Source organism: Zootoca vivipara, chromosome Z1, assembly GCF_965207765.1.
Source record: "Zootoca vivipara chromosome Z1, rZooViv2.hap1.1, whole genome shotgun sequence".
In the NCBI taxonomy this organism is placed as follows: Eukaryota; Metazoa; Chordata; class Lepidosauria; order Squamata; family Lacertidae; genus Zootoca; species Zootoca vivipara.
The window spans coordinates 74605570-74890035 of record NC_142583.1 but is presented as its reverse complement, the minus strand read 5'-3'; the positions used below and the strand labels follow the sequence as shown (position 1 = coordinate 74890035).

At 47.3% G+C, this 284466-nt stretch overlaps 7 protein-coding genes, 1 long non-coding RNA gene and 3 other non-coding genes across 23 annotated transcripts in view; 8 read left to right on the top strand and 3 right to left on the bottom strand.

The window, feature by feature from the left end:
• The window catches only part of LOC148687435 (C-type lectin domain family 10 member A-like), a 39789-nt gene extending 106 nt beyond the window's left edge, over nt 1-39683 (top strand). Inside the window, exons 2-8 of the mRNA XM_088657174.1 lie at nt 8729-8823; nt 9624-9734; nt 10905-11003; nt 29571-29657; nt 35188-35345; nt 36414-36526; nt 39530-39683. Coding sequence (XP_088513300.1) covers nt 8729-8823; nt 9624-9734; nt 10905-11003; nt 29571-29657; nt 35188-35345; nt 36414-36526; nt 39530-39683 — 817 coding nt within the window. The remainder of the gene's footprint in view (nt 1-8728; nt 8824-9623; nt 9735-10904; nt 11004-29570; nt 29658-35187; nt 35346-36413; nt 36527-39529) is intronic.
• Nucleotides 39684-71087: 31404 nt separating this feature from the next.
• Nucleotides 71088-147076, bottom strand: LOC148687432 (uncharacterized). 4 transcript variants are annotated; one of them, XR_015947831.1, is made up of 3 exons: nt 146941-147076; nt 125466-125508; nt 71088-71170 (listed from the first exon to the last, which is right to left on the bottom strand). It is a non-coding gene; the product is annotated as an uncharacterized LOC148687432 (long non-coding RNA). The 4 variants fall into 4 exon arrangements; XR_015947830.1 differs by lacking the exon at nt 71088-71170 and adding an exon at nt 82218-82269; XR_015947829.1 differs by lacking the exon at nt 71088-71170 and adding an exon at nt 115615-115701.
• LOC148687434 (C-type lectin domain family 10 member A-like) lies at nt 84738-101867 on the top strand. Its single transcript, XM_088660797.1, has 6 exons — nt 84738-84849; nt 85685-85795; nt 87733-87831; nt 88518-88604; nt 100376-100527; nt 101745-101867. Exons 1-6 carry the CDS (start codon nt 84738-84740, stop codon nt 101865-101867), a joined length of 684 nt encoding a protein of 227 aa, XP_088516923.1.
• On the top strand, nt 126623-143868 carry LOC148687433 (C-type lectin domain family 4 member M-like). The gene is made up of 5 exons (XM_088660796.1): nt 126623-126721; nt 127730-127816; nt 137904-138055; nt 139380-139498; nt 143607-143868. Exons 1-5 carry the CDS (start codon nt 126634-126636, stop codon nt 143764-143766), a joined length of 606 nt encoding a protein of 201 aa, XP_088516922.1. The 5' UTR covers nt 126623-126633; the 3' UTR covers nt 143767-143868.
• Nucleotides 147077-149621: 2545 nt separating the features above from the next.
• Nucleotides 149622-157614, bottom strand: LOC118096765 (uncharacterized). The gene is made up of 4 exons (XM_035138953.3): nt 157253-157614; nt 156449-156606; nt 154345-154511; nt 149622-152918 (listed from the first exon to the last, which is right to left on the bottom strand). Exons 1-4 carry the CDS (start codon nt 157597-157599, stop codon nt 151599-151601), a joined length of 1992 nt encoding a protein of 663 aa, XP_034994844.2. The 5' UTR covers nt 157600-157614; the 3' UTR covers nt 149622-151598.
• An 11-nt stretch (nt 157615-157625) lies between these two features.
• On the top strand, nt 157626-222158 carry DCTN1 (dynactin subunit 1). Of its 5 annotated transcripts, XM_088660769.1 has the most exons (31): nt 168676-168968; nt 178764-179012; nt 181908-181986; nt 183489-183520; nt 187358-187378; nt 194871-194891; nt 200233-200253; nt 201702-201893; nt 203860-204057; nt 204506-204710; nt 205040-205118; nt 205517-205676; nt 206023-206127; nt 206385-206576; nt 207267-207383; nt 208055-208207; nt 208988-209148; nt 209288-209456; nt 210163-210231; nt 211158-211220; nt 211325-211474; nt 211603-211764; nt 214967-215098; nt 215568-215696; nt 215944-216086; nt 217360-217526; nt 219147-219280; nt 220293-220482; nt 220617-220693; nt 221005-221094; nt 221238-222153. In XM_088660769.1, exons 1-31 carry the CDS (start codon nt 168936-168938, stop codon nt 221373-221375), a joined length of 3831 nt encoding a protein of 1276 aa, XP_088516895.1. In that variant the 5' UTR covers nt 168676-168935; the 3' UTR covers nt 221376-222153. The 5 variants fall into 5 exon arrangements, with proteins under 5 accessions (XP_088516894.1, XP_088516893.1, XP_088516895.1 ...); XM_088660767.1 differs by lacking the exons at nt 168676-168968; nt 187358-187378; nt 194871-194891 and adding an exon at nt 157631-157800 and having other exon boundaries at nt 221238-222158; XM_088660765.1 differs by lacking the exons at nt 187358-187378; nt 194871-194891 and having other exon boundaries at nt 221238-222158.
• A 676-nt stretch (nt 222159-222834) lies between these two features.
• On the top strand, nt 222835-228508 carry NOP56 (NOP56 ribonucleoprotein). Its single transcript, XM_035139757.3, has 12 exons — nt 222835-223338; nt 223465-223554; nt 224127-224241; nt 224598-224759; nt 224878-225076; nt 225406-225593; nt 225871-226022; nt 226355-226455; nt 226950-227098; nt 227352-227461; nt 227672-227809; nt 227941-228508. The coding sequence occupies exons 1-12, from the start codon at nt 223024-223026 to the stop codon at nt 228142-228144; spliced, it is 1923 nt and encodes a 640-aa protein (XP_034995648.2). The 5' UTR covers nt 222835-223023; the 3' UTR covers nt 228145-228508.
• LOC118075704 (small nucleolar RNA SNORA51) lies at nt 225135-225275 on the top strand. Its single transcript, XR_004691437.1, has one exon. It is a non-coding gene; the product is annotated as a small nucleolar RNA SNORA51 (small nucleolar RNA).
• LOC118075663 (small nucleolar RNA SNORD56) lies at nt 227157-227227 on the top strand. The gene has a single exon (XR_004691418.1). It is a non-coding gene; the product is annotated as a small nucleolar RNA SNORD56 (small nucleolar RNA).
• Nucleotides 227519-227591, top strand: LOC118075659 (small nucleolar RNA SNORD57). The gene has a single exon (XR_004691417.1). It is a non-coding gene; the product is annotated as a small nucleolar RNA SNORD57 (small nucleolar RNA).
• A 478-nt stretch (nt 228509-228986) lies between the features above and the next one.
• Nucleotides 228987-258052, bottom strand: IDH3B (isocitrate dehydrogenase (NAD(+)) 3 non-catalytic subunit beta). 6 transcript variants are annotated; one of them, XM_088660771.1, is made up of 12 exons: nt 257710-258052; nt 253568-253645; nt 246427-246525; nt 246028-246148; nt 245707-245767; nt 244853-244985; nt 243877-244010; nt 243428-243530; nt 243050-243196; nt 242822-242916; nt 242639-242699; nt 228987-229228 (listed from the first exon to the last, which is right to left on the bottom strand). In XM_088660771.1, the coding sequence occupies exons 3-12, from the start codon at nt 246484-246486 to the stop codon at nt 229151-229153; spliced, it is 993 nt and encodes a 330-aa protein (XP_088516897.1). In that variant the 5' UTR covers nt 246487-246525; nt 253568-253645; nt 257710-258052; the 3' UTR covers nt 228987-229150. The 6 variants fall into 6 exon arrangements, with proteins under 6 accessions (XP_088516897.1, XP_034995857.3, XP_088516896.1 ...); XM_035139966.3 differs by having other exon boundaries at nt 258001-258052; XM_035140119.3 differs by lacking the exon at nt 228987-229228 and adding an exon at nt 240323-240883.
• Nucleotides 258053-284466: the final 26414 nt, after the last annotated feature.

Genomic DNA, 284466 nt, shown 5'->3' with positions numbered 1-284466 from the left:
GGCTAGTTTAGATGTATTCAAGTCTCCAGGCCCAGATGAACTATATCCAAGAGTATTAAAAGATTTCAGAACCACTGGCAGTAATCTTTGAGAATTCCTGGAGAACAGGCAAAGTCCCAGCAGACTGGAGGAGGGCAAATGTTGTCCCTAATTTCAAAAAGGGGGGAAGAGAGGACCCAAACAATTACCGCCCAGTCAGCCTGACATCAATACCAGGAAAGATTCTAGAGCAGATCATTAAGCAAACAGTCTGTGAGCACCTAGAAAGGAACACTGTGATCACGAGAATAAATAGGAAGGGAGACAGTGGGCATCCTTGTTTTGTGCCTCTTTGGATTGCTATGGCATTTGAGTCCATATTGTTAATTCTGCATTTTGCTGAGGCTTGGGAGTATATTTGTTTGAGGATTTGTAGGAAGTTGGGGCCAAATTTCCTGCTAGTTAGTACTGCTAGTAGGTATTTCCACTCTAAGCAATCAAATGCTCTGAGGATGTCTAGGGACATGATTCTAGTTACAGGTAGGTAGCCGTGTTGGTCTGAGTCGAAACAAAATAATAAAAATTTGGTATCTGAAGAAGTGTGCATGCACACGAAAGCTCATATCAAAATAAAAACTTAGTTGGTCTTTAGGGAAATGATTGTCAGTGGGAGTTTGGTTGCCTTGCTATGTTCGATTAGATTCAATAGTTTCCTGATGGGGTCTGTGATGTTGCGACCAGGGACGAAGCTGGTTTGGTCTGGGGCTATTAAGTTGCATAAGAAGATTTTTAGGCAGTTGGCCAGGATTGATGTGAATATCTTGTAGTCTTGGTTTATTAATGAGATCGGGCAGTATGATTCTACTTTGAGATTGTCTTTCAATGGTTTTGGGATGGCGACTATTTTGAAGTGAGTTCAGGTTTTGGGGATGGGTCCCCCTTCCATGATGTCATTAAATAGTCATGTCATGTATGGCATTAGAGGTTCTTTGAATTTCTTATAGAATTCTGCTGTGAAGCCACCTGGGCCTTGGGCTTTGTGTGGTTTCAAGTTTTTGAGGACCGTGTCTATTTCCTCTGAGGTGATAGGGCTGTCCATGTATTCCTGTTCTTCATCAGTTAATCATAGAATCATAGAGTTGGAAGAGACCACAAGGGCCATCCAGTCCAACCCCCTGCCAAGCAGGAAAACCAAATGGCAAAAACATTCCTCCCAACCTTTGTGAGGTGCAGCCCATCACTTGCCAGAAGTCCATCTTCAAGAAACTGCAGACTGTGATCTAAGAATCCAAACCGTTCCTGTTTGTACCATTTGCGAAGCCAGTTGTTCACTTCCCCTATTTTCCCCTCTCTCCCAGGGCCATGTCGTTCAACTGGGAGGACAGATGAGATGACAATTTGTGCATTTAATTGCTTCAACTTCCTGCCCAGAGCCTCATAATCACTTTTGATCTTCTGTAGGCTATGGCTTGCAGTGTCATTGGTTCCCACATGCACCAAAAGGAAGGGGTATTTGTCGGTGGGTTTTATGATTCCTTGCAGCCGTTCTGTTACATCTTGGATCTTGGCCCCGGGTAGACAGCACACCTCTCGAGACATCTTGTCAGGCCCACAGATCACTGCTTCTTTACCCCTCAGTAGGGAATCCCCTATCACCACTACACGCCTCTTCATAGGCTTGGTCGGGATTCTTCCATGTGCTGTCCCTTCCAAGGTTACCTGCATATTCCCGGAGGACTGACTTTGCTGCTCGTCTTCATATTCCTGATCAACTGTGATGAGGGAGAGATCCTCAAATGGAGTCTGTTCCTCGTCTTCCATGTTAAGGGAGAGCACTTCAAAATGGTTGTGTAGTTCTAAGCACTCAGAGCGATCCCTGGGCTGTCTACTTCTATGAGTCACGTTCCTCCATTCATCTGGCTCCTGTGCTGGGGAACTGACCTCCTCCTCAGGAATGTCCCCTGTCTCCTCCTTGGTGCAGACAGTGTGCTCTGCTGCATCCAAGAAAAGCTCCAGCTCTTTAATTCTCTGGAGCGTAGATACACGCCCCTGAAGCTGCTGCACCTTGTCTTCCAGTAGGGCAACCTTGTCTTCTAGTAGGGCAACCAACTTGCAATTGCTGCAGGTGTAGCTGCCTACATCCTTTGGCAAGAAAACAAACATTGCACAGGAATTGCAGGTGACTACGTTTGTTCCCTCTCCGTCCATCTTGAACAGCTTGAAGTCAAGGGGGAAGGAAGAAGAGGCCTACTTCATTATCTCATTCATTATCTTTTTAAGTTTAGGGATTACTACTTCTTCTAAATTTTTTTATAATATATATATATATATATATATATATATATATATATATATATATATATATATAATATCACCATTTGGGCCTGGTGATTGCCTGGTGATTTCACAGTTCCCATTTTCCTGATCACCTCTCTTATTTCTTCCGACTCTATGTTGTTGTTGTTGTTGTTGTTTAGTCGTTTAGTCGTGTCCGCCTCTTCGTGACCCCATGGACCAGAGCACGCCAGGCACTCCTGTCTTCCACTGCCTCCCGCAGTTTGGTCAAACTCATGTTCGTAGCTTCGAGAACACTGTCCAACCATCTTGTCCTCTGTCGTCCCCTTCTCCTAGTGCCCTCAATCTTTCCCAACATCAGGGTCTTTTCCAAGGATTCTTCTCTTCTCATGAGGTGGCCAAAGTATTGGAGCCTCAGCTTCACTCTATACACGACTCTATACACGAGTATAAATTGCTAAATTCCTTGCCATCTATTTCGGGAATTTTATTTTCACTTACATACTATTTTATTTTCGTCCTTACATTCCAATTCCTATAATTTTTAATAAAAATTCATAAACATCATTTTTATTTGGTCTGGATCTATAAATTCTTTTCCTTTTCAATAATCTTATTTATAACCCTATCCGCTTGTTTCTCCTTTGTTAACCAAGACAACATTTTACCGGGTTTATTGGTAGATTCAAAATACCTTTGTTTTGTCCATTTGATCTTGTTTTCTACCTCTTTATTTATTAAATTAGTTAGTTGGGATTGTAAAATTTTAGTATTTTGGATTATACTCTCTTGTTTTGGATTTTTCAGCAATTCCTTTTCATTCTCCCTTATCTGTTTATTTATTTCCATAATATCATTTTCTTCATCGTTCCTTATTCTCGCCATTTGTTGTATTCCAATTCCTCTCATATAAGCTTTACTGGTATCCCAAATGATTTTCCTATCTGTCCCTTGTCTCTTGTTAATTTCAAAAAATTCTTTCAACAATTCCCTCATTTTATTCACCTTTTGCTCCTCCCCATACCCCGTCATTCATCCTCCACCTCCCTCTCATATGTTTTTAAAATTTTATGCGTATGGTAACTGGATTATGGTCTGAGAGAGATTTCATCAACATCTCTGCTTTTGTTGTTGTTTAGTTGTTTAGTCGTGTCCGACTCTTCGTGACCCCATGGACCAGAGCACGCCAGGCATTCCTGTCTTGCACTGCCTCCCGCAGTTTGGTCAAACTCATGTTCGTAGCTTCGAGAACACTGTCCAACCATCTTGTCCTCTGTCGTCCCCTTCTCCTAGTGCCCTCCATCTTTCCCAACATCAGGGTCTTTTCTAGGGAGTCTTCTCTTCTCATGAGGTGGCCAAAGTCTTGGAGCCTCAGCTTCAGGATCTGTCCTTCCAGTGAGTGCTCAGGGCTGATTTCCTTAAGAATGGATAGGTTTGATCTTCTTGCAGTCCATGGGACTCTCAAGAGTCTCCTCCAGCACCATAATTCAAAAGCATCAATTCTTTGGCGATCGGCCTTCTTTATGGTCCAGCTCTCACTTCCATACATCACTACTGGGAAAACCATAGCTTTAACTATACGGACCTTTGTCGGCAAGGTGATGTCTCTGCTTTTTAAGATGCTGTCTAGGTTTGTCATTGCTTTTCTCCCAAGAAGCAGGCGTCTTTTAATTTCGTGACTGCTGTCAACATCTGCAGTGATCAAGTGGTCTGCTTTTACCAGACTCAATGTCAATTTTTTTGAGGCCCAGATTGCATCGATTCTCCCTCCCAATTTTTTATCTTCAGAAAAATAGGTAATATCCTTTTCAGTGGGATGCTTCAGTCTCCAGGTATCTGTCGACTGGAAAAACGATAATGGTAGTCTGTCTGAGTTTGATTCCGCCGCCCCCCCCCCAGCTCTATCAATTTCAATAGATATAACGCCATTCAAGTCTCCCATTAAAATTATATTTCCATTCTCAAGTTCCCAAAGCTTCTCTTCCAATTTCCTGTAAAACTCAGATATATTATTTTTTGGGGCATACACTCCTACCACAATTATCCTTTCTTGATTTATTTGTATTTCTACTCCTACTATTCTACCTTCTTCATCTTGAAATAGTAATTGTGGGGTTAAAGCTGATTTTACATAAATTCCCCCCTCTTCCCCCCCCTCTCGCGGCTATAAACTCCAAACCCAGATTCTTATTTTTTAATACCTGTATATGATCTTTAGATACACGAGTCTCTTGTAGACATATTATATCCCATTTCCCATTCTTTAAAATACATTCTACTTTTTTCATTTTCAATTTACTATTCTAGCGATTTATGTTCCAGGAAATACATGTAAAGGCCATACAGTTTTATTAAGTTTATATGAACTACTATAAAAATCAGAGATAGTTGGTGAAGAAAAAGGTATAAGGGCACGAAAGATAGAAGTTGTTATAGTGACTCTACCTTTATCTTGTTTCTTCTCGCTCTTGGAGTCTTCTCCTCCCAGTACTTCCTCCAAAAAATTCTGGTCGTCTCCACCAATCTAAAAGTTATTCTCCTCTCTTTATGTGTAAAGGTAAGTCCTTCAGGAAATTCCCACTTAAACAAAATGTTATTCTTTTTCAGCGCTGTCGTTAAGAAGTTATAACTGTCTCTCTTCTTCAATCACCTAGTCGGGAGCTGCCTCACAATCTCAATTACTTTGCCCTCGATACACAAGGGGTCAGTTCTGCTCTTTAATAGGATTTTTTCTCTGAGTAGCCTCGAGTTCAGAAATACTAAACAGTCTCCTGGTCCCTTTTTGTTTCTTGACTTGTTCACCCTGATCCTAAATATTTTTTCAATATCCAAAGATAATTAAACCTCCTCGAATCCTAAGCAGTCCGCCAATTCTTTCAATAATTTCGTTGACATTTCTTTCTCCTGGTTATTATTTATTTATTTATTTATTTATTTATTTATTTATTTATTTATTTATTTATAGCCCGCCCATCAGGCTGGGTTTCCCCCGCCACTCTGGGCGGCTTCCAACAAATAGCAAAATACTTTAAAATATCACAGATTAAAAACTTCCCTAAACAGGGCTGCCTTTAGGTGTTTTCTAAATGTCAGGTAGTTGTTTATCTCCTTGACCTCCGATAGGAGGGCGTTCCACAGGGCAGGTGCCACTACCGAGAAGACCCTCTGCCTGGTTCCCTGTAGCTTTGCTTCTCGCAGTGAGGGAACTGCCAGAAGGCCCTCGGCGCTGGACCTCAGTGTCCGGGCTGAACAATGGGAGTGGAGACACTCCTTCAGGTATATAGGACCGAGGCCGTTTAGGGCTTTAAAGGTCAGCACCAACACTTTGAATTGTGCTCAGAAACGTACAGGGAGCCAATGTAGGTCTCTTAGGACCGGCGTTATGTGGTCTCGGTGGCTGCTCCCAGTCACCAGTCTTGCTGCCACATTCTGGATTAGTTGTAGTTTCCGGGTCACCTTCAAAGGTAGCCCCATGGAGAGCGCATTGTAGTAGACAAACGGGAGATAACTAGAGCATGCACCACTTTGGCGAGACAGTCTGCAGGCAGGTAGGGTCTCAGCCTGTGTACCAGATGGAGCTGGTAGACAGGTGCCCTGGACACAGAATTGACCTGCGCCTCCATGGACAGCTGGGAGTCCAAAATGACTCCCAGACTGCACGCCTGGTCCTTCAAGGGCGCAGTTATCCCATTCAGGACCAGGAAGTCCTCCACACTCGCCCGCCCCCTGTCCCCCCAAAACAGTATTTCTGTCCTGTCAGGATTCAACCTCAATCTGTTAGCCACCATTCATCCTCCAATCGCTGGTACTCAGGATCCCCACCCGAGCTCAAGAAAACTCAACGCCTCATGTTCCCCGTCGGTTTTCTCAGCATAGCTGCCAAGTACCCTGTTTTCCCTGGGAAACCCCCGTATTTTCTTACCGTTTCCTGCAGGTGTCCCGAATGGCAAGATACCCCGTATTCCCCCGGATTACGGAGCTCCTGCCGGTGGCCATGTTCTTCTGGCGCTGCACCGGCACCAGAAGTCGCTTCTATGCACTTCCAGACATGCGTAGAAGCGACTTCTGATGCCGCTGTGCCGATTTCCAAAATGTCCGCAGTGCCAGAAGTCGCTGGCACTGTGGACATTTTGGAAATGGGCACGGCGGCATCGGAAGTTGCTTCTAGAAGCGACTTCTGGTGCCGCAGCGCTGCTGATCCCGGATTTTTCAATCCGGAACTTGGCACCTATGTTTCTCCGGCATCTTGCCTGCCTTGAGTTGCCAGGAGCACAATCCCTCACCCATACACCGAGTGCACTGCTCCGGAGGTCCTCAATAGTCTTCAATATTGTTTATGTTCTCTTTGCCGGCTCAATACAGTTCTGAATGATACTTTACAAATGGCTTTCTTATTTCTTTCGGATTATCTAAAACTTTCCCTTCTATATTTCATTTATTTATTAAGTTCATGTCTTGATTTTTCTTTAGCTGCCATACCAGCAGGTTGCCTGGCTGGCTGGCTGGCTGGCAAAAAAAAAAAATCTGCCATAGCATTTTAATCTTCCATTCAATTTCTTTATTTACCAACATCAGGAAGATGTCAAAGAGAAAAACAGCTACCAGATTTTTAGAAGACATCTGAAGACAGCCCTGTTTAGGGAGGCTTTTAATGTTTAATAGATTATTTTATTTCATTTTTCTGTTGGAAGCCACCCAGAGTGGCTGGGGAAACCCAGCCAGATGGGCGGGGTATAAATTAATAATAATAATAATAATAATAATAATAATAATATACAGATATCATAATGAACCCATTTCTTCCACAAAGAAGATTGCCCCAAATTTGGTTTACCCCATAAAATAAATATACAGAGAACATATGGATCAAACCCATAACTGTTGTTTGCAAATGTACTGAAGTCCTATAAACTAGATATCCAGGAGCTTAGAGAAGAATAGAATGCAAATGAGAATGCTATAGCATCTAAAAAAATCTAAATACCTTTGAATCCATATGAAACATCTTTTTGGTTTAAGATGGAGATTGATCCAGTAAAAGAAAAAGAAAGACATTTAAGTTATATTGGACTCAACTATGTCTTTATGGGAAATGATTGTCTAATATTTACCAATATTTTAATTGTTTAATGTTGGAAATGCCTCATTGAGACATATTTTTGGCCAGAAGTTGTTGTCCATTTCACCTTTGTACCGATGAAATCCTTGACACTTGTATTTTTTAAAATCATTTATATTAAATTTCCCATTTTAACAATCCAATCAAATTACATGAAATATTCCACATTATACATATACATCTCAAATAATCCAAATATTGTGCCAAATTATAATTTTGGGGGGATTTCCCATGGTTCGGAACTTTGGAGGGGTCTAATCAACATCATAGTCCTACTGCATTTCAAATCTTCTGGTAATTCTTATTTCTCTTTCTGTTGTTATCCTTCCTTCATTCACAGCCTCTGAGTTATTCCCACAAGCGAGTTAAAACAAGCAATAATATGTTTCCATGTGGATTTTATGTCCATGGTTCCCTTAAATTAGTTTGCAGTATTTCATCACATGCTGGTATTCTGCCAAATCATTCCAAATGTATTTTTATAACAAGCAGATGCTACTGCCGGCTGACGCAATCTTCACACAGTTCCGATGAATTCAAATCTAAGCGTCCGCTCAGTAATTTTCCAAACTTGTTGCATCAATCATAGTCTTTCCGGGGGGCGGGGCGTTGCCAAATCAGACTGGAAGTACAAATATTAAAGCATATTAAGGGCTCACTGCCCCCCCCCAATAACTATTTAATTTCTGCAACTCGGTTGGGTTCCAACATGGCGGATTTCCAATTTTCAACTGCACCACTGCTGATAAAGATGCTGGGAGCCCATCCAAGGTTTCTGTCTGATGTCAATAAAATAGGGAAACCTTTTATCCTCTTCCAAGCAAATCACAAATCAAAGTCTTAATTATATTGTATTTTCATTTCCACACAGGTTATGCTTTTAAAACCATATTATATCAACGGATACTAAAAATTCCAAACTTTTGATTATCACTTGCTATAAATGTTGTGAACGGTTCTTCAAGGAGGGTTTTGTTAGGTAAATAGTAAGGCACAATAATAAAGAAAGTCCCCCCCCCTTCCGTTCCGTTCGACATACCATTCTGGCTCTGATGTAATCTTTCCTCAATTGTCTTTTATCTCCTCGGTGGCTGGGCTTTTTAGCAAAGTAATGCCTCCCTCCTCATCCAAAGCATGTCCAAAACTTAGATCTAATTTTTCATCTTAAGTAATGGAACTTGACGCACTCAAGGGGATAGCGTCTAAGGGATAGCGTCTAGGAGAGCCGGCTATCTTGGGGGCTTTCCATCCAGTGCCCCCCAGCCCCTCCTTCCTTCCTGGGAGCAGGTTGATGGGCACCTGCGGATGAGACTGCATCTTCCCTTCTCTGGGAAGATTTTGGGAGGCTGCTTACTCCCACAACAGCCTGAGAAAGTCCAGAAATGATGGAGCATCCAGAAAGTATTCAGCAACAGCAAAACAAACTGATGGTCTGTATACTGCCCAGTCATCTGGGATGAGGTTTCTCATAAAATAGAGGAATGCATGGGAAAGGGAAGTTGATGGAGAGACAGGCAGGAAGTGGAACCAGTCGTGTTGTGCCAGGAAGGAGTGCAGAGAAAAGCCCAAACAGCTCTTTGGGTGCCAGAGGTCCACTAAGCCCCGCAGAAATGCCAGAATTCAGCCCACTCTTTGCTGCTGGCTGTGGTGTTCCTTTACTGTGTGCAGCCAGGAATGGCTCTACCATTAGGCAGAATGAGGCAGTTGCCTCAGGTAGGTGCTGGGGTGGGTAGGGATGTGTAGACCACACAAGCTGCACTGCACCTTCTCACTTAGTCTGCTGCCCCATCAGCAGCATCGAAATCAGCCAATGGCCAGTCCAGCCCAGCTTCTGTATGTGGAATTATGTGTTTGGAGGGAGCATTTTGCCGTTTGCCTAGTGGGCAGAAAGTCCTTTAGTATCAAAGGCTACTGTATCCTGATCCAGACATTCCCCCCTTGCTGCCTCCACCTGCTTACCCACCCAGATTACCAGCCCTTGAACAGTTGACTGTCTCTGGCTGATGGCTGCCACAGCATAGGGAAACCCCTTTTCCTGGAGTGGCAATAGCATGTTGGCTTGTTGCTGTTTAGTCGTTTAGTCATGTCCGACTCTTTGGGACCCCATGGACCAGAGCACGCCAGGCACTCCTGTCTTCCACTGCCTCCCACAGTTTGGTCAATCTCTTGTTGGTAGCTTCGAGAACACTGTTGGCTACTGATGGCTAAATCAGAATTTTCTTTCTTCAAGCATCTCCTTTTCAGAACTTGGTTGCCTTCTTAACATCTCCAAAGGGAGAAAGATTTATCGTACTTGAGATTTTCATCTTTACTGCCCTGACACTGCTGATGTTCCTTCTATGTAAGTACATAATTAGCATACTTTGCAACTAATGTCACGGGCTTTCCTTCAAGGCCAATAGCATTTCCAAAAAGAGATGGCAGGATCCACCTTCCATTTACCCCTTTCATCTCTCTTTGATATCAGGGAGGGAGTTAATGGCAATGGCACTGTTTTGTTCTCCCTAATAAGTGAGTTCCAGCACTTGGAACAGAAGCACAGGCTAACACAAGTCCTTGGGACTCCCTGGGCAATTCCCTTTCCCAGCTTGCAATTCTCTCCTCCTTTCCAAACTAATCCCCATTTGCTGTGGGAGAGCCCCCATTCCTGATCCTCGCCACCCTGCCCTCTGCTAGGGCTCCAGTCCGTTGAAGGAAAGTGCTTGGGGGACACAGGCTGCAGAGGATAAGGCCATGGCCAAAGTGGCATAACTGCCAAGTTTTCCCTTTTCTCACGAGGAAGCCTATTCAGCATAAGGGAATTTCCCTTAAAAAAAAGGGATAACTTGGCAGCTATGCAAAGTGGGTGGGTCCACAGGCTACCTAACTATTGAGATATATGCAGGGCTTTTTTCAGCCGAAATTCATCAGGACTCTGTTCTGGCCCCTATCAGGTGGGCGCCAGTGCCATTGTAAGAGAACAAGGGAGGCATTCATGCTGAGTTCCAGCACCTCCTTTTCTAGAATAATAGCACTGGATAGATGACCTATTTGCCTAGCTAATTCGTTCTTAAAGGGCACTCCAAGGTAATCAAAGCTCAGGGGAGGGAACAAAATGATCCCAGAATTTGCATATTTTAAGCATACGGTAGGGCATGAGGCAGCTTGTCAAATGCAAGTCTGTAGGACAAAGAGGACAGTTGTATCTGGACACCCAAAAATTTACAGCTCTCTAAGGAAGGCCAAAAATGAAGGCCACCTGATGACAGAAGCAACAGGCCAAATGGAAACAGGGCAGCCAAAGTCAAGGCAAATATAAGGCCTGAGAGCAGGAAATATTAATAGTCATGTTTTTGTTGATTTGAATTTTTTTATTCACCCTTCTCCCTAAGGTCATGGGACATGTTACAAGTCAACATTTAAAATTCATTATTAACAGCAGTTTGAAACCAAGTATCCCCTCCCCCGGGTCATCAGACTAGTGTGCTAGAACACAATTTATTCATTTCTTTTCTACCTACCTCCTTCTTAGATCAGAAGGAAATGAAAAAAAGAGAAGAGTTTCAAAAGGGAGTAGATATGATTCGAAAAACTGTTGTTGGAATGGATCCAAGCTATAAGGACAAGGATGGTAAGCATTTTATATAGAAATCTTTACTTTTGCTAGAACATGTTTAATTTAAACAGACTTCAATTCCTGTAATTCAATTTGGGATTCATATTGAGTGAGCTGAATGAATGAATGAATGAAACTCATCACCCAGCAGAGTTTAGCATCTTTCCATTGCTCAGCAGACGATTCTCACATCTCCCCACTAGAAATGCTGTCCTCCCCCATCACACTGTAATTCACAATGCTTGTGCTAGTGCAAGATTCTAGCACTAGCACAAGGGAATGTTGGCCCCACTTCTCCCTGCATGCCATCACCAAAGCTGCTCTTCAGGGTGGGGGGAAACTTAGAATCATAGAGTTGGAAGAGACCACAAGGGCCATCCAGTTCAACCCCCTGCCAAGCAGGAAACACCATCAAAGCATTCTTGACATATGGCTGTCACCTTCCAGTATATCTGAAGGAGCGTCTCCACCTCCATCGCTCTGCCCGGACACTGAGGTCCGGCACCGAGGGCCTTCTGGCGGTTCCCTCATTGCGAGAATCCAAGTTCCAGGGAACTAGACAGAGGACCTTCTCCGTAGTGGTGCCCGCCCTGTGGAACGCCCTCCCATCAGATGTCAAAGAGAAAAACAGCTACCAGACTTTTAGAAGACATCTGAAGGCAGCCCTGTTTCGGGAGGCTTTTAATGTTTAATAGATCACTGTGTTTTATTGTTCTATTGGAAGCGGGGTATAAATACATTATTATTATTATTATTATTTTTATTATTATTATTATTATTATTATTCCATGTTTCCGTCTCATTGGTATTGCCTGAAGTTGTGCTTTTAATATCTCCCTTTTAACAAACTCCCAACCATCATGAACAACCTATTTTAGTATTAGTCCATGTGATTTCACCCAGCGTTTCCCTAAGTTTTCTGAAGTCAGCTTTCTTAAAGTCTAAGATTTGAGTCTTAGTATGCTTGGTTGCTCCTTTCCGCTGAATAATAAACTCCAGAAGAGCATGATCACTCCCACCTAATGATCCTGCCACTTTTATCCCACTAACCAGGTCATCACTATTGGTTAGGACCAGATCTAAACTGGCTGATCCTCATGTTGCTTCTTCCACTTTTTGGACAATGAAATTGTCTGCAAGGCCAGTGAGGAATCTGTTTGACCTTATGCTCTTGGCTGAGTTTGACATCCAACAAATATCAGGATAGTTGAAATCCCCCATTACTACTATCTCACCTCCTTTTGAATGCCTGTTCATCTGTTCCAGGAAGGCTTCATCTGTGTCCTTAGTTTGGCTTGGGGATCTATAGTAAACTCCCACAATTAGTCGTGTTGGTCTGAGTCAAAGCAAAATAAAAAAAATTCCTTCAGTAGCACCTTAAATACCAACTAAGGTTTTATTTCGGTATGAGCTTTCGTGTGCATGCACACTTCTTCAGATACACTGAAACAGAAGAGCCAGACCCTTATGTATATTCAGAGGGTGGTGGGGGTGGGTTGGAAGGGGTGATGGGCTAATAGGAGTGGTAAACCTGTTGATGGCTGTTAACGACTGCTGATGACTGCAATTGGTCCTGCGGGGACCTTGCTTTTTTATAATATACTGCAGGTAAGCCATCAGAGCCGGGTGTTTTCCTTAATTTAGCTTTTTTTATTGCTTGAGTAACTTCGAATATTGAGATCCGAGCATTCAATGCCTTAGCTTGTTCCATATTATTTTTCCCTAAATTATTTTGATCCAGATAGTCTTTAATTTATTCTGGTGTTTATTTTCCTTCTCTGTATAATTATTGGTAAAAGTCCAGGAAGATTTTTTTCAATTTCTTTTGGATTGCTTGTAATATTATCTCCAATTTTCATTTTATTAAGGATTCTTTCATTTTGTCGTTTTTTCAATTGCCAGGCAAGTCGTTTGCCCGGTTTATTGGCATGTTCAAAATTCTTTTGTCTCGCCAGTTTTAATTTCCACTGTATCTCCTCGTTTAGAATGATTGAACATTGTGATTGAAGTAGTTTAATGTTTTGGTTGATTTTTTCATTTTCTGGTTTTTTATAGAGTTCATTTTCATTCTTCCTGATCTCTTACCAATTTTTTGTTTCTTTTGCTAGAATTGCATTTTGTTTTATTAAAAAACCCTCTTATGACTGCCTTTGCGGCATCCCATACAGTTGTAATAGGTGTTCCTTTAGTGTTAGGTTAGAGCCGATAAGTGATGAGGCTCAGCTGTCGGACTTGGCTGATAGCCCGGAACTGGAAGGGAGGCTTGTTTTGACAAGGGCTGTGGAACTGGCTGAGGGGGTTGAGCAAATGGCAGAAATACATCAAACCTCAAAAGAGAGTTTGTCCAAGTCTGTTCCTAGGTCTTTAAGGTTACAGGAACGCAGGAGGGGAGGATTGCAGGATAAGAGGAAATTGCAATTACAGAGAGGCAGAGGGCGTTGTTCGAGTGTAGGGTTAAAAGGAGATGGAATCACGCTAGAGAGCTAGATGAGTCATCATCCAATTAACTAGTGTCCTTGAGAGCAGGAAGCTGCAGTCTTACTTGTGGTTCATAGAATCATAGAATCGTAGAGTTGGAAGAGACCACAAGGCCCATCCAGTCCAACCCCCTACCAAGCAGGAAACACCATCAAAGCATTCTTGACATATGCCTGTCAAGCCTCTGCTTAAAGGCCTCCAAATAAGGAGACTCCACCACACTCCTTGGCAGCAAATTCCACTGCCGAACAGCTCTTACTGTCAGGAAGTTCTTCCTAATGTTGAGGTGGAATCTTCTTTCTTGTAGCTTGAATCCATTGCTCCGTGTCCGCTTCTCTGGAGCAGCAGAAAACAACCTTTCACCCTCTTCCATATGACATCCTTTTATATATTTGAACATGGCTATCATATCACCCCTTAACCTTCTATTCTCCAGGCTAAACATACCCAGCTCCCTAAGTTGTTCCTCATAAGGCATCGTTTCCAGGCCTTTGACCATTTTGGTTGCCCTCTTCTGGACACGTTCCAGCTTGTCAGTATCCTTCTTGAACTGTGGTGCCCAGAACTGGACACAGTACTCCAGGTGAGGTCTGACCAGAGCAGAATACAGTGGTACTATTACTTCCCTAGATCTAGATGCTATACTCCTATTGATGCAGCCCAGAATTGCATTGGCTTTTTTAGCTGCTGCATCACACTGCTGACTCATGTCAAGTCTGTGGTCTACCAAGACTCCTAGATCCTTTTCACATGTACTGCTCTCAAGCCAGGTGTCACCCATCCTGTATTTGTGCCTTTCATTTTTTTTGCCCAAGTGTAGTACCTTACATTTCTCCTTGTTAAAATTCATCTTGTTTGCTTTGGCCCAGTTGTCTAATCTGTTAAGGTCATTTTGAAGTATGATCCTGTTCTCTGGGGTGTTAGCCACCGCTCCCAATTTGGTGTCGTCTGCAAACTTGCTCAGGATGCTCACAGACTGTTTGCTTAATGATCTGCTCTAGAATCTTTCCTGGTATTGATGTCAGGCTGACCGGGCAGTAATTGTTTGGGTCCTCTCTTTTCCCCTTTTTGAAAATAGGGACAACATTTGCCCTCCTCCAGTCTGCTGGAATTTCGCCCGTTCTCCAGGAATTTTCAAAAATTATTGCCAGTGGTTCTGAAATCACCTCTGCCAGTTCTTTTAATACTCTTGGATGTAGTTCATCTGGCTGGAGACTTGAATACATCTAAACTAGCCAAGTATTCTTGTACTACCTCCTTACTTATTATGGGCTGTGTTTCCCCTGCTGAATCATCTGCTCCATATTTTTCAGGTTGGGCATTGTTGTTGTTGTTGTTGTTTTTTGGAGAAGACTGAGGCAACGAAGGCATTGAGGAGTCCTGCCCTTTCACTGTCCCCTGTTTGCATTTCACCATCTTCTCCTCTAAGTGACCCCACTGTTTCCTTGTTCTTCCTTTTGCTACGGACATACCCATAAAAGCCCTTTTTGTTGCTTTTAACCTCTCTGGCGAGCCTGAGTTCATTCTGTGCTTTAGCTTTTCTGACTTTGTCCCTACATGTGCTGGCTATATGTTTGAATTCCTCTCTGGTGATTTCCCCCCTTTTCCATTTTTTGTACATACCCCTTTTAAATTTTAACTCAGTTAAAAGTTCTTTAGATAGCCACCCTGGCTTCTTTAGGCACCTTCCATGTTTCCGTCTCATTGGTATTGCCTGAAGTTGTGCTTTTAATATCTCCCTTTTAACAAACTCCCAACCATCATGAACTCCCTTCCCTTTTAGTATTTCTGTCCATGGGATCTCACCCAGCGTTTCCCTAAGTTTTCTGAAGTCGGCTTTCTTAAAGTCTAGGATTTGAGTCTTACTATGCTTGGTTGTTCCTTTCCGCTGAACAATAAACTCCAGAACAGCATGATCACTCCCACCTAATGATCCTGCCACTTCTACCCCACTAACCAGGTCATCACTATTGGTTAGGACCAGATCTAAAATGGCTGATCCTCTTGTTGCTTCTCCCACTTTCCGGACAATGAAATTGTCTGCAAGGCCAGTGAGGAATCTGTTTGACCATATGCTCTTGGCTGAGTTTGACATCCAACAAATATCAGGATAGTTGAAATCCTCAATTACTACTATCTCACCTCCTTTTGAATGCCTGGTCATCTGTTCCAGGAAGGCTTCATCTGTGTCCTCAGTTTGGCTTGGGGATCTATAGTAAACTCCCACAATGAGATCACTGTTATTTTTCTCTCCCTTGATTTTGACCTAGATACTCTCAACTTGGCTTTGAAGTTTTAAATCCTGGATCTCTTCACAGGTATACACATCCCTGACATATAACGCTACTACTCCTCCTTTCCTGTTTGGTCTATTTCTCTGAAATAGATTGTATCCCTCTTTTTCTACATTCCAATCATGAGACTCATCCCACCAGGTTTCAGTGATGCCTATTATGTCGTATTTAGTTTGCTGTACCAAGAGCTCAAGTTCATCTTGTTTATTTCCCATGCTCTGTGCATTAGTATACAGACATTGAAGACCATTGATCATTCCCCCATGTCTCTTATTTAAGGATATTTTCCTCCCACCACTATGTCTGCGTGCTGTTTGCTCCATTTGGTCCTTGACATTTGGATAAACATCTTCAGCACTTGACAGACTCCTACCTTCAGGACCACTGTCTCCCTCCCCCACATAAGTCAGTTTAAAGCCCTCCTGATGAGGTTTTTGAGTTTCATAGCAAAGACATTCCTCCCAACCTTTGTGAGGTGCTTGCCTTTGTTTTCTATTTGGAATAAATCTCACTATTCACAAACAGACTGTGTGCCTGTCATTGCTGTTGCTTACAGCATGAGTCATCTAACTTGCTGCTGAAGAGGAAGCACGTAGATTTAAGCAAGAATGGAAGAAAAGGGGGAGCAGCAACCGGCTGAGGATTTATCAATTGGCCCAACAGCAACAGCAATGGAGATGAAGGTGGAAGATAATACTCAAGCTCTCTGGGCAGAGAACCAAGAGTTGAAGGCAAGATTAGCACGGCTGGAAGGAGTGACCTCAGAACAAGCAAGACAACTCTCTGCCTTATCTGGCAGGCAAGTGGCAAAGAATTTAGTTCCCCTTCCCCCAAGTTTTAGTGGGAGCAGTGCAGAGTACGATTCCTTTCAGGCTTCCTGTTTGTATTATTTAAGGCTGAAGGGAGAAGAATACAGAGATGATGATGCCAGAGTGGCCCTGGTGGTGGGGCTTTTGGAAGGGAAGGCGCGGCAGTGTATTGTCCCTTACCTAATGTCTAATGACCGAGTGCTCACCAACTTATCAGCCTTCTTGAAGCTTCTGGATAGCATGTTCAGGAATCCGGCACAAGAGGCAGAGTGGGAACAGGAGTTCTTGAGCCTTAAGCAAGGAAAGGGAACTGTAGCACAGTTCTGGTCCTCTTTTTGTGAGACTTGCTAGACAACTGGGCTGGGAAGGAAAGGCCTTGGTTGGATTGTTTAAGGCAGGACTCAGTGAAGAGATTCGGGTGGAGTTGGCAAAAAATCCTAGGGTGAATACCTTGGAAGAGGTAGCACAAGTCACCTTGCAACTAGACCTGAGGTTCCAATCGCTGGACAGGTTGCGTAGGGGCCAAGGAAGGTCAGAGAGCCGCAGGACATTTGTGCCCTTAGAGCCTCCGGATTCACAAAGGGTGGAGGAAGAAGTACCCATGCAATGTAGTTCTATCAGAAGGGGTACAGCACCTAGTATTACACACACTGAGAGAGAGAGAGAGAGAGAGAGAGAGAGAAGATGGAGAGAGCAGTTGTGTTTTAACTGAGACTCCCCCAATCACATGGCTCGTCAGTGTGCGGTGGGAAGAAACTGAGGTGTGCTGTCTGGCACAAATGTAACAACACCTGGAGAGGGCAGAGTGGAGCAGTCGGGAAACGAGATGACCCAGCCCGTTCTGGAGGCCTCAGGTTGGGAGGACAGAGACCTGAAGGGCTTCCACCTGGACTGATCTTACCAGTAATTACAGCATTCGCAACGCTACGACTCCCAGATGGAAGGGGTGAGCGTGTGGAAGTTCTTATTGATTCTGGAGCCTCGACTGATTTTATAGACGTGGACTTGGTGAGCAGGTTGGGAATAGAGACACAATAATTGGAAAAACCTTTAGAAGTTAGAACTATTAATAGTAGAGTGTTGCTGTCTGGCTGTGTGTCAGAGGCCACAATGCCAATTGGTCTAGAGCTGCCGGGACACCAAGAGGTAATTGCATTCCATATCACCAGGTTGAACTCCTACCCCATGGTTTTGGGGATGAGCTGGCTATCCCGTCATGATCCGATGATCTCCTGGGGCCAGAGATCGATGACCTTTTCATTGGTGTATTGCCGACTACATTGTTTGGGAATCAGGGCGGAGAGGAATGGTGAGGCCAATGGTACACCAGACTGTGGTCCTCTCACTGGGGAAGAGAGACAAATACCCCCGAAATATAAGTCTTGTAGAGACGTATTCTGCGAGAAGGAGGCAGATCGGTTACCACCGCATCACCAGTACGATTGCAAAATAGATCTGGTGCCAGGGGCCGAGATACCCGCCAGCCATATCTACTCAATGTCAGAAGCGGAGTTGGCAGAATTGAGGGAGTTCCTGCGAAAAAATTTGGAACGGGGTTTCATACGGCCTACCAAGACTCCGGGAGGAGCTCCAATTTTCTTTGTGGATAAGAAGAACACTTCTGAGAAAAGACTTGTAGTCGATTACAGGAAGATCAACCAGCGCATGATTCCCAGTCGTTACCCATTGCCACGAATTGGGGATTTACTGGAAAGATTACAGTCAGCTAAATTTTTTACAAAACTGGACTTGAGGGGGGCATATAATTTGATATGAGTAAGAGAGGGAGATGAATGGAAGACGGCCTTTAACACCAGGTACGGCACATTTGAATATCTTGTCATGCCGTTTGGACTACAGTCGGGCACGGCCACCTTTCAGGCATTAATTACGTGCTGTCCGACCTGTTGGATCGTTCTGTCCTCGCTTATTTAGACGAGCTATTAATCTACTCGGAGAGTCTGGAAGAACACGTACAACACGTGAAGGAAGTGTTAGAGCGTCTAAGAGAACATCGGTTGTACGCTAAGTTGGAGAAATGCCACTTTCACGTAACGGAAGTGGAGTTCTTAGGCTATAGAATCACCCCAGAGGGGGTGCACATGGATCCAGCAAAGGCACAGGCAGTAGTGTCATGGCAAAGACCCAAGACACGAAAGGATGTACAAAGCTTCTTGGGGTTTGCCAATTACTATTGGAAGTTTATACCAAGGTACTCAGGACTTACAGCACCGATAACAGATTGTTGAAAAGGCAAAAAGGCGTTTAAATGGACTGAGGAAGCCCAGAGGGCTTTTGAGAGGCTTAAGAACTTGTTTGTGGAGGAAAGGTACTTGGTTCACCCGGACCCGTACAAGCCGATGGTCGTGGAAACAGATGCATCGGACAAAGCGATTGGGGCGGTGCTTCTCCAGGAAGATGACAAAGGGGAACTGAGACCATGCGCCTTTCACTCAAGGAAATTAAACTCATCAGAACAAAATTATACTATATGGGAGAGAGAGTTGTTGGCAATAAAGGATGCTCTACAAACATGGTGGCATTTCTTGGAGGAGGTGCAGCATCAGGTGGAGGTACGCACTGATCATAAAAACCTGGAGTACTGGCAGACGGCTCGTCACTTGAACCAATGACAGATTAGGTGGGCGCAATTCTTCGCCAGGTTCAATTTCTGGATAAAGTATGTGTCTAGTGCTCAGAACCAGCGGGCGGATGCATTGTCCCGAAAACCGGAGTATTCCGGAATGGAGACTGGGTCAGAACGGAGATTGATCCTGAGCCCTGAACAACTGCAGCTAGCAACAATAACGGCACTAGAACGGTTGGACTTTCTGCAACAAACGCAGAAGGATGGGTTCGCTCGAGAGAAGAGGAAGGCAATACGAAAGGGGGAAGTCCAGGTGAAGGAGTTTACTGAGAGAGGAGGGCTGTTGTACAAGGGGGAAGCTTTCTATGTGCCAGAGGGAGAGCTTCGTGTGAGGGTGCTGAGACAATGCCATGACAGTCCAACAGCAGGACATTTTGGGCAGTGGAAGACGGAACGTCTTGTATCAAGGGATTTTTGGTGGCCATTGATGCAGGAGGAGGTCAAGGAGTATGTCCGGGCATGTGAAGTGTGCAAACGGGCCAAAAGACCTTGCGAAACACCAGCCAGCCTACTTCAACCCCTGCCCACACCACAAGCGCCGTGGGATGGCATTGCTATGGACTTTATCACTGATTTGCCCGAGTCGCAGAAACAGACAGTGGTTTGAGTGGTAGTAGATCTGTTCTCCAAGATGGCGCATTTTGTTCCTTGCAAGAAATTACCGTCGGCACAGAAGACCACTCAACTCTTCATAGAACATGTGTTCAAATTGCATGGATTGCCACATAATATTGTGTCAGATAGGGGAACGCAGTTTACCTCCCAGTTTTGGAGGCGACTGATGCAATTGCTGAAGGTGGAGGTGTGCCTCTCTTCGGCTCGGCACCCTCAGACAAACGGGGAGGCCGAACGGACGAATGCGACGTTGCAACAGTACCTACATTGTTACGTGAATTATCAACAGGATGACTGGGTTGGGAAACTAGCGTTGGCTGAGTTCGCTTATAATAATGCAGTGCACGCTTCTACACAGCAGACGCCATTTTTTGCCTGCCATGGGCGACATCCACGGATGTTTCCGGGTCAGGTGGACAGTCTGGCAGTGCCTGCAGCTGAACAGTTCGCAGAAGAAATGGAAGCGCTGCACAGTATTCTGCGAGAACATCTAGAAAAGGCGAAGGCTCAGTATAAGGCAGAAGCTGATAAACACCGGCAAGTGGGCAAGGAGATACAGGTAGGGGACAAAGTTTGGCTATCCACTAAAGCAGCGTTTCTCAACCGGTGTTCCGCGGCACACTACTGTGCCGCGAGATGCTGGCTGGTGTGCCGTGACGAGAAGGGTGATTTGCATTGTCACGTCGCTGACCCGCCGGAAAGGAAGCCGGCCGGGTCACGACGCGAGGCGAGCGCCCGCGTTGTGACCCGGCCGGCTTCCTTTCCGGTGGGTTAGTGGTGCATAGTGGCGGCCGCCAGGCACGTGACAATGCAAATCGCCCTTCTCGTCGCCGCACGTCAGTAAGTGTACAAGTCGGCATCCAGCCGGAGGAGGGGGAGGAGGAGGCAGGTGGGGAAGGCTGCGCAGGGCTTCCCTTCGCCGGGCCAGAGCGGTGGAGGCTGCCTGGGGCGGCTGGGAGGGAGGCGGCGGCAGCTGCGCGCCCGTGTCTGCCCGCCTGGGGTCTGTGCGTGCCGTTTAACGTGTCCCCGCTCGCTCCGCAGGCTCTGCGCCTGGTGGGTCCGCCTGGCTACCGTGCAGCAGTTCTTCAGTGGCATGCTTTACGTCTCCCCTCCAAACTAAACTAAATATAGGGCGGCACAGAGTTGGTGTACCGCGGGATTTTTTTTCATAGAACAAGTGTGCCGTGGCCCAAAAAAGGTTGAGAAACACTGCACTAAAGATTGGCCGAGCAAGGGACGTTGTAGGAAGTTACTGCCACAACGGGTAGGGCTATTCGAAGTGTTGGAACAAATTAATCCTGTTTCATATAAGTTACACTTACCGGCTTCAATGAAGATGTATCCAGTGTTCCATCGGTCACTCCTATCGCCAGTAACGCCAAGACACCGGTATCAGAAGAGGAAGGAGCCACCACCCTTGCCCATCTGGGTGGAGGGTGAACCGGAATATGAAGTGGTTGAGCTATTGACTCTCATAGAAGGGGCAGGGGGGGTACAGTATTTGGTGGCTTGGAAAGGCCAGAGGAGAACTCGTGGGTGAATGCGAGTGATATACATGCATCCAGGCTGCAGAGAGAGTTTCCCCATAGGTACCCTAATAAACCCAAACCCCAGGGTTGGGTAGAGGAGCAGGCAGAACAGGCAGACTGGGAAGCTGAAATGAATGGTGCATCTGAAGAGGAGGAAGAAGTAGAATAGCCGCAACCGGGTTGCAGTCATTGGGGAAGTGAAGAGGGAGAATGGTGGGAGGTATCTCATAACGCCCCAGGTAAGGAAGTGCGGAGGCGGGAGGAAGGAGAAGAGGCCCCTAGATTATGTTAGGTTAGAGCCGATAAGTGATGAGGCTCAGCTGTCGGACTTGGCTGATAGCCCGGAACTGGAAGGGAGGCTTGTTTTGACAAGGGCTGTGGAACTGGCTGGGAGGGTTGAGCAAATGGCAGAAATACATCAAACCTCAAAAGAGAGTTTGTCCAAGTCTGTTCCTAGGTCTTTAAGGTTACAGGAACGCAGGAGGGGAGAGTTACAGGATAAGAGGAAATCGCAGTTACAGAGAGAGAGGCAGAGGGTGTTGTTCGAGCGTAGGGTTAAAAGGAGATGGAATCACACTAGAGAGCTAGATGAGTCATCATCCGATTAACTAGTGGCCTTGAGAGCAGGAAGCTGCAGTCTTACTTGTGGTTGCTTGCCTTTGTTTTCTATTTGGAATAAATCTCTCTATTCACAAACAGACTGTGTGCCTGTCATTGCTGTTGCTTACATCTAGATTAAATTCAAAAAACTCTTGGAGGATCTGTTTTGCTTTATCCACTATCTCTTTATCATATAGTTGTTGTTGTTTAGTCGTTTAGTCGTGTCCGACTCTTTGTGACCCCATGGACCATAGCACGCCAGGCACTCCTGTCTTGCACTGCCTCCCGCAGTTTGGTCAAACTCATGTTCGTAGCTTCGAGAACACTGTCCAACCATCTTGTCCTCTGTCGTCCCCTTCTCCTAGTGCCCTCAATCTTTCCCAACATCAGGGTCTTTTCCAAGGATTCTTCTCTTCTCATGAGGTGGCCAAAGTATTGGAGCCTCAGCTTCACGATCTGTCCTTCCAGTGAGCACTCAGGGCTGATTTCCTTAAGAATGGATAGGTTTGATCTTCTTGCAGTCCATGGGACTCTCAAGAGTCTCCTCCAGCACCATAATTCAAAAGCATCAATTCTTCGGCGATCAGCCTTCTTTATGGTCCAGCTTTCACTTCCATACATCACTACTGGGAAAACCATAGCTTTAACTATACGGACCTTTGTCGGCAAGGTGATGTCTCTGCTTTTTAAGATGCTGTCTAGGTTTGTCATTGCTTTTCTCCCAAGAAGCAGGCGTCTTTTAATTTCGTGACTGCTGTCACCATCTGCAGTGATCAAGGAGCCCAAGAAAGTAAAATCTCTCTCTGCCTCCATTTCTTCCCCTTCTATTTGCCATGAGGTGATGGGACCAGTGGCCATGATCTTGGTTTTTTTGATGTTGAGCTTCAGACCATATTTTGCGCTCTCCTCTTTCACCCTCATTAAAAGGTTCTTTAATTCCTCCTCGCTTTCTGCCATCAAGGTTGTGTCATCTGCATATCTGAGGTTGTTGATATTTCTTCCGGCAATCTTAATTCCGGCTTGGATTCATCTAGTCCAGCCTTTCGCATGATGAATTCTGCATATAAGTTAAATAAGCAGGGAGACAATATACAACCTTGTCATACTCCTTTCCCAATTTTGAACCAATCAGTTGTGTCAGAGGGCCTGGTATGGCTACTCTAGAGTGACGACTCCAGCATGGTCTTTTAAGGCTTTTATTAAGTGCTGATTATTTACAGTGTTCAGAGCAGTAAAAATGCATCCTTAAGGTGAGGTGTCAGAACTCACGAATGGCGATTGGCGCGTTTTCTTCCAGCACCACAGCTTTGGCAGACCCAACCTCTTCCCCCTACGTTTGCGTCGCAATTCGGGAGTTGGGGGGATTGGCCTCCCCCCCCGTGCGTCCAACTTCCTGTCCCACCTGCGGCCTGGGCTCCACAACCTTGCCTGAGCCTCGGACACCACTTCCTGACTCTCCGCTGGAGGCAGAGCTCTCCTTACTCTCTCCAGCGCTTGGGGATGGGCTGGAACTTAAGATGGGAGGGACTTCCCTGTATCCCTTGTCCCTCACATCCACCCCCCTCCCAGGCTCCTCTCCCCCCCTTCCTAGTGGCTCTCTGCTTGCTGGGGACGAGTGAAACCCCAAGAAGTCTGTGGCATCCGACCCTGTGGGTATAAAAATTTCCCCCCAATCCTGCGATCTTTCTCCTTCCCCCTGAGAAGACGGGAATCCCAAGAAGTCAGTGGCGTCAGAGCTGGTGGGAGTAAAAATGTTCTGCCAGTCCTCTCCTGCCTCTGACGTCGTCGACCTCGGTGAAACCCACACCTCTTCTTCCGTGTCCTCAAATTCCGCTTCCCATCTCCATGGAGAGCTGCTGCCTGCTATCCCTTCCTCCTGCCCCTCCCCCTCTCCCTCCCTTTCCATGTGCCAGGGCTTGGGCCTGTGGGTGAACAGGGCGTGGAACTCTTCCACTAAAAATTCCTCAGGTACTTCCGTGGCCGGTATCCACTCATTGCGGGACGGCGGAGTGTCCTCCCATGCTATCAGGTACTCCAGCCCTCTCACCCCTCTCCTTGAGTCTAAAATCTCAGTTGTCTCATTGAGCTGTCGGGCGTCTCCCGTCAAATGCTCTATGATAAAGGAGACTCTGTGCGCGTCATCTGGGAATTCTGCTGCATGCAATTCCAGCGCATAATTTATTTCTGTCTCGAATCCTAGGTACTCCCTCGGGTCGCCGCTGAACTTGGTGACTAGGATCTGTCCCCTTCTCACTTGGACTAGCTGCGGCTGGGGCGCCCCCCCACCTCTAGCGGCTTTCTCCTCTTCCAACTTTTTCTGCAGGTCCAATACCATCACCCTTAGCTGTTTCTCAGTCTCCTCTTTTGTCCTCACCTGGTCCACCAGCTTGTTCAGCTCCTCCTGCGCCCCTCGCGCTTCCTCCTGAGCGGCATGCAATTGCTGCTGTGCGTGCGCTGTGAGGTTCTGCAGCTCCTGCTTCGCTGCTTCGGCCTCCAGCCTCCAATGCTCAGCCTCTTGAGCGCTCATCGCTGCCCTCCAAAGTAGCCAAAAAAGGATTCGGGAGTTGCTGTCAGAGGGCCTGGTATGGCTACTCTAGAGTGACGACTCCAGCATGGTCTTTTAAGGCTTTTATTAAGTGCTGATTATTTACAGTGTTCAGAGCAGTAAAAATGCATCCTTAAGGTGAGGTGTCAGAACTCCCGAATGGTGATTGGCGCGTTTTCTTCCAGCACCACAGCTTTGGCAGACCCAACCTCTTCCCCCTACGTTTGCGTCGCAATTCGGGAGTTGGGGGGATTGGCCTCCCCCCCGTGCGTCCAACTTCCTGTCCCACCTGCGGCCTGGGCTCCACAACCTTGCCTGAGCCTCGGACACCACTTCCTGACTCTCCGCTGGAGGCAGAGCTCTCCTTACTCTCTCCAGCGCTTGGGGATGGGCTGGAACTTAAGATGGGAGGGACTTCCCTGTATCCCTTGTCCCTCACAAGTTGTTCCATATCCAGTTCTAACTGTAGCTTCTTGTCCCACATAGAGATTTCTCAGGAGACAGATGAGGTGATCAGGCACTCCCATTTCTTTAAGAACTTGCCATAGTTTGCTGTGGTTGACACAGTCAAAGGCTTTTGCATAGTCAATGAAGCAGAAGTAGACGTTTTTCTGGAACTCTCTAGCTTTCTCCACAATACAGCGCATGTTTGCTATTTGGTCTCTGGTTCCTCTGCCCTTTCGAAATCCAGCTTGCACTTCTGGGAGTTCTCGGTCCACATACTGCCTAAGCCTGCCTTGCAGAATTTTAAGCATAACCTTGCTAGCGTGTGAAATGAGCGCAATTGTGCGGTAGTTGGAGCATTCTTTGGCACTGCCCTTCTTTGGAATTGGGATGTAGACTGATCTTCTCCAATCCTCTGGCCATTGCTGAGTTTTCCAAACTTGCTGGCATATTGGGTGTAGCACCTTATCATATAGTAAAGACTCATTTACTCTCATCTTCTTAGTTTGATCTCTTCCTTCTTTAACCAAATAAAAACGGGATTATGATCTGATGGGGCCTTGGCTTGAATTTCGGCTTTTTGTATTCTTAGGGTTAACTCTTTGGAGACCCAAATGGCATCAATTCTGCCCACGGTCTTATTTGGCTCTGAAAAATGAGTGTATTCTCTTTTTTGTCGGATGTTTTGTTCTCCAGGCCTCATTTAAATTTAACGTTTCCATCATTTGATTGAAGACTACTGGTAATTTAGACTGTTTAGAATCATTGTTATTTTTTTTGTGTGTTCTGTCTATTTCTGCTGATGTAACCCCATTTAAATCTCCTAGTAGTACTATCTTCTCTCCCACATATCCTAATAATTCCTTTTCCAGTGCTTGATAAAATTCTTTTATTTGGCGAATAAATTCCTATTATTACTATCTTTTCTCCCTGAGTTGTTATTTCTATGATGACTATCCTCCCCTCGGAGTCCTTAAACAACAGTTTAGGTTCCAGGTTTTTTTTTAGCATAGATTACTACTCTTCTTTTTTGGTTTTATCTGCTGTTATAAATTCCTGTCCTAATTTCTTGTTTAGAAGCACTCTTGTGTGTTTTTGTGTCACGTGGGTTTCTTGGAGACAGATCACGTCAATTTTTTGTTTGATTAGCTCATGTTCCACCTTATTTCTATTTATCTTATCATTTAATCCATTTACGTTCCAAGTCAAGAATTTTAGATTCATTTTTTAAAAAATTATATTTTCTGTCACTTTAATGAAAAACTAGCAAGAAAATTAAAAGTAAAGAAAAAAAGTAAAGGACCCAAGAAAAAATGGATATTATATCATTTGTGATCACTGGTTATGTTCACTAGAACACACTATGTATTTGTCCTGTTCAGTTCACTTCTCTAACCTTTTTCCGCCTCTATTGGATTATCAGAGTCCTCCGCTCCTCCGCTTAACCTTCTTACTGTCCCTAATTGCTTCGAATATTTCCTCCAATATTTTGCTGCATGTTCTGGCACTACAAACTTTTGCCTTTTTCCTTTAAAGAAGAATGAAAAACCCTCTGGAAATTCCCATCGATGAGTTATTGCTTTTCCTCTAAGAGCTTCCACATACAGTTTAAATTTATCTCATTTTTTCTAAAATCTGGTCAGTATAATCTTGTGTATTATTATATCCTTTTCGTCAATTTTTAGCTTTTTCCTATTGCTTGTTTGTAAAACTTTGTCTCTAATGTCCATAGATTTGAAAGTTTTCAGGCAGTTCCCCGGCCAGTTATTTACCCTTGCCACATTGGATCTAACTCCAAATATCCTTTCTACTTGCTGTTCCATTTCCTGTTCATCTATTTCCAACCATTTTGCTAATTCTAAAGTTACTTTCTTTCCTATTTGTTCATCTGGTTCCTCAGGTATTGCTCTAAATCTTAGAGTTTTCGCCCTTCTATGCATTTCAATCATCGAGATTGTTTCCAACACAGCCTCATGGGTTTCTTTCATTTCGGCCATTTCTTTTTTAACTTTCTCTCCCTCTCTTTTCAGTTTCTTATTATAATTTTGGAGTTTCCTCACTGCCTCTTCTAAACCTATTGCTTTACCCTTTAGTTATTGTACTGTTTTTGTAAGTTCCAGATTTTTCTTCATCAACTCATTCATCTTTCCCGTTAGTTCAGCTACTGTTTTTGCATTTCCATCTATTTTCTCTCCCAAATTATCAAACTTTTCATTCATGTCTTTTTTCATCTCTACAAAATCTCTTTTGAGACTCAATATTAATTCCTTCACATCCATGTTAGCATCGTTGTCTACAACTGAGCTTCTTCTACTTTGATTATTGGCGCTCAAAGCTGTTGCTGTGGTGAGCGTTTTCTTACTTGTCATGGTTCTGTACTTTCACACTGATCTATATATGATATACGATACTTAATTAGAAGGTAGAAATCTTTTTCTTGAAAGACCGATTTTCAAAGTAACTTGCTTCCTCTGGTCAAATATAAAACCACTGTACAGTTCTTACATCTGGATAGCCAAGGAGAATCTCCGGTAAACAATACTGACTAACGCATAAACAAATAGGGTATAAATAAGATAAGGTAAAATAGAAATGAAAGGAAAGGAAACGGAAAAAGAAGGAAACAGTCTAAAAGCAAGAAGAGGGAAAAAGGGGGGGGGAAGGAAGGAAGGAAGGAAGGAAGGAAGGAAGGAAGGAAGGAAGGAAGGAAGGAGCGGTGGGTAAACAGGATACAAGATTCAAAAAAAGAAAAGAAGATTGAAAAAGTGGTAATGAGGGTAATACAGTCCTGCAATATGCTACAAGCTGTGATTGGAGCTCTAATAAAGTCAGTATCTGCTAGTCCTCTGTTCTCCACCAGAGTTTTTCTCAATGCCGTCTACAGTTCAGTTCCCAGCAAGGCTATGACTCAGCAAAGCTGTCGAGGTTAGCGTTCTTTTATTGCCAGAGTCCAAATTGGTGTCCTTTTGATTCTTTTTTAACTTCTATTTTATTTGTTTAGTTAGCTACTCCCCACCCCCCAATCTTCTCATCAATGTTTCTCTCCTGAAGTTTTCAGTCCTTGGCAATGTCTCTCTTTCTTTTTCTTCCTTCTTAATTGCCAGAGACTGCACACTTATTCACTTTGCAAGCATCTCTGTTCTGTGTTTAACGTTATGCTTTGGAGCAGGGGTTGGAATTACAGCAACCCCTTTTCTCCCATCACAGTCTCTTAATACTTTCCATTCCAACAAAAAGCGGTCAATTTGTTACAGTGGGGTAACCCTAATGGAACAACATTAACCCCAAAAGAGAAGATAGCTGAACCAACAGACTTGAACTTCGAATTATTAGATTTGAGCTCTGAAAAATATAAGGAAGAGGAGGAGGAGGAGGAGGAGGAGGAGGAGGAGGAGGAGGAGGAGGAGGAGAGGGAAATTACTGTTCTGTCGGTGGGAGGAGGGAACAGGATTTGTGCTTGATTCAAAAGTCCCTTTAAAAAGAACCAACATGGAATGCTGCCTGTCCAGTGAGAGGGGGGGGCAGGATGCATGTTGGGGACAGAAGGTGAAGAGTATAAAAAAGGAAAGAGGAATTAATTGGGCAAGTAAAAATGGAAGGAATAGGAGCAAAGTTAAAGAGTTGGGAAAGCAACAGCTGAAGAAGAGGGCTGAGCAAGGGTTGGATTGGGTCAGAGTAGGAGTGGGGTGAAGGTGGTTTATTTAAGATTTCTTGGGATGGATAAAGATGGTCTGAATCTGGAATATTCTAAGGAGCTAGCGGAAATTTCTGGAGACACTGATTCCAAGGGAGGGGGGATTGAATTAGTTTTAAATGTGGGATTATAAATAGAAGATATAGAAATTGATTGTATGAATTTTTTTGAGTAGGGAATATTGGCTTTGGAGTAAAATAAAAGTTAAGAGAATTAGAATGTTATTAAAATCAGGGTTTAGGAGCAAATTGGGTATAGTTTAGTAATAGATTGAGTTTAAGTGAGAAGGATTTATGTAGTGATAAATGTTTAAGAAATAATGTTTAAGAAATAAGGTATGGTGTTAGAATTAAGAGATTTTGAGATAGTATTGATATATATGAAAACTGCATGATTTAGTTATAAAAAATGAACTCAAGGAGGGAGATGCGAGGAAGTCTACAATGTTAAGAAATAAGATTTGATATTGGATTTCCCCCCTTCTTTCCCCCCTTCCATTTCCCTTTTATTTATTTTTATCTTTTTGATTGTTGATTTTATTTTTGAATGTTGTTTAAAATGAAAGAAAATTATTTGATTTTTTTTGTTAAACTGGGGATTTGCATGTAGCACTGTATCTGCCTGTGTTTGCTTTCCCCTGGGATATTATTTCCTCTTTGTTCTTACGCCCTGTATCTTGTCGGAAAGCAGTTAGTCTCCGAGCTCTTAAATGCAGTAAATAAGTAAACTGTTCCACGTACAGCCAAAATAACATTATGTATTCTTTCCATTCTTGACTCTTGTTTCGTTTGGTATTTTAAACTAGGCACTTCAGGAGTGACTTCCTTCTTCTACATTAATCATCTCCCCGACCGTTCTTAATTAAACACATCTATTTCTATGCTTCCCGGTTTAACTTAAAAATGCCAACTGTTTCAAATCTTTTAGACTTCCAAATACTCGCTGCAGCTCAAATCATATCAGAGGAACTGCGGTTTCGTACCAACAGAAATGACCAACTGCAAAAGGAAATTGGTAAGATACCCTATGATGCTGAAGAATTGCATTGCAGTGGGAACCTGTCCTGAGTCTGCACCAGCTGAATGCACTCTGAAGCCAGAGCAGAGTGCTGCCCTCCTTTGCATCCGGCCACCCTAGGGAAACAGAGATATTCAATTCAACTTTCCTGATCTGCTGAATTGATTTAGCTTCTATGGTGAGGAAAGAAAAGACTTTGCTATAACAGGGACAATAAAAACAGGTCAGCTGAAAGACCTGTCCTTATTATATTCACCCATGAGAGAGAGATTCTTGAATAGCACTCCCGGGGCAACTTCTGCCAACTTGGTCAGAGAGACTGCTGGGTGATTGGTGCAACAGCAGAATCTCACTCCTGTTTCACAAGCCCATGATCAAAAAGAAGCCCGCAAGCCCACTCACATAGTGAACTGGCTCATTGGCATGTGGGTTAGAATACCTGTGGACAATAGCAACCCACTCTCTACCAGTGGGCCTGATCTGGTGCCACAGCAAGTACCCAGACCGCCAAAGCTAGGTCACAATAGGGTCCTCCATTTATCTGCACAGGTCTCTAAGGTGGGTTCTCCTTCACTGGAAACACTTCCTAAATAGGTATTGCATTTTAGGTGGGTTCCCACGAAGCAAGGACCTCTATTGAGCTAACAGAACTTGACAACATGGGCAAAGCAAATGCTTACAGACATTTCTGAAGGCTTAGGCCACTCCCACTCTCATCGTGCTTGTTTGCCTAAACTCCCAAGCTGAGAACCAATGGCAATAGCCCAAATCCTGAGATGTCCTGTGATTGGATATCATGTATCAAATCAGAACCCAGGGGCTCAGAATCCTTAGTGCAGACTCAAGCTCAAGCAACGAAAGACCACTGAATTACTGTGTTTCTCCGAAAATAAGACACTGTCTTATATTTATTTTTCATCAAAAAAGCACACTATGGCTTATTTTCAGGGGATGTCTTGTTTTTTTAATTAAGTACTAGTGTAATTCAGTCCGTTAAGTAAATGGGCGCTAGAACATCCCGGGGTTTGGAGAAGCGCTTGCGCAGCGCTTCTCTGAACCCCGGGACCTGTCCTTGCTGTCGGCGGCAGGGGGACAGGAACGAAGGAGAAGAAAGGGCTGCTTTCTCTTCCTTCGTTCCTCTCCCCCAGCCGCCGACAGGAAGGAGACATCCTGGGATCTGTCCTTTCTGTCTGCGGTGAGGGGAGAGGAACGAACGGAGAAAAAGCAGCCCTTTCTCTCCATTCGTTCCTCTCCCCCACACCGCCACACAGGTGCCGGGGTTGCCGGCTCTGCCAGGCGATCCTCCGCTTCTCCCTCCCCCGCCTGACAGCGCGATTCGGCCTCTTTCTGTGGCGGCAGCGCATGGGGGGGCCGACTGGCCCCTCCCACGGCCGCCGCTTCGTCAGGGCGCTCCACTGAGCCCAGCTGGCCAGTGGGCACCCAGGATAAGGCCGCGATTCGGCCTCTTTCTGCGGCAAAGGAAGAAGCCTCCTCCTCGTGCAGTGAGGCGCTTGTCCGGCCGGGAGCGGCGGTTGGCAGAGGGGTGGGGGGGAGCACACACGCGAGTGTGCGTTCCAAGTCTCTGTGGCCAATCCCTGTGTCCGTGGGGCACATGCGCAGTAGCGCAAAAGGATGTCATATGGAGGAGGGAGAAAGTTTGTTTTCTGCTGCTCCAGAGAAGCGGACACGGAGCAATGGATTCAAACTTCAAGAAAGAAGATTCCACCTAAACATTAGGAAGAACTTCCTGACAGTAAGAGCTGTTCGGCAGTGGAATTTGCTACCAAGGAGTGTGGTGGAGTTTCCTTCTTTGGAGGTGTTTAAGCAGAGGCTTGACAGGCATATGTCAGGAATGCTTTGATGGTGTTTCCTGCTTGGCAGGGGGTTGGACTGGATGGCCCTTGTGGTCTCTTCCAACTCTATGATTCTATGATTCTAAACCCAGGGACACAGGGAATACTGGACGCAGAGACACTTGCACATTATATAGGATGGTACAGTTTAACCTACAAGGTTAAACTGCCTATCACTATGGCTTATTTTCGGGGTATGGCTCATATTCCTTGAATGCTTAAAAATCCTGCTATGGCTTATTTTATGGCTACGTCTTATTTTCGGAGAAACAGGGTACATAACACCCCTCCCTCTTAGGCACGAAACCGCATCCATGTCAACACACATAGCCATCAAAGTGGAGAGGGCAGTGCCTCACCCTCTGGGAGTGCTGAAGTTCCTTGCCTTGGGTCCTTGGGGATGCTGATGGAGCTGCAGCTGGTGTTGTGGGTGTCACTGGTGTCATTGACTCTGCGCTGTCTGGTGGTGCAGTGTTGGGGCCCCATTCCTCAGCCCTACCCTGGGCCACAGGGTTCTCCCCAGGTGCATCACTCTGTGAGCCAAGCTGATCATTCGCCTTGTCCCTGTGTTCTGGTGTGGTAGCAGTGGCTGGAGCTGGGGCATCAGCCATGTAGTGGCGCCGGGTTTGGTCCACATGCTGGCAGTGGACCAACTGAACATCCGTTGTGGCATCCTTGTAGAAGACTGGCCCAGTCACTCTCGTACCTACGGGACCGCTTCTCCTGGTATGCCCTGCGGAGGACCTTAAGGTTCACAAACAACAATATTCTGGAGATCCCGAGCCATAAGGTGACTAGATTGGCCTCAACTTGGGCCAGGGCCTTTTCAGTATTGGCCCCAACTTGGTGGTACACTCTTTCACAGGAGACCAGGGCCCTGCGGGATTTGTTATCTTTCCGCAGGGCCTGCAAGACAGAGCTGTTCCGCCTGGCCTTTGGGTTGGATTCAGTCTGACCCCTGTGCTTCCCTCCCTCATGGTTTGGATTTATGGACTACTTAAAATGAGGCTGCATTTTAAATTTTAATATTGTATTTTAATCTGTATTTTAATTAATTGTTTTCTTTTTTTATGTCTTATTGTAATTTTATTGGTGTTAGCCACCCTGAGCCCGGTCTTGACTGGGGAGGGCCGGGTATAAATAATAATAATAATAATAATAATAATAATAATAATAAATTAATTAATTAATTAACAGCGGTGGAGAGCAATGCAGGGCAACTCCCATAGTTCTGGGTGTAGACAGGGTCCTCAGGGGTGAAGGACTTGGGTGCCGCTGGAGCCTCCCGGCCAAGAGGTCAATCAGATGCAATATTGGGGTTCAGCCAATTCAGGAGTAATTCCAGCTTTCGATTCATGAGGAGCTCTGCTAGGCTTCAACCTGTGGCAATGCAGGGTTTGATGTGCTGCTGCTGCAGGAAACCCACTAGTCACTTGTTCCAGTCCCCATGGGCAATCCAGGTGAGGGATTCCTTGGTGGTCCTCACCATTCTCTAAGCCCGTCAAATCGTTGATGGTTGAAATGGTGCTGCTGTGATATCCTGGATTTGCTGTGATATCCTGGATTAGGTTGTTGGCCATGAACTTTTGGAACTCGGCAGACATGAACTGTACTCCATGATCAGACATGATGCTGTCTGGCAGGCCGTGTATGGTGAAGAAAGACCCACAGCAGGGCCCAGATGACGATCCTGGAGGTCATTGCTAAGACTGGCACCACCTCAAGCCACTTTGACAAGGAGTCCATAATGATCAAGAATGTCTGGCCTTGGCCCGAACCAGCAAAATTAATATGGAGTCTTGACCATGGTGTGCCTGTCATCTCCTACCTTTGTATTGGGGCCTGAGGCATGGCTGGTCAGGACTCTTGTCTGGTCTGGCAGTGCTGGGCCCACTCTTCCACTGCTGCATCACTGCCTGGCCACCAGATGTAGCTACTGCCAGAGCTTTCATATGGACAATGCCTGGGTGACTCACATGGGGAGCCTCCAGAACTCTGGTCCACTGCTTAGCAGGGATCGTCACCTGGTTTCCCCACAGAAGGAATCCCTTGTGATTGACAGCTTATGTTACCGGGAGACAAGTGGGGATAATTCTGCATCAAGGCGACTCTCCGGCCACCCCTTCCACATCCAGTTGAGGACACGGGAGATGGTGCAATGGTTCACCAAGTGTGTGGCGACATTGGTGGCATGGAGCAGCGGCTGGGGCAGAGTCTCCAGCAGCATCACACAGTGGGCTGGGGATGGATTAGCGCGAATGTCTGGTAATGGCAGGTAGCTTAGGGCATCTGTGTGGCCCAGGTTAAGTACGGACTTCCGGAACCAATTACACTCATACCTCGGGTTAAGTACGCTTCAGGTTCAGTACTCTGCGGACCCGTCTGGAACAGATTAGTCCACTTTCCATTACTTTCAATGGGAAAGTACGCTTCAGGTTAAGTACAGACTTCCGGAACCAGTTGTGTTTGTAAACCGACGCACCACTGTATGAAGTATCATTGTTGTCGTCGTAGTCATCATCATCATCATCATTATTCAGTTGTTCCACAGCTCGGCCAAAGCTCGGCAGGAGCACCACCCACTTTCAGATCAGCGGGAAAATCCCCCAGACACATTTGGAGGCCCACTGGATCCATTCTGCCAGCTCAGGCAGGGAGACTGCTGGGCAGCAAAGTGCGTGGTAAACAAGCAGGATTCCTCATCTGTCCCAGTTGCCCAATGCCAGCAACACACACTATAGATTCCCTCCACAGCTGAGCAGAGAGCCTGAAGAGAGAAAGAGAATTTTGATAAACCACAGCTACTCCCCCCCCCTCAACCTTCAAGTCTGCCCTGATGCTGCCCTGAGTATCCAGGTGGAAACAAGTAGGTGAGGTTCTTGACTGCACTCCCCATGGGTGTACCCAGGATCAAAGCTAGGGGGCACACCAGCCACGCCCCCAGCCACCCGATTGGCTAGCTGGCAATGATGTGGCCAGAATCCCCCCAGGAGGCATGGTCAACATCCACACCCAGCAGAGGGGGCCGTTGGCAAGGCAGCACACGGAGCCACCCACGCTTGCACTCCTGCCTTGCCCACTCCTTTAATGGCAGCGGTGACTAAAACAAAGCAGCAGCAGCGAAGCTGCCTCTGTTGAAGGAAACCTGGACCTGGACCTGGGCTAATTTCGGCCCACACTCCTTCAACTCACAGCGAGCACAGCACAGAAAGTGGTGCCCCACATTGCTCCACGGTACTTCATTTGCATGTATGAGCCGAAGTTAGCCCAGGTCCAGGTTTTTTTCAATGGAGGCAGCTTCGCTGCCGCTGCTGCCGTTTCACTTCAGCCAAGCAGGCTGAGGCGTAGCACAGCAGACAGTGTCCCCGCCTGTCCTCTCCAGCTGCCCTGCTTCTAGGGGGGGGCAGCTGCCCCCCCATGCTGGGTACGCCCATGGCACTCCCTGTTCCAGCTATGCCCACCCAGGCATTTACCGCAGCATCAGCATGGGTTGAAGAGTTAATGTTGTTCTTTTTTAAAATATTTCTGAGCTTCCTAGATGAATATATGTTATGTGCCCAGAGAAATGAACTTAACAAAAATATTTGAAATCACAGACATACAAGGTGGTTCCCCTTAAATTCCCTATCTTGTTTTCTTTTTCTCTTCTTTATCTATACCTGGCTGGCTCAAAGACATCATTTCTAAAAACGCGGAAGCTGGTTGGTATTTAAATAAACAGGAAAGTGCGTACTATTGGTTTTCTGAGGAGGTACAATCATGGTTGAATTCCCAAAAAGCGTGTGAGAAGGAAGGCGCCAAGCTCATTTCTATTGAAACATTTCCAGAACAGGTGAGCATCAAAGGCAAGTATAGAAAAGGTAGGGGATCTCCTTGAGTCAAAGGGCTCCTATTAAGAAGGTCCTATCCACCTGTAGGCAGGCAATACAGCATCTCCATCAGTCAAACCAAGGGGTGGGTGGGGCAGGGACCATCTGCTACCATCTGGAACTCAATAAGGTTTCTTGGAGCTGCTGAGCTCCAATAGAATGAAGCTGGCAGTCAGGAGGGAGGTCTTGAAGGAGGAGAAGGAGGAGATACATGAGAGTCATCTATCCCCTGGATTGCCTGTCAATTCTTCCTCTGCTCTTTGAGATGTACTGGGTGCTTAGAAAAAAGGCTTCCCTCACCACCCTAACCCTAACCTGGCATGAGGGTATCATGGAGACGACTCTAGAGGAGCTTGCAAGGTATATCCCTCTCCCAGCCCCATAGCCCAGGTAGAGGGGCTACAGGGGTGGTACAGGGCACAGACATGGGTGAGACCCCATCGTCATGCCATCAAGTATATCACAACCAGACTGATCCCAGTAGCTCTGGAACCAACAAACAAGCATAGATACAGAAATTGGAGTATTTGCCACACAGGGTCACTGTCCTGCTAGGTGGTTCCAAGACCGACTGTTCTATGGCACAGTCATTTGCAATATCTGGAAACTGGAACTCTGTGTCATGACTGGAACACATATCCAGCCAGTCTCGGTGAGGGCAGGCGAAGTTACCCTTCACTACAATATTTCCTCTTTGGGGTGCTTCCTGGATTCCATCATCAGCAACATCTTGGGTCAGGGGGACAATAGCACATCCTCAGTACAAAATTATTCTTGGTTCTTGATGCAACCATACTTGGAATACTATGCATAGTTTGGATCACGTCTTCCTTCAAAAATATGGATTTTGCCTTCAAAGGTGACACCTGCGTCTTTTGAAATGTGTTTGTTTTATGCCTGTTGAATGTTTGTAAAGGGCTATAGTAGCTCAGAGAAAGGGACATGGTCTAGAAAGGCTTTGAAAGAAGTGCCTTGCTCCTCATTCCTACTGAAGATTTTCTGTTTTTTCTTTCTCCCCACTGCTACCCTAGAGATATGTGGCACATCAAGTAAATAACAAAATGAAGCCTTTTTGGCTTGGACTCTATAAAGACAAGGAAGACAAATGGAATTGGTTGTCAGGTTCAAAGGTTGGCGAGAAGGGGTAAGTTTTTGAAGAAACATTTGTTAATGGCATGCATTCCAAAAAGTTGCAGATGTTGTTTACATGATCCTTTCCCTCTCCAAATATATTTTGCCCTGCATTTTTCTCTATTACCAAAGATCTACATATGTACTCCTCCACATCATTATGCAGATGAGAGCCTGCTTCTTCTCACAAGGTTGGAGCGGCAGGAAGGCGACTCTTTTTGCTTGTCTAACCTAGTGAATGCAGTGATTCAGAAGAGGATGAAGCCATACCATACTTTTAAATGGTTTCTGCTGATTAACTCAGCTTCCAAAGGAGTTGCAGGAACCTAAAACTGAGCAACACTCTCTTTAGGAAAATATTTCTACAGTGATCTGCTAAACAATCTGAATAACCAGCAATCTGAAACCTAAAATAATAGGAGCAGGTGAAGTGTGCGAGAGGGTAGATGAATCTCACTCTCTTGGATACAAATTTGAATACATGGCAATTTGACACATAGACACATAGACATTTAGAGTTGGGTGAGACCCCAAGAGTCATCTGAGCCAACCTTCTACAAAGCAGCAATCACAACTGAAGAATCCATGGCATATCCCTAATGCTGTCAGCTGGCAGTTTAAGACAGATCATGGTTGCCTTTAAGTATCTAACAACTTTTTTCAACCCGTGTTGATGCATTGATAACGTCAGAGAAGATCTCACTCATCCACAGCTTGGTAGTAGAACAGCGAGCTGGTCTGGCATTGATTGCCAATATTGGATTAACAGGTATTGAGTAAACTTTACAAACGGGTCGTGGGGTTGTATAATACTAGCTGGGAACTTAAACCCTGTGTGCCAGTGGTTCCCAGTTAGCTAAGTACTGCAGACCCCTTGTTTTTCAAAAGCCAAGCCATGGGCCACTCTACCTTTGAACATATGGATATCTCTGTGGCGGTTTTTGTTATGTGAATGGTGCCATGGAGCCCCTGGGTGGGTGGTCCGTGGACCACCATTTGGGAATCTCTAGTGTAGCATTTACTCACGAGTAAGAGGAGAATGGGGTGAATAAAGAAAGACAAAGACAGAGACTTTTACCAGCAAAGCTCTCAGGGAGGAAAAAAGAGAAAAGTGTGGACGCTTCTCCTTCCCTGCAGGCTCTTTTTATTAACATCCAAAGGTGGCATTCCCACAATTCAATTCCTCCAATCACATTTGAGCCAGCACCTCACCACACAGTCCTCATGCAGTTCTCATGCGCTTTTCACCTGAGCTAGGATGTTTCTGTATATTGTCATTGCTATCCTCATGCATGCGGTGGGTGATGGATGTGAGATGAGGTGGATAAAGGTGGATGCAAATATAAGGAGGTTTTAATTTTCTCAGAACAATCACTCCTGTGCTAACTCTACTATGAGAGAGTAAGGATCTCTCTTTCAACACTCTCGCTCCAACACCCACAATGATACAGAGGAGATCTGAGGAGGATGTGGGTGCATATGGAAAGGAGAGAGGGGCAGTTCTGTTGCAGAAATGGCAATCCTGGCAATAGCATAGGTACTGCATTGGATACTGCCCAAACTAAATTGACTGAATGTTCTTGTGTGCACCACTGAGACTTCCAAAGTGACACTATCACTTTTTTGTTGTTTCCTATGAGAAATCACTTCATGTGAAAAGAAAATAGACAGTCTTGACCCACAGATCTACATTGGGCCCCCAGTACGTTTCCGAGCACAATTCAAAGTGTTGGTGCTGACCTTTAAAGCCCTAAATGGCCTCGGTCCAGTATACCTGAAGGAGCGTCTCCACCTCCATCATTCTGCCCAGACACTGAGGTCCAGCACCAAGGGCCTTCTGGCGGTTCCCTCGTTGCGAGAAGCCAAGTTGCAGGGAACTAGGCAGAGGGCCTTCTCGGTGGTGGCGCCTGCCCTGTGGAACGCCCTCCCAACAGATGTCAAAAAGGAAAACAACTACCAGACTTTTAGAAGACATCTGAAGGCCTGTTCAGGGAGGCTTTTAATGTTTAATAGATTATTGTGTTTTATTTTTCTGTTGGAAGCCGCCCAGAGGGGCTGGGGAGACCCGGCCAGATGGGCGGGGTATAAATAATAAAATTATTATTATTATTATTATTATTATTATTATTATTATTATTATCATCATCATCATAGCGGTAGACTTGTAATATGGGGAACCGGGTTCGCGTCTCCGCTCCTCCACATGCAGCTGCTGGGTGACCTTGGGCTAATCACACTTCTCTGAAGTCTCTCAGCCCCACTCACCTCACAGAGTGTTTGTTGTGCGGGAGGAAGGGAAAGGAGAATGTTAGCCGCGTTGAGACTCCATTGTTGTTGTTGTTTAGTCGTTTAGGCGTGTCCGACTTCCCCGTCCCTCCTTTCTGAGTTCATTTTAAACGCAGCTTCTGCAGTTTTCCCAATTTGCATATTTCTCTTATTGTTGTTGTTTAGTCGTTTAGTCGTGTCCGACTCTTCGTGACCCCATGGACCATAGCACGCCAGGCACTCCTGTCTTCCACTGCCTCCTGCAGTTCGGTCAAACTCATGTTCGTAGCTTTGAGAACACTGTCCAGCCATCTTGTCCTCTGTCGTCCCCTTCTCCTAGTGCCCTCAATCTTTCCCAACATCAGGGTCTTTTCCAAGGATTCTACTCTTCTCATGAGGTGGCCAAAGTATTAGAGCCTCAGCTTCACGATCTGTCCTTCCAGTGAGCACTCAGGGCTGATTTCCTTAAGAATGGATAGGTTTGATCTTCTTGCAGTCCATGGGACTCTAAAGAGTCTCCTCCAGCACCATAATTAGGGTAGTGATAAAGCGGGATATCAAATCCAAACTCTTATTTTTCTTCTTACATGGTTAGAATTTAAAACATGGGGAGAAAAATGCATCACAATTGTGAGTGGATGTTAAGAGAGAAAGAGCTGAACATCTTTTCAATGATAGAAGGCATGGGGAGCATGTGAAGAAGTAGACATCCAATTTTGATTTATCAGTGCTGCGTCTCTTTTCTTTTCAGGTACTGGAAAGATGATGAGCCAAAGAATGCCACAAATCACGACTGTGGTGCAATTACCTTTAGTCGCCATTTGAAAAAATGCTGGGTAGCATTAGACTGTGAGCACCTGTCGCCGTATATTTGCAAGAAGGAGCCGAATTATGCTTGGATCTAAGAAGACACTTGATGATCAAAACTGGATCTCATGATCACTACACAAAAACACTACCCACCCCACTGTTTTAATGCACAATCCACACTCTGCCATTTAGATTATGGGACTCTCGGGCATCTGCCCTCAAAAACACCGTGAAAAGACCTTATTCTGCAAGCTCAAATGTAGATGACTACAAAAATAAAGAATGGAAGGGTCCAGTCATAGCCTCTTTTCTGTTCAATGTATTTATTTGCAATGCATACCAATATTTGTTTCCTTACTCTGTGTGTTTGATGCCCGGTTGCCCCTTCTGATCTCCATGGTCGCTACCTTACAAGGCACAGAAGGATAACCATGCATGCCAGGCAAGGAGAATGGGGGCCACCCGGCGCCTGGTGTCCCCTTCTAGCAGACTCATCACAAACACAACTTTGGCTTCACCACTGGGAAATTCCAGCACCTTTGCTCTCATATAGAGCTAATCATTGGGCAACAAACACATTCAACGGCTCTCGATTTCTTCAGGGCTTGGCAGGGGGCAAGACTGGTGCCCACACCAGTGTGGGCACAGCACTGGCAGCATGTGCTGCTGCTTTCATGGCATTCATGGTGGCAGGGGTGCCAACTTGAATAAAATATTGGGGGTGGAGCAGTTAAGCTCTCCCCTGCATAATCGATCACAAGACAGTGACACATCATTTGTATGGCAATACCCATCAACTTGGGGGAGGTGGCCCCCTAAAATATTTTTGGGGCCTCTACCCCTAGGAGTAAGATCATGGCCACTGGTCCTATCACCTCCTGGCAAATAGAAGGGGAAGACATGGAGGCAGTGAGAGATTTCACTTTCTTGGGTTCAATGATCACTGCAGATGGTGACAGCAGTCACGAAATTAAAAGACGCCTGCTTCTTGGGAGAAAAGCAATGACAAACCTAGACAGCATCTTAAAAAGCAGAGACATCACTTTGCCAACAAAGGTCCGTATAGTTAAAGCTATGGTTTTCCCAGTAGTGATGTATGGAAGTGAGAGCTGGACCATAAAGAAAGCTGATCGCCTCAAAATTGAAGTTTTTCAATTATGGTGCTGGAGGAGACTCTTGAGAGTCCCATGGACTGCAAGAAGATCAAACCTATCCATTCTGAAGGAAATCAGCCCTGAGTGCTCACTGGAAGGACAGATCCTGAAGCTGAGGCTCCAATACTTTGGCCACCTCATGAGAAGAGAAGACTCTGGAAAAGACCCTGGTGTTGGGAAAGATCACAAGAGAAGGGGATGACAGAGGATGAGATGGTTGGACAGTGTTCTCGAAGCTATGAACATGAGTCTGACCAAACTGCGGGAGGCAGTGGAAGACAGGAGTGCCTGGCGTGGTCTGGTCCATGGGGTCACGAAGAGTCGGACACAACTAAACAACTAAACAACAATCCCTAGGAGTTGGCTCCTATGCACTGTGGCCGTCAACTGAGTTAAGTAACCAATTAGACTCCGCTGTTCTGAATCACACCTTCAGAAGATGTGAATAGCTTGCTCTGTGTTGAGGACTAGCACCCCAGGAGTCTAGCCGGGGACCTCTCCTGCCACGTCTTGCATGATTGATGGCTGGAAATGGTTGTGGTTGCTTCAATCTGTCCTGCATACCCAACTAAGGAGAACTGATACTTTAATCATTTATTGACAAAAGGATATCATCTTGGTGGTATATAAGACACTTATGTCTTGTGCCATGGATCCTTGTTCATAACTCTGAAAGAGGAGGTTGTGGAGGTGTTTCATGAGGGAAGAACTGAAGCTGGCTTTCAGAACTTCTGTTAGGATTCCATCCTGTCATGTGGCTTTACCACATGCTTGAGACTTAGAATAATAGAAACATAGGATTGTAGAGTTGGAAGGGCCTCAGAGGGTCATCTAGTCCAACCCTCGGCAATGCAGGAATCTCAAACTGAAGCCTCCATGACAGATTGCCATCTAACCTCATTTTAAAAAGCTCCATTAAAAGAGTTCACAACCTCCTGGGGGCCAGAAGAATCTTCCTCTGTTGAACTGCTCCTATTGTCAGAAAGATGTTTAGTTGGAATCTCCTTTCTTGTAACTTGAAACCATGGGTCTGGACTTCCGGGTGCCATGGGAATGGCGGACGGAGCGCAAGCCTGATCATTCCGACAGACTCAATCTTTGTGAGGGTGTAGGGGAAGCGCTAAGGCAATGTGCACCCCTAAAAAAAACTAAAGGGATCTCTTTAGGCTCTTCAGGGTCCTGCAACCTGAAATGTGAGCTCTCTCTCACTCCCCTGGTGTGGTGTAGTGGTTAAGAGCAGTGGACTTGTAATCTGGTGAACTGGGTTCGATTCCCTGCTCTTCCACATGCAGCTGCTGGGTGACCTTGGGCTAGTCACACTTCTCTGAAGTCTCTTAGCCTCACTCACCTCACAGGATGTTTGTTGTGGGGGAGGAGGGGAAAGGAGATTATTAGCCACTTTGAGACTCCTTAGGGTAGTAATAAAGCAGGATATCAAATCCAAACTACTCTTCTTCTTCTTCTTCTTCTTCTTCTTCTTCTTCTTCTTCTTTGAAAGGAGCTTGGGGGGCCGGCATGATTGAGTTGCCGAGTAAGTGCTCCAACACAACGCAACAAAGAAAAGCCTAAAGCTCCTGCTGACAGCGTTTACTTTTCCAAAAAACTGCAAAGCTGAAGAAATTATTTGAACTAATTTGGATTGATCTGGCGATCTGATGAGATGTTAAAAAGGAAGCCCATCCCCTAACAAGGTGGATTCAGATTCAGTACCACCAACTAAATGAGGCATTCGAAGCAGGTAAAAAAGGGGGGGGCTTTGCAAGTGAAATTTCAATATTAGATAATGAATTATTACAAAATAAGAGAAAGGTTATTTCTAAAATGTATGGAATTTTATTGGAATGGGAGGTCAAGGATGAACAAGTAAAAGAGGTAATGATGAAATAGGCTATGGATATAGGGAAACGTATTCAATTATCGCCATGGGAACAATTATGGAAGGAGAGTTGGAGATTCACGGCTGGCAAGACGATAAAGGAAAACTTGTTAAAGATGTTTTACAGATGGTATTTAACACCGAGCAAAATATTCAAAATTTATAAAACATAAAAAATGTGTTGGAGGTGCAACCATATATGCAGTGGACCTGTGACAAAATTATGGGCTTCTTGGATATGTTATATGAAAAGAAAATATGTAAACAAACTTTTATTTTAAAAAAAAACCAGATTTTTTTTATTGGGTATACAGTCATACCTCGATTTAAGTACACTTCAGTTTGAGTACTTTCAGTTTAAGTACTCCACGGACCCATCTGGAACGGATTCATCCACTTTCCATTACTTTCAATGGGAAAGTTCGCTTCAGGTTAAGTACACTTCAGGTTAAGTACGGATTTACAGAACCAACTACACTCATACTTCGGGTTAAGTACGCTTCAGGTTGAGTACTCTGCGGACCTGTCTGGAATGGATTCATCCACTTTCCATTACTTTCAATGGGAAAGTTTGCTTCAGGTTAAGTACGCTTCATGTTAAGTACAGACTTCGGGAACCAATTGTGTACTTTAACCGAGGTACCACTGTACTAGATTCAGATATTGCTAGGGAAAACAAGAAAATATTCCTTTATTCAGCAAGTGGCAGCAAGAACCTCAATTGCAAAAAACTGGAAAAATGGGACAGCACCAACAAAAAAAAGAAGGCAAGAAAAATTATTTGATTACATTGAATTGGCTAGAATGACAGATGCAATTAGGGGTCAGTCTAAAGAAACTTCCCCCAAAATAATGAGAAAAATACGACTTCCGGTTTGGCGCCATTAGCCGTCGGCGGGGGATTCCTCGGTCTCCGAGGACTCCAGCGACCCAGAGGAGGGGGGGAGTCACGAGGGCACCGCGACCCCCCGGAGAACCCCTGGATTGAGCTTTCCGGGAGCGGAGAACCCAGCTGAGCCCCGCAGAGTCCCGTTCGCTGCCCGGAAAGTGCCTTTTTGAGGTGCGCTGAGAGCAGGCTGAGCGGGACGGAGCCTTGGGAGATCGCTATCTCTGGGACGCAAAACCCCGCGCCGGCAGCGAATTGAGCGCTAAATACCTCCAAATGAAGGACTTGTAAGTAAATTTATTTTTGGAACAACAAATTTGAAAAAGATCTGGTCCTGGGAGAGGGAATCTAAAAATGAAACGGAGGTCGTTCCCCCCCCCCACCGAGAAAATACAAGCAGTGCCAGAACCCGCAGCCAATTGCTGGAATGGGACTTTAAAACTCTCTAAAAATTAAGTTGGACCCCTTCCCTGTGGGGCAGAGCCAAGGGAAGGCGATTGAGGTTTGTGGATCTCTGCAAAAGACTTTTTATATTTGGAACGAGCCCTCCAAAACCTGAGGGCAAGAGCCTGGGAACAAAGACCAGCCGCCATTGTGTCGTCACCGACAAAGAAGTTATTTATCAAAAGAACTCTCAAACTTTTAAACTAGAAGGGGAAACAACAGTAGGAAAAAGAGAAGTTGGATTATAGATCAAATAAAGGACAAAATATTAAACAAAAGGATTGACGTTAATATTGCATTGCTTTCTAGATTTAACAATGCTTGCTCTCCAGTGAAATTTGAGAACACAAAGAAACTTGATAGACAAAACAATGAGTCTCCAACTGGACTATAACTGTATGCAACATCTGCTAGATTTAGTTCAAGAACTGGGCAAGGAAGTACAGGAATATAACAGATTGACACAAAGTCTCAAAGAAGTGGTACAATTGTTTCCCCCAAAGGATACTTTAGAACTACAAGATGGGAATGAAGACGAGCTGCAAACCACGGAACCTGAGCAACTTGTGGGAGAAGCTGTAAAGGACATTGAATCTACACAGAAGACTTCAGCTCAAGAAAAGATTCAGGTCACTGGTCTCTCAGTGGGAGAGGGTGACCAGAACCTGATCAAGGTCAACCAGATAGGGACTGTAGACTGGTACAAGATCAGACTTGGGGGAGACAAGAAGAAGAATGTTGGGAAAGGGATTTGGAGACAGAGACTGGAACAGCAGAAGGAGAAGGGGAGAGAGTGAGGAGGCATGGTGTAGGCAAGAGACGGAGTGGGGTGAACAAAGAAAGGAACTTTAAATAGGGGATGGATAACTGGTATGAAATATGGAATGTTACAAAGAACTGGCCAATGTTTGCAGGGAATTGCCAATCAGGGGAAGGAGGGGGGTGTTAAAAAGTAGGATGAATTAATTTAAAGGTGATATTTTTATAGATAAGCAATTGGGAATATTTTTCAGAGAAATTAGAGGCTAAGGGGTTTTTGTAGAAGGAGTATATTTCTTATTTTTCTCTTTCCTTTTCCTTTTTTTATATAGAGAAATAAGCAGGAGGGGATGTTAATTAATTATGTAATTGTTTAGACTCTGAGAAATCTCTATGTGGGACAAGAAGCTACAGTTAGAACTGGATATGGAACAACTGATTGGTTCAAAATTGGGAAAGGAGTACGACAAGGTTGTATATTGTCTCCCTGCTTATTTAACTTATATGCAGAATTCATCATGCGAAAGGCTGGACTAGATGAAACCCAAGACGGAATTAAGATTGCCGGAAGAAATATCAACAACCTCAGATATGCAGATGACACAACCTTGATGGCAGAAAGCGAGGAGGAATTAAAGAAGCTTTTAATGAGGGTGAAAGAGGAGAGCGCAAAATATGGTCTGAAGCTCAACATCAAAAAAAACCAAGATCATGGCCACTGGTCCCATCACCTCCTGGCAAATAGAAGGGGAAGAAATGGAGGCAGTGAGAGATTTTACTTTCTTGGGCTCCTTGATCACTGCAGATGGTGACAGCAGTCACGAAATTAAAAGACGCCTGCTTCTTGGGAGAAAAGCAATGACAAACCTAGACAGCATCTTAAAAAGCAGAGACATCACCTTGCCGACAAAGGTCCGTATAGTTAAAGCTATGGTTTTCCCAGTAGTGATGTATGGAAGTGAGAGCTGGACCATAAAGAAGGCTGATCGCCGAAGAATTGATGCTTTTGAATTATGGTGCTGGAGGAGACTCTTGAGAGTCCCATGGACTGCTAGAAGATCAAACCTATCCATTCTGAAGGAAATCAGCCCTGAGTGCTCCCTGGAAGGACAGATCCTGAAGCTGAGGCTCCAATACTTTGGCCACCTCATGAGAAGAGTAGAATCCTTGGAAAAGACCCTGATGTTGGGAAAGATTGAGGGCACTAGGAGAAGGGGACGACAGAGGACAAGATGGCTGGACAGTGTTCTCAAAGCTACGAACATGAGTTTGACCGAACTGCAGGAGGCAGTGGAAGACAGGAGTGCCTGGCGTGCTATGGTCCATGGGGTCACGAAGAGTCGGACACGACTAAACGACTAAACAGCAACAATAAGAGAAATATGCAAATTGGGAAAACTGCAGAAGCTGCGTTTAAAATGAACTCAGAAAGGAGGGACGGGGAAGTCGACGTTATGTTAAGGAATAATAGATAAGATTGAATATTTTTGTGCTTTGTCTTTTTGGGTTTTTTATTTTTTTTGTTGGTTGTTTTTCCTTTTCCTTTTTCTTCTTTTTTGTGCCTTTGCTCTTTTTGTCTTTTTTCCCTTGATCAATTGTTTATGAATATCAATTTACGATAAATGTTTAAATTGAAAATCTTTAATAAAAATCATTTTAAAAAAAGAATGAGAAAAATACAAAGATTACCTTAAAAAGCAGTGCCCTCAAATTAATACCTGAACTTGTTTTGATTAACTTTTGCAAAACAAATTATGGTGTAAAAGCTTAAAACAGAAAGAAAAGGGGGGGCAAAGTGAGAAGGAAACAATTTACTCAATATGAAAGCATAACCACGTTGAGGATGAAGGAAGTCAACTAGAAGAAAAGAAGAACTGAAATATGGTTTCATGTTCATTGTTCATTTTGTATTGGTTTTTGTATTTTCTTTTTACGTTTTCCTCCCCCTCTCCCCCTTTTATTAGTCTTATGTGTGTTTGTTTAGGGAAGTTTTTAATGACTGGTGTTTTAATGTATTTTAAATCTTTTATTGGAAGCCATCCAGAGTGGCTGGGGAAACACAGCCAGATGGGCAGGGTAGAAATATTATTATTATTATTATTATTATTATTATTATTATTATTATTATTATTTGTGTTGCAAAATAAAATAAATATGATGAAAAGGAAAAGGAAGCCCATCCGAACCGTGGATTATTTTACTCTGCACGGGAATATTCTACAAATGTCTATTTGACGTTTACTTTAACTTTTTTCTTGCTTTCTTGCTTATGACTGCTTATGACTAAATATCAAAGAATTAAATTCCTAAGAAAACTTCGATAGAAGATTTGATTTTGACTTTAACTTTGACCTTATTTCATATAACACTGGGCGGGGCCTCACAGGCATCTTAAGGACTGCCTCCACTGCTGCTGCCCAGGACTTCCCTGCTGAGGTCCCGAAGGCCCCGTTCCTGCCACTTGGGACCCTGAAATACAGGGTGCAGGGAAACTACAGTTCAGCCAGGTGTCAAAGGCAAGGTCAGAACTGCTGAAAACCTTAATAAAACTTGAACTCGTGTTAAAACAGGTTGCAGATGTGCTGGGAAAAACTACAGGTCAGCCTGGTGCCAAAAGCAAGCAAGGTGATATTAGAAAGCACACACACTTCACTTGCCCCCACCTTCCCAGGTCGAAAGCCTGGGAAGCAAGGCCACAAGCAGTGGGAAGAGAACAAAATATGATACAATTCATACTGCTAGCCAGAGTACAAAGGGATTACACACAGAGACTCTAAGGATGCCACCTCCATTTACTCCCAGAAGGGAGGGGAGGGTGGATGGAGAAGAGAAGGGAGGGTGTCTGTGCGAAAGAAGGGGGGAGGTGCTACCCTACACCCCCTCTCTGCACACACACACACACACACACACACAGAGGAAAAACCTCTATTTTGTTAAAAGTAAGGCCTACCACCCTTCCCACAGCCCTTTTCCTCGGGAGGAAGGGGGGCATAAAAATACAAAGAGGGTACGAGGAGGTATACACAGATGTTTCTACCTCCACACGGTGGGAGAAAACTTATAGAAAAGCGAAAGATAATAAGCCAAATGGAAACCAGTTATCGAAGCAGGAGCAAGAGAAAAGGAGCGAAAAGAAGACGAGGGGGGAAGAGGGGGAGGAAAGGAAAAAAGGGCCCTGCTCCCAAAGGCAGAGAAGGTCGCAAGAATCAGGTACCTCACTCCCAAAGGCAGAGAAGGTCGCAAGAATCAGGGGCCTCACTCCCAAAGGCAGAGAAGGTTGCAATAATCAGGTACCTCACTCCCAAAGGCAGAGAAGGTTGCAAGAATCAGGGGCCTCACTCTTTCCACCTCTTTATTTCTGATTTCCACTCCGATTTTAAATTTTAAAAAACTGGATTGTGATCCGATAATATTTTTGGTAGTATTTTAATTTCCTGTATTCTCCTCACTACCTCTTTTGATAGCCAGATTGCATCTATTCTACTTGCAACATTTTTGGAGTTGGAGAAGAAAGTATAATCTCTTTTGTGTTCATTTTTATATCTCCAGGCATCTATCATATCCAGGTTTTTGACCATTTTAAAGAATGTTTGCGGTAATTTCCCCTTTTTTTCTTTTTCTCCTTTCCCAGCCTTATCTATTTTTGGGTCACATATTCCATTTAAATCCCCCATCAACACCATTTTTCTTCCACATATTCCAGCAATTTAGTTTCCATTTTTTTTAAAAAAAACTCAGGTTTTTTTTTCCCATTTGGTGCATACACACCTATAATTTATATCATTTCTCCTTGATATTTTATTTTAAGTATAACGATTCTCCCCTCTGAGTCGGTATATAGTAGCTGCGGTTCTAAACATGATCTAACATATATCACCACCACCCTCTTTTTCTTTTCATCAGCTGCAATAAATTCCATTCCTAGTTTTGGATCTATTAATAATCTTTTATGGTCTTTTTTAATGTGGGTTTCTTGCAAACTAATGATATCTGACTTGTTTTTAAGCAGAACATGTTTTATTCTATTTCTTTTTTTCTTATTATTTAAACCATTAACATTCCATGAAATTACTTTCAAATTCATTTTATTTATTTCAAAGTATCCTGCCTTATATTTAATTTCTCTCTCCCCCCCCCCTTTAAAATAAAAGTGATTCAGAGTTAGGTTTCCTTTTAGTCCCTTGTCCCTTTAGTCACTTTCTGAATCGTTGTCTTGGCGTGTCTCTCTCAGGTTGGTTTCCTTTTCTACCTGGTTCTTTTCTCCTCCCAGTTGCGATTTGTACCTTCTGTAGAAGAGATCTGCGTCCTCCGGAGTTTTGAACCTCCTTTTCTTTCCTTTAAATGTAAAAGTTAGTGCTTATTGGAGTGGCCTGGAAGCCGTCGGTGAGTTGGATTTATGAGCTGTGGCGTATTTGGAATCTGAGAGATAATAGCAGCCTAATTAGAGCCTCGGAACGCAGAGGGCAGCAAAAAGGCGAGGAAAGCCATAAATCAGCTATAAGAGATTGTGCATAATGTGAACCGTCTGTTCCTCGCCAAAAAGCTGTACTCTTGCGATCGAAGGACAGTTTAGAAGAAGATGGAATACGATCTGAGGCGTTCAAGATGGCGCTGGCTTGTGTCGGACTGTTGACGCAGCAAGAAAGGCACTCCAGATCAAGAGAGATTTATGGGGAGGTTGGACTGGATAAAAAAACCCACACAGGAAGAATGGATATGTGTTAAATCTTGTTTGATGCCTATCTCAGAAGCTGCGACAAAAGACAAGAGAGAGAAGAAAACATCTGGAGGGACTGTTGGAAAAAATTGGGACTATTGTGGATTACAGCAAGATTTTGATCTCAGGATTAGGATGGCAGTGCGAACAGTTATCTAGAATCCCCAGACACTGAAGCATGGGAAGCCTAATTTTTTTTATGATTTGGCATAATATTTGGCTTAATTGATATGTATGTGTATAATTGGATATAATTTAAATAATTGAATTGTGTTTTAATTGGAAAATTTAATAAAAAGTATTTTTTTAAAAAAAAATGTAAAAGTTAGGCCTTCCGGGTATTCCCACTTATAAAAAATTGATTTTGCGCTTAATGCCTTTGTTAGGAAATGATATTTCTCCCTCTTTCTTAATATGCGGGGTGGCACCTCTTTAATTACAATAATATTATCTCCCTCTATTTTAAGTCTGTCCTTTCTCCTCTTTTGCAACATTTTATTTTTCAGTTTGTTTGTATGGAATGTAATTAACCAATCTCCTGGCCAATTATTCTCTTTTGCCTATTTAGAATTTACTCTGAATAGCGACCCCACATCATCTTTTACTTCCTCTTCTCCCACCTCTATCCAGGCTGCTACCTCTTTTATAATTCTTTCTTGTTGATTACCCTCTGTTAGCTCTGGGACACCCCTCAGTCTCAATGTCTTTTCCTTGGCCTGCATCTGTAACATCACCATCGCATCCCATGTTGCCTCCTGTCTTATTTTAAACTCTTCTGTCTCTTTTTTGGCCCTCTCCCACTCTTTTTTTACAGTCTTTAATTTCCTTAAATGATTTTTTAACTGTTTATTCCATAACTTGCATATTATTTTTATTGTCCTGTGTTGCCTTTATTATATCTTTCTTTTCCTCACCTAGGTCTTTAACTTGTGTCTGCAACTCTGTTATTGATTTTGAGTTTTCTTCTACCTTTCCCTCATTTTGTCTAATTTTTCATCTATTCCTTTCATTTTGCTATTCACCTCCTCTTTTAGTTCATAGAATTCTTTCTGCATTTCCATAATGTCCCCTTTTAGACTCAAAATCAAGTCCTTCACATCCATTTCCCCATCTAATACCAAATTTCTTCTCCCTTGTTGACTAGCTGCTGCACCCTGCATCAATTTCTTTGTTGATGTCATTTGGTCCTCTTGCAATTCTTACTCCATCCACCATTGTCTCTGTTCTCCTCTTTTGTCAGTCCTTCTCCTCCTCTACTTATTTTCTCCTGCTATTCCTCTTTAGGCATCTGGTGTCACTGTTTATAACTCCTTCCCCTTTTAGTTACAGTGACTTTCTTTATATTTTCTCAGTCCTTTCTTCTTTATTTGCTTCCTTCTTGTTAGTCTCAGCAATCAGCAATCCCAACCCTTCTTCGTTCCACGCTGCTCCATCTTTGTTACAGGTAATGCTTTATATTCTCTCTCCCCCTTTGAAAACCTAGCTCCTTTTTTAAAATGTCTCTGCCGTCTCTGCTTTAGCTTGGGAACGATCTTTTTCCAACCTCCCCAGTCCTCTCTTTACCTTTGCCACCCCTTCTCTTTATTTCTCTGGGAGGTTTTGGGGCCCCTCTTTCTTTCTTTTCCCTCCTCACTCTCAGATTACGAGTGGTGTAATCAATTCCCCTTCGCAGCAATCTCTTTTATCCTCTTTTTTTATAGCTGAACCTTTTAGATTCTTGTGCTGGGTTGTCCTACAGACGGAATAATTTCCTCTTCTCTTCCTTTTCCCCAGTAGTTAATTTGCTTTCTTTTTGCTCTGGCACTGAAAGTGTCTTAGTCTTAGTATTTCATAATGTTTCCCAGTGCCAGGAAAACTTATTGGGTTAAAATATAATGGAAATTTTACTGCTTTGGCGCCGTTTTGGGCTTCAGGGCTTCATGTTGAGAGATGTTAGTTCCCTTGCATCTGGGTCTCTCTGCTCTCCTGCTGTTGAGCTGAAGAACGCTAAGAGTCCCGTCCAACGTCGCTGGAAATCTTTCGAGTTAGGGTCACCCCCCAACTCTTTTAGGGGTTGCGCAGCCCTCGCTATCCCCTGAAAGACCTCTCCAACACTCATTTCGCCACAGAGCTCGTGCGAAACACGGCCGTCACGGAGGCGGTAAATCCGAAAGTCTCTATTATAATAAATTGTTGTTGTTGTTGTTGTTGTTGTTGTTGTTGTTGTTGTTGTTGTTTATACCCCCCACCCACCCACCCATCTGGCTAGGTTTCCCCTGCCACTCTGGGCAGCTTCCAGCAAAATATAAAAACATAATAAAAGTCAAGTGTTAAAAACTTCGCAATACAGTTACGTAGTTCTTAATCTCCTTGACACCTGGTAGAAGGGCGTTCCCCAGGAAAGGTGCTACTGTCAATAAGGCCTTCTGCCTGGTTCACTGCAACCTTGCAGTGAGAGAGCCACCAGAGCACGCCAGGCACTCCGTCTTCCACTGCCTCCCGCAGTTTGGTCAGACTCATGTTCATAGCTTCGAGAACACTGTCCAACCATCTCATCCTCTGTCATCCCCTTCTCTTGTGATCTTTCCCAACACCAGGGTCTTTTCCAGAGTCTTCTCTTCTCATGAGGTGGCCAAAGTATTGGAGCCTCAGCTTCAGGATCTGTCCTTCCAGTGAGCACTCAGGGCTGATTTCCTTCAGAATGGATAGGTTTGATCTTCTTGCAGTCCATGGGACTCTCAAGAGTCTCCTCCAGCACCATAATTGAAAAACATCAATTTTGTGGCGATCAGCTTTCTTTATGGTCCAGCTCTCACTTCCATACATCTCTACTGGGAAAACCATAGCTTTAACTATACGGACCTTTGTCGACAAGGTGATGTCTCTGCTTTTTAAGATGCTGTCTAGGTTTGTCATTGTTTTTCTCCCAAGAAGCAGGCGTCTTTTAATTTCGTGACTGCTGTCACTGTCTGCAGTGATCCTGGAGCCCAAGAAAGTAAAATCTCTCACTGCCTCCATTTCTTCCCTTTCTATTTGCCAGGAGGCCACTTCCACTGGCCTTGTTATTAGCAGTGCTTTCTAAGGCCCATTTGACTTCACTCTCCAGGATGTCTGGCTGAAAGTCAGCAACCACACTACCTGAGGTGTACGAGACCTCCATATCTTTCTGGTATTATTCCTCTGTGTATTCTTGCCACCTCTTCTTGATGTCTTCTGCTTCTGTTAGGTCCTTTCCGCTTTCGTCCTTTATTATGGTAGTCTTTGCACGAAATGTTCCTTTCATATCTCCAATTTTATTGATCAGATCTCTGGTTTTTCCCAGTCTATTGTTTTCCTCTGCATTGCTCGTTTAAGAAGGCCCTCTTTTCTTTCCTTGCTATTCTTTGAAAATCTGCATTCAATTTCCTGTATCTTTCATTATCTCCCTCGCATTTTGCTTGCCTTCTCTCCCCCGCTATTTGTAAGTCCTCATTGGACAGCAACTTTGCTTTCTTGCATTTCCTTTTCTTTTTTTATAATATTTTTATTAGTATTTTCACAAAAATAACAACAACATATAGAAAAAAGAATAAGAAGAAAGATACATAAAATAGAAAAAAAGAAAAAGAAAAGCATATACAGTAACAATTCTCATATCATCTCACATGGTATAATGGGACCTCCTCGGGCTTCCCTCCCTGTGGTTCTTTAACACATTTATAGTTAGCAAATTCTAAATCATTTTCATCACCTTAAAAAGGTAAAGGTAAAGAGACTCCTGACCATTAGGTCCAGTCGTGACCGACTCTGGGGTTGCGCGCTCATCTCGCATTATTGGCCGAGGGAGCCGGCGTATAGTTTCCAGGTCATGTTGCTAGCATGACAAAGCTGCTTCTGGCAAACCAGAGCAGCACATGGAAACGCCGTTTACCTTCCCGCTGTAGCGGTTCCTATTTATCTACTTGCATTTTGACGTGCTTTTGAACTGCTAGGTTGGCAGTTTCATCACCTTACCAAGCCTTATTTTCTGCCTTTCATATCACATATTCCTAAATTCCACAGTTTATTTACAACTTAATTTCTGTCTAAAATATTACTTTAGCATATTTTTAAAAATACAATTTAAATTCTTTCCATTCTTCTTCAATCGCTTCCTCTCCCTGGTTGCGGATTCTTCCGGTCATCTCAGCCAATTCCATAAACTCCATCATCTTCATCTGCCAGTCGTCAATCGTTGGTAATGTTTGTAGTTTCCAGTTCATGGCAATCAAAAGTCTCGCTGCTGTCGTAGCATACAAAAAAAATGATACATTTTTCTTTGGGATCTCCTTCCCTACAATGCCCACTAGAAATGCTTCTGGTTTCTTAATGAATGTGTTTTTCAACACTTTCTTGAGTTCATTATAAATCTTATTCCAGAAGTCATTCACTAGTGGACATGTCCACCACATGTGGTAGAATGAACCTACTTCTTTCTTACATCTCCAACATTTGTTATCATGGTTGTGATATATCTTTGCTAGTTTTACTGGTGTAAGATACCATCTATACATCATCTTCATTAAATTTTCCTTTAGTAAACTACACGCAGTAAACTTAATATTCTCCTGCCACAATTTTTCCCATTCCTCAATCATGATATTATGACCAACATCCTTTGCCCACAAAATCATAACATTCTTTGTTTGTTCGTCTTTCGTATGCCACTCAAGCAACAATTTATACATTCTGGAAAGTATTTTCGTCTTAGGTTCTAGCAATTCTGTTTCCAACTTTGACCTCTCTGTTTGAAAACCAAATAATCTATCCATTTTGAAAACTTCATTTATCTGATGGTATTGGAGCCAATCATCTAATTTACATTTCAAATCCTCATATGTTTTTTACTTAAATTGGTCTCCTTCTTCAATCAACAAATCTCTATATTTCGACCAACTGGTTTCCATGTTTACTCTTTTATGCACCTTGGCCTCCAATGGTGATATCCATTTAGGTGTTTTTCTTTCTAACAGATCTTTATACCTGGACCAAACACTATACAATGATTTTCTGAATATATGAGTTTTGAAGCCTCTGTGGGCCTTTACTTTATCATACCATAGATATGCATGCCAACTGTGAGGGACAGGGGATATCGCGAAGTCCCTCCCCTCCTGAGTTCAAGCCCGTCCCCGAGCAAAGGGGAAAGCAGGGAGAGTTCCGATTCCAGTGGGGAAGCAGGAAGTCGTGTCCGAGGCTCAGGCAAGGTAGAGGAGCCAGGGTCCCAGGTGGGACAGGAAGGGGCAAGTAAGGGGGGAAGACCCATCCCCCCAACTCCAGAATTACGCAGGAAGAGGAGGGGCAAGAGGATGGGTCTGCCAAAGCTTTTGTGTTGGAGAAAGACGCGCCAAAAGCCATTAGGAGGTTCTGAAACCGACTGACAACATCGCTCCGTGTAAATAGCAATGACTTGAGCACTGTAAATACGCAGCACCAATAAAAGAATAAAATGCAGAGCTGCGTAGCGTCGTTACTCTGAAGTAGTCCACTCCGGCCACTGTGACAGCAACCTCCTAATGATTTTTGGGCTACTTTGGAGTTGCCGGGATGAGCGTGTCAGAGGCGGAGAAGTGGCGGCAGATCGCTGAGCAAGCCCAGCTAGAACTGCAACAGCTGTCGCTGCAGGCGCAGGGAGAATTGAAGGCAGCTAAAGAGGAGACTAAGAAGGTCCAGGACGACCGGCTACAACTTGCGGAACAAGTGAGAGAGCTCCAGGAAAAAGAGCAGCATTTAAGGGCGGTGGCGGTAGACCTCCAAAACAAGCTGGATGCAGAGAAAAACAAGGCGGGAGGGGCACCCCAAGTCCAAGTGCTGCCAGGAAGGAGAGCCGGGACCCTAGTAAGCAAGTTCAATGGAGACCCGAAGGAGTTTCAGGGCTTTGAGACTGAGATTGTGTATGCTCTTGAGCTGCACCACGATGAGTTCCCTGATGATGAGCACAGAGTAGCGTTTATTGTGGAGCACCTTACAGGGGCGGCCAGGGAGTGGCTAAGACCGTTAATTGCAACAAGGAATCCTTGCATGAAGAATGTCAAACTATTTCTAGAAGGTTTGAAAACGATGTATTCGTCCGATAGTCATATGGACCAGACTAAGGAGGAACTTCATAATTTACGCCAAGGAAATATGACAGTTCGCGCGTATTGGGCGAAATTCACCATGCTGGTGCACAGATTGGGGTGGGATCTGGAGTCTGCCCCAATGCAAGCGGCGTTTTACTTGGGGTTGCATGAGGAGGTGAAGGATGAGCTCTCGAGAGGTCCAAAGCCCAGTAATATGGATCAACTGAGCAAAGCGGCTCTGGCGGTGGGGGTGAGGCAGGAATCCAGATGGAGCGACAAGCAAGCAACGCGCGCAAAGCGGGCTTGGTTCCCACGGTCGCAGGAGAAGCCACTCCCTCAACAACCCTTTCAAGCCACGCCTGGGGCCAGTCAGGACCAGGAACCCATGCAGATTGATAGCGCGCGCGCGCGGGCTTTTCAAACCCCAGCGGCGCCAAGACGCAAGGAGGGAAGGGGTGGGAATTGCTTTCTCTGCAACTCCCCCCAGCATCTCGTCAGAGACTGCCCACATCGCAGGGAGTGGCAAGGAAAGGCGGGAACGGTTGTGCCCTCCCCCACTGACGCAGCACCACAGCAGGGAAACGGGAAAGCCTGGCTGCAGGAGACAAGGGGCGGCAGCCAGGCACAGTCAGCAGACAACAGCCCCAGCCCACCCACCCGCACAGAGAGGAGCAGAGCCAGCCCACCCCTCCCAGAGCAGGAGTGGTTCTAGAAGTGACGCTCACGCTCCCAAATGGCTATCCATTGACGGTCCTCGCCCTAATTGACAGTGGTGCCTCAGCCAACTTCTTCTCGAGAAACTTTGCAGAAGAGCACCAGATCCAGCTTCTGCAGCTGGATTTTCCTCTGCACGTGGCAACCATTGACGGCAGAGAGCTGCTGGGAGGGGCCATCACTCATCAAACCCCCCCCATGAGAATGACGGTTGGAAGGCACTCAGAGACACTGGCATTCAACGTCACCACCATCTCAGACCCCCCAATCGTTTTGGGCATGAGCTGGCTGGCGCGCCACGACCCCTCCATAAGTTGGCATCAGAGATGCATCACTTTTGGATCGGACTTTTGCCTGGAACATTGCATGCAGCACCAACCAGGGGAGGGGCCTCCGATAGCCACGGTGGCCACCATGCACGTCAAAGGGGGTGAGGCGATACCCAAACCATACTGGGACCTGCAGGAGGTCTTCAGTGAAGCGGAGTCCGACCACCTGCCCCCACACAGGCCTTTTGACTGCCAGATCAACCTGGTGCCTGGGGCAACTATACCCCCAGCCAAGCTGTACGCCATGTCAGACCAGGAACTGGAGGATCTGCGCGCTTTTATCGACAAGAACCTCAAGCGGGGGTTCATCAGAGAAAGCAAGGCAGCAGGGGGCAGCCCGGTCTTCTGGGTGGACAAGAAAGACACGCAACAGCGCCGTCTTGTGGTGGATTTTAGACGGCTGAATTCGGTGACAGAGCCAGTGGCTTTCCCCATGCCCAGAGTGGATGATCTCCTGACAGCGGCACGCAGAGGCAAGATTTTCACCAAGCTAGACCTGAGGGGGGCGTACAACTTGATCAGGATCCGGGAAGGCGATGAGTGGAAAACCACGATGTTCACGCCTCTGGGCTCTTTTGAATATCTGGTGATGCCCTTCGGGTTGCAAGGGGGCTCAGCATGCTTCCAGGCCTTCATGCACCACGTCCTGGGGTCCCTACTCTTCAGGAAATGCTTGGTCTTTCTGGATGACATCCTTATTTACTCCAACGACCCAGTGCAGCACGTGAAGGACGTCAGGGAGGTGTTACAGCGCCTGAAGGAGAACCACCTGTATGTGAAGCTGGAGAAGTGCAAGTTTCACACCAAGGAGGTGGACTTCCTGGGCTACAAGCTGTCAGACAAGGGGCTGGCAATGGACAAGGACAAGGTGCAGACCATCCTGGACTGGCACAGCCCCAGGACGCGCAAAGATGCCCAACGCCTACTAGGCTTTGCCAACTTCTACAGGAAGTTCATCAAGAACTTCTCTCGAGTTACGGCTCCCATCACTGACTGCCTGAGAGGCAAGCAGAAGTTCAGGTGGACACCAGAGGCGCAAGCAGCGTTCGAAAGCCTCAAGAGGGTGTTCGCCTCAGACCAGAACCTGTTCCACGTGGTTCAGGACGCGCCCCTACGCATTGAAACAGATGCTTCTGATAAGGCTGTGGGCGCCATTTTGTTGCAACTGGACGCCAACAGAGAGTGGAGACCCTGTGCCTTCTTCTCCAGGAAGTTGACCCAGCCCGAGCGAAACTACACAGTTTTTGATCGGGAACTTCTTGCGATCCACGCGGCGTTCCAGCACTGGAGACACTTCCTGGTGGGCGCCAAGCACCCCATCCAGGTGTGCACAGACCACAAGAACCTGGAGTTCTGGAGAACTGCCAGGGTGCTCAACCAGCGGCAGATACGGTGGGCGGAGTTCTTCTCGAACTTCAACTTCTCCATACACCACATCCCAGGAGAGCAGAATGTCAGGGCGGATGCCCTCTCCCGCAAGCCAGAGTACATGGAGGAGGAGGCGCCACCAGCCCCAAGGCACATTTTCCCCCCGTCGGCATGGTCCTGCGGAGCAGCAGTGGTGAGCGAGGCAGAACTCACAGCACTGACGGCAGCGGATGAATTTGCCAACCGCATCTTCAGAGAACTGAGAGGGGGGAGGGAGCAGGCAAAAGACTTTGCAGAACGCAGAGGGCTGCTTTTCTACAAGGGTGCGCTGTACCTACCCACCACCCAGCTTCGACGTACGGTCCTCAAGCAGATGCACGACAACCCTACAGCGGGGCATTTTGGAAGGGACAAGACCACTCACCTAGTCATGAGACACTTCTGGTGGCCAGGGGTGAGGGAAGATGTTCGAGACTATGTAAGGGGCTGTACCACCTGCCAGCGGGCGAAGGTGGTCAGAGCAGCGCCACCAGGGTTGCTGGAGCCCTTAGCCACACCACACAGGCCGTGGGAAGTGGTGTCCATGGACTTCATCACAGATCTGCCTTCGTCCAGGGGTAAGACTGCAGTGTTGGTGGTGGTGGACCTCATGTCCAAAATGTGTCACTTTATACCGTGTGCCAGGGCAGTCTCGGCAGAAGAGACAGCCAAACTGTTTGTTGATCACATTTTCAGACTGCATGGATTACCTTTAAGGGTTATTTCGGATCGTGGCCGCCAATTTGTTTCCAGGTTCTGGCGGCGGCTCATGAACCTCCTGCAGGTGGAGGTCAGCTTGTCGACGGCTAGACACCCGCAGACCAACGGACAAGCGGAGAGGGTCAACGCCATTCTGCAGCAGTACCTGAGATGCTACGTCAGCCAGCGGCAAACGGACTGGGTGGATCGCTTGCCACTAGCAGAATTTGCCTACAACAATGCAGTGCACGTCTCCACAGGGGTGTCGCCCTTTAAGGCCAATTACGGGCGCGACCTCAGATCTTTCCCAGAGAGGGAGAGGGAGGAGGAGGAGGAGGGCCCACAGGCTGAGGATTGGGCAGAGGAACTGGAGACGGTGCACCAGCAGCTCAGAGAACACTTGGAGAGGGCCAAGGAAGCGTACAAAAAGGGGGCAGATCGCCACAGGCGACAAGGGGAGGTCATCAGGGTGGGGGACAAGGTGTGGTTGTCCTCGGAGGGCCTTCCCACCAGAGGGAGGTGCAAAAAGCTGGCACCCAAATGGCTGGGCCCCTTCACGGTCACGCAACAGGTCAACCCGGTGGCATACAGGCTGGCACTGCCAGAGGACATGAGGGTGCATCCAGTGTTTCATAGATCGCTGCTGTCGCCGTACAGGGAAAGCAGCAGGCTCAGAGACAGCGAACAAACCCCCGAGGGAGGGGGGGAGAGGGAAAGCAGGGAGCAACTCAATGAGGCCACGGCCATCCTGGATTCAAGGTGGGGGGTGGGGGGCCTGGAGTACCTCATGGCATGGGAGGATGCTCCACCGTCCCAGAATGAATGGGTTCCCGCCACTCAGATACAGGAGGAATTCTTGGTGGAAGAATTTCACGCCCTCTTTCCCCACAGACCCAAGCCCTGGCACATGGAAAGGGAGGGGGAGGAGGAGGAGGCACGGGAGAACAGCTCACCATGGCGCTGGGAAGCGGAGTTTGAGGAACCAGAGGATGAGGTATGGGTGTCGCCAAGATCCACCCAGTCAGAGGAAGGAGCAGCTTGGCAAAACATTTTTACCCCCACCAGCTCTGACGCCACGGACTTTTTGGGATTCCCGTCCTCCCAGGCGGAAGGGGGGGGCTCGCAGGACTGGGGGGAGGTGTTCACACCAACGGGCTCGGAGAGCACCGAGTTTTTAGGCTTCCAGTCGTCACCGACACATGGGGGGGGCCTGGGGAGGGGTGAAGGAGAGCTTGGGAGGGGGGTGGATGTGAGGGACAGGGGATATCGCGAAGTCCCTCCCCTCCTGAGTTCAAGCCCGTCCCCGAGCAAAGGGGAAAGCAGGGAGAGTTCCGATTCCAGTGGGGAAGCAGGAAGTCGTGTCCGAGGCTCAGGCAAGGTAGAGGAGCCAGGGTCCCAGGTGGGACAGGAAGGGGCAAGTAAGGGGGGAAGACCCATCCCCCCAACTCCAGAATTACGCAGGAAGAGGAGGGGCAAGAGGATGGGTCTGCCAAAGCTTTTGTGTTGGAGAAAGACGCGCCAAAAGCCATTAGGAGGTTCTGAAACCGACTGACAACATCGCTCCGTGTAAATAGCAATGACTTGAGCACTGTAAATACGCAGCACCAATAAAAGAATAAAATGCAGAGCTGCGTAGCGTCGTTACTCTGAAGTAGTCCACTCCGGCCACTGTGACACCAACCATAAACATTATCGTGGCCTTCTAAATCCAAAATGTCTGTATTTTCCAACAAAAACCAATCCTTCATCCAGCAAAAGGTAGCTGCTTCATAATAAATCTTTAAGTCCGACAGGGAAAAGCCTCCTCTTTGTTTATCATCAGTAAGTATCTTATATTTAATTCTTGGCTTTTCCCCTTGCCATATAAATTTCGATAAAGCCTTTTGCCATTCTTTAAAACAATCCAACTTCTCAATTAATGGCAACGATTGAAATAAAAACAACATCTTTGGCAATACATTCATTTTCACTGTAGCTATACGGCCCAACAAAGACAATTTCAAGTTAGTCCAGGTTTCTAAGTCATTCTTAACTTCATTCCACATTTTAACATAATTATCCTTAATTCTTTGACGTCATATTTACACCAAGGTACTTTACTTTCTTAACAAAATATAAACCAGTAGCTTCTTGTAATTTTTCTCTTTCCTTACTATCCAAATTTTTATCTAATACTATGGTTTTTGATTTATTCCATTTAAAACCTGCTACCTTTCCAAATTCTTGAATTACTTCCAGAGCCCTTGGAACACTGGACTCTGGATCTTGTAATGTCAAAACAAGATCATCTGCAAAGGCTTTAAGTTTATATTGTTTCTTCCCTACAGTCACACCTTTTATTTCCTCATCCTTTCTGATCCTGTCGAGTAAAACTTCCAGAACCGATATAAAAAGCAAGGGGGAGAGGGGACACCCTTGTCTTGTACCTTTTTCGATTCTAATATCTTCTGAGACCATGTTATTAACAATTATCTTTGCTTTTTGCTCTCAATAGATCACATTTACTCCATTCAAAAAAAATTGGCCCACCTCCATTTTTTCTAAGTTCCTTTTTAAAAATATCCAAGAAATATTGTCAAAGGCCTTCTCTGCATCAATAAACATCAACACAGCTTTTTTGTTTATTTTCTGTTCCAACATCTCCAGAATGTCCACCACATTCCTAATATTGTCCTTCATCTGTCTTCCTGGCAAAAAGCCAGCTTGATATTGGTGTATAAAATCTCTTAAGGCCTTTTTCAATCTGGAAGCCAAAATGCTAGCAAATGTTTTATAATCCACATTCAATAAGGAGATTGGGCGGTAGTTCTTAACTTGCGTTCTATCCGTATCCAGTTTTGGTATCAGCGTAATATAGGCTTCTTTCCAAGACTCGAGGGCCTCTCCTCCTTTCAATATATCATTACATAGGTCTTTCAGCGGTTGAGTTAGCCAGTCCTTCATTGTTCTATAATATGTAGCTGTCAGTCCAACCGGTCCTGGAGTTTTACCCAATTGCATTTGTTGTATTGCCTGTTCCACTTCGTATGTTGAAATTTGTTGCGAAAGTAGGGACTTCATATCTTCTGGGATTTTGTGCTGACCATATTTGTCCAGGAATCGCTCCGCTTCATCTTTATCCTGTCTTTCTTGCTTGTACAATTGTTTAAAGTATTTTTGAAAACATTTTCTAATCTCTGTCGGGTGCTCCAGATGTTTTCTTTCTTGCACAAGATTTGTGATGGTATTTAGCTTCTGCCTTTTTTTTCAATTGCCATGCCAGTAATTTCCCACATTTATTTGCAGTTTCGAACGATTTTTGTTTCATCCATTTTATTTTGGATTCAATTTATTGATTCAGCAATTGTGAAAATTGGATTTGCAATGCCTTAATCTCTTTCTGTACCTGTAAATTCTTAGGATTAGATCTTAATTTCTTTTCCTTTTCTTTCATTTGATTCAAGATATTTTCTTTCCTTGCATTGTATTCTTTTTTCCTGATTGCATTTTGTTGAATCAAAAATCCTCTCATTACAGCTTTGCTGGCATCCCATACTACTTTTTTACCGACCGTTGTTCTCAAATTAATCTCGAAATAGTCTTTTAATGTTTTTTGGGTCTTCTCCAAAATTTTCTCATTTCTTAATAAAGCATCATTCATTCTCCATCTGTAGGTACCCTGTAGAGATGTTTTTAAATCCAATAGTACCGCATTGTGGTCGGAGCACGTTCTTGGACATATTTCCACATTGTTTATCCTCAGCCCCAACTCTCTTGTAATCCAGATATAGTCAAGACGACTCCACGATTGTTTAGCATTTGAGAAAAAAGTTTGGTCGGTTTTTTCAACCTCCAAGTGTCAGATCAGATCAAAATTCTCAGTCAGTTTGAAGAAAGACTTTGGCAGCCTTCCTTCTTTGGTGCATTTTTGTCTTTGTGATCCATTAGTGTTGAGACCACTCCATTCAAGTCTCCCAACAAGCATAATTTATAATCCAAATAGTCCAAGAGTTTCTCATGCAGCTTTTTGAAGAAATCCGATTTTCCTTCGTTTGGTGCATAAATTCCCAGAATTAAAAAAATTTCGCCTTGCGATGTTATTTCAATTGCAACATATCTTCCCTCCTCATCTTTAAATATTAATTTAGGGTTTAATCTCTCTTTTGCATAAATCACTACTCCTCACTTCTTGACTTCATCTGATGAGATTAATTCTTCTCCCAATTTTTTGTTTTGTAAAATTCTTCGATGAGCTCTTGTGACATGTGTCTCCTGTAAACATATTATGTCCAGTCTTTGTTTTGCCAGAATATGATACACCTGATTCCTTTTCTGTTTTGAGTTCAATCCATTCAAGTTCCAAGAAAGAATCCTCAGCGACATCTTAGGTTGCAGCAGCTGCACCTTCTAGATAAGAATCGGAGTCCAACTCAATTGGATCGTTTAGTTGTCCTGGAGTTGAGGTTAGAAGTCCTGGTCGTAACAGCTCTCTCTCGTGTTTCTGGAGAAACTCTTTCTTCTGGTCCACTGACTTGATTTTATATTTCTTCTGTCGAAATCGGAAATTTAGGCCTTCCGGAAATTCCCACTTTAAGTTGATTCCTTTCCTTTTCAGGATGGCTGCCAAATCAGAGTATTGGGATCTCAGGTCCAGAAAGAATTTAGGCAAGTCTTTGAAAAGGATGATCTGTGTTTCTTGAACTTTCAAAGTTTTCTCGTAATGTAGACTCAAAATTCTGTCTCTTTGTTCTTTGGTTTGGAATGTTATCATACAATCACTGACAATTTTTTTGTCTTTCTTTGATCTTGCACCAAACCTAAATGCTTTTAAAATTTGCGATTCCAATTCTTCCTTTAGGAGATTCCAAGCTTTTGCAAATTCTTCAATTATTATGGCTTTCAGATCATCTTTTTCTATAAGAGGAAATGCTCTGATCCTGAGATTTGTCTCTCTCTGTTTCATCTGTAGAAAGGCAAGCGCAACCTGCGTCTGGTAGGCTTGCTTCTCCAAGTCAGGGACCCTTCCTTCTTCCAGTTGTACCACTCTTTGTTCAACTCCAGTCACTTGTAGTTTAACCTGTGAAATGTCTTTGGAGATAGCTCCTAATTCTTCCCTAAGTTGTCTCACTTCTTGTGTGGTGCGCTGCTGTTCTTGAGTGTTGCATTCCAATCCTCCCCTTAATGCTGGTAGTGTTGCTAACGCATTTAACACTTGTTCCTCAAACGTGGAGGGAAAAGAGGATTTTTTCTTTGTTTTTCCAGCAGGGGGCTCTGGACCTGACATATTTCCAGTTCAGTAATAGAGCAAAAAGCTGTCTCACAGTCTGTAGTCCAGATGTCCTTTTATCAAAAGAAACAATTGTAAACAGACAGCCTTTCAATTGTTAAGCCAGGCTTTCAAGGTCACCGTTATCTTGAATTTCCCAGCCTGAGCCAGCTATTAACACAGTCACAATGAGCCAGTCTAAGCAGTGAAATTGAAACAGTTTTTACGAGGAAAATAGTGTAGCATAAGTTTCCTTACTTTTTAAGGGTAGAAAGTTGCAGATTTCCCTTTAAAAGTCCTTTATTCCTTTGACAGGAAGGCTGCAGGCAGATCAAAGCCTGTCAAAGGGTGAACAGAAGTTCATTAGCTGATTGTTCTATGACGTCACAAAGGGTGTCTGGCTGAAGCGAACGGAGCCCCGCTCCCAGGCTTACCGAAGAGATCTTTCTGTATTTTTAAAGCTTGAATCTGCAGGGTTATGTTAGAGACCCTGCTCTCTTTTATATTGTAACAAGAAGTCCAAGAAATAAAGGATACAAAGTCTCTTTTTAAACAGTTCACTGGGGAGGCTTGTCTTTGCTTTCCGCTCTGCCGCAGGGGGGGGGAGAACCCGACCTCCATTTTAAAAGTTCTCCCGATGGCCAAATTGGTTAGAAATTGTTCCAAATTTCAGGCTTTACTCACTGTGACCAAATCCAGGTTTTCAGATGATTTTTAGAAGAAAGTTGAACGCTGTTCCACCGTCAGAAATCGGAGCTGCTCCATTGAAGGGAAGCGCTGTGCCTGCCATGTACGTGCCTTCCACCTTCCCCGCTCTCGCGCCCTTATTAGGGCTCTTCGGGGGGGGAAGGAGGTCTAAAAAGGACAGCTGCCAGGTCGCCAAGGCTTCAGGTCGCTCTACCTGAAGTTTTGGGGGGCTGCGCGCTCTGCAGACCCCCCCAGAACCCTTCAAGAATCGGGAGAAAATCTCTCCCGCTGCCGCCGGTGCTCGCGTTCAACCCGGAAGTCGCATTTCTTTTTCATTGGGATGGTTTTCGTTGCTGCCTTCTGTATAATGTTACGAGCCTCCATCCATAGTTCTTCAGGCACTCTGTCCACCAAATCTAAATCCTTAAACCTGTTCCTCACTTCCACTGTGTATTCATACGGGACTTGATTTAGATTGTATCTTACTGACCCAGTGGTTTTTTCCACTTTCTTCAGTTTAAGCTGGAATTTTGCTATAAGAAGCTGATGATCTGAGCCAAAGTCAGCTCCAGGACTTGTTTTGGCTGACTGTATAGAGCTTCTCTATCTTTGGCTGCTGGGAAAATAATCAATCTGATTTCGATGCTGCCCATCTGGTGATGTCCATGTGTAGAATCGTCTCTTGTGTTGTTGGAAAAGAGTTTCTGATGACCATTTTTAGAATATTTTAGAATATTTTCTTTCAAGTCGTAGTTAGGTGTGAAGTTTGAGTCACGTTTCCATAAGTTCTCCCATTTTTGTATTGGGATTGATTTTCCCAGATCTTGGCCCCACTTAATCATATAATCTTTGGTCATCTCCTTTTCTGTCTTCCATTGTAAAATAATTTGATACAAATTTTTAATATATTTATCTTGGTTTACCAATAAAATCTCTTCCAATTTTGATATTTTATTTTCAAATCCTATTTTTTTATCTAATTGCAGTCTTTGGTTTATTTGAAAACATTGTAACCAAGAGGTCAAATAGTTTTTAAATTCCGAATAATCCTTTAACTTTAATGTTCCTTCTCTTTCTTCCAATAATACTTTATAAGTGGGCCAAGTATTTTCCATGTTTGTTCTCCTAACTGCGACTAGTTCTAGTGGCGAGACCCACCAAGGGATCTTAGGCTCAAAATATCTTTTATACTTTTGCCATACTAAGTATAGGGATTAAGTTGAACATAAAAATATTCCTATTACTTATCTTATATTTCATTAAGTAAAAATGCCACCCAAATGGCAACCCTTGGCCTTCCAAATCCAGGAGGTCCGAGTTCTTAAGCTCTATCCAGTCTTTGATCCAAGTGATGGCCGCAGCGTCATGATAGGTTTCGAGGTCCGGTAGGCCGAAGCCTCCCCTGTTTCTGTGATCAATCATAATTGTATATTTTACCCTCGGTCTTTTCCCGTTCCAAATGAACCTTACCACATCTTTTCTCCATTCTTTAAAATTTTTTTCTTTTCCTAAAATTGGAAGGTTTTGAAAAAAATAATTCATTTTAGAGATCACACACATTTTGATCAGTGAGATTCGTCCCATAATTGATAATTTCAATTTACTCCATACATCAAAATTTTTCTTTATTTTTTTCCAAATTTCTTTGTAATTTTCTTGCACCAAATCTATCCCTTTGATTGTTGTGTGGATGCCTAGATATTTTAATCTTTTATCAATTTTTAGGCCTGTTTTTTCTCCAAGTTCCTGCATCTATTTTCCAAATTTTTCACCAACATTTTGGTTTTCTCATAATTTATTTTCAAACCTGCTAGCTTCCCATATTCCTTAATTTTTTCTATTGCAGCAGGGATACTTTGAATTGGATCTTCGGTGGTTATTATAATATCATCTGCGAAAGCCTTTACTTTAAACTTTTCCCCCCAATTACTATTCCTTTAATATTCCTTTAATATTTTCTTCCTCTCTTAAATTTTTAAATAAGATTTCCAATGTTAATATAAAGAGGATAGGCGACAAAGGGCAACCTTGTCTGGTGCCTCTCTCTATATTTATTTTCTTAGTTGGTCTTCCATTTATTAAAATACTGGCTTTCTGAGTCTTATATATTGCTTTTATTGCACCTTCTAGATATTCTCCCATTTTTAATTTTCCTATTGTTTTTATCATAAACCTCCAGGAAATTCTATCAAAAGCCTTCTCCGCGTCAATGGCCAAGAGGGCTGCTCCTTTATCTCTCCGATTCTCAAGGCATTCCAGGATGTTCACTATATTTCTAATATTATCTTTGGCAAATCTTCCTTTTACAAATCCGGCCTGATCTTTGTGTCTTCCAATATAGTATTTAATCTATTAGCTGTGATTTTGGTAAAGATTTTATAATCACTATTTAATAGTGAGATTGGTCTGTAATTGTCTGGCAAATCCATCTCTGTTTTTGATTTTGGTATTAGTATAATTTGAGCTTCTGTCCATGTTTTGGGGGTAATTCCTTTTATCAGTATATTATTCATTAGGTCTTTAAGTGGGGCTAGCAAGGTTTCTTGAAATATTTTATAATATTCTATTGGGAATCCGTCCGGTCCCGGGGCTTTTCCTTTTTTCATAGATTTTATTGCCTCTCCTATTTCGAGGAGTGTTATTTCTCTATTCAAAGATCTTATTTTTTCCAATGGGATTTGCGGCAACTGGTATTTTTTAAAAAAAAAACTCATCAATTTCTTGATCATTTATCTCTTCTTTTTTATATAATGATTCAAAAAATTTCTGAAATACTTTCATAATCTCTTCTGATTTATCAAAAAATTTATCTCCCGATTTGATCCTATTTATTATTCTTTCAGTTCTCCTTTTTTTGATTTGCCAGATCAATAATTTATTCGGCTTATTTGCCCATTCAAAATTCCTATACTTCCATATTTGTAATTGTCTTTCGAGCTCCTGATCAATTATTCTTTCAAATTCTGATCTTAAAATTTTCAATTCTTGTTCTGTCCGCTTATCGTATTTCATATATAATATTTTTTCCTTTCTCTTAATTTCTTGCAAAAGGTTTTCTTTTTTTGACCTTTCGGATTTCCTCAATATTGCGCTCTGCTGGATAAAATACCCCCGCATAAACGCCTTCCCCGCATCCCAAACTGTAGATAATTCTACCTCACCATTATTATTCAGATCAAGGAATTCCTTAAACTTCTTATTTGCTTCTTTTGTTATTTTTGGGTCTTTTAACATAAATACATTTAACCTCCAATTATTTACTTTTTTTCCTTCTTTTAAAATCATGGTCACTGGGTTGTCATCTGATATGGTTTGGGGGCCAATTTCTACCTTTTGTACTCTTAATGCTAATTCTTTTGATATCCATATCATATCTATTCTACTAGCTGTCTGGTGGCGGGCTGATGTGTGAGTAAATTCTTTTTTTATGGGGTTCTTATGCCTCCATGCGTCCAATAGGTTATAATTTCTTGTCAATTCAATAAATTTTTTAGGTAATTTCGTTACTCTTTTCCTTCCTTTGTTCCCATTCTTATCAAATTCTGGATCAATAATCCCGTTCATATCTCCCATTATTATATATTTGCCATCAATTTGGTTCATTAATTGAACTTCCAGTTTTTCTAGGAAGGCTGTCTTGCTCCCATTAGGGGCATATAGACCCACCCAAACCCATTTCTCACCTTCGATTGTTGTTTTCACTATCACTATTCTCCCTTCCTTATCTGTCCATAAAAGCTCTGGATTCCATTTTTCCTTGATGTAAAGCACTACTCCTCTTTTTTTCCTTGCATCTGCCGCAACGAATTCCTTCCCCAATTTCTCATTTTTTAATACCCTCACATGTTTTTTATTTATGTGTCTCTTGAATACATATTACATCGAAATTTTGTTTTTTTAATAGATGTCCCACCCTGTTCTGTTTCTTTTTGTTGTTCAAACCATTTAAATTCCATGATATAATTTTCAGATTCATATTTACTTTATTGGAATTTTCCTGTAGAATTTATTTCTAAAAAAGAAAAAGAAAGAAAGAAATAGTTCTGACCAAAAAATGAAAAAAAAAACAGTAAAAAGAAGAATGGAAAGGAAATAAAGGGAGAAAAAAGAAGAAGAAAAAAAGCAGAGAAAGAAAGACTCAAAGGAACTAATATTCAATTAACTATGCTAAGCAGTTACAAGAAAAAACAAAGCTAAATTATTTCTTTCGCAGTGATCTTTGGGGAAATAAGAGAAGAAGAGAAAAAGGGAAGAGAGCTGCATGGAAAAGTAAACAAAATAGGAGGCCCAAACTGCTCCTGTGTCTGTTTGATCAAAGTTGGTATAGCTGATGCATATATTTACAATTAGTTATATCGAACCAACTATCTTTCATTCTTCTGTTTCTCCCTCCTCTCCTTCCTCCTCCAATGTCCAAATCAGAGTATGAAGCTTATCAGTGTCCAAATCAGAGTTTGTGCAGATCTATCATTCTATCTAAGTATGCAGTAGGGATGCAGGTGGCGCTGTGGGTTAAACCACAGAGCCTAGGGCTTGCTGATCAGAAGGTCGGCGGTTCGAATGCCCGCGATGGGGTGAGCTCCCGTTGCTCGGTCCCAGCTCCTGCCAACCTAGCAGTTCGAAAGCACGTCAAAGTGCAAGTAGATAAATAGGGACCGCTACAGCAGGAAGGTAAATGGCGTTTCCGTGTGCTGCTCTGGTTTGCCAGAAGCGGCTTTGTCATGCTGGCCACATGACCTGGAAGCTGTACGCTAGCTCCCTCGGCCAATAATGCGAGATGAGCGCGCAACCCCAGAGTCGGTCACGACTGGACCTAATGGTCAGGGGTCCCTTTACCTTTATCGTTTTATCCAAGTACAGTTCTCTATGAGTTTCCTTGTGTTGAAGGTCAGTTGCATGCAGGGCTTTTTTTTGCATCTGGAACTAACTGGAACTCAGTTCTGACACCTCTCAGGTGGACACCAATATAAAGGAGCAAGGGAAGTGTTTGTGGTCAGTGGCAAAGCTGCATGCTCCGCTACCGGGGGTGGAGAGCAGGCGGGGACATGGCTGGCACCCTCTGTGGGGAGGGGGTGCACCCAGGGGGCATGGTGTGTATCCTGGGGGTGTGGTATGCCGCCCCTGAGGGCTTGGCGCCATAGCTGCCAAGTCTCCCGTATTCCTCGGGAAACCCCTGTTTTTACAGCTGTCCCCAGCCGAAAAAACGGATTTTTTTTGTTTTTCCCCGGTTTATTCTGGGCGGAGCATGCTCAGAAGCGACTTTTGATGCTGCTTTGCCCAGTTCCAAAATGGCCGCAGCGCGACTTCTGGTGCGGTGGCCATTTTGGAACAGGGCAGAGCAGCATCAAAAGTAGCTTCTGAGCATGCTCCACCCAATTCCAAAATGGCGGCAGCTTCCGGTCTGCTACTTCCGGCCTGCTACTTCCGGTCCAGTCCCTTATTTCTCAGGCCGGAACTTAGCAGCTATGCTTGGCGCGCATTCTGGGGGTGTGACACACTGCCTGTGGGGGCGTGACACCTGACACGCAGGGGGTGTCCAGGGCGGCACTGAGATGGCATCCGACCGGAATAGTGGTGCAGGGGGTGGCCCGCTCCCTCCACACTCCCATTCCTCCGCCAGTGGTTCCAGCACCCTTTTTTCTGGAAAGATAGCAGTGGTGGCATGTACGTTTTGATGATGATACATTCAATAAATGTAGACCAGAAATGTTGAAATTTGACTGCTTCTTCTCCTTTAACTTTTCAAATGGAGATTTACAATAATGGAGATTTACACTTTCCTGGTACAAGTGTTCTGATAGGCAGCTTTTCAATATTACTAGCAGTAAGGAGTAAAGATCTGAAATCAACATTTTCCTGGGTTTAAGCTTTATGTGGAATGCTGATTGGATATGATGAGCAGCCAATCAGGAAATGGTATAGCTGAAATGGGAGGAGTTCTGGAATGCCTGACATCACAAGGGAGGTGGTTCATAGCCAGTGGAAGGATGAAACACCCTGAAGAAGAAATTAGAGAAAAGATTGTTCCGTGACAACACCAAGGTATCCAAACAGGAAGAGGTCTGATGGGTGGAACACTTTCCTTACAAGCTATGATATTTGCAGGGTCTCATTCCAGGGCCAAAAGGTCACTAAGCGGCTAAATGATAAGGAGCTTTTATAAACTACAAATGGTTTTTCTGAGTGGTGGTGCAATCTAGGACTGTGTACAGGTGCTGTCTTGCCAGCGTCCCCTACTGGCTGTTTGGCCAATAACAACCACCAGGCAAGCAAGAGGTTCTTTGGATTCCACTGGACGGAGCACTGACAGACTCTTAGGTAGAGACAAACTTTTATTAATTGGTAAACATTAGCAAAGAAATTGACCAGCAACATAGAGTCTAATATAAAGCCAACAGCAAGTGGAATAAACTGCAAAGCTAGCAATATAACCAATAAGCAAAAGATCTTAGGCAACAACAACAACAACAACAACAACAACAACAACAACAACAACAACAACAACATAGATAGGATAGGTTCAGTTCTTCATGTCTCTCCAGCCGATGAAGATCTGGAAGGCTTTTCTGGGAAACTTCAGACTGGCCGGCGGTCGTTCTCTTCTCACTATGGAATGGAGCATAGAACAATCTCCCTGTCTCCTTCAGTTGCAGGCCCTTATATAGATCATAGAGTAGGTCTCATAGCAAGCTGGCAACAGACGTAATTCATGATGTAATTCCATTCCCATCCTTTGATCTGGCCTGGGAGTTGACACATGTGGGCATGAGCCTTCATTTGCATTCTTGATCTCTGTGGTTCGGTCAAAGTAAGCTTTCACAGACAACGGGTTCCACCTTTCTTCCCCCATTCAGCCAGGTGCCTGATAGCTGGCCAAGCCACGAAGTTGCTTTCACTTCTTCTCAAACAGCCATGTTCCTTATATTAAAGCTCTAGCTACATTGCAAACCAGGAGCACCACATTCTGTTTTATTCCCTGGCAATACAGGTGCCCTGCTCTGATTCATGGGCCCAGTTTGCAAATCCAGATCTAGATCATGATCCAGAAAATATAGGTCTTTGGGAAACTAGCATATCAAGGGCTGCTAGCTCAGATGGCTTCGAAACGGAATTAGATAACAGCCCTCTTCTTCCTTCCTTCCTTCCTTCCTTCCTTCCTTCCTTCCTTCCTTTCTGCCACAGCATCAGATGTCAGGCTGGGTCTTTGAAAAAAGAAAACAAAATAGCACACTTGGAGAGCCTGTGTAACAGCTTCCCCTCTACTTCTTTTCCACGTCCAACTCATGGTCTCCAAAGTCTTGTTAGATTCAGTTGGATTTATATGCATGCAACTGAGACCAGTTCTAGTACTTCATCTTTTCTGATGATCAGGAGGTAGTTATACAATTAAATCAAGGATGGGGAGCATGTGGCCCTCCAGATGTTATTGATCTACAACCCCCGTCATCCCCAACCATTGACCATGATGCCTGTGATGGAGGGAGTTGGCACCCAGGAACATCTGAAGACCTCATAGATAACAATAATACTGTAATAGTAATTTATTATTTATACCCTGCCCATCTGGCTGGGTTTGCCCATCTGGCGGGGTTTACCCAGCCACTCTGGGCAGCTGCCAATGGATTAAAAACAGAATAAAACGTCACACATTAAAAACTTCCCTAACAGATCCCATGTTATCTATTAAATGGTGAACACCTTACTGGAACCTTGTAAACTAGATGTCCAGAAGTTTAGAGAGGAATAGGATGCAAAATAAGAATGTGCTATATTACTTTAAAAAATATATGAAATGCTTTGGAACCCATATGGAACATCTCTTAACTGAGATTGATCCAGCAAAAGGAAGAAAGAGACATTTCAGTTAAATTGGACTCAACAATGTCTTTACGGGAAACGATGGTCTAATACTGACAGACGCCACTGACTACCTAATATGCTCCTAGTCTTATACTCCATTTGTTTTTCTCTGTTTCTAGATTGTTGTTTCACATAAAATACTGATAAGATGGGGAATCCAGCGCCTGCAAAGCCTGCAGCACCGGCGGAAGCACCAACAGAAGCACCAGCGGAGGCAGAAACACCAGCAACTATAACTGATGGTCTGTATACAGCAAGTCATATGGGATGAAGTTTCTCATAAAGGAGAGGAATGCACAGGAAATGCAAAGCTTCTGTCTGCTTCTTTTCCAGGTCCAACTCCAGAGTCTTTTTTTTTTAGTCTTTTTTTTTGTAAATTTATTTATTTGGTTTTTCAACTTAAAATTTTACAATGTCCACCACAAAAAATGAAAGGCACAAATACAGGAAGGGTGACACCTGGCTTGAGAGCAGTACATGTGAAAAGGATCTAAAAGTCTTGGTAGACCACAAACTTGACATGAGTCAACAGCGTGATGCAGCAGCTAAAAAAGCCAATACAATTCTGGGCTGCATCAATAGGAGTATAGCATCTAGATCTAGGAAAGTAATAGTACCATTGTATTCTGCTCTGGTCAGACCTCACCTGGAGTACTGTGTCCAGTTCTGGGCACCACAGTTCAAGAAGGATACTGACAAGTTGGAACGTGTCCAGAAGAGGGCAACCAAAATGGTCAAAGGCCTGGAAACGATGCCTTATGAGGAACAGCTTAGGGAGCTGGGTATGTTTAGCCTGGAGAAGGGAAGGTTAAGGGGTGATATGACAGCCATGTTCAAATATATGAAAGGATGTCATATGGAGGAGGGAGAAATATTGTTTTCTGCTGCTCCAGAGAAGCGGACACGGAGCAATGGATTCAAACTTAAAGAAAGAACATTCCACCTAAACATTAGGAAGAACTTCCTGACCGTAAGAGCTGTTCGGCAGTGGAATTTGCTGCCAAGGAGTGTGGTGGAGTCTCCTTCTTTGGAGGTCTTTAAGCAGAGGCTTGACAGGCATATGTCAAGAATGCTTTGATGGTGTTTCCTGCTTGGCAGGGGGTTGGACTGGATGGCCCTTGTGGTCTCTTCCAACTCTATGATTCTATGATTTGATAAAAGGTGCCTTCTTTTTCCTTTCATTTCCAACATATATTTGACCCTGTCTTATACATTTTTGCTAATTGACTGGGATCTTGATCCCACTTTATCATTGTTAAAGTGTATACATTGCTGTATACAGACCATGACTTCCTCCTCCATAAGATCCCAATATAATAATAACATATATTTTTGATAATAATTTGTTATTGTTCTGTATCACCAAATTATTGAATTTAGATTCCTCTTTCATAAAACCTCTCTTTTGATCTGCTTTAAATACACTTGTGAGTTGTATATATCTCCATCTATCCATTTGGAATTCCTTCAATTCTTCATAATACTTTAAACTATATTTTCCCTGTTTTTTTCAACTAATTGTTTATACGTAGGCCAATTTGGATCCATATTTAATTTTTTAACACTAAAAGCTTCCACTGGTGAGATCCACCTTGGAGTTTGTGGTTCTAAAGCTAATCTGTATCTGCTCCAAACATTATATAATGCCCCTCTCACTATATGGTTTGTAAATTCTCTATTAATCTTAACTTTAACATAATTTAAAGAAGCATGCCAACCAAATCGAATATTGAAACCTCCAATCCAACATACTATTTTTTACTAATCTGATCCAATCTCGAATCCAAATCAAGCATTCCGCTTCATAATATAATTTAAAATTTGGTAACGCCAATCCACCTCTATCTTTTCTTTCTGTCATCAATTTATATTTTATTCGGGGTCTTTTACCCTGCCAAACAAAATTGGTTATATCTTTTTTCCATGATTCAAAGCGTTTTTCCTTATTTATTATCGGTATTGTTTGGAACAAATACAGTGACTTCGGTAATACATTCATTTTTATTATGGCTACTCTCCCCCAGAGTGACCATTTTAATCTTTTCCATGATTCTAATTTTTTTCTTATTTCACTCCACAATTTTTCATAATTATTTTTAAATAAATATATATGTTCTTCATTGTTAGATTTATACCTAAATATTTGGCCTTTTTTACTACCTGTAGCTCAACCTGATTTTGTAATTTTTTTTGTTCTTGTTCCTGCAAATTTTTTACCATTAATTTTGTTTTTTTCATATTCATTTTAAATCCTGACACCTTACCAAGATTATTTATTACTTCTATTGCTTTCTTAATACTAATTTGGGGTTCTTCTGTAGCTAAAAGGATGTCATCTGCAAAAGCCATGATCTTATAAACCTCTCTTCCCAGTGTAATTCCTTTAATTCCTTTTTCTTCTCTTAATTCTGTTAATAATATTTTTAGAGATAAAATAAAGAGTAAAGGTGAGAGGGGACAACCTTGTCTGGTGCCCCTTTCTATTGAAAATCTTTCCGTTTGATCATTGTTTATTATCAGATAAGCATATTGATTCTCATAAATCGCCTTTAAAGCTCCACAATAATTTTCACCTATTGGTATTAATTCTAAGATTTTCTGTAAAAAAAAAGTCTCGATAGGTAATCAAATGCTTTTTCGGTATCAATTAACATGAATGCCACTCCTTTGCTTGGTCTTAATTCTAAATATTCCAACAAATCTATTACTGTCCTCATATTTGATTTTATATGTCTATTTGGCAGAAATCCTGCCTGATCATGATGTAAGGTGTCTTTTAATATTAATTTCAATCTGTTTGCTAGAATTCACGCAAATAATTTATAATCATTATTGAGTAATGATATAGGTCTATAGTTATTTACCATTTCTCTCTCTGTTCCCTGTTTGTGTATTAATATAATATTGGCCTCTTGTCATGAGTTGGGGATTTTACCTTCCAATATCATTTTATTCATTAAATTCTTAATTGGTACTATTATAGATTCCTCTAATTTTTTATAGTGTATTGCAGGGAGGCTGTCTGGACCTGGTGCTTTTCCTGATTTCACCTTAATTATTTCCTGATGAATTTCCATTACTGTTATTGGTGCATTTAATTGTTTCTTATTATCTTCACTTAGTTTGGGGATTTTTTTCTTTTGTAAATAATTCATTATTTTTTGCTCTGTTTCTTCTCCTCTGCCATACAATTTAGTGGAATACTTTACAAATCCTTTTATTATTAAATTATTTTTTCCTCCGTATCTAATATTTTCCCTTCATATATAACCTTATTTATTTGTCTCTCCTGTTTTTTCTTAATCATCCACGCTAAAAGTTTACCTGGTCTATTGCCTAATTCGAATGATTTTTGTTTTATACATTTTATTCTATTTTCCATCTCTTCACACAATATTGTTGATAGATGAGCTTGTAATATTTTAATTTTTTGGTTCGCTTGTGCATCCTTGGGTGATTTAGCCAATAATTTTTCATTATCTGCAATCTCTTGTTTTATCTTATTTAATTTAGCTTCTCTACTTCTTTTTTGTATTATATTTTGCTGAATATAAAAACCCCGTATATATGCCTTTCCCGTGCCCCACATTATTCTCAGATCTGTTTCTTGTGTCATGTTTAGTTCAAAATATTCTTTCATCAATTTATTTGCCTTTTCTACTATTTTATCATCATTTAGTAACCTCTCATTTAATCTCCATCCCTGATTTCTCTTTTTTCCTTCTCTCATCTCTAACATCATCGAGTTGTGATCAGATATCGATTTTGTCATTATTTCCACTTTCTTTATTTTTGTCATTATTTGATACCCATATTTCATCTATCCTGCTTGCCGATTTATTGGCATCTGAATAAAATGTGTATTGTCTTGTTAACTCATTTTTCTCCCTCCAAATATGTTTTAGATTCAAGTCTTCTATCAGTTGAAAAAATGATGTAGGTAATCTCCCTGTTTTCATTTTTTTTAATCCTTTCTGATCTATCCCATTCTCTTGATAACACCTCATTCATGTCTCCCATTACAATCATATCCATTATTATATTCTGTTAATTTCTTTTGCAATTTTTTAAAAAATAATGTTGTCTGATTTCCATTTGGTGCATATATCCCTATTAGGAGCAAATTCTTCTTATCTTTATTCATCTGAATGCCTAATATTCTTCCTTCATCATCTTTGAATATCATCTTTATCAATGACTTGGATGATGGGCTTGAGGGCATCTTTAGCAAGTTTGCAGACGACACCAAATTGGGAGGGGTGGCTAACACCCCAGAGGACAGAATCACACTTCAAAATGACCTTAACAGATTAGACAAATGGGCCAAAGCAAACAAGATGAATTTTAACAAGGAGAAATGCAAAGTACTACACTTGGGCAAAAAAAAAATACAGGATGGGAGACACCTGGCTTGAGAGCAGTACATGCGAAAAGGATCTAGGAGTCTGGTAGACCACAAACTTGACATGAGTCAACAGTGTGATGCAGCAGCTAAAAAAGCCAATGCAATTCTGGGCTGCATCAATAGGAGTATAGCATCTAGATCAAGGGAAGTAATACTACCACTGTACTCTGCTCTGGTCAGACCTCACCTGGAGTACTATGTCCAGTTCTGGGTACCAGACAAGCTGGAACGTGTCCAGAAGAGGGCAACCAAAATGGTCAGAGGCCTGGAAACGATGTCTTATGAGGAACGGCTTAGGGAGCTGGGTATGTTTAGCCTGGAGAAGAGAAGGTTAAGGGGTGATATGATAGCCATGTTGAAATATATAAAAGGATGTCATATAGAGGAGGGAGAAAGGTTGTTTTCTGCTGCTCCAAAGAAGCGGACACGGAGGAATGGATTCAAACTACAAGAAAGAAGATTCCACCTAAACACTAGGAAGAACTTCCTGACAGTAAGAGCTGTTCGGCAGTGGAATTTGCTACCAAGGAGTGTGGTGGAGTCTCCTTCTTTGGAGGTCTTTAAGCAGAGGCTTGACAGGCATATTTCAAGAATGCTTTGATGGCGTTTCCTGCTTGGCAGAGGTCTTTAAGCAGACGCTTGACAGGCATATGTCAAGAATGCTTTGATGGCATTTCCTGCTTGACAGGGGGGTTGGACTGGATGGCCCTTGTGGTCTCTTCCAACTCTATGATTCTATGATTCTATGAATAATACTTTAGCTTCCGGCTTTGGATTTATATATATAACTATTCCTCTCTTTTTTTTTTTACTTTATCTGCTGCGATAAATTCTTCCCCCAATCTTTTATTTAGCAACACTCTCTCATGTTTGTTCGCTATATGTGTCTCCTGCAAACAGATCACATCCCATTTATTCTTTCTCAATATATGCTCAACCTTATTTCTATTTTTCATACAATTTAAACCATTTATATTCCATGAAATTATGTTTAGGTTCATCAACTTTATTTTCTAACTTTTGAGTTAAAAGCGTAATGATTTTGGACAAAATTGGCAGCCTTTATGTCTTCTATTCATCTGGTTCTTAGGTGTCTCCTGTTAAGTTCTCACATCTGATTGCTTCTTCTTCTCTCTCTTGGTTCCCCTCACCTCCCAGTTTCTTTTTATAAGTCCTTCTAAATTTTTCCATTTCATCAATTGATCTTAAGTTTCTTCTATCCTTAAATGTAAATGATAGCCCTTCCGGAATCAGCCATTTAAACATGATTCCTTTAGCTTTCAAAACGTCTGTCAAAACCTTATACTTGTTTCTTTTCTTCAGAATCCTTTTTGGGACTTCCTTGTAGATTAACACGTTGTGTCCATCTATTGTCAGTTGTCTTTTTTGGAGTATCTTGTCCTCCAATAGTCTTGAATTTAGATATACCAGGCAGTCACCTGGCTTCATGATGTCTTTATCTTGAATTTATGGGGCGCTTCTAAATCTCACAATTAATTCCCTTTGATACATTTCTAGGGTGGCTAGCTAGTCCAATATATCTTCTTGTGCCTTTTTGATCTCATTTATTTCCGTATTTGTTGCATCCTGATTTTTTCTTAGATCCTTATTTTCACCTTGCAATTTTTTTGTAGTATATTTCAACGTATCTTTTTGTTTGCCTACTTTTGTTTTTAATTCTGAGACTGCTTTTTCAGTTCTCATATTTTTTATTGTTAGATCTTTTAGTTGTCCTGACAGTTCCCATATTATTTTAGAATTGTGTTCGATTTTAAGTCCCAAATCATCTAACTTGTTGTTGATCGATTTATCCATATTTACAATTAGCTCTTTGATATCTGCCAGTGGGTCTACATCGACCATTGATTGGCTTCGCGCCATTGCTGTTGGGATTGTCCTTTTTTGTTACCTCCCATAACAATTTCACTATATACACACTGAGTCAGGCTGGGGATGGGGGATATACAAGGATTAAATCAATAACATTTCATTATTTATAATATCATTGTAAATTTACCAGCAATTGTTTCTGAGCACAATTTATAGAATACCCTTAGGTACTGACTATGTGTCCCTCCAATTCAAAACTTTCAAAATTTTAAGATATTTCACTTATTGTTTATCATATGATGTATCACAGAGAGGATAGAGAAGGGATGACGTTTCAATTATATTGGACTCAACAACGTCTTTACAGGAAAGGACAGTCTAGTACTGATGCCACTTTCTACCTAATGTGCTCATAATCTTATTCTCCATTGTTGTTGTTGTTGTTGTTGTTGTTGTCTTATTCTATCTTGTTGTTTCACAGACAAAACTGATAAGATGGGGAAGCCAGTGCCCGCAAAGGCCGCAAAGGCCGCAAAGGCCGCAAAGGCCGCAAAGGCTGCAGCTCCAGCAGAAGCACCAGCGGAGGCACAACCACCTATAACTGATGGTCTGTATACTGAACAGTCATATGGGATGAGGTTTCTCATAAAGTAGAGGAATGCACAGGAAATTCACCGCTTCCATCGGCTTATTTTCCAGGTCCAACTCATTGTCTCCAAAGTCTTTTTGTTTTTTTTGTAAATTTATTGATTTGGTTTTTCAAATCAAATGTTTACAATACACATGTTAACATACCATATAAAAGCAAGATTCCAGGGAATCTCCTGGCCTCCCCTCCTCCCCTTTGTGGGTCCGATTGTTAGTCATTTCCTCCTGCATCTTCCGTTCATTTTTGCCATTTTGGCATAATCCACCAACTTGATCTGCCATTCTTCTCTGGTAGGGACTTTATCTTCTTTCCATCTCTGGGCCAATGACATCCGTGCAGCCGTGGTCACGTACATGGTATTTCCTGCTCCTTTGGGATCTTGGCACCTAGAATTCCTAAAAGAAAGGCTTTGGGGTTTGGGGGGGGATTTAAACCTTTCCCCCCAAATTCATTAAATTTCATTTCCCAAAATTCTTTTACTACCTTACATGTCCACCACATTTGATAAAAGGTGCCTTCTTTTTCCTTACATTTCCAACATATTTGACCCTGTTTATACATTTTTGCTAATTGACGGGGAGTTAAATACCAACAAGAAATCATTTTCATATGATTTTCTTTCAGCGTACAACATGCTGTGAATTTTAAATTCCAATTCCCTAAATTCTCCCATGCTGCAAATTGTATATTATACCCAAAAATTTTCACCCAGTGTATTATTGCTGACTTAACCTGCTCATCTTTTGTATACCATTCTAGTATTAATTTCTACGTTCTTTCAAGTAAATTTGTTTTGTTCTCCAACAGCTCTTTTTCAAATTTAGAGCTTTCATCAGAAAAGCCATTTTTTGCCCATCTTAAATATATAATTTAGTTTATGATGTTGAAATCATTCAGTTAGTAATTCTTTTATGTCCTCAAACATCTTGAATTGGAATTTTGCTTCCATTAACAGCTCTTTATACGTTCCCCAGTCATTTCTCATATTCAATTTTTTTTAAGGGTATCACTTCAAGTGGGGAGAGCAACCATGGTGTTTTTTGTTCTAGTAGATTTTTATATTTCCCCCATACCTCATAAACCGATTTTCTTACAACATGATTTCAGAAAGCTCTATGTACTTGAACCTTCTCATACCAAAGATATGCATGCCAAACATATCTACTGTCCGAACCTTCAAGGTCTAAAACATCTGTGATTTTTAATAATATTCATTCCCTTACCCAGCATAGACAGGATGCCTCAGAGTATAGTCTTAAAGCTGGTAGGGAGAATCCACCTCTGTCTTTAGAATCTATTAGCAATTTATATTTTATTCTTGGCTTCTTCCCCTGCCAGTTAAATCATAACTAGATTTATCTGGCAGGGGAAGAAGCCAAGAATATTTTTGCCACTCTTTGAAATGTCCTTCATTGCTGATCAGGCATGTTGATTGAAATAAAAATAACATTCTTGACAATACATTCATTTTGATTCCTGATATCCTTCCCTATAGCGATAAGATCATGCTTCCCTCCACATCTAAGTTTTTCTTTATTTCTCTTCAGACTCTTACATACCCTGTTTCTCCAAAAATAAGACATAGCCATAAAATAAACCGTAGCAGGATTTTTAAGCATTCAAGGAATATAAGCCGTACCCCGAAAATAAGACATAGTAATAGGCACAGCAGCAATGCAGGCCGCGGCAGCAGGAGGAAAAAAATAAGACATCACCTGAAAATAAGACATAGTGGGGTTTTTTTAGGAAAAATAAATATAAGACGGTGTCTTTTTTTTGGAGAAACACGGTAATTATCCTTAAAAATATTTATATTCTTAGCTGTTATCCATACTCCTAAATATTTAACTTTCTTCTCAATAGTCAGTTCTGTTACTCTTTGTAGGGTTTTTTTATGTTGCTCTGTCACATTTGTCACCATTACAGTGGTGCCTCGCTAGACGAATGCCCTGTAAGATGAATTTTTCGCTTAACGAATAGGTTTTGCAATCAGAGGTTGCCTCGCAAGACGACAAGGTTTTCTATGGCTGCCACTTCATCTTGCGAAGCGTGGCCATAAAAACCTCCAATCACAAAACCTAGCGAAAGGGGCATTTGTCTAACGAAAGGGGAACCAGCTGTAGCAAGGGAAGAAGGCAAAGGAAGATCAGCGTGTGTCCAGGGGGAGTCCTGTTGATGAACATCAAATGTGTCCATTTATGAAAAGGGCACTGTCCAACTTCATGTACACAGCCTTATGTTTTGTGCTCTCTTCACTGTTGACAGTTTTCAGCCTCAAAGAGGCAAGCAAATTCCTTTCTATTATGATGTCATAATGGCGGCTTGCTGATCCCTCCAGGGACCCGACTCCAGCTTTCAGGGGGACTTTCCCCAGCCCAGAATAAAGATCTTTACAGGGGTTTTGCTAGGTTCAATCCTTCTCCCCTTTACCCTGCCTTAGGGGGAAGGTTTTAGCTCCAATTTTTGATAATTGAATGCTTCCCATCAGTCTTTCCGGCTTCGGGCAAATTAACTGCGTCTCGATTCACTCAATGGGGGAGACCGACTTCCTCTTTAAGTCTCCTCCCGTATCCAATTAAAAATATTTCAAAGTCTTTTTCTTTACTTACGGTGTCCAATGTTCTCAAATCCAGCTAATTTAGAAGAATCCACCACTCCAGGCTGCTGGCACGGAGTTTCGCGTTGTGGGGGTAGCAGTTTAACTCAAGCATCCCGTCTCCACTCCGTTTGCTCTCAGCGCCCTTATTAGGGCTACCGGGGAGCGAAGGAGACCAAAAACGGTGCAGCTGAGTCGCCACGTCCTTAGAATGTTCGATCTGGGGCTCTTTTGGGGGGTCCACGTCACTCTCACGGCTCCGACCTCCCTTGTAATGCTAGGGAATCCTGGAGCTCGGGATTCTCTCGCCAGTCAGCAATGGCGGCAGACCGGAAGTCTGTCAACCTTACTCTTGGCTTCTTACCCTGCCAAATAAAATTATAAAGATCCCTTTGCCAACCTCTAAAATATTTTGTCCCAATAATTACTGGGACCATCTGGGGGGGGAGGGTGTTTTGGGGAGAATTGACATTTTTATCAAGGATATACTACCCCATAGAGACAATTTATTTCATTTATTTAAATATCCTTTGATTAACTTCCACTTCTTCACATAATTATCCTCATACAAATTGGTGTTTTTATTTGTATTCCAGATCCCCAAATACTTAGTTTTCATGGTGATTTTAAGGCCTGTTACCCTTTCCAATTCATCCTGTTCCTTTACCCCAATATTTTCATTAATAATTTAGATTTTTCTTTATTTAACTTGCAACCTGATACTCCTCCATTTTCTTTAAGGCTTCTTGTATACTTTCTTCTGGATTTTGTGTACTCATAATTACATCGTCCGCAAATGCTTTAACTTTATATTGCGTGGCAAGTTATTCTACCCCTTACGTAGAATAATGACACATGACACAATTATTTAAGGTTAATGGGCCACAACTTTATTGATTACAGGTGATGAGCGGTATTGACTTAGGCATTGGATTTAACCGACTATATCTGACTCCAGCCCGTCTGCTGGGAGTCCGGGAAGGGTCAACCACTTATAGGGGGAGTCCTGTTGATGAACATCAACTAGGAGCTCCCCGGGGGTCAGCACTTGGGGCGTGCCTTAGGCCCTAACCTCCCTAGGCTTCAGACAGAGCCAACCCCCCTCCCATAATCCTTTAACAGAATACCCTTCAATATGCGGGGCAGGTGATGGCTCTACCTCCCCCTTTCCATCTACAGAAATATTCCAATTCCTGCCAATACCCTAAAAAGTTGTGACAATCTGCTACAAGGTAGGCGAAAACCAAGTGGCTGGTGCCAATCTGCAAAGTGGAAAAAATCCTACCAGGCCCCTCAACAGTGACCAATCAAAGTCCATAGGAAGGTCAAGGAAAGAAAACCTGAAAGGGCGGGGGGACGGACACCAGAGCAGCTGGAAGCTGGAAAAGAGAGTAAACTCCCAGCTGCGCCCTGTCCTGACAAGACAAAAGTACTGTTTGTGGGGGACAGGAGGCGGGCAGGTGTGGAGGACTCCCTGGTCCTGAATGGGGTAACTATGCCCCTGAAGGACCAGGTGCGCAGCCTGGGGGTCATTCTGAACTCACAGCTGTCCATGGAGGCACAGGTCAATTTTGTGTCCAGGGCAGCTGTCTACCAGCTCCATCTGGTACGCAGGCTGAAACCCTCCCTGCCTGCAGACTGTCTCGCCAGAGTGGTGCATGCTCTTGTTATCTCCCACTTGGACTACTGCAATGCGCTCTACATGGGGCTACCTTTAAAGGTGACCCCGGAAACTACAACTAATCCAGAATGCGGCAGCTAGACTGGTGACTGGGAGCGGCTGCCGAGACCACATAACACCAGTCTTGAAAGATCTACATTGGCTCCCAGTACGTTTCCAAGCACAATTCAAAGTGTTGGTGCTGACCTTTAAAGCCCTAAATGGCCTCGGTCCAGTATATCTGAAGGAGCGTCTCTACCCCCATCGTTCTGCCCAGACACTGATATTAGAATTTTGAAGTGTCAGGTATAGCTCTAGTGGCTTTAGCCCAAACGTAGCAGAGTTTTCCTGCACAGCGCAGAAGCTAGTTGAGGTGGAAATGACTAGTCGGCTAGACGCAGAATAACTATTTACAGGATTTATTAAAAGAAAAGAAAATCCAGCAGAGTTTCTGCATACAAAGCAAAGCAAAATAAATCCTCTCTGTCTCTCTCTCTCCAACCATATGCAGCACTTGTACTCCTAACACCCAAGAAACAACTGTGCTAGCATTCCTAGATAACAGAGTTCAGTGCTGGTCATTAACCAATCAGAGAGTAGTTTCCAGGCCAGGCAGACCTTGGCTTTCTGCCAAGAGTAAATTGACACTGCCTCGAGTTAATTGTATGAAGCAAGAATCTGTAAGTTTCCCATGAGAACCAATTAACAGAAACTGAGCAACTGAGGTCCAGCACCAAGGGCCTTCTGGCGGTTCCCTCGTTGCAAGAAGCCAAGTTGCAGGGAACCAGGCAGAGGGCCTTCTCGGTAGTGGCGCCTGCCCTGTGGAATGGCCTCCCATCAGATGTCAAAGAGAAAAACAACTACCAGATTTTTAGAAGACATCTGAAGGCAGCCCTGTTTAGGGAAGCTTTTAATGTTTAATAGATTATTGTATAACAGCCTCTCATTAGCCCTTGATAGTCAGAGCAATGGAATGTTCAGCCATCTTCTGTGGCACCTCAAGCGGAAGTCAAAATCCTTGACATTTGTAGATATGCATCTATTTTAGAAATTATGTTCTTGTAATAGGGAGATTAAGTGCAGGACAACAAAAGTGAACATTGTGAACTCTCATGCTTGATGAGAGATTTATACTCCAGCCAATGTGTTCATACTCTTATCCCCCATGTTATAATGGCTTTTTGTTTCACAGAGAAGATAGAGATACCAACAGATGCAAAGCGTGCAGAGTCCATAAATAAAGAAGTACCGGATTCACCACCAGAAGCAGCAGATGAAACTGATGGTCTGTATACAGCACAGTTATCTGGGATGAGGTTTCTCATAAAATAGAGGAATGCATGGGAAAGGGGAGTTGATGGAGAGACAGGCAGGAAGTGGAACCAGTCATGTTGTGCCAGGAAGGAGTGCAGAGAAAAGCCCACACAGCTCTTTGGGTGCCAGAGGTCCACTAAGTCCCATAGAAACGCCAGGATTCAGCCCACTCTTTGCTGCTGGCTGTGGTGTTCCTTTACTGTGTGCAGCCAGGAATGGCTCTACCATTAGGCAGAATGAGGCAGTTGCCTCAGGTAGCAGGTGCTGGGGTGGGTAGGGATGTGTAGACCACACAAGCTGCACTCCACCTTCTCACTTAGTCTGCTGCCCCATCAGCAGCATCGAAATCAGCCAATGGCCAGTCCAGCCCAGCTTCTGTATGTGGAATTATGTGTTTGAAGGGAGCATCTTCTCATTTGCCTAGTGGGCAGAAAGTCCTTTAGTATCAAAGGCTACTGTATCCTGATCCAGACGTTGGTCAGAAAGGTTTCCTCAAGCAGCAAGGTATCCCCCCTTGCTTCCTCCACCTGCTTACCCACCCAGATTACCAGCCCTTGAACAGTTGACTGTCTCTGGCTGATGGCTGCCACAGCATAGGGAAACCCCTTTTCCTGGAGTGGCAATGGCATGTTGGCTTGTTGCTGTTTAGTCGTTTAGTCGTGTCCGACTCTTCGTGACCCCACGGACCAGAGCACCCCAGGCACTCCTGTCTTCCACTGCCTCCCACAGTTTGGTCAAACTCATGTTGGTAGCTTCAAGAACACTGTTGGCTACTGATGGCTAAATCAGAATTTTCTTTCTTCAAGCATCTGCTTTTCAGAACGTGGTTGCCTTCTTAACATCTCCAACGGGTGAAAGATTTATCGTACTTGAGATTTTCATCCTTGTTGTCATGACACTACTGCTTTTCCTTCTGTGTAAGTACATAATTAGTATACTTTGCAACTAATGTCACAGGCTTTGCTTAAATGCCAATAGCATTTCCAAAAAGAGATGGCAGGATCCACCTTCCATTTACCCCTTTCATTTCCGAGGATGAGTTACAGTTGTCACCCATTGAGAGCAATGGCACTGTTTTGTTCTCCCTGAATAAGTGAGTTTCAGCACTTGGAACAGAAGCGCAGGCTAACACAAGTCCTTGGGACTCCCTGGGCAATTCCCTTTCCCAGCTTGCAATTCTCTCCTCCTTTCCAAACTAATCCCCATTTGCTGTGGGAGAGCCCCCATTCCTGATCCTCGCCACCCTGCCCTCTGCTAGGGCTCCAGTCCCCTGAAGGAAAGAAAGTGCTTGGGGGAAACAGGCTGCAAAGGATAAGGCCATGGCCAAAGTGGGTGGGTCCACAGCCTACCGAACTATTGAGATATATGCAGGGCTTTTTTCAGCCGAAATTCATCAGGACTCAGATCCAGCCCCTCTCAGGTGGGCTCTGTTGCCAATCTAAGAGAACAAGAGAGGCATTCATGCTGAGTTCCAGCACCTCTTTTTTTCTAGAAAAATAGCACTGGATAAATGAACACATGACCTTCCGTATTTTCCGCTCCATAGGATGCACTTGACCATCGGATGCACCTAGTTTTTAGATGAGGGAAACAAGGGGAAAAAATATTTTGCTTTCTTTAATTGTCCTAGGCATAGCAGCCAACTCCTAGAGGCCTAGGTGCCTTTGCCCCCCCCCTTTAAATATTTGAAGAAGCTTCTTTTGCAAAGGGGGGAAGCTCCATTTCTTTGAGGATCAGCTCAAAGTTGTGCAGCTTTTTAGCAAATGGGAAAAGGCCCGCTTTTTGGGGGGGGTGTTCAGCTCAGAGTTGTGCATCTCTTTTGCAAAGGGGGAAAGCTCCATTTTTGAGGATCAGCTCCAAGTTGGTGAGTTTCCTTGCAAAGGGAAAAAATCCTGTTTTTATGGGGTTCAACTCACAGTTCTGCAGCTTCTTCTATAGGATAGGAAAGGGACCAATTCCTACAGTTTCCAGAGAGATAATCTAATCAGCCAGTCACATGTCTCCCTCTGCAGACAACAACTGAGGCCTGGGCAAGGGAGGGGCCAGCAGGGAGCTAGCTCTCTTATCTCCCTCCCCCGATCTCTTGCAATCAGCTGCTGAGCGGGTTCCTTTCAGCTCATTCCCTCTTGTTTGCTTTTAGCTATATATATGTGTGTGTGTGTGTGTGTGTGTGTGTGTGTGTGTGTGTGTGTGTGTGTGTGTATATATATATATATATATATATATATATATATATATATATATCATCACAATCTGCCTTTCGCCCCAGGGCAATTCGGCTCCAGGGACCACGCATTCGCTCCATAAGACGCACAGACATCTCCTCCTACTTTTTAGGAGGAAAAAAGTGCGTCTTGTGGAACGAAAAATACGGTATTTGCCGAGCTAATACATTTTTAAAGGACACTCCAAAGTAAGCAAAGCTCGGGGGAAGGGAACCAAATGATCCAATAATTTGCATATTTTAAGCATGAGGCAGCTTGGCAAAAGCAAATTTGTAGGACAAAGAGGACAGGTGTATCTAGACACCCAAAAATTTACAGCTCTCTAAGGAAAGCCAACCACCTGATGACAGAAGCAACAGGCCAAATGGAAACAGGACTTCGGACCACCAGAGCAGCCAAAGTCAAGGCAAATATAAGGCCTGAGAGCAGAGAATATTCATAGTCATGTTTTTGTTGATTTGATTTCTTAATTCACCCTTCTCCCTAAGGTCTTGGGGCATGTTACAAGTCAGCATTTAAAATTCAATATTAAAAGCAGTTTGAAACCAAGTATCCCCTCCCCCAGGTCATCAGACTAGTGTGCTACAACACAATTTCTTCATTTTTTTTTCTATCTACCTCCTTCTTAGATCAAAAGGAAATGAAAAAAAGAGAAGACTTTCAAATGGCAATGAAAATGATTCGAAGCACTGTTGTTGGGACTGATTCAAAGTATAAGGACAAGGATGGTAAGCATTTTATATACAAATCCTCATTTTTGCTAGAACAAAAATTTAATTTAAACAGACTTCAATTCCTGTAGTTCAATTTGGGATTCATATTGAGTGAGCAATACATATATTCAATGAAACTCATCACCCAGCAGAGTTTATCACTTTTTCATTGCTCAGCAGGACTGAAGATTGTATTGCACAAGGCGAAATCCTTGCAGTGACATAACGTTCTGCTTAGCTCTATGTGGAATGCAACTCAGTATTCATCAGAAAAAGAGTTTGGGTGCCTCTATTTTCTTAGATCTCACAAAGCATAATTAAATATGCAAAGTATTGTTTGTATATTTGGCTTTTCTGTGGGACTCGAGGCGAGAATTGTTTTGTGACCCTGTGATTCCCAGCAGAAAAGGAGGACATAGAAGGGGAACATAAAAGATGAGTGAGCCACTTTTAATATGAGAATAGGATAGTGGATGGCATGGGTCTTTGGTCTGATCCAGCCGCAGGATTCTTCTGCGGCTTTTCATTGTTGATCTCAGCCACAGAGAATCAAATCTGCCCTCATATCTATAAGAACCCCATCCTGGAACTCTGCTTCTTGTTTTAGGCTTGAGTGTTCCAAAATGTTTGGAAATGGTTTCTTAATGTTTGCAGGTTGTTATTTCAGATATTCCTGCCTTAAACTGTTTCAAATCTTTTAGACTTCCAAATACTCGCTGCAGCTGAAAACTTAACACGGGAACTACAGATTCGTACCAACAGAAATAACCAACTGCAAAAGGCAATTGGTAAGATACCCTATGATGCTGAAGAATTGCCCTGCAGTGGGAACCTGTCCTGAGTCTGCACCAGCTGAATGCACTCTGAAGCCAGAGCAGAGTGCTGCCCTCCTTTGCATCCGGCCACCCTAGGGAAACAGAGATATTCAATTTAGCTTTCCTGATCTGCTGAATTTAGATTTAGCTTCTATGGTGAGGAAAGAAAAGACTTTGTCATTCTTTGCTATAGCAGGGACAATCAAAACAGGTCAGCTAAGAGACCTGTCCTTTATTATATTCACCCATGAGAGAGAGATTCTTGAATAGCACTCCCGGGGCAACTTCTGCCAACTTGGTCAGAGAGACTGCTGGGTGATTGGTGCAAAAGCAGAATCTCACTCCTGTTTCACAAGCCCATGATCAAAAATAAGCCCTCAAGCCCACTCACATAGTGAACTGGCTCATTGGCATGTGGGTTAGAATACCCGTGGACAATAGCAACCCACTCTCTACCAACGGGCCTGATCTGGTGCCACAGCAAGTACCCAGACCGCCAAAGCTAGGTCACAATAGGGTCCTCCATTTATCTGCACAGGTCTCTAAGGTGGGTTCTCCTTCACTGGAAACACTTCCTAAATAGGTATTGCATTTTAGGTGGGTTCCCACGAAGCAAGGACCTCTATTGAGCTAACAGAACTTGACAACATGGGCAAAGCAAATGCTTACAGACATTTCTGAAGGCCTAGGCCACTCCCACTCTCATTGTGCTTGTTTGCCTAAACTCCCAAGCTGAGAACCATATTGTCACAGGAACGCTGGTGGCTACTCTAGAGTAACGACTCCGGCACGTTGCCTTTTCATGCTTTTATTAAGTACAGACTATTTACAGTGCAGCAGCTGTACAATGTACATGTTCTCAGTCTGGGTCAGTACCCCGGAATGGGGATTCCCGCGTTTTCCTCCAACAAAGTAGTCTGGGAATCCCCAATCTCCTCCCCCTCTTCTTCACGCGCAACTCCGGAACTGGAGGGATGGGTCTCCTAGCCGTGCTTTCCGACCTCCCTCTTTCCCTTTCCCTTCCTTCCTCTCCTGGTCGGCCCAGGGGCTCTGTGACCCTGTCAGACCCCTGCCCTCTGCTTCCTGTTTCTCCGCTGGATTCATCTCCCTCCCCACTCCCGCTGGTGCTTGGAGAGGAACTCGTTGTCACAATGGGAGGGGGCAGTCTATAGTTCCTGTCCCTCACACATATCTTAAGAGTTTAAGGGCCAATGGCAATAGCCCAAATCCTGAAATGTCCTGTGATTGGATACCATGTAACAAATCAGAACCTAGGGGCTCAGAATCCTTAGTGCAGACCCAAGCTCAAGCAACGAAAGACCATTGAATAGATAACATCCCTCCCTCTTAGGCTTGAAACTGCATCCATGTCAACACACATAGCCATCAAAGTGGAGAGGGCAGTGCCTCACCCTCTGGGAGTGCTGAAGTTCCTTGCCTTGGGTCCTTGGGGATGCTGATGGAGCTGCAGCTGGTGTCGTGGGTGTCACTGGTGTCATTGACTCTGCGCTGTCTGGTGGTGCAGTGTTGGGGCCCCATTCCTCAGCCCTACCCTGGGCCACAGGGTTCTCCCCAGGTGCATCACTCTGTGAACCAAGCTGATCATTCGCCTTGTCCCTGTGTTCTGGTGTGGTAGCAGTGGCTGGAGCTGGGGCATCAGCCATGTAGTGGCGCCGGGTTTGGTCCACATGCTGGCAGTGGACCAACTGAACATTTGTTGTGGCAGCCTTGTAGGAGACTGGCCCAGTGCCCTGGTAACAGCAATGGAGAGCAAGGCAGGGCTATCCCCATAGTCCTTGATGTAGACAGGGTCCTCAGGGGTGAAGGATTTGGGTGCCGCCGGAGCCTCCCGGCCAAGAGGTCAATCAGATGCAAGATTGGGGTTCAGCCAATTCAGGAGTAATTCCAGCTTTTGGTTCATGAGTAGCTCTGCTGGGCTTCAACCTGTGGCAATGCAGGGTTTGATGTGCTGCTGCTGCAGGAAATCCACTAGGCACTTGGTTCCAGTCCCCATGGGCAATCCGGGTGAGGGATTCCTTGGTGGTCCTCACCATTCTCTAAGCCCGTCAATTCGTTGATGGTTGAAACGGTGCTGCTCTGACATGCTGGATTAGGTTGTCGGGCATGAACTTTTGGAACTCAACTGACATGAACTGTACTCCATGATCAGACATGATGGTGTCTGGCAGGCCGTGTATGGTGAAGAAAGACCCGCAGCTGGCCCAGATGACGATCCTGGAGGTCATTGCTGAGACTGGCAACACCTCAAGCCACTTTGACAAGGAGTCCATAATGATCAAGAATGTCTGGCCTTGGCCCGAACCAGCAAAATTAATGTGGAGTCTTGACCATGGTGTGCCTGTCATCTCCTACCTTTGTATTGGGGCCTGAGGCATGGCTGGTCAGGACTCTTGTCTGGTCTGGCAGTGCTGGGCCCACTCTTCCACTGCTGCATCACTGCCTGGCCACCAGATGTAGCTACTGGCCAGAACTTTCATATGGACAATGCCTGGGTGACTCACATGGGGAGCCTCCAGAACTCTGGTCCACTGCTTAGCAGGGATCGTTATGCAGTTCCCCCACAGAAGGAATCCCTTGTGGATTGACAGCTTATGTTACCGGGAGACAAATGGGGAGAATTCTGCATCAAGGCAACTCTCCGGCCACCCCTTCCACATCCAGTTGAGGACACGGGAGATGGTGCGATGCTTCACCAAGTGTGTGGCAACATCTGTGGCATGGAGCGGTGGCTGGGGCAGAGTCTCCAGCAGCATCAAACTGTGGGCTGCGGACGGATAAGCGTCTATGTCTGGTAATGGCAGGTAGCTTAGGGCATCTGTGTGGCCCAGGCTCTTGGCAGGAACATTGTACAACACGTATTGATATACATTGAGAAAGATGGACCACCTTAGCATCCTCGGGAACAGGACCTGGGGTGTCTTCCGAACAACAGCAAAAGGCCCAGCAGAGACATGTGGTCACTCATGTGTCATGAAGTGGTGGCCATAGATGTAGTCATAGAACTTCTTCACTTCTGCCACAATAGCAAGGGCCTCCTTTTCAATCTGGGCATAATTGCATTCTGTAGATGACAAAGTCCTGGAGTGGAATGCAATGGGGGTCTCTCACCCATCTGGCAACTGGTGGCTAAGGACTGCGCCAATTCCACATTGAGAGGCATCACAGGCAAGCACAATGGGCTTGGTCTCATCAAAATGGGTAAGGAAGCTTTCAGAGGAGTGCAGGTGTTTGACAGCATTGGAAGCAGCATTCTGAGCATGGACCCAGATCCAAGGAGATTTCTTGTCCAATAGCCAGTGCAGGTCCTCCACGATTGCAGCCTTGTGTGGAAGAAAGGAGTGGCGTGATTGGGTAACATGTATCGAATCTGAACACGGGGTCAGAATGCTTAGTTCATATTCGAATTCAGGCAAATACAGAGCATTGAATACATAATAGGTAAAGTGATTATAAAATAGTTTATAAAACTTTAGATGTGAAAGCAGAGAAGGGGAACGAATGTAGATTGCGTCACTTGTACATAAAAACAAGTGAAGGATGTTAAGCACCAAAACACACATTTTGTGAGAGTTGTATAATGCCATTTCCCCTCTTTCTCTCTGACCCTGGGAAATATGATTGGCTTTAAGGACATTATGACAAAACCAAGCCTAAACCCTGATTGAAATGGATATAGAAAATCAGTTTCCTCCAATAGCACCTGGATCTGATCCACGACCACCCACTCAAGAACCTTGCCCAGGAAGTATCTTTAAAGATACTCTACCAAAAGTTTTAGAAAAGATACAGGACTTTGGTCAGGTCATAGGTTTTAAATTAAATTTAAATAAGACTAAGCTTTTGGTTAAAAATATGACGGAAGAAGAAAAAAAGATTTACAACAGAAAACAGATTCAGTTATACATAAAAAAAGAAAATATCTAGAAGTTTTGTTAACAGCTAAGAATATTTATATAAAGTCAATCATGAGAAAGTATGGAAAGAAATAAAAGAAAGACTTAGACATATGGGGAAGAATGAACTTATCATTTTGGGGAAGAATATCATTGAAAAAATGAATGTACTACCAAGAATGTTATTCTTATTTCAATCAGCCCCAGAAATAGGCAGTGTCGGATACTTCGAGCAATGGCAAAAAGACATTTCCAGGTTTATGTGGCAGGGGAAGAAACTAAGGATAAAATATAAATTTTATATTTTATACCCTATGCAAGAGAGAAAGGAGGTTTCGCCCTGCCAGATCTGAAATTCTACTATGAAGCATCCTGTTTCTGCTGGATCCAGGATGCTGGATTACACTGGTAATAGACAAAAAGATAGACAAAAAGCAAGGTATAAGTCACGAGATATCAAGATCCAAAAAGAACTTTTAGAAAATACTAAAACTGTACAAAATGTATAACCTGCTCCTCGAATGGCATAGAAAGGATGAACAGGTTAATTCGGTTATGATAAACTGGGCAAGGGACTTAGGACATGACATACAAATGGCAGATTGGGAGAGGCTATGGAGAACAGATTTGAAAATCACAGCATGTTGTACGCTGAAAGAAAATAATATGAAAATGATGTATTGGTGGTATATAACTGCTCTGGTTCACCAGAAGCGGCTTAGTCATGCTGGCCACATGACCTGGAAGCTGTCTGTGGACAAAAGGCGGCTCCCTCAGCCTATAGAGTGAGATGAGTGCCGCAACCCCAGAGTCGTTCGCGACTGGACTTAATGGTCAGGGGTACCTTTACCATTACCTTTACCTCCTACTAAGTTATCCAAAATCGATAGAACAAGCTCTAAAATGTAAAGAAAAAGAGTGTACCTTTTATTATATGTGGTGGTCATGCAAGATAACAAAGTCTTTCTGGCAACTGATATATAATGAATTGGGTGTGTGTGTGTTTAAACTTACATTTGTTAGAAAACCAGAAGCATTTCTTTTTTAAAAAAATAATTTTTATTGATTTTAGTATAAACAAAACAAAACAAAACACACAATATATATTCCGTCCTTCTGCCCTCCCTCCCCCCACAAGTCCACTTCTGCCACCAGTGAGACCCGTCGGCGTTGAGAGTCAAAGGCGGTCCATTTTAAAGCTGAGTTTGTCCTCCCCCCTCCTCCTCCCCCTACCCCCCCCCTGCCACCAGGAGGACCGGGATGGAGGAGTACTGAGGTTCAGATTTTCCCCAGCTAATCCTTCAACATACACATACAAACAAACACATATTTTTTCCATTCTTATTTTCTTAACATTGTATTTTGTGACTTCCTCGAAGCTCTTCTTTCTGGACTTCTTAATTTCTTATTTTGATTTATAGCGGGTTTTCTATACTTAATTCAGAATCTTTTCCTAAAAATACTCACTTTATTCTCCTCCTTCTTCGTGCCGCCTCCCCACGAGTCCCCTCCTGCCACAAGAGGAACCCGTGGGGTGCGGCCTTCCAAAGGATGTCCATTTTTATGTCTGGGTTTCCCTCCACCTCCTCCTCCCCCCCTCAAAGCACCCCCTGCCACCAGGTGTCTCTGAGCAAAGAGAGGAAGAAAGGCAGCTCTCTGCCCAGACACCAATCTAACACAAATTTGTTTAATACAAATCTAAAATTTTTCCCCTCAGCCATTCCTCTTCCTCCCTCCAGAAAACTCGATTTTTATAAACAATCATTTCTCTAATCGACATCTTAACATTATACTTTTAAACGCTCTCCTCCCCCCCCCGGTGACTTTCCCCCAATTGGATCAACATTTCCTTTAACAAGCCAAAATTTCATAAACCGTTATTCAACCAACATAAATTCCTCTTAACTAAGGCTCTCACCCCACACCACATCTTTCCCATTTGCACCTCCATACCTCTGTCCCCCCCCTTCTGCATTTCCCACCCCTCCATCGCACATCTCCAAATTTCAGTCCCTCCAGGTTCCTCATGTTCTTGCATCTTCATTTCACTTTGTTGCTCAAAAACCACATCTTCTCTCTTTTCCAATCCTTGTTGTGCATCATCCAGAACATGTTTTTTATATTCCACATCAGTTTCCGCATTGTTCTCTGTATCTTTTTTGTTTGACTTGATCTCGCATTCAGAATTATCCTCTAAATCCTGATCTTGAGCCACAGTCTCTGAACATGGTATGCTGGAATGTTGCAGTCTCTTGTTGATGTCTTTCAGAATTTGCAAATAGTCCAACACCGCCTCCTGGAAGGCTGGTGAATATGTTGTATTCATTTTTTCTTAACCACAAGCAGACAGGAGATTAGGAGACAAAAGGCCCTGGAAATTTCCATACCTCACGGTCGCCTCCATTTTGACTGTTTCTTCTCATTGACTTTCACTTTCTCATGCATCCAATTATAATTCCAATTATCTCAACTTTGACTTCTTCTTGTAACAAATTGTGTCGTTTAACAGCAGGTTTATGAATTTTTCTGTTCTTTTGACAGCTTTGACAGCTTTTGACAGCTGTCAAAGCACTTTCCCCCTTATTCTTGCTGAACCTCAAGGGGTGCCGGCTCCGAGGGCTGGAAAGGGTTAGCAAAGTCTTTCTTTCTCTCGGGTTCTACAATCAATTAATCCCTTTCGGCTTTGGGATATTAATTACGCTTCCTGATTGTCCATTAGGAAGAGATCGACTTCCGGTTTTTTTGAATCTCTTCCTATTTATTCCCCCAAAAAAATTCTGAATTTTTTTCTTAGAGTCCAATAGGAATTACTTACTTTTTTAGTCCAATCTTAGGTTTTCTTTGGAAGAACCCGCCGCTGACAGACAGAGGACTCGAGGCTTCGCTTTCTCGGAGGCAATGTTTTTGTCCAAAATGGCTCCCACAACTCCACTCCACTGGCTCTCAGGGACTCTACTGCGTCCCTGGGCAATGGAGGAATAGCCGGTTTGGAGCCCGCTGGACCTACGCCCCCGGGACACTCTTCCTGGGGTTCTTGCGGGGAATCTGCTCGCCCTGCGGAATTCCCCCCCTCCGCGATGCCAGGGACTGCGGAGCTTGCAGAAGCTGCGTCCTCTTGTCGGCGCGACGGACCGGAAGTCCGCTTGCCAGAAAACCAGAAGCATTTCTGTTAGGAAGCACAGGTTCCGATATCCCAAAAGACCAGAAAAACTGTTTATCTACGCAACAACTGCTGCAAGGATGCTAAAAGCCCAAAGATGGAATGAAGCAACAGTTCCGAGCGGGACTTCCACTTGAGGTGCCATGGAAGATGGCTGAAAATTCCACCGCTCCGGCTCTCATGGGGTAATTAGAGGCTGAGATGGGAGTAATCAGCCTCCCAAAATCTTCCCAGGGGGTATGGGAAGACGCAGTCTCATCCAGGTGCACAACAACCCAGCCCCAAATTCGGAAGGGAGGAGGGGCTGGGGGGCACCGGATGGAAGGCCCCCGAGAGAGTCTGACTCTCCTGGACGCTGTCTCTGCGAGCGAATCAAGTTCCATTTCTTAAGATGAAAAATTGGATTTAAGATTTGGACATGCTTCAAGAGAGGAGGGAGGAATTACTCTGCTAAACAACCCAGCCACTGAGGTGCCAAAAAAGACTGAATCGAAGATGGACTAACATCAAGTTGGTATGTTGGAACGGAACGGAAAAGGGGGGGAGCCTCTTTTATTATTGTATTTTGCTTCATTATATCACTCGGTAAAAAACCCCAGAAGAACCGTTTGCAATATTTATAAAAGCGAGACTGGAAAGTTTGGTATTCATTGATATAATATGGCTTTAAAATTATAAACTGTGTGGAAATGAAAATATTATATAATTTAGGTTTTTGATCTTTGATTTGCTTGGAAGAGGATAAAAGATTCTCCAATTTGTTGACATCTGACAGAAGCAGGATCTCATTAGCCGCTGAAGTCTTCATAAAAAAAAACCTTGGACAGTTTCCTGGAATCTTTGTTGGAGTAGTGTCGCAGTTACCATTTGGAAATCCGCCATATTGGAAGGCAAGACCTGGCTGCAAAATTATAAATAGTGAGCCTTTAATATGTCATTATATCTGTATTTCCAGTTTGATTTGGTAAAGCTCCCCTGGGAAGGCTAATGTTTGATGCAACCGGTTTTGGAAAATTACTGAGCAGACACTTAGACTTGATTTTATTGCTACTATGTGAAGATGGCAGCTGCCAGCAGTGAAAAGTCTCTTGGATTGACTCAGCAGAAACACCAGCGTGGGAGGAGAAACTGTGAACTTATGGAAGGGATTCATAGACATAAAATCGAAACAGAAACAGATCATTGTTTGTTTTAACTCGCTTGTGGGGACAACTCAGAGGGTGCAAAAGAATGAAGGATAACAACAGAAAGATAAAGAGGAACCATCGGGAATGATTATGAAATGCAGTAGAATTACAATGATGATCATAGCCTTCCAAACTTGAAGCATGGGAAGTATGATTTTCAAAAAAATTTTTTTACAATTTGGCAGAATATTTGGATTATTTTGATGCATATGTATAATTTGGAATTGTTGTTGTTGAGTTGTTTAGTTGTGTCCGAATCTTCGTGACCCCATGGACCAGAGGACGCCAGGCACTCCTGTCTTCCACTGCCTCCCGCAGTTTGGTCAGACTCGCGTTAGAATCATAGAATCATAGAGTTGGAAGAGACCAGTCCAACCCCCTGCCAAGCAGGAAAGACCATCAAAGCATTCCTGACAGATGGTTGTCAAGCCTCCGCTTAAAGACCTCCAAAGAAGGAGACTCCACCACACACCTTGGCAGCAAATTCCACTGTCGAACAGCTCTTACTGTCAGGGAGTCTTTCCTAATGTTTAGGTGGAATCTTCTTTCTTGTAGCTTGAATCCATTGTTCCGTGTCCGCTTCTCTGGAGCAGCAGAAAACAACCTTCTACCCTCTTCCCACGACCCAGGTTAAACCACTGAGCCTAGGGCTTGCTGATCAGAAGGTCGGCGGTTCGAATCCCTGTGACGGGGTGAGCTCCTGTTGCTTGGTCCCAGCTCCTGCCAACCTAGCAGTTCGAAAGCACGTCAAAATGCAAGTAGATAAATAGGAACTGCTACAGCAGGAAGGTAAACGGCGTTTCCATGTGCTGCTCTGGTTCGCCAGAAGCAGCTTTGTCATGCTGGCCACATGACCTGGAAGCTATATGCCGGCTCCCTCGGCCAATAATGCGAGATGAGCGTGCAACCCCAGAGTCGGTCACGACTGGACCTGATGGTCAGGGGTCCCTCTACCTTTACCATTACCCTCTTCCATATGAATGTTGGTGGCTTCAAGAACACTGTCCAACCATCTTGTCCTCTGTCGTCCCCTTCTCCTAGTGCCCTCAATCTTTCCCAACATCAGGGTCTTTTCCAGGGGGTCTTCTCTTCTAATGAGGTGGCCAAAGTATTGGAGCCTCAGCTTCACGACCTGTCCTTCCAGTGAGCACTCAGGGCTGATTTCATTCAGAATTGATAGGTTTGATCTTCTTGCAGTCCATGGGACTCTCAAGAGTCTCCTCCAGCACCAGAATTCAAAAACATAAATTCTTCGGCAATCAGCCTTCTTTATGGTCCAGCTCTCACTTCCATACATCACTACTGGGAAAACCATAGCTTTAACTATACGGACCTTTGTCGGCAAGGTGATGTCTCTGCTTTTTAAGATGCTGTCTAGGTTTGTCATTGCTTTTCTCCCAAGAAGCAGGCGTCATTTAATTTTGTGACCACTGTCACCAACTACAGTGATCATGGAACCCAAGAAAGTAAAATCTTTCACTGCCTCCATTTCTTCCCCTTCTATTTGCCAGGAGGTGGTGGGACCAGTGGCCATGATCTTTTTTTTTTTTTGATGTTGAGCTTCAGACCATATTTTGCGCTCTCCTCTTTCACCCTCATTAAAAGGTTCTTTTATTCCTCCTCACTTTCTGCCATCAAGGTTGTTTCATTAGCATATCTGAGGTTGCTGTTATTTCTTCAGGCAATCTTAAGCCCGGCTTGGGATCAATGATAGTCGTGGCAAAGGGGCTTGAATAACTCAGAGAAGCTATGAGCTATGCCGTGCAGGGCCACCCATGATGGACAGGTCATAGTGGAGAGTTTTGACTAAACGTGAGCCACCTGGAGCAGGAACTGGTAAACTTCTCTAGTATCCCTGCCAAGAAAACTCCATAATTTGGAATATTTAATGTGATTGGATTGGATTGTTGAAGTGGTAAAGTTAATAAGAATGAATTATTTTTTTTTAAAAAAACCTTTCCGAGCAAAGAAGAATGGCAAACTATGCTGAAATGGCAAAACTGACCAGGAGACTCAGGAATCAAGAAGATAATGACTTTTATAAAGCTGTCCCCTCCCTGCTAGTTTGTTTCAGCCACAAGGGGAAGAGCCCAGGGCGCAAGTGGTTTTCCTGACCGATCCAAGCACCTTGTCTGCATTCTTGAACCTTTCTCATTGAAACACACCCAACGCAACGGAAACAGACTCTGCTCTGGACACCCTTTGAAATTCATCTGCTGTAATAGGGTCAAGGTGCAAGCAATTTTATCCTCCAAATGCTTTGCAAACAAGTCACAGAAAGCTGCTTTCAGTTCTACCACCTCCTTTGGGGCAGACTGTAGCAGGCCCTGCGCTACCCAGGAAAGCTCTGCTGGATAGCACAATGGAGGAAGCAAAGCAAGGCTTCTTTGTATCCTTCACTGCCACTTGGTCGGCTCGAGGATGAGCCCTCACCAGTAGTCCATTGCATTCAACCAGATTTATCCTCCACACACGTTCAAACCATCTCCCCACTTCTTCTTTCGCCCTCACCTCTGCGGTATACCAGGGGACCAAACAGGATGCATGAAGTGGGAGAGGGCGCTCAGGGCCAATTGTGTCAATGGCCCAAGCCAAGGCAGAGGACATTCTGGGTAGCTGCGCCTATACTGTGGCATTCCCTCCCACCAGATGTTATGGGGGGGGAAAACTTTCTGACTTTCAGAAGATATCTGAAGGTAGCCTTGTTCAGAGAAGTTTTTAATGGTTTTTGTACAATTGTGTTTTAATTTGTTGAAAGTCTCCCAGAGTGGATAGGGGGGGAAAAACATATAAATAAAGTATTAGTAGTATCTTACTCGGCTACTAGTGATCGCCAAAGAAGGAAGTAGTAGTAGTAGTAGTAGTAGTAGTAGTAGTAGTAGTAGTAGTAGGCGGTTGTGCCAGAGCTTGGTCAAAGCTCAGCAGGAGCACCAGTCAGACCAGCTGGAAAATCCTTAGAGCCATTTGGAGGCCCACTGGATTCATCCTGTCAGCTCAGACAGGGAGACTGCTGGGCAGCAAACTGGGTGGTAAACCAGCAGAATCCTCATCTGTCCCAGTTGCCCAATGCCAGGAACACACACTCTAGATTCCCCTCCCTCCCCCTCCCCAACTGAACAAAGAGCCTGGAGAAAGAGAATTTTGATAAACCACAGCTACTCCCCCTCTCCAACCTCCATGTCTGCCCTAATTCTGCACTGATTCTGCACTAAGCATCTCTCAAATAAAAGATTCTTGACTGCACTCCCTTTTCCAGCTATGCCCCCCAGGTATTTCCTGCAGCATCGTGAAGGGGTTGAAGAGTTAATGTTGTTCTTGTTTTAATCTTTCTGAGCTTCCTAGATGGATATATGTTATCATGTGGCCGCAGAAATGAACTTAACAAAAATAATTGAAATGCACAGACATACAAGGTGGTTCCCCTTAAATTCCCTATCTTGTTTTCTTTTTCTCTTCTTCCTCCATATCTGGCTTGACTCAAAGACATCATTTATAAAAACGAGAAGGATGGTTGGATTTATGATGAACATGCATACTATTGGTTTTCTACTGAGCTACGTTCATGGATCGATTCCCAAAAAGCGTGTGAGAGGGAAGGCGCCAAGCTCATTTCTATTGAAACAGAGGAAGAACAGGTGAGCATCAAAGGCAAGTATAGAAAAGATAGGGGATCTCCTTGAGTCAAAGGGCTCCTATTAAGAAGTTCCTATCCACCTTTAGGCAGCCAAGACAGCAACTCTGTCAGTCAAGCCAAGGGGTGGGTGGGGCAGGGAGCAGCTGCTACCATCTGGGGCTACCTAAGGTTTCTTAGAGCCTCTGAACTCTAATAGCCTGAAGCTGGCAGTCAGGAAGGAGAACTTGAAGGAGGAGGAGGAATCTATCCCTTGGATTTCCTGTAGATTCTTCCTCTGCTCTTTGAGATGTACTGAATGATTAGGAAAAAAGGCTTCCCTCACCACCCTAACCCTCTGGTATGAGGGTATCATGGAAATGACTCTAGAGGAGCTTGCAAGGTATATCCCTCTCCCAGCCCCATAGCCCAGGTAGAGGGGCTACAGGGGTGCTACAGGGCACAGACATGGGTGAGACCCCATCGTCATCCCATCAAGCATACCACAACCAGACTGATTCCAGTGTCTCTGTAACCAACAAACAAGCATAGATACAGAAATTGGAGCATTTGCCACACAGGTCACTGTCCCCCTAGATCAGTGGTCCTCAACCTTGGGCCTCCAGATGTTTTGAGACTACAATTCCCATGATCCCTGACTACTGGTCCTGCTAGCTAGGGATCATGGGAGTTGTAGGCCAAAATCATCTGGAGGCCCAAGGTTGAGGACCACTGCCCTAGATGGTTCCAAGACCAACTGTTCTATGGCAAAGCCATTTATAGTATCTGGAAATTTAAACTCTGTGTCATGACTGGAACACATATGTAGCCAGCCTTTGTGAGGGCAGGTGAAGTTACCCTTCTTTGCAATATTTCCTCTTTGGGATATTTCCTTGATTCCATAATCATCACCCATCGTCATCATCATTATCACCATTTGGATCAGGGGGAGAATAGCATATCCTCAGCACACAATTATTCTTGGTTCTTGGTGCTTGATGCAACCATGCATGGAATAATATGTATACTTTTGATTACTGCTTCCCCCCCCCAAAAAAAAATGGATTGGGTCTTCAGTAGTGACACCTGCTCCTTTTGAAATGTTTTTGTTTTATATCTGTTCAGTGTTTGAAAAGGGCTATAGTCTCCCCAAGGAAGGGAAATTGTATAGCAATGTTTTGGGATGCTCCTTATTCCTACTGAAGATTTTCTGGTTTTTCTTTCTCTCCACCCCTACCGTAGATATTTATAGACAAGCAAGTAAAAAAGCAACATAATGTGTTTTGGACTGGACTCTTTCGCGACAAGGAGGGGGGATGGAAATGGCTGTCAGGTTTGAAGATTGAAAGTGGAAAGGAGAAGTAAGTTTTTGAAGCAATATGTTAAGTCTCGACCTCAAGACGCCCACACGTTTCAACGTTGAAGAGAAGTTTAATTTACAGTAACAAAATACAACAAGCTACAGTCTCAAGCCACGGCTCTCACTGACTTATGACTAGTCTGATGACTCATCTGAGTGTTCAGCGTTGTTCCGCCTCCCTTTATCCCTCTGTGGGAACCACACCTTCTTCCTTCTATTAAGTGACGTCAGCCTCCCCCTTTCTTGTAATCCAGTCCTCCGTCTCTGCTTCACGCCGAGTGGATTATTAAAAGCTTCGGGAGAGCTGTTTCCTGATATCTCTCTAAACTGTTCACTCTGCTCTCCCTCTGCATTCCCCAATTCTGGGCCAGCTGTGAGTGTTCACTTGTAGACCCTATGCTGACACAATATTTCTTAATGGCGTGTGCTCCAAAAAGTTGCAGATTCTGCTGACATAATTATTTCCCTCTCCAAATGTATTTTCGGATGCACGTTTCTCTTCCTTTTAACATCACAGTAATCCAAGTTGATGCACCAACTACCGGTGCTGAAGAAACTGAAATTGACCAAATCTATGAAGACTTACAACACCTTCTAGAAATGACACCAAAGAAGGATACTCTTATCATTATATGGGATTGGAATGCTAAAGTCAAGAGATAAAAGGAACAACTGGCAAGTTTGGCCTTGGAGTTCAAAATGAAGCAAGGCAAAGGCTAATAGAGTTCTGTCAAGAGAACAAGCTGGTCATCACAAATACTCTTTTCCAACAACACAAGAGACGATTCTACACATGGACATCACCAGATGGGCAGCATCGAAATCGGATTGATTATACAGTGGTGCCTCGCTAGACGAATTTAATTCGTTCCACAGGTCTTGTCTTATAACGAAAAATTCATCTAGCGAATCCCATAGGAATGCATTGAAGTTTTTTTTATTTTATTTTTTGCCCATAGGAACGCATTAATTGAATTTCAATGCATTCCTATGGGAAACCGTGATCCGCTAGACGAATTTTTCATAAAACGAATTCGTCTAGCGAGGCAACCTCCGGTCGAAAAATCCTTTCGTTAAGCGGAAATTTCGTTAAGCAGGGCATTCGTTAAGCGAGGCACCACTGTATTCTCTGCAGCCAAAGATGGAGAAGCTCTATACAGTCAGCCGAAACCAGACCTGGAGCTGACAGTGGCTCAGATCATCAGCTTCTTATAGCAAAATTCCAGCTTAAACTGAAGAAAGTAATAAAAACCACTGGGTCAGTAAGATACAATCTAAATCAAATCCCTTAGGAATACACAGTGGAAGTGAGGAAGAGGATTAAGGATTTAGATTTGGTAGACAGAGTGCCTGAACAACCATGGATATAATGCTTGTAACATTATACAGGAGGCAGCAACAAAAACCATCCCAATGAAAAGGAAATGCAAGAAAGCAAAGTGGTTGTCCAACGAGGCCTTACAAATAGCGGGGGAGAGAAGGCAAGCAAAATGCGAGGGAGATAGTGAAAGATACAGGAAATTTAATGCAGATTTCCAAAGAATTGTTGTTGTTGTTGTTTAGTCGTGTCCGACTCTTCATGACCCCATGGACCAGAGCACGCCAGGCACTCCTTTCTTCCACTGCCTCCCGCAGTTTGGTCAAACTCATGTTCGTAGCTTCGAGAACACTGTCCAGCCATCTCGTCCTCTGTCGTCCCCTTCTCCTAGTGCCCTCAATCTTTCCCAACATCAGGGTCTTTTCCAGGGAGTCTTCTCTTCTCATGAGGTGGCCAAAGTATTGGAGCCTCAGCTTCAGGATCTGTCCTTCCAGTGAGCACTCAGGGCTGATTTCCTTCAGAATGGAGAGGTTTGATTTTCTTGCAGTCCATGGGACTCTCCTCTTTCACCCTCATTAAAAGGTTCTTTAATTCCTCCTCACTTTCTGCCATCAAGGTTGTGTCATCTGCATATCTGAGGTTGTTGATTTTTCTTCCGGCAGTCTTAATTCCGGCTTGGGATTCATCTAGTCCAGCCTTTCGCAGGATGAATTCTGCATATAAGTTAAATAAGCAGGGAGACAATATACAACCTTGTCGTACTCCTTTCCCAATTTTGAACCAATCAGTTGTTCCATATCCAGTTCTAACTGTAGCTTCTTGTCCCACCTCATCTGTCCCTGAGAAATCTCTATGTGGGACAAGAAGCTACAGTTAGAACTGGATGGATTGGTTCAAAATTGGGAAAGGAGTACAACAAGGCTGTATTTTGTCTCCCTGCTTATTTAACTTATATGCAGAATTCATCATTATTTAATCATTATTTAACTTATATGCAGAATTCATCATGCGAAAGGCTGGACTGGATGAATCCCAAACCGGAATTAAGATTGCCGGAAGAAATATCAACAGCCTCAGGTATGCAGATGACACAACCTTGATGGCAGAAAGTGAGGAGGAATGAAAGAACCTTTTAATGAGGGTGAAAGAGGAGAGCGCAAAATATGGTCTGAACCTCAACATCAAAAAAACTAAGATCATGGCCACTTGTCCCCCCACCTCCTGGCAAATAGAAGGGAAAGAAATGGAGGCAGTGAGAGATTTTGCTTTCTTGGGTTCCATGATCACTGCAGATGGTGGCAGCAGTCACGAAATTAAAAGACTCCTGCTTCTTTGGAGAAAAGCAATGACAAACCTAGACAGCATCTTAAAAAGTAGAGACATCACCTTGCCTACAAAGGTCCGTATAGTTAAACCTATGGTTTTCCCAGTAGTGATGTATGGAAGTGAGAGCTGGACTATAAAGAAGGCTGATCGCCAAAGAATTGATGCTTTTGAATTATGGTGCTGGAGGAGATTCTTGAGAGTCCCATGGACTGCAAGAAGATCAAACCTGTCCATTCTGAAGGAAATCAGCCCTGAGTGCTCACTGGAAGGACAGGTCGTGAAGCTGAGGCTCCAATACTTTGGCCACCTCATGAGAAGAGAAGACTCCCTGGAAAAGATGGAGGGCACAAGGAGAAGGGGTCGACAGAGGACGAGATGGTTGGACAGTGTTCTCAACATGTGCTACCAACATGAGTCTGACCAAACTGCGGGAGGCAGTGGAAGACTAAACAACAACAACGACTAAACAACAACGACCTGTCTGTCTTGGGTGGCCCTGCATGGAATAGCTCAGGGGTCCCCAGACTACGGCCTGGGGGCCACATACGGCCCCCAAGGCTCTTTTATGCAGCCCCCAGGGACCCCCGCCGCCCGCTCTTACTGGCTTGTCTTGGTGCGGATCGGCTGCCCACTTCTGACCTGGAAAAGTGCCGGAAATTGCTTGTGCGCACGCGCAAGCATCATTTCCGGTGTACGTCCAGGTTGGAAGAGGCTTCTGCACATGTCCACAATCTATTTCCGGCACTTTCCAGGTTGGGAGTGTGACAGAAATAGCGTTTGTGCATGGGCACACACAGCCATGCACTCCCGTGCCCGCACGTGCACTCCCCCGCCCTCTTCCCCGCCATGCGATTGGCATGGCGGGCATCTGGCCTGATGCCAGGTATGTTTGGAGACCCCTAGCATAGCTCATTGCTTCTTTGAGTTATTGAAGCCCCTTCGCCACGACAAGGCAGTGATCCAAGAAGAAGGTTGCACCCAATACCAGCCACTAATCCTTTTTGGCAAAGGTATTGAGTAAACTTTACAAACGGGTAGGGGGATTGTGTAATACTAGCTGGGAACTTAAACCCTCTATGCCAGTGGTTCCCAGTTAGCTAAGAACTGTAGACCCCTTGTTTTTCAAAAGCCAAGCCATGGGCCACCATACCCTTGAACATTTGGATATCTCTGCAGCCGTTTTTGTTATGTGAATGACACCATGGAGCCCCTGGGTGGGTGGTCCGTGGACTACCATTTAGGAATCACTGCTAAATGTGATCTTAGACTTGATCAAAGAGCAGGTCTCACCCAAACAGCTCATGGGAGTAAAAAAACACCTACTGCACCATTACTAGTAATATCAATTTAATAGATTCACAGAGAGCTAAAAATGAGGGAGTTCTAGAATACATTTATCACAGAATTTTAGTGCTGTGTAGTGGGACTTGATCCAGTATACAGTGGACACTGGAGAATGCAAGTGCCAATAAGAGTGAGGCTAGGGTGATACCTCTGTCAACTATGGATAATTGATTAAAGTAAACTTAGAGCCATCATGTTAGATTTAGATACGATATCTATGTGAGATTTAGATAAGATATATATATATCTCAAAGCTACGAACATGAGTTTGACCAAACTGCGGGAGGCAGTGCAAGACAGGAGTGCCTGGCGTGCTATGGTCCATGGGGTCACGAAGAGTCGGACACGACTAAACGACTAAACAACAACAACACAACAACAATATATGTGAGAGAGATCATATCATTTCAATCAACCCTATAATGGCTTTGTGGTTATAGATTATATTTTGTAATTCATTTGAGGACATAGCTATTTTTCTTTCTGTAATAGTTTCATTGCTATCCTCATGCATGCGGTGGGTGATGGATGTGAGATGAGGTGGATAAAGGTGGATGCAAATCTAAGGAGGTTTTAATTTGCTCAGAACAATCACTCCTGTGCTAAGTCTGCTATGAGAGAGTAAGGATCTCACTTTCAACACTCTCTCTCCAACACCCACAATGATACAGAGGAGATCTGAGGAGGATGTGGGTGCATATGGAAAGGAGAGAGGGAAATGGCAATCCTGGCAATAGCAGAGGTACTGCATTGGATACTGCCCAAACTAAATTGACTGAAAGTTCTTGTGTGCACCACTGAGCCTTCCAAAGAGACACCCTCACTTTTCTGTAGTTTCCTATGAGAAATCACTTCATGTTAAATGAAAATAGACAGTCTTGACACACAGATTTTTTTTAACACGGTTAGAATTCTAAAATGTGGGGAGAAAAATCCATCCCTATTCTGGGTGGATGTTAAGAAAAAAAGAAATAAACCTCTTTTTAATGGTAAAAGGCACAGGGAGCGGATGAGGAAGTTGACATCCAATCTTGATGGATCAGTGCTGGTCTTTCTTTTCTTTTCAGGTTCGTTGTACTTCCACTACCTTTTGATGAATGCGGTGGAATGACCTGGGATTGCAACAACAGATGCTGGCTAACAGGACAATGTCATATACAAGCGCCGTATATTTGTAAGAAGGTGGCTGATGATACTTGGATCAATTAAGACACCTTAAGATGAATGAAATTGGATCCCATGATCTCTACATAAAAGCAAAACCAAGAGATCACCCCACCCCACCCCACTGTTTTAATGCACAATCCACACTCTGCCATCTAGGTTATGGGACTCTCTGACATCAGCCCTCAAAATCATGTTGAAAAGACCTTATTCTGCAAGCTCAAATGTAGATGGCTACAAAAATAGAGAATGGAAGAGTCCATTCATAGCCTGTTTTATTTATTTATTTGCAATGCATACCAATATTTGTTTCCTTACTCTGTGTGTTTCATGCCCCATTGCCCCTTCTGATCTCCATGGTCGCTACCTTACAAGGCACAGAAGCACAACCATGCATGCCAGGCAAGGAGAATGGGGGGCCACCCAGCGCCTGGTGTCCCCTTCTAGCAGACTCATCACAAATACAACTTTGGCTTCATCACTGGGAAATTCCAGCACCTTTGCTCTCATATAGAGCTAATCATTGGGCAACAAACACATTCAACGACTCTCGATTTCTTCAGGGCTTGTCAGGGGGCAAGACTGGTGCCCATACCAGTGTGGGCACAGCACTGGCAGCAAGTACTGCTGCTTTCATGGCATTCATGGTGGCAGGGGTGCCAACTTGAATAAAATATTGGGGGTGGAGCAGGTAAGCTCCCCCCTGCATGACCGATACAAGACAGTGCACACACAAGACAGTGCACACATTTGAATGGCAATGCCCATCAACTTGGGGGAGGCGGCCCCCTAAAATATTTTATTGGGGCCTCTACCCCTAGGAGTTGGCTCCTACCGTATGCACAGTGGCCCTCAACTGAGTTAAGTAACCTATTAGACTCTGCTGTCCTGAACCACAACTTTACAAGGTGTGAATAGCTTGCTCTATGTTGAGGACTAGCACCCCAGGAGTCTAGCCAGGGGACCTCTCCTGCCACGTTTGCATGATTGATGGCTGGAAGTGGCTGTGGTTGCTTCAATCTGTCCTGCATACTCAACCAAGGAGAACTGATACTTTAATCATTTATTTGCAAAAGGTGGTATACAGGTGAAACTCGGAAAATTAGAGAAGACAAGCCCCAAAGGAGCATATTTGTTCTTGCAAACTGCCATTCCAGGACTGTGACATGCCTGCAGAACAGCTGTGTCCCAGGAAGTGGTGTGTCTGGGAGCTTTCCTTCCCACCTAGAGAGTGTGCGTGTGCAAGGCAAGTCCAATGCGCCCCCGTCCCACAGCCCTGCCAGAACCATCTCTCTCTCTACTGGATCCCTTGGAGCGGACCTGGGAACCAAGCGAGGGCAGAAGCACAGCCGGCTGCAATCTTTTGTTTCATGTTTCCACCCTCCTACGTTTCCCAGCAGCTGCAAGCCGAGAGGTTAAGGAAGCTCTTTCTCTGCACTGGATGCTTCAACCAGTGCCCAATAGCGAAGGCAGAATAGCCAAGGCTGTTTCAGGGGAGTCTCACCCGCAGCTCATTAACTTTCAGTGTTTGTTTGGGGAAGGGGTATTTGATTCACCTCCAGTGGGTCTCAAATCTTAGAATTTTGAAGTGTCAGGCATAGCTCTAGTGGCTTTAGCCCAAACGTAGCAGAGTTTTCCTGCATAGTGCAGAAGCTAGTTGAGGTGGAAATGACTAGTCGGCTAGACGCAGAATAACTATTTACGGGATTTATTAAAAGAAAATAAAACCAGCAGAGTTTCTGCATACAAAGCAAAGCAAAATAAATCCTTGCTCTCTCTCTCTCTCTCCAACCATACGCAGCACTCCTACTCCTAACACCCACAAGAAACAACTATGCTAGCATTCCTAGATAACAGAGTTCAGTGCTGGTCATTAACCAATCAGAGAGTTGTTGCCAGGCAGACCTTGGCTTTCTGCCATGAGTAAATTGACACTGCCTTGAGTTAATTGTGTGAAGCACGAATCTGTAAGTTTCCCATGAGAACCAATTATCAGAAACCGAACATAAAATGTGGGGGTCGTCTTATACATGGGATGTGCCTCGTTGGGACAGGTGTTACCACGAGTAGGATGGTGTCTGCAGCAATTGTCCGCTGTGTATTGGCTGCCGCTGTTTCAATCATGAGTGACAGGCGGCTGCTTCTGCTGATCAGACAGACGATAGGCGGCAATGGCAGTGTGCATGATTGCAAGTGGTGCTCCAGTGGGTGAGTCATTTTCGTGGCTAAGGGGGTGGCTGCTTGAGGCATAGAGGGACGCCGCCAGCCGCCTCTGCAGGAGCAGCAGCCAAGGCCGTCCCATGGGAGAACCTGTGGGGTGCAGCAGGAGAGAGAGGACCCCCTCACAATCTCCTCTCTTATCTTGTAACATCCCCGGAAGAAGATCGAGCCAGGCAACTGCCAGATAATAATGTTTAATTTGGGAGCTAATCTAAATTTGTGGGCACTGGGTGGATATTTGCGCACCTGGCAGCGAATATGCGAAAGACGGGCCTGGTTATAGCAGCCATTCAATTTTCTCAGTGAAGAGGTTACATAAGGTAATAGGTTTGTACACCCACTCAAGCCCATCATCCAAGTCATTGATAAAGATGTTGAATAAAACTGGGCCCAAGACAGAACCCTGTGGCACCCCACTAGTCACTACTCTCCAGGATGAGAAGGAGCCATTGATGAGCACCCTTTGGGTTCAGTCAGTCAGCCAGTTAAAAATCCACTGAATGGTAGCATTCTCTAGCTTGAATTTTACCAGCTTCTTTACAAGAATATCATGGGCACCTTGTCAAATGCCTTGCTGAAATCAAGATAGGCTATATCCATAGCATTCCCTTCATCTACCAGGCTTGTAATTCTGTCAAAATTCATTGGGATGGTTTTCGTTGCTCCCTCCTGTATAATGTTACAAGCCTCCATCCATAGTTCTTCAGGCACTCTGTCCACCAAATCTAAATCCTTAAACCTGTTCCTCACTTTCACTGTGTATTCATAAGGGATTTGATTTAGATTGTGTCTTACTGGCCCAGGGGTTTTCCCTACTTTCTTCAGTTTAAGCTGGAATTTTGCTATAAGAAGCTGATGATCTGAGCCACAGTCAGCTCCAGATCTTGTTTTTGCTGACTGTATAGAGCTTCTCCATCTTTGGCTGCAGAGAATATAATCAATCTGATTTCGATGCTGCCCATCTGGTGATGTCCATGTGTAGAATCGTCTCTTGTGTTGTTGGAAAAGAGTGTTTGTGATGACCAGCTTGTTCTTTTGACAGAACTCTATTAGCCTTTGCCCTGCTTCATTTTGAACTCCAAGGCCAAACTTGCCAGTTGTTCCTTTTGTCTCTTGATTCCCTACTTTAGCATTCCAATCCCCCAAAATGAGAATAACATCCTTCTTCGGTGTCATTTCTAGAAGGTGTTGTAAGTCTTCATAGAACTGGTCAATTTCACTTTCTTCAGCACCGGTAGTTGGTGCATAAACTTGGATTACTGTGATGTTAAAAGGTCTGCCTTGGATTCGTATTCTATCATTTTTGAGATTACATCGCAGTACAGCTTTCGCCACTCTTTTGTTGACTATGAGGGCCACTCCATTTCTTTTACTCGATTCTTGCCCACAGTAGTAGATATGATGGTCATCCAAACTGATTTTACCCGTTCCCGTCCATTTTAGCTCACTGATGCCCAGGATGTCAATATTAATTGTTGCCATCTCATTTTTGACCACATCCAGTTTTACCAAGATTCATAGATCTTACATTCCAGGTTCCTATGCAATATTTTTCTTTACAGCATTGGACTTTCCTTTTGCTTCCGGGCATGTCTGCAACTGAGCAACCTTTTGCCTTTGCCCAGCCGCTTCATCTGCTCTAAAACTACTTGTACTTATCCTCTGATCTCCCTCAGTAGCATGTTTTACGCCTTCCGACCTGAGAGGCCCATCTTCCAGCATCATAACTTTTATATGCCTGTTGTCTTTGTCCATGGAGTTTTCTTGGCAGGGATACTGGAGTGTCCATCTTGGGTGGCCCTGCATGGCATAGCCCATAGCTCCTCTGAGTTATTCAAGCCCCTTCACCACGACAAGGCAGTGATCTATGAAGGAGCACTTATCAGTGTCCAATTCAGAGTATGAAGTTTATCAGTGTCCAATTCAGAGTTTGTGCAGATCTATTGTTCTATCCAAGTACAGTTCTCTGTGAGTTACCCTGTGTTGAAGGTCAGTTGCATGTAGGGCTTTTTTGCATCTGGAACTCACTGGAACTCAGTTCTGACACCTCTCTGGTGGACACCATTATAAAGGAGCAAGGGAAGTGTTTGTGGTGTTTGTGGTTAGTTCCGGTCAGTGGCGAAGCTGCATACTCCGCTACTGGGGGCGGAGAGCAGGCGGGGGCATGGCTGGCACCCTCCGTGGGGAGGGGGTGCGCCCAGGGGGTGTGGCGCGCATCCCGGTGGTGTGGTATGCCGCCTGTAAGGGCTTGGCGCGCGTTCTTGGGGTGTGACACACCACCTGTCTGGGGTGGCACTGAGATGGCACTGGACCAGAATAGTGGTGCAGGGGGCGGGCCGCTCCCTCCACACTCCCGTTCCTCCACCAGTAATTCCGGTACCCTTTTTTCTGGAGAAATAGCAGTGGTGGCATGTACGTTTTGATGATGATACATTCAATAAATGTAGACCAGAAATGTTGAAATTTGACTGCTTCTTTTCCTTTTCCTTTTCCTTTAACTTTTCAAATGGAGATTTGCACTAATGCACTTTGCCATATTTCCTGGTACAAGTGTTGTGATAGGCAGCTTTCCAATATTACCAGCATAGCGTAAGGAGTAAAGATTTGAAATCAACATTTTCCTGGGTTTAAGCTTTATGTGGAATGCTGATTGGATATGATGAGCAGCCAATCAGGAAATGGTATAGCTGAAATGGGAGGAGTTCTGGAATGCCTGACATCACAAGGGAGGTGGTTCATAGCCAGTGGAAGGATGAAACACGCTTAAGAAGAAATTAGAGAAAAGATTGTTCCATGACAACACCAAGGTATCCAAACAGGAAGAGGTCTGATGGGTGGAACACGTTCCTTACACACTATGATATTTGCAGGTCTCATTCCAGCGCCAAAGGGTCACTAAGCGGCTAAATGATAAGGAGCTTTTATAAACTACAAATGGTTTTTCTGAGTGGTGGTGCAATCTAGGGCTGTGTACAGGTGCTGTCTTGCCAGCGTCCCCTACTGGCTGTTTGGCCAATAACAACCACCAGGCAAGCAAGAGGTTCTTTGGATTCCACTGGACGGAGCACTGACAGACTCTTAGGTAGAGACAAACTTTTATTAATTGGTAAACATTAGCAAAGAAATTGACCAGCAACATAGAGTCTAATATAAAGCCAACAGCAAGTGGAATAAACTGCAAAGCTAGCAATATAACCAATAAGCAAAAGATCTTAGGCAACAACAACAACAACAACAACATAGGTTGGATAGGTTCAGTTCTTCATGTCTCTCCAGCCGATGAAGATCTGGAAGGCTTTTCTGGGAAACTTCAGACTGGCCGGCGGTCATTCTCTTCTCACTATGGAATGGAGCATAGAACAGTGTGTCACAATCTCCCTGTCTCCTTCAGTTGCTGGCCCTTATATAGACTATAGAGTAGGTCTCATGCCAAGCTGGCAACAGACGTAATTCATGATGTAATTCCATTCCCATCCTTTGATCTAGCCTGGGAGTCGACACATGTGGGCATGAGCCTTCATCTGCATTCTTTAGCCCTGTGGTTCGGTCAAAGTAATCTTACTTTCCGTGTTCCCAGACAACAGGTTCCTCCTTCTTTCCCCCATGCAGTCAGGTGTTTGATAGCTGGCCAAGCCATGAAGTTGCTTTCACTTCTTCTCAAACAGCCATGTTCCTTTTATTAAAGCTCTAGCTACATTGCAAACCAGAAGCACCACATTCTGTTTTATTCCCTGGCAATACAGGTGCCCTGCTCTGATTCATGGGCCCAGTTTGCAAATCCAGGTCTTTGGGAAACTAGCATATCAAGGGCTGCTAGCTCAGATGGCTTTGAAACGGAATTAGATAACAGCCCCCTTCCTTCCTTCCTTCCTTCCTTCCTTCCTTCCTTCCTTCCTTCCTTCCTTCCTTCCTTCCTTCCTTCCTTCCTTCCTTCCTTCTGCCACAGCATCAGATGTCAGGCTGGGACTTTGCAAAAAGAAAACAAAATAGCACACTTGGAGAGCCTGTGTTACAGCTTCCCCTCTACTTCTTTTCCAGGTCCAACTCATGGTCTCCAAAGTCTTGTTAGATTCAGTTGGATTTATGTGCATCCAACAGAGACCAGATCTAGTACTCCATCTTTTCTGATGATCAGGAGGTAGTTATACAATTAAATCAAGGATGGGGAGCATGTGGCCCTCCAGATGTTATTGATCTACAACCCCCGTCATCCCCAACCATTGACCATGATGCCTGTGATGGAGGGAGTTGGCACCCAGGAACACCTGAAGACCTCATAGATAACAACAATAATAGTGTTTTATTTCTTATACCCTGCCCATCTGGCCAATGGATTAAAAACAGAATAAAACACCACACATTAAAAACTTCCCTAACAGATCCCACGTTATCTATTAAATGGTGAACACCTTACTGGAACCTTGTAAACTAGATGTCCAGGAGTTTAGAGACGAATAGGATGCAAAATAAGAATGTGCTATATTACTATATATATATATATATATATATATATATATATATATATATAATGCTTTGGAACCCATATGGAACATCTCTTTTGGTTTTAAACTGAGATTGATCCAGCAAAAGGAAGAAAGAGACGTTTCAGTTAAATTGGACTCAACAATGTCTTTACGGGAAACGATGGTCTAATACTGACAGACGCCACTGACTACCTAATATGCTCATAGTCTTATACTCCATTTGTTTTGGTCTGTTTCTAGATTGTTGTTTCACAGAAAATACTGATAAGATGGGGAATCCAGCGCCTGCAAAGCCTGCAGCACCGGCGGAAGCACCAACAGAAGCACCAGCGGAGGCAGAAACACCAGCAACTATAACTGATGGTCTGTATACAGCAAGTCATATGGGATGAAGTTTCTCATAAAGGAGAGGAATGCACAGGAAATGCAAAGCTTCTGTCTGCTTCTTTTCCAGGTCCAACTCCAGAGTCTTTTTTTTTTTTTGGTAAATTTATTTATTTGGTTCTTCAACTTCAAATTTTACAATGTCCACCACATTTGATAAAAGGTGCCTTCTATTTCCTTTCATTTCCAACATATATTTGACCCTGTTTTATCCATTTTATTCTATTTTCCATCTCTTCACACAATATTGTTGATAGATGAGCTTGTAATATTTTAAATTTTTTGTTTACTTGTGCATCCTTGGGTGATTTAGCCAATAATTTTTCATTATCTGCAATCTCTTGTTTTATCTTATTTAATTTAGCTTCTCTATTTCTTTTTTGTATTATATTTTGCTGTATATAAAAACCCCGTATATATGCCTTTTCGCACCCCACATTATTCTCAGATCCGTTTCTTGTGTCATGTTTAGTTCAAAATATTCTTTCATCAATTTATTTGCCTTTTCTACTATTTTATCATCATTTAGTAACCTCTCATTTAATTTCCATCCCTTATTTCTCTTTTTGCCTTCTCTCATCTCTAACATCACCGAGTTGTGATCAGATATCGATTTTGCCATTATTTCCACTTTCTTTATATTTGTCATTAGATTATTTGATACCCATATTTCATCAATCCTGCTTGCCAATTTATTGGCATCTGAATAAAATGTGTATTGTCTTGTTCTCTCATTTTTCTCCCTCCAAATAGGTTTTAGATTCAAATCCTCTATCAGTTGAAAAAATGATGTAGGTAATCTCCCTGTTTTCATTTTTTTTAATCCTTTCTGATCTATCCTATTCTCTTGATACCACCTCATTCATGTCTCCCATTACAATCATATCCATTATTATATTCTGTTAATTTCTTTTGCAATTAAAAAAAGAGTCTGATTTCCATTTGGTGCATATATCCCTATTAGGAGCAAATTCATCTTATCTTTATTTATCTGAATGCCTAATATTCTTCCTTCATCATCTTTGAATATCATCTTTATCAATGACTTGGATGGTGGGCTTGAGGGCATCTTGAGCAAGTTTGCAGATGACACCAAATTGGGAGGGGTGGCTAACACCCCAGAGGACAGGATCACACTTCAAAATGACCTTAACAGATTAGACAACTGGGCCAAAGCAAACAAGATGAACTTTAACAAGGAGAAATGTACAGTGCTACACTTGGGCAAAAAAAATGAAAGGCACAAATACAGGATGGGAGACCCCTGGCTTGAGAGCAGTACATGCGAAAAGGATCTAGAAGTCTTGGTAGACCACAAACTTGACATGAGTCAACAGTGTGATGCAGCAGCTAAAAAAAGCCAATGCAATTATGGGTTGCATCAATAGGAGTATAGCATCTAGATCAAGGGAAGTAATAGTACCACTGTACTCTGCTCTGGTCAGACCTCACCTGGAGTACTATGTCCAGTTCTGGGTACCACAGTTCAAGAAGGATACAGACAAGCTGGAACGTGTCCAGAAGAGGGCAACCAAAATGGTCAGAGGCCTGGAAACGATGTCTTATGAGGAACGGCTTAGGGAGCTGGGTATGTTTAGCCTGGAGAAGAGAAGGTTAAGGGGTGATATGATAGCCATGTTGAAATATATAAAAGGATGTCATATAGAGGAGGGAGAAAGGTTGTTTTCTGCTGCTCCAGAGAAGCGGACACGGAGGAATGGATTCAAACTACAAGAAAGAAGATTCCACCTAAACACTAGGAAGAACTTCCTGACAGTAAGAGCTGTTCGGCAGTGGAATTTGCTACCAAGGAGTGTGGTGGAGTCTCCTTCTTTGGAGGTCTTTAAGCAGAGGCTTGACAGGCATATTTCAAGAATGCTTTGATGGCGTTTCCTGCTTGGCAGAGGTCTTTAAGCAGGCGCTTGACAGGCATATGTCAAGAATGCTTTGATGGCATTTCCTGCTTGACAGGGGGGTTGGACTGGATGGCCCTTGTGGTCTCTTCCAACTATGATTCTATGAATAATACTTTAGCTTCCAGCTTTGGATTTATATATATAACTATTCCTCTTTTTTTTTTTTTACTTTATCTGCTGCGATAAATTCTTCCCCCAATCTTTTATTTAGCAACACTCTCTCATGTTTGTTCGCTATGTGTCTCCTGCAAACAGATCACATCCCATTTATTCTTTCTCAATATATGCTCAACCTTATTTCTATTTTTCATACAATTTAAACCATTTATATTCCATGAAATTATGTTTAGGTTCATCAACTTTATTTTCTAACTTTTGAGTTAAAAGCGTAATGATTTTGGACAAAATTGGCAGCCTTTATGTCTTCTATTCATCTGGTTCTTAGGTGTCTCCTGTTAAGTTCTCACGTCTGATTGCTTCTTCTTCTCTCTCTTGGTTCCCCTCACCTCCCAGTTTCTTTTTATAAGTCCTTCTGAATTTTTCCATTTCATCAATCGATCTTAAGTTTCTTCTATCCCTAAATGTAAATGATAGCCCTTCCGGAATCAGCCATTTAAACATGATTCCTTTAGCTTTCAAAACGTCTGTCAAAACCTTATACTTGTTTCTTTTCTTCAGAATCCTTTTTGGGACTTCCTTGTAGATTAACACGTTGTGTCCATCTATTGTCAGTTGTCTTTTTTGGAGTATCTTGTCCTCCAATAGTCTTGAATTTAGATATACCAGGCAGTCACCTGGCTTTCTAAATTTTCTGTTGGTATCTGGTTTCAGTTGAAAGATTTTGTCGATGTCCATTATCAGGTCTTCTTGTCTCACCCCCAGCCATTCCGCTATTTCCTTTGGCAATTTATTCATGATGTCTTTATCTTGAATTTATGGGGCGCCTCTAAATCTCACAATTAATTCCCTTTGATACATTTCTAGGGTGGCTAGCTGGTCCAATATATCTTCTTGTGCCTTTTTGATCTCATTTATTTCCGTATTTGTTGCATCCTGATTTTTTCTTAGATTTCCTTATTTTCACCTTGCAATTTTTTTGTAGTATATTTCAACGTATCTTTTTGTTTGCCTACTTTTGTTTTTAATTCTGAGACTGCTTTTTCAGTTCTCATATTTTTTATTGTTAGATCTTTTAGTTGTCCTGACAGTTCCCATATTATTTTAGAATTGTGTTCGATTTTAAGTCCCAAATCATCTAACTTGTCGTTGATCGATTTATCCATATTTACAATTAGCTCTTTGATATCTGCCACTGGGTCTACATCGATCATCGATTGTCTTTGCGCCATTGCTGTTGAGATTGTCAATTGGGATTGTCCTTTTTTGTTACCTGCCATAACCATTTCACTATATACACACTGAGTCAGGCTGTGTCCCAGCCTTCTGTTAATCCGTTAACTAATTTTGATGACTTGTGTATTTGGATTCAATTATATTCCTGGGGATGGGGGATATACAAGGATTAAATCAATAACATTTCATTATTTATAAAATCATTGTAAATTTACCAGCAATTGTTTCTTAGCACAATTTATAGAATACCCTTTGGTACCGATTATATTGGACTCAACAACGTCTTTACGAGAAAGGACGGTCTAATACTGATGCCACTTTCTGCCTAATGTGCTCATAATCTTATTCTCCATTGTTCTTGTTGTTGTCTTATTCTATCTTGTTGTTTCACAGACAAAACTGATAAGATGGGGAAGCCAGTGCCCGCAAAGGCCGCAAAGGCCGCAAAGGCCGCAAAGGCCGCAAAGGCTGCAGCTCCAGCAGAAGCACCAGCGGAGGCACAACCACCTATAACTGATGGTCTGTATACTGAACAGTCATATGGGATGAGGTTTCTCATAAAGTAGAGGAATGCACGGGAAATTCACCGCTTCCATCGGCTTATTTTCCAGGTCCAACTCATTGTCTCCAAAGTCTTTTTGTTTTTTTTGTACATTTATTTATTTGGTTTTTCAAATTAAAAGTTTACAATACACATGTTAACATACCATATAAAAGCAAGATTCCAGGGAATCTCCTGGCCTCCCCTCCTCCCCTTTGTGGGTCCGATTGTTAGTCATTTCCTCCTGCATCTTCCGTTCATTTTTGCCATTTTGGCATAATCCACCAACTTGATCTGCCATTCTTCTCTGGTAGGGACTTTATCTTCTTTCCATCTCTGGGCCAATAACATCCGTGCAGCCGTGGTCACGTACATGGTATTTCCTGCTCCTTTGGGATTTTGGCACCTAGAATTCCTAAAAGAAAGGCTTTGGGGTTTGGGGGGGGATTTAAACCTTTCCCCCCAAATTCATTAAATTTCATTTCCCAAAATTCTTTTACTACCTTACATGTCCACCACATTTGATAAAAGGTGCCTTCTTTTTCCTTACATTTCCAACATATGTGACCCTGATTATACATTTTTGCTAATTGACGGGGAGTTAAATACCAACAAGAAATCATTTTCATATGATTTTCTTTCAGCGTACAACATGCTGTGAATTTTAAATTCCAATTCCCTAAATTCTCCCATGCTGCAAATTGTATATTATACCCAAAAATTTTCACCCAGTGTATTATTGCTGACTTAACCTGCTCATCTTTTGTATACCATTCTAGTATTAATTTCTACGTTCTTTCAAGTAAATTTGTTTTGTTCTCCAACAGCTCTTTTTCAAATTTAGAGCTTTCATCAGAAAAGCCATTTTTTGCCCATCTTGAATATATAATTTAGTTTATGATGTTGAAATCATTCAGTTAGTAATTCTTTTATGTCCTCAAACATCTTGAATTGGAATTTTACTTCCATTAACAGCTCTTTATATGTTCCCCAGTCATTTCTCATATTCAATTTTTTTTAAGGGTATCACTTCAAGTGGGGAGAGCGACCATGGTGTTTTTTGTTCTAGTAGATTTTTATATTTTCCCCATACCTCATAAACCGATTTTCTTACAACATGATTTGAGAAAGCTCTATGTACTTGAACCTTCTCATACCACAGATATGCATGCCAAACATACCTACTATCAGAACCTTCAAGGTCTAAAACATCTGTGATTTTTAATAATATTCATTCCCTTACCCAGCATAGACAGGATGCCTCAGAGTATAGTCTTAAAGCTGGTAGGGAGAATCCACCTCTGTCTTTAGAATCTATTAGCAATTTATATTTTATTCTTGGCTTCTTCCCCTGCCAGTTAAATCATAACTAGATTTATCTGGCAGGGGAAGAAGCCAAGAATATTTTTGCCACTCTTTGAAATGTCCTTCATTGCTGATCAGGCATGTTGATTGAAATAAAAATAACATTCTTGACAATACATTCATTTTGATTCCTGATATCCTTCCCTATAGCAATAAGATCATGTTTCCCCCCACATCTAAGTTTTTCTTTATTTATCTTCAGACTCTTACATACGGTAATTATCCTTAAAAATATTTCTATTCTTAGCTGTTATCCATACTCCTAAATATTTAACTTTCTTCTCAATAGTCAGTTCTGTTACTCTTTGTAGGTTTTTTTTATGTTGCTCTGTCACATTTGTCACCATTACAGTGGTGCCTCGCTAGACGAATGCCCTGTAAGACGAATTTTTTGCTTAATGAATAGGTTTTGCGATCGGAGGTTGCCTCGCAAGACGACAAGGTTTTCTATGGCCGTCGCTTCATCTTGCGAAGCGTGGCCATAAAAACCTCCGATCACAAAACCTAGCGAAAGGGGCATTTGTCTAGCGAAAGGGGAACCAGCTGTAGCAAGGAAGAAGGCAAAGGAAGATCAGCTGAAAGGCTGTCAGCACCTCTCAGCTGATCTTCCTTTGCCTTCTTTCCGTGCTGCAGCTGGTTCCCCTTTGTGTTCCGCAGGTCTCTGCTGGTTGCCGCGACCAGTGAGGGGCAACCGGCAGAGACCAGCGGAACACTAGCACGGGAAGAAAGCAAAGGTCTTCCCCCGCCGCCTGTCCAATCCAGGTGGGAGGCAGTGGCGAGGAGAAGAGCTTCTCCCGCCGCCGCCTCTCGCCGCGCCCCATGCCGGGGAAGGCAGGCGGGAGGCGGCAGCGAGGAGAGGAGCTTCTTCCACCACCACCTCTCACACAGCCAGCATGGGGCGCAGCTTCAGAGACATTCGAAGCTGCTCCCCATGCCAGGGAAGGCAGGCGGGAGGTGGCGGCGAGGAGAGGAGCGTCTCCCGCAGCCTCTCGCCGTGCACAGCCTGCATGGGGTGCAGCTTCGGAGGTCTCCAAAGCTGCGCCCCATTCCGGGGAAGGCAGGCGGAAGGCGGCAGCAGAAGCTCTTCTCCCGCCACCGCCTCTCATCGCGCACAGCCGGCATGGGGCACAGCTTCGGAGGTCTCGAAAGCTGTGGCCCATGCCGGGGTAGGCAGGCAGGAGGCGGCAGCAGAAGAAGCTCTTCTCCCGCCGCCGCCTCTCGCCGTGCAAAGCTGGCATGAGGTGCAGCTTCGGAGGTTTCCTATGGGAAACTGGGACTCGTTAGACAAAAAATTCGTTACACGAATTGACCCATGGAACGAATTAAATTCGTCTAGCGAGGCACCAATCTACTTCCATTTTACTTAGTTTGAAACCTGCTACTTCTCCAGACTTGAGAATCTGATCCAAGACCCTCTGTATACTAGCCACAGGGTCTTCTGCAGTTACCAGAAGGTCATCTGCAAATGCCAAGGTCTCTAAAACTGAAAACTAATCAATAATGGGGTCAGGGGACATCACATCTTAAATCTTCAATAAGTTCCAGAAGTTGTTTTTGAAAGTCCAAGTAAGATGATGTTTTGTCTACTGACATCCTGCTTGTCTCAAATTTCCTGGGAAAGCAGAGGTTACTAGACAGGAAATGGTGTAGTTCTTATTTCCAAAGTTCAGAAACAAAAGTTATGTCCAATCTGGTTACAAACTCTCATTTTCAATTCTTCTTCAAATCTTTAAAATCTTGTGTCCATTTATGAAAAGGGCACTGTCCAACTTCATGTACACAGCCTTATGTTTTGTGCTCTCTTCACTATTGACAGTTTCCAGCCTCAAAGAGGCAAGCAAATTCCTTTCTATTATGATGTCATAATGGCGGCTCCATTAATTACCCACTCCAGCTTTCAGGGGGACTTTCCCCAGCCCAGAATGAAGATCTTTACAGGGGTTTTGCTAGGTTCAATCCTTCTCCCCTTTACCCTGCCTTAGGGGGAAGGTTTTAGCTCCAATTTTTGATAATTGAATGCTTCCTATCAGTCTTTCCGGCTTTGGGCAAATTAAATGCGTCTCGATTCACTCAATGGGGGAGACCGACTTCCTCTTTAAGTCTCCTCCCGTATCCAATTAAAAATATTTCAAAGTCTTTTTCTTTACTTACGGTGTCCAATGTTCTCAAATCCAGCTAATTTAGAGGAATCCACCACTCCAGGCTGCTGGCACAGAGTTTCGCGTTGTGGGGGTAGCAGTTTAACTCAAGCATTCCGTCTCCACTCCGTTTGCTCTCAGCGCCCTTATTAGGGCTACCAGGGAGCGGAGGAGACCAAAAACAGTGCGGCTGAGTCCCCACGTCCCCATAACGTTCGATCTGGGGCTCTTTTGGGGGGTCCACGTTGCTCTCATGGCTCCCCCTCCCTTGTAATGTTAGGGAATCCTGGAGCTCGGGAATCTCTCGCCAGTCAGCAATGGCGGCAGATCGGAAGTCTGTCAACCTTACTATTGGCTTCTTACCCTGCCAAATAAAATTAGAAATATCCCTTTGCCAACCTTTAAAACATTTTGTCCCAATAATTATTGGGACCATCGGGGGGGGGGGGAGTATTTTGGGGAGAATTGACATTTTTATCAAGGATATACTACCCCATAGAGACAAGTTCAATTTATTCCATTTTTTAAAATATCCTTTGATTTACTTCCACTTCTTCACATAATTATGCTTATACAAATTGGTGTTTTTATTTGTATTCCAGATCCCCAAATACTTAGTTTTCATGGTAATTTTAAGGCCTGTTACCCTTTCCAAATCTTCCTGTTTCTTTACCCCAATATTTTCATTAATAATTTATATTTTTCTTTATTTAACTTGCAACCCAATACTCCTCCATAATCAGTCATTTTCTTTAAGGCTTCTTGTATACTTTCTTCTGGATTTTGTGTACTAATCACATCGTCCGCAAATGCTTTAACTTTAATATTGCATGGCAAGTTCCCGACCCCCCCTTAGGTAGAATAATGACACATGACACAAGTATTTAAGGTTAATGGGCCACAACTTTATTGATTACAGGTGATGAGCAGTATTGGCTTAGCCATTGGATTTAACGAACTATATCTGATTCCAGGCCATCTGCTGGGTGTCCGGGAAAGGTTAACCACTGGTAGGGGGAGTCCTGTTGATGAACATCAACTAGGAGCTCCGTGGGGGTCACCATTCGGGGCGTGCCTTAGACCCTAACCTCCCTAGGCTTCGGACAGGCCCACCCCCCTCCCAGAATCCTTTAACAGAATACCCTTCAATATGCGGGGCAGGTGATGGCTCTACCTCCCCCTTTCCATCTACAGAAATATTCCAATTCCTGCCAATACCCTAAAAAGTTGTGACAATCTGCTACAAGGTAGGTGACAACCAAGTGGCTGGTGAACTTTTCCAGGTGGAAAAAATCCTACCAGGCCCCTCTACGGTGACCAACCAAAGTCCAAAGCAAGGTCAAGGAAAGAAAACCTTAAAGGTCCGGGGGGGAGGGGGACCAGAGCAGCTGGAAGCCGGAAAAGAGAGTGAACTCCCAGCTGCGGCCTGTCCTGACAAGACAGAAGTACTGTTTGTGGGGGACAGGAGGTGGGCAGGTGTGGAGGACTCCCTGGTCCTGAATGGGGTTACTGTGCCCCTGAAGGACCAGGTGCGCAGCCTGGGGGTCATTCTGAACTCACAGCTGTCCATAGAGCCACAGGTCAATTCTGTGTCCAGGGCAGCTGTCTATCAGCTCCATCTGGTATGCAGGCTGAGACCTCTGTCTCGCCAGAGTGGTGCATGCTCTAGTTATCTCCCACTTGGACTACTGCAATGCGCTCTACATGGGGCTACCTTTAAAGGTGATCCGGAAACTACAACTAATCCAGAATGTGGCAGCTAGACTGGTAACTGGGAGCGGCTGCCGAGACCACATAACACCCAGTCTTTAAAGATCTACATTGGCTCCCAGTATGTTTCTGAGCACAATTCAAAGTGTTGGTGCTGACCTTTTTAAAGCCCTAAATGGCCTCGGTCCAGTATATCTGAAGGAGCGCCACCCCCATCGTTCTGCCCAGACACTGAGGTCCAGCACTGAGGGCCTTCTGGCGGTTCCCTCGTTGCGAGAAGCCAAGTTGCAGGGAACCAGGCAGAGGGCCTTCTTGGTAGTGGCGCCTGCCCTGTGGAATGGCCTCCCATCAGATGTCAAAGAGAAAAACAACTACCAGATTTTTAGAAGACATCTGAAGGCAGCCCTGTTTAGGGAAGCTTTTAATGTTTAATAGATTATTGTATAACAGCCTCTCATTAGCCCTTGATAGTCAGAGCAATGGAATGTTCAGCCATCTTCTGTGGCACCTCAAGCGGAAGTCAAAATCCTTGACATTTGTAGATATGCATCTATTTTAGAAATTATGTTCTTGTAATAGGGAGATTAAGTGCAGGACAACAAAAGTGAACATTGTGAACTCTCATGCTTGATGAGAGATTTATACTCCAGCCAATGTGTTCATACTCTTATCCCCCATGTTATAATGGCTTTTTGTTTCACAGAGAAGATAGAGATACCAACAGATGCAAAGCGTGCAGAGTCCATAAATAAAGAAGTACCGGATTCACCACCAGAAGCAGCAGATGAAACTGATGGTCTGTATACAGCACAGTTATCTGGGATGAGGTTTCTCATAAAATAGAGGAATGCATGGGAAAGGGGAGTTGATGGAGAGACAGGCAGGAAGTGGAACCAGTCATGTTGTGCCAGGAAGGAGTGCAGAGAAAAGCACACACAGCTCTTTGGGTGCCAGAGGTCCACAAAGCCCCATAGAAACGCCGGGATTCAGTCCACTCTTTGCTGCTGGCTGTGGTGTTCCTTTACTGTGTGCAGCCAGGAATGGCTCTACCATTAGGCAGAATGAGGCAGTTGCCTCAGGTAGCAGGTGCTGGGGTGGGTAGGGATGTGTAGACCACACAAGCTGCACTCCACCTTCTCACTTAGTCTGCTGCCCCATCAGCAGCATCGAAATCAGCCAATGGCCAGTCCAGCCCAGCTTCTGTATGTGGAATTATGTGTTTGAAGGGAGCATCTTCTCATTTGCCTGGTGGGCAGAAAGTCCTTTAGTATCAAAGGCTACTGTATCCTGATCCAGACGTTGGTCAGAAAGGTTTCCTCAAGCAGCAAGGTATCCCCCCTTGCTTCCTCCACCTGCTTACCCACCCAGATTACCAGCCCTTGAACAGTTGACTGTCTCTGGCTGATGGCTGCCACAGCATAGGGAAACCCCTTTTCCTGGAGTGGCAATGGCATGTTGGCTTGTTGCTGTTTAGTCGTTTAGTCATGTGACCCCCATGGACCAGAGCACGCCAGGCACTCCTGTCTTCCACTGCCTCCCACAGTTTGGTCAAACTCATGTTGGTAGCTTTGAGAACACTGTTGGCTACTGATGGCTAAATCAGAATTTTCTTTCTTCAAGCATCTCCTTTTCAGAACGTGGTTGCCTTCTTAACATCTCCAACGGGTGAAAGATTTATCGTACTTGAGATTTTCATCCTTGTTGTCATGACACTACTGCTTTTCCTTCTGTGTAAGTACATAATTAGTATACTTTGCAACTAATGTCACAGGCTTTGGTTAAATCCCAATATCATTTCCAAAAAGAGATGGCAGGATCCACCTTCCATTTACCCCTTTCATTTCCGAGGATGAGTTACAGTTGTCACCCATTGAGAGCAATGGCACTGTTTTGTTCTCCCTGAATAAGTGAGTTTCAGCACTTGGAACAGAAGTGCAGGCTAACACAAGTCCTTGGGACTCCCTGGGCAATTCCCTTTCCCAGCTTGCAATTCTCTCCTCCTTTCCAAACTAATCCCCATTTGCTGTGGGAGAGCCCCCATTCCTGATCCTCGCCACCCTGCCCTCTGCTAGGGCTCCAGTCCCCTGAAGGAAAGAAAGTGCTTGGGGGAAACAGGCTGCAAAGGATAAGGCCATGGCCAAAGTGGGTGGGTCCACAGCCTACCTAACTATTGAGATATATGCAGGGCTTTTTTCAGCCGAAATTCATCAGGACTCAGATCCAGCCCCTCTCAGGTGGGCTCTGTTGCCAATCTAAGAGAACAAGAGAGGCATTCATGCTGAGTTCCAGCACCTCTTTTTTCTAGAAAAATAGCACTGGATAAATGAACACATGACCTACCGTATTTTCCGCTCCATAGGATGCACTTGACCATCGGATGCACCTAGTTTTTAGAGGAGGAAAACAAGAAAAAAAATATTTTGCTTTCTTTAATTGTCCTAGGCATAGCAGCCAACTCCTAGAGGCCTAGGTGCCTTTGCCCCCCCCCTTTAAATATTTGAGGAAGCTTCTTTTGCAAAGGGGGAAAGCTCCATTTTTGAGGATCAGCTCCAAGTTGCTGTTTCCTTGCAACGGGGAAAAATCCTGTTTTTATGGGGTTCAACTCACAGTTCTGCAGCTTCTTCTATAGGAAAGGAAAGGGACCCATTTCTACAGTTTCCAGAGAGATAATCTAATCAGCCAGTCACATGTCTCTGTCTGTAGACAACAATTGAGGCCTGGGCAAGGGAGGGGCCGGGAAGGGAGCTAGCTCTCTTATCTCCCTCCCCGATCTCTTGCAATCAGCTGCTGAGCGGGTTCCTTCCTATATATGTGTGTGTGTGTGTGTGTGTGTGTGTGTGTGTGTGTGTATATATATATATATATATATATATATATATATATATATATATGACGATCTGCCTTTCGCCCCTGGGCAATTCGGCTCTAGGGACCAAGCATTCACTCCATAAGACGCACAGACACTTCCTCTTACTTTTTAGGAGGAAAAAAGTGCGTCTTATGGAACGAAAAATACGGTATTTGCCAAGCTAATACATTTTTAAAGGACACTCCAAAGCAAGCAAAGCTCAGGGGGAGGGAACCAAATGATCCAATAATCTGCATATTTTAAGCATGAGGCAGCTTGGCAAAAGCAAATTTGTAGGACAAAGAGGACAGGTGTATCTAGACACCCAAAAATTTACAGCTCTCTAAGGAAGGCCAACCACCTGATGACAGAAGCAACAGGCCAAATGGAAACAGGACTTCAGACCCCCAGGGCAGCCAAAGTCAAGGCAAATATAATGCCTGAGAGCAGAAAATATTAATAGTCATGTTTTTGTTGATTTGATTTTTTTATTCACCCTTCTCCCTACGGTCCTGGGACATGTTACAAGTCAGCATTTAAAATTCAATATTAAAAGCAGTTTGAAACCAAGTATCCCCTCCCCCAGGTCATCAGACTAGTGTGCTACAACACAATTTCTTCATTTTTTTTCTATCTACCTCCTTCTTAGATCAGAAGGAAATGAAAAAAAGAGAAGACTTTCAAATGGCATTGAAAATGATTCGAAGCACTGTTGTTGGGACTGATTCAAAGTATAAGGACAAGGATGGTAAGCATTTTATATACAAATCCTCATTTTTGCTAGAACAAAAATTTAATTTAAACAGACTTCAATTCCTGTAGTTCAATTTGGGATTCATATTGAGTGAGCAATACATATATTCAATGAAACTCATCACCCAGCAGAGTTTATCACTTTTTCATTGCTCAGCAGGAAGAAAAGCAAGGGATTGCTATTCTCACATCTTCCCACTAGAAATGCTGTCCTCCCCCATCACACTGTAATTCAGAGAAACATAGAAACATAGAGTTGGAAGAGACCACAAGGGCCATCCAGTCCAACCCCCTGCCGAGCAGGAAACACCATCAAAGCATTCCTGACAGATGGCTATCAAGCCTCTGCTTCACAATGTTCGTGCTAGTGCAAGATTCTAGCACTAGCACAAGGGAACGTTGCCCCCACTTCTCCCTGCATGCCATCACCAACGCTGCTCTCCAAGGTGGGGGAAAACTTTAGAACAGATTGGAGGGAAAGGGGCTGAAGATTGTATTGCACAAGGAGAAATCCTTGCAGTGACATAACGTTCTGCTTAACTCTATGTGGAATGCAACTCAGTATTCATCAGAAAAAGAGTTTGGGTGCCTCTATTTTCTTAGATCTCACAAAGCATAATTAAATATGCAAAGTATTGTTTGTATATTTGGCTTTTCTGTGGGACTCGAGGCGAGAATTGTTTTGTGACCCTGTGATTCCCAGCAGAAAAGGAGGACATAGAAGGGGAACATAAAAGATGAGTGAGCCACTTTTAATATGAGAATAGGATAGTGGATGGCATGGGTCTTTGGTCTGATCCAGCCGCAGGATTCTTCTGCGGCTTTTCATTGTTGATCTCAGCCACAGAGAATCAAATCTGCCCTCATATCTATAAGAACCCCATCCTGGAACTCTGCTTCTTGTTTTAGGCTTGAGTGTTCCAAAATGTTTGGAAATGGTTTCTTAATGTTTGCAGGTTGTTATTTCAGATATTCCTGCCTTAAACTGTTTCAAATCTTTTAGACTTCCAAATACTCGCTGCAGCTGAAAACTTAACACGGGAACTACAGTTTCGTACCAACAGAAATAACCAACTGCAAAAGGCAATTGGTAAGATACCCTATGATGCTGAAGAATTGCCCTGCAGTGGGAACCTGTCCTGAGTCTGCACCAGCTGAATGCACTCTGAAGCCAGAGCAGAGTGCTGCCCTCCTTTGCATTCGGCCACCCTAGGGAAACAGAGATATTCAATTTAGCTTTCCTGATCTGCTGAATTTAGATTTAGCTTCTATGGTGAGGAAAGAAAAGACTTTGTCATTCTTTGCTATAGCAGGGACAATCAAAACAGGTCAGCTAAGAGACATGTCCTTTATTATATTCACCCATGAGAGAGAGATTCTTGAATAGCACTCCCGGGGCAACTTCTGCCAACTTGGTCAGAGAGACTGCTGGGTGATTGGTGCAAAAGCAGAATCTCACTCCTGTTTCACAAGCCCATGATCAAAAATAAGCCCTCAAGCCCACTCACATAGTGAACTGGCTCATTGGCATGTGGGTTAGAATACCCGTGGACAATAGCAACCCACTCTCTACCAACGGGCCTGATCTGGTGCCACAGCAAGTACCCAGACCGCCAAAGCTAGGTCACAATAGGGTCCTCCATTTATCTGCACAGGTCTCTAAGGTGGGTTCTCCTTCACTGGAAACACTTCCTAAATAGGTATTGCATTTTAGGTGGGTTCCCACGAAGCAAGGACCTCTATTGAGCTAACAGAACTTGACAACATGGGCAAAGCAAATGTTTACAGACATTTCTGAAGGCCTAGGCCACTCCCACTCTCATTGTGCTTGTTTGCCTAAACTCCCAAGCTGAGAACCATATTGTCACAGGAACGCTGGTGGCTACTCTAGAGTAACGACTCCGGCACGTTGCCTTTTCATGCTTTTATTAAGTGCAGACTATTTACAATGTACATGTTCTCAGTCTGGGTCAGTACCCCGGAATGTACAATGTACATGTTCTCAGTCTGGGTCAGTACCCCGGAATGGGGATTCCCGCGTTTTCCTCCAACAAAGTAGTCTGGGAATCCCCAATCTCCTCCCCCTCTTCTTCACGCGCAACTCCGGAACTGGAGGGATGGGTCTCCTAGCCGTGCTTTCCGACCTCCCTCTTTCCCTTTCCCTTCCTTCCTCTCCTGGTCGGCCCAGGGGCTCTGTGACCCTGTCAGACCCCTGCCCTCTGCTTCCTGTTTCTCCGCTGGAATCATCTCCCTCCCCACTCCCGCTGGTGCTTGGAGAGGAACTCGTTGTCACAATGGGAGGGGGCAGTCTATAGTTCCTGTCCCTCACACATATCTTAAGAGTTTAAGGGCCAATGGCAATAGCCCAAATCCTGAAATGTCCTGTGATTGGATACCATGTAACAAATCAGAACCTAGGGGCTCAGAATCCTTAGTGCAGACCCAAGCTCAAGCAACGAAAGACCATTGAATAGATAACATCCCTCCCTCTTAGGCTTGAAACTGCATCCATGTCAACACACATAGCCATCAAAGTGGAGAGGGCAGTGCCTCACCCTCTGGGAGTGCTGAAGTTCCTTGCCTTGGGTCCTTGGGGATGCTGATGGAGCTGCAGCTGGTGTCGTGGGTGTCACTGGTGTCATTGACTCTGCGCTGTCTGGTGGTGCAGTGTTGGGGCCCCATTCCTCAGCCCTACCCTGGGCCACAGGGTTCTCCCCAGGTGCATCACTCTGTGAACCAAGCTGATCATTCGCCTTGTCCCTGTGTTCTGGTGTGGTAGCAGTGGCTGGAGCTGGGGCATCAGCCATGTAGTGGCGCCGGGTTTGGTCCACATGCTAGCAGTGGACCAACTGAACATTTGTTGTGGCAGCCTTGTAGGAGACTGGCCCAGTGCCCTGGTAACAGCAATGGAGAGCAAGGCAGGGCTATCCCCATAGTCCTTGATGTAGACAGGGTCCTCAGGGGTGAAGGATTTGGGTGCCGCCGGAGCCTCCCGGCCAAGAGGTCAATCAGATGCAAGATTGGGGTTCAGCCAATTCAGGAGTAATTCCAGCTTTTGGTTCATGAGTAGCTCTGCTGGGCTTCAACCTGTGGCAATGCAGGGTTTGATGTGCTGCTGCTGCAGGACATCCACTAGGCACTTGTTCCAGTCCCCATGGGCAATCCAGGTGAGGGATTCCTTGGTGGTCCTCACCATTCTCTAAGCCCGTCAATTCGTTGATGGTTGAAACGGTGCTGCTCTGACATGCCGGATTAGGTTGTCGGCCATGAACTTTTGGAACTCAGCTGACATGAACTGTACTCCATGATCAGACATGATGCTGTCTGGCAGGCCGTGTATGGTTAAGAAAGACCCACAGCAGGGCCCAGATGACGATCCTGGAGGTCATTGCTGAGACTGGCACCACCTCAAGCCACTTTGACAAGGAGTCCATAATGATCAAGAATGTCTGGCCTTGGCCCGAACCAGCAAAATTAATGTGGAGTCTTGACCATGGTGTGCCTGTCATCTCCTACCTTTGTATTGGGGCCTGAGGCATGGCTGGTCAGGACTCTTGTCTGGTCTGGCAGTGCTGGGCCCACTCTTCTACTGTTGCATCACTGCCTGGCCAGATGTAGCTACTGGCCAGAACTTTCATATGGACAATGCCTGGGTGACTCACATGGGGAGCCTCCAGAACTCTGGTCCACTGCTTAGCAGGGATCGTTATGCGGTTCCCCCACAGAAGGAATCCCTTGTGGATTGACAGCTTATGTTACCGGGAGACAAATGGGGAGAATTCTGCATCAAGGCAACTCTCCAGCCACCCCTTCCACATCCAGTTGAGGACACGGGAGATGGTGCGATGCTTCACCAAGTGTGTGGTGACATCAGTGGCATGGAGCGGCGGCTGGGGCAGAGTCTCCAGCAGCATCACACTGTGGGCTGCGGATGGATAAGCGTCTATGTCTGGTAATGGCAGGTAGCTTAGGGCATTTGTGTGGCCCAGGCTCTTGCCAGGAACATTGTGCAACATGTATTCATATACATTGAGAAAGATGGACCACCTTAGCACCCTCGGGCACAGGACCTGGGGCGTCTTTCGAACAACAGCAAAAGGCCCAGCAGAGACATGTGGTCATGTGTCATGAAGTGGTGGCCATAGATGTAGTCATGGAACTTCTTCACTTCTGCCACAATAGCAAGGGCCTCATTTTCAATCTGGGCATAATTGCATTCTGTAGATGACAAAGTCCTGGAGTGGAATGCAATGTGGGTCTCTCACCCATCTGGCAACTGGTGGCTAAGGAAAAGGACTGCGCCAATTCCACATTGAGAGGCATCACAGGCAAGCACAATGGGCTTGGTCTCATCAAAATGGGTAAGGAAGCTTTCAGAGGAGTGCAGGTGTTTGACAGCATTGAAAGCAGCATTCTGAGCATGGCCCCAGATCCAATGAGATTTCTTGTCCAATAGCCAGTGCAGGTCCTCCATGATTGCAGCCTTGTGTGGAAGAAAGGAGTGGCGTGATTGGGTATCATGTATCGAATCTGAACACGGGGTCAGAATCCTTAGTTCATATTCGAATTCAGGCAAATACAGAGCATTGAATACATAATAGGTAAAGTGATTATAAAATAGTTTATAAAGCTTTAGATGTGAAAGCAGAGAAGGGGAACGAATGCAGATTGCGTCACTTGTACATAAAAACAAGTGAAGGATGTTAAGCACCAAAACACACATTTTGTGAGAGTTGTATAATGCCATTTCCCCTCTTTCTCTCTGACCCTGGGAAATATGATTGCCTTTAAGGACATTATGACAAAACCAAGCCTAAACCCTGATTGAAATGGATATAGAAGATCAGTTTCCTTCAATAGCACCTGGATCTGATCCACGACCACCCACTCAAGAACCTTGCCCAGGAAGTATCTTTAAAGATACTCTACCAAAAGTTTTAGAAAAGATACAGGACTTTGGTCAGGTCACAGGTTTTAAATTAAATTTAAATAAAACTAAGCTTTTTGTGAGGGACAGAACGTACAGGCAGGTCCCTCCCATCTTAAGCAGCAGCTCATCACCCAATGGGAGCGCTAGTGGGGAGGAAGAGATCTCCAGCGGAGATTCAGGAAGTGGTGTCCGAGGCTCAGGCAAGGTAGTGGAGACCATGCCCAGTGTGGGAAGGGAAGTGGGAAGCAAAGGAAGAAGACCAGTCCCACCGACCCCGGAACTGAGGAGGAAGCGACGGGGCGGAGATTCAGTATGCCGAGACTACTTTGCTGGAGGAAAACGCGCGAATCTCCATTTGGAGGTTCTGACCCTTAACGGACAACATGTACATAGTACTGCTCTGCACTGTAAATAATCAGCACTAAATAAAAGCATGAAAAGACAACGCCTGGAGGAGTCGTTACTCTAGAGTAGCCACCAACACGCCTGTGACACTTTTGGTTAAAAATATGACGGAAGAAGAAAAGAAGATTTACAACAGAAAACAGATTCAGTTATACATAAAAAAAGAAAATATCTAGAAGTTTTGTTAACAGCTAAGAATATTTATATAAAGTCAATCATGAGAAAGTATGGAAAGAAATAAAAGAAAGACTTAGACATATGGGGAAGAATGAACTTATCATTTTGGGGAAGAATATCATTGAAAAAATGAATGTACTACCAAGAATGTTATTCTTATTTCAATCAGCCCCAGAAATAGGCAGTGTCGGATACTTCGAGCAATGGCAAAAAGACATTTCCAGGTTTATGTGGCAGGGGAAGAAACTAAGGATAAAATATAAATTTCTACCCTATGCAAGAGAGAGAGGAGGTTTCGCCCTGCCAGATCTGAAATTCTACTATGAAGCATCCTGTTTCTGCTGGATCCAGGATGCTGGATTACACTGGTAATAGACAAAAAGATAAGACAAAAAGCAAGGTATAAGTCACGAGATATCAAGATCCAAAAAGAACTTTTAGAAAATACTAAAACTGTACAAAATGTATATAACCTGCTCCTAGAATGGCATAGAAAGGACGAACAGGTTAATTCGGTTATGATAATCTGGGCAAGGGAGTTAGGACATGACATACAAATGGCAGATTGGGAGAGGCTATGGAGAACAGATTTGAAAATCACAGCATGTTGTACACTGAAAGAAAATTATATGAAAATGATGTATTGGTGGTATATAACTGCTCTGGTTCACCAGAAGCGGCTTAGTCATGCTGGCCACATGACCTGGAAGCTGTCTGTGGACAAAAGGCGGCTCCCTCAGCCTATAGAGCGAGATGAGTGCCACAACCCCAGAGTCGTTCGCGACTGGACTTAATGGTCAGGGGTACCTTTACCTTTACCTCACCTCCTACTAAGTTATCCAAAATGGATAGATCAAGCTCTAAAATGTAAAGAAAAAGAGTGTACCTTTTATCATATGTGGTGGTCATGCAAGATAACAAAGTCTTTCTGGCAACCGATATATAATAAATTGGGGGGGGGGGTAAACTTACATTTGTTAGAAAACCAGAAGCATTTCTGTTAGGAAGCACAGGTTCCGATATCCCAAAAGACCAGAAAAAACTGTTTATCTACGCAACAACTGCTGCAAGGATGCTACTAGCCCAAAGATGGAAAGAAGCAACAGTTCCGAGTGGGACTTCCACTTGAGGTGCCACGGAAGATGGCTGAAAATTCCACCGCTCCGGCTCTCACGGGGTAATTAGAGGCTGAGATGGGAGTATCAGCCTCCCAAAATCTTCCAGGTGCTCAACAACCCAGCCCCAAATTCAGAAGGGAGGAGGGGCTGGGGGCACCAGATGGAAGGCCCCGGAGAGAGTCTGGCTCTCCTGGACGCTGTCTCTGCGAGCGAATCAAGTTCCATTTCTTAAGATGAAAAATTGGATTTAAGTTTTGGACATGCTTCAAGAGAGGAGGGAGGAATTACTCTGCTAAACAACCCAGCCACTGAGGTGCCAAAAAAGACTGAATCGAAGATGGACTAACATCAAGTTGGTATGTTGGAACGGAATGGAAAGGGGGGGGGAGCCTATTTTATTATTGTATTTTGCTTCATTATATCACTCGGTAAAAAACCCCAGAAGAACCGTTTGCAATATTTATAAAAGCGAGACTGGAAAGTTTGGTATTCATTGATATAATATGGCTTTAAAATTATAAACTGTGTGGAAATGAAAATATTATATAATTTAGGTTTTTGATCTTTGATTTGCTTGGAAGAGGATAAAAGATTCTCCAATTTGTTGACATCTGACAGAAGCAGGATCTCATTAGCCACTGAAGTCTTCATAAAAAAAACCTTGGACGGTTTCCTGGAATCTTTGTTGGAGTAGTGTCGCAGTTACCATTTGGAAATCCGCCATATTGGAAGGCAAGACCTGGCTGCAAAATTATAAATAGTGAGCCTTTAATATGTCATTATATCTGTATTTCCAGTTTGATTTGGTAAAGCTCCCCTGGAAAGGCTAATGTTTGATGCAACCGGTTCTGGAAAATTACTGAGCAGACACTTAGACTTGATTTTATTGCTACTATGTAAAGATGGCAGCTGCCAGCAGTGAAAAGTCTCTTGGATTGACTCAGCAGAAACACCAGCGTGGGAGGAGAAACTGTGAACTTATGGAAGGGATTCATAGACATAAAATCGAAACAGAAACAGATCATTGTTTGTTTTAACTCGCTTGTGGGGACAACTCAGAGGGTGCAAAAGAATGAAGGATAACAACAGAAAGATAAAGAGGAACCATCGGGAATGATTATGAAATGCAGTAGAATTGCAATGATAATCATAGCCTTCCGAACTTGAAGCATGGGAAGTTTAATTTTGTTTTTTTTTACAATTTGGCAGAATATTTGGATTATTTTGATGCATATGTATAATTTGGAATTGTTGTTGTTGAGTTGTTTAGTCGTGTCCGAATCTTCGTGACCCCATGGACCAGAGGACGCCAGGCACTCCTGTCTTCCATTGCCTCCCGCAGTTTGGTCACACTCACGTTAGAATCATAGAATCATAGAGTTGGAAGAGACCAGTCCAACCCCCTGCCAAGCAGGAAAGACCATCAAAGCATTCCTGACAGATGGTTGTCAAGCCTCCGCTTAAAGACCTCCAAAGAAGGAGACTCCACCCCACACCTTGGCAGCAAATTCCACTGTCGAACAGTCTTTCCTTACTGTCAGGAAGTCTTTCCTAATGTTTAGGTGGAATCTTCTTTCTTGTAGCTTGAATCCATTGTTCCGTGTCCGCTTCTCTGAAGCAGCAGAAAACAACCTTCTACCCTCTTCCATATGAATGTTGGTGGCTTCAAGAACACTGTCCAACCATCTCGTCCTCTGTCTTCCCCTTCTCCTAGTGCCCTCAATCTTTCCCAACATCAGGGTCTTTTCCAGGGGGTCTTCTCTTCTAATGAGGTGGCCAAAGTATTGGAGCCTCAGCTTCACGACCTGTCCTTCCAGTGAGCACTCAGGGCTGATTTCCTTAAGAATGGATAGGTTTGATCTTCTTGCAGTCCATGGGACTCTCAAGAGTCTCCTCCAGCACCAGAATTCTAAAACATAAATTCTTCGGCAATCAGCCTTCTTTATGGTCCAGCTCTCACTTCCATATATCACTACTGGGAAAACAATAGTTTTAACTATACGGACCTTTGTCGGCAAGGTGATGTCTCTGCTTTTTAAGATGCTGTCTAGGTTTGTCATTCCTTTTCTCCCAAGAAGCAGGCGTCATTTAATTTTGTGACCGCTGTCACCATCTACAGTGATCATGGAACCCAAGTGTCAGAGGGCCTGATGTGGCTACTCTAGAGTAACGACTCCAGCATGGTCTTTTTAGGCTTTTATTAAGTGCTGATTATTTACAGTGGTCAGAGCGGTTAATATACATCCTTAAGGTGAGGTGTCAGAACCTCCGAATGGCGATTGGCGCGTTTTCCTCCAGCATAGAAGCTTTGGAAGACCCAACCTCTTCCCCCTACGTTTGCGTCGCAATTCCGGAGTTGGGGGAATTGGCCTTCCCCCCCTGCTCCCATCTTCCTGTCCCACCTGGGGCATGGGCTCCGCAACCTTGCCTGAGCCTCGGACACTACTTCCTGACTCTCCGCTGGAGGCAGAGCTCTCCTTGCTCTCTCCAGCGCTTGGGGATGGGCTGGAACTTAAGATGGGAGCGACTTCCCTGTATCCCTTGTCCCTCACACCAAGAAAGTAAAATCTTTCACTGCCTCCATTTCTTCCCAGGAGGTGATGGGACCAGTGGCCATGATCTTAGTTTTTTTGATGTTGAGCTTCAGACCATATTTTGCGCTCTCCTCTTTCACCTTCATTAAAAGGTTCTTTAATTCCTCCTCACTTTCTGCCATCAAGGTTGTTTCATTAGCATATCTGAGGTTGCTGTTATTTCTTCAGGCAATCTTAAGCCCGGCTTGGGATCAATGATTGTCGTGGCGAAGGGGCTTGAATAACTCAGAGAAGCTATGAGCTATGCCGTGCAGGGCCACCCATGATAGACAGGTCATAGTGGAGAGTTTTGACTAAACGTGAGCCACCTGGAGCAGGAACTGGTAAACTTCTCTAGTATCCCTGCCAAGAAAACTCCATAATTTGGAATATTTAATGTGATTGGATTGGATTGTTGAAGTGGAAAAGTTAATAAGAATGATTTTTTTTTTTTTAAAAAAAGAACCTTTCCGAGCAAAGAAGAATGGCAAACTATGCTGAAATGGCAAAACTGACCGGGAGACTCAGGAATCAAGAAGATAATGACTTTTAAAAAGCTGTCCCCTCCCTGCTAGTTTGTTTCAGCCACAAGGGGAAGAGCCCAGGGCGCAAGTGGTTTTCCTGACCGATCCAAGCACCTTGTCTGCATTCTTGAACCTTTCTGATTGAAACACACCCAACGCAACGGAAACAGACTCTGCTCTGGACACCCTTTGAAATTCATCTGCTGTAATAGGGTCAAGGTGCAAGCAATTTTATCCTCCAAATGCTTTGCAAACAAGTCACAGAAAGCTGCTTTCAGTTCTACCACCTCCTTTGGGGCAGACTGTAGCAGGCCCTGCGCTACCCAGGAAAGCTCTGCTGGATAGCACAATGGAGGAAACAAAGCAAGGCTTCTTTGTATCCTTCACTGCCACTTGGTCGGCTCGAGGATGAGCCCTCACCAGTAGTTCATTGCATTCAACCAGATTTATCCTCCACACACGTTCAAACCATCTCCCCACTTCTTCTTTCGCCCTCACCTCTGCAGTATACCAGGGGACCAAACAGGATGCATGAAGTGGGAGAGGGCGCTCAGGGCCAATTGTGTCAATGGCCCAAGCCAAGGCAGAGGGCATTCTGGGTAGCTGCGCCTATACTGTGGCATTCCCTCCCACCAGATGTTAAGGGGGGGAAAAAACTTTCTGACTTTCAGAAGATATCTGAAGGTAGCCTTGTTCAGAGAAGTTTTTAATGGTTTTTGTACAATTGTGTTTTAATTTGTTGGAAGTCTCCCAGAGTGGACAGGGGGGAAAAACATATAAATAAAGTATTAGTAGTATCTTACTCGGCTACTAGTGATCGCCAAAGAAGGAAGTAGTAGTAGTAGTAGTAGTAGTAGGCGGTTGTGCCAGAGCTTGGTCAAAGCTCAGCAGGAGCACCAGTCAGACCAGCTGGAAAATCTCCCAGAGCCATTTGGAGGCCCACTGGATTCATCCTGTCAGCTCAGACAGGGAGACTGCTGGGCAGCAAACTGGGTGGTAAACCAGCAGAATCCTCATCTGTCCCAGTTGCCCAATGCCAGCAACACACACTCTAGATTCCCCTCCCTCCCCCTCCCTAACTGAACAGAGAGCCCGGAGAAAGAGAATTTTGATAAACCACAGCTACTCCCCCTCTCCAACCTCCATGTCTGCCCTAATTCTGCCCTAATTCTGCACTAAGCATCTCTCAAATAAAAGATTCTTGACTGCACTCCCTTTTCCAGCTATGCCCCCCAGGTATTTCCTGCAGCATCGTGAAGGGGTTGAAGAGTTAATGTTGTTCTTGTTTTAATCTTTCTGAGCTTCCTAGATGGATATATGTTATCATGTGGCCGCAGAAATGAACTTAACAAAAATATTTGAAATGCACAGACATACAAGGTGGTTCCCCTTAAATTCCCTATCTTGTTTTCTTTTTCTCTTCTTCCTCCATATCTGGCTTGACTCAAAGACATCATTTATAAAAACGAGAAGGATGGTTGGATTTATGATGAACATGCGTACTATTGGTTTTCTACTGAGCTACGTTCATGGATCGATTCCCAAAAAGCGTGTGAGAGGGAAGGCGCCAAGCTCGTTTCTATTGAAACAGAGGAAGAACAGGTGAGGGTATCATGGAAATGACTCTAGAGGAGCTTGCAAGGTATATCCCTCTCCCAGCCCCATAGCCCAGGTAGAGGGGCTACAGGGGTGCTACAGGGCACAGACATGGGTGAGACCCCATCGTCATCCCATCAAGCATACCACAACCAGACTGATTCCAGTGTCTCTGTAACCAACAAACAAGCATAGATACAGAAATTGGAGCATTTGCCACACAGGTCACTGTCCCCCTAGATCAGTGGTCCTCAACCTTGGGCCTCCAGATGTTTTGAGACTACAATTCCCATGATCCCTGACCACTGGTCCTGCTAGCTAGGGATCATGGGAGTTGTAGGCCAAAATCATCTGGAGGCCCAAGGTTGAGGACCACTGCCCTAGATGGTTCCAAGACCAACTGTTCTATGGCAAAGCCATTTATAGTATCTGGAAATTTAAACTCTGTGTCATGACTGGAACACATATGTAGCCAGCCTTTGTGAGGGCAGGTGAAGTTACCCTTCTTTGCAATTGTGAGGGACAGGGGATATCGCGAAGTCCCTCCCCTCCTGAGTTCAAGCCCATCCCCGAGCACAGGGGAAAGCAGAGAGAGTTCCGATTCCAGTGGGGAAGCAGGAAGTCGTGTCCGAGGCTCAGGCAAGGTAGAGGAGCCAGGGTCCCAGGTGGGACAGGAAGGGGCAAATAAGGGGGGGAGACCCATCCCCCCAACTCCGGAATTACGCAGAAAGAGGAGGGGAAAGAGGATGGGTCTGCCAAAGCTTTTGTGTTGGAGAAAGACGCGCCAAAAGCCATTCGGAGGTTCTGAACCCGACTGAACACATGGCTCCGTGTATATAGCAATGACTTCAGCACTGTAAATACGCAGCACCAATAAAACAATAAAATGCAGAGCTGTGTAGAGTCGTTACTCTGAAGTAGCCCGCTCCGGCCACTGTGACAGCAATATTTCCTCTTTGGGATATTTCCTTGATTCCATAATCATCACCCATCGTCATCATCATCATCATAATCATCATCACCATTTGGATCAGGGGGAGAATAGCATATCCTCAGCACACAATTATTCTTGGTTCTTGGTGCTTGATGCAACCATACATGGAATAATATGTATAATTTTGATTACTGCTTCCCCCCCCCCAAAAAAAATGGATTGGGTCTTCAGTAGTGACACCTGCTCCTTTTGAAATGTTTTTGTTTTATATCTGTTCAGTGTTTGAAAAGGGCTATAGTCTCCCCAAGGAAGGGAAATTGTATAGCAATGTTTTGGGATGCTCCTTATTCCTACTGAAGATTTTCTGGTTTTTCTTTCTCTCCACCCCTACCGTAGATATTTATAAACGAGAATGTAAAACGCCTTCATAAGTTGTTTTGGACTGGACTCTTTAGCGACCAGGAGCGGGGATGGAAATGGCTGTCAGGTTTGAAGATTGAAAGCGGAAAGGAGAAGTAAGTTTTTGAAGCAACATTTCTTAATGGCGTGTGCTCCAAAAAGTTGCAGATTCTGCTGACATAATTATTTCCCTCTCCAAATGTATTTTCGAATGCACGTTTCTCATCCTTTTAACATCACAGTAATCCAAGTTTATGCACCAACTACCGGTGCTGAAGAAACTGAAATTGACCAAATCTATGAAGACTTACAACACCTTCTAGAAATGACACCAAAGAAGGATGTTCTTCTCATTATATGGGATTGGAATGCTAAAGTAGGGAGTCAAAAGACAAAAGGAACAACTGGCAAGTTTGGCCTTGGAGTTCAAAACGAAGCAGGGCAAAGGCTAATAGAGTTCTGTCAAAAGAACAAGCTGGTCATCACAAACACTCTTTTCCAACAACACAAGAGATGACTCTACAAATGGACATCACCAGATGGGAAGCATCGAAATCGGATTGATCATATTCTCTGCAGCCAAAGATGGAGAAGCTCTATACAGTCAGCTGAAACCAGACCTGGAGCTGACAGTGGCTCAGATCATCAGCTTCTTATAGCAAAATCCCAGCTTAAAACTGAAGAAAGTAATAAAAACCACTGCGTCAGCAAGATACAATCTAAATCAAATCCCTTATGGATGCACAGTGGAAGTGAGGAACAGGTTTAAGGATTTAGATTTGGTGCACAGAGTGCCTGAAGAACAGGTTTAAGGATTTAGATTTGGTGGACAGAGTGCCTGAAGAACTATGGATGGAGGCTCGTAACATTATACAGGAGGCAGCAACAAAAACCATCCCAATGAAAAGGAAATGCAAGAAAGCAAAGTGGCTGTCCAATGAGACCTTACAAATAGTGGGGGAGAGAAGGCAAGCAAAATGCGAGGGAGATAGTGAAAGATACAGGAAATTGAATGCAGATTTCCAAACAATAGCAAGGAGAGAAAAGAGGCCTTCTTAAACAAGCAATGCAAAGAAATAGAGGAAAAAATAGACTGGGGAAAACCAGATACCTGTTCAATAAAATTGGAGATATGAAAGGAACATTTCGTGCAACGATTACCATAATAAAGGACAAAAGCGGTAAGGACCTTTCAGAAGCAGAAGACATCAGAAGAGGTGGCAAGAATACACAGAGGAATTATACCAGAAAGATATGGAGGTCTCGTACACCCCAGGTAGGGTGGTTGCTGACTTTGAGCCAGACATCCTGGAGAGTGAAGTCAAATGGGCCTTAGAAAGCACTGCTAATAACAAGGCCAGTGGAAGTGATGATATTCCAGCTGAACTATATAAAATTTTAAAAGGTGATGCTGTTAATGTGCTACACTCAATATGCCAGCAAATTTGGAAAACTCATCAATGGCCAGAGGATTGGAGAAGATCAGTCTACATCCCAATTCCAAAGAAGGGCAGTGCCAAAGAATGCTCCAACTACCGCACAATTGCCCTCATTTCACACGCTAGCAAGGTTATGCTTAAAATTCTACAAGGCAGGCTTAGGCCGTATGTGGACCGAGAACTCCAAGAAGTGCAAGCTGGATTTCGAAGGGGCAGAGGAACCAGAGACCAAATTGCAAACATGCACTGGTTTATGGAGAAAGCTAGAGAGTTCCAGAAAAACATCTACTTCTGCTTCATTGACTATGCAAAAGCCTTTGACTGTGTCGACCACAGCAAACTATGGCAAGTTCTTAAAGAAATGGGAGTGCCTGATCACCTCATCTGTCTCCTGAGAAATCTCTATGTGGGACAAGAAGCTACAGTTAGAACTGGATATGGAACAACTGATTGGTTCAAAATTGGGAAAGGAGTACGACAAGGCTGTATATTGTCTCCCTGCTTATTTAACTTATATGCAGAATTCATCATGAGAAAGGCTGGACTGGATGAATCCCAAACTGGAATTAAGATTGCCGGACGAAATATCAACAACCTCAGATATGCATATGACACAACCTTGATGGCAGAAAGTGAGGAGGAATTAAAGAACCTTTTAATGAGGGTGAAAGAGGAGAGCGCAAAATATGGTCTGAAGCTCAACATCAAAAAAACCAAGATCATGGCCACTGGTCCCATCACCTCCTGGCAAATAGAAGGGGCAGAAATGGAGGCAGTGAGAGATTTTACTTTCCTGGGCTACTTGATCACTGCAGATGGTGACAGCATTCATGAAATTAAAAGACGCCTGCTTCTCGGGAGAAAAGCAATGACAAACCTAGACAGTATCTTAAAAAGCAGAGACATCACCTTGCCGACAAAGGTCTGCATAGTTAAAGCTATGGTTTTCCTAGTAGTGATGTATGGAAGTGAGAGCTGGACCATAAAGAAGGCTGATCGCCGAAGAATTGATGCTTTTGAATTATGGTGCTGGGGGAGACTTGAGAGTCCCATGGACTGCAAGAAGATCAAACCTATCCATTCTTAAGGATGGCCACCTCATGAGAAGAGAAGACTCCCTGGAAAAGAACCTGATGTTGGGCTAGATGGAGGGCATAAGGAGAAGGAGACGACAGAGGATGAGATGGTTGGACAGTGTTCTCGAAGCCACCAACATGAGTCTGACCAAAGTGCGGGAGGCAGTGGAAGACAGGAGTGCCTGGCGTGCTATGGTCCATGGGGTCACGAAGAGTCAGGCACGACTAAACAACGAAACAACAACAATGACCTGTCTCTCTTGGGTGGCCCTGCATGGCCTAGCTAAAAGTTTCTCTGAGTTATTGAAGCCCCTTCGCCACGACAAGGCAGTGATCCATGAAGAAGGTTGCACCCAATACCAGCCACTAATCCTTTTTGGCAAAGGTATTGAGTAAACTTTACAAACGGGTAGGGGGATTGTGTAATACTAGCTGGGAACTTAAACCCTCTATGCCAGTGGTTCCCAGTTAGCTAAGAACTGTAGATCCCTTGTTTTTCAAAAACCAAGCCATGGGCCACCGTACCCTTCAACATTTGGATATCTCTGCAGCAGTATTTGTTATGTGAATGACACCATGGAGCCCCTGGGTGGGTGGTCCGTGGACCACCAATTGGGAATCACTGCTAAATGTGATCTTGTTGTTGTTGTTGTTTAGTCGTTTAGTCGTGTCCGACTCTTCGTGACCCCATGGACCATAGCACGCCAGGCACTCCTGTCTTGCGCTGCCTCCCGCAGTTTGGTCAAATTCATGTTCATGTGATCTTAGACTTGATCAAAGGGCAGATCTCACCCAAACATCTCATGGGAGTAAAAAAAAACACCTACTGCACCATTACTAGTAATATCAATTTAATAGATTCACAGAGCGTTAAAAATGGGGGAGTTCTAGAATACATTTATCACAGAATTTTAGTGCTGTGTAGTGGGACTTGATTTAGTATAAAGTGGACACTGGAGAATGCAAGTGCCAATAAGAGTGAGGCTAGGGTGATACCTCTGTCAACTATGGATAATTGATTAAAGTAAACTTAGAGCCATCATGTTAGATTTAGATAAGATATAGCATATCATTTCAATCAACCCTATAATGGCTTTGTGGTTATAGATTATATTTTGTAATTCATTTGAGGACATAGCTATTTTTCTTTCTGTAATAGTTTCATTGCTATCCTCATGCATGCGGTGGGTGATGGATGTGAGATGAGGTGGATAAAGGTGGATGCAAATCTAAGGAGGTTTTAATTTGCTCAGAACAATCACTCCTGTGCTAACTCTGCAATGAGAGAGTAAGGATCTCACTTTCAACACTCTCTCTCCAACACCCACAATGAATCAGAGGAGATCCGAGGAGGATGTGGGTGCATATGGAAAGGAGAGAGGGAAATGGCAATCCTGGCAATAGCAGAGGTACTGCATTGGATACTGCCCAAACTAAATTGACTGAAAGTTCTTGTGTGCACCACTGAGCCTTCCAAAGAGACACCCTCACTTTTTTGTAGTTTCCTATCAGAAATCACTTCATGTTAAAAGAAAATAGACAATCTTGACCCACAGATTTTTTTAACACGGTTAGAATTCTAAAATGTGGGGAGAAAAATCCATCCCTATTCTGGGTGGATGTTAAGAGAAAAAGAGATAAACCTCTTTTTAATGGTAGAAGGCACAGGGAGCAGGTGAGGAAGTAGACATCCAATCTTGATGGATCAGTGCTGGTTTTTCTTTTCTTTTCAGGTTCGTTTCACTACCTTTTTATGAATGCGGTGGAATGACCTGGGATTGTGACGACAGATGCTGGCTAGCAGGACAATGTCATCTACAAGCGCCGTATATTTGTAAGAAGGTGGCTGATGATACTTGGATCAATTAAGACACCTTAAGATGAATGAAATTGGATCCCATGATCTCTACATAAAAGCGAAACCAAGAGATCACCCCACCCCACTGTTTTAATGCACAATCCACACTCTGCCATCTAGGTTATGGGATTCTCTGACATCAGCCCTCAAAATCATCTTGAAAAGACCTTATTCTGCAAGCTCAAATGTAGATGGCTACAAAAATAGAGAATGGAAGAATCCAGTCATAGTCTGTTTTATTTATTTATTTATTTGCAATGCATACCAATATTTGTTTCCTTACTCTGTGTGTTTCATGCCCCATTGCCCCTTCTGATCTCCATGGTCGCTACTTTACAAGGCACAGAAGCACAACCATGCATGCCAGGCAAGGAGAATGGGGGCCACCCAGCGCCTGGTGTCCCCTTCTAGCAGACTCATCACAAATACAACTTTGGCTTCATCACTAGGAAATTCCAGCACCTTTGCTCTCATATAGAGCTAATCATTGGGCAACAAACACATTCAACGGCTCTCGATTTCTTCAGGGCTTGGCAGGGGGCAAGACTGGTGCCCACACCAGTGTGGGCACAGCACTGGCAGCATGTGCTGCTGCTTTCATGGCATTCATGGTGGCAGGGGTGCCAACTTGAATAAAATATTGGGGGTGGAGCAGGTAAGCTCCCCCCTGCATGACCGATCACAAGACAGTGCACACATTTGAATGGCAATGCCCATCAACTTGGGGGAGGCGGCCCCCTAAAATATTTTATTGGGGCCTCTACCCCTAGGAGTTGGCTCCTACCATATGCACAGTGGCCCTCAACTGAGTTAAGTAACCTATTAGACTGCTGTCCTGAACCACAACTTTACAAGGTGTGAATAGCTTGCTCTATGTTGAGGACTAGCACCCCAGGAGTCTAGCCAGGGGACCTCTCCTGCCACGTTTGCATGATTGATGGCTGGAAGTGGCTGTGGTTGCTTCAATCTGTCCTGCATACTCAACCAAGGAGAACTGATACTTTAATCATTTATTGGCAAAAGGTTATCACCTTGGTGGTATACAGGTGAAACTCGAAAAATTAGACAAGACAAGCCCCAAAGGAGCATATTCTTGCAAACTGCCATTCCAGGACTGTGACATGCCTGCAGAACAGCTGTGTCCCAGGAAGCGGTGTGTCTGGGAGCTTTCCTTCCCACCCAGAGAGTATGCATGTGCAAGGCAAGTCCAATGCGCCCCCATCCCACAGCCCTGCCAGAACCATCTCTCTCTCTATTGGCTCCCTTGGAGCGGACCTGGGAACCAAGCGAGGGCAGAAGCACAGCCGGCTGCAATCTTTTGTTTCATGTTTCCGCCCTCCTACGTTTCCCAGCAGCTGCAAGCCGAGAGGTTAAGGAAGCTCTTTCTCTGCACTGGATGCTTCAACCAGTGCCCAATAGCGAAGGCAGAATAGCCAAGGCTGTTTCAGGGGAGTCTCACCCGCAGCTCATTAACTTTCAGTGTTTGTTTGGGGAAGGGGTATTTGATTCACCTCCAGTGGGTCTCAAATCTTAGAATTTTGAAGTGTCAGGCAAAGCTCTAGTGGCTTTAGCCCAAACGTAGCAGAGTTTTCCTGCATAGTGCAGAAGCTAGTTGAGGTGGAAATGACTAGTCGGCTAGACGCAGAATAACTATTTACAGGATTTATTACAAGAAAATAAAACCAGCAGAGTTTCTGCATATAAAGCAAAGCAAAATAAATCCTTGCTCTCTCTCTCTCTCTCCAACCATACGCAGCACTCCTACTCCTAACACCCACAAGAAACAACTGTGCTAGCATTCCTAGATAACAGAGTTCAGTGCTGGTCATTAACCAATCAGAGAGTTGTTGCCAGGCCGACCTTGGCTTTCTGCCAAGAGTAAATTGACATTGCCTTGAGTTAATTGTGTGAAGCACGAATCTGTAAGTTTCCCATGAGAACCAATTATCAGAAATCGAACATAAAATGGGGGGGGGTTGTCTTATACATGGGATGTGCCTCGTTGGGACAGGTGTTACCACGAGTAGGATGGTGTCTGCAGCAATTGTCGGTTGTGTATTGGCTGCCGCTGTGTCAATTATGAGTGACAGGCGGCTGCTTCTGCTGATCAGACAGACGATAGGCGGCAATGGCAGTGCGCATGATTGCAAGTGGTGCTCCAGTGGGTGAGTCATTTTCGTGGCTAAGAGGGTGGCTGCTTGAGGCGTAGAGGGACGCCGCCAGCCGCCTCTGCAGGAGCAGCAGCCAAGGCCATCCCATGGGGAGAACCTGTGGGGTGCAGCAGGAGAGAGAGGACCCCCTCACAATCTCCTCCCTGTGTGTGTGTGCGCGCCGTTTGGTGTCCCCCTGTCACTTTCTCTTATCTTGCGACATCCCCGGAAGAAGATCGAGCCGGGCAACTGCCAGATAATAATGTTTAATTTGGGAGCTAATCTAAATTTGCGGGCACTGGGTGGATCTTTGCGCACCCGGCAGTGCATATGCGAAAGACGGGCCTGGTTATAGCAGCCATTCAATTTTCTCAGTGAAGAATAAAGTAATAGGTTTGTACACTGAATGTGTAAACTTATGTCTAAAATTAATGGATAGAACAAATACATTTACTGCTAGTTAAGTGTTTAATGGTTTATTATATCATCATTATTAGTATACCATTATTATTACTATTAAATAATAATAATAATAATAATAATAATAATAATAATAATAATAATACAGTCATACAATCATGGAATTCTCAATCATAAGCTTAACAAATCAAAGCTTAACAAAGAAAGCTTCTCTCCCCTACCCCAGCTCTTGCTGGAACCCGAAGCCTTGGCTTCGACACAAAGCAATTGTGTTAAGGCGGGGAGGGAAAGAAAACACACAGAGACCCACACAAAATCACACAGGGATCCAGAGAGTCAGCAATGAACCAGTCCCTCTTGACTGGCTCCTGCAGACACACACACACAATCCCATACCCAGAGCCACGAAGGGTCTACAGTTTGACTGACCCCTGCAGACATACAGTGTTTTACCATACAAATTCTGGCGACCCTTTTCCCCCTTTTCCTGGCAGTTTCAGGTTCCCCATAGGGATCCACTATCACCTGGGGTAATTGTGAACTGCAGAGGCCGATCAAACCTTTCTTCCTTCCCCATTATTGGGAGGGCCTAAATTCCCTTATAAGTAGACTTACCCCCTTCAGCGTAACGCGTCCCTTGATACTTTCACTTTTCTCTACCGGGATCCGTTTCCCGCTGCGAGCCAGCACGGCGTTGGGAGGCCTTCTCGTTCCCCACGGAATGAAGAGTTCCGTTGCACGCTGGGGTCTGGTCTGGCAGTCCCCTGTCGTGCCTAGCTCGGTGGGCAAGGGGCTGTGCTCAGCCTGTGTGGCCCCAATCCCGGACGAGTCCCCAAATGTAGCAGCCTAGAATCGGACTCCCAGGCTGAAGGAAACCTCACCACGCAGCAATAGAGAAAAGTAAAGTAATTTATTGTTTGCTGACAGCAAGCAGTGACTCAGAGGATACTTCCTAAAAACTGAGCCCCAGAGCATCAGTGCTCTGGGTTTATATACCTTTTCCAGACAACATTTGGCATTACAAATGTAAACCAATAAAGCATGGACACAATAAGCTTCCGTATGTCCTTATAAGACTACACAACAACCCTGTGAGGTTGGGTTAGTGACTGACAGCCCAATGCACTTCAAGGCCAAGCGGGGATTTGAATCCTGCTTGCCCGGTGCTCTAACCACTACACAACACTGCTATAACTCTGTTATTAGCATGGTATAAGGATTAACGGCAAACACACTGGAATGTTTGTGGTCCTGTTCTTCAAGGAGCATTCACACATTCTTTGACAGCAACTGCCTCTTCCGAAACAGAACCATTCCTTCTTTGGGGTTTTAGCACCACACGCCGTCACCGGGCCTGAACTCAGGATCGGCAGCTGCCTGCTGTTATCCGGTTTCTGGCGCCAAAGTCCAGCAAGCAACGGCCAAGGCAGCTGCAGTATAAAGCGGGGATAACCTGGGCTTGGATTTGCATGGCCTAAAGTGCAGCCTAAATGCAGATGCAGAGAGCATGGATCCAGGCGGCAACGGAAGCAAAACTAAACGGTTTATTGAGGTACTAGTGTCAGGTTCAGCCCGTTTAATAAACGGGCGCTAGAACATTCGGCCTTTTTCGGTGGCAGCGGCGCGTGGGGGGCTTTTATTCCTTGTCTAATTGATTGTTCCTCCCCCCTCCCTTTGATCCTTAATTTATCCCTAATTCTCCCCCCCCCCCGTTCCCAAACCCCAAGCCAAAGTCCCCCCTTTTTTACCTTTACAACCCGGGCTCAGCTGGGGGGTGCGGGGGGTATTTCTTCCTTTACCCCCTCCGAAGCTTGTGTTTGGAGTGCGGATCCCTCTCCACCCTGTTTTCGCGCACTTTTTGCGCCTGCCGTTTGGTTCCTAATTTTCCCGTCAATAGCGCTGCTGCTGCCAGGGCCCAGTGGCCGAATTCTGGCTCCTGGACGGCCCGGGCGGCTGCTCCAGGGTGTACGCCCAGTTTTCCGGGGGTGGGGTGGGGGTGGCTTCCGCTACTTTTGTTGGCCTCCGCGGCTGTTTTTCAGTTGCCTGCTGCGTCCGGGAGGGAGCTTTGCCGTCCGGGGGGCTTGCGCCCGCCCTGGCTCTTTCTGAGGGTCCCGCGGTTGGCGCTGAGCATTCGGTGGCCTCCCCGCACCTTTCCTGGCCGTTCCGGCCCAGCGGGGCTCTCCCGGTTGCTTGCGCTGTTTGGGCCTCAATTTCGGGCCTGTTAGTGAGGAGAAGCCGGGGCCTCGATTTTTTGGTCGTCCCGGCTTCCTCCTCAGGCCCTTGGGCACGTTGAGAGAGGGCCTGCCCTGCTTAGGGGCCTTGCTGCCTGCTCCTGCCTTCCACTGGTGGCCTGCTTTATCTTGCACTGCTTGGGCCTCCATTTTGGGCCTGTTGGTGAGGAGAGGCCGGGGCCTCAATTTTTGGTCGTCCCGGCTTCCTCCTCAGGCCCTTGGGCACGTTGAGAGAGGGCCTGCCCTGCTTAGGGGCCTTGCTGCCTACTCCTGCCTTCCACTGGTGGCCTGCTTTATCTTGCGCTGCTTGGGCCTCCATTTTGGGCCTGTTGGTGAGGAGAGGCCGGGGCCTCGATTTTTTGGTCGTCCCGGCTTCCTCCTCAGGCCCTTGGGCACGTTGAGAGAGGGCCTGCCCTGCTTAGGGGCCTTGCTGCCTGCTCCTGCCTTCCACTGGTGGCCTGCTTTATCTTGCACTGCTTGGGCCTCCATTTTGGGCCTGTTGGTGAGGAGAGGCCGGGGCCTCAATTTTTGGTCGTCCCGGCTTCCTCCTCAGGCCCTTGGGCACGTTGAGAGAGGGCCTGCCCTGCTTAGGGGCCTTGCTGCCTGCTCCTGCCTTCCACCTGGTGGCCTCTGTTTTAACTGCTTATTGAGCCAGTGCAGGGCAGAGGGGTGGGGGTGGGGTGGGGAGTGTGTGTGTGTGTGTGTGTGTGCAGTCTCTGCGTCCAATCCCTGTGTCCCTGGGGCACATGCTCAGTAGCGCGGAAAACGGGACACAGGGAATCTGGATGCAGAGAGACAGGGACTTTATTATATAGGATAATGCAAAATCTCTATGTGGGACAAGAAGCTACAGTTAGAACTGGATATGGAACAACTGATTGGTTCAAAATTGGGAAAGGAGTACGACAAGGTTGTATATTGTCTCCCTGCTTATTTAACTTATATGCAGAATTCATCATGCGAAAGGCTGGACTAGATGAATCCCAAGCAGGAATTAAGATTGCTGGAAGAAATATCAACAACCTCAGATATGCAGATGACACAACCTTGATGGCAGAAAGCGAGGAGGAATTAAAGAACCTTTTAATGAGGGTGAAAGAGGAGAGCGCAAAATATGGTCTGAAGCTCAACATCAAAAAAACCAAGATCATGGCGCGTGCAAGGGGAAGGGGACGACAGAGGACGAGATGGTTGGACAGTGTTCTCGAAGCTACGAACATGAGTTTGACCAAACTGTGGGAGGCAGTGGAAGACAGGAGTGCCTGGCGTGCTATGGTCCATGGGGTCACGAAGAGTCGGACACGACTAAACGACTAAACAACAACAACAATGCAAAATATGGACGCAGCAGAGAGTGAAAACTTGTAGGTCATGGGGGCCCATCGAAGAAGCACTGTGGGATAAACCACGCAGTAAGAATTCAAGAGTAACAACAGAGGAACCAGTACAAAGGAGATGCAAAAACAGCAGCAATATTTAAAGGAGGATTGACAAAAGAACTGAATTAAATCTCCTTCAGTTTAAAAGCACACCAAGTCTCCCCCCCCCCTCGGTTCTAACTGCACAGTGTTAAGTTGCAGCTGTTACCCCGGTATGGTGGGTCAAAGGGTTATTTTTTAAAAATATTTATTGCATTTTATATCCAGTCTTCCCTCCGCAGAGCTTAGGGCGGCCTGCGTCCTCTTCCCCTCCCCATATTATATTTACAGCAACCCCGTGAGGTAGGTCAGGCTGAGGGTTGGTGACTGGCCCAAGGTCACCCAGCGAGGTTCATGGCAGAGTAGTGAATGGAACCCCAGTCTCCGGGGTCCTAGTTTGACGCTCTAACCACTACACCGCACTGCCTCTCCGTCCCTGAAAGTGCATGTGGATAGGAAGGAGCTGGGGAGCCCAGGAAGGCTGAGCCTCCCCAGAAATGAACACAAAGGGAAAGGGGAAAGGGGGAAGGCACAGAGGGCAGGACCTTTCCACACAGCGGCCGTTATGTATTAACGTGGGACAGATCCTAGAAGTGGAACTCCCTGTGTGCGCTCAGAATTTCTCGGAGAATGAGAATGCAGCAGGATTCTTCCTTTCATGATGTTACATCAGAATCTTTCTCATGGGAGTCTTTTAAGCAGAGCTTGGATGTCCACCTGTCGGGGATCCTTGAGCCGAGATTCCTGCATTGCAGGGGGTTGGACTAGATGCCCCTCGGGAGTCTCTTCCGTATATAATTTTCATTAAATTTTCTGTTTCACAATTTAAAATACTCATTTTACATCCTCAAAATATCAATGACTTCCCTTCTTCTCTTTCCACGTTTCATTTTACATATAAACCCCTGCATATTTTACACAAACTATGCCATTCAGTATTCCATTACTGCATCCGTCAAACTCATTTACACTGCTGAATTTATCTTAATGCCGCTAGCGTTTTCAGCTGTATACAATCATTATTTCCCATATATTCAATAAACATTTTCCAATCGTTGTATGTTCTTCTTGTTCTCTTATTCTATATGTTAAGTCTGCGAGTTGTGCATACTCTAACAACTTCAGCTGCCGTTCTTCTTTGGTTGGGACCTCAAACATGGGCTGCAGTAGTGGCATACATAAATAACCTTTTTTGACACCTGGGAATGTCAGTCTGAATTATCCCCAACAGGAAGGACTCTGTTTTTTGGGGGGAAAGTACTTTTAAACATTATGGATTCTTTCCCAAAACTCTTTTACCCTTTAACAAGTCCACCACATGTGAAAGAACGTTCCCCCTGTTCGTCCAACCCTAGAATTCCATGATTCTTCTGGCTGCCCTGCTCTCCACAGCCTCTTGCCAAGCACCGTGTTGTTTCCTGCAAGCACCGAGGCCTCACTCTGGCCCTCGCTTCGTCTCAGCTGAAGCTGCCGACCCCTTGCAAGGGACCTCGTCTCCCCCACCCCTCCTGGCTCTGCTGGGCGCAGAGACGGTGCTTGCATTCTGCAAACACACACTTGCTTTGCACTCCGAACCTCGGCACAAGGGGGGCACCCCATTGCAGGCTGAATGGGGCAGAGACTTTCACCTCCACAGGACGAGCAGGTCCAGGCGTTCGCGGCGGACCCTCCTGAGCAGCTGGTCATAGTCCCCCCGGGTAACGTCCGGGCAGCCTTGCAAGTCCAGCTGCCCCAGCTGACTCTCCGAAGACAGCAGCAGGTGAGCGGTTTGGGCAGACACCTGGCTGTGGGCCAGGGAGAGCTTGCGCAGGTGGGCCAGGGGGGTGCTGGGGGTCTCCAGCACCTTCTGAAACAGCCCGTCCAAGGGGAAAGACATGTGGATCAGCTCCAGGGTTTCCAGGCACGGGGAATTTCTAAGCAGAGGCAGGAGGGTGGCGCTCAGCACCGCAGCGTGCAGAGAAGGCCAAGGCGTGTCAGGCGCAGAAAAGATGAGCCGAAAGTCACAGAGTCGAGGGAATTTCCTGAGGGGAAGGAGGCCGACGTCCAAGTCCAAGCCTCCGTCCCCATTTGCACCCGCCTCCCAGTGGCAGCTGGGCAGCTGTGGGGCGCAGAAGGAGGCACTGAGCTCCCGGAGGTTCGGGCAGTGGCTCAGCAGGGTGGGGAAGGAGAGAGGGTCTTTGAGGGAGAAGCCCCCCAGCGAGAGGGTCTGGAGCTGGCTGCCCTGGGTGGAGGCCAGGGGCAACAACTCTCCCAGGTGCCTGGTCTCCTGGCAGCTCAACGTCAGGTGGGCAAGACGGTGCCAGGACAGCAGGGGGCTTTGGCCCTTGCCAGGGCGGTCTGCGAGGAATACCGTGGCCCTCGCCACGTAGGGGCACGCAGCACAGATGGCAGGCAAGGACTCCTCGCTCACCTCAAGCATCTCCCGGAGGGGCAGCGTGAGCTTGGCACTCCCCTCGCCTGTGAAGGAGGGTGCCCTGTGCCGCCGCGCCAGCTCCTCCAGGGAGGGAAAGTGCAGAGGGATCTGGGCCCTGCGGAAATCCTGGTGGTGGACCAAGCACACGGCGTCCGTAACGAGGCTGCTGGCCAGCGACTTCAGGCTGGGCAGTGCCAGCAGCAGGAACACTAGGGCCCAGAGGAGGTCCTGGCCGGAGGCGCTGGGTTCAAGGTCAGATGCTGCCAGCACCTGCAAGGCCGGGCAGCAGAAGGCGCCCGCCGTGGAGTCGTAGGCCAGGTGCAGGAGGGAGGATCCGGACAGCCGGGCACAGGCAGAGATGTCCAGCTCGCGCAGCCGCCGGCAGGAGGAGCCCACAGCCGACAGGACGGCTGTGTTGCACTGCGTCCCTGAGAGGTTCAGCTTCAGGAGGCCGGGTAGGAGTTCTGCCAGGTCAACCAGGGAGTCGGCGGGGATCCGGCTGCAGCCACGGAGATCCAGGAAGGACAGGTTCTGCCTCGGGGAAAGGAGCGAGAGTGAGAACAGGATGGGGGAGGAAAGGATCCTGGGACCCCAGGAATTAAAGGGACAGAACTACCGGAACGATATAGAAACTTATTCCTATATGCTACTACAGCGGCAAGAATGTTACTCGCCCCAGCAAAGGAAGAATCGATACAAAAACTTATGGGATATGCAGAAATGGCAAAACTTACCGGGAGAATAAGAAATCAACAAACTTTTTACAAAAGAATGGAAATGGTTTATTGAACATTTTCAGATAAATTGTAAACAGATAAGAATATTTGCAGGATTATTGTAAAAACCTACAGTTTGATAAGAGTATATACGTAAAGTAGATGAATAAATGAGCAAATTAAGTTAATTTAGATATGCGGAAAATATTAAAAATAAATTTAAGGAACCACAGAAAGAGGGGGAAGGAAGTCAAGTTTTGAAATGCTAGAATGATTGTAAAATTAGTGAAATGTATAAACCTGAAAAGCATAAATATTGTTTTTAAAGGATCCTGGGACACCATAATTACGTGGCCAGGCTGCCAGCAGAGCAAATTAATTATTATTACCGTATTGGCACGAATATAAGCAGCAACTTTAAAATTCAAGGGGGGAAAAAGAAGAAAAGACAATACACGAATATGAGCTGCTCCCTTAAAATTCCGCAGGCACTCACACCCGTTTTGTTTTACCGTGTGTCTGTTTCAGCAGCGATATCGTAAAAGTCTATTTTTGTAAGTTCACGAATTTAAGCCGCACTAACTTTTCACGGTTGGAATTTGGAAAAAAGTGTGGCTTATATTCAGGCCAATACATTAATAATAATAATAATAATAATAATAATAATAATAATAATAACAACAACCAACCCTGAGTGCTCACTACAGGGACAGATCCTGAAGCTGAGGCTCCAATACTTTGGCCACCTCATGAGTAGAGAAGACTCACTGGAAAAGACCCTGATGTTGGGAAAGATTGAGGGCACTAGGAGAAGGGGACGACAGAGGACAAGATGGTTGGACAGTGTTCTCGAAGCTACGAACATGAGTTTGACCAAACTGCGGAAGGCAGTGCAAGACAGAAGTGCCTGGCGTGCTCTGGTCCATGGGGTCACGAAGAGTCGGACATGACTAAACGACTAAGCAACAACAGCAACAATACCCAGCCACTGTGGGTGGCTGCCAACAGAGTAAAAATATAATAAATCATGCAACATTAAAGCTTCCCTATACAGGACTGCCTTCAGAGGTCTCCTAAAACTTCTTTGTCTCCTTGACATCGGGCGTTCCATGGCCCAGATCCGAGCACATCAAGCTCCTGAGCGAAGCCACATGGCAGGACGCCAGGAAGCAGTGTCTCAGAAGATGTGCCTCCCCGAGGGATCTCTGTCCTGGCAGAGCTCCCCCTCTGCCCCCCCTTACCTTGCAGCGCACAGTGATGATGTCTGTGATGGCTTTGGTGACCAGCTTCGGGCAGGTGCTGAGGCTCAGCTGCGTCAGGTGAGGCACCAGGAGCAGGTGCAGCATGGGGCGGGTCAGGCGCCCACTCTGCCCCATCAGCTGGAGCAGCTCCTGTACGACAGAGCCAGCTGGGAAAAGGGGGGGGGAGACCCAGGATGTTAACCTGTGTGGCCAATAGCCAATGATCTTGAGTGCGCTTATCCCTCACCCTACTGTGCACTCACAACAACAACAACAAAAATTTATTACTTATAGCCTGCCCATCTGGCTGGGTTTCCCCAGCCACTCTGGGCGGCTTCCAACAGGAGATTAAAAATACATTAAAACATCAGTCATTAAATACTTCCCTAAACAGAGCTGCCTTCAGATGTCTTCTAAAAGTCTGGTAGTTGTTTTTCTCTTTGACATCTGATGGGAGGGTGTTCCACAGGGCAGGTGCCACTACCAAGAAGGCCCTCTGTCTAGTTCCCTGCAACTTGGCTTCTCGCAATGAGGGAACCTCCAGAAGGCCCTCGGTGCTGGACCTCAGTGTCCGGGCAGAACGATGGAGGTGGAGACGTTCCTTCAGGTTTAGGGCTTTAAAGGTCAGCACCAACACTTTGAATTGTGCTCGGAAACATACTGGGAGCCAATGCAGTTCTTTTGGGACCGGTGTTATATGGTCTCCACTCCCAGTCACCAGTCTAGCTGCCACATTCTGGATTAGCTGTAGTTTCTGGGTCACCTTCAAAGGTAGCCCCATAAAGAGCGCATTGCAGTACAGTGGAACCTCGGTTTATGAACACCTCAGTTTATAAATTTTCAGTTTACGAACGCCGCAGACCCATTTGGAACGGATTAATTCACTTTCCATTACTTTCAATGGGAAAGTTCACTTCAGTTTATGAACAGACTTCCGGAACCAATTGTGTTCATAAACCGAGGTACCACTGTAGTCCAAACAGGAGATGACCAGAGCATGCACCACTCGGTGAGACAGTCGGTGGGCAGGTTGGGCTGCGAAAAGATCAACTGACCCAAGGTCACCCTGTGAGCTTCATGGCTGGGCAGGGATTTGAACTCCTGTCCCCCCACTTGAACCATGGCTGCCCCCACGGGGGCCAGGGGCACCTTTTAGGCCAGGGTTTCTCAAACCTGGATCTCTGGCTGTTGTTGGACTACAACTCCTATCATCCCTGGCTAGCAGGACCAGTGGTCAGGGATTATGAGAGCTGTAGTTCAACAACAGCCAGAGACCCAAGGTTCAGAAACTCTGCCGCTGATTCGGGACCTCTGAGGTGTGCTGCCTGAATGCTCTCACTATTACAGCAAACAGCTCGCTTTTTCTTTAAAAATATAGAAAGGGAAGCCTTTCTTCACTCTAGTCTTCCGCTGTCAGGAAAACTGGGGAAATAATCCCACAGGTTGTGTGAAAGAGAAACCCCCCCCCTTTGTATCCAGCTGTGAAAGGCGCTCTCTCTCCCTGTTTCCTGCAGGGCGGAGGGCAGGATTAGCCTCCAAAGAAGTCTTCTGGCACAAGCAGCCACCCCTGAACCTCCCCAAAAAAGCTCAACAACTTTGGCCTGAACCCCTAAAAAGGCTTGACAACTCTGAACCCCCCCCCCATTTTTATTTTATGGGAGTAGATCGCAGTCTCTTGGGAGCTGGATGTCCCTGCTCTAGAGAGAAACCCGCAAGCAGGATTTGAGCCCAAGAAATACTCTTCCAGCAACTGAGGTTCAGAATCATTGCTGCCTCCGTTCATGAAGGCAGAGAGCAGAGCCCTCCTGGCTATCTAGCAGCTTTCGACAGCTCTCTCCTCCTCCAGGAATTTGTCCAAACTTCCTTTAAAGCCATGGAAGCAAGTAGGGGAGCCTCTCCAGGCCCCACAGAAGCACCCTGGCGCCCTTGCAGCATCAACACAGGCGATGCTGGCACCCACTCGCTTCCCTGGGCCCCCAAAGGCAAGGCGGGCATATTTAACGCCCAAGCCCCTCCCAATTCAGCACCACTGGCTGCCCAAGGGGGCTGCTTGAAGGACCGCCGGCCGGCTGCCAATATTCAAGCATTCAACCCACCCACTCACCCAGCTCACTGAAGGGCCCCATGATGTAGCGGAAGTGGTATTCGTCCAGGTATTTGTCGGCGTAATCCTTGAGCCAGAGGCAGCTCATGTTCCCGGCCACATTCTCCAGGCAAAGCCTCTGCAGTGGTGGAACCTCTTTCCTCCTGGGCATGGAGCTCCTGGAAGAAAAGCAGGAGGCAGGTGTTGGCAAGGGATCGCTGGGCGGCCAGGTGGGCGGTTCCTCCCCTCCCCCGGCTCCCAGTCAGGGTGGAGCTGCTCCCTTGGCAGGAGCCACTCGCACCCTCCTGCCCTTTGGCTCTCCTCGTCCACGGGGACACTTCCCTTATTCTCGCGCTCAGTGCCCTCCTTCAACAGTTGCGCATGCGCGCGGGAGGGGGATTTCATGAATGAGTTCCTCCTTTATGAATCATTGGCCAACCCAGAACAGTGGCTGCCAGAATCTCTGGTTTTGCCTGGGTAGGAGGGCGGAGAGCAGCCTGGGCGGTGGTGGGTGAAGTTGGACTCTTCTCTCTCCCGCCGGGGATGTGCAAAACCGCCATACAGACCCCAACCCCCCCCCCCATCATCATCATCATCACCATTTTATTTATTTATACCCCAGCCACTCTGGGTGGCTTCCAACACATATAAAAAGAAGAAGGAAACATCAAACATGAATAGTAACCATCTGATCCAATAGGAAAGCCACAAAAACTTTAAAATAAACATACCAAATGAAGCAATATTCAACAATCCATTAGAATCCAATATTAAACAGTAACATTAAACCTAGCAAATCATAAGCAGTTTATACTTATCAATTACAATTGCAGGATCTCCTGGTGGGAGAGAAACGACAGCTTTGGGGTGGGGGCAGAAGAAGAGGGATCCTCGTGGGCTTGGCCCGGGTGGGGCGGGGAAGGGGGCGCCGATCGCGGCCGGGAGCAAGAGAGCCTCCTCTGCCGAGCTGCTGCCTCGATCCGACCTGGCCCGCCCTCTCCGCCCCCGCCAGCTCCTACCCTCGCGCTGGATGCCCTCCTTCCCGGGAGCCCCAAGGAAGGAGTCCCGCCCCGAGAACCAGCCGCCTCCGCCTCCGGGAGGAGCCCACGCGGCCGCGGAGCAGCGAGGCCCCGCCCCGGCCCGGGCGGAAAGCGCTCCGCCCGGGCTCCCATTGGCTTCGCCGGCCCCGGATGCGCCTGCGCGGAGTCTGGCGGGCACCAGGGGCCTTCTCGGCGGGGAGCTGCCTTGCGCGGCGCCTGTCGTGGGAAGTTCCGGGAGTTGCTTGTGGGGCTTGGCGAGCGGCGGCGAGAGGGCAGCCTGGAGGGGGGCCTGGCTGACAGGGCGGCGGCCGGGGCGGCGGAGAGAGGGAGCCGGTGAGTGAGGGGGGGGAGGGAGGGAGGGAGGGGGGTCCCGACTCGGGAGTCTGAGGCGACAGTCCCTCGCCGGGCGTCACGGGAGGGGGGGGGAGAGCGACCCCGGCCTACCTCGCAGGGCTGTCCGCCAGAAGCAGCAGACAAGGAGTCTCAGGGGAGGCGGGAAGCCGGGGGGGGGGAGGGACCGGGGCTCAACCCCCCCCATGATGATGATGATCATAATAATAATACTTTTTTGTCAATGTACAAGCTGTGTCCAATGAAATTAACCGCGCCTCCCCCCCCCAAAAAAATTAATGTGATAAAATGAAGGAGGGCAACGTAAATTGGGAAAGGTACAAACGGTACGAGGTAAAATTGGAATTATAAAAAACCATGAGGCAGGATGAAGTCGACAGCTCGCGTGAGCAAATAAGGAAAGAGTTTTATAAGGATGTATTTACTATCATAAGATGGAAAACTTAATAAATATATTATTTTTTAAAATCGACACACACACACACACACCCCAACTCAACAGGGCCGTCAAGGCATCTCCGTGGGGTTTGAGGCATGGGTAGGCAAACTAAGGATCTGGCCCAATCGCCTTTAAATCCGGGAATCAGCGTGTTTTGACATGAGTAGAATGTGTGCTTTTATTTAAAATGCATCTCTGGGTTATTTGTGGGGCATACGTAGGAATTTGTTCATATTTTCCCCAAAAATATAGTCCGGCCCCCCACAAGGTTTGAGGGACAGTGGGCCGGCCCCCTGCTGAAAAAGTTTGCTGACCCCTGGTTTAAGGGAAATGCGGGGAGGGGGGGGGCAATAGAAATTTATGAAGGGATGCAGAGCAGGGAGAAAGTGGACCGGCAGGGAAAGCTTTCCTTCTCTCGAACTCGAGGGCATCCAACAAACTGATTCAGGACAGGGAGGGAAAGTCATCCTTCAGGCAGTGCAGTGTGGAGCTATGGAACTCTCTCCCACAAGAGGCAGGGGCCACAGTGCCGGATTTATGTACATACGGTATAAGCTAAACAAGCTACAGCTTAGGGCCCCACTCTCGTGGGGGCCCCAGAAAAATTTAAAGGAAAAAAAAGTATTTCACTATTAATATACTTCTTCTTAATTATATTTCAGTTCAACAATTACTTCGATAAAATACATATTTTGTGATGTGCAAATAGCTTTAGATACCTCTTAGGTCCATAAATGACCATATAGCATATATTCAACACAAAAAACAGTGGCAATTTGTTGTGGACAGGACAGCTGGACATATAAAGGACCCCATTACCTTCAGTAGATTAGGGCCTCATCAAACCTAAATCCGGCCCTGGCATGGGTAATTATAATAATAATAATTTATTATTTATACCCCGCCCATCTGGCTGGCCTTAGAAGTGGTGGACAAATTCCCAAACTTTCTTCTTGGTGTCATTCTGGCTCACTGGAGCAAATGGATCTAACCTGCATTCAGAGGCCGTTTCCCACTGCCTCTCTTTCCTGAGGTTCCTGCACACTTTTCACTGCAGCCTCTTCCTTTTAACCCCCACTGGATTTTGCTATGTGGGGAGGAAATCTTGTGCTGCCTGCAGGGTTCGCTTCACTCACCATTTCCTCCTTGACCTTCAGTCTGGGCTCCAACAGGAGATGTTTGCATTGTGGGCTGGATTGGGTGTTTCTTCCCATGCTTCAGTGTGATGACAGAATATTATTATTATTCTCGTCTCTCCTGCTGGGGCGGGGGGGAATCTGATTTTTTTTTAGACTGCCACTTGTGTCTGTAATGTCTCATTTGCTCTATTCCTAACATTTTAAAGGTGGGCATTTGTTTGGATGGCAGGTTTTGTTGCACCCCCCCCTCCCCAAGTGCTAGTTTCCTGCCCTCAATTTTTAACTGAACAGTCAAGCAAACTCTTTCCTCACATATTTTGTCAGCACATGGTAATCTTCAAACACCCTGTTAAAGGGACTCTACTCAAAAATGGGGAGTCTACAAAATTACGGGGTGTTGGAAAGAGGCAGATTCCACTAAGGATAACTTTTTTCTTGATGAATGGATGTGACAACAACAACAATTTATTATTTGTACCCTGTCCATCCGTCTGGGTTTCCCCAGCCACTCTGGGTGGCTTCCAACAAAGATTAAAATACATTAAAATGTCACACATTAAAAACTTCCCTAAACAGGGAAACAGGCTTCAGATGTTTTCTAAATGTTTATCTCTTTGACATCTGGTGGGAGGGCGTTCCACAGGGCGGGTGCCACTACCGAGAAGGCCCTCTGTCTGGTTCCCTGTAGCTTTGCTTCTCGCAGTGAGGGAACCTCCAGAAGGCCCTCGGTACTGGACCTCAGTGTCCGGGCTGAATGATGGGGGTGGAGACGCTCCTTCAGGTATACTGGGCCAAGGCCGTTTAGGGCTTTCAAGGTCAGCACCAACACTTTGAATTGTGCTCGGAAACGTAGCTGATGTCGGTGAACAGACCTTTGGGGCCAAAGGCTTTTCTTTGGCAGCAAATCAGCTAGTATGACAAAGACGCAGGCAACTGAGCTTTCGCTGGGAGGCTGCTAGCATCAGCTGTGCAGCGACAAGTCAGCAATTGTAGGACTTGCTTCTTGCGATAGAGGGAAGCCGGTTCCGTGTGCTTTAAAGTTTTCCTTCAGCAGCTCCACCCAGTTTTTCTACACAAGAGAAGCTGCATGCCAAATACATCCTGTACCTCATGGGGGCAGAACTCTACAAGGAGGTGCTCAGAAACTGTATTGTTTTGCTCTGCTCGTCTGTTCCTTGCTGGCGCCTGCAGGAATTGCGCAGCGCTGGCCAAGAGTGCTGCATCTTTGCTGGGACCTGCCTGCTTCTTTCGGTGGACTAGGATGACTTCTTTGAACACTTAGGTCCTTCGTGGCGTAACTGCCACTGAGCAGCTGACATGATGTGGGCGGCTTGAAGTTGCTGGTTGGGAGAGCTCACTTGGAGTGGCTTCCTTCTGGCAGCAACATGGGCCGCTGCTGGCTGGGTTCTGCTGCTGGTCCTGATCCTCTAGTGAGATATGGACCAAAAATGGAGAAAATGCTCCCTAATGGGAATCATGTCTGGAGGACCACATCTTCCTCACCCTCCCTCTGCCTGCTGCTGCTGACATCTGGGGAGGTTGCTTTCATGCTCTGTGACAGGCTTCTCCTTGGGGCATCTGAGAGCCAGGGGGCTGTAGTGGCTAGTGCGCTGGACTAGGACCCGGGAGACCAGAGTTTGAATGCACACTCGGCCATGATGCTCCCTGGGCAACATTGGACCAGTCACTGGCTCTCAGGCTAACCTACCTCATGGCATTGTTACGGGCATTAAATGAGGAGGGGGAGAACCATGTATGCCACATTGAACTCCCTGAGGGAATGGTGAGATATAAATGTAATAAAGAAATAACCTTCCGGCTTCTGTTGGAAACGGGATCTTGGAATAGAAGGAACTTTGATCAGGTTCAGAAAGGCTCTTCTCTTGAGCGTCTCTGAAATACCGTATACAGTGACTGCTGGGAAGAGATTGCTGCGACATTTGCTCCTGAGCATCTCATGCTTACAGGGCGATGGAGCCAGCTTGTTAAATTAGATGGGGGAAAATATTTTTCCCTTTGGCTCCCTAAGCTGCTTGGGCCAAACATTAGAAGGCAAAGCAAGATGGAAGGAAACCGAAATTTAATTCCAATATATGAGCCTAATACTGAAGAACAAGAGAACCACTATATCTCATGAGAATACCAAAGAGAGCAGCAGTTTAAGTAGGAGATTTTGAACTCTGGAGAATAGAAGTAGTGTGATCAAGTACTTACAGAACAGCTTTTGACCTCTCTTCCGGCACGTGTCTCACCTGCTTCACTGCTATCTGATACTAGTCAGGTGAAAGGGGTTGACTATGGAATGATGGGGTCGTGGGTGACGCATTCATATGAATATGATCTTGAACTCGAAATAGACTAACCTCCTTGTTACCAGACAGTAGCATCCTCAGATCCTTGGTGTGTTGCTATGGTTACGCCTTCAATGAAGTGTTTCAGATATATTGATTTGCAGCTTTGGTTGCTCCAGTTTAAGCTGCAAAAAGGAAAAAAGGAAAAAAGAAACGAGAAAGCATCTGGATGGGCGTCAGGGGGCATCTGTTCAAATAGCCCCTTTTCTGTGCTCTTGAAGGCACTGCAGCCCCAATCCCTTGGCAGAGCTGCTCCAGCTACTGCTGAAATGGTAAAATGGTGCAGTTTGTCAGCGCGCAAATGTGCACAGCTTGACTCAGCAGGGTCCTAGTGCCAAGTGGATCACGGTTCTCCTTCGGTGAGGAGCCTGGACCAGAAGCAGGGAGCCCTGCTCCTGTGGCAGGGGGGCAATGGGGGAGGATGACCTGGTGGAAACTCACACTTCAGTGGTTATTGTTATTATGAATATTTATAGGCAGCTAAACATTACTGAATATTACAGTGTATAAAACGACAATAAAAATACAACAAATAAAAAGAGAGAAAAAAGAGAGAATTTTTCCAAAGAAAAACTGGATACTGCCAACAAGTCAATTCATCCTTCTTTTTTTTCTTTTAACCCTCTGACAAGATGTGTGCTGTGCTGGAGCCTAACTTCAGTGGGCAGCATGTTCCATAATGCAGGTGCCACTGGGCTGACATAAGATGAGTTCAGTGAGCCAGCAGGTAAAAAGGGGGCAAGGCGAATCTCTGGGATATCCTGTCTCAAGCATTTAGGGCATCATGCACTAAGACCTTAAATTTGGCCTGGTAGCCTATTGATGACCAGTGCACTTACCTGAGGAATGGTATTCTGAATAGACAGGCAGCAGCCTCTGCTCCAAGCCCTGCTGCCACATCATGTGCTAGCTGCAGTTTCCCCATCAAACATAAAGGCAGTCCCACATCAGCCCATTGCAAGATTCTGGGTAGGATGCCACTCTCAGTAGTGCATGCCTGGCCAGTTCCTTCCTCAACAGTCAAGTTATTCAGTAACAGCACCACCCGGCTAGGGAGCAAGGGGGAAGAGGAACCAGGCACCTGCAGCAGGAGAGACGAGAATAATAATAATGATATTAATAATAATATATAATAATAATTTATTATTTATACCCCGCCCATCTGGCTGGGTTTCCCCAGCCACTCTGGGCAGCTTCCAACCGAATATTAAAAACAATACAGCATCAAACATTAAAAACTTCGTTAAACAGGGCCACCTTCATTTGTCTTTCAAAAGTAAAACAGTTGCTTATTGCCTTGACATCTGCTAGGAGGGCGTTCCACAGGGCTGGTGCCACTACTGAGAAGGCCCTCTGCCTGGTTCCCTGTAGCTTTGCTTCTCACAGTGAGGGAACCTCCAGAAGGCCCTCGGAGCTGGACCTCAGTGTCCGGGCTGAACGATGGGGGTGGAGACGCTCCTTCAGGTAAACAGGACCGAGGCCATTTAGGGCTTTAAAGGTCAGCACCAAGACTTTGAATTGTGCTCGGAAACGTACTGAGAACAGCCTATGAGCCACTTAATATCCACCTCTTCCCTTGTTGCCCTTCTGTGAATATGACAGAGTAGGGAAATGAGGGGCTGCTTGAGGTCCACCTAGGCCATAAGATGACCCTGTGCAAGGCTGCCTTTTTTCCTAAATCAAATTGCTGTCCTTGTGATCCCAGTTCTGTGCAGCTGCATCTCCCAGCCTCAGAGGCAGCTGACTGATAGTCGTTTGGACCAGTCCCTTCAACCTTTTTTGATGTATGTCCCACGTGCCTTCTGAGGCAGTAGTATTCTATTTCTGTTCCCCATTTCCACCCAGTGGGCTGCATGGCGGAATGGGGTTTCGAACTCTGCTCTCCCAGTTCCTAGTGTGGCAGCAGCTAAGTCCTCTTCCAATCTGGAGACTGCAGATGCCTTTCCTGTGTGCAGGTTGTAAATGCCACCAGTCAAGGAATCCCTGCTTCCTTGGATGCTTAACTGTGTAGCTCAGCTTTAATGGGGATTGGACGAAATTCGTGGAGGACAATACCAAGGGAAGGTCTACCAAGCTTGCGCATTGAGCACACTGCTGTATGGAAGTGAGTCAGTGGCAACTTACACCTGCAACTTACACCTCAAACAAAGATGTGCTCTCCCAAGCACACATTCCCAGCATGTTCGCACTCCTGCCTCAGCGACCTCTACACTGGCTTGGTCATGCCCACAGAATGGAAGATGGTAGGATCCCCAAGGACATGATCTACGGGGAGCTGGTTCCAGGCACCAGACACCATTGGAAGACCAACTCTGCATTACAAAGATGTCTGCAAGTGTGACATGAAGGGTGACAACATCAACCCTGCCATGTGGGAATCCCTTGTAGACAATCACAGGGCCTGGAGACAGACAGTCGGGTCTTGTATCCACAGCAGTGACCAGAGGAGAAATGGCCGCTGGGAGGAGCTCAGAGAGAAGAAACGCCCTGGCGCATCTGCAGCAGCACAACTGGATGCTTTTCTCTGTCCCGGCTGCAACAACACATGTCTCTCCAGTATCGGTCTCTATAGCCACAGCAAGTGCTGCAACCTGCCAACAGTTCAGCTTCACTCTCAAAGGCATACTCCTCCATTGCCTGCCAAGATGGACAGATGCCCACAACAACATGGAGGACAGGGCTATCAGTGGCTGCTGGTTGCAGAGGATTGTGTACTTCCTTGGGGACCAGAGACAGCCTGCCAGGGAATACCAGCTGTTGAGGAACATGAGTGCGAGAGCTGGTGCGCTCCTGTGCTGCTTGTGGGCTTCCCACCCAGGCATCTGCTTGGCCTCTGTGGGAAAGAGGATCCTGGCCTAACAGATCTGGCTTTGGGCTGAGCCAGCTCTTCTTAATTTCTTAACTGCTTTGTCTCTGTGAGGGTTGGGCAGTGAGTTTAATTTTTCTGTAGGCGAAGGACTGTCTGCTTGTGCATTTGTCAGTGTGGCAGCACTTGCACTCCGGAACTCGCTGCCTGTTGACATGAGGCAGGTGCCCTTTGTGGTTTCAGATGGCTCCTGCTGAAAACTTTTCTGTTGCAGCAAACCAGAAACAAAGACATGATTTAGTTGCTTACATTTATTATAAAGTTTTCTTGATTGTTATCTTTGTTTCTAATGGTGATGATTTTATGTATCTTTGTTTTTTTCTTGCTTTATGGCTTTATTTTAGCTATGTTTTATCAATAATTCTATCTGCGCATTACTTGAGGGGTTATTATGCAGTTTATAACTTTTCTAAATAATAAATCATTTGTTTTATTTGTAGAAGTTAAGATTCACCTGTCTGTTTAAAGTAGAAAGAAGAACCATTTTTGTGTGTGTGCCCAAATCAGTTCAAAGGAAAGAAGGGAAAGCCGGACAATGACAACCGTTGATTCAAGCTGAATCAGCGCTCTGCTACAACCCTAAGCTCTTGTTCCTGGTCAGTCACTGCCAGTTCAGGCCCCATGAGTGTATATGTGAAATTAATATATTTTACCCCAGCATGCATCATTTTGCGCTTGTAAAACATCCCTTATGTTCTACTGGTGGCACATGTGAATGTTTGGGTGGGGGTGAGGGACTGAAGCTCAGTGACACAGCAGGTGCTTTGCATGCAGAAGGTATCAATAATAAAATTTGATATTATTATTAAGGCCCCAGGTTCAGCCCTTGACATCTCCAGTAGAAAGTATCAGAGAGCAGCAGGTAATGGGGAAGGCTTTCCCTCTCTACCTGAGACCCCCCTCGTAGAGAGCTGCAGCCAGATGGTCAAATAAGGCAGAGCTTTCTAGGCTAGTACGAAACAACAGAATTTTTTTTTAATGGTCGAGTCATAAAGGTACCGTGTTGGCCCATAAGTATGTATCAGGGCAATACCTTTATAAAGTTTATCAAAATGTCACAAAATAATGTGCAAGCTTTTGAGTTCCCCAGAACTCTTCATCAAGCTGGAATAGATGATAAGCGGGGAGGGCGGCTGTGGAGAGAAAGACTGACGTTCAAACCATCCCTGTCTCCATTGGGTAAGAATTTTAAGATGGAGTTTGGGGGGGGGTGAGGTAGCAGACATTCAAAGGAGACCGTTTGGGTGCTTTGCGGGTTTCTGGTTGCAACCAGGTCTAATGGCATTGCATGCATTGGTGTTTTCTTCTCTCTCTAGCCTTTAGAACATTAATGACAAGACTTTATAGAAATACCCAGTAGATGAAAGGATGGAGTTTGCAAGATTTTGACAAAGACTGGGTTGAGAGTAAAGAGATGGGGAATGTGGTGCCAGAGAAAGTATGAGCCATTTATCATCATCATCATCATCAATACTGATCTCACAGTCAGGTCCAACCCAATACATTTTGGCCCCTGAGGTGAACCCCATTGGCGAGTGAAGATCCGTATCAGGATCTTCTGCCCCTGTGGATCCTGCTGCCTGAGGTGATCACCTCCCCTTGCCCCTGCATGGGCCGGCCCTCCTCACAGTTCTTATTTGTTGTGCTTATGTAATCATTTCATGTGGCAAGAGAAATAAATCACATGAGTTGATTGTCAGACTCTATGAGCATGTCTGATGGATGGAAGTTTCTGTACACATTGCGGTTGCCTCCCAGAGTAACCTCAGGTGCATTCTTACGTTAAGTACTGTAGGGGAAACCACCACATTGATTTTATCAGCTCAAGGTGTTCTAAAATATCACCTTGTGTCATAAAAGATTATGGAAGCGCTTCCTGGTCAAGTGTGCTGATGAGCTATTAAGAGGAATTGCCAGTGTGCCCATTTCCCACACAAAGTCCCAAGGATGCCCTGTGCCTCTTCCCTCCTCTTCCTCCCCCCTTATAGGGGGTATTGCATGAATCTGAGGCCTTGGGGTTACTTCTGGATCTGCCAACTCTTTGAAGTTTGTCATTTTGAACAGGGGTGCAGGTCACTCCTGTCATCAGTCAGGTTAATTGATAAATAAGTCTTCACATGGTCAGTTGGGCAGCAGGTTTGAAAGCAGCCGCAAGAACAACAATGGTTATTTTTAACAGGCGATGTTGGCACCACTCGGAAAGAGGCATCGCTCCTGCTCTCATACATGAGAGGGGAGAGTCTTCTTAAGGTAGTGCTGGTGCTGACACTTAGGGCCATAATCTTAAAAACAAAACAGTTGCCTATTAATTTGTAATAATTATATGCAGATTTAATCAATCCATAGGCTTCACTCCTGGGCAAAGTAAACCTGAAAGTCAGCTGAGTTCACCCGCCAGGTGCCCGTCTTGTTCACAGCATCAGCTCTCCAGTGTTTTGAGCAGGAATCTTTCCCAGCAATTGCAGGGCTTTAGCTCGGTGGCTGAGCTTCTGCTTGGCAGGCGGAAGGTCCCAGGCTTCACCCAGAGCACCTCCAGGTAGGGCTGGGAAGGGCATCCTATTCAAAACCCTGGAGAGCCAGTCAGCAAAGTAGTGTATTTCCTGATGCAGTATAAGGCAGCTGTCTAAGTTCCTGGAGACATCAGGAATCGAAACGGAGACCTTCTGGCATCCAAAGCATGGGCTCTGCCACTGAGCAACAATTGTCCCCCCACTCTCAGCTGTTCCTCAGGTGGTGCTGAATCTCCTGCCATGAGAGACACTGTTGGTTTTCTCTTAAGTTGTTCCCACCCAAATCGTGAGATAGTTCAGGTTTGTGATGGTCTTGCAGATCTTCTTCTACTAGTTTTAACAGTTTTGTGCCATCAGTGCCCAAGGAGTGCAAGGAGTGGAAGCAGAGGTCTTAATAGAGGCAAAATGATTGGGGAGGGATCTTGTATTTATGATGAGAGCAGGGAATGGATTGTTTGGTTTATGGATTTATTGGCCAGCAGTAGGTATGGAAGAGTCAGGTGGTAGCAGAGGAGCACTGCTCAGGGATGGTTCAGGAGCCGAGCTGGCAGTGAGAAACTCTTCCACGCACCAGGAGCAGCATGGCAGAAGGCCTGGAGGTGGAACTAGAGGAGGAGGTGGCAAAGGAGATAAGAGGAGCAGCAGCAGCAGCAGCCGCCTAAGTATAGAGTAGTGGTTTTTTTTAGAAACTGCTGCCTACTTTTGGAAGCACCTCCTAGTGTTCTGATCGGCAAAAATGAATCCCAGCCCTTGCTTCTAACCAGGACATTTTAAAGAGGACCCTCACTAGGGCAGAAGTCAGGCCTGGTGGAATGTGTTTGCTGTTTAGGTTCACCTACCGTAGTGGAGCCTTGAGATGCTTTGCAGGACCAGTTTCAGAGGACACTGGCTCCTTAGGGTGTTAGCAGCAGATGGAATCTCGTCCTGCCAGAATCTCCAGTCGCTGCCTCCCTTCCCCAGGTAGCTCTGGATGTCATGAGGCAGATGGTCTAGGAGAAGGAGACTGATTGATTTCGGAGCAAGCCATGGTTAACTCTTGAGCTGCCTGCCCCTCACCTCCTGCCCTGTGTGGCTGTGTCAGGCAATGGAGCAGTTGAGATGGGTCTTTGTTGCCATCTTGCCTGAGATCTGATGGGGAGCCTTGGCTAGCAGGGCTGCTGCTGCTGCTGCTGCTGCTGCTGGCTACTCTTCTCTGCTTTCCCTCCTGTTCCTCTTTTTCCTTCGCAGCAGGAAAAAAGGCCCAGGAGAGGTGGCCTAAGTGCACTTCTGGGAGCCAGCAATGGGAAGGGGGTGCACATGGGTGATCAGGACAGGCAGAGCTCCAAGTGGCATACCTGAGGGCGCGTTTTGTGTCACGTAGGGCTGTTCCCCAGACTATTCCAGACAGAGAGGACCAAAGTGGAGCTCAGCCTGCGACTTGAATCTGGGCTGGTGGGTGCTTCTGGTGTGCTCTGCAACCTTCACGTTTCCGCTCCGCCTCACCAAGCATCTTGCTCTTCCTTTCTGGGAGCAAAACGGTCTAGCATTAGGACCCAGTGGGCTGACAGAATCTGTGACAAGTCTGGAGCAGCACTGCAGAGTGAGTCTCCATCAGCTGGGCTGGATTTTTGTGTGTTGGAGGCTTAAAGACGCCTCTCTGTCAGCAAAAGGGCTCTTTTCTCCCTGTGTGGCTGGAGGGAGAGGGTGGCTCAGGGCGTGGGCATGGAAGCCTCCTCTGCAACATAGGAGCAGGATCCTCCTTGGTGAGCCCCCTGCCATGAGCCGAGACCAGCCTCTTCAGAGATAATTAAAGCTGGGAGGAAAAACATCAGCATGGCCCAGACCAAGAGGCACACGTACAGCCGGGTAAGTGACACATGGGCAGCCATTGGCCGCTCCACGCCTGGGCTGCGCTCTGTGCCCCTGGAGGTACAGGATCTCTAGATGCAATCTGTTGCAAGGGGAGCCTGCAGGTGAGAGACTGAGAGTGGGTTTCCTTTGCCGGTTTCCTGCCATGAATCGTGCCTCCGTGCCATGGATGTTAAGGAAAGCTGTGTTGTTGGCTGAATTTCCCTGCTAGCCAAGCCCTTTAGATGGAGATGGGCCACTGTTATTTCCTGGTAATTGCTGCTGATACTGTAAGGAGGTGTCAGCTGAGCCTCTGGTGATGGTGAGTTTTCCCAGGGCTCTCGAATGCAAAGCTTCTGGTCTCCTTTCCCCTTCTCTCCCCCCCCCCAGCAGCCACTTGCTCCCACCTGCATCCCCTCCTTTATCCCCCCCTCACTCCTTTCCAAATGGTCTTTGAGAGCCCCCTCTTCCACCATATTGCAGTTTGGGCATCAGCTGCAGACTCCGCAGCAGAACTCGGAACCAGCCTCACAATGGGGCCTTTCTCTGGAGTTTCCCCCCCTTTGTCATTTTGTTCTTGTTCTCTTTCTGCACCCACCCTGCCCTGTCCTACCCCCCCCCCCCCCGGGAGGGCTGAAGTGACACACAAGATGTTGGGCTGGTCAGGCAATGCGTTTTGAGCATCCTTGCTGCTGGGCCAAGAGCTTGTTATTGCTTAAGGTGCTGAGGGGGTGCTGAGTGGCCACCTTTGTGTCTTCCTTCACCTTTGCAAGCCCTGGAAGGAGAGGAGGCCGTCTGTGGCTCCCCTGGAAGGAAGCATGTGCAATTCCCAGACCAATTCCCAGGGAGGCCTTTCTTGCCGCTGCTTCTCGTTGGTTCTTCGTTGGAACATAGGAAACTGCCTTATACCAAGTCCGACCATTGGTCCGTCAGCCGCAGCACTGACTGGCAGCAGGAGCTCAGTTTCCAGGGTTTCAGCCCTACCCAGAGAAGTGCCTTTGGAGATTGAGCCTGGGACCTTCTGCATGCAAGGCAGGTGTTCAGCCTTTCAGCTGTGGCCCTTCACTGGTGGCCAGGCCACTTTGTCCTTCGGCTTCTCTGCAGTTACCCTGGCTAGTTTCCATGGAGGCCCCAAAGCAGGTGGAAGGGGTTGTCTTTGGGGCTCATCTGAGTGTTGGGAGTGCAAAATGTTTGCCCTCCAGGCTCTGGTGTCTGAGAAGTGAGCTTGTGGTTGGTTCTGCAAGGGTTTGTTCCTTGCCTTCCCCTGTCCTTCCTCTTCCATCTCTGAAAGGGGCTGGCAGGGACTGGAGTTTCATGTTGGCTGCCTCCTGAGCAGGGCAGTCAGTTAGGAGGCCTCTGGGTCTGTTGCGTTCTTTCAAGCACAGCCTCTGGAGGCTGTATCAGCTGCCTGGGCTGTGGTTTTTATAGTCTTCCGGGTTTGGAATCCTCCCACCCCATAGGCCCAAACTGGGTCAGTCTCTCGCCAGAGGCAAGGTCCATTGTGGGCCTGTTGAAAGGAAAGGCCTTCACTTGAGTGTTCCTTTTGGCAAGGGCTTGATGCTGGCTGGTTGGGGAAGGGCCTTAGTGCAGTGCTAGACCGTAGGTTTGAGGGCAGGGGGCCAGGGTTCAATCCCCAGCATTTCCAGACTCCTGCCTGAGATTCTGGAGAGCTTTTGTCATTCCATGCAGACGGTGCTGAACTCAATGGACACGTGACCTGACTCAGTTCCCTGCGTTGGTCCTGCATTGAACGTGCCTTGCTAGTGGTCGTAGAATGTGGCTTGGCTTGTTGGCTCGAGTGGTCTGCAGCAGTAGCTGCTGTTTCCTTCTCCACTGTGCTGCACCAGCTCTCTGGTTTAAGTTGTACCAGGATTGGTGGCTGCACTTTGGGACATTGGGGGGAGGGGCAGTTTAGACTTTCTGGCTCTTCTGCATTCTTTGGCTGACCTGGAAAATTGTTTTCCTGTGGGCTTTCAGTTTTGCGCTCCTCCCTTGAGGGCTGGGCACCCTTTTTTTCGTGCTCTTGAGCTCCTCTCCTTGGAGCCTCCCTGCACCCATCACCTTGTCCTTCCTTTCACACTGCCTTGCTCCCCTTTTCTAAAACTCAGGCCAAGCGAATGTCAGGGACAGCCTGGTCCTTGAGCAGAGTGAGGGCTTCTCCCACACAGACAGCAGCTCTGGCTGCTTTGGTTTTTCGTTGTGCTGCTCCAATCGCCTTTGATGAGACAGCAGCCATCCCCATTCTGTCACTGGGTGACAAGCCAGTTATTAATACTTGAGTAATCTCCTCCTTTGGTGAGGAGGGAAGATGGCAGCCCTCTGGTATTACATGGCTGTTGATAATGAGGATTAGTGCAAAGGGAGCTTTGCTTCTTCTCCTCCTCCTCCTTCCAGATGAGTCTGTCCATGACTTAAACTGGAGGCGGGAGATGCTTCAATCCTGCATCCTTGCCTCTTCTTATTGGAGGGGTGGGTGGCAGGGCAGGCTGTAGAGCTGAGGGGCTTCCTCAGACTTTGTACTTCAAAGAGACTCTTGGAGGAGGCTACAAATAGCCTTCTCCTCTGGTGTTTGAGCTGCTGTGGTGTCAGTAGAAACTAACTCCAGTTTCTGGGAGTGAGGAAGAAGGAAGCCTGTGATAATTTGAACCAACATGGCAGCTGCAGCACATTACCTTCAAGCAAAGCAGGCAATGCTCAATTGGTGTGGAAGATAGTTACGGTATTTTTCACAGTCTTCTGTGAGAATGAACTTCAGTGGCAGAGACTGGAGCCTGCGTGTTTCAGAAGTACGAATGTGATTTGCATGTTTGGGGAAGTGTCTGCATTGACAGCCCAAGAGAATGAACCCCGCTCTGAAGGGGAGAGGGCAGGGAGCTTCTGCAGCCAAGGACAGGCACTCACTGTGAGTCAAGCATCAGGATTTTGCCAAGAGAAGGCCAGAATCTTCCAGATTTCAGTTTCACAGAGCAACACTGGGGTCCCATTCATTTTTATGTATTTATATAAGGATTTTCTGTCTTTTTCACAAGTGTTCAGTTGCCTTGAACACTTGTGGAAAAGGCTAGGGTGAGATTAAAAATATATAATAAAAATGCAAGAAGTTTAAATCCCTCTGAAAGTTAAATAGCAAGTATGGCAGCATAAAACATGTTTTGATGTTGTTGTTGTTTAGTCGTTTAGTCGTGTCCGACTCTTCGTGACCCCATGGACCAGAGCACGCCAGGCACTCCTGTCTTCCACTGCCTCCCGCATGTTATAGGGGACTTTTTTTGGGGGGGGGAGCTGTTGGTGCAACTTCTGTTGTACTGAATTTCTTTTGTTAATGATCTTTATATATGGGATTTCTATTGTATTTTTGTACCTGATTTTCATTTGTCCTGTTTTTCTTTGAGAGATTATAATGTTTTTCTGTTAATCATGCTGCTTTAAATATAGCTTATTATTGCATTTGTACCTATAGTGCTTGCAATGTCCTGTTTATTAATAACTGGTTGTAAACTGAAGCGGCATAGAGATGATTTAAATAACAAATAAATAGCTTTCTGCCATCTGCCCAAAGGCTGTTGTGAACAAGTGAGCCTGAGAGAGGTGCCTAAAAAGCCCCGGAGGGAGAGCTGTGAACAGACCTCCTCCAGGAGCTCATTCCTTTAAACCAGGGCAACCAGTGAGAAGGCTCTGTTCCTTGAAAACCTGAGTGTGACTTGCCAGGTAGAGGGGACCTAGAGCCCAAGCCGGGGTCGTGGCTGTTCCTTTCTCAATTCCACCCACCCCGCTGTGAACCGGCAGGCTAGTGACGGGTTCTCGGGCTCAACAGAAAAGGGGAGATTTGTTTAGACATCTGAGGAATGCTGCTCTGATTCTGTGGTAGGTGGCGGGTCCTGTGATTGGCAGTACTGTTGAACCCCTCTCTCATTCCCACTGCTGGAGGGCACCTTGTTGTATCCACTGCCATGTGCTTTGTGGCACCCTTGTGTTTTCTCTAGATGCATTATGTGGGTTCCCGAATTGAGTTCCCTACCTCCTGTGCAGTTCATGGTACCTGGCCTCCTAATACACCGGCGTCATTTCTGGGGCATCTTTAGACATGCTGATGGAGTCTAACAGCTTGTTCACCCTACCAAGCATCTCTTCAAGTTGGGCAGAGGCTAGGATTGCCTCATCCAAAATGATACCTGAATAATACTCCCCGAGGAGGACCAAATCCTTTTGTCCGTCTGAATGTGGAAGCGAGCTTCCTCCATCTCTCCTTGCCTTGCCTTTGCCTTTGCTGGGCTGCCTTGAGGGTTTTTCTCTCTAACAAACCCAGCTCTCTTGGTTTTCCTCCTGCCTTCCCAATTATCCTCCTTTCTGGAACTTGCTTGTTTTCCGGTGGGTGCTACTAGTGGCTGGTGGAATAAAAAGCATCCTTGTGTGAGAGCTGCTAAAGCTGCTCTTCAGTCATGTCCCCAGGATCCTTCACTGGCCCCATTGGGCAGAAGCTGCTCCCTGTTATTCCAGGACCCCCAGAGCCCACTGGTGGAAGAAGCAGCCACAGTTTGCTGTTTCTCACAGGCACAGCTGCTTCTACAGAGCTCAGATATTTGACTTTTGTTTGTCTCCTGAGCTGTATTCTGCCAAAATGTATTGCTCATTTTGTTATTAATTACTTCATTTTTTAATTTAAAATCCTCAAGGGGGCTTGCAATAAAATACAGTTATCATAAAACTGTAGTGCTGGAAGGCACCCCAAGGGTCATCTAGTCCAACCCCCTGCAATCCAGGAATAGCAACAGTCAGTCAGTCAATGTTTATTATGGCAAACAGCCAGCATATTGAACCAGAGATACTGCGTAATTCTCTACATAAACAATAATAACGACTGATATGGGGTTTTAACAGTCAATATACTAATTGAATATACAATACTTAAAATACAGGTCCAGCGGGATAAAACACCATAAAAGAATAAGAGATTTAACTAAGAACTGTAGCAGCAATATCATCATCGGAGAGCAGGACAAATTGTTATAATATGTTATTCAATAAAATATATTTACGTTTTTTTAATAGGTAAGGTGCAAAATTTGGCCACAGCGTAGGATACTGAGCTCAAAGAATCTTCTAGAAGGAATTTGCATAATGTTTCGGGGGGAAATTCCAGATAATATTGCAAGGGTGTGAATTTTGATAATAGGGGTAAAATGAGTCTCGATCGTTCTTCACTATAGAATTCACAGAATAAAAGAATGTGAATAACAGATTCCACCTTATTGGACATGCATGGACAAAAGCGCTCTTCGATTGGTATACGTAAGAATTTGCCATGTAACACAGCTGAAGGCATCGCATCAAATCAGGCTCTGGAAAGGGCCCATCTATAGGATTCATAAATAATATTGGATAGATACGGGGCAGCTGCCAGATTAGGCCAAGATTTTAGACACCTGTAGTTCTTAGGAAGTAAGGCATCTTCTTTTTGCAGTTCAATGTTGAAAAGCATCTGAGTAATAATTGTTTTTGTAGGAATAGCAACTAAACCATCCATGACAGATGGCCATCCAGCCTCTGCTTAAAAGCCTCCAAGGAAGGAGAGTCCACACCACCTTCTGAGGGAGTCCGTACCACTGTCAAAGAGCTATCACCGTCAGAAAGTTCTTCCTGATGTTAAGTCAGAATCTTCTTTCTTGTAATAATTCATGGCAAATACGGAGGACAAAGCAGTGTAGACTAAAATGCCAGGGAAATTAAAACTTAGCAGATTGCCCTGCTGAATTCCTGCTCCTGTGATGGAGAAGCATCAGGATAGGCCTTTGTGGGAACAGTTCCATAGCAGAGGACCTCTTCAGCGTCCCAACCAAACACAGCTCAGCTCAGCTCATATGTGACCACATACCATAATGAAGAGTGACAGTGTGAAAAGGCAGGCAGCCCATTGTACATCCTGCTTCCAAGCAGATTAGGTTTGTTGAATGGGGTCTGGAAACAAGAAGGAAGCCAATGAGGCTGTTTGGTCAGTCAGATGCTCCCCCAAACAGAAAGCTTTGCCATAGCATCCTGGAGAAGCTGGAGTTTACAGATACTTCTTAAAAGCAGCCCCAGGCAGAAAGCACACTGTGGTAGATCAGCCATGAGGCAACTAAGGCATGTATGTGTCACCCTAGCCAGATATCTAACTTCTTTAGGAATCTCAGGCAAAGGATGCCTTGCCCCACAGCTGTCAGTAAAGGGACCAATGGCATCTAACTCACTAGGCTGTAGGAATGATGGCATTCCTTGGCTAGAACACCCAGGGTGCTGGCGGTGCTGTTGTTATGACATGTATTTACCGTAATCTCTTTTTAGCTACTGATGAATTTAATCTTCTTTGGAATGCTTTCAACTGTTTTTACAGATGATTTCAATGGTTTATTTCATATTTGTGGTTTTCTTTCAATCAAGCGGCATATACATTTTGTTAAATAAATAAATGTATATTCTAAGATTCTCTCAAAGGAGCCCACAGCGGCAAGCACCAAAAGATAAAACAATAACAGCATCTTAAAACTCTTCCAGTACAGGTGGTGCTGCATGCCCTGGAACTAAGTGTCCTGGTGAGCAGAGAACAGGGGTGGGAATTCACTTAAAAGGCAAGAAAGGCCCTCCTCTCCTCTTTGTTTGAGCCTGTAAAGAGGGGATGGCTTTTTCTTTCTCCTGCCCAGCATTTAATCCTTTAAGTGTGCCTTCCATCACACAGCCTGGTGGGAAGAACATGTCTCCCTGCCTTGGTGCAATTGCATTTCCACCTTAGCTAAGCTGCTGCCAGACCCATCACTCTGCAGATCCAGCCACCGTCTTTTATTTTAAGGAGGGAGAACAACTGTGGCCCCTCCCCTCTTGGGGCCTGTTGTGGGTGCTGGGTGTCTGCAGTTGTCTGCCTCCGAGAAAGTAGTTATGGATTTTAAGTGGACTAATTTCTTGTTTTTTAAAGCTTTTGGCTCACGAACCCAGAGTTGGGAAGGAGACTTTGACAGGGCAGCTGCATTGCTGCATTTCTAAAACAAGTTTCAACAAGTTTCCCCTCCCCACCAAGTTTGTTATTTTACACGCATTGTCTTCCAAAACGTTCTGTAAGTAGCGTTCTCTTTTCTGCAACCCACCCTTAAAAAGCATAAAATTCTTACTCATCTGTGAAGAGGTTTTTTTTAAAAAGCCAGCCTTCACTTGGTCATGTTTTCCATCGTTTGGTGCTGTCCTTGCATTGCTCCCATTTTGTGCACGAAACTTCCTGGTGCCCTAGACTGAGTCATTTGCAGCTCTGTCCCTGCATTTGTCAGGCCGACTGTGAATGTAACCCATCAGCAGTTTTCCTAGGAAGGCAGAGAGGCAGTCCAGAAAGCCCCGCGTCTTGTCAGGGGTGTTGGGTGAAGCTGTTCTGGGAAGACGACAAGGCCTTCCTTAACAGGCAAACAGGGCACACTTGGGCTGCTGCTTACCATCCCAGCCCTGACTGGCTGACTTCGCATGTCCGTTTGCCTGTCCGTTGCAAAAACTGCAGCTTGCATTTTGGTGCTTCATGAAGATGAGAGTCCTAGGTGAAGTACTTCCAACTGTTGGCCCAGGATCTCTGGCTCCTTCTCCAAGTGCTTAAGATGGCATCTGGCAGTGTGACCATGGCACTCTGGTATAGTCATGTTGACCAGGAATCGGGCGGGCTGGGACACCGAGCCTTGGCCAGCAAGTTGAGCAACTGGGTATGACTAGAATTGCAGCTGTAGAGGCAATAGTTGTGGAATAGATTTGCAAGGACAGGTCAGCTCTGTTCTTGGGTTTTTCTGGCATGTGGATTCAGGGCTGGTCCTATGGCAGTTTTTCCAGAGGATTTGTTGCTGTGGTAACCAGTCACTGCATGCATTAGAACAGGCATCCCCAAACTGCGGCCCTCCAGATGTTTTGGCCTACAACTCCCATGATCCCTAGCTAACAGGACCAGTGGTTGGGGAAGATGGGAATTGTAGTCCAAAACATCTGGAGGGCCAAAGTTTGGGGATGCCTGCATTAGAAGAAAACACCTTCCTGTGATTCTTGGAAGAAGCACATCTGGGAGGATTTAATTAAAAGGTGTTTTTTTAAAATAATAATAATAATATAGCTACAAGGGGAATGGACTGGGAAGGGAGTGAGGCTGTTACAAGATCTGCGCCCAGGTGCCAAGCCATGGGATTCCTGGCTATGTGCTATTATTCTATTCCGTGAGGCGGTGCCGCAGGTGATAGTCCCCTCTTCAGACTCGCTGTACTTTCATTGTGAACACACCATCCCCAATAGGGTTCCATGCTGGCAAAACAGGTCGGGTGCACATAGTCTAGACTTCAGTACGGTATTGATGGATAGCCAAAGCTGTAGATTTTTCCCAGTAGGAGAGAGAGGAAGAGCTCCTTTCACATTCTGGAAGACACAGATCCAGGCACTTGGTCTCTTAAAGACTGATCCCATGCTAGCAATTTGCAGAGCTTTTTCTTTTTACAGATGCTCAGACCACCAGACTTTCATAGCCCAGATTGAGCCTTTCTGCCTAGAGAGGCCACAACCTTCTCATCCTGGAGGTAGCATTACTGGAGGAGGAAAAGGATGTTCTTCAGGTGGCAGATAGCCTTAAAAGGCAAGAGATTGGTTGCCAATTTGCTCCCAGGCCAGGTTCAGGGTGTTTCTATTTGTGTAAAACCCTTAACAATTTGGGACCAGTTTACCTGCAAGATCACATTGCCCCTATATATGCCAACTCAACTGCTTTGATATGCGGAACTGGCCCTTTTATAGGTGCCACATAATGCCCATTCCTCAGTTGTACCATAGGAAATGGATCTCTTAGTGTGGCAGCACCTGCACTTTGGAACTCCCTGTCTATTGATACCAGGAAGGCACCTTTGCTGTACTCTTTTCAGCACCTGCTGAAAACATTTTTGTTTAGTCGAGCCTTATATTGTAGATTTTAATTTTTCAGTGCTTTAAATTATTGCCATGCATTTCTTTATTGATGATTTTATTGTTTTGAGGTTTTCTCCCATCAAGCGGTGTGTAAGCTTTCTGAAATATGTAAGAGCTCCAGCCCGGACAGAGGGTGGCTTGCAGCGGTTCTTGGAATGCTCTGGGTCCCAAAGAGAGAGGGGTTGGGCCACACACTGCCACTTTGTGCATTTCGAGCGAAAGGACCGTGCATTGCTGAGAGGCTGCTTCCCATCTTCATTTTGCTCTGGCAGAAGTTGGAAGCAATTTGAAGAGGCTTGAAAAAGATTCTTGCAATTGCTTCCATTTAATGCCTCTGGCTTTCTTTTGGGCTGCCAGTCAGCTTCCATAGAACCAGAAACATTCAGGAGACTCATGTGGCCAGGCCTCCTTCTACTTGAGGCTTTTAAAGAAAAAATATGGGGGGGGGGAGGGTCCAGGCCTGTGCGTCATAGTCCTATGCAGTCTTCTATTGAAAGCTCGCAAGGAGCCAGATTGTGCAGCTCCCCTTTGCAGCGCATCCCACTGTGGAGGATTTCAGAAGTCCCCCCCCCCCCATATTTGCTGGAATCTGTTTCCCAGCAGCTCATCTCCACTGTTTCTTGTCCTATTGTAAGAGAATCCACTGAGCAGCCCTTTGCCCTCTTCAACATTTATTTCAAATCTATGAAGAAACTCTGACTAGCCTCCTTTGTTCAACACCGCCATGTCTTTGCGGTGTAGAGAGGAGGAGGATTTCTCCTTTGCAGCACTGAACAATACTTTGGGTCCAGATTTGCCTAGAAGAGCTTCGTTGCAGTTGTCAGAAGCACCAAGTGACCCTTGGCTTCTTCTCCCTGTTTGTTTCCCCAGGCATCGAGCGCCAGCGCCAGGATGAGCGTGGAAGTGAGCGGCAAGCCCCTGAAAGTGGGCTCTCGAGTGGAAGTCATCGGGAAAGGGTACCGTGGGACGGTGGCCTATGTGGGTGCCACGCTGTTTGCCACTGGGAAGTGGGTGGGCGTCATCCTGGATGAAGCGAAAGGCAAGAACGATGGCATGGTGCAGGGCAGAAAGTACTTCACCTGCGAGGAGAACCACGGCATCTTTGTGCGACAATCACAGGTAAGCTTCCTCTTCAGTGGCCGCCTGGTGGCAAGGCTGGGTCTTACCGATCTCAGTCAGTGCTAGTGTAGGTTAGGAAAGAAGCTCTGCTCAACACTTGATAGGGAGAATGTTTCTCCCCACCCCACCCCCCTTAAGGTGCACTAGCCGTTTCCAAGCAGCAGCTGTGGTTTTAACCTTTCTGGTGCCCTTGTGTGTCTCCTAAAATAGGAGTCACCAACTTGGTGGCCTTCAGGTCTTCCCTTGGTGCCCACAAAGCCTCCAAGGCCTACCCCTTCCCACCCCACTCACTGCCCCCTTGGTCCTGAGGCACTAAGGGTGGTTATACAGAGCAGAACTTAGAAGAATTATATTTTAATGGCATGTGCTTATCAAGCTCAGATTAATTCTGCAGAGTGGGGCATGCCCATGGCACTTGCTGCAAAGTCCTGATGCAGCCACAGGTCAGATAGGGGAGTTAGGGAGCTTGCGGTATCCTGGCTCCTCTATTCTTCTGCTGGCCTTGGCTTATGTGTTAACGATTCTGTCCCAGTGCCGTCTGGTCCTGGTTGACTTCAGGCCTGATGGCCCAAGATGGTTTCATGCTTGAGCTGGGAAACCCAGATGGCAAGTGATGTGGGGCACAATCCCCCCATTGCAGCTCGTGCCCATTTCGGTGTGTGTTGTGCAGAAGATGGTGCTCCATCTCCTGCCCTTAGTTGTGCCCACACCCTCTGCCTGGAGCAGCCTCCAGCTGAACGTTGGGCCTTCCTTTTGGAGGCCTGGCTGCTGGGGCTTCCTCTCCCATTTCCTCACTGAATTTTCTGGTGCTGCTTGACAGATCTGTTGCTATGGCAATCTTGTTGGCAGCTGGAGCTGGCTGTTGTTGCTGCTTCAGGTCCAGCTTCTTCCTGGTGATGGGAAGCGAAGATGCAGCAAGTTGTGGCTCTGGCCGGGTTAGGTTGCTCCCACCTTCGCATTCCTCCGTGCCCCTGTTAGTTGTCAGGTTGACAGGTTCTGCTGGGTGAACCAAATGCTGGGCATCTATTTGGAAGCTGCCTCGTGTGGCATCATCTGCACATGCTCTTGGGCACGAATTAACCAGTGAGGGGGAACAGGAAGGCTAGGAGCAGTTGGCCAGGCCTTTGCGGTGTTCCCTGCTCTGTGTGTTTTGGCAAGAGGTGGGGGGGGGGAAGGGAGTTTGCCCCAATGTGCAGGGCTGAACTACACCACTTATCCAAGGTCTTCAGTCCTTGGATAAGTACCCCCTTTTCTACCCTTGCTGCACTTGCAGGAGGGGGTCAGCACTAGCAGGTTGAACAAAGGGAGGGGCTAGCCTGAAACACTTCCTCTTCCTCATTGCTGCCTCCGCCTCTCCGTGCCTCTTTGCTCCTGAATGAGTGGGTCTCCCAAGAGCGGTGGGTTAATATTAAACTTGGGGAAATAGCCAGCTCACTCCTCAGTAATCACGGAGGGAGTTTTTTCCCTTCCATTCCCCTTGCTCAAAGGGTGTTGCCTGCACAGAAAAAGCTGACTGGCGCACAAAAGGAGAATCTTTGGGCAGAGGCAGAGCTAGCTGCTCCAGCACCCAGGGGCGGGGCAAGCGTCCCAGGGGGTGTCGCCTGCGGCGAGTGTCCCAGGGGCCGCACGGCGATGTCACACCCCTCAGGGACGACACCCAGGGCGGACCGTGCCCACCGCACCCCCTTCCTCCGCCAGTGTCTTTGGGATGCCCAAATTATATAGCCAAACCCAAAGTTCCAAACTATTAAGACTAGGGATAAGGGAGAAGTCAGATACTGTATGTAGCAGTAGAAAAGGAAAAACCTAAACTTACTTACGAGACTCAGGGCTCGGTAGACAAATTTCAGAAGGAATAATAATACCCATTCTTATATTTGTAAAATTCTGGAGTGGTGCTGGTGTTGACCGAGAGAAGAGAATCCACTAGTCATGTATGCTTGATGTACTTAGCATGCGAGGGAAGGAACCCCTGGGCCTGGAGGTCTGGTAAAGACTTTCAGCGGCCCAGGAAGTGGGACGCAATGGGTGTGAACTGGGAGGTGTTTCCTCTCTGCTGCCAGTAGACAAGGGCCCCCGAGAGATGGGGAAGCTGTGCTATTGCATCAGGTATGGTGGCTATCTTATTCTCAAGCCCTTTTCCACATGCAGTCCCGGGGTGCTAAAAGCGGTGTGTGTTTTAGATGAAGAACCCCAACTGAACTTAGATCTTCTGACCAAGAGCATGTCTATAAAACCCAGGCATGTTGGTTTTGTTTTAGAAAGCAGCAACTGGGTTCCAGGGGCCCACTCACCAAGTCCATAACTTGATTTGAACCCACGCATCACATACAGGCTCTTTGGGAACAAGAACGTTGTGAGGGAAGCTCTGCAGGCTTTTCAGAAAGATCTCAAAAATCAGTGTTTCCTGCTGGCTTTGTTTCAAAGGGGTTTACTTTTGGGGCTTTGATGCTCTTAGTACCAGTGGTATTTATATAATGCTCAGCTAGCTGCTTGTTTGATCTGTGCTAATATATATCTGTGTGTATTATTAGTGTTTTTATATTGGGCGCCACCTTGAGGTTATTTACTCTTCAAATAAAAATCAATAAAACTCTTCACTTGCTGAAGTGTGAGAGGCCCCGTCAGTTCTGATTTTTAACAAACCACCTATTTCAACTTCCTTTTTTATGGATTTATGATGCTGCTGCTGTTGCAATTATTTTAAGCTGAGCTGTAATGATATGATTTTATCTGCTTCCAGTCCATGTTTTAAAACCAGCATTTTGATTTTATTTTATGTATGTCACTTTGCATTTAATATATTGCAAGCTCCCTCGCTGAGGGTGCCTGCCCTGAAATACGACCTAAAAGTATTTCAATAAATAATTTATATAAAATGTTAAATCTGACCAGATCCAGGTTTTTGACGATGGCGCAGAAACAACGTCCCCGGAAACGCCGGAGTCTTCCGCTTCGAAGGTCCCCAAGAGAGGTAGGGGCTTCCTGACTTTTGGCCTCAGTACTGGAGGGCTGCTCCAGGATCCTTGACTGGCCTGTTCATGTAAATATAGTAGGGACAAGCAGCATTTGGCGAGGTTCCTGCTGGAGCACCTTGTTTTCCCTGGCAGCTGAATTTGAACAGCAGGCAGCTTAAAGAGCAGGGAGTTCCGTGGAGAGAGGATCCCATTGGATCAGCGAAGCCAGATAGGCAGGTGGAGATGAGAGGGGAAAGAGAAGGCAGCCAGCTTCACCAGGCAGAAAAGGGAGGTGACGATTGTCCCGGGTTAAGGACCAGGGCATGGGATGTAGGAAGTGGCCGGGTTAATCTTACAAGGTTGGGCTCCAAGAGTGAGGCTGGCAGGTGAGAAGGTGTCAATGTTTCTGGACTTGTCCTTCATGTTTTCTCCATGGAACTCTGGGCGGCATGGCTTTTTGCCAGAGGGTTTCCATGGAAACTGGTGGCTGCTGCAATGTTTGGTGCAGGCCTTTTCAGTTTCACAGGCATGAAACAGATGGAAAGGACGTCATGGGCTCTGCTTGGCTGTAGCTCCCTCTTTTTTTCAGGAGCCTCTGCCTTCCTTAGCATTCAGGCTACAACAGAGCTCAAAGCTCCCTATAACCCTGGAGGGACATGGGCTGATGTGTCCCATGCTGGGTAAATTGGTCTGAGATTTGCAGCGCCCTCTACCCCTCTCTCCCTGGGAGGGCAGGCCAGGGCTGGCTGGCTGATTTGCTAGAAACCCTACACTCCAACTTGGTGTCCCTTCTCCACAAGTCCAGAGTACCATTAACATCGGTTTCACTGCGTGCATCTGCAGTAAGCAGCCTGCTTCTTTTTTAAGTATTCTGTTTTGTTCCTTTGGGGCACTTGATTTGTATCTTGGGGTTCTTCCTGGTAGGCTAAAACCTTTTGTTTTCTTTGTGGGTGGCCCTGTTTCGCCTTCAAAATGATTGGCGAGGGCCATCTGAGTTCGTCATTAAAGCATTGTGTCATCTCCAAAGTAGCTTTTAACATTCACAGTAAGTCAGCCGGTATCACAGAACACATCCAGTAAAGACAAGTGGCAAATGACCGATCAAGCATTAATTACAGGACAGTATCAGGAATGAAAGGGGACTCCTAGGAGCCTTGCCAGGTTCATTGCTGTGCAGAGAGAGGGCATCACAAACCATGTGAAGGATACTGGGTGTGCTTTATTAGTTATTGTGGCTTTCACTAAGTTTAATAGCAGCCATTATTATTATTATTATTACCTTCGTTGCCTCAGTGGACCCTGGTTTGCATGTGCTTGGAACCTGAGTTTCCCCCTCTGCCTCACAAATGAGCTGAAGGGTATAAAATGGGAGCTGCCTTCTTGGTGAAATTCAGGAATCCAGATCCTCCCTTAGGAACTTGCTGCTGGTGCCTTGACAGGTGGGGGGGGGGGAGAATAATCCACTTTCCAAAGCCTCTCCTGAGTGCTTTGCTTCTTTTCCTTTTCTCTTCTCCTCCAGATTCTTCGGAAGGTCCCAAAGCCAGCAAGCTGGTGAGTACTTTGTTCTTGGGACGTGCGAACTGTCCATTCCATCCAGGTCTATCTTTTGGTTTGAAGAGGGGGAAATGTTGCCCAGACGCATGAGACCTGGGGTTCATAGAACCATAGAATTGTCGTTGGAATGGATCTTGAGGGCCTTCTGCTGCATCCATCCCCCTCCAGTGCAGGATTCTCCCCTGGGTCATACATGACAGACGGCTACCCAAGCTCTGCTTGAATGTTGTATGGCTTATGTGTGCAAGGGCAGGGCTGGGATGGGGGACTCAGAGCACACATCACACCCATTGCAAAGGCAGCAATTGCTTTATGAACGGAAAAGAAGGGGGGATGGCAGCGCAAAGTCCTGCAACCGCTGACCGAAATGGGTGTGGGCTGGAGCAAACCAGCTCTGTCTGCCAGGGGCACCAAAGCTTGTGACGCTGCGTGTCCAGAGGTTTGCTTATTTATTGCACGTGCACTAAATCGAGGGGTCTCTCACAGCCACCGGGCTTCCTGGCTTCCTCACACTGGGTCACAAAAGGCTGAGGCGTGCTTCTTAGTTCTGACCCCTGGACTTGGAGCTGCTCATGCAGTTTGCAGGTCAGGGCGCCTTGCTGGGAAGGTGTTACAGGCTGCACCCTCCGGTATCATGCCTTGGCCCAGGCCACAGGGATGAGTTGGCTTGCATGATCAGGGAGCTGGGGTGTTGTCCTGGCTTCAACACAGAACCATGCGCCCATCTCAGCTGCCACATTGGCTGATCAAATGACTCTGTCCAAGGTGGGTTCAAGCTGCTTGCTGAGTTGCTGGTTCCGAGCAATGCATCAGGGAGGACACGGCACTTGCAGCTGCGGGGTGGGGTGGGGTGGGGGGCTGGTTCCTTTTCCTCCAGGATGTTCTCATGGCCACAGTGGAGTACAGCAGCCTGAAGTCAGAGATACAGACCCAAGAGCTGTGGTGGTGTGAACTAGTGCTGACTCATGTCGCTCATGATCCTGCGCTCTGTGGGGATCAGAAGTGCCCAAGTCCAGCCCCTTGCTTGCCTCCCCTCTAGGCCGATGGAGAGGACATATGTAGTTAGCTGCAGCCCTCTGGCTGGTGATGCGTTTCCTTGGGTTCCCCTTCATGTGGGGCAGAAGTGTGTCTGTTACAAAACATTTGCTTCACCCTCAGTTTTGCAAGCCCTCCCATTCAGTTTCTAAGTTATGTGGTGGTTCAGTGGGAAGATTACCCCCCCACACACACACACACCTTGTTGAGCCCCAGGAACAAGGGAGGATGAAGGCAGAGGAGCAGGGTGGAGGTCAGAGTTATGCCGAAGGAGCAGCTCTGCCAGGGGGGGGGGGCAGTGACTGACTCAGGAGGGAGGCAGGCTTTTCTCATGAATTGGTGCTGCTCCCCCCCCCCAGGTGTGGCTTTTCCTACTGCCAGCCTTGCAAGGGGGGCCACCGTGCCCAGTGAACAAAGTGTTTCCAAAGGCACCCCCTGCCCCAACAGATGCCGGCAGCGTGGAGCGTGAAGCGGATGGTTTGCGGTCCTGGGCTTTGCAGGCGCTTCTCACACGGCATCAGCTGGGCAGCAGCAGCAACAGAGGCTGCTCTTCCTCCAGTGCCCACTTTCCTGGTTTCCAAGTTCTTAAAACATTGGGTGGGAAGAGATGGGAGGGTTGGGGAGGAAGATGCTCATCCCAGTCCCAACCTTTCCAAGATGGCCTACCGGGATTTGCCCCCGGGTGGCTGGCCTAAGTTGCCCAGTTGAGGCTAATCAGTCTTTTTAAATAAAAAACATTATGGAATAATCCTATTGTGCCTTCCAACATTAACATACCCACTGCAGTCACAAAAATAGCTTGTGTTAGGCAGCCTAACATCCAAGCAACTTAGTTGCTTGGTGATATTCAGCTAAGCTTTACTTGGAGTGCACCCACTGAAATTAAAGGACCTCAGTTAGTCATGCTCATTCATATTTTCAGTGGGTCTACCCTCAGTAAAACATAGTTGACTGCCCCACCCCCACCCCACTCACTTTTCACATGCAACCAAATAAATGTGATTAACATCCTGGATTTCTCATTTCTCTCTCTCTCTGTTCAGTCTCCATTGTCATCCACAGTGCTGCCATCTCATCTACAACTGGCTTTATTTCTTAATTTCTTTCTCATTTATTCTGCCTATGCAGTCCATCCTCAAATGCAACCCTTCCTCTCCTCTCAACTCATCTTCGCCCCTGACTTCTGCAACCTTTTCCTCGCTGGCCTCCTGCCAGCACAGCTTGGTCACCTCAGCTCCACCCAGAACTCTGCCCCCAACATTGCTCACCACTCTGGCCAGGTTGTGCCCGCTGATGAAATCCGCCCACCACTCTTTAGTTTGGAGGAAACGTGAGGAAGAGGGGACTTACTCTCTCCAGGATCTCCCAGGGTGGAAGGCTCTTTCCCAGTTATACCAGGAGATGCTCCCAGGGACTCAAGCTGGGGACTATGGCCTTGTCCTGGTGCTCATCCTGTCCCCTTTAATGACATTTTCTTACCCACAAGCCCCGAACGTTATGGAAGGGTACGGACACTGTAATAACGTCAGCTGCCAATAATGTTAATAATGTCAGCTCAAAACTTCATTAGGGGAACAGGTCGTACCTTAGGCTTCCAAGCTCTGGCCTCACTGCCTTCATCTCCGTCCTCATTTACATAAAAACTTGCCCACCCTCTGCTCTTTTGGAGAGTCGCCTCCTCCCTTGACTTCTTTTTGCTTCTCAGTCCTGAGCCTAAGACTGTGCCCAGGCAGGGCTTCTTTTTAAGAAGAATGAGGAACTGGATTCTCAGGGCCGCTTTCCCCTGTCTGCCTGCATCCCTTGTTCCAAGCTGGGTTTGGGAGCTGTGGGCAGGAGTTCTTTGTTGCTCCACTAGATGTCAGCAGAGCCAGAGATCTTGGGAGCTGCTGTTGCAAAAGAGTCCTTGACTGTCTAATGGGAGGAAGGACGGTATTTGGAGAGAGTATCTCCTTTGAGGGTTATACAGACTACATTATCTGCTTGGATTGCATTGTAGTATCATGTTCATCTCAGTGACTTGCAAATAGTTCTCTATTTGTAGATAATCGTGGCTGAAGAGGAGGCCATTTTGAAATTGGTTTCTTTCTTTCTTTGAGGGGAATGGTCTTTTGCTCAACAGTCGTTCAGGGTGTCCCAACCATTTTCTCTGGGGTTTCCAAACTGACACCAGTGGAACCAACTGCCAGGAGAATCCTGTTCTCCTTTTAAGGTGGGGCCCTTGCATACAAAAATTGCTCCATGAAGCAAACTGGCTGCAATCCTCAATGGGCTTGCAAGCTTGAGGAGCTCCTCAATGAATTCCACATTGCTTACTTCAAAGTCAACATGGTTTGGACTATCCTGTGTTTGGTCTGCTGTTGAGACTTTCCACATCTTGCCTTACTACTTTTAATGGAAAGGCAGGATAGAAATGTTAAGTCCTGCTTCCAGGCATCAGCACTCCGACTGAGTTGTGGCATTATATAATCCCCCCCCCCCCGCTACTGCTGTGTGAACCACCAAGGTGTCCCAGGACCTGGCTGGGTGCGAGGAGGGGAAGGCCAGCCCCGTCCTCTTTTCTCAAGCTTGCTTTTCTGCCTGGGTTGAACTCTTGGAGGCTAACAAGGCTGTGAGAAGGAAGAGGAGGGTTGTGTGTGCTGGTGAACGGAGGCTAACCAAGATGCTTGCCCTGAGGGAGGTTTTCCCCACTCTGGCAGCAACCAGGCTGCTGTCTGGTCCCCCCCCCCCCCCCGCCTTGCCTTTGGTGCACAACAGCCTGTATCTTTCTAACATCTAATCTTTTATCCTCTTTCCATGCAGCGTGGAGTGAAACCTAAAAAGGTGGTGCCTCTTTTTTCTCTTGACAGAGTCCCACCCGCGCATGAAACCGTTTCGGCAGGGGCTGCTGTGCCCCCCCCTCCGTTGTGCACAAGTGCATGTGCCCTCCTTGCATGTCTGCTCCCTTGGCTGGCACCGGATGAGTTGGCTTTGAGTGCTTTGCATCAGTGGTTCCCAGTTAGGGGCCCGCAGCCTCATCCCTTGGTGTCCCCCCCAACTTTTTAAGGGACATTTTTGCACGGCAATATCACAAATGTAATGGTCTGTTTTAGCGCCGTGTGATTTTTCAATATATTGGCCAAAATGGGTTCTGAAATCACACCGCGATAACGATTTTGACCCGGCAATACACAGCAATATATTGCTCCTCACACAAGGGAGAGCTGGGCAGCTGATTTCAAGGCACCGCCGATATCGCACGATGATCTCAACCAATAACGCTGCTGATCTGAGCTGCCTTCCCTCATGCCGAAGGAGACCAGGGCAGCTGATAGGCCTCACTTCAAGGCACCGTGGCACTACTTTCCCTTCCCCCTGGCACTGAGGTGGAGCAGCTTTTCTCAGCAGGAAAGCAGCAGCAGCAGTCACAGGGGACGCGCATCTTCTCTGGCTGCCACTGCTGGCTGCTCTGCTGACGGGGACTTGATGTGCCCCCCATCCCCTTCCACTCAAACTGTGCAGTGGGGGTGACTCTGCTTCCTCCCCCCCCACCTGCCTGATTTCCGTGACTGCTCCTTCCCTCATCCCCACGCCTGACCTCCAAATTCAGACATTATGATCTATTGGAATATCCCAATGTTTAGCCACTGATAGATCACAGTATTGAAAACCAGATATCATGCAGCCCTAATCTGTTTTTTAGTATACCTGAAATCCTTTGCTTATTAGGGGCTACCCCACATTTTGTTCAAAAAATTGCTTTGCAGAGTTATCAACATTTTCCAAAATAGGGGGTCCATGGCTTGGCTTTTGAAAAATAGGGGGTCCTCAGTAATTAGCAAATTGTGAACCACTAGTTTACATAATTCACATATTTATAAGCCACACTTTCATCAGAATATATTGTATACAATGTACAAGAACGAAATCAGCAAGAAGCATCAGTATAACATCAGCTAAGACTTGGGTGTTGGGCAGCTGGCGGCTCCAGAGCTAGGCTGTTCCAGGGCTCCCTTGCCCCCTGCCAGCTTCACCTCCAAGTCACAAACTTGGTGGGCTTCGAAAGGCTGCTGCCAGCTGCTTTTTGCCTGGGTGAGCCTGGCTGGGGGTTCTCATGCTAGCACAGCTGCTCTTGATTGCTTCCTTTCAATCTTGCCTTCCTATTAGTTTCTGGCAGGACACAGAAAAGCTTGAACTCATAGACACACCGCTGGCATCCTGGGTGAGCAGGTCTGGCCAAGAACTAGCAGCCATGTGCCTTTGAGAAGAGCACAAAGCTGACTTATCCTAACAGAAGCTGCCCCTGGGGCCCTTTGGGAGAGAAGGACAATGACCACCCCACTCCTCCTGGTACTGTACATGGGGAGGGGCTTTGTCTTGGTCTTGGGCCTTCAAGCACCAGTTTTTCCCAAGGCAGAATCAAGGAAAGTGCAGCAGAAACACACATCAGAACAAGAAAGCCCAAAGCTCCCGCTTTTCATGCTTATTCTTCCTACGATTCTTCCTAGTCCAGTAGCAGCTTCTGTGGTGGTGGGGGGGGGGTCAGATTTGGAAAATGAACGGGGGGAGGGGAGGGTCAACACCCTCTGCCCCAGGCTCAAATGGCTGTTGCAGTCGAAACCTGAATCCCCACGGCTTTAAGGTACTCCTGCTGCTATCGGTTATTATTGTCGCGAATGAGATCTGATCATGGAATGGCCATATCCCCAGATCTGCCTTGGCCCGCAGGCACTCTGAGCATTGCACCCCAGAGGGAGAAGTCCTACCTTTTGGCTTCTCAGTAGAGGTGGGTTGTCCTTGGCCTCCAGAGGATGTGGTGGAAATGACCTCTGAGTGCCTGGCTTTGAGGGCCCCTTTCTTCCTCCACCGCCGCTGCTGTTGCTGTTGCATGTGCCTCAGGCTTCCTGACCCCTGCATGGGCTCTGTCCTCCCTCCCTCGCTTGTGCTCTTGCTGCTGCTGCCTGCAGGACCGTCTCCTTTTTGCCGACACTTTGCATGAGGCCCCAGCCTGGTCCCAGCTCTGCCTGTCCTTCCATCCTTCAAACCACACAGAGAGCAACTGACATCCAGCTGAGCGACTCTCCTTTCTCTTGGGCTCCTGGCGGCAGGTCTCAGCTTGCCTGGGTTGCTTGTGAGCCGGAAGGCAGTGCCGGGGGACTCCTCTTGTCCCATGGGGACTCCTCTTCCTCATGATGAAACGGCTCAGTAGCCGGGAAGAGAACGAGAAGATGGGGCTGCGTTGTGTCTTGTCCCTGAAGCCCCTTGCCCCTTTGCCCTGGGGGCGGGGAGGAGGAGGTTATTTATCCAGCTGGCACCCCCCACTCATGACCTTTTGGAAACTCAAGTCGCTCTCTTAAAAACAGAGCTGGGTTCAGAACAACCGAAGGTGGCAGCAGGTAAATCCCAGTTGATGAGATTAGGGGGCTCTTTGCAGCACAGCTCTGTGTGGCTAATCGGGTTACTGGCTCCCTCTGGCTGTGCTTTTTTAGTGGCAGATGGTCCCCGTGGGAGAGCCCCCAGAGAGCCCCCTTCCCTCCCTCCCTCATTTCATGCCCCAACCTATTAACCCTCCCCCAGGCCTGCCATCTGTCTCCCCACCCGGAAGGAGTGTCTGCCTTCTAAGCCTCTCCCTGGTGACAGGGAGCAACAGGGCAGGCTGCCTAGTCGCTAGCACAGCAGGGCCCTCTCCAGCCCTGTGCTCGGGAGGTGAGGCTGAAGGACCAAGGGGGGCAGGGCGGGGCCTGGGCAGTAAAGGACCTGCGAAAGCACTGCTGAGTGAATGCTGGAAAGAGCATTTGGACAGGCTCACGGGCCTTCTAGTAGCAACTTTACATCGCTTCTCTCCTCCTGGGGAGGAGGAGTGGATCTCTGACCACAGTGGCATTCTCCGGTTCTGCTTCCATTCCCAAAATGCATCCCCCCTTCCCACTGGGGGGCAGACAGGAAGCGCCAAACTGGACTGGGGAAACACCTGCTTAGGCAAGATGGTGGTCAGTGGATGATGGGTGCAAGTTGGTGGAGTTGCAGGAGGCCAGTTATGCACCCAAAAGCTTTTCCACCATCCTTGTCCCCCGTTGGGGTATCTCTGAAATGCACTCTGGCATCCAAGCAATCACCTGGCCCTTGTGCTCACTCCCCCCCCCCCCAACAGACTGGCAGTGAGCTATGAGCTCTCTGTGGTAGCTGTCCTTGGTAGGAGAGCCTGTTCCCTGGGATGCTGACCTGGAGGGTGTTTGCATCCTGACCCTGTTATTTGGGGAAGCCAGAAGGGGCTGTGTTGGGTCTTGAGAATGGGGCCCCAGTGCCTTGTGTACCTCTTAGCTCTTACCGAAGATCAGCAGGGGCGGGGATGGAATTATGAAACATAAAACAGGCAACTCTATACAGGTTTTAAGATTGAGTTGGGCCAGGTGTGCAGAATGCATATAGCCCTTTTGGTTTAGGGATCCTGACTCAGTGGGCAATGGGCCATTCTCTGCACACAGAAGGTCCCTGGCTCAGTGCCCAGCACCTCCCAGTTAGAAGTCTCAGGAAGTAGGGAAGAAAACTTTTTTTGCAAGAGACCCTGGAGAGCTATCTCTGCCAATGAGAGCAGACTGCCCTGCGCTGGACGGACACACATAGCCTGGCTTGGTGTTAAGGCAGCCTTGTGTGTGCTTCTCTTCTGCCTGGCGCTTTGTTCCCTTAGTTTGCTGGTACAGACTGTTTCCCGCTTTGTCCCCAGTTGGCTGCTGAAAGCGAAGGGCCTTGTCTCCATGCATGCAGCCAGCAGCGGCCTCTCTGGGCTGCTCTCCTGCTGTTGTTCCAGCCCCTTGTGTGGGCCTTTGGGACTTGGTGTCATCTTGCAGAGCTTTGCTCTTCTGAGCTCCTTTTACCAGGTCAGCACTGATTGCAGCTTCCCGGCATCTGAATGGCTGCTCTGCCAGGGCATCCTCATTGCCACGCTGCAAGAGGCAGAGCTGACAGCGCCCTCTTGAGTCAGAGACATTGCTTGTCAGGGGAGCTGCTCTGCCCAGCAGTTGGTGGGGCAGAGGAAAGGCAGGGGCTTGTAACCAGCAGAGTCTCATTCGTGCAACAGAACTTCTCATCCTCCCTCTCCTTGTCCCCTCCCCACCCAGGTCTACTACAGAGGGTGGGGAGGACACCCAAGAAAAGATTTTTTGGCAGGGGGCACACACAGGGAGATGAGAAGGAAGGAAAGTTCCGTTGTGTAAGTGGAAGTCCTGTGAACAGAGCAGCTTCATTGAATAGCAGGTGGTCTTTCTGTTAGCTTATGCTTACAGCATTGTGATCCCTGGCCCGGAGTAGATTCCAGGTGAAACATTAAAAGGCTTCATTGTGGCGTCCTGTTTCTCCTGGTGCTCCTGGCGTAGACTATGAGCTTCAGCGGAAGTCCCACATCTGCATGGCGCCACAGTAGCCTTTTCCAAACACCTGGAAGATGCTGCTGAGCATTCTCGTGGCTCCAAGTCACCAAGCCCAGCTCTCTGCAGAGTGTGGGGATCCTGTGGCCTGGCCCCTTTCCCCAGCCAGCTGCCTTGCCAGTAAAGGCAGTCCACAACTCTGCCTTGTCTATGCCCACTTGGAAGCCCCCCACTCTGCCCCAACCCTTTTCCGTGAAGGAGACAGGACCAGGGGAAGCTGCTCTTCTCCAAGTCAGGCCATTGAGCCATCTAGCTCAGTACCGTCCACACTGACTGGCAGTGGCCCTCCAGGATTTCTCCATACCGTAGCTTCTCTCAGTCGTGCCAGGAAATGCTAGGGATTGAACATGGGACATTCTGCATACCAAGCAGTTGCTCCAGCACTGAGCTGCAGCCCTTCCAGTCCTCCCAAAGTTCGGTCTTTGGGGCAGCTGCTCTTCAAGCAGAAGTTGATAGATGAGGAGGCAGTTTCAATGAAGTCTTCCTGCCAGCTTGCCACAAATACACCCCAGCCCCTTGTGCCAGTTGCAGCTGTCTCTCCCCAAGGAAGAGGGGCTGAGCTGGCCTATAGCTGACCATGGTTCTTAACAGTGAAAACTCACGGGGGGTGACCAGGATCCTGGCTTGGCTCTGCTTCCTCTGGGAGAATGAGAAACAGCTTCTCTAGCCACCTTGCCCAACCCCTCTGGGCTGATCACAAGGGCAAGCTATGAGCCAGTGCAGATCTCCTACTGCAGCAAATGTGCATTCTTCTTCTAGAGGATAGATCCTGAATGTCATTTCTTCCCAATGTAGGCACTTTTTGCATTGTTTGGACTTATTGACCACATTGTCATATTTCACCTTTGGGGCAAGTGCTCACAAGCTTCTGCTGCCGTTCTCATTCAGTCCAGTCGCTGTGATTGTGGGCTCTGATAGGTGACGATAGGAATGGAGAGGTTGGTCCTGAAGCTGAGCTTCTTTTGGGAAGACGACATGGACGCTTTGCAAACCAAGTGACAAATAAGAAAGAGCTTAGTGTCTTTATTCATAGCTGCCAAAAAAGCCTCTTAAAGTTTTGTGAAGAATTTATATTCATGGTAGCAAAATTAAGGATTCTGAGTTCTCTTTCCATTTTATGCAAAAGGCCAGTTTGAGAAAGTATGAGAGAGAGAACCAAAGGAAATCCCTGAAACCAAAAGAGGGTCTTCCTCTCCTGTATAGTGTTGTTACAGTGCCACTGAAAAAGTTCACAAGTCCAGACTTCTGCCCAATTCTTTGGGCTTCTGGTCATTTTTGCTGCTTTTTGCCCCCTTTAATCCCATAGTTGATCTGGAAAGCATCAGTCCCTTTCACACATCCCAAAGTCCGTATGGGGAACCTCCAGCCCACTGTCAGGTGCCAGGCAGAAAGGTGGTTAAGTCTGCAAGGAAATGCTCAAGACTCTGAGCCTCCTGAGGACAGAACCTCCAGCCTGCTTGACGTAGTAACATGAGGTTCAGAGAGGTTCAGAGAGCAGTAGTAACATGAGGTTCAGGAGGCTGCGTTCCTCTCTCTGGCCTGCCCTGGAGATGCTTCCAGAAAAGCAACCGAGAGGAATGTACTGAAAACACTAGAGGTTTGCCTTATAGCCCGTTATGACATGAGCAGCATCAAGTAACACAGGCCTTCTGCCTGTGGTGAAGTGTCTGAGTGACAGCTGCCATTTAGTTTGGTCCTTAATCATTCTCAGCATGAGATCATCTACTCCAAGCATCCCCAAACTGCGGCCCTCCAGGTGTTTTGGCCTACAACTCCCATGATCCCTAGCTAACAGGACCAGTGGTCGGGGAAGATGGGAATTGTAGTCCAAAACATCCGGAGGGCCAAAGTTTGGGGAGGCCTGATCTACTCTGTGATGCTCAGGTTGGTACAGTTGCTGAAATCAGGGCTAGGCTTTCTTGGCACCCAATGCAGTATTTCATACATATTCCACAGTCCTCCAGAGGCACCTGTGCTGCGTCCGTCTTCTCCTGTGTCCTAGAGACCCTGATGGTCAACTTGCCCATGACATGGGACCTTCCTCACAAGCAGACAGGACTCCTCCATAGGTCCAGGTTCAAGTCATGTAGCGTCTTCCTAAAGCCATCCATTCTTAACGTTGGATTTTGTGTCCCTGTGCTGCATGTGCGTGTGCCCTCTTTGTTTTTCTGCCTGTGATGGTGAGTGCAGTTGTGCCCAAGTCCTGGCGAATGAGATACTGTCCTCTGCGAGATCCCTGAAGCGAGGAGCTAAGCGAGTTGTGGAACGGAGGAGGAGGGAGCTCCCTGGGCTCTGCTGGGCGCGGAGACTAAGCCCAGCCCCTTTGCTTTCCCAGGGAGAAGGGGGGGAGCACCAAGAAGCCTTTTAATTAGCTGGGGAGACAGCTGAGCCGAAGGCGTTGCTAAGTGACAAGGAGCCCCTCGCCTGTCCCCGAGAGGCGCATCCCTTTCTCTTCCCTCCTCTTCTCACTTTGCCGAAGAAAAGGCACCCGCTCAGTCTCTAGTTCTGCAGTCGCAGCAACGGCGCGTCTGGATCAGAGACCTGCCTATTAGGAACTCGGGGGAGGGAGGGGATGATCCAGGAGTGGTGATGTAATGAGCAGCTGGGGCGGTGGTTGGAGGCCAGTGGCGAAAGGATGTGCGGCCCACGGTGCTGGCTGCTGGGGTGCTCCTGGGCTCCCAAGCCCCTGTAACCGCCCCGAGGTCTGAGAGGAGCCGCCGGGGCTGGACTGCCGGGTCGGAGGACAGCGGAGGAAAGACGAGAGAGCTGCAGCCATTTGCAAGATCTCCTGGACAGGCTGTGCTGCATTGTTGTGATTGAATGGTCTAATATTCTGCCTGCCTCTTTCTCTCTCCCTCTGTCTCTGCCTTCCTCTTCTCTGTCTCTGCTTCTTATCTCCTGCAACCATGAAGCAGGCCGCAACTGCACGGAAGGTACAGTCTAATGGATATGTTGCTGCTGCTGCTGCTGCTTTTAAACCATTTTATTTGCTGAAACGATTTTTTTTGGGGGGGGTGTCATTTTGAGTTTGTCTCCTTCATGCGGGCCATGGGGATGAGGAGTGTGGAGCCACTGGAAGGGGGTTGAAGAAGGCACATGTTTGGATCAAAGGCGCGATGTGCTTGCATTTCATTACCTGTCTTCCTGAGTTTGAGTCCCCCCCCCCCTCTTCATCTCCTTGGTGTTGCATGCAGCATACATATTTTTTTTACCTCCAAGCAGCCAGTGTTGTTGTTGCTGCTGCTGCCCGGGGCTGGGAGGGGAGGGGAGAGGGGGTTGCCTGCTCTGGGAAAGTTGCCCGTGAACGGCTCTCTCTTGTCTTCTTCTCCGCTGGATCAGCCATTTTCCTCGGCTTCTGGCTAATTTGACAGTCTTCACTGTTAGGAGCTTGCCCTCCTCCTTCTCTGAGGGGCATTTTGCTCTTGGGACTGCACAGTCTGTCCCCTCAGTTTTGCCCATGCCATTGCTGGGGTCTTCTGCATGCCAGGCTAAGCGTGTGAGCAGTTTAGAGGCAAATGTACAAGTTTCCTGCCGCAGCAGGGATGCTGCGTAGCCTGGCTTACGTGACGGGAAAGGTGCCCAGTGCCCGATTCTGGGCCATTTGCCTGGCCAGACTGTGGTGAGGTGATGCTGCCTGTTGGCTATTTTGAAGAGGTGCCTTTAAAATCCAGCAGAAGGCCAGCTCTTGAAGCCCTCCCTGCTGGGTGCCCCTGGTCATGCCTGGGGTCCTTCTGGCTTCCAGCTGCCTGGCTGTTCAGGCCTTGGGGCAAGGATGCCACTGCTTTGATGCCCTTGCTCCTGCCCTTCTCCCCTATTTTGGTTAGATTTGGTTTTCATCCATCTTGTGCTACGCTGCCAAGAGATGTTACTTATTTAAGGCGGTATAGAAATACAGTAGATCCCAATTAGTCAATGCCCTCCTGGCATTTGTGGGGGCCTCTTTAATCCGCCCCTGTCCTGCTTTGGAATAAGGAGGCTGTGCACGGCTGCAGTGGCAGGATTTCCCCCCCCCCGGGCAAATGCCCTTTTGGGGTGTGATGACCTCGCCCTGGGAGACCATGCCTCAGGCTCCCTCGGCTTCTTCTCCTGGTCCTTCAGTGGAGGGCTATTGAACTAGGCAGGAGGCTTGGTGGACAGTGGTCATTGTAGGGGGAAGCATGCAGCTCAGCTGTTGGAAAGCAGCAGAAAGTTGATTCCAGCAGGTCTGTCGCCAGTTGCTGACTTGAGGGTGGTCCTGGAGCCACGGGAGGCAGTAATATTGCAGGAAGAAAGGAAGGAAGTAGTTAGGATCTTGTCAGGTGGCACAGGGAAGCCCAATCAGCTTTGCTTCCAGCGCATGCAAGTGCTAGGATACACCTTGCACCTGGACCTGGGAGCCTGTGGCACTTGGACAAGGAAACCAGGCAGAGCCAGGTTGCCAGTCACCCATCTCTGCCCTGAGGCTTTTCTTGACAGCCCCTTCCCCTGTATGAATTGGGGGGGGGAGAAATGCACAAGGGGCTGGGGCAGAGTTCCCACGTGGCTTCTTGGTGTCTGCTCTACTGAATTGGAGTTCCTGGCACCCCAGCTGGGATTTCCGCCCGCCCCCAGTCTAAGGAAGTAGCCTGAAGCTGTGTACATGAAAGCAGTCCTGAATTAGCCTTTCTGCAAAAGGGACATGTTGCTCCTTGGGCAATTCTTTTTTGGGGGGAGTGGTGTTGGGACTCTGCTCAAATGCAGGACCATAGAGACTGAAGGCCAGTTGGTGGCCTTGCCGGCTTTTGTGGCAGGGGAAGATGGCTGGTGTAGATCCTAACTTAACCCTGGCATGCCAGCCAGCCAGCCGATACAACGAACCAGTCTGCATCTCAGGAAAGGCAGGCTCCTTCCTGGAGCACAAGCTTGGGAAGTCACTCCTGGGCCGCCAGAGGACGGGACCAGTTGTGGGGGCGGTGGCTCGCTTGCCTAGGCTGGATCACCTCGTCATGGTCTGGGTCGTCAAGAAAGAAAACTAAACAGAGGGAATCATAGTTGAACTTGCAGCATCTGCAACTAGAAGTGGACAAATCATGCCCCATTCAGATTGAAATGCATCCCTTCATCCACCTCTCACTTTTAAAATGTGTTTATTCCTTCTTGTGCCTTGAAGAAGACTGTTTTGCCCCCCAAACGTTTCCCACTATGCAAGGAACATGAACCACGAGAGCCTACGATTGCATCTTGGGTTTAATGGGTGACTGATATTCATGGACTTCATAGTTCATGGGTTGAATGCCTCGTGGAGGGCAGGATGAGGTGGGCGAAAAGGGCACAAAGCTGTTGTTGTCCTTGAGTTGGAGCCTGGCTGCAGCTGGCCTTTCTATAACAAAAAAACAGGTGGGCTGAAATCATCCGCTCTGGATGAGGAGAGCGCCTACCTAGGGAGAGTGTGTTGCTGGAGAGTGTGTTGCTGTGGCTGAGAGACAGACAGGGAGGCTGCCTTGTCCTGATCAGCCTGGCCTCCAGTCTGGGACAGGGCAGGGAAAGGCCTTGTTGCTGGTGCTCTGCTGTGGCTGCTGGGCATCCCCTCTTCCGAAGAGGCATTTCCCCCTTGAAGCCTGGGACAGAGAGGCTTTTAGGTGGAGGAGAGTTTGCGCAACAGCATCAGGCGCTCCCCTTGCATATTGCACATCATTCCTGCTGGCTGCAACCTTTGGCTTGTCCTTGGCACACAGTTAGGCTGTTTGGTCCTGGTCCTTTAGGAGCTGCGAAGCCACGATGAGGCGGGCAAGGCACTGGCGCATTCAGGGGGGGTCATGTTTTGTATTTTATATATATTTATATTAACGTGATGCACCTGAAGCAGCAAAACCAGACGCTTTCACCTGCCTGAAAACATGTCTCTCCAGTCACAGCAGGTGCCGGAACTCTCCCGTGGTTGGACTTTACTCCCAAAGGCTCCCTTCTCCGCTGTCTCCCGAGACAGAAGGATGCCAACCGTATATGAACAGAACTTAAGCTCTGCCCTCCTGGTGCATTTATTCTGGCTGGATTGCAACCGTTGAAAACAACCCAGTGGGATTCCAGGGAAGTTCTCACAATGGCCATCTTAGGGTTGGGTGGAAGTAGACCTTCCCCTCCGAGACATGGTCTGCTCTCCTTACCCACTTGGCCAAGCCCCCTCCGACTGCGTTCACCAGCCAGGGAGGACTGTGGCTTAGTGGCAGAGGACCTGCTTTGCATGCCTAATGCCCCTGGTTCAGTGCCCTGCTTCTCCAGGTTGGGCTGGGGCTGAAAGTGGAGAGCTCCTGCCAGTTGCTGGGCACAGTGCTGAGCTAGATGGACCCGTGGCCTGACTCCTGAGAAGGCACTTCCTTAGGTTGGTCTCACCACACTTCAGGGATCTCGCCCACATCCTGCTAAAGCGGAGGCTCTCCCCCTAGGAAGCCTCCCTCCAGCAAGAAGGACACTTAGCCCAGGGACTGTCCACTAGATGGTCCCAAAAACCCTACACAAACTGCGCAGGGCAAAGGGTGTGCGATGGCAACTGTGGAGAAAGCAGCCTTGAAATTCAGATTTGCCACTCTCAGAGATACAGACCACACCTGGCCTGACTCTGCAGGCACACAGGCTAGAGCTGGGAATGGAAAGAGCTTGAGCTGTGCACCAGACCTCAAAGGCAGAAAGTTGGCTACCAGTCCCCCCCTGCTCCCCCACCCCCACCCCCCAGCCACAAGATCCAGCTAAGCACTTTGTTCTTGGGAAGTTTGTTCTGCAGGGAGAACAAGGGGCGCTTCAGAGGCTGGCCTTTGCATGCTTGGCATGGATGCTCCATATTCACATTAGGGGAGAAGGGACAATGCCTGGAGCCGCCTCCCTCCCCTGACAATGGAGACTTTGTCGGCTTCCTCTTTTGCCCAGAGGCGCCAGCGTTGGCTGTCAGCAAAGCCTCTGGGCACAGGCGGCTGGCAAGGTGGGGGCTGGAGCTCCAGGAGAGCAACTGAAAGCCCCCAGGGGTGTTTTGCAGGTGGCAGAGCAGTGGGGGCACCATCCTGCACCCCGAGGATAGTGCTGCACTGCCATGTGCTGTCCGTGGCTGACAGTTTCCGCAAGGTGGGAAGGGGGGCTGCCTCCTCCTCAATCTTGGAAGCGTCTCCTGGATCGGGGCCTTGTCGGTGTCATCAGCCCACCCAGACCTTAATAGCAGAGCAGGGATTTCCAGCTTCCGGCCCTGGCATCTCCAGCTGGGGCTGGGAGGGACTCCCCTCTGTCAGGAAGCTCCTTCATGTGGATGGAGGCGCTGAGTCCTCTGTAGGATCGGTCCCCTTTCCCCCTCTCACTTATCCTCTGGCCTTTGACCCCCAGAGTGCTTGCAGTGCTCTGTCACTTAATGGATATCCAGGGTGGGGGGCTTGGTTTTTGGTTTGCCACCTTTTCTTTTTAATTGAAAGTTCAAAAAGTATGTAATTATATGTGCACTAAACGTGATGAGATGCAAACAAGACAGAGAAAAATAAAAAGAGAAACAGCACCCGTGTAGAAGGGAAAATAAAGAGGGGGAGAGGGAGAAACCCCAAACTGTACCTTGGTTTTTGAACAGCTTAGTTCTTGAATGTTTTGGCTCCTGAACGCCGCAAACCTGGAAGTGAGAGTTCCAGTTTGCAAACTAATTTTGGAAGCCGAACATCCGATGGGGCTTCCGATTGGCTGCAGGAGCTTCCTGCAGCCAGTCAGAAGCCGCGCTCTGGTTTCCGAACATTTTGGAAGGCGAACGGTCTTCCGAACGGATTCCGCTCAACTTCCAAGGTACAACTATACTTTACAAAGTTGCTATTGTACTTCACCAGATCTTAAGAATGGATTTCAAATACCATTGAATTTGTCCATGGCAAGTCTGTGTTTATATGCAAGTTGTTCATACGCTGCAAGTTTCTACAAGTCTTCAATCATAGAAGGGAGCCGCATTTTTATTTTGCTGTGGTCAGGGCCCCCTCGCCCCCTTGACTTCAAAGGCAGGGAGGTCTGTCCCTTGTCCAGGCTGCTCCGGGCGTCCAGCCTCGCAGTGTTGGGAGGAGCCCCACCTGGACTGTGCAGGAGCAGGAGCTTGGCTGGCGGGTGGGTGCGTGGGTCTTGGGGTGCCAGACTCATCGAGCTGATGGCGCACGCACTAACCACTCTCCTGTCTCTCTTCTTCCGCCCTCACTCTGTTCTGTCCTGCTGCTGCTGTGTCTCTGTGTCTCCCTGTTCCTGTCTTCCCCTGCCTGCCTGCCTGTCTGCCTGTCTCCTCCTCTGCCTTCTGCTCCTGCTGGCCTCCAGACCACCACCAGGAGGCCCAAGGTGAGAAACGGTGGGCTTTGCGCAGCTCTTTCAAATATTCTCTGCTGCTGAAGGGTCTGAGGCCCCTCTGAGCTGACTCTTGCTACAACCTCTCTCCTCTGTGCCGGGCGATTGCGGAGCAGGGAGAGCATCTCTCTACATCTCAGCTGTGGGGATTAAATGGGCAGGAGAACCATGGGATAATGCAAATTAATAATATACATGACATGGCATGAGTCTTTTTAGTTTCCAGCAAGAAGGCCAATTTTAGTGACAAGAGGCATAATTTGATAGAAGATAATTTCACATTTTGAGGGCTCTCTGGTGTTTGCTATCTGGACACAGTGACTTGGTTCATTTTCAACTTGCCTGTTGTCACCTCCCTCTGATGTGGGCCTGTCTGGGCAAATGCAGAGCAGGCCTGTTGGGAGGCAGACGGGGGAGCAGATCCCACAAAAAAAAAACCCCCTACCTGCCCCCTCGGCCACTTTGATTGACAGAAGTGGCACCACAGCGGGTGCCACATAATGCCTGTTCTGCACTTCCCAGAACTTGATTATTTAGTGTGGCAGTACAAGCACTTTGGAACGTCCTACCAGTTGAGCTCAAGCAGGTGCCCTCACGGTACCCTTTTCGCCATCTGCTAAAACCATTCTTGTTTAGACAAGTTACCCAGATGCTTAGAAAGTTGGGGTAATTTTAAAAGTTGAAAGTATCATAACTTTGGGGTGTTTTGTTTTTTAAAGTATATTTTTCTTGATTTTCTTGTTTTATCTTTTTGTAAACCTCTTTGAGCCCCCCCTTTTTTTAACAATAAAGTGGTTTATCCGTTTTATGAAATAAATAAAATAAGTAAAAGATGGGCTGTGAAGCCAGCATCCCACTGCAGGGGAGTCTGGCTGAGCAGGACTCCAGACTCCAGGCTGCAGAGCTCTCAGGGGTGAGAGCATCCCAGCACCTTCTCCAAGGGCCACTTGGAATGACCCTTCCCTTGATGGGGTCAGGGTTCGATTTGAAGCAGGGTGGTGTCTTGATCTTAAGGCCAAGTTTCATCCTTGGGACACAAATAGGAATGGCTAAGAGAGTACCCCAGAGCTGGTAGAGAGTGCTTTCACCTTCACCACAGCCAGTCTCTATGAGTTAAGCAGGGCTTCCAGGGAAAAAAATGGCCCATTGGGAGGTTTGCTGTCAAAGTAGCATTTTTCTTCACACACACACACACACACACACACACACCCTCTCCTCTGCATTGGCCTTAAGTGTCAGAATCTACTCCAACTCCTGCCAATTCCTGGATTCATCAGTCCCTGTGTGTTTCCTGCAGAAGCTGTGTGAGATCTGCCGTTTTGGTTGTGCCATGGCATTGCCCCAGAGAACAGCCCATGGGCTCAGCAAAGCCAGTGTCCTTCTAACATGCTTTTCTTCCTCCTCCTCCTCCTTCTCCACCCCCTCCAATGGCGGACTTGCAGCCCACCCGGACGGCCAGCTCAGCAGCGTCCAGCGGCACAGCAGGGCTCTCGGGCTCAGCTTCTGCCTCGGCCGGCGAGATGAGCAGCAGTGAGCCAAGCACCCCTGCGCAGACGCCTCTGGCTGCTCCCGTGGTGCCCACTCCGTCACTGACGTCTCCCGTGGCTCCGCCATCCATCCTCTCACCCACCAAGGTAAATGGGCCCCTGGGCCTCTGCTTTGCTTCCGGGGAGGCTGCATGGGCTCTGCGGAGCTTTCCCTCCATTTACAACTTGCGGCTTGTGGGATGAGCGGGGAGGGTGAGCTTTAGGATCCCATTGGCCTCGAAGCTGAGAGCCCCTTGGCAGCCCTCCTTGTGTGCACAAGTTCATCAGAGGCAGCCCTCGTAGTGTGGAAATCTGCAGCTCCCTTCTTGTTGGCATCTCCTGAAAGCGGGAAATTACAAAGGTGTCCGGTGGGCCCAGAACCTGTCCTCAGAGTTCCCAAGCTTTCGTGCGCTGTTATGGATATCGAAAGTGCTGTTCAGTTTTGATGTGCTCTCTCACAGCAACCCTCTGACGTGGAGAAATATTATTCCTACTTAACAGATGGACAGCTGAGACTAAGCAATGAATGTGTTCATTCTCTCTCTCTCTCTCTCTCTCTCTCTCTCTCTCTCTCTCTCTCTCTCTCTCTCATGGTCTACTCTGGTCCTCAGCCAAGGAGATTTCAAAAGGAGAACCACAGAATTGTAGAGTTGGAAGGGATCCCAAGGGTCATCTAGTCCAACCTCCTGCAATGTAGGAATAGGCAGGTGGCCCCTAGGGGGATTGTACCTGCATCCTTGGCATTATCAGCACCAGGCTGAGCTAAGTGGAGAGTCTCCATGAGTAGGGAAACTAAGGCCCGGGGGCCGGATCCGGCCCCATCGCCTTCTCAATCCGGTCCTGCGAACGGTCTGGGAATCAGCGTGTTTTTACCTGAGTAGAATGTGTGCTTTTTATTTAAAATGCATCTCTGGGTTATTTGTGGGGCATAGGAATTCATTCATTCCCCCCCCAAAAAAATCTGGCTCCCCACAAGCTCTGAGGGACAGTGGACCGGCCCCCTGCTGAAAAAGTTTGCTGAGGATGATGATGGTGGCTCTCCAGATTTGGCCAGGCTACAAGTCCCCCCTCCCTGCTCTGGGGACCAACCCTCCCCTTCCTTCCTTTTTTGACAACTGGGTGGCTTCTCTGCAATATGTATTTGCAGGACCACATGACATTGTCTAGATGTGACGGTTCTTGACACAGACTTTGAAAGTGATAACTATTTGTAAGCCTGGAAAGGAAAGGTGGAGCGTCGCATTTCAAAAGAAAGCGCATTCATTGTGCTAATGCTATGCGAGTGTTTCATGCTCCACGGAGAGTCTGGGGCTTCTGTATTACAGCAGGGATTGTGATCAAAGCAGGAAAATCTCTGCCTGTGAGAAACCCTGGAGGCAGGAGGAAGTGCCCCCTGGTGGAGAGGAGGTGGCATTGCAGCCCTTCCGTGAGAATTGCCTCATTAGGGCTAAACTGCAAAGAATCACAGACTTCATCTAGTCCAGCGGTGGCCAACTCCCAAGAGACTGTGATCTACTTTCAGAATTAAAATCTGAAAGGTGCAGGGGTTTTTTGGGGGGGGGGGGGAGGCAAGAGAAGTTGGGGTTAAGTCACTCGCCCAAACATCACTATGGGTGGAAACAGCCACACAGAGGGAGCTCCGTCTTCCCTTCCTCAGTTCAGACAACAATGGAGGGAGTCAGATTTACCGACACAGAGGAAAGGGAGCCAGAGGTTGACTGCGATCTACCAAAACATTGCGGGGAGCTTCCAGTAGATCATGATCGACCTGTTGGACATCCCTGATCTAGTCCAACCCACTGCAGTGCAGGAATAGGCAGCTGCCCCATACGGGGATCAAACCTGCAACCTTGGCATTACCAGCACCACACTCTAACCAGCCGAGCTCTCCAGGTCACGTTATGAAGATGGAGACCGCAGGTTCTTTTTTTAAACTTGTGGCAGGAGGTCTCCCCTGGTGCCAGCCAGGTGGCTCTTTCCTGCTTGGAGGCCCAGGCTCAGCTGCGCAGGGTGTGCCATGCCTGCCTCCTGGAAGCCAGCGGCTTCTCATGGTGGGACCCTCCTTGCCTTGCAGGAGGAGGAGAATTTGCGTAGCCAGGTGCGAGACCTGGAGGAGAAGCTGGAGACCCTCAAGATGAAGCGGAACGAGGACAAGGCCAAGCTGAAGGAGCTGGAGAAGTACAAGATCCAGCTGGAGCAAGTCCAGGAGTGGAAGAGCAAAATGCAGGAGCAGCAGGCTGAGCTCCAGAAGCGCCTGAAGGAGGCGAAAAAGGTGAGCTAGTCAGGGGGGGAGGGGCGGTGAGCACAGCTGGGCAGGCTGCAAAGCATGCTGGGAACTGAGGAGATTTACCTGGGGGCAGGGTGGGGCATACACCAGTGCAGGGCTTGGTCCATGCCAGGCCTTGGAAGTTTCCTGCTAAGAGGGTCTCCTTTCAGGGGAAGCCTTTTCCTCCTATCCCATCAGAATAGTTTGCCCTTCCAAACAGTCCACACACCCTAGTTCCCCCAGCATCCCTCAGATTTGGGCTTCCTCCAAGGCTGCTCTGCTTGGTCCTTCCCCTGCTGCTCTTCAGAGGGACGTAGCCTGTTAGCCTGAGATGCCGGCTTGGTTGCCGCTGGGGGCTGCCAGGCAGAAGTCTCTCGAGGGGGCCAGGCACCCAGGGTGGCTTCAGGGTGGGAGCTGCACGACCATCAGGCCCAGCTGCCTCTTCTCCCCCCAGGAAGCCAAAGAGGCCTTGGAGGCCAAAGAGCGCTACATGGAGGAGATGGCCGACACGGCAGACGCCATCGAGATGGCCACTCTGGACAAGGAGATGGCCGAGGAGAGGGCAGAGTCTCTGCAGCAGGAGGTGGACTCCATGAAGGAGAAGGTGGAGTACCTCACCATGGACCTGGAGATCCTGAAGCACGAGATCGAGGAGAAGGGTGAGAGCGGCGGGGTCTCCAGGAGGGTGGCCCTGGCCTTTCTTTCAGGGAGAAAAAGCTCTCCAAGCAGTGGAAGGGTTGATTTCTCCCGTGGCCTCACCTGGCTGGCTGCATCCTTGGGAGAGGCCTGGACCCCCCACAGCAGCAGGGTGCCCTACTAGCAGGAAGGCAGCTGAGATGCCCCTCCTCCCATAGACTGGCTGGGGTGGCTGCCTGCTGAGCCAGAGGCTGGCCCGGCTTCCCACGCACCATGTTGCTTGCCAGGGAGCCAGTTGCGCCAGCTGCCTGCATCTGGTAGGGCTTTCACATGCTCCTGCCCACCTCTCTAGGATCTGACGGTGCTGCCTCCAGTTACCACGTCAAGCAGCTGGAGGAGCAGAATGGCCGGCTGAAGGAGGCACTGGTGCGGTAAGAAGACAAGCATGCGACACACACCTCCATGTGATGCCCACACCGCCTGGTGTCCTGGTTCCTGCAGCCCCTTAAGGCAGGATCCTGTCCCACCCTTCCTGGGTCTGTGGCGTCAGCTGTTTCTGTTGCAGAAGGAAGGTGACCCACTCCCAGAGAAGCTTCTCTCTTTGGAACTGGGCCCAGGCTTGCCTGAGGATATTTCAGGGGTGGGGAGAAGCCTTTTTCTAGTACGTGCCTTCCCCTCTTTCTCCATGCCAGTGTCATGCTCCTCCTTCCCCTGTCTGGCTTGGGAGGGCCTTCCGTCCTGAGTTGGGAGATGGCTCTGCTGCCCTCCCATCCCGGTGGGCCTGGTGCGTGACTCTGAGCCGCCCTCTCTCTCCCCCTGGCCTCGGAAGGATGCGGGACCTGTCTGCCTCCGAGAAGCAGGAGCACGTCAAGCTCCAGAAGCACATGGAGAAGAAGAACACGGAGCTGGAGACCCTGCGGCAGCAGAAGGAGAAGCTTCAGGAGGAGCTGAAGCAGGCGGAGAGGACCATTGACGAGCTGAAGGAGCAGGCATGTGTGCCCCTGGCCAGGCAGCCATGTGCTCAGCTGTGCTTGGGGGTCACTGAGGAGAAGTGGGTGGGCTGGAGGCCGTGCGTGGCCTGGAGGCAGGTGGGCAGCTTCCACCCCTGGCCAGAATCCCAGCCCTCCTTCCCAAACATGGAAGTAGAGTACTCTGTGAGAAAAGTTAACTAACAAGCACAACCAATAATAAGGAAGTCGCGATGACAATGGTCAGAGGTTCAGCCTTGGTTTCTGGGGCTGGGCTCCCTCTGCTCTCCGGGGCAGGCGTTGGGATGGGGAGACTGTGCCCAGATTGTTCCAGGCCTGGGCCCAACCCTGTGTGCCGTTCTCCCAGGTGGATGCTGCTCTGGGGGCTGAGGAGATGGTGGAGACACTGACCGAGAGGAACCTGGATCTGGAGGAGAAGGTCCGGGAGCTTCGTGAGACTGTTTCGGACCTGGTGAGAGTGAGGGGAGCAGGGAGGGGAGGGGAGGGGGAGCAGGCTGGCTTTTGTTCTATCTGCCTTGTGGCGAGAGGAAGTGGGGGCCTCTTGCGTGTCTCTCCCCAGATGCTGCCGTGGCCCCCAGGCAGGCTGTGGGGTGCCCTCCGCATCCTTGTCGCTGCTGATGTTTGGTCAGTCTTTGGCCACCAAGGGCCTGATGCTGTTGCATCCTCCATGTTCACACACACACACCCCACGCCCTTTCCCCTTTCCAGGAAGCCATAAACGAGATGAACGATGAGCTGCAGGAGAACGCCAGGGAGACAGAGCTGGAACTGCGAGAGCAGCTGGACATGGCGACTGCCCGGGTGCGAGAGGCGGAGAAGCGCGTGGAGGCGGCTCAGGAGACGGTGGCCGACTACCAGCAGACCATCACGAAGTATCGGGAGCTGACCGCGCACCTGCAGGTAAGGTGGGGCTCAGAGCAGGCTAGGCTTGGGAGATGGAGGACCTCTGCACAGCCTTGGGGAGGGAATGGCGGGCTCCTGCCCCGTTTGGAGAGTGCCAGGCCTCCTCCCCCAGTGAAAATGCCTGTGCAATGGGAAGGGCTTTGTTTCCAAGCGCATGAGAGGGATGGGCAAGCATCAGCGCAAGGAGCCTTGTGTGGAACAGGAACTGGAGAGGCCGCATGTGGGTCTCCTCTTTTCAGGCTGCCCCTCGGGCCCAACATCTCCTGCATTGAGGCCAGGAGGCGATAAGGTGCCACAAAATCTCTATGCACCTATACAGTATGTGCTCTCAGGGCCGGCTCATCATAGACCCCCGGTGGCGCAGGGCACCATGGCGCCGGCCCGCCAGGAGGGTGCCGCGAGCTGCGCCCGCCCGCTGGCCGGCCGGTACGCTGCGCGCTGCGCCCACCTGCCCACCGCGCTGGGAAACGGGGCGGCATAGGGCGCCGGAGAGATCCGGCACACCATGGCGACAGGGGCGCTTAAGACGGCGCTGTGTGCTCTCTTCCTCTTCGGTTCCAGTTTAGCCCCCTCAGGTGCCTTTTGGGTTTTGGGGGCTTCTCCTGGTTCCCGCTTGAGCCATGCACTCCTCCTCCTCCTCTGGCACTGTTTTCCCAGCATGCCTCACTCCTGCTCTCCATGTTCCAGGATGTTAACCGGGAATTGATGAACCAGCAAGAGGCCTCTGTGGAGAGGCAACAGCAGCCTCCACCTGAAATGTTTGACTTCAAGATTAAATTTGCGGAGACCAAAGCTCACGCCAAGGTATGCTCAGCTGGAGACCAGCAGGGATAGACAGGGCCAAATCCTGCTTCATCCCATCCGCTTCACTTGGCATGCTGTGGGTGACTGGGGGGGGGGAGAGAGAGCCCCATTTTCCATACCAAACCCATGTTAGAAATTGAAGAGCGGGGGCCAGGAAGACACTCTTGAGCTATTCTTAAAGCAGTGCTTCAAAATAACGTTACAGATAGTTTCAGTTCTGACAGACCTGCTTTCTGAAGTCTGTGAACCTGAAAGTTCAGAGGTGATTTTTTAGAAACTAGTTTCTGATTAGAATAATAACCTTGAATTATGCTTGTATTTTCGAGAATAGTTTACTAGGTTGCAGCAGGATATCAGTAAAACAAATAAATACAGGTTCAGGATAGTCTGTCAGGGCTCCTGGGACACCTTCAGGCTCATCCCATACGGGTTTGTGGAATCAAGAGCAAAGCCCCACGGGGCACAAGCGGTAGAGCAGCAGCAGCAGCAGCAGCGGGAGACATCTTGGAGAGTCGTGGGGTTTTGTGGGGTTCCAGCTCTCCTGTGCCTGGTCACACGGGGGGCCTGGAGGTGTTCCTGGTGCTGCCCCCAAAGTGTCGCTTGCAGCCCTGAGAGCCAGAGAACGGGGGTGTTCAATGGACTTCTCTCCCCCCCCCCCCGTCGTCTTCCAGGCCATTGAGATGGAGCTGCGCCAGATGGAGGTGCAGCAGGCCAACCGGCACGTCTCTCTCCTCACCTCCTTCATGCCAGACAGCTTCCTGCGCCATGGCGGGGACCACGACTGCGTCCTGGTGCTCCTGCTCATCCCACGGCTCATCTGCAAGGTAGGGGGGGGGGACCATGTCTTCCTTTTCAACAGAAACATGCCAACCACAAATGATTTAGGTCAGTAAATAATTAAGTTTCTGCTAATATGTTTCCTACAGAAAAAAACTATGTTGTCTGAAATTTCTAACCTGAACCTGAATCATTATTATACTTTATAAATTCCTCAAACACTACCCAGTAATATATATGGTTGAAGAAAACCTTTAACCTTCATATTACAATAGATTAAAAATATATATATCAAGTGGTATTCAAACTAAGTTTTACTCAGAATAGACCTGCTGAAATTAGTAAATATGACTTAAGTTAGGACCAGGGTCTATTCAGAATAAAACTTACTTCAACACCAGTTTTGCTAAGAAGAACATTATTATTTAATTCTCCTCCTTCCCTTATAGGTGAATTAATTTTACCATACATACCACATCCCAAATTCTCAGCAACCAGATGCTCACTCCCCCCCCCCTAAGTTACAACTCGGGGCTATGAAAAGATAAATTAGCATTTCTATTCCTACCCACCCCCCCGCAACCCAATAGATTTTACAAAGCAAAATAATACTACCTACCACATCATCTAACATCAAAATAGGCTTGGTCTCCTCTCCTAAGTTGTTGGCCATCACTGCCTCCTGCGAGAGGGAGCTCTGCAGTTTTAAGTCTGCACTGTGTGAAAAGGGGTTTTCCTTTACCCGGGATAATTCTGGAGCAATGCAGTGGGATGGGGTGGGTCACGCTGAATCTCTGACATCTCCCCTCCCTCTCTCTCTGGAACAGGCTGAGCTGATCAGCAAGCAGGCCCAGGAGAAATTTGAGCTGAACGAGAACTGTGCCGAGCGCGCTGGCCTCCGGGGGGCGCCAGGGGAGCAGCTGAGCTTTGCTGCCGGGCTGGTGTATTCCCTCAGCCTCCTGCAAGCCACTCTGCACAAATATGAGCAGTAAGTCCTCCCGCCCGGGGGTCCCAGGAGTCCCCTTGAAACGGCTCAGGGCCCCCTGAGTGGGTGGCTTCTGTGCCTCCTCCTGGCTGAGCCTGATGGCTTCTGCCTCTGCCTCTCTTGACCCCACCCCCTTGCTCAGGGCCTTAACCAAGTGCAGCGTGGAGATCTACAAGAAAGTGGGGACCCTGTATCCCGAAATGAGTGTGCATGAGAGGTCCCTGGACTTCCTGATTGAGCTGCTGCACAAGGATCAGCTGGATGAGACCGTCAACGTCGAGCCCTTGACCAAAGCCATCAAGTACTATCAGGTGAGGGGCCCTGCCCCCCAGGACCACAGCAAGGGGAGGGAAAGGATTTCATGAAATCCTCTAGCCCCATCTCCTGGCTGCCCTCTCTCAATTTTGACCAGGCACTCCCCGCAAAAGCTAAGGGGGATCTTCCCCATTCCCCTAATTAAAGCCCTGGCTCCGCCTCCCCCCAGTGCCAGGAAAAGACTGCGAGTATGGAGCGGCTGGGGCTCTCTTACGAGCCCAGGGTCTCCAGGCCTGGTTCCCAGGAGGTTGTCTGCAGAATCCGGTCCTGCCATGCTGCTGCTCTGGTTTCTTTCAAGGGTGGACACCCTTGTGTTTTCTGCAGCTCTCCTGGTGGTGGCAAGATCAACAGAGGGCAAGGCTGGCATGTTGGGGGGGGGGCACGGCCCTCTGGCACTGCCTTGGCTGGTGGCTTTGGCTGAGGTGGATTGAAAGCCAGCTGGAGCTGCCCCCCTCACTGCCAGTGTGGTGTAGTGGTTAAGAGCGGTAGACTCGTAATCTGGGGAACCGGGTTCGCGTCTCCGCTCCTCCACATGCAGCTGCTGGGTGACCTTGGGCTAGTCACACTTCTCTGAAGTCTCTCAGCCCCACCCACCTCACAGGGTGTCTGTTGTGGGGGAGAATGTTAGCCGCGTTGAGACTCCTTCGGGTAGTGATAAAGCGGGATATCAAATCCAAACTCTTCTTCTTCTCTCCCTTCCAGCACCTGTACAGCATCCACCTGGCTGACCAGGCGGAGGACTGCACTATGCAGCTGGCTGACCACATCAAGGTGAGCATGTGGTATTCGTGGCTCTCCCCATCGCTTCATAGGCTGAAAGAGGCAGCAACTGGCCCCCAAGGTCGTCAGTGAGCTTCACGGCTGAGTGGGGGGATTCGAACCCTGGTCTCTCCCAGGTCTCTCTCTCTCTCTCTCTCTCTCTCTCACACACACACACACACACACACACACACTGCTTTTTTCTTTAAAAATATTTAGGGATACTCTCATTTTCCTACTCATTGAAATACTGCCCCTCAATGAGGCCAAACTTAAATTCACAAAATGTTTTGGGGTATGCGTTCCCTTGCGTTCCCCCAGAAAAAAGTACTCTCTCTCCCTGTGTGTGTGTGTGTGTGTTTCTTTTTTTATATATAATCTATTTTTATTAATTTTCCAATTAAAACACAATTATATCACATCCATTATTTCAAATTATACAAATCAATTAAACCGAATGTTATGCCAAATCATAAAAAAAAAAAATTGAGTTCCCATGCTTTAAAATTTGGGGATTCCTAACAACTGTCCACACTGCCGTCTTTATTCTAATGTCCAAATCGTCACTCAAAGTCCGTAATAATCCCGATCTTTCCCCTACAGTCACTCAGATGTTTTCTTCTTTCATTCAATTTTTTCCACAGCTGCTGAGATAAGCATCAAAAGAGATTTCACATATATTCGTTCTCCTGTGTGAATTTTAATCATTCCGGCCTCCCCATAATGTGTGTGTGTGTGTGTGTTTCAGAACAAACACACACACAAAAAAAAATATGGAGTGAAACCCTGCTGTCTTCAGAGCCCCCCAAAATCAGTCTCCCCTCCCCAGGGAGCTTGACATCATGAGCCACATCCAAAGCACCTTCCCAGCCTTTGCCTGCAGCAGGAACAGGCTGTCCTGCACAGGCCCAGGTAACAGTGCCTTTGCTTGCTTGCAGTTCACCCAGAGTGCCTTGGACTGCATGAGCGTGGAGGTGGGCAGGCTGCGGTCCTTCCTGCAGGTAAGCCCATCCACCCCCTGAGGTGGCAGCCAGGTGTGGGTCTCCTTGGCGAGGCTGCTTGTACCAGCCATGGGTCCTGATGTTGCCCTTCTTCCTGCTTTCAGACCGGGCAGGAGGTGTCCGACTTGGCCATCCTCCTGAAGGACCTGGAGACCTCCTGTAGCGACATCCGGCAGTTCTGCAAGAAGATCCGGCGCCGCATGCCTGGCACCGACGCCCCTGGCATCCCTGCAGCGCTCGGCTTTGGGCAACAGGTGGGTGGCCTGGCCCGGGACGGAGAGCTGGGCCTCCAGCCCCCTTGCAGGGGTAGCATGTCCCTTTCTCAGAAGCTGAGTGCATGGCTGCCTCTTGATCCTGCCCTGCATCCTCTCTGATCTCCCAGGTGGCAGACACGCTGATGGATTGCCGCAAGCACCTGACGTGGGTGGTGGCTGTGCTGCAGGAGGTGGCGGCTGCAGGGGCTCAGATGATTGCCCCTCTGACGGAGAACGAGGGTCTCCAGGCTGTGAAGCTGGAAGACCTGGCCTTCAAGGCCAGCGAGCAGGTAAGGGGCCTCCGCTGCATTTGGCTGCGTCTATCAGTGGGCAAAGCAGGATCCCCTGCAGCATCACGGGGGGGGGGGGCTGCTGCTGCGGGTTGGCAGGGTTAAATCCTGGCTCTCACACAGCTACTGATTGATTGATTGATTGATTGTTGCACCCCACAAGGATCCTGTGAGGTAGGCCGAGGGAGTGTGTGACTGGCCTGAAGTCACCCAGGGAGCTTCCTAGCTGAGCGGGGATTTGCTCGCTGGCCTCCCTAGCAGGAGGCTCACCCCCACTGGCTCTTGTAAGAGCTCCAAAGTATTGCTGCTTGGTTCCCTTGAGCAGTTGCCTCAGTAGTGGACTGGATGAGAGCCAACAAACTGAAACTCAATCCAGATAAGACGGAGGCACTGTTCCCCCCCCCCATAATATTTATTGATTTTCTAACATTCCAAATTATAAAAAATTCACACACAAAAAAACAGGAATAAAAATATAAAAAAAAACATCACATCTAACATTTTGATCAACATTGTAGACTTCCTCGATTCCCCTCGCACTGGGTCCATTTTTAACTCCAAATTAAGCAATTTTCATTTGTTATCTTAAATCATTCTAACACATTTTTTCATTATCTCACAACTGTTTCTATTCTTCAATGTATCGACTATCTTCCACCCGTAATTTATCTTAATCCAAATCTAAATTTATTTTCCCATCCTCTATTTCTCCCCTTAGCCTCATATTTATACCCAAAAATTTTCCATACATTCAAATATTACAGTATTTATTTTATCATAATAACATTTAAACACTTAAATCTAATTCAGCGCCCCCCCCCCCCGGACTCAGGGTCTCCCAGATGAATCAGCCAGTTCCATAGGTCGTTCCAGTTTCGGGCCATCTTGATCAGTCAGAAAATAACATCCATTATTACTCTCTCACCCCACTCCTGCTCTTTCACCACCTATCTACCACTCTCCCTTCTTCGTCCCCTGCTGCCTCCCCAATTTCCTAGCTGTTGCACAATACCATCCAACTACATTTCCACTTTTCAGCCCTGTCTCAATTTTGGTTCCCCTTAAGTTCTGGCCCCAGCATGGGAGGGCATTATTACATGCTGGTTCTTCTTTGAAGGCTCTTTGAATCAAGCATGAGTCCTGTTTCCCCCCTCTCACTGAGGGAACAATGTTCCATGCAGCTTCTTCATCATCTTTAAATTCAATTACATTGTCCATGGCTGATGATTGTTCATCTTGCTTCTCTTCATACTTTGTTGAGATTAGTCCTTTCTCACTTTCCGCACAGTTCTGTCTTATTTTTTTAAATCTGTATAGCATTCTGACGCAGTTCATCCCTAAAATCCAAAAGCAATTCCAAAAGTTCCTTTTCAAAGTCAATAAAGTCAGATGATGTTGTGTCTACTGACATCCTGGTCGTCTCCAATTTTGTGGGAACAGCACAGATTACAGCAGGAAATGACGCAGCTCGTATTTCCAAATTTCAGAAAGAAAAATTATGCCCGATCTGGTGTCAAACTCTCATTTTTAATTCTTCATATCTTAAAACTCATATATCCATTTATGAAAAAAGCAGCTGTCAAACTTCTTATTTACAACCTTGTATTTTATACTCTCTTCAATGTTGACAGCTTTCAGCCTCAAAGAGGTAAACAAATTCCGTGTCCAATTAAAAATTTTAAAATCCTTTTCCTTTACTCACGGTGTCCAATGTTTTCAAATCCTTTAAATCTGGAAAAATCCACCGCTCCACAGGCTGCTGGCTCAGAGCTTCATGTTGCGAGGGTAGCAGATTGACTCAAGGCACCACGTCTCCACTCCGCTCACTCTTGGCTCCCGTAATAGGGCTACCGGGCGGCGGAGGAGACAGAAAAAGGTGCAGCTGAGTCCCCACGTCTCCAGAACGCTCGATCTGGAGCTCTTTCGGGGGTCCGCGGCGCTCTCACGGCTCCCCCTTCCCTCACAGTGCTAGAGAATCTCGGAGCTCGAGATTTTCCCACCAGTCAGCAATGGCGGTGGACTGGAAGTCTCAAGACGGAGGTTTGTTAGTGGGGGGTTCCCTAGACCGGATGGCTGAGAGGTCACTTGTTCTTGATGGGGTTACACTTCCTCTGAAGGAGCAGGTTTGTAGCTTGGGGGTCCTCCTGGATCCTTTGCTGTTGCTGGAGGCTCAGGTGACCTCAGTGGCCTGGAGTGCCTTCCATCAGCTTCGGCTGGTGGCCCAGCTACGCTCCTATATGGACAGGGACAGCCTAACTACTGCCGTCTATGCTCTGGTAACTTTATGGTTAGATTACTGCAATGAGTTCTATGTAGGGCTGCCCCTGAAGATGGTTCGGAAACTTCAGCTGGTGCAGAATTCAGCGGCCAGGTTGCTCACCGGAGCAAGACAGTTTGAGCATCTTACAGTGATCCTGGTCCGACTGCACTGGCTACCGATTAGTTTCCCAATTCAAAGTGCTGGTTTTGACCTCTGAAGCCTTAAACTGCTCAGGACCACAATACCTCAAGGACCACCTCTTCCCATATGAACCTATCCGAACCCTGAGATCATCTTCTCAGGCCCTTCTTCATGTGCCTCCTCGACAGGTCCGAAGGGTGGCAACACGAGAACAGGCCTTTTCTGCAGATAGCTCCCCGCTTGTGGAATGCTCTCCCCAGGGAAGTTCGTCTGGCACCTTCATTAAACACCTTTAGGCACCAGGCAAAAACGTTCCTCTTCTACCAGGCCTTTGATTGATTTGATTGACATCCGGTGTCTTTTAAAATGTGGTGTTATTTTTTGGGGGTGTGTGTGTGTTATTGGGTTATTGTTTTTATTTTGATTATGTATTTTGTGGTTTCATATTTTGATTTTGTCCTCTGAACTGCCCTGAGACCTCCAGGTATAGGGTGATATGTAAATTCAATTAATAATAATAATAATAATAATAATAATATAATTGGACAGCACTACAGGGGCTGAGGGTTGCACCAGTGACCAGGTGCCTGTTAGGCTCAGGAACCTCCCTCTCCGCCTCCTCAGTACAGAGATCTTGGAAGCTTCTCCTGCTCTCCCAACTGGGGAGGCTGGCACCTTCCTCTTCCATCGCTGCTAATTAGGGCTGGAGGGCTGGAGAGCTCTCTGCAGACCTCAGTCTGGGATCAGCGCTGCCGAGGGACGTGCGTTGGCATCCTCTGGACCTGTCCAATTCTTTTCCAGATCTACGGCACGCAAGGCATCAACCCCCACGAGTGCCTGCGACAGTCTTGCAACATCCTCATTGCCACCATGAACAAGATGGCCACGGCCATGCAGGAGGGCGAGTACGATGCAGACAAGCCGCAGGCCAAGGTGAGCCTCCGGAGAGAGGGCAGGAGCTGGCCTCACCCACCAGCAACAAGCCAGGCACTTGTGGGCAGATCCCCCTGGCTGGTGCTTGGCTAACGGGGCCAGCCTATTGGTTGGGGGAGGGTGTCTGTGCCCCAATGAAATCCACTCCTTTTTCAGCCCCATTTTAAATTGTTGGGTGGGCTCTCAGGTGGGGGGAGGGTGCTGCTGTGCATTCAGGTTCTGCTTGCAGGAGCCTCAGAGGCAGGGGGGGGCAGCTACTGGCCTGGGTGCTGGGACACCCTTGGTCTGGTCTGGTTGCTGCTTCAGGGCTCTTCCTCGGACTGCCTTCCTTGCAGTTGAATCATTTGAGGAATGAAGGTGTGGGGCCTTCCCCTGGGCTTGGGAGGGGTTCGTTGCATGCTCTGTATCTCGAGACGCCTCCCAGAACCTGGTCAATGTCTCAGCAAGCCAACTTGGACTCCTCTTGCAGTCTCCTCCTCCAGTGGATCTGCGGGCAGCCGCCTTGCGGGCGGAGATCACGGATGCTGAAGGTCTGGGGCTGAAGCTGGAGGACCGAGAGACGGTCATCAAGGAGCTGAAGAAGTCCCTCAAAATCAAGGTGAGTCCCCCACCCCAACAGGTTAAGGAGCTGCTTCTCCCCATGAGCAGGTTGGGCTGGGAAGGCCCAGTCTTCCAGGGGCTGCTCCAGAGGGGGGGTGGCCACGCTCCTGCTGCTGGGCTCCAGAGGAGATGGAGCATCAGCAGAGAAGAGCTCTAGCCGGCTCTTGGGGTCCTCCTGCGGGGGCTCAGTCACCAGAGGCCTGGCCGTCCTCCTTCCCACAAGTGCTCTTCCTCCCGCTGCCTAGGGCGAGGAGCTGAGCGAGGCGAATGTGCGCCTGAGCCTCCTGGAGAAGAAACTGGACAGCTCCTCCAAGGATGCAGATGACCGGGTGGAGAAGATCCAGACCAAGCTGGACGAGACCCAGGCTCTGCTGAAGAAGAAGGAGAAGTAAGCGGGGGGCGGGGGCTGGAGGAGGAGGAGGAGGGAGAAGGGTGTCCTCTGAGGATTGACAGTTGTAGGAGGCGCTGGCTGGCATCTTCTGTGCCAAACTCACATCCTCTCGTGTCCTCTGATGTGGCCTACACACATTGGGTCTTGACAGGCATAGCCAGGGCTCTGTGGGTTCGGTGTGCCCGGGTGTTTCAAGCCCAAGACTGGATCTGCTCCCTGGCACAGCATCTGGCATCCTGGAGACCTTGGCCATCGCTTTCTGTATCCCTTGTGATGGTGGAGCTTGGTTTCAGACAGCTTCCCCATCCCCTTCTTGTCCTCTGCTCCCTTCGCTCTGCTCTTTTGCCCAAAGGTCAACAGGGGCTGTTTGCTTTCTGGCCCAGCTGGCTCAGCTCTGGCCTTGAGATACACAGGGCTGTGTGCTCACACCCAGAGATGTTTGGGACAGATTTGCGTTGTTTCCTGGCAAGGAGTGGGGAGGGTCCCATAGCTCAGTGGTGGAGCCTCAGTCCCCAGTGGCATCTCCAGGCAGGGCAGGTGGGAGAGAACTGTCTGAAATCCCAGAGAGCAGCTGCCAGTCAGTGTAGTGATGCTCAGCTGGACCAGTATAAGGCAGTTTTGTATGCTTTTATAAATGGCAAAGGAAATGATGAAGGGAGGGAGGGAGGGGATGCAGGGGGCACCAAAGTGGGAGGGGTAGCTAATACCTCAGAAGGCAGAAACAGGATTCAACAGGAGCATAGCAGGTTGGAGAACTGGGCCAAAACTAACAAAATGAATTTCAGTTGGCACAAATGTCAGGTTTGGGGCTTAGGCAGGAATAATCAGATGCATGGGGGACACCTGAAAGCAGTGCATGTGAAAAGGATCTCAGGGTCTTCACATGAGACCACAGTGTGATGCAGCAGCAGCAAAATAAGCTCATGCTCTTCTAGGCTGCATCAACAGGGGCCTAGTGTCCAGATCAAGGGAAGAGCTCCACTCTCTTCTGCTCTAGTCAGGCCCCGCCTGGAATGCTGTGTCTAGTTGCTGAAAGCCACCCAGAATGGCAACCCAGTCAGATAGGTGGCGTATAAACAATAAAATTAGTTTCAAAATTATTAGTTCTGGGCACCACAATTTAAGAAGGACATTGACAAGCTGGAACATGTGCAGGGGAGGAGGTCAACCAAGATGAAGAAGGGTCTTGAAACTGGGCGGGGGGCTGCTGCATGCCCTTGAAGCCCCCGCTTGAGTTCCTCTGTCTCTTTCTCCCTCCTAACCTCCGCAGGGAGTTTGAGGAGACGATGGATGCCCTCCAAGCGGACATTGACCAGCTGGAGTCCGAGAAGCAGGAGCTGAAGCAGCGGCTCAGCAACCAGTCCAAGCGCACCATTGAGGGCCTGCGCGGAGTCGGTCCTTCGGGAGTCACTTCCGTCATCTCTGGCATCACCGGAGGTGAGCCCTCTGGATTGTGTGTGTGTGTGTGTGTGCATGCTTTGGGGCAGGGAGGCTGCAGGGAAGAGATGCTCCAAGAATCTTGGGGTGCTGGAGGGCCAGCAGCTCCAGAGAAGGGGCTGGAGGAACCTCCTGGACTCCCTGCCTGCCTGTTATTCCTTCCTTGGGCAGGGCAGGTTGCTGAGGCTCCAGCCAGGGCGATGGGTGCAGGGGCTGCCCTGCTTGAGAGAATGCTAAGTTGGTTCCTGCTCCCCCTTTATTTTCTCCATTTCCAAGTGAGAATCTCCCCACCCTCCTCTTTCTCCCTTCCCTTGCTGATCCAAAAGAGCCAGGGATTTGGAGAGGGAGGCTCTCGGCTTATGCCTTGCACTGCTGAGTGCTGGCGCGCTCACAGCCGCCGTGACTCCTGCTTGGAGTGCTGCAGAGGTGATGCCCAGAGGATCCGTTCGCCACCTTTGCCCAGAGCTGCAAAATTCTGCACTTTTGGATGATGAATCTCAAATCCAAACTCATTGAGACCAACAGGGTTCTTTAGACCGTGCATCTCAGAGTTCTGAGTCTGCTGCAGGGGATGTTCCAGGCTGGAGTGGCTGTCCTAGGGAGGGTTTGCTTTGAGCTGAGGCCACCAGACTCACATTCACATACTGCACTGCCTTTCAGAGATCTGTACCCATTCAAAGAGGGCTGATCTGCTCAAACTGTGCTGGGCTTGCCTCGTGCTGGTGCTGCCCTCTTTTTGTTCAGTGATTCACACTAGCTGCTTCTGGGTCTTTTTTTCTCCCACATGCCCGGGGGGCTATTGTTTTTTCCTAAAGGGTTGCAGAGCAAGGGAGCCCCCCTGGCATGCGTGGGCCAGGGCTCTGGGTAGATGGTGTCCCAGTGCCCTTTAGAAGAGGCACCCACCCTCCTGGGTGGCCCATCATGGCTCACAAAAGCAGGTTTGTCTCGTAGTCTAGAAAAGCAAACCCAGAGGGGAGCTGCTGCTGCTGCTGCCTTTCCTGCCTTCTCTCTGACGCCTCTCCTAATTTCTGCTCCTCCTTGTCTCTTCCATGCTTCCACTGCAGAGGAACAGCAGAGAGGTACAGTGGCATGTCCCCCATGGGGCTGCTGGGGTCACCTGGGGCCAGGAATCTCCCAAGGACACAAGGGAGACCCTGAGGCTGCCTTTGGGGGCAGAGGGGAATCTGCGACAGCTGCTAGAGTTGTTGCCCCCTATTCCCAGCATGAGGTGGGTTTTTTGTGTGCCAAGGAAGGTGGGGGGAGGGATACAGCAAGGTCACATGTCAGGGTGCAAAGCATGGGCAAATGTCTCAGTGAGGCTGGAGACCTGTCTTGGATCCCCCACATGCATGAGGTGGGGGCTCTTTCTGGAGAGTGTTTGGCATGCCGTTGCATCTATTTGTACAAAACTGCTCCCCGGGGCGTTTTCTGCCCCTGGCTGCATGTTCCCGTGTGTTTTCCTGGGCCTTCAGCTCTTGTCTCCTCCTGGACTCAGCTAAAGTCTTCTCCACCTTGTGGTGCCCTGATGTGGGCACATCCTGCCTTTCCCTCCTGTGCCAGAATGCAGGGGGGAAGCACAGGAGCATCTTCTGGAAATCTCTTCTTCTCTTTTCTTTGCAGGTGTGGGTGCTGGCCAGGTGATGATGGCAGGCTCAGGCCCTGTGCAGGTGAAGGACTCCCCTCTCCTCCTCCAGCAGATCGATGCTATGCAGCTGTCCATCAAGCACCTCAAGAACGAGAACAACCGCCTCAAGGTGAGCAGGGGAGGCGGCTTTCCTGCTTGCAGCTCCAGCCCAGCATTCCCTGGTCGGAGGGAAGGAGCCCTGCAGGCAGGCAGGGGGAGGGAGGGAGGGAGGGAGGTGGTTCTCTAAGGCGGATGCCTGCTTTGAAATGGACAGAAGAATCAGCAGGCTCTGGGATGGAGCCCCATTGCCCCACACTCCTTGCTCTCCGCAGGCTGTGGCACCTGAGCCATCCTCACCTTTGTGGTCATTATATTGTTGTTGTTGTCGTCGTTTATTAGTATACCGCTCTTCCTCTGTAGAGCTCTGGGCACTTCGCAGCATAAAAATACAAGATAGAAACACAAAATACAGTATAAAAACAAAACACCCCCATGTCATGGCAGGCAGGAATCCCAGGCACCAAGCAAGGCTTGTCAAAGGGAGACTTCCTTCCTTCCTTCCTTCCTTCCTTCCTTCCTTCCTTCCTTCCTTCCTTCCTTCCTTCCTTCCTTCCTTCCTTCCTTCCTTCCTTCCTAGCTCCCATTCCACACACACGTTGCTTCATGACCCCTCCATGCACAACTTGACCTGCCACATCTCTGGTTCTGTCCTCCTTTGTTGTGGAGGGAATGCGAGGAATGCCTGGGCTGGTTTGGGGGCCATGGGTGCAAGGAACGGACTCTTTCTGACTGTTCCTGGAGATCCAATGAGATTTTTATTATTGTCTTTGTTTTTAAAGGATCTTTTAATAATATTTTAATTCTGTCAGTGTTTTAGTTCTATTTTAATGAATGTATTTTCTGTGTTTTTAGCTTGTTTTATTTTATGTGTAAGCCACCTTGAGTTCTGGGCTGGGAAAAAGGCAGGATATAAATACATGCAATAATCAATACAATAAGCTGTCCAGAGCAACTGCTTTTTTGGAGTAGGGGGTGCTCCAGTGTGGCTGGAGGTTGCTTGTGCCCCTTTTTGTTTGATTTTTTGTGTGTGGTAAAGTGTCTGGCTTGAGCCCTGCTGTTCCTTCTTCTCCTCCCCTCTTCAGGGAGCCCAGATGAGGCGGGAGCTGGCCTTGCTGACCCCGCTGCGGGTGCCCAAGCTCTCTCTCGCCAAGGATAGGCAAGGGGAGGAGGTGGTCTCCAGCTCCCTGTACCGCAAGACCAGCCAGCTGCTGGAGACCCTTCACCAGATGAGCGCCAACACCAAGGTGGTGGACATCACGCGGCAGAGGACAGGTGCGCTTGGCAGGGGCTGGGAGGAGGGGGCAGCGGGACAGCTCAGGCTCTCCATCCCTGCAGAGCATGCCCTTGGAGTGTGGGGAGGGGGCAGCAATAGCAATGCCTTTTCTGTCTCTCTCTCCTCCCTGCAGCAACCAGCCCAGCAGCCCAGCTCCTGGAGCAAACGGCCCGCCTGAAATCACTGAGCGAAACCATCGACAAACTGAAGGTAAGCTAGGCCTCTGGCCGTCTCCTGTCCTGGGCAAGAGCCCTTCACGGTGGAGGGGGTGGGAGTGGCACCGGGGCCCCCAAACCAGAGACTCTGCCCATTGACAACGTGCCCAAGAGCAGGCTCTGTCTCTCTCGCCAGCAATAAGCTGATCTGGGCCCTGTTCCCTGGAAGAAAGGGGCCACAGAGGTTGCTCCGAGAGGGGAGAGGGGACATGAGAGCTGTTCCAGGGCTGTGTGGCTTCCTCTCCTGGGATGGGAATACAGGGGGGCTCTGGCTGGACAGCCCTGACTGTGCTTCTCCTCTTACAGGACGAAGTCATGAAGGAGACAGTCCTCCAGCAGCCCGGAGCCAACGTCCTGACCGACTTTGGCATCTTCCCATCAGCCCCCTTCCTCAAGGTGAGCGCTTGGGCCTGGGCAGGGAAGCAGGAGGGCATCTTTTTGGGCCACGCCTCCGGGGACGGGCTTGGCCACAATGGAGGCTGCTGCTGCTGCCGCTGCCACACCCCTGACTCTCCCGCCTGCTCTGCTTTCCCCTCCAGGCCAAAGAGGAGCAGAAGGACGACACCGTCTACATTGGCAAAGTGACCTTCCCTTGCCAGCCGGGCCACGGCCAGGTCCACAAACTGGTCCTCACACCCGAGCAGCTGCACAAACTCCACACCCGCCTCATCTCCTAAGAGGGTCTTTCCCCCACCCTGCCCCCTTCTGCAGCTGCCTCTCCTCCTACAAGATACACACGAAATATGCAGACTCTTGTTTGTGCAAGGCCCTCCTGGCACTGCTGACTCTCTGAACGGCCTGTGTTTGTTCTGTGTGCCTCCCTCCTCAAACTGGGCAGGCAGCTCTGCCCGCAATGACCACTGTCCTCCTTCCCAGCTCTCACCCACTCCACTGGCACCTGCCCATTCACGGTTCAGGCCAGGCTTTCCTCCCATTTCAGATACAGTCCGTTCTGCCCCAAGAGCTTCTCTGTGTGCTGTGGTTTTTCCCTCCCAAGCAGCTCCCCCCCCCCTGCCAGCAAGGGAGAAGGGGAGGCACCTTGCTTGCCACCTGCCAGGTGGGGAAGATGGAGGGAATGCTGTCGCCAGATCCATGCCCTTTACCTGTTTCATCATCACCTTCAGCTTCCTTCCTGCTGTCTCTGGCTTGGAGGCAGCCCCAGACGGCCCAAGCATGGCAGGGGGTGTCTCTTCCCCTGGCCTTTCTGGGGCACTTGGTTAAGGGTGGCGGAGGTCTCTCTCTGCGCACTTCATCTTGCAGCTCCACCCCTCTGGCCACAGCCCCTAAGTGCTCTTCTCTTCCTCTGCTGACCTCCAAGGTGGGGGCTTCTGTGGTGTTGGGATACTGGGGGTGAGGAGCCATTTGGAGCCTGGAGATCCACAAGCACTTTGAGGCAGAAACCTTCTTGCACGTTGACTCCTTGGAGCTCTTGAGATAAATAAACTGAACTCTTAAACCAAGCTTGCACTGTGTGACATTGTTTCTCACATGAGTTAGAGGGGCCTTTAAAAATAACTTCTTTATTTCCAAATTTAACAATGAAAAACGGGGAAATAACATTAAAGGGGGAAAGAAGAGTAATAATAATGTACAAATAGCACTAAATAACAGTAAACCACCCAGTGGCCATTGGTGCACAGATATTACATTGAACATGTAATTGATATAAATCTCCCGGATGCCCAAAGAGGTATCCGCATGAAATGGCTTCAGGTGCAGCCAAGGCAGTGAGAGGCTCCAAGCGGACGTCTCTTAGCCACCCTAAGGGCACGAGGGTTGCCCGGCTATTAACCCTCCTAGGACAGGAATGTCGTTTCAAAGCACCTGAGCCCCAGCAAAGAACAAGGACTTTGCTAATGGAAAAGGGTGGCGGCGATGGCAACTAACTGCAGGCACGAAGCATGATGCGTCTCTGGACGAGCGTCCCTCGGAGGAGCCCCCGGGATCAGGCCCCTCCCGCCCGAGCCCCTGCTCCCGGGGCAAAGGCGATCCAGCCCCATGGACAGGAGAGACTAGGCTTCGCTGAGTCCGCCTGGGCTTCGGGAGCCGTTCCCGGCTGCTTGGCGTGCAAGGGCGCCGAGTCCGCCTGCCAGCTGGGCGGCTTCCTTGGCTCCGGCTGCGAGAGGAGGGGGCGCCGGATCGAGGGATCCTTCGCGTGCTTCGGGGCGACCCACACCTTGGGAGGGGGTTGGGCTAGATGACCTTTGGGGGACCCTTCCACGTTGCCTCCCAGGAGGCCGAAGCCCCGCCCCCAGACTGCCCTGCGGTCGGAGCCTCTGTCGCGCCTGCGCCGATTCCAAACCTCCTCCCCCCCCCCCGCTCGGAATGATGGAAGTCAAGGAGGCCGCCCTTGAGAGGAAGGGGCGGGAGCTGCCGCTGCCACCGCCTCCCATTGGCCGAGAGTACGACAACGGCCGCCGCCTCGCCTTCCCATTGGCGAGGCGCCGTGAGCGCGGGCCTCGCGGGGAGAAGCGGAAGGGGCGGGGCCGGAATCCTTCCCTGCCGTTGGCTGAGCGACGTGGGGGCGGGGACCGCTTCCGGTTCGCCCTCGACGGCCTTCCTGAGCGCGAGGCCTGCAGGGCCCAGTCGGGAGAGAGCGAGCGAGGCGCGAGGAGTAGAGGCGCCGCCGCCGCCGCCATGGTGAGGCGAGGGAGGGGCGAGGGGCGAGGGGGTCCCTCGGGGCGAGGGGGTCCCTCGGGGCGGAAGGCCTGGCTGGCTGGCTAACCGCGCGCCCCCTTCCTTTCTCTCTCCCCCCCCCCCGCGCAGGTCCTCCTTCACGTCCTCTTCGAGCACGCGGCCGGCTACGCGCTCTTCGCCCTCCGGCAGGTGGAGGAGGTGGCCCTGCTGCTGCCCCAGGTGAGCGGCGAGGGGGCGAGGGCGCTGCGGGGAGGGAAGGACTCTGCCCCTTCTGGGGGCGGGGCGCACGGGGGGCCAGGCTGGGCCCTCGCTGGCCCGCATCCCCTTGGGCGCCCTGATGATCCTCGTCGGAATCTGTCAATCCTCTGACTCGGATGATGCCACGTGTGGATTCTGAGCGCCCTCCCCGGGGGAAAGACACGTGCTGCGCCCGGACCACGTGCGCCTCGCCAGGGCCCCAGCAGGCCCGTTGGGATCAAAGGGAGGGCCACGCGGCTGTGGGTTTCAATACGTTTTCCCCCCGATATCGCTTTGTTAGATGCGACCTGCGTGCATGGCCCCTTTTGGTTCGTTGCGCCAGTAAAGAGGAATATTCGGTAGGGTTTTGCATAGATTTGTGCAGAAGGAGATTAGAGCGATCTCGCCCCCAACAACAAAATTCCACCATCTCAAAGCATGTGGTTGCTCCCGCCATCTTGGTCTTCTGGGGGGAGGAGGCATTGTAGATTGATTTAGTGTAGGGCAAAACACTCTAAGCGAAATCGGGACATGTGCTGTTGGCGGTTCTGCAGGTGGAGGAGAGCGTCCTGAATCTAGGAAAATTCCTCACCGTGGTCAAACTCGTAGCCTTTTCCCCGTTCAAGTCTGCCCAGAGTGCCTTGGAAAACATCAATGCTATCTCAGAAGGTGAGTAACAAAGGTGGTCTTGGGCTACACCCCTTCTGTGTATGATGTATGGAGGGGTGGTCTTGAGATCCAGGGCAGGGAATTTCAAAATGTCTATATAAGGGCGGGCACACCTTTGTTCTTTGTCCTCCTCCTTTCTCCTGCCTGGGAGGGGGGAGCACCTTGTTGCAACAGTTCAATAAAGATCAGGCTTACCAGCTGCTTAGCTTCTTAATATTCTCTGGTTGGCCTCTGTTATTTTCTCCTACCGATGGAGAACCTACAAAGGACTCTATAAGGGCTCTTGTATATGCCCTATGGGAATAAGGGCAGGTTTTGTTTACAACAGAGTCTTCTCTTTCTCTTGCCTGGTCCAGGGATCCTCCATGAGGATCTCCGTCTTCTCCTTGAGACGAACTTGCCAGCCAAAAAGAAGAAGGTCATTGTGGGGGTCAGTGATGCTAAAATTGGGGCTGCCATCCAGGAAGAGCTGGGCTTTCAGTGCCAGGCTGGAGGCATTGTGGCTGAGATCACCCGAGGTAAGTCTGTGAAAAGGGCAACTGGAGTGGGAAGAATTGTTTTTTGTAGTATGAGTGTTTTTCTGCCAACACTTGACAGGGCTGAACCTACTTTCTCTCCCCCCTTCCTCCCGCCCAGGTATCCGGTTGCATTTTCACAGTTTGATCAAAGGTCTGTCAGCACAGTCTGCCTCCAAGGCTCAGCTGGGACTTGGGCATAGCTACTCTCGGGCCAAAGTGAAGTTCAACGTGAACAGGGTGGATAACATGATCATCCAGTCCATCAGCCTCTTGGATCAGCTAGACAAGGACATTAATACCTTCTCCATGCGGGTCAGGTGAGTGGGTCTCTGGTGCTTTGGAGAGACATTCTGGCCAAAGTGGATTCTTCCTTCCAGTCTCCCTATGCTTACCACAGGCAGCTTTACCACGGATGCTGACTGTATAGAAATGGGAGATAGAGAATTGAGAGCCCTGCGTATACACCACAGCCAGGCCAACTTTCCCCTGAGCTGTATTGTTAGTATGGGTACAAAACACACACACACACACACACACACACACACACACACACACACACAAGATCCTTGTGTTCCTTGAGCCTTTTCTAAACTCGGAGAGGCTGTGGGTGCTCTGTCCTGACTGTGCCTCCTCTTCCCCCTCACAGAGAGTGGTACGGATATCATTTCCCTGAGCTGATCAAAATCGTCAGTGACAACTACACATACTGCCGCCTCACCAAGCTCATTGGGAACCGCAAGGAGCTGAGTGAGGAGAGCCTGGAGGTCTTGGAAGAAATCGTCATGGACAGTGCCAAGGCTCAGGCTATCCTGGAGGCCTCCCGCTCATCCATGGGTCAGTAGTAATGTGGGGAAGGGGCAGGGTGGGGCCTTGGGTATGCCAGGTGAGCACAGGTGCTGAACCGCGGCTGTTGCACAGTTCTTGGATTTCAAGCAGCTCATCTACTTGGTTTGTCTCTGCCTGGTGCTAATGTCTGTTTTCAGTTCCATTGATTTATCATGCAACAATTTGTGACAGTTATTAAGAGAAGCTGCACTGGGGAGGGGGGTTAGGTGTGTGGCCAGGTTCACCTTTTTGCCTCTGTGTCCTGACGTGCCTCTCCTCCCTGCAGGGATGGATATCTCTCCCATTGACCTCATCAACATTGAGAGCTTCTCCAGCCGCGTCATCTCTCTCTCCGAGTACCGCAAAGGCCTGCAGGAGTATCTCCGCTCCAAGATGAGCCAGGTGGCTCCCAGCCTCTCAGCTCTGATTGGAGAAGTGGTAAGTGGCTGGCGCGTGTGTAGAGGGGAGCCCCCTGCCCCCCCCAATTCTCAATGGCTACAGATATGATGTACAATGTGAATCTGTCAATCCACTGAGGTCTTGTGCTGACACCCTCTCACTGCTGATCTGTGCCGGAGGAAAGGGGGGGGTGCAGAAGCCATCTGTAGAGTGGAGCTTTAAGCACCATAACATTTCGTATATGCAATTCTAGCCTGCTGCTGAGCAAGTCTGGGAAGCAATTTGTCTCCTGGGCACAATTGTGGGCCTGGCTGCTGCTCTCTGAGGCGGCTGTGTTGCATGATTGCTTTGCCTGCCTCCTTTCCCCGCAGGTGGGCGCCCGCCTCATCTCCCACGCTGGCAGCCTGACCAACCTGGCCAAGTATCCAGCTTCCACAGTGCAGATCCTGGGTGCAGAGAAGGCTCTCTTCAGGTACAGCTGCAGGGCGGCCGCAGTGATGGCAGGCTCCTGGGGCGCTGGGCTTGATGTGCTGGTCAAGTCCCGTTGGCCGCATGTGTGATGGGCCGGCCCCCAGCCTCTGAGTGGTCACCTGGCCCGTTCCCTTTCCCCTCCATCTGGTAGGTTAGCTATTTCAGGCTTGGCCTGGGATGGTGGGACACAGCTGGGAGGAGGGAGAGAAGCCACGCTTGGTGTGGTGGTGGTAGGGGGCTTAATTTGTGGGTCTCGGCGTGGCTCTCTTCTTCTGCCAGAAAGAAAATAAAAAAATTCCTTCCAGTAGCACCTTAGAGACCAACTAAGTTTGTCATTGGTATGAGCTTTTGTGTGCATGCACACTGCATCAGACTTAGTTGGTCTCTAAGGTGCTACTGGGAGGGTTTTTTGTTGTTTTGACTACAGCAGACCAACACAGCTACCTATCTGCCAGAAAGCATTGTCTTGGTGAACCTTGCCCCCTCTTCCCGCAGGGCCTTGAAGACTCGGGGAAACACCCCCAAATACGGCTTGATCTTCCACTCCACTTTCATTGGCCGAGCAGCTGCCAAGAACAAGGGCCGGATCTCCCGCTACCTGGCCAACAAGTGCACAATTGCATCCCGCATTGACTGCTTCTCAGGTGAGGAGTCCGGGCCTGGCCAATCTCTGTAGGGAGCTGGACAAGCCGCTGAGCAGCTTTGCTATGATGGTTAAATTTTTCGTCAACAGCATTTCACCCAGTGAATGGTGATACATCAAGGCTGAGCAAAGCTTGCTGCGTGTGGCCGTGGGGTGGAGGGGAGAGTAGGGAGCGTGCTGCCACCCATCTCTGGGTTCTGGCCTTTTAGAGCAGGTGTCCTCCGACTCACACATTCCTGTCTGTTTTTTTGCAGAGACCCCAACCTGCATCTTTGGAGACAAGCTTCGAGAGCAGGTGGAGGAGCGTCTGGCCTTCTATGAGACAGGGGAGCCTCCACGCAAGAACCTTGACGTCATGAAGGAGGTGGGCAATGGGCTGTTCAGCCAGGGCGGGGCAGAGGGGCTGCCCCTCAGCAGGTGCTGGATGTGATGATATGACCTGAGCCTGACCTATCCACTGGTGGAGGCAAAAACTGATTTAATGAGTCTGATCCGGCCTGTTGCTGGTGCTGCTGCTGCTGCTGCGAACAGGGTGGGCTGGTGCTCACCACATTCTCTCTCTCCACATTCACAGGCCACAGAGGTGGCTGCCGAAATGAAGAAGAAGCTGGAGAAGAAAGAGAAGAAGAAAAAGAAGCGAGAGAAGAAGCGGCTGGAAGCCCTGGAGGCTGCAGAGGAAATGGAGAACTCTGCGCTCGAGACGACGGCAGAGGTGAGAAGCCCCTTTGGGGAGTCAGCGGTTGGCTGTGGGATTGGGTATGGCTGGAGCTGAGGGTCTGCGATAGACACAGCTATGTGCAGCCTCCATTCTCTTCTCTCTTCCCCCTCCGCTATAAATCTCAGGAAAACGATGTCACGCCCAAGAAAAAGAAAAAGCGAAAGCACCAGGAAGAGGAGGATGTGGAGCCGTCTGAGAACGGCCTGGAGGAGGAAGAGGCCTCCCCCAAAAAGAAGAAGAAGCTGGGCCTTGTGGAGACGCCCCACCCGAAGGGGAAAAAGACAAAGAAGAAAAAGGCCAGAATGGAAGAGGACGAGGAGGAGGACTAATGGGCAGGAGAAGTGGCAAAATCCCGTCCAACATGGCCAACCGAAGGTTTCTTTAAAAACTGGCTTCTGGACTCTTTGCTCTCTCTACTTTTGTGACAACTGAATGTAGCCACAGTTGGACCTCCCTTGGGCAGAATGGCAGCCCCAGGATTCGTTTCCTGTCCTTTTCTTGGCGGCACAAGGGCTTAGAGCTCTGAATGGGAAGGAAAGAGAGAGAGCCAGGCTGGCTTCTCCTGCAAGGGGGAGGAGGGGAGGGTGTCCTGTGGCTTGCAGCCGAGGGCCCTCTCGGGAGACGTCCATTCAGCAAGTTCCACCTGGACATTTCATGTACTTAACCAGCTAACAATAAAATCTTTTTATAGCAGCTTTTCCTCTGGGTATTCTGTTAGGTGAGACCCAGGAAGTGGTGGAGCACAACAAAATGAGGCTTGCCCTTCCAAGTAGTGTGGCACATTCTGTTTATTCCATGTCTGTTGTGTATAAAGGTTTGCAGCCATTGCAGATGCAGCTTGAATAAAGATGTTTGATGAGGGAGGTATATGGACAGCTGGTGGGTTTTACTGACAGCTTCTAAGCCGAGACTCCACATTCAAGGAGGCAGGTCTTCCTTACACCTTGTTCCTGAAGCGTGACTTGGCTTCCTGTTCTCTTACTTTAGGCTGACTTCTCGTAACAGCAGGGGTCCTGCACCTAAGACTGAGGTAGCAAACACTGCATCCCTCGTGCTCCGCTGACTTGACTGCAAGATTTGCAGACTTCAATTCCTTGCTTATAGCTGCTTCTCACTTTCCCCGAAGTGTCCTCCAAGGTCCGCTAGGAGTATTTCATGCATACAACTCATGGGAGTGGCTACATTCACTTTATTTGTACAACACTAAGCTAAGATCGCAATAACTTAATTGGCAGAAGCAGAAAGCAGCGTTAAGATCACAATAAGTTAATTGGCAGAAGCAGAAAGCAATGTCACAATCTCTGAATTCCTCTCCCATGCGTTTCTTGGCAAGCCCTACTCGCTCAGAGCTGTGATAATGGCACGTGTGAAGTCATGGGATGTGGAGTAGCCACCCATGTCTGGTGTCCGCACCTGTGAAGAGAGATGGGGAGGTTAGCAAAAAGGCCATTTCTTTCCCCAGAATAGCCCTTTGTGCAAGAATATCAATGATACACCGCTTCCAAAACAAAGTCAAAAGGAACAATATATATTCATGGAGGGAGCAATGTGTGTTGGTGTCTAGGAATTTAAAAACCTCCGTATTTATTATGGCAGTGGTGGACCCCTTTTTTAAAAAAAGCCAAGCCATGGACCCCAATTTTGATATTCTTGGTGGTTTTTGTTATGTGACTGGTGCCACAGGTCCCCTGGGTGACCCACCAACTGGGAGCCACTGTATTATGGTGGGAACTTTTATGGGCTACAGTTCCCGGCGTTACATGGATTATGTGTTATCCCGGGGTGGAATTGTGAAAAGCAAACTCCGAGGGAAAGGAATATGCCAAACAGTACCAATGTTAATTATGCAATTACTGCTAACTTCCAAAACAGTGGATTACACATAATACATAATTGCAAAGAACTTCAAAGATTTTAAAATTGCTTTATCACATTAGAATCCTAGCAAAACGTGGTTTGTTTTCCCTGGATCCTAAGCCAAGAGGGAAGAGCTGCTGCAAAAATCTTCCAACAGACTTAGAAGTGGGGAGTGACTTGTTCAGGATTGCCATGTGCTTTTCAAATTTAAAAGATAATGCAACAAAGGGGGGGCGGGTATTAAGAAGGGACCTGAAGCCACATGCCCTCATTTCTGTTGCAGATCCCATTATTATTATATAGAAGTTCAGTGGAATGCTGTGCAGGCAGGGAACCAAAGCAAGAGCTGGGCCCAATGATCACTAATGGCAACGAATCTGCTGCATTACCACTGCAGGAAAGAGCAGAGCACAGAGGTCTCCTTCCTCTTGAGGCCACTGCTGCCTTTCAAGCCTTTCAAGCTGTCTAGTCACCCTCCCTTTTTGGTTTTCCAAACTCTTGCTTCGCCTCCAATTATTTTGGCCTGTGGTGCAAAGGGTTGTTAAAGGCTCTTTCCAATCTAGGCAAAACTTCAGTTTTTAGAATCATAGAGCTGGACCATAAAGAAGGCTGATCGCCGAAGAATTAATGCTTTTGAATTATGGTGCTGGATGAGACTCTTGGCAGTCCCATGGACTGCAAGAAGATCAAACCTATCCATTCTTAAGGAAATCAGCCCTGAGTGCACCCTGGAAGGACAGATCGTGAAGCTGAGGCTCCAATACTTTGGCCACCTCATGAGAAGAGAAGAATCCTTGGAAAAGACCCTGATGTTGGGAAAGATTGAGGGCACTAGGAGAAGGGGGCGACAGAGGATGAGATGGTTGGACAGTGTTCTCGAAGCTGCGAACATGAGTTTGACCAAACTGCGGGAGGCAGTGGTAGACAGGAGTGCCTGGTGTGCTATGGTCCATGGGGTCACGAAGAGTCGGAAACGACTAAACAACAACAACAGAGTTGGAAGAGACCACAAGGGCCATCCAGTCCAACCCCCTGCCAAGCAGGAAACACCATCAAAGTTGTTGAAGAAGTTGAACACCATCAAAGAAGTTAAAGATAAATATGAATGATCAGAAGCAACAGAGACGGATAGTAATAGACTGGTGACATTTCATCTGGTGTTTATTTTGTCTTGGTTCTCTCCCATCTTGCTTTGCTCAGCTCTTATGGAAATAAGTGACTGCATCACAATGGTGGACATTCTTAGAAACAGAGATAGGAAAGCTAGGAGCTAAATGACACCTTAAGTTAAACCAAGGTTATGGGCGCAACAACGGAATCATAGAATCATAGAGTTGGAAGAGACCACAAGGGCCATCCAGTCCAACCCCCTGCCAAGCAGGAAACACCATCAAAGCATTCTTGACATATGCCTGTCAAGCCTCCGCTTAAAGACCTCCCCCTTAAAGAAGGAGACTCCACCACACTCCTTGGTAGCAAATTCCACTGCCAAACAGCTCTTACTGTCAGGAAGTTCTTCCTAATGTTGAGGTGGAATCTTCTTTCTTGAAGTTTGAATCCATTGCTCCGTGTCCGCTTCTCTGGAGCAGCAGAAAACAACCTTTCTCCCTCCTCTATATGACATCCTTTTATATATTTGAACATGGCTACCGTGTTTCTCCGAAAATAAGCCATACCCCGAGAATAAGACATCCCCTGAAAATAAGCCACCATGTTTGTTTGTTTTTGAGAAAACATAAATATAAGACGCTGTCTCATTTTTGAAGAAACACGGTATCATATCACCCCTTAACCTTCTCTTCCCCAGGCTAAACATACCCAGCTCCCTAAGCTGTTCCTCATAAGGCATCGTTTCCGGGCCTTTGACCATTTTGGTTGCCCTCTTCTGGACACGTTCCAGCTTGTCAGTATCCTTCTTGAACTGTGGTGCCCAGAACTGGACACAGTACTCCAGGAGAGGCCTGACCAGAGCAGAATACAGTGGTACTATTACTTCCCTTGATCTAGATGCTATACTCCTATTGATGCAGCCCATAATTGCATTGGCTTTTTGAGCTGCTGCATCACACTGTTGACTCATGTCAAGTTTGTGGTCAACCAAGACTCCTAGATCCTTTTCACATGTACTGCTCTCAAGCCAGGTGCCCCCCATCCTGTATTTGTGCCTTTCATTTTTTTTGCCCAAGTGTAGCACTCTACATTTCTCCTTGTTAAAGTTCATCTTGTTTGCTTTGGCCCAGTTGTCTAATCTGTTCAGGTCATTTTGAAGTATGATCCTGCCCTCTGGGGTATTAGCCACCCATCCCAATTTGGTGTCATCTGCAAACTTGCTGTCAGGGTTGAGACAGACGAGGAGGAGAGATGGCCAGGGTCGGACCCCCTAGTTCTCTGGATGCCGCCATTCAGCTCAGTGCCCAAATCGATGAACGCCTGCAGGGAAGGAGGTGGGAAAGGTGGGTGGCACGCAGACAAACAGAGAAGGGGGAACCTCTTCCACTCATTTCTACCCACCCTGCGAGAGCAAGTCCTCTCGACCAGCCAGCGGAGGAGCCCATGCAGCTTGGGGGAGTGCGGGGGCCGCTAACCTGAACTGAGAAGGAGCAGCGACGCCAGGAGCGACTTTGCTTGTACTGTGGCAGGGGGGGTACTTTGCTCGCAATTGTCCGGCAAAGGGCATTGCCAGGCCTTGCCCAGTAGCCAGTACAAGGGAAGGACCTGGTACTGATCCCCAGCCACAGGGAAACATCAACTCCCAGCTCTGGTAGAGGCCGCAGGACTGGGAAGAACTTGGATCTCTGATCCTCAAGGGCCTACTCCTTCACCTCCCCCGTTAGCCATTCCAAGCCTGGTTTTGAACGCACTGCTACGATTCCCGGATGGGCACCCATTGCAAGTGTTGGCCCTGGTGGACTCAGGCGCCTCCAATAACTTTCTAGATGAGGGCCTAGCCCAGCAGTTAGGGCTAGAGACACGGAAGCTGGAGGTACCGTTGACTGTTCACACTATCGACGGCCGCCCCTTGCTCTCCGGTGCTGTTACCCATGCCACGGCACCCTTGATGATGGAGCTACCGGGACACCGGGAACAGATAGTGCTGTATCTAGCCAAGATGTCTGCAGCTCCACTGGTGCTGGGAATGCCATGGCTGACGCAACATGACCCGGTCATCGCGTGGGGGCAACGTTCACTTGTGTTTGCTTCAGCGTACTGCCGACACCACTGCCTGGAAAGGCGGAATGTTGGGAGGGAAACAGCAGCACAGGGGGCTCAAGAAGGCACCCTCACGGGAATGGAGAGTCAGTTGCCGGCGGAGTACCACGCCTTCCAAGATGTGTTTTGTGAAAAGGAGGCAGACCAGTTACCACCCCATCGGCCATATGATTGCAAAATTGACCTCCTCCCAGGCTCACAACTCCCTACGAGTCTCCTTTACCCAATGTCTGAAACAGAACTGGCAGCATTGCGCGAATTCTTGGACAAGAATCTGGCACGAGGGTTCATTAGGCCCTCAAAGGCACCAGGGGGTGCGCCTGTCCTGTTTGCAAAGAAAAAGGGCTCCTCGGAGCCGAGGCCTTGCATGGACTACAGGAAGTTGAACCGCATCATTGCCCCAGTCCGTTACCCATTGCCACTCATTGGTGAGTTGTTAGAAAGGTTGCGTGATGCACAATTGTATACAAAATTGGACTTGCGAGGTGCCTACAATCTAATCCGCATATGAGAAGGGGATGAGTGGAAAACCACTTTCATTACCCGGTACGGTAGCTTTGAGCACCTGCTGATGCCCTTCGGGATACAGTCTGGAACGGCGACATTCCAGGCTTTCATAAACCATGTGTTGGCGGGCCTGGTGGACAGGTTCGTGGTGGTTTATTTGGACGATATTATAATCTATTCAAAGAACCTGTCACAGCATGTGCAACACGTACGTACCGTGCTGCAAAGGCTGAGAGAACATCGCTTGTATGCGAAATTAGAAAAGTGCCAGTTTCACGTCTCCTCAGTAGACTTCTTGGGTTATCGTCTGACCCCAGAGGGACTAAAAATGGACCCTGCCAAGGTAGAGAGTGTGCGTTCTTGGCAAGCCCCACGAACAAAGAAAGACCTACAACGGTTCTTAGGATTCTCCAATTATTATAGGAAGTTCCTGCCCAAGTACTCCTCGCTCACAACACCCCTCACTGACTGCTTGATGGGTAAGAAACCGTTCAGGTGGACTGAAGAGGCACAAGCCTTTGTCCGTCTCAAGGCCTTGTTCTCAGCCGAGGCGTACCTGGCCCACGCAGACCCCCAACGGCCTTTCATAGTGGAGACCGATGCCTCTGACAGAGCCATTGGAGCAGTGTTGCTGCAAGCCGACAAGGAAGGACTCTTGCGACCTTGCGCCTTCCATTCCCGGAAACTGAGCGATTCTGAAAGGAACTATACAATCTGGGAGAAAGAGTTGTTGGCCATCAAAGATGCCTTCGCAGCCTGGAGACACTTCCTAGAGGGCGCACAGCACCTGGTAGAGGTCCGCACCGACCATCGCAACCTAGAATACTGGCAGACGGCCCGTCACCTCAATCAGAGACAAATCCAGTGGTCTCAGTTCTTTTCCAGGTTCCATTTGAAGGTAGTATATGTGCCGAGCGAACAGAATAAAGGAGCTGACGCGTTATCCCGAAAGCCCGAGTATGGGGATGTCGGCCAAGACCCGGTTCTGAGGCATGTGTTACAACCCCACCAGCTGCAGTTAGCCACGGGCTCAGTCGTGGCTGTCCCTGAGTTCCAATGCCACACAGCCGCAGACCCGTTCGCCAGGGACAAACTAGCAGCACTAAGGGACGGCAATCCCGGGATGGAACTGTTTTAAGAGAAGAATGGGCTACTCTATCGCAGAGACGCACTGTGCCAGATGGAGAACTACGGGCCAGGGTGCTACACCAGTGTCATGACTGTCCGACAGCTGGTCACTTTGGAAGATACAAGACACTGTATCATGTAACGCGTCAGTTTTGGTGGCCGCGAATGCGGACGGATGTCTGGGAGTGAGGGCCTGCGATGTTTGCCAGCATGCCAAGCGACCCCGAGAAGCGCCGGTGGGGCTGCTACAACCACTATCCACCCCCGAGGGACCATGAGAAACGATAGCTATGGATTTCATTACAGACCTCCCTGCCTCGCAACAACAGACAGTGATCTGGGTGGTTGTAGACCTTCTCACCAAAATGGCCCACTTCGTACCCTGTACGGCGCTGCCAACCGCACAAGAAACAGCCCGGCTGTTCATCAATCATGTTTTCCGACTGCATGGACTGCCCCGTCAAATCGTGTCGGATAGAGGAGCCCAGTTCACCTCCCAGTTCTGGAGGAAGGTCATGCAGTTGCTAAAGGTGGAGGTGTGCTTGAAGTCCGCGCGGCACCCTGAGAGCAATGGCGAGGCAGAAAGGACCAACGCCACGCTGCAACAATACTTGCGCTGCTATGTGAACTATCGGCAGGACGACTGGGTGAGTCTACTCCCCTTGGCGGAGTTTGCGTATAACAACGCCTTGCATGTCTCCTCACAACAGTCCCCGTTCTTTGCCAACTATGGGTTCCACCCACGAGCCTTCCCGTCTCCGGGTACCTTGCTGCCACTTCCAGCCGCTGATGAATTTGTGGAAGAATTATCAGCCATACAAGGGCTTCTACGCGATCAGCTAGAACGGGCCAAAGAAGACTATAAGAAAACAGCAGATGCACACCACCAACCTGGTCCAGACCTCAAGGTGGGGGATAAGGTATGGCTATCTACACGAGACCTGCCACAGAAAGGTCGCTGCAAGAAGCTAGCTCCACAGAGGGTGGGATCCTTCGAGTGCAACAGATTAACCCTGTGGCCTTCCGGCTCCGTCTGCTGGCTACAATGCGAATTCATCTGGTGTTCCACCGTTCGCTGTTATCACCGGCAGTCCCGGCACACCGCTATCAACCTGTCAGGGAGGCACCACCGCCCATCACGGTGGATGGGGAGGCGGAGTATGAAGTGGAACAGATCCTAGACTCGCGGTGGCGGCGACGGAAGCTGCAATATCTTATTGCTTGGAAGGGGTACGGGCCGGAGGCAAACTCCTGGGAAGATGCAGTTTGTCCATGCCCCAGCACTGCAGAAAACCTTCCACGAACAGCACCCAACCCGGCCCAAACCACCAGATTGGGAGGAGGGAAGCAGCACTGGAGAGGAGGGTGATGTCAGGGTTGAGACAGACGAGGGAGTGGGTGGCTAGCTCCCCCTGACAAGCGCCCGCAGAGGCAAGCCCCCACAGAGGAATTTGAGGAATTCACACCTGGGGAAGACTGGTGGCAGCACTCAGAAGAAGAGCAGTCTGACAGGGAGGAGGGAGGATCAGAACTGCAGCAACAAGTCGATCCAGAACCAGGCCCCAGGCAGGCAGGCTATCAGATGGCCCCTCCCCCCCTTCTCTGCAAAGGAACACAGAGCTGAAAAACGCCGGCTGGAATTAGAAACAGCTGCAGCTCATAAAAAGCGGGGGAGGGAACCTGCTACTTAAGAGAGGTCAGCTGGCCACTCCTCAGCGTCTGCAACGTCGTACTGAAGTGCCTAGTTGCCTTGCTCATCTTGTCCTTGGTTCCTGTTATCTTGATCTGGCTTCCTGACCCCGGCTTTCAGACTTCTGGCTTGAACTGACTTTGGCTACTCTTGACTCCACGTAAGACTTCTGGCTTCCCTGACCCCGGCTTTTGGACTTCTGGCTTCCCTGACCCCGGCTTTTGGACTTCTGGCTTCCCTGACCCCGGCTTTTGGACTTCTGGCTTAACTGACCTTGGCTACTCTTGACTCCCACGTAACTGTCTGACTTCAACTGGCTCTGACTGGACTGTTGACCTTGGCTTATCCAACCCTATCTGCTGCTCTTCAGTGTGCCTACTTGCTGGCACCCTAACACTTGCTCAGGATGCCCTCAAGCCCATCATCCAAGTCATTGATAAAGATGTTGAATAAGACTGGGCCCAAGACAGAGCCCTGTGGCACCCCACTAGTCACTTCTCTCTAGGATGAAGAGGAGCCATGGATGAGCATGCTTTTTTATATAACAGGAAAATGAATCAACTGCGGCTAAAACATGTTCATTCTTCACATAGTCTAGCCCTTCCCCTGCCCACCCCTCCTAATATTTTTAAGAAGGTCTCTTCTCCAGAGAGTAGCTGGAAGTGGGGAGGCAGAAAAAGGCCCTCCTTTCCTTCCGCTCTGCAGTTTTAATCTGAAATCTTAGGTGCAGTACTGCACCCAGAGCTCAGAAACTGCTTGCACTAATGAAATTTCCTGTCGCAAAATGCAACTAGAACAGTGGGAGTTTTGAACAATAATTTCCTCTTTTTTAAACTATAATGCTGCTGAGTCCTCCCATTTGATTGCTTTTGCCTGCTCATAAACTGGTATGGTCAAAGAGGCTCCTTACAGTTCAGCAGCTTGCAGTTTACAATCTTGTAACAAAGACTGGAAACATTTCAAAATGCACAGTAAATTTGTAATTATTGTTTGAACACAAACTGAACTTTTAATATATCAAACATAATTTAATGGCAAACCAAGTTACACATAACACGTTATTCCTAAAGGAACAAAGTGACTTTTGACGTGTAAAGAGTGCTAACCAACTATTGCATATTCTCCATTTCTACCAAAATTTGCTATTCCCCCCCCCTCCTCCCACAAAATTCTTCAGCAAAGATCTGGTTCTTTTTCAGTGACTTCAGACGACTTCTCTAAAGCTGTCTGGAGTTGGCAGACATTACAAAGTCTTGTGGAAATCATTTTTGTGGCCAGTCCTTAGTTTACTAGTAATCCATTTGATAGGGTTTCTGGCATTATGTGATAAACTACTACTATTCTCACGATGGTGTTAAGTGCAGGAGGAGTTGTCGATGTGCTGCCCACTAGGGCCCTCATTGTTTTATATGTGTGTTTGTGTGCAAGTCTAGCCCTCCTACAAAGCCATGAAGCAAAACATGCAAGGACCCTTTTTAAGCATGTCTGTGAAATAATATTTTGGTTCTCACCTGACAGCGCTTTTAACCAACGTGTGGTCAGAGCTGTGAATGAGTAGAAAGTTGTTTGGACACCATGAAGTATGAATCCCTGGGGTCCTAAAGAGTTTCTGTCCTTTCTGAGTAGTCTTTGGAATCTCCCATTTTTGCCCCCCCCCCAAAAAACCAGGATCTCTCTTTTCTGTGGTGGGTTTGTCTGAGATCAGGTAATCCCTATAAATTCCTTTGGCAACTACCACTTAAACAGCAAGTGCAGGTGAATCTCCAATTGTGTGAGGGGAAAAACGGCTTCCTCTCAAGCAGACGCCTCGGGCGCTATAAAGCCTTGCCTGGTACTGTGGATTTATTTTGCAATTATAGTAAAGTTCCCCCATGTTTCTACAAGACTGTTAGTCGTACTGGGGGAAGTTTAAGCTTAGGTCAAGCAGGAGCATGTGGGTTCTGGGTGAGGAGCAAAGTATCTGAAGGGCTGTCAGTCACACAGAAGCCAGAGTGGACTCACTTGTCATCGACCCAGAGAAGCAAGGAAAGGACAAAGCGGCAGATCTTGGCTAAAGGACAGGAGGACCAACAGCTTCCTAAGAGACAGGAGCTGCACAAAAGTGGGGCCCTCTTCCTTGGGAGGTGCTGGGTTGTCCTTCACTGGAGGCAATGTGCAGGCAGCAGGGTGCGCTAAAAGACCTCAAAGGTCCTTCGCCACCCTATAGCTCTTTTTGCCTTTCTCACTGTTGCAACACAGGGAGTCAACATTTCCTACTTGCAGTCTACAACAGCTTCCCCACTAGCTCAGACCCCATAAGCACAGATGTGGAGGGGGGGGACCTTTCCCGCCCACCCCACGCACAGCAAATCTACTTACTTTCAGCAAACTGTTCACACTGGTACCTTGGTTCTCAAACGCCTTGGTACTCAAACAACTTAGAACTCAAGCACTGCAAACCTGGATGTAAGTGTTCCAGTTTGTGGATGTTTTTCGGAAGCCGAACATGATCCCTTTAGAGCAGGCATCCCCAAACTTCGGCCCTCCAGATGTTTTGGACTACAATTCCCATCTTCCCCGACCACTGGTCCTGTTAGCTAGGGAGGCCAAAACATCTGGAGAGCCGCAGTTTGGGGATGCCTGCTTTAGAGTGTTACGCTGGGGGTCTGTCTGTTTTTGCTATTTAGTCTGCATTTTTATTTTTTGTGACTGTGTGGAACCCAGTTCAGCTACTGAATGATTGTGTGACTGCAGTACATTGTTTATTGCTTTCATTTTAGGGATCAGTGGTCTCGTTAGATAGTAAAATTCATGTTAAATTGGTGTTTTAGTGGTTGTTTTTTACAAGTCTGGAACGGATTAATCCATTTTGCATTACTTTCTTGGTTTTGGAACACTTTGGTTTTGGAAAGGCCTTCCGGAATGGATTAAGTTTGAGAAGCAAGGGACCACTGTACTTCTTTGCCATTTTGTGGCCTCTCGCATGCCTGGGAGGGCGCCCTTTGGAGCTCTTCAGAGCCACCTCTTGTTTCCCATGAGTTTCACCACTCCAGATCAGGGCACTCTACTTTTCACTTCTCTCCATTTGCCCCTCTGCGCTTCCTGTTTCTTCAGCAGCTGTTCACTCAGGTGCTTTTGTCCAGCCACTGGGCAAATGCTGCTGGGAAATCCTGGTCTGCTGCATCTTCCCAATCCTTGTAGAAGCCAGGCTGCTCCTTCCTCAGCAAGTGCTGCTCACCGAGGTGCTTAGAAGGGCAACTCCAGCATTTGTCAGGAACAGAGGGGGTTAAGCTGATGTCGAGCTTCCTGCATCCCCATTTATTTAAAAATATTGATACGTCACCTTCCATAAATCTTAAGGTGCTTCACAAAGCACACCTTAAAAGTACAATTGGCCCATCAGGGAAGAGGCTAAATGAACAGGCAGGCCAGCCAGCAAAATCCTTGGAGCCGGAGCTTAAATGACACTGCTGCCAGCACTTGCCTTATTTCAGAGGGGGAGACTTTTCACAAAGGTGCACCCCCTCCTGCTTACCATAAGGAGGCCTTCTACTGGCACCCCCCCCCCCCGGGTGACTGGAGCCCTTTGCCATTGAAATGCCCTCTGCCCTCTCCAGGGAGGCCTGCCTGGCACCCTCCACCCACTCACGTGTATAGTTCTAACTTGCGGAAAAAGTACCTGAATGAATTGCTGATGGCAAGCGTGATGCTGACTTTCTATTTGAGTGACTGCTGCTTTGCAATGGGATGTATGATCCTGCAATGAGGCTGAAGGGGCAGGATGGACATTGTGTGAATGAATGTGGAGGAAGGGAGAAGGAGTGTCACCTTATTTCTGGGGAGTGGAAGTCTGACAGGGAGAGGGAAAGGGAGAGGGGAGCATCCCTGGGGCGCCTTTGATGGGCCAAGAATAGGGAGGGAGGGAGGCCCAGGCAAAGCCTCTGGTTCCTGCCCATTGCAACCCTGCTCACTCCAGGGCTGCCAGGCCAGTTGGGGCTCAGCAAACGCTTAACAATGCAGAGGTTACCCAGGGCTGGGACTTTTCCAGGGGCCTGGTCTGGAGTCCACAGGCCCAGTGGTCTCCCTCTGGGGTCTACAGGAATCAGACACGCACAGCCCCAAGGAGGGAGCAGAGCTGGTTGGTGCAGAAAATCCGCAACAGTTTTATTCACAATTAATACGGAGCACGATGACAGCTGAGCACACATGGGATTCTCTGCCCAAAAGTCAGTCCCACTCCTCAAAATGAGACAACCCCCCCCCCGGTGGTCAAATCCCCTGGTGGGGGGGTGCTTGCTTTCATAGCTATGGGCAAGTCTTTATGGGGGGGCTCCAGGGGGAGGCCTGCATGGGACCCCAGGCCTGGAGCAGATCCCAAAGGCTCAAAGCACCGAGGAGTCTCCTCAGTTCATCTGTGGGACGCACAGGGGGAGGCGGAGGAAGAAAACATCCCCTCCCCAGTAGGAACTGGCCAACTTCAGATATGAGATGCAAGGGAGAGCACGCCCATATCTCTTCCGAGACAGGCATCCCCAAGGGAGGAGGTGTCTGTGGCACCCATGTGCTGGGGGGGGCTGGGGGGGGAGCAGCCAAGGGCCAGGCCAGCCCTAGGCCCCGTAGTGTGGGTGCAAGTGGTCAATCACAGACTTGACGAAGTCAGAGGTGGTCGAGTAACCGCCCATGTCCTGCGTCCGCACCTACAATCCAACAGAGGGAGGGAGGGAGGGGGGGGAGAGGGAGACAGACATGTGGCAGTGAGATGTTGGAGGGGGAAAACACCCCCCCCCAAAAAAACAGGGAAGGGGACAGTCCCAAGCCAAGCAGCTGCACCCAGAGAAAGTGAGAGGCAGAAGGAGACACAGAGACACTCTCACCCCGCCAAGGCTACAGACCACAAGACGGCACATCAGTCCACAGAAGGCTCTGGAGAGGGGAGACGACAGCACAAGGGCAAGACCTGGAAGAAGGGAGCAGGGAGGGCCTGACAGAAGACCCAGGACCCCCAGCCCCATTTCCTGCTGGATACCAGCAAGTACACATGGCTGACTGTTTGCAGCTACGGAGAGGAGAGAGGCTGGGCTGGGAAAGGAGTCGTCACAGGGATGGAACAACCACACACACAATTCCGAAAGAGAACTCCGGCCGGGTTCTGCGTGAGAGAGAGGCGGCCCTGTTTGTGGCCAGGCCCCAGGGCGGGAGCAGTCTGAGGTGGGTTGGGGAAAGAGGGTTGTGAGTGACTCTCTTCCAATGGGGCAGGAGATGTGCTCAATAGTCTGTTCCCTGCCAAGGGAATCTGTGTTGCCTACAGGACTCTGATCTTTATTCCCACTTCCACAGAGAAACCGTCTCTCTGAGAGCTGCGTCTGCGTCCACTGAGCTGCAGTTGTGCTGGTGAATGAGGGGGTGTGTGATGTGCAAACGGAGTGGGGGGAGCGACTTGGGTGCCCAGGTGTCGAGACCAGCAGGGTAGGCCTCCCTCTCTTGGGGGAGAATGGCAGAGCCTCCTTTGTGGTGGCTCCCCCCTCCTCCTGCTGCTCTGTGATGCTGCTTTGTTACTCTTGTCATTTGGGGGGGTTTATTTTAGGCGTTTTTGGTGGAGACACAAGAGGGGGCCTTCTCAGGAGCTGGGCTGCCTCCTTCCTTGCTGTCCTTCTGCTGGCAAATGAAGCCTGTTTTATTCCAACAGGCCTTGGGGAACTGTTTTCTAAGCAAGGGCTTTTAATTGTGCTGTTCTGTTTTTACTATCTGTATTTTAATGGATTTGATTTGATGCCGTTTTAATTCTACAGTGGTACCTCGAGTTACAGACGCTTCAGGTTACAAACACTTCAGGTTACAGACTCTGCTAACCCAGAAACTGTACCTTGGGTTAAGAACAGAAATCGTGTTCCGGCGGCGCAGCGGCAGCAGGAGGCCCCATTAGCTAAAGTGGTACTTCAGGTTAAGAACAGTTTCAGGTTAAGAACGGACCTCCAGAACGAATTAAGTACTGAACCAGAGATGCCACTGTATTATAGTTTGATCACTTTTAAACTTTTATATGTTTTTAGCTTTCTGTATTTTATCTTTGCTGCCTTAATTTGTGTAAGCTGCCTTAAGTCCTGCGCCGAGGAAAAGGTGGGATATAAATAAATATAATATTTTAAAAATAATTTTAATTAAGATGTTTTTGTAATCCACCCTGGCACCATTTGATGAAGGGGTACGGAATGGATGAGGGGTATGGATTTTAGTACAAACGAACCCCAATAGCCTCCTCCTCCTGGGGAGTGAGTGAGCTGCCCTGGCAAATTGTGAGCCCACCCCCTGCTTTCCTTGGCCTGAACTCCCCCCCCCCATTGCCCCAATGGAGGAAACTGCCAGCCAGAACTGGGCACAACAGGAGGGAAGCAGAGACAGGCTCAGCACAGAGCAGAAAGGAAAGGACAGGAATCAGACAGCTCAAGACTCACTTTGCCAACTTTGATCACCTTCCTCACGGCGTCTGAGATCATGGTGGAGTGGTATTCCAAGCTAGCCAGGGGAGGAGGAAAGAGGAGGCCGTCACAAGGAGTAATAACCCTGTGGAGCTGGGCTGAGCCGGGGGGCTGCTGGAAGGCTCCCCGCCCTCTTGCCACTCAGCCCAGGGAACTCACTTGAGGTGTCGCAGCATGTTGGCCGAGGAAAGCAGCATGGCAGTGGGGTTGGCGATGTTTCTCCCCACAGCCTGAGCAAAGGGGTGACGGGCGCCCTGGAAGGAAGGAAGGAAAGAAAGAAAGAAAGGGGGAAACGCTCTCAGGCTTGTTGTGCCGCCCAGCTTCCCCTGAAGCCCCAGGGGCGGAGAGACGGGCGGAGGGAGAACCCGGCCCCACTCAGCTCCTCACCATCTCAAAGACGGCATATTCAGCACTGTAGCTCTCTCCAGGAACCACGCCGGCTCCGCCCACCAGGCCGGCTGCCAGGTTGTCGATGATGTTGCCGTACAAGTTGGGCATGACCAAGACGTCAAACTGGTAAGGGTTTTGCACCAGCTGGAAGGAAGACACGGCACCCCGTCGCACGTGGAATCGCGGCAGGCACCACCCTCCCATCATGCCAGGAGTGGGCGAGGCCGCCCTGCAACCGACCCTTGCAGGGGCACACCTCCAATGCTGGGAGACTCGCCTGGCAACCCACAACGGGCCTGGGCAGAGGGGCAAGGGTCCCCAAGGGAATGCCATGCATCTGCTGAAGGGTCTTCTCTCTGGCCTGGCCTGGCCTACCTGCATGCAGCAGTTGTCTATGATCATGGTGTCAAATTTAATCTTGGGATACAACTCAGACACCTCTTTACAGCAGCGCAGGAAAAGCCCATCGCCCAGTTTCCTGAGAGAGAGAGAAGGCAGTTTGAAATGATGGACGCTGTCCAAAGGCAAGTGGGTAAGGTTGAAACAGGAGACAGGCCTAGGGTGGTATTCAACTAAGGCTGACCCACTGAGAGTAAGGAGCATGACCAAGTTAGGCCCATTCATTTCAACTTTGCTCCATGGAATTGGCTCTGTCACAAGGGCCACAGAAGAGCCTTCCAGCATTTGTGAGGACTTGACCCCTTTGTGTGGCAGCACAAACACTTTGGAACCCCCTGGGTGTTGAGATGGGGACTGGGGGTCAGCAAAAGGAAAAGGAGCCCCCAGCCAGCCCCCCCCCCGCCCTCCTGATGCGCCTCACTCACATGATGTTGGCTTTGTGGACAGCTGTGACCTTGGAGCGCCCTTTCTTGGTGGCAAAGTCAAAGGCAAACTTGGCAATGCGCTGCGACTTGGCCCGAGTGATGATCTTCATGCACTCGATGACACCCTTGGCGCTCTGAGCACAGAGAGGGCACAAGCAGCACAAGCCACGTGAAGGAAGGCCCCCTTTTCAAGCACACCAGGTCTCCTGGGCTCCCCCTGGCTCTTCCTCCTCCTCTGCCCCCTCCTGCCCAAGAACTGTTTCCTTTCAAACTTTATAACTTTAAGAACTGGGGCGCGAGTTTGCTTGTTTTCCTCACCCCACCCCACCCCATTTCCTTTTGTGCTGCATCTTTCAGAATGTAAGCCTGCAAACGGGGGTTGTCTTGTACATCAGCGTTCCTAGGCAAGCTGCCCTTACAGCTAAATGAACCTGCTTAGAATGAATGAATGAATTGGAGGCAAGCAGAGCCTGCCTCCTCCAGAGCCAAGGGAAGAAGCCCCACGCCAGAGGGGTGTGCAGTTAAGCATACTGGCTCCTGGTCTACTAGAAAACTACTTTGCATACTCCCCTCCCTCCCCCCACCCCAAAGGGTCACACAAGCTCCATCTCCTCCCCACTCCCTATTTGACTGTGGGGGCTGTCACTGTACACAGCCTTTCACCCCCGACCCCATCGCCAAACGTTACGTTACAAATGTCCTTCCCATTCACAGAGTGGCTCTCACATTCTCTGCATCTTGCTCAACTGCGTAACATTAGGCAAACTGCAGGACCAGCACAGCCAGGAACAGATAAACATTAGCTATGTGCTTTATAAAAGGCACCTGAAGGCAGCCCTGTTCAGGGAAGCTTTAAGTGTGTGATGTTGTATTGTGTTCTTACTATCTTTTGTCGGGAGCTGCCCAGAGTGGCTGGGGTAACCCAGTAAGATGGCATATATATTATATTTTTATTTTTATTATTAGTGGCACTCACCTCATGCTCCAGGGAGCTGTACTCTCCCTCCGTCTGCTCACGGATGATCACCAAGTCCAGGTTGTTGTGCCGCGTTTTGTAGCCAGGCAGGCTGTTCACACGGACCACGTTGGCAAAGAGGTCCAGCTTGCGCCTGGAAGAGGGAGTCAAGAGTTACAGAGACCAGCTACCACCTCCAACTCAACCCGCCCCCATGGCTGCTCATTCAATTCTCTGTCTGTTCAATCACCATGCTGGGCTGGCCCAATGCTGTTGTTGTTGTTGTATTATTATTATTATTTATTATTATTATCATTATCTGACTGGCTTGCCCTAGCCACTCTGGGCAGCTTCCAGCAAAATCTAAAACCATCACACATTAAATAAAAACTTCCCTATACAGGGCTGCCTTGAATAAGGCAAAGGCACCTGAGCCGTGGCTTTCACCTCGCCTGTATGCTCCCTCTACGCGATCTACAATACCTCTCCCCTCTGAAATGCATTTAAGCCAGACTCCTTGGAGTGCAGCAAGATTGGTACCAGAAACTTTATTGTTAATTAACCCCCATTTCGCTTTGTATTTATGTATTTAAGGCTAGACAGTTGCTGTGTTGTTGTTTTTTTGGCAATTTGTAATATTATTCTGTTTGCTAAATTGTTGATTTTTGTCATTTTTTTTAATTTACCGACATGCTCTGCATTTTGATATTTTGAATGTTTGCTGTTTTGGGCACAGCTCATTGTGTAAAAGCATCGTTTAGGTAAGCACAACCTTTCAATCCTTGCAGACAACAGCAAATTGGATGCCCTTAGCTGGATGGTGGCGGCATTTGAAGTTTATCTAGTCTACCCAGCACGAGGCTGCCAAAACCTACCTGAGCCTCATGTCGTAAGAGGCCAGTTCCCCTTTGTATTCCATCGGGGTGTGGATCTTTCCTGCAATGGCGAGAGATAGTGAGAAAAGACCCCAAGGTAAGAAGGGGATGGGAGCCCCCTTGAAGGTGTGAACCGGGAGTTTCCAAAACCTCACTAGGGGCAGCCCAGAGAAAAGCGTCTCTTTGCAAGAGGAGATCAGGCATGGCCCAGAATCTCGGCCATGGGCAAACCCTGGCCCTCCAGATGTTTGGGACTACAATTCCCATCATCCCTAGCTAACAGGCCAAGCCCTTGCCCATCAACTTCCCCTCACGCCGTACCAATGAGGGCCACTTTGCTCTTGTTCATGGAGCCAAGGACCTGATCCAGTATCTCTTCTGAAGCCATGTTCTGCACCTCACTCAGGTGGTGCTCATCAAACTGCACAGGGACACCGGCTGCCTGCAGAAACACACAGGAGAGGAGAAGGTGGGGTGCCCTCCTGCTGGGTCACATGGCCAGGGTGGGCCCCTTCTGCCCCTGGAGATCTCTGACTTCGTCCCATGCAGAAGAAAGTAGTACGGGGGCATCCCTCTCCGCCTCATAGTTGCCATGGCTTCATTCAGCGCAAGAGACTAGGAGCATTTCAGACAGACAGCCCTTTGCCTCCTCCCAGCCCACGCGAGATATCCCCAAAGCCAAGCTCTTGAGAAATCACCAAGCGAAGCAAGCGCTCTTACCTTGAATACTTCCTTGACGGAGTGCATGAGCTCGGGGCCCACCCCATCCCCTGGGATCATGGTGACTGGGAAGACCCCCTCTGAGGTAAAGCTCTCCGCCTAGGAGAGAGAGTGCAGAGTCACACCCATCCTCTTCCTTATAGCAAGGAGAGCAGATCTGGTTTTTACTCCCCATCCTCTAGAAGGGGTTAAAAAAACCAACCATCTAAGCTGGGGAAAATTATGCAAATCATATCTACAGCTAAATGAGCACCCTGGCAGGACTGGCACAGATTTATCTCTCTTTTTAAAAAACTTAAGTCATAAAACTGTCACACCAAGGGTCATCTGGTCCAGCCCCCCCCCCCAATGTAGGAATCACAACTACAGCATCCCTGAGAGGGGGCCATCTAACCTCTGTTAAAAAAACCTCCAATGAGGGAGACTTTTAGGAAGGGTGTAAACAAAGATAGTAAGCAACTTCCAAGCAAATATAGGAAGCGGCCTCAGCAGGCCAGCCTCTCTGGCCAGGAAGCAACATTCCAGGATGTGAGGGACGAGGGATACAGGGAAGTCCCTCCCATCTTAAGTTCCAGCCCATCCCCAAGCGCGGGAGAGAGTAAGGAGAGCTCTGCCTCCAGCGGAGAGTCAGGAAGTGGTGTCCGAGGCTCAGGCAAGGTTGTGGAGCCCAGGCCGCAGGTGGGACAGGAAGTTGGACGCACAGGGGGGAGGCCAATTCCCCCAACTCCCGAATTGCGACGCAAACGTAGGGGGAAGAGGTTGGGTCTGCCAAAGCTGTGGTGCTGGAAGAAAACGCGCCAATCGCCATTCGGGAGTTCAGACACCTCACCTTAAGGATGTATTTTTACTGCTCTGAACACTGTAAATAATCAGCACTTAATAAAAACCTTAAAAGACCATGCTGGAGTCGTTACTCTAGAGTAGCCATACCAGGCCCTCTGACAGCAACTCCCGAATCTTTTTTTTGGCTACTTTGGAGTGCAGCGATGAGCGCTCAAGAGGCTGAGCATTGGAGGCTGGAGGCCGAAGCAGCGAAGCAAGAGCTGCAGAACCTCACAGCGCACGCACAGCAGCAATTGCATGCCGCTCAGGAGGAAGCGCGAGGGGCGCAGGAGGAGCTGAACAAGCTGGTGGACCAGGTGAGGACAAAAGAGGAGACTGAGAAACAGCTAAGGGTGATGGTTTTGGACCTACAGAAAAAGTTGGAAGAGGAGAAAGCCGCTAGAGGTGGGGGGGTGCCCCAGCCGCAGCTAGTCCAAGTGAGAAGGGGACAGAGCCTAGTCACCAAGTTTAGCGGCGACCCTAGGGAGTACCTAGGATTCGAGACAGAAATAAATTATGCGCTGGAATTGCATGCAGCAGAATTCCCAGATGACGCGCACAGAGTCTCCTTTATCATAGAGCATTTGACGGGGGCCGCCCGAGAATGGGTAAGACCGCTCATCGCGCAAAAAAATCCTTGCATGAAGAACGCAAAATTATTTCTAGAAGCTTTAAAAATAATGTACGCTAGTGACAGTGAAATGGAGGCCACTAAAGAGGAGCTTCATAACTTAACACAAGGAAAATCGACAGTTAGGGACTACTGGGCGAGATTCACCATGCTGGTGCACAAACTGGGGTGGGATCTGCAAAGTGAGCCAGTGAAATCAGCCTTCTACATGGGTTTGCACGCAGACGTTAAGGATGAGCTGGCAAGAGGTCCCAAACCGCGAACTATGGATGAGTTAAGCAAAGCGGCGCTAGCGGTGGGGGTGAGACAGGAATCCAGATGGAATGACAAACAAGCGACGCGCGCAGCAAAACCTTGGTTCCCACGCTCCCAGGACAGACCACATCACCAAACCCCACCCCAGGGCCCGCCCCCACACCCGCCCAGGCCAAGCCCAGAGCCGGAACCGATGGAGATCGGAGGAGCGCGCGCGCGGGCTTTTCAAACCCCGGCGGCGCCAAGACGCAAGGAGGGAAGAGGCGGGAATTGCTTTCTCTGCAACTCCCCCCGGCATCGCGTCAGAGACTGCCCTCATCGCAGAGAGTGGCAAGGAAAGGCGGGAACGGTTGTACCTTCCCCAGCTGACGCAGCACCACAGCAGGGAAACGAGACAGCCTGGCTGCAGGAGACAAGGGGGAGCGGCCAGGCACAGTCAGCAGACAACAGCCCCCGCCCGCCCACCCGCACAGAGAGGAGCACAGCCAGCCCACCCCTCCCAGAGCAGGAGTGGTTCTAGAAGTCACGCTCACGCTCCCAAATGGCTATCCCCTGACAGTCCTCGCCTTAATTGACAGTGGTGCCTCAGCCAACTTCTTCTCGAGAAACTTTGCGGAAGAGCACCAGATCCAACTTCTGCAGCTGGATTTTCCCCTGCACGTGGCCACCATTGACGGCAGAGAGCTGCTGGGAGGGGCCATCACGCATCAAACCCCCCCCATGAGAATGACGGTGGGAAGGCACTCAGAGACACTGGCTTTCAACGTCACAACCATCTCAGACCCCCCCATCGTCTTGGGCATGAGCTGGCTGACGCGCCACGACCCCTCCATAAGTTGGCACCAGAGATGCATCACTTTTGGATCGGACTTTTGTCTGGAACATTGCATGCAGCACCAACCAGGGGAGGGGCCTCCGATAGCCACGGTGGCCACCATGCACGTCAAGGGGGGTGAGGCAATACCCAAGCCGTACTGGGACCTGCAGGAGGTCTTCAGCGAAGCGGAGTCCGACCACCTACCCCCACACAGGCCTTTTGACTGCCAGATCAACCTGGTGCCAGGGGCAACTATACCCCCAGCCAAGCTGTACGCCATGTCAGATCAGGAACTGGAGGATCTGCGCGCTTTCATCGACAAGAACCTCAAGCGGGGGTTCATCAGAGAAAGCAAGGCAGCAGGGGGCAGCCCGGTCTTCTGGGTGGACAAGAAAGACACGCAACAGCGCCGTCTGGTGGTGGATTTTAGACGGCTGAATTCGGTGACAGAGCCAGTGGCTTTCCCCATGCCCAGAGTGGATGATCTCCTGACAGCGGCACGCAGGGGCAAGATCTTCACCAAGCTCGACCTAAGAGGGGCGTACAACTTGATTAGGATCCGGGAGGGTGATGAATGGAAAACCACGATGTTCACGCCTCTGGGCTCTTTTGAATATCTGGTGATGCCCTTCGGGTTGCAAGGGGGCTCAGCATGCTTCCAGGCCTTCATGCACCACGTCCTGGGGTCCCTCCTCTTCAAGAACTGCTTGGTCTTTCTGGATGACATCCTTATCTACTCCAATGACCCAGTGCAGCATGTGAAGGATGTCAGGGAGGTGTTGCAGCGCCTGAAGGACAACCACCTGTATGTGAAGCTGGAGAAGTGCAAGTTTCACACCAAAGAAGTGGACTTCCTAGGCTACAAGCTGTCAGACAAGGGGCTGGCGATGGACAAGGACAAGGTGCAGGCCATCCTGGACTGGCACAGCCCCAGGACGCGCAAAGATGCCCAACGCCTACTAGGCTTCGCGAACTTTTACAGGAAGTTCATCAAGAACTTCTCTCGCGTCACGGCTCCTATCACCGACTGCCTGAGAGGCAAGCAGAAGTTCCGGTGGACACCAGAGGCGCAAGCAGCGTTCGAAAGCCTCAAGAGGGTATTCGCTTCAGACCAGCACCTGTTCCACGTGGTGCAGGATGCGCCCCTACGCCTGGAAACAGATGCTTCGGACAAGGCTCTGGGAGCGATTCTGTTGCAACTGGACGCCAACAGAGAGTGGAGACCCTGTGCCTTCTTCTCCAGGAAGCTGACCCAGCCGGAACGCAACTACACAGTGTTTGACAGGGAACTTCTCGCGATCCACGCTGCGTTCCAGCACTGGCGACACTTCCTGGTGGGCGCCAAGCACCCCATCCAGGTGTGCACAGACCACAAGAACCTGGAGTTCTGGAGAACTGCCAGGGTGCTCAACCAGCGGCAGATACGGTGGGCAGAGTTCTTCTCGAACTTCAACTTCTCCATCCACTACATCCCGGCAGAGCAGAATGTCAGGGCGGATGCCCTCTCCCGCAAGCCAGAGTACATGGAGGAGGAGTTGCCACCGGCACCCAGGCATATTTTCCCCCCATCAGCATGGTCCTGCGGAGCAGCAGTGGTGAGCGAGGCAGAACTCACAGCACTGACAGCAGCTGATGAATTTGCCACCCGCATCTTCAGAGAACTGAGAGGGGGGGGGAGCAGGCCAAAGACTTTGAGGAAAGGAGGGGTTTGCTTTTTTACAAGGGAGCCCTGTACCTGCCAACCAAACAGCTGAGAGGTAAGGCCCTCAAGCAGATGCACGACAACCCAACGGCGGGTCATTTTGGAAGGGACAAAACCACTCACCTAGTCATGAGACACTTCTGGTGGCCAGGGGTGCGGGAGGATGTTCGGGAGTATGTAAGGGGATGTGACACCTGCCAGCGAGCAAAGGTGGTCAGAGCGCCACCAGCAGGTTTGCTGGAGCCCTTAGCCACACCGCACAGGCCGTGGGAAGTAGTGTCCATGGACTTCATCACAGACCTGCCGTCGTCCAGGGGCAAGACCGCAGTGTTGGTGGTGGTGGACCTCATGTCCAAAATGTGCCATTTTATACCGTGTGCCAGGGCGGTCTCGGCAGAAGAGACGGCCAAACTGTTTGTTGACCACGTATTCAGACTGCATGGATTGCCTTTAAGGGTTATTTCGGATCGTGGCCGCCAATTTGTTTCCAGGTTCTGGCGGCGGCTCATGAACCTCCTGCAGGTGGAGGTCAGCTTGTCGACGGCTAGGCACCCGCAAACCAATGGACAGGCGGAGCGGGTCAACGCCATTCTGCAGCAGTACCTGAGATGTTACGTCAGCCAGAGGCAAACGGACTGGGTGGATCGCCTACCACTGGCAGAATTTGCCTACAACAATGCGGTGCACGTCTCCACAGGGGTGTCGCCCTTTAAGGCCAACTACGGGCGCGACCTCAGATCTTTCCCGGAGAGGGAGGGGGAGGAGGAGGAAGAGGGCCCACAGGCAGAGGATTGGGCAGAGGACCTGGAGACGGTGCACCAGCAGCTCAGAGAACACTTGGAGAGGGCCAAGGAAGCGTACAAGAAGGGGGCAGATCGCCACAGGCGACCGGGAGAGGTCATCAGGGTGGGGGACAAGGTTTGGTTATCCTCGGAAGGTCTTCCCACCAGGGGGCGATGCAAGAAGTTAGCACCCAGGAGGCTGGGCCCCTTCACGGTCACGCAACAGGTCAACCCGGTAGCCTTCAGGCTAGCACTGCCGGAGGACATGAGAGTGCACCCAGTGTTTCATAGATCGCTGCTGTCGCCGTACAGGGAAAGTACCAGGTTCAGGGACAGCGATCAACCTCCAGAGGGAGGGGGAGAGACGGGAGACGCCCGACAGCTCAATGAGGCAACTGAGATTTTAGACTCAAGGAGAGGGGTGAGAGGACTGGAGTACCTGATAGCATGGGAGGACACTCCGCCGTCCCACAATGAGTGGATACCGGCCACAGAAGTACCTGAGGAATTTTTAGTGGAAGAGTTCCACGCCCTGTTCCCCCACAGGCCCAAGCCCTGGCACATGGAAAGGGAGGGAGAGGGGGAGAGGCAGGAGGAAGGGATAGCAGGCAGCAGCTCTCCATGGAGATGGGAAGCGGAATTTGAGGACACGGAAGAAGAGGTGTGGGTTTCACCGAGGTCAACGACGTCAGAGGCAGGAGAGGACTGGCAGAACATTTTTACTCCCACCAGCTCTGACGCCACTGACTTCTTGGGATTCCCGTCTTCTCAGGGGGAAGGAGAAAGATCGCAGGATTGGGGGGAAATTTTTACACCCACAGGCTCGGATGCCACAGACTTCTTGGGGTTTCACTCGTCCCCAGCAAGCGGAGAGCCACTAGGAAGGGGGGGAGAGGAGCCTGGGAGGGGGATGGATGTGAGGGACGAGGGATACAGGGAAGTCCCTCCCATCTTAAGTTCCAGCCCATCCCCAAGCGCGGGAGAGAGTAAGGAGAGCTCTGCCTCCAGCGGAGAGTCAGGAAGTGGTGTCCGAGGCTCAGGCAAGGTTGTGGAGCCCAGGCCGCAGGTGGGACAGGAAGTTGGACGCACAGGGGGGAGGCCAATTCCCCCAACTCCCGAATTGCGACGCAAACGTAGGGGGAAGAGGTTGGGTCTGCCAAAGCTGTGGTGCTGGAAGAAAACGCGCCAATCGCCATTCGGGAGTTCAGACACCTCACCTTAAGGATGTATTTTTACTGCTCTGAACACTGTAAATAATCAGCACTTAATAAAAACCTTAAAAGACCATGCTGGAGTCGTTACTCTAGAGTAGCCATACCAGGCCCTCTGACACAGGGCTTTGGGCAGAGGAGGGTCTCCCATCATTTTCAGATTCCTGATCCTCCTCACTGGAGACACCGGGGACTGAACTTAGGACCTTGTGCAATGAGAGCAGGTGCTCTCCCAGACCCTTCCCTCCTCAAAGATGTTCCACTGCTGGGAGGGTGTTCTTATCCTGGACTTAATAAATGAGATAAAAATGGTCCCTCCTCCTCCTCCTTCTGGGTATTCAAAGCAAGTGAGTCTCTCTCTCTCTCTCTCTCTCTCTCTCTCTCTCTAATTTAAGGTCCTTTCCTTGAAGTGAGAAAATTATAACTAAACTTAAATTGAGCTTTCCCAAAGGATATCAAGCACCACACAACCCTCATAACCAGCCTGACAAATCTGGAACTATACTTGATAAGCAGATAACATAGTCCCAACTTGGTTTTTGTCATTTTAACCCATGCGCAACTGTACTCATTCTACTTGCCTATTTCACAGATTTGCTTTTCATTTTTTCATTTCCATCTGTTCATTACAATTGTTCTTTCAGTTTTATATACATTATAACATGATTTTTTTTAAAAAAAAAAAGAACAAAGAAAGCATTACACATACATTGGTAGCCCTTACAACAACCCTGTAAGGGATGGCAGTATTTTTAGCCTCCTTTTGCAGATGAATCACAGCTCTCTTATAATTTCATATACTGCTTCAGGTGTTGGTTGCAACACAGAATTGTGACATAGAGACGTCATCAATAAACAGAAGAAGCCTGGAGCTGGAGGGAGAGCATTTCCGCACGCCCCAAGGGAGAGGAGGTGCCTTACCTTGGCTGGCTTCTGCAGAACGGCAGCTGAGGTGCCGAGGCCCCTCCATGCCCCACAGCTCTGCGAGAGCACAAGACCCTGCAAGAGAAAGGGAATGCTGGCAGAGGGTCAAAGAAGGGCCCTTTCTCAATGATGAGGATGAGGATAATTTATTTCTACCCGCCCATCTGGCTGGGTTTCCCCAGCCACTCTGGGCAGCTTCCAACAAAAGATTAAAAATACATTAAAACATCAGTCATTAAAAATTTCCCTAAACAGGGCTGCCTTCAGATGTCTTCTAAATGTCAGGCAGTTGCTTATTTCCTTGACATCTGATGAGAGGGCGTTCCACAGGGCGGGCGCCACCACCAAGAAGGCCTTCTGCCTGGTTCCCTGTAACCTCACTTCTCGCATGGAGGGAACCGCCAGAAGGCCTTTGGAGCTGGACCTCCGTGTCTGGGCTGGACGATGGGGGTGGAGAAGCTCCTTCAGGTACACTGGGTCAAGGCCATTTAGGGCTTTAAATGGGCTCTAGCTTCTGATATAAGGAGCTGGTCCCATATAAGCAAGACTCAACCTCAAGCTTTACTCCTTAAGACTTTACTAAGGCAGAAATCTCTCTTCTTCTTTCCAGTTTCCCGGTGTCCCACCAGAAACCCCACAAGAGGGCACTGTAGGAAACAGCACCCCCAATTTCTTCCCCCCAGCAAACCAGTGGCACATTCAGAGTGGCATCAAGGTTTCTCTTGTTTATCATGGTTAATGCATAACATTGTATTAAACGCATTCGAAAGCATCCAAGTCAGTGGCCACCAATACATCTTGAGACAGTGAGTTAATGGACTATGCTGAAATGACAAAACTAACTGGGAAGCTCAGAAATCAAGATGGTAAGAAATTTTAAAAAGAATGGGAAATGTTTATTATGTGTTTGCAAAAGTATTGTAAACAGGTTAATACATTGGTAGGATTTTAAGAACACCTGTAACTTTACAATTAATACAGGAAATTTGAGGTAGAAAAAATAATTTGGAGTAGAAATGGCATGCAGTTGAAAAGGGAATTTAAGGAAGGGGGGAAATAGCGGGATTCAGAGAATCCCATTTTATGGATTTGATATTGTTGTTGTGTATAAGTTTCTCTGTGTTTGTTATTGCTTGCTTTTTATTTTTGCTGAAAATTTAATAAAAATACTATAAAAATTAAAAAAAACCATCCTGTGACAGTGAATTCCGCAGGTCAGAATGGGGAACCTTTGGCCCTCCAGATGTTGCTGGACACCCCCAACTCCCACCAGCCCCAGTCATTATGCTAACTATCTTTCAATCTCTGGCAGGAAGCCTTATTTTAGATTTGCACGGATTGCAGATTTGCAACTGGGCCGAGTCCAAGGTGTTATTGTTAGTATTTAAAGCTCTTTGCAACTGGGAACTAGTTGACCTAGAAGATCAGTTGGTGGAATTAGCACTACTGCAAGTGCCACATAATACCCATTCTGTACTTGTAAGAACTCAGTCATCTAGTGTGTCAGCACCTGCACTTTGGAACTCCCTGCCTGTTGATATCAAGCAGGCACCTTCACTGCTAAAATCATTCTTTTTTAGACAAGCCTACCCAGATGCGAATTTTAACCCATCTCAGTATTTCAGCTTCTTGTACGCTTTAAGCTATTGTAATTTTTTCTTGATTTTTTTTATCTTTTCGCAAACGACCCTGAGGTGTTTTTCTTACAATCAAGCCACGTATACATTTTATGAAATAAACAATTCTAGAGACAAACTTCTTCCTGAAAGGCTGCCGTTTTCACAAGTTCTTTGGGGGTACGCAGTGCTGGGGCCCAGGCACCTCCTCATGTGCCAGCCATCCCTGGGGCCTCCCTCCCCAGGAAGACTCGGAAGGCAAACTCCTTGAGGCGGGGGTCTCACTTGGGGGCCCTGGCTGTTGTTGGACTACAACTCCCATCATCCAGTGGTTGCAGGACCAGTGGGGAGGGATGCTGGGGGTTGTAGTCCAACAGCAGCTGGGGACCCATGTTTGAGAAACACTGGGCTAGAGTGTCAAACTAGGACCTGGGGGAGACCAGGGTTCAAATCCCTTGGCCATTAAGCCAAGGGATGACCTTGGGGGCCCGTTGCTGCCTCTCAGCCTGACCCTCCCTGGCAGGGCTGTTGTGGGCATTGAATGGCTTCCAGGATTTGGGGAGACCAGGGTTCAAATCCCGCCCCCACACGTCCACGAAGCCCACTGGGTGCAACCTTGGGGGCCCGCCACCGCCTCTCTGCCTGACCCTATCTGGCAGGGCTGTTGTGGTGGGCATTGTACACCCTTGTGCAAATTAATTGAAACAAAGCATGTTTTCTATCTTACTCGTAATCCTGTACTCAAAACAAACATGAAAAGTCAGTTAATCATTGTTGGTGTTGGAAGACTGCAGCAAATAGAAGGAATGATGCGCTCGCCACAATATACTGAGCTTCTATTGAGTATGTCTAAACCACTGAGCCTCTTGGGCTTGCCGATGAGAAGGTTGGCAGTTCGAATCCCCACAATGGGGTGAGCTCCCGTTGCTTGGTCCCTGCTGCTGCCAACCTAGCAGTTCAAAAGCACGCCAAAAAGTGCAAGTAGATAAACAGGTACCGCTCCGGCAGGAAGGTAAATGGCGTTTCCATGCACTGCTCTGGTTTTGGTGTTCCGTTGTGCCAAAAGCGGCTTAGTCCTGCTGGCCACATGACCTGGAAAAATAGTCTGCAGACAAACACCGGCTCCCTTGGCCTGTAAAGCGAGATGAGCACCCGAACTCCATAGTCACCCTTTGAATGGAGTTAACTGTCAGGGATCCTTTACCTTCTGTTGTTGTTTAGTCGTTTAGTCGTGTCCGACTCTTCGTGACCCCATGGACCACAGCACGCCAGGCACGCCTGTCTTGCACTGCCTCCCGCAGTTTGGTCAAACTCATGTTCGTAGCTTCGAGAACACTGTCCAACCACCTTGTCCTCTGTCGCCTCCTTCTCCTAGTGCCCTCCATCTTTCCCAACATCAGGGTCTTTTCCAAGGATTCTTCTCTTCTCATGAGGTGGCCAAAGTATTGGAGCCTCAGCTTCATGATCTGTCCTTCCAGGGAGCACTCAGGGCTGATTTCCTTCAGAATGGATAGGTTTGATCTTCTTGCAGTCCATGGGACTCTCAAGAGTCTCCTCCAGCACCATAATTCAAAATATCCCATAATTCAAAATATCACCATAATGCAATATCCCAGTACCATTTGGAATAACTCTCTTTTGTAAAAATGTAGAAGGTAAAGGCCCCTTCATGGATCAATGCCTTGTCGTGGCGAAGGGGCCTTTACCTTCTACATTTTTACAAAAGAGAGTTATTCCAAATGGTACTGGGATATTGCAGCAGGACCTAGCCCCCCATCACACATTTAAAGTGGGGGAGAAATTCAGGACAGAGCAGCAAATACTGTACAGGTAGTTGAATGGCCAGGGAATTCCCTGGGCGTAAATCCCATTGAGAATTTGCAGGCTAAAGTCACCTCCATGCTGTAGACTGTACAACTACAGAGCAGCTCATTCAGGTGCTGATTCAAGTGTGGTACGGGGATCTGAAAATCAACAGGGACTGTTTGAAACTAAATAAAAACAATTCCTTCCAGCAGCACCTTAGAGACCAACTAAGTTTGTCATTGGTATGAGCTTTTGTGTGCATGCACATACCTTTGACAAACTTAGTTGGTGTCAAACCAGGTGGCGCTGTGGTTAAACCACTGAGCCTAGGGCTTGCTGATCAGAAGGTCGGCGGTTCGAATCCCTGTGATGGGGTGAGCTCCCATTGCTTGGTCCCAGCTCCTGCCAACCTAGCAGTTCGAAAGCACGTCAAAATGCAAGTAGATAAATAGGAACCGCTACAGCGGGAAGGTAAACGGCGTTTCCATGTGCTGCTCTGGTTCGCCAGAAGCAGCTTTGTCATGCTGGCCACATGACCTGGAAGCTGTCTTCGGACAAACGCCGGCTCCCTCGGCCAATAATGCGAGATGAGCGCGCAACCCCAGAGTCGGTCACGACTGGACCTGATGGTCAGGGGTCCCTTTACCTTTAAGGTGCTACTGGAAGGCATTTTTTAAAATTTTGTTTCGACTACGGCAAACCAACACAGCTACCTACCTGTTTGAAACTAGTTAGACTCCATGTCAAACCGTGTTCAAATGCTGCTTAAAAAGAGCAGAGGTCATATCCGTGACAATAATAGCTCCATTGTTTGTTTCAATTCATTTGCGCGGGGCCCCTGGAGCTCTCCGGAGAGGACAAAGGAGGGGGGGGGACGTCCCAGAAGCAGCGAGAAGCCCTGCAAGGGGGCGGGAGGGGCTGACAGAGGAGGAGCCGGGGGGGCCCTCCTGCCAAAAGGCACCTCCCAGAGACCCCTCCCCGCGGGGCCGCCGTCTCCCCTTCACTCACCCTGGCAACCGCCCGGACACCGCTCAGCGCCGCCATCTTGCCGCCCCACAATGCTCCGCGGCCCGGAAGGAGGCTCGGAAAGGCTGCCACCATCGAGTGAGCGCGGGCAGAGCGGCGCCAAGGGTCCGCTTCCGGAATCCCTCTCCGTCATGGAAGCCTGACATCCCGCGCATGCGCACACGTGTGCGCCCCGTGCCCTACATATATATGTGTGTATGTTTATTATTATTATTATGCCTCTGTGTCATAAAAATGCACATTATTACAGTACTTCCTGCAGCAATAAAGCCTTGCAGTAAAATCCCTACCACACAGGCTGAAATCCGAAGTTCAAATGCCTCTGTAGAAAGACGAATTCTTGATGGCCTGGAATAAAAAGAAAGTTTTCTGCCCGGCAGGCACCCCCTGCCCAATCTCCAGTGGCAGGGAGTTCCACTGGACACTGGGCTCTCCAACTGGGGCGGCCAAGAAGCCGGGAGCTCTGGGGCTCCTCTGGGCCAGACACACCCACCCACCCCACTGAAAAGGCACACACACACACACACACACACCGCCGGGAGGGAGGGAGGGAGGGCAGAGGGCGAGGCCTCCAGAGACATCCCATCACTTTGGCCTCCTGGGTGCCCCCCCCCACCTGAGAGATGGAAGTTATGGATAAACTGTAAACAGAGAAGGACACGGGCAGGATCACGGTAATAACCTGCAGTTTTAGCAGAGTAGAGATTTAAAGTACAGTAGATGAATAAAGGAGCAAATTAAGTTAATTTGGATATGCAGAAAATATTAAAAAATAAATTGAAGGAACCGCTGAAAGAGGGGGAAGAAAGTCGAGTTTTCAAATGTTGACATGATAGTAAAATTATTGAAATGCATAAAACTGAAAATCATAAATAAAATAGTAATAATAAGAGAGATGAAGTTCGGGGCCAGGTGCCAGTGGCAGGAACCCACAGGAGGGGAGAAGGCTGCTCTTGGGCTCAGATCCTGCTTGAAGTTTCCCCCCAACAAAGCCGGCCTTGGATGCCCCATGGCTTCTAAATATTAGAAGACAATAATTAATCAAATATTAAAAGCTTCCCTAAACAGGGCTGCCTCCAGATGTCTTCTAAAAGTCAGATATTTCAGTTTATTTCTTTGACATCTGCTGGGAGGGCGTTCCACAGGACGGGTGCCACTACCCAAAAGGCCCTAGAATCATAGAATCATAGAGTTGGAAGAGACCACAAGGGCCATCCAGTCCAACCCCCTGCCAAGCAGGAAACACCATCAAAGCATTCTTGACATATGCCTGTCAAGCCTCTGCTTAAAGACGTCCAAAGAAGGAGACTCCACCACACTCCTTGGTAGCAAATTCCACTGCCGAACAGCTCTTACTGTTCCTGGTAACCCTCTTCCTGGTTTCCTGTAACTTCGCTTCTCACAGTGGAAGATTGTCTCTCTTGTATCTCAAAATGGTAAAGACAGACCCTCAGATGCTTTACCGGAGGCCAGGGCCGAACAAATGCCCAGAGCATCGATTTTACCACACTCAATCTCACAGATTGGCTGCAAATACGAAAATGAACAAATTCAGGAAGAACTACATTCCATATCTTCCTATACAGTAATCTCTCGCTGCAAGCTGTAACAGATTGACACGGTTTTGAAATATTTATTCCTACCTGGCTGGGAAAGAGTTAATCCACCTCCAGCCTGACTGACATAACATTCTGATGGGGGCGGGACTCTTCCCAGTTTAAAAGGAGGGAGCAGCGGGTTTTGTCAGTTGAGGAGAGGGGGAGGGAGTGGATAGATGGGAGGCTAGGAGAGTGGGAATCTAGAGGAGGTTCAGGAAGGCTTGATGTTAAGGGTTTGACAGAGATTACCTACAACCGAAATGCTTCTTATAAACTCATGAAACGTTAATTAAATAACTATGTTCTAAGGTTAATAAAAAATCTTCTCTTTTGTGCCAAGAAGTATCGTCATTATTTTTCCAGCAAGGTATCAGGACTCACAGAAGTGGTGAGGACCAAATTTACCTCAGGAAAGGAGGCAAAAGTCCGTGTCTTAGAGTAACGCTGAGGAGGCTTAGAAAGATAACCTGGAGTGTCAACAAGTTGCCAGTGTGGAAAGGGGCAAACTTCTACAGGGACCCTTTACTGGCGACAGGAGGTTATTCTAACAAACAGCCTAGAGTTTTCCTTTGATACCAGGCCACGTGAGCTGGAGGGAGAGTCTCTTTACTTATAAACTCCCAAGAATAAAGTGGTTTATTTGGGAGGCGGCGGGGAAAGAGTGTGTGTGGCTTCACCTCTGGATTCCTGTGTCTCATTTAGTAATAGAGAGGAGGAGGTTCGTCACACAAGCCACTAAACTCTGTCTAATTGTCCACCCCTTCAGAGGCCAGGTGGTTAATTGGTCTTCCACGCACGATGCAAGGAGGAGTAAACCCCCACTCCATCGATTTGAAATCCTTTACCCATATCTACAGCAGGCCACAAACGCAGAGAGTACTGCTTTCCTTTGAATCCAAAAAGCTTCCAACCTCTTTGATGTCTCTACGAAGTACTCTGATTAATTATGGAAATTTTATCACAATAATTTTTATCGACACTAGGATTTGCCCTCTCCTACCTTACTCCTCATTTAAAGGGAAAGCAGCTAAAAATGAGGGCTCCCCATCTATTATGAGCTCTACATCTCCGACCTCAGATTTAATTAGCTGGACAGGGACCCCCATTCCCCTCCTAACAAAGGCTACCCACCTAGAGAACTCCATGGAGCAGGAATTACTTGTATCCTTCTCTCAGTTGCCAAAATTCGAACAAACAGAGATAACGGACAGACTGGATGAGCTATTACTCTGTCTTCGTAATTCAGAAGATTTTAAGCTCACAAATAAGATGAATATTCCATCGAACCCTGATTGGAAAACGGGACATGAAATTCCTCTGGTGGCACCTGAATATATACAGTACCCCTATCTTGCCCAACTGAAGTCCATGCTGAAAACCCTGCGGCGTCCCGTTAGCAGAGAACTCACCATCTAATGGGTGCATCTTCCATGACCCCGGAGGGCTTTGGATACTATTGAGGAGATGAAATGACTCCCACCTCTTTTACTGTCCTGGAATGTTGCTGGATGGCAGTCAAAAACAATGGACAAAGATTTTTTAAACTACGTGTCACAGTTTAAGATCATCCTGCTCCAAGAAACCTGGATGCAAAATCCGTTTGAACTTCATAATTATTTTGCTTTCCACTCCTGTGCTTCAGTCGGCCCAAAAGGGGGAAGACCTGCTGGAGGCTTGAGCACCTTCGTGCCGAAAGACTTAGGAACTTACCCTAGACAATTGAAAATCGATAAAAAATGGATTTTGGCTGTCAAGATATTCTCTGCCCACTTTAAGATCATAAGCATCAATGTATATATTCACCCTCTTATGAAACAATCTGATCTGAAAAATGTTTGGAAGGAGCTGGAAGATTGCATCCTCTTTGTCACAGACAAGTTCCCTTCAGCCTCTTTAATTATTGGTGGGGACTTTAATGCAAGGTTAGGCCGAACAGCTGATCAATGAAAGGGGAATAGGTGTCTTAAATGCAAATGATGAATCTTGGCCTCTCTTCAGGCGCCGATCACTTGACCCAGTTGCTAACCTTGCTGGTGCATGCCTTTTCCAAATGGCATTTAGGTTAAACCTTGTTATTTTAAATGGCCTCTCTTCGGGTGACTGCCCAGGTCAATTTACTTATTGGTCAGGCTTTAGGCAATCTGTTATCGACTATATTCTTATCTCTCAAGATCTTTTTGATGAACATATTGAATTTATGGTAGATACAAGAACCGAAAGTGACCAATTACCCCGAAATCTCAAAAGGACTGAATTTTGGGGACCCACCAGATGTGGGCTTGCCCCACAGGCACTCGTATTTTATGATTTACAACAAAGAGGCAGAGCCAGAATCAAATGGTCCCCTCATGTCAATAACAGGTTTAGCCTCTGGACAGAAGGCCAGCTCTTCTGGGATAATTTGACCTCCAACAACGTCAAAGAGACTTCCCCAATTGATCAATATAACTTATTAACCCGAAAACTTCAATAGCTGCTTTCAAGACCTAGAAGCTCTAACCATAATGAATAGGTAAAGGTAAAGGGACCCCTGACCATTAGGTCCAGTCGTGACCGACTCTGGGGTTGTGCGCTCATCTCGCATTATTTGCCGAGGGAGCCGGCGTATAGCTTCCAGGTCATGTGGCCAGCATGACAAAGCCACTTCTGGTGAACCAGAGCAGTGCACAGAAACGCCGTTTACCTTCCCGCTGTAGTGGTTCCTATTTATCTACTTGCACTTTTGGGCGTGCTTTCGAACTGCTAGGTTGGCATAATGAATACTCTACTAATAAAAAATGGTTTGATTGTGAATGTATCCGGGCAAAACCTATACTCAGAGAATGCTTTAAGGTCTTCCAGCAAAATCCTAATCCAATTACTAAATTTGAATTACAACTTTAAAAAAAGAATTACAAAGAGCTATTAAAAACCAAAAAAAGAGCCACAGATTCTCTTATCTGGCAGGCCCTCATTAAAGCCTCCATAGAAAAAGACAATGTCAGTTTTTGGAAAATTATCTCCACCCAAACCAAATCACATAATGAGGGCACAACAATCCCTGCAGATATATGGGAAGAGCATTATAAAGTGTTGTTTAGGGACAAATGGCATCCCGCGCCTCTTGAGATTTATTTAGATAATGCTGCACCATGGCCCCCAATATCTGAATCGGAAATCACTTCGTTAATTCTACAAATGAAACCTGGTAAAGCCCCAGGAAGTGATTTCATTGTTGTTGAACTTCTGAAAGTGCAAATAAATTGGTGGGCCCCGGTTCTCGCAAATCTATTTTCATATACTGTATAGATATGACAGCTCAAATTCCTAAAGACTGGGGACTGGCCATAATTGTTCCTATACTTAAAAAGGCCAATCCCTCTGATCTAACTATAGACCAATTAGTCTTCTGAATGTGGTCTGAAAACTATATACAAAACATCTGTGCCTAAAATTGTGTGAATGGTTGGACCATAATGATTTACTAGAAATTGAACAAGCAGGCTTTACATCTGGACGTTCCACTATTGATCACTGCTTAGTGTTAGATTATTTTATTTATAAATACATGAAACATTGGAAAAAGTCATTGTATGTGCCTTTGTGGACCTAAAGGCAGCATTTGATTCTGTGTCTAGGGGTAGGCTTTGGGCCAACATGGGTATTAACAGAAGGCTATTACTTCTGATGATTAAGCTTCATGAAAATAATACCCTTCAGATAAGATTTGCACAGGACGGCAGACTTTCTAGAGGAATCCCAGTTCAAAGAGAGGGTTAGACAAGGATGTTTACTAGCTCCTTTTTTATTCAACATCTATGTTAATTCTCTGATCACATGCTGTCATGAAATTGATACCCCCGCCCCCGTGTTTTCTAGTGGTAAAAAAGTACCAGTTCTAATGTGTGCGGATGACGCTGTTCTTCTCTCTCAAACTAAAGTTGGTTTGAAACGTGCCTTAGGGAAGTTTAGCGTCCAATGCAACACCAAATTCTTAACAATTAATTTTGCCAATTTTGTACATTTCAACCGTTCCTTCAAGAAAGACAATTGGAGTATAAAGGGAAATGCCATAGAACAAACTAAGATCTTCCAATATTTAGGCATAACCTTCTCCTACAATGCCAAATTGTCAACACACTTGACCGCATCAGCTACTTCAGCAGGAAGAAGTGCAAATGCCACCCTTAGATTATTCAGAAGAAAAGGCTCCGGCTTCCTTCCTATGGCCTTAAAATCTTTCAGGCAAAATCTTTAGCCCGGCTCCTGTATGGCTCTCAAATCGGACCTTCTGCCAATCTTAAGACCCATGAAACAGTACAATCAATATTTTTAAGATCACTATTCGGTACCCCAAAGAGCACACCTAATACAGTGCTAAGGCAAGAGGCAGGACTTCCCAGAGTGGAATTAAAAGTCTGGGAGCAAGCAATATCCCTCTGGTTGAAAGTCCATTACAATCCAAAGGGAATGTTACCTCATTTCCTGGCCGCAGTTCCCTATCCACCCTGGCTTATGCAAATAACTAACAAGTTCAAACAAATTTGCCTAAATCCTGAAGATCTTTTTAATGGAACTCTGAACAAGGCCCTCCCTCGCTGTTCGCCCCAAAGCAGCGGGGCTGAGCCGGCGGAGGCGGCACAGCCTGGCGGAGCGCGAGTTCGCCGTTCCCGCCCGCCGCGTTGCGCCCTCCAGCTTCCTGCCGCGCCCTCTGGCTGCCCGCTGTGCTTGGCCTTGCCGGAGGGCACGACGGGGAGCTGGAGTGAGGGCACGGCGCAGCAGGCGGAACGCCTAACTCGTGCTCCGCCGGGCTGTGCTGCCTCCGCCTGCTCAGCTGAAGCTAGGGTTTTGTCTTGGGCCCAGTCTTATGTCAAGCATGCTTTGATGGTGTTTCCTGCTTGGCAGGGGGTTGGACTGGATGGCCCTTGTGGTCTCTTCCAACTCTATGATTCTATGATTCTATTCTAAGGCAAAAATAATTATTACTCAGAGACTTTACGATGTCGAATTACAAGAAGATGCCTTACTCCCGGAGAATTATAGATGTCTAAAATCGTGGCCTAATTTTACAGCTGCCCCTTACTTATCTAACATCTCTAACAAAGCTTATAGATGGGCCTTCTCTAGAGCCCGCTTTGAGGCAATGCCCTCAGCGGTGCTGTACAGAAAATTTATGTGGGTACCAATTCATGAGCGCCTTTGCTCTTGCATGTCCAACAAGGTAGAATCTGTCACTCAAAATTATTATTGGTGCTTAGGGTCACCAACCATAATGATTCTGTGGAAGGCTCTGCCCCTTACGTAAATCACTTTGAATGAATATAGGGATTTGTAGCTTGCTCAACTCAAGACCCCATTTGACGTACAGTATGTCCTTCCTATACGCGGCTGGCGCTGTGGGTTAAACCACTGAGCCTAGGGCTTGCTGATCAGAAAGTCAGTGGTGCGAATCCCCGCAACGGGGTGAGCTCCCATTGCTTGGTCCCAGCTCCTGCCAACCTAGCAGTTCGAAAGCACCTCAAAGTGCAAGTAGATAAATAGGAACCGCTACAGCGGGAAGGTAAACGGCATTTCGTGTGCTGCCCTGGTTCGCCAGAAGTGGCTTTGTCATGCTGGCCACATGACCTGGAAGCTGTATGCCGGCTCCCTCGGCCAATAACGCGAGATGAGTGCCACAAACCCAGAGTCGGTCACGACTGGACCTAACGGCCAGGGGTCCCTTTACCTTTACCTATATCCTTCCTATACAGTTGGTATCTAGAGATATGAGGGACCCATTCCCAATGGGAGACAAATCTGAGAATGGATTTATATCACAGTACCTCTTTTACCTCACTTTTTTACCTCATCCATCTCAGACCAAAAATTCCATTAAAGGGGTTGAATGTCTGTAAAAGGATATAGTCTCCAAGAGAAAGGACAACGTCTAGAATGATGTTCTGTTTGTTCCTTCTCTCCACCCCACCCCAGCAATTTGTGATCAAGGAAGTAAAAAACCGTAAAAGGTGGTTTTGGATTGGACTCTTTAAAGACAAGGGAGTGACATGGACATGCCTGTCAGGGATTATAGCTTCATTCACGTAAGTTTTTGAAGAAACATTTGTTCATAGCTGCCAAGTTTTCCCTTTTCTCGCGAGGAAGCCTATTCAGCATAAGGGAAAATCCCTTAAAAAAAGGGATAACTTGGCAACTATGCATTTGTTAACGGTATGACTTCCAAAAAGTTTCAGATTCAGTTTACATAATTAATTCTTTCCTTCTTCAAATGTATTTTTGCATGCATTTTTCTCTACTACCAAGGATCTACATACAGGTGAAACTTGAAAAATTAGAATATCGTCGAAAAGTTCATTTATTTCAGTAATTCAACTTAAAAGGTGAAACCAATATAGGAGATAGACTCATGACATGCAAAGCGAGATATGTCAAGCCTTTATTTGTTGTAATTGTGCTGATTATGACATTTTGTTGTTTAGTCGTTTAGTCGTGTCCGACTCTTCGTGACCCCATGGACCATAGCACGCCAGGCACTCCTGTCTTCCACTGCCTCCCGCAGTTTGGTCAAACTCATGTTGGTAGCTTCGAGAACACTGTTCAACCATCTTGTCCTCTGACGTCCCCTTCTCCTAGTGCCCTCAATCTTTCCCAACATCAGGGTCTTTTCCAAGGATTCTTCTCTTCTCATACAGTTGAAGAAAACCCCAAATTCACAATCTCAGAAAATTTGAATAGTGTTTAGCTACTCAATCCATAACACCTGCAAAGGGTTCCTGAGACTTTAAATCAGCGGTCCCCAGACTTACCGGCATTTGGGCCGGTTCCCACCGCGCTGATTGCGCGGCGGGCCGGAGGATGGGGGAGCACGCGCCTGTGCGGGCCGGCGGGCGGGGGAGTGCGCGCCTGGGCGCATGCGCCCGGGCGTTTACTGGCGCGGCGGCGCGCTTCCAGGGTGGAAAAAGCGCCGAAAATCCGTGGTGCGCATGTGTATGGGCCTCCCCCGACCCGGAAGTGCACCAGAAATGACCTCTTCCGGGTTGGGAGAGGCCCATACGCATGCGCACAAAGGATTTTCGGCGCTTTTTTCCCGACCCGGAAGAGCGCTGCCGCCCTGCGCGCTGTAAGAGTGGGGGTTGGCGGCGGGCGGCGGTGGTCGTCGCGGGCCGGATTGGCAGGCCAATTGGGCCGCATCCGGCCCCTGGGCCGTAGTCTGGGGACCCTGCTTTAAATGGTCTCTCACTCTGCTTCAGTAGGAATCACAATCATGGGAAAGGCTGCTGACCTGACAGTTGTGCAGAAAGGAGGGATAGCCTCAAAAGGTAATTGCAAAAGAAGTTGGATGTTCCCAATGTGCTGTATGAAAGCACATTAATGGAAAGTTATGTAAAGGGGAAAGTGTGGAAGAAAAAGGTGCACAAGCAGCAGGGATGACCGCAGCCTGCAGAGGATTGTCAGGAAAAGGCCATTCAAACATGTTGGGGACTTTCACAAAGGAGTGGACTGAGGCTGGAATTAGTGCATCAAGAGCCACCACACACAGACGGATCCCGGAGATGGGCTTCAAATGTCATATTCTTCTTGTCAAGCCACTCCTGAACAAGAAACAACGTCAGCTCCCTTTCTCAAGCTCTGGGAGGAAGACCTTTCATTGCCTACTGACAGCCACCCAATCTTAAACAACTCCTCACCCACAATAATACAGCCACCAGACTTAACATGGACACTGGTACCAGAGCCTGCAATAAACCCAGATGTCAACTTTGCTGCCACATACACCTGGACAACATCATTACTGGCCCAAAACAGCATCCAACATACCATCTCAGGACTATTTAATTGCTCATCTTATAACATTATGTATGCCATCAAATGCCAACAGTGCCATTCAGCTCTCTATATTGGACAAACAGGCCAAACCCTACGCCAAAGGATAAATGGACATAAATCTGACATCAGGAATCACAAGACAGAGAAACCAGTAGGAGAACACTTCAATCTCCCAGGCCATTCTATACAAGATCTCAAAGCAGCCGTTTTATTACAGAAAAAATCAGAAACAGACTGGAAAGAGAAGTTGCTGAATTGCAACTCATTAGCAAGCTTAACCCCTTCATGGATCACTGCCTTGTCGTGGCGAAGGGGCTTAAATAACTTAGAGAAGTTATGTTTTGACCAAACGTGATCCACCTGGAGAAGGAATTGGCAAGCCACTCCAGTATCCCTGCCAAGAAAACTCTATGGACAAAGACAACAGGCATATAAAAGTTATGACGCTGGAAGATGAGCCCCTCAGGTCGGAAGGCGTCCAACATGCTACTGAGGAAGAGCGGAGGACAAGTACAAGTAGATTCAGAGCTGATGAAGCGGTTGGGCCAAAGCTGAAAGGTCGCTCAGTTGCGGATATGCCTGGAAGCGAAAGGAAAGTCCGATGCTGTAAAGAAAAATATTGCATAGGAACCTGGAATGTAAGAACCATGAATGGAGGTAAGCTGGATGTGGTCAAAAATGAGATGACAAGAATAAATATTGACATCCTGGGCATCAGTGAACTAAAATGGAAGGGAATGGGCGAATTCAGTTCGGGTGACTATCATATCTACTACTGTGGGCAAGAATCCCGTAAAAGAAATGGAGTGGCCCTCATAGTCAACAAGAGAGTGGCAAAAGCTGTAATGGGATGCAATCTCAAAAATGACAGAATGATCTCGATACGAATCCAAGGCAGACCTTTTAACATCACAGTAATCCAAGTTTATGCACCAACTACTGGTGCTGAAGAAAGTGAAATTGACCAGTTCTATGAAGACTTACAACACCTTCTATAAATGACACCAAAGAAGGATGTTCTTCTCATTACAGGGGATTGGAAAGCTAAAGTAGGGAATCAAGAGATAAAAGGAACAACTGGCAAGTTTGGCCTTGGAGTTCAAAATGAAGCAGGGCAAAGAGTTCTGTCAAGAGAACAAGCTGGTCATCACAAACACTCTTTTCCAACAACACAAGAGACGACTCTACACATGGATATCACCAAATGGGCAGCATCGAAATCAGATTGATTATATTCTCTGCAGCCAAAGATGGAGAAGCATGGATAATGTTACGAGCCTCCATCCATAGTTCTTCAGGCACTCTGTCCACCAAATCTAAATCCTTAAACCTGTTCCTCACTTCCACTGTGTATTCATAAGGGATTTGATTCAGATTGTATCTTACGGGCCAGTGGTTTTTCCTACTTTCTTCAGTTTAAGCTGGAATTTTGCTATAAGAAACTGATGATCTGAGTTACAGTCAGCTCCAGGTCTTGTTTTTGCTGACTGTATAGAGCTTCTCCATCTTTGGCTGCAGAGAATATAATCAATCTGATTTCGATGCTGCCCATTTGGTGATATCCATGTGTAGAGTCGTCTCTTGTGTTGTTGGAAGAGAGTGTTTGTGATGACCAGCTTGTTCTCTTGACAGAACTCTATTAGCCTTTGCCCTGCTTCATTTTGAACTCCAAGGCCAAACTTGCCAGTTGTTCCTTTTATCTCTTGATTCCCTACTTTAGCATTCCAATCCCCTGTAATGAGAAGAACATCCTTCTTTGGTGTCATTTCTAGAAGGTGTTGTAGGTCTCTTAGAATTGGTCAATTTCACTTTCTTCAGCACCAGTAGTTGGTGCATAAACTTGGATTACTGTGATGTTAAAAGGTCTGCCTTGGATTCGTATCGAGATCATTCTGTCATTTTTGAGATTGCATCCCATTACAGCTTTTGCCACTCTCTTGTTGACTATGAGGGCCACTCCATTTCTTTTACGGGATTCTTGCCCACAGTAGTAGATATGATAGTCACCCGAACTGAATTTGCCCATTCCCTTCCATTTTAGTTCACTGATGCCCAGGATGTCGATATTTATTCTTGTCATCTCATTTTTGACCACATCCAGCTTACCTCCATTCATGGTTCTTACATTCCAGGTTCCTATGCAATATTTTTCTTTACAGCATCGGACTTTCCTTTCGCTTCCAGGCATATCCGCAACTGAGCGTCCTTTCGGCTTTGGCCCAGCCGCTTCATCAGCTCTGAATCTACTTGTCCTCCGCTCTTCCTCAGTAGCATGTTGGACGCCTTCCGACCTGAGGGGCTCATCTTCCAGCGTCATAACTTTTATATGCCTGTTGTCTTTGTCCATGGAGTTTTCTTGGCAGGGATACTGGAGTGGCTTGCCAGTTCCTTCTCCAGGTGGATCACGTTTAGTCAAAACTCTCCACTATGACCTGTCCATCTTGGGTGGCCCTGCATGGCATAGCTCATAGCTTCTCTGAGTTATTCAAGCCCCTTCGCCACGACAAGGCATTGATCCATGATCATCTCCCAAAATCTTTTAACTTTATCGCATGTCCACCACATATGATAAAATTCACCATCTTTCTCTTTACACTTCCAGCATGCTTTACCACTCATTCTATACATTTTGGCTAATTTTGCTGGTGTTAAATACCATCTATACATCATCTTATATACATTTTCCTTCAGGGCAGTACATGCTGAGAATCTTAAAGTTTGATTCCATAATTTCAACCACTCGTCATATTCAATATTATGCCCAAAATCCTTTGCCCATTTAATCATCACCTCTTTTGTCAACTCATCTTTTGTATACCATTCTAACAACAAATCATACATTTTTGACAGAAGCTTTGTTTTACCATCTAACACTTCTATTTGAAATTTGGACCTTTTATCCTCAAATCCTATTTTCCTATCTTCTCTGAGTACATCGTTTATTTGGTGATACTGTATCCATCCTGTTAGCACCCCTTTAATTTCTTCATAAGGTTTCAACCTCCAGCCTTTATCAGGGAGACAATATACAACCTTGCCGTACCAATCAGTTGTTCCATATCCAGTTCTAACTGTAGCTTCTTGTCCCACAAAGAAATTTCTCAGGAGACAGATGAGGTGATGTTAAGGTGCCAGCAAGTAGGCACACTGAAGAGCAGCAGACGGGGTCGGACAAGCCAAGGTCAATAGACTGGTCAGAGTCAGTTGAAGTCAGGCAGTTACATAGGAGTCAAGAGTAGAGAAGGTCAGTCCAAGCCAGAAGTCTTACTTGGAGTCAAGTGTAGCCAAAGTCAGTCAAGCCAGAAGTCCAAAAGCCGAGGTCAAGGAAGCCAGAAGTCCAAAAGCCGAGGTCAGGGAAGCCAGATCAAGATCACAGGAACCAAAGACAAGATGAGCTAGGCACTTCAGTACGACGTTGCAGACGCTGAGGAGTGGCCAGCTGACCTCTCTCTTAAGTAGCAGGTTCCCTCCCCCTCTTTTTATGAGCTGCAGCTGTTTCCAATTGCAGCCGGCGTTTTTCAGCTCTGCGTTCCTTTGCAGAGAAGGGAGGGGGGGAAGGGGTCATCTGATAACCTGCCTGACTGGGGCCTGGTTCTGGATCGACTTGTTGCTGCAGTTCTGATCCTCCCTCCTCCCTGTCAGATTGCTCTTCTTCCGAGGAGTGCCTCCACCAGTCTTCCCCAGGTGTGAATTCCTTAGATTCCTCTGTGGGGGCTTGCCTCTGTGGGGGCTCGTCAGGGGGGGCTAGCCACCACTCTTCCTAGTCATCTGTCTCAACCCTGACAGGTGATCAGGCACTCCCATTTCTTTAAGAACTTGCCATAGTTTGCTGTGGTCGACACAGTCAAAGGCTTTTGCATAGTCAATGAAGCAGAAGCAGACGTTTTTCTGGAACTCTCTAGCTTTCTCCATAATCCAGCGCATATTTGCTATTTGGTCTCTGGTTCCTCTGCCCCTTCGAAATCCAGCTTGCACTTCTGGGAGTTCTCGGTCCACATACTGCCTAAGCCTGCCTTGTAGAATTTTGAGCATAACCTTGCTAGCGTGTGAAATGAGCACAATTGTGTGGTAGTTGGAGTATTCTTTGGCACTGCCCTTCTTTGGGATTGGGATGTAGACTGATCTCCTCCAATCCTCTGGCGATTGCTGAGTTTTCCAAACTTGCTGGCATATTGGGTGTAGCACCTTAACAGGATCATCTTTTTAAAAAAAATTAAAATGCAAAATTTTTAAAAATGCAATTTTTTAAAAAATGCTACTCATTACCAAGCTTAAAACCATGGAGAGACCCGGTCTGAATAAGGACATTGGATTCTTATCTCATTATACATGATAAAGCTTTCTTATGCCATCTCACCCATTGCTTTTTCCTGCAAGACCAATTGCAGTCGTTAACAGTCGTCAACAGGTTTACCACTCCTATCAGCCAATCACCCATTCCCACCATTCTTCTGAGTAATACCCCTCCCCACCCTCTGACTATAAATAAGGGTCTGGTGACTTCTGTTACACTGAAGAAGTGTGCATGCACATGAAAGCTCATACCTATGACAAACTTAGTTGGTCTCTAAGGTGCTACTGGAAGGAATTGTTTTATTTTTTGTAGACCAATACAGCTACCTACCTGTAACTTGTTTTATTAATTTTATTAATTTCATTTAATATTCTAATTTTCTGAGATTGTGAATTTGGGGTTTTCTTCAGCTGTACACCATAATCACCACAATTACAACAAATAAAATCTTCTATATTGGTTTCACTTTTTAAAGTTGAATTACTGAAATAAATGAACTTTTTGATGATATTCTAATTTTTCGAGTTTCACCTGTATGTACTCCTCCATATCATTGTCCAGGTGAATGACTGCTGCTTCTCACTAGGTTGGAGAAGCAGGAGGGCTACACTTTTTGCTTCTCTAACCTAGTGAATGCTGTGATTTGGAAGAGGGTGAAGGCATCCTTTTAAATGGTGTGTGCTTATTAGCTCAGCTTCAAAAGGACTTGCAAGAACCTAAAGCTGAGCAACACTATCCTTAGGAAAATTTTTCTACAGTTATCTGCTAAACAATCTGAATACCCAGCAAACTCTAACCTAAAATAATAGCAACAGGTAAGGGTAAATGTGTGAGAGAGGGTGGATGAATCTCACTCTCTTGAATAGAATCATAGACACATAGAAATTTAGAGTTGTATGAAACACCAAGGGTCATTTAGTCCAACCCCCTGCAAAGCAGGAATCACAACTGAAGAATCCTTGACAGATTTCTAATACTTTGGGTTGTTGTCAGCTGGCAGTTTAAGACACTTCATGGTTCCCCTTAAGTCTCTAACAACTCTTTTCAACCCAGACCTCACTCACCCACAGCTTGGTAGTAGAACAGCGAGCTGGTCTGGTATTTATTTCCAAGTCTGGATTAACAGAGGGTCGCTTTCTATTTCTGCAAGGTCTCCTGGTACAGAATCCACTGGCATTTATCTCTATTGATGCACCTAATACCAACCACTAATCCTTTTTTGGCAAAGGTATCGAGTAAACTTTACAAACGGGCAGTGGGGTTGTATAATACTAGCTAGGAACTTAAAACCCTGAATGCCAGAGGTTCCCAGTTAGCTAAGTACTGCAGACCCCTTGTTTTTGAAAACCGAAGAGCCATGACTCCTCTACTTTTGAACATCCTGATATGTTTGTGGCAGTTTTTGTTATGTGAATGGTGCCATGGAGCCCCTGGGTGGGTGATCCATGGACCACCAATTGGGAACCACTGCTGTATGCGATCTCAGAGTTGATCAAAGGGCGGATCCATCCACAACATCTCATGGGATTGTTGTTGTTGTTGTTTAGTCGTGTCCGACTCTTCGTGACCCCCTGGACCATAGCACGCCAGGCACTCCTGTCTTCCACTGCCTCCAGCAGTTTGGTCAGACTCATATTCGTAGCTTCGAGAACACTGTCCAACCATCTCATCCTCATGGGATTATGAAACACCTATTACTCCATTATCCTATATAATAAAGTCCAAGTGTCTCTGTGTCCAGGTTTTCCCATGTGTCCCTGGGTTACTGCGCATGTGCCCCAGGGACACAGGGATTGGACAGAGAGACAGGACGCACACACACACACACTCCCCACCCCCACCCCACCCCTCTGCCAACCGCCGCTCGCCCTCACACTCCCCTCTCGCATTGCCACCCGGCTCAGGTGCAGGCGGCAGCCGGATCCGCTCAAGCTTCTCCCTCCCTTCCCAGCCCTCAGCGCTACCTTTCATGAGAGGGCAGAGAGAGCGCTGAAAGCCACAGAAGCGTGTGGAGGGGGACGTCCGCTTCCTACAAAAGGGCCTGTTTGCGAACGGAGCCTCGGGGACTGGAGTCCTCCCTCCCTCCCCCATCCTCCATACTTCCCCCGTCATCCTCTTCTTCTTCCTCCTCCCACCGACTGCATGCTTCCCCCACCAAGGATCGCTAAAGATCGCGTCGTCGTCGATGGCACGCCTGGTGGCCGCGGGACATACATACAATGGAGCGCGGCTGCTGGCAACATCAGAGAGCGCCGCAGCGCCGGTGGCCCCGCCAGCAAGCCCGGGGCGGAAGCAGCCGTGCTCCCTCCCAGCCTCTGCCGAGCTCCGGCAGGAGCTGGAAGGGAGCGCGGCTGCTTCCGCCCCGGGCTTGCTGGCGGGGCCGCCGGCGCTGTGGCACTCTCTGTTGTTGCCAGCGGCCGCGCTCCTGAGCACCTGCCCTCGACCTCCCTCCATCCCGCGGTCGCCAGGTGCGCCGCCGACTCTGCCGCGCTCCTTGGGAGCTCGGCAGGAGCTGGGAGAGAGCACGGCTGCTTCCGCCCCGGGCTTCCTGGCGGGGCCGCCGGCGCTGCAGGGCTCTCTGTTGTTGCAAGCGGCCGCGCTTGCGGCAGCCGGCGGCAGAGGCCTCTTCCTTCTCCTCAGGGCTTCCCCTCTGTTCCCGCCCGGCTAGCACCCGTTTACTGAACGGGCTGAAATACACTAGTTACTAATATCAATTTAATAGATTCCCGGAGAGCTTAAAATGAGGGCGTTATAGATTTACATTTACCACATAATTTTAGAGCTATGTAGTGGGGCTTGATTCAATAACAATGGACACTGGAGAATGCAAAGCCTTACCAGAAGTGACAATAAGTGTGGGGCTAGGATGATATCTTTATCAACTATGGATGATTGATTAGAGTAAACTTAGAACCATCATGTAAGATTTTGATAAGATATATATGTGAGAGAGATATCATTTCAATCATCTCTATAATGGCTTTGTGGTTATAGATTATATTTTGTATTTCATTTGAGGACGTAGCTATTTTTGTTTCTGTATACTGCCATTGCTATCATGGGTGATGGATGTGAGAAGAGGTGGATGAAGGCAGATGCAAATCTAACAAAGTTTTTATATCCTCACAACAATCACTACTGTGTTATCTCTCCTACAAGAGAGTATGGATCTCTCTTCCAAAACTATCTCGCCAACACCCACAATGGTACAGAGCAGATCTGAGGTTAGAGTTCTAAAATCTGTGGAGAAAAATCCATCACAATTATGGATGGATGTTAAGTGAGAAAGAGCTGGACATCTTGAGTGTTTGGAAGGCAGCGGCTGAGGAGGGAGCACAAGGGGAGCTGAGCTTGGGAGACACTCTGTAGGTTTTGTGGGTTTGTCTTTTTGGGGCTGTGTGAGAGAAGGTTTTTGGGGGGCTGTGTGAGAGAAAGTTTGTGTGCTTATTTGTTTCCTTATTTGTGTGCTTGTGCTTGTTTTCTAGGGCTCTGCCTCTTGGATTTTGTGTGTGTGTTTGTTTCTGGCTGGTGACCTGTAGGTGACCTTGGAAGTGAGGGGCGGGGCTTCTGGTGAGTCAGTTAACTAGCTGTGGGCGGAGCTAGTCAGTGTTTGGAAGGCAGCGGCAGTTTGTCCCATCTTTTAATTTAGAGTAGCAAGTCTCACACATTTATTGGGGGGGGGTAGGCCTCCTCTTCATTTCACCTTGACTTCAAGCTTTTCACGATGGAGGGGGAGGCAACAACTGTAGTCACTTGCAATTCCTGTGCAATGTTTGTGTTCTTGCCAAAGGATGTAGGCAGCTAAACCTGCAGCAATTGCAAGTTAGTTGCCCTACTAGAAGACAAGGTTGCCCTACTGGAAGGCAAGGTCCAGCAGCTTCAGGCCCATGTACCCATGCTCCAGGGAATTAAAAAGCTGGAGCCTTCCTTGGATGCAGCAGAGCGCACTGTCTGCACCAAGGAGGAGACAGGGGAAATCCCTGAGGAGGTCAGTTCCCCAACACAGGACCCAGATGTTTGCAGGAACGTGACTCATAGAAGCAGAAGGCCCAGGGATCGCTCTGGGTGTTTAGAACTACACAATTGATTTGAAGTGCTCTCCCTTAACACGGAAGACGAGGAACAGACTCCATTTGAAGATCTCTCCCTCATCACAGTTGATCAGGAATATGAAGACGAGCAGCAAAGTCAGTCCTCCGGGAATATGCAGGTAACCTTGGAAGGGACAGCACATGGAAGAATCCTAACCAAGCCTATGAAGAGGCGTGTAGTGGTGATAGGGGATTCCCTACTGAGGGGTACAGAAGCAGTGATCTGTGGGCCTGACAAGATGTCTCGAGAGGTGTGCTGTCTCCCCGGGGCCAGGATCAAAGATGTAACAGAATGGCTGCAGGGAATCATAAAACCCACTGATAAATACCCTTTCCTTTTGGTCCACGTGGGAACCAATGACACTGCAAGCCATAGCCTACAGAAGATCAAAAGTGATTATGAGGCTCTGGGCAGGAAGTTGAAGCAATTAAATGCACAAATTGTCATCTCATCTGTCCTCCCAGTGGAACGACATGGCCCTGGGAGAGAGGGAAAAATAGGGGAAGTGAACAACTGGCTTCGCAAATGGTGCAAACAGGAACGGTTTGCATTCTTAGATCACGGTCTGCAGTTTCTTGAAGATGGACTTCTGGCAAGTGATGGGCTGCACCTCACAAATGTTGGGAGGAATGTTTTTGCTATGAAACTCAAAAACCTCATCAGGACGTCTTTAAACTGACTTATGTGGGGGAGGGAGACAGTGGTCCTGAAGGTAGGAGTCTACCAAGTGCTGAAGATGATTATCCAAATGTCAAGGACCAAATGGAGCAAACAGCATGCAGACCTAGTGGTGGGAGGAAAATATCCTTAAATAAGAGACATGGGGGAATGATCAATGGTCTTCAATGTCTGTATACTAATGCACAGAGCATGGGAAATAAACAAGATGAACTTGAGCTCTTGGTACAGCAAACTAAATACGACATAATAGGCATCACTGAAACCTGGTGGGATGAGTCTCATGATTGGAATGTAGAAATAGAGGGATACAATCTATTTCAGAGAAATAGACCAAACAGGAAAGGAGGAGGAGTAGCGTTATATGTCAGGGATGTGTATACCTGTGAAGAGATCCAGGATTTAAAACTTCAAAGCCAAGTTGAGAGTATCTGGGTCAAAATTAAGGGAGAGAAAAATAACAGTGATCTCATTGTGGGAGTTTATTATAGACCCCCAAGCCAAACTGAGGACACAGATGATGCCTTCCTGGAACAGATGACCAGGCATTCAAAAGGAGGTGAGATAGTAGTAATGGGGGATTTCAACTATCCTGATATTTGTTGGATGTCAAACTCAGCCAAGAGCATAAGGTCGAACAGATTCCTCACTGGCCTTGCAGACAATTTCATTGTCTAGAAAGTGGGAGAAGCAACAAGAGGATCAGCCATTTTAGATCTGGTCCTAACCAATACTGATGACCTGGTTAGTGGGGTAGAAGTGGCAGGATCATTAGGTGGGAGTGACTATGCTCTTCTGGAGTTTATTGTTCAGCGGAAAGGAGCAACCAAGCATACTAAGACTCAAATCCTAGACTTCAGAAAACTTAGGGAAACGCTGGGTGAGATCCCATGGACAGAAATACTAAAAGGGAAGGGAGTTCATGATGGTTGGGAGTTTGTTAAAAGAGAGATATTAAAAGCACAATTTCATGCAATACCAATGAGACGGAAACATGGAAGGTGCCTAAAGAAGCCAGGGTGGCTATCTAAATAACTTTTAACTGAGTTAAGATTTAAAAGGGATATGTACAAAAAATGGAAAAGAGGGGAAATCACCAGAGAGGAATTCAAACAAATAGCCAGCACGTGTAGAGTCAAAGTCAGAAAAGCTAAAGCACAGAATGAACTCAGGCTTGCTAGAGAGGTTAAAAGCAACAAAAAGGGCTTTTATGGGTATGTCCGTAGCAAAAGGAAGAACAAGGAAACAGTAGGGTCACTTAGAGGAGAAGATGGTGAAATGCAAACAGGGGACAGAGAAAGGGCAGAACTCCTCAATGCCTTCTTTGCCTCAGTCTTTTCCAAAAAGGAAAACAATGCCTGATCTGAAGAATATGGAGCAGATGATTCAGCAGGGGAAACACAGCTCAGAATAAGTAAGGAGGTAGTACAAGAATACTTGGCTAGTTTAGATGTATTCAAGTCTCCAGGGCCAGATGAATTACAACCAAGAGTATTAAAAGAACTGGCAGAGGTGATTTCAGAACCACTGGCAATAATCTTTGAAAATTCCTGGAGAACAGGCGAAGTCCCAGCAGACTGGAGGAGGGCAAGTGTTGTCCCTATATTCAAAAGGGGGGAAAGAGAGGACCCAAACAATTACCGCCCAGTCAGCCTGACATCAATACCAGGAAAGATTCAAGAGCAGATCATTAAGCAAACGGTCTGTGAGCACCTAGAAAGAAACTCTGTGATCACTAAAAGTCAGCATGGGTTTCTGAAAAATAAGTCATGTCAGACTAATCTGATCTCATTTTTTGGCAGAATTACAATCCTGGTAGATGAAGGGAACACTGTGGATGTAGCCTATCTTGATTTCAGCAAGGCCTTTGACAAGGTGCCCCATGATATTCTTGTAAAGAAGCTAGTAAAATGTGGGCTAGACAATGCTACCATTCAGTGGATTTGTAACTGGCTGACTGACCGACCCCAAAGGGTGCTCATCAATGGCTCCTCCTCATCCTGGAGAGAGGTGACTAGTGGGGTGCCACAGGGTTCTGTCTTGGGCCCAGTCTTATTCAACATCTTTATCAATGACTTGGTTGATGGGCTTGAGGGCATCCTGAGCAAGTTTGCAGACGACACCAAATTGGGAGCGGTGGCTAATACCCCAGAGGACAGGATCACACTTCAAAATGACCTTAACAGATTGGACAACTGGGCCAAAGCAAACAAGATGAATTTTAACAAGGAGAAATGTAAAATACTACACTTGGGCAAAAAATAAAATAAAATGAAAGGCACAAATACAGGATGGGAGGCACCTGGCTTGAGAGCAGTACATGTGAAAAGGATCTAGGAGTCTTGGTTGACCACAAACTTGACATGAGTCAGCAGTGTGATGCAGCAGCTAAAAAAGCCAATGCAATTCTGGGCTGCATCAATAGGAGTATAGCATCTAGATCAAGGGAAGTAATAGTACCACTGTATTCTGCTCTGGTCAGACCTCACCTGGAGTACTGTGTCCAGTTCTGGGCACCACAGTTCAAGAAGGATATTGACAAGCTGGAACGTGTCCAGAAGAGGGCAACCAAAATGGTCAAAGGCCTGGAAACGATGCCTTATGAGGAACGGCTTAGGGAGCTGGGTATGTTTAGCCTGGAGAAGAGAAGGTTAAGGGGTGATATGATAGCCATGTTCAAATATATGAAAGGATGTCACATGGAGGAGGGAGAAAGATTGTTTTCTGCTGCTCCAGAGAAGCAGACACGGAGCAATGGATTCAAACTTCAAGAAAGAAGATTCCACCTAAACATTAGGAAGAACTTCCTGACACTAAGAGCTGTTCGGCAGTGAAATTTGCTGCCAAGGAGTGTGGTGGAGTGTCCTTCTTTGGAAGTCTTTAAGCAGAGGCTTGACAGGCATATGTCAAGAATGCTTTGATGGTGTTTCCTGCTTGGCAGGGGGTTGGACTGGATGGCCCTCGTGGTCTCTTCCAACTCTATGATTCTATGATTCTATGATTCTTTTTAATGGTCAAAGGCACAGGGAGCGGGTGAGGAAGCAGACATCCAATCTTGATGGATCAGTGCTGCTGTTTTATTTCTTTTCAGGTTCTGGAGAGCCAATGAGCCAAAACTGGGAAACTGTGGTGCATTGAAGACTCAATGTGGAAGCAATTGCTGGATAGCATTACACTGTGGGAAGCAGATGCGGCATATTTGTAAGAAGGTGCCTGATGATGCTTGGCTCTAAGAAGAAACCTTTAAGATGAACAAAACTGGATCCTGGGACCTTTAAGATGAACGAAACATGATCTCTACAGAAAAACCTACGACCTTACAAGGGGCCGCTCGGGACTTCGTGGAAAGCATGGCCTCCATGGGGCTGTCTCTGAATAAGTCTGGCCCAACTCATAGCCGCGGACATGCCTTGGACCTGGTGTTTACCTCTATGGATGTTGGTGATCTGACACTAAGTAAAAGCGAAACTAAAGAAGTGCCATGGTCAGATCACTACCTGGTGCAACTGGACTTCTCCATGACCCTTCCCCTCTGCAGGGAGGTGGGACCGATTCGGATGGTCTGCCCCCACCACTTAATGGATCCAAATGGTTTCCAGAGAGTGGTAGGGGATGCTTTATCCCATGTTGATGGCCTTTCAGCCGATTCCCTGGTGGCCCGCTGGAATAACCAGTGCTATTGACTGTTTGTCTCTGAAGTGCCCTCTCCGGTTGCATGGAGCCTGGACAGCCCCGTGGTTTTCCACGGATCTGAGGGCAATGAAACAATCGCTGAGACGGCTAGAGTGCCGGTGGCGGATAACTCATTCTGAAGCTGACCGGACACGGGTTAGAGCTCAATGTCGAGCCTATTCTTTAAGAAATTAGTGTATTTTAATATTTCTGTTGGAAGCCGCCCAGAGTGGCTGGGGAAACCCAGCCAAATGTGCGGGGTATAAATAAATAATAATAATAATTATTATTATTACTACTACTACTACTACTACCAAGTGGTGGTAGCGACGCCTCTATTGCATCTGTAGAAAACAGCAGCAGGAGACTTTTTCAGGTGGTTCGCAGTTTAGTGGAACCACCTGCTCCATCGGGGCCCAGTACGGGCCGCATGATCTCCTGCAACGATTTTGCAAAGATTTTTGCAGATAAAGTTGCTCAGATTCGGGAAGAGGTAGACTCTACCGTGGGAGCAGGGCCGGGGCGGGAGAGTGCTAGAGTCCTGTCTAGTCCAGGTGCGTGGGATCAATTCCAATCTGTTACCTCCGAGGATGTGGACAGGCTGCTTGGACGAGTGAAACCAACCACCTGTCTCCTTGATCCTTGCCCATCCTGGCTAATAAAAGCGAGCCGGGAAGGGCTGGGCGATGGGCTTCGCAGGTTGGTAAATGCTTCTCTTGGTGAGGGAGCCTTCCCAGACCCACTGAAAGAGGCAGTTATTAAACCGCTTCTTAAAAAACCATCTTTAGATGCGGTCAATATGGCCAACTATCGCCCAGTCTTAAATCTTCCATTCTTGGGCAAGGTGATTGAGCGAGTGGTTGCTGAACAACTCCAAGCACGCCTGGAAGAAGCGGACCATTTGGATCCCTTCCAGTCGGGATTCAGGCCTGATCATGGGGCTGAAACTGCCTTGGTCGCACTGGTTGATGATCTCCGGTGGGCTAGGGACAAAGGTGAGAGTTGTTTCCTAGTTCTGCTGGATCTCTCAGCGGCTTTTGACACCATCGACCATAATATCCTTCTGGACCGTCTAGAGGGGTTGGGAGCTGGGGGCACTGTCATACAGTGGTTCCGCTCCTTCCACCTGGGCCGTGTTCAGAAAGTGGTGGTGGGGGATGAGTGTTCAGACCCCTGGGCTCTCACTTGTGGGGTGCCTCAGGGTTCTGTCCTCTCCCCCATGCTTTTTAACATCTATATGCAGCCGCTGGGAGAGATCATCAGGGGGTTTGGGCTGGGTGTCCATCAGTATGCGGACGATACCCAGCTCTACCTCTCTTTCAAATCAGAGGCAGTGAAGGCGGTGAAGGTCATGTGTGTCTGGAGACGGTTGGAGGATGGATGGCGGCTAACAGATTGAGATTGAATCCTGACAAGACAGAAGTACTGTTCGTGGGGGACAGGAGGCGGGCAGGTGTGGAGGACTCCCTGGTCCTGAATGGGGTAACTGTGCCCCTGAAGGACCAGGTGCGCAGCCTGGGAGTCATTCTGGACTCACAGCTGTCCATGGAGGCGCAGGTCAATTCTGTGTCCAGGGCAGTTGTTTATCAGCTCCATCTGGTACGCAGGCTGAGACCCTACCTGCCTGCAGACTGTCTCGCCACAGTGGTGCATGCTCTAGTTATCTCCCGCTTGGACTACTACAATGCTCTCTCCATGGCGCTACCTTTAAAGGTGACCCGGAAACTACAACTAATCCAGAATGCGGCAGCTAGACTGGTGACTGGGAGCGGCCGCCAAGACCACATAACACCGGTCTTGAAATATCTACATTGGCTCCCAGTACGTTTCTGAGCACAATTCAAAGTGTTGGTGCTGACCTTTAAAGCCCTAAACAGCCTTGGTCCAGTATACCTGAAGGAGCGTCTCCACCCCCATCATTCTGACCAGACACTGAGGTCCAGTGCCGAGGGCCTTCTGGCAGTTCCCTCGCTGCGAGAAGCCAAGTTGCAGGGAACCAGGCAGAGGGCCTTCTCGGTAGTGGCGCCCGCCCTGTGGAACGCCCACCCATCAGATGTCAAAGAGAAAAACAGCTACCAGATTTTTAGAAGACATCTGAAGGCAGCCCTTTTTAGGGAGGCTTTTAATGTTTAATAGATTATTTTATTTCATTTTTCTGTTGGAATCCACCCAGAGTGGCTGGGGAAACCCAGCCAGATGGGCGGGGTATAAATAATAAATTAATAATAATAAATTAATTAAAAAAACAAAACCAAGAAATCACCAACCCCATTGTTTTAATGCACAATCCACACTCTGCCATCTAGATTTTGGCATCTCTGGCATCAGCCCGCAAAATCACCTTGAAAAGACGTAGCACAGACGTAGATGGCTATAAAAATAAAGAATGGAAGGGACGGATCATAGCCTGTTTTTTGTTGAATGCATTTCTTTGCAATGCATACCAATATTTGTGCCTGGTGCCCATTGCCCCTTCTGATCTCCATGGTCACTATCTTACAAGCTCAATAAGGACAATCAAAGGGGTTCATAGGCTGGGGGAGACTAACCTTTTCATCCCAGGTGGTAGAATCATAGAATCATAGTTGGAAGGGACCCTGAGGATCATCTAGTCCAACCCCCTGCAATGCAGGAATGTGCAGCTGTTCCTTACGGGCCTCGAACTTACATACTTGGCATTATCAGCACCGTGCTCTGGCAAATGGAGCTATCCAGTGTCTCAATACAGTGGTGGACTGGATGAGGGCCAATAAACCAACTTTGTCTCCTTCACCAACTGAGACCATTCCTGGACAGCGGTAACCTGATCACTGCAACCCATGTGTTAATAATCTCAAGGCTGTATTACTGTAATGCACTTGTGTGGGTGGGGCTGCCCTTAAGTCTTCAACTTCAACAAGAAAGTCCTTGATCTCTGGATATTTAAGTGAACTTCATAGCAGATGCTTTGAGAAAACACAACATTCAATTCCGTTGGGAGTTCCCTCAAGGGCTAAATTTTCCATTTAGCAGGCTTCCAAGCCCTCGCAAAATGGCGATCTGAAGGAGTGAAAGAGCCCAAGGGTGACACGCCTCACCCCCCCCCCAACCCAAGAAGAGCATTGGGGTGTCTTGGGGTCCTGCAGACTCACAGAAGGCCCATGGATCTACCGACCTCTGCCTCTGCCCCAAAGGAACAGGGGGGGGGAGCCAAAGGAGCCAGTGAGCTAAGCACCAGCACAGCTCTACGGAAGGAAGCTACTGATCCAGTCATGAGTGAGTACCATTCCAACAATTGTGCCGATTGGAAGGTGAGAAAGGAATTAAAGATTCGACTATTTTGGATAATCTGGCAAGAAAAACTGGAGTGATGAAAGGAAGTCTGCTCATGTTCCAGGTGCTACAAGGACAAAATAATATGCAAGTGAAGGGTGGGTGAAACTTACTTTGGGAGATAATTTAACCAATGAATAATTAGAACTGAAAGAACGCGCACAGCTTCTGCTTATACCAATCTCAAGACCTTTTAAAAAGAACTTGGACTTAATCTGAAATTGAACTGGATTTAAAATGGAGGATAAACTTCAGAAAGAATACAATGCTAGTTGATGGAACAATATTCTTCTTCTTTGATTGGCATCTTTCTTGGACCCTTGTTCTTCTGTGAGCCCTACGGTAGGACTCTCAGGGTCAGCTCCCACCCCTTCCTCTTACCAAGTGACTAGCGGCTGCTCCTCAAAGAGGTGACCTCCATCCAGCCCGCTCTCGCTGTGCTGACCAGGTACATTCTCTCCTCCTCCTGAGAAGGGGTGTTTTAGCCCACTGCTTTCGGCTAGCTGTGAAAAATGCAAGAGTTCTCTGCCTCTTCTGACGGCTCATCTTGACTGGGAAGTCCTGTCCATGACAAATTCTAGCACATGGGGGCCATTTTAGCTAAATTATATAATTAGGTATTTGAACGATTGGTTTTAATCATTGTATCATAAATTGGTATTGTAATAATGAGGCTATTGTTGTACTGTAATTGCAAAAGAAATATCCCTGAACATATGGGGAAATAATAACTGGGATACAGCAATGCTTGAGTGTCTCACCAAACACGGGAGGTGAATTAGGGGCATTACAAAAAGATACACTTTCCAAAAATGGAATAAAACAAAGACCGTCAGATGTACTTCTAGATAAGTTTTAAAAGGTTCAAAAATAAAACTGTAATAACCTTTTGGGGGGGGGGGGAATAAGTAGTATAACAGATCTGAAATGAACATTTTCCTGGGTTTATGCTTTATCTGGATTGCTGATTGGATATAATGAGCAGCCAATCAGGAAATG

Excerpts from the sequence above, each read along its gene's own strand:
- IDH3B (XM_035139885.3), bottom strand. The coding sequence starts at position 258,036 with ATGGCGGCGCTGAGCGGTGTCCGGGCGGTTGCCAGG. Across the intron at positions 244,986-245,706 it reads TCTTACGACATGAGGCTCAG|GCGCAAGCTGGACCTCTTTG; the intron begins GTAGGTTTTGGC and ends TCCCTCTTCCAG. Across the intron at positions 242,917-243,049 it reads AATATGCCGTCTTTGAGATG|GGCGCCCGTCACCCCTTTGC; the intron begins GTGAGGAGCTGA and ends CCTTCCTTCCAG.
- LOC118096765 (XM_035138953.3), bottom strand. The coding sequence starts at position 157,599 with ATGGGAGCCCGGGCGGAGCGCTTTCCGCCCGGGCCGGGGCGGGGCCTC. Across the intron at positions 156,607-157,252 it reads CACCAGGAGATCCTGCAATT|GAGCTCCATGCCCAGGAGGA; the intron begins GTAATTGATAAG and ends CTTTTCTTCCAG. Across the intron at positions 152,919-154,344 it reads TCATCACTGTGCGCTGCAAG|AACCTGTCCTTCCTGGATCT; the intron begins GTAAGGGGGGGC and ends TCCCCGAGGCAG.
- NOP56 (XM_035139757.3), top strand. The coding sequence starts at position 223,024 with ATGATGGAAGTCAAGGAGGCCGCCCTTGAGAGGAAGGGGCGGGAGCTG. Across the intron at positions 225,594-225,870 it reads GGCCTCCCGCTCATCCATGG|GGATGGATATCTCTCCCATT; the intron begins GTCAGTAGTAAT and ends TCCTCCCTGCAG. Across the intron at positions 227,810-227,940 it reads CGCTCGAGACGACGGCAGAG|GAAAACGATGTCACGCCCAA; the intron begins GTGAGAAGCCCC and ends TATAAATCTCAG.
- DCTN1 (XM_088660769.1), top strand. The coding sequence starts at position 168,936 with ATGGCCCAGACCAAGAGGCACACGTACAGCCGG. Across the intron at positions 219,281-220,292 it reads ACGAGAACAACCGCCTCAAG|GGAGCCCAGATGAGGCGGGA; the intron begins GTGAGCAGGGGA and ends TCCCCTCTTCAG. Across the intron at positions 221,095-221,237 it reads CATCAGCCCCCTTCCTCAAG|GCCAAAGAGGAGCAGAAGGA; the intron begins GTGAGCGCTTGG and ends TTTCCCCTCCAG.
- LOC148687434 (XM_088660797.1), top strand. The coding sequence starts at position 84,738 with ATGGCTTTTTGTTTCACAGAGAAGATAGAGATACCAACAGATGCAAAG. Across the intron at positions 88,605-100,375 it reads CCAACTGCAAAAGGCAATTG|ACATCATTTATAAAAACGAG; the intron begins GTAAGATACCCT and ends CTTGACTCAAAG. Across the intron at positions 100,528-101,744 it reads TTGAAACAGAGGAAGAACAG|ATATTTATAGACAAGCAAGT; the intron begins GTGAGCATCAAA and ends CCCCTACCGTAG.
- LOC148687433 (XM_088660796.1), top strand. The coding sequence starts at position 126,634 with ATGAAAAAAAGAGAAGACTTTCAAATGGCATTGAAAATGATTCGAAGC. Across the intron at positions 126,722-127,729 it reads AAAGTATAAGGACAAGGATG|ACTTCCAAATACTCGCTGCA; the intron begins GTAAGCATTTTA and ends CAAATCTTTTAG. Across the intron at positions 138,056-139,379 it reads TTGAAACAGAGGAAGAACAG|ATATTTATAAACGAGAATGT; the intron begins GTGAGGGTATCA and ends CCCCTACCGTAG.